The sequence below is a fragment of the Megascapheus bottae genome, chromosome 3, assembly GCF_031878675.1.
Source record: "Megascapheus bottae isolate mThoBot1 chromosome 3, mThoBot2.hap1, whole genome shotgun sequence".
Taxonomy (NCBI): Eukaryota; Metazoa; Chordata; class Mammalia; order Rodentia; family Geomyidae; genus Megascapheus; species Megascapheus bottae.
In genome coordinates, this window is record NC_143511.1 from 82,469,942 (window position 1) to 82,719,417 (window position 249,476).

General features: G+C 45.2%; 3 protein-coding genes across 5 annotated transcripts in view; 1 reads left to right on the forward strand and 2 right to left on the reverse strand.

The window, feature by feature from the left end:
• Positions 1–27,015: 27,015 nt before the first annotated feature.
• Positions 27,016–48,715, reverse strand: Nr5a1 (nuclear receptor subfamily 5 group A member 1). 2 transcript variants are annotated; one of them, XM_090329212.1, is made up of 7 exons: positions 48,604–48,715; positions 44,910–45,026; positions 44,669–44,810; positions 42,132–42,760; positions 35,412–35,531; positions 33,625–33,772; positions 27,016–28,581 (listed from the first exon to the last, which is right to left on the reverse strand). In XM_090329212.1, exons 2-7 carry the CDS (start codon positions 45,009–45,011, stop codon positions 28,334–28,336), a joined length of 1,389 nt encoding a protein of 462 aa, XP_090185338.1. In that variant the 5' UTR covers positions 45,012–45,026; positions 48,604–48,715; the 3' UTR covers positions 27,016–28,333. The 2 variants fall into 2 exon arrangements, with proteins under 2 accessions (XP_090185338.1, XP_090185339.1); XM_090329213.1 differs by lacking the exon at positions 48,604–48,715 and adding an exon at positions 46,746–46,813.
• An 11,518-nt stretch (positions 48,716–60,233) lies between these two features.
• On the reverse strand, positions 60,234–222,915 carry Nr6a1 (nuclear receptor subfamily 6 group A member 1). Of its 2 annotated transcripts, none has more exons than XM_090330616.1 (11): positions 222,651–222,915; positions 193,887–193,928; positions 180,448–180,492; positions 95,030–95,272; positions 86,432–86,487; positions 83,388–83,542; positions 81,001–81,228; positions 79,412–79,666; positions 68,640–68,761; positions 66,864–67,016; positions 60,234–65,047 (listed from the first exon to the last, which is right to left on the reverse strand). In XM_090330616.1, the coding sequence occupies exons 1-11, from the start codon at positions 222,748–222,750 to the stop codon at positions 64,959–64,961; spliced, it is 1,488 nt and encodes a 495-aa protein (XP_090186742.1). In that variant the 5' UTR covers positions 222,751–222,915; the 3' UTR covers positions 60,234–64,958. The 2 variants fall into 2 exon arrangements, with proteins under 2 accessions (XP_090186742.1, XP_090186741.1); XM_090330615.1 differs by having other exon boundaries at positions 81,001–81,225; positions 222,651–222,836.
• Positions 222,916–234,542: 11,627 nt separating this feature from the next.
• Olfml2a (olfactomedin like 2A) overlaps positions 234,543–249,476 on the forward strand; it is a 19,769-nt gene continuing 4,835 nt past the window's right edge. Inside the window, exons 1-5 of the mRNA XM_090330617.1 lie at positions 234,543–234,803; positions 238,324–238,431; positions 243,071–243,280; positions 245,156–245,405; positions 247,654–247,902. Of these exons, the coding sequence (XP_090186743.1) occupies positions 234,567–234,803; positions 238,324–238,431; positions 243,071–243,280; positions 245,156–245,405; positions 247,654–247,902 (1,054 nt within the window). The 5' untranslated portion in view covers positions 234,543–234,566. The remainder of the gene's footprint in view (positions 234,804–238,323; positions 238,432–243,070; positions 243,281–245,155; positions 245,406–247,653; positions 247,903–249,476) is intronic.

Consider the following 249,476-nt stretch of genomic DNA (forward strand, 5'->3'; position numbering starts at 1 on the left):
TTACAAATATTTATTGAATACCCACTGTGTGTCAGACATGGCATCAGGGGCAGATGAATGGATGGATGATGGCATTCAATTGATGTCGGTGGCAACTACATATCCCAGAAACATTTGCTAATGGCTGGATTTCCTTTCACTATAACCCCAGTCTGTTGTGAAAATAGGAAGTGTATATTTGTATTTTGAGGTCATAGTCCCCAGAATGTAACTTTATTTGGAAATAGAATTGCTGTACACGCAATCAGGTTAAAATAAGATAACTTGAATGCTCTCTAAGCCAGCATGACTTGGGCTCTGCCTGATTTGTTTTTTAAGGAGGGGGTCCTTCACACAGTGAAGGACTCACTTCTCCCCTCTTGGCCCAGTCTTCTTCTGTCTCTAAAGATGGAATATGAAGAACTGACCCCTACCCTATCATCCCAGATGTCAGGCAAAACCTCAAGTATGTATAGACATGATTGACATCTGAGCCTGGCTGTCAACATTCCATTGTGGGCCTAACTGAAAGTCCCCACCTCCCCCAGCCCTAAAAGCCTTCTAGACAACCTCCGTCTCCTTGCTCACACCCCATAAAAGCCCAACTCCAACCACACCTCCTTGCTCAACCCCTCATCCCACAGGAAGCTTCATTGTTCCTCGCTAGGCCTCAATAAACAGTCCTGTTGAGATAGTTGGCCTGTTCCCTTTCCTTTCTCCTCCATTTTCCTAGCACATAGAAAAACTACATGTGTAGATAAGGACAGGTGGTATTTCCATAAGCCAAGAAACACCAAAAGTTACCATCAACTCCCATCAAAGTCACTGATAACTCCCAGCATCCTATATTTCTGTATGAAAGTCACCTAGTCCGGGGTCCTTTGTTACATAGCTGTAGCACATTGATTCACCTTCTGAAATCACAGCCCTTCTAGAAGAGGAAAGAAAGTCCCCAGAAAAAGGCCCATGGCCTGGAATCCTGACAGAAGATAGGCATAAGGATGTACATGGTTGGAAATGGGTAACTGTGGAAGCCTGAGTGTTGGGGGCCAGAGTGGAATCAAACTGTACCTTGATTTGCATCAGACAATGGCTTTATTGTCTTATTGTTTTCTGGCCTTATTCTGTTTAAATGACCTGAGATTTACCATATGAATGTAACACCTGGAAGTTCCCTGGGGCTCAAGAAGGGAAGAAGCTGGAGTGGAAAATAAACGCAGCAGTCTTTACCTGGACTGCGGACATCCCGGACCCAGTGTGTCTGTCTCTCTTCTATTTTTTCCTAGTCCTTGCCCCCTATTTCAGGAACCCCAATCTGCGAACCCTGGTTTGCTGCCGGCTGGCCCCGGCACCTGAGGAAGCCAGAAAAACAGAAAAACAAACCCAAAGACCCTGGAAGTGATGAGATGTCTTCAGGCTACTGCAAGGGGAGCAGATGTGGCGACGGCCAAAGATGATGGAAGGACAGGATGAGTGACTGCTAAAGGGCCAGTGGCAGCTCAAAGAAGGGATAGGAGGAGAAATAATTGTGGCCCCAATCTATGTCCCATTTCTCTTCTTACTTATATATTTTTGCTTTCTTGTTCATGTTCAAGCAGTGCTAAGAGGAGGAGGAGGGGGCACTGCCTCCTCTTCTGGCCTCTGGAGGTGACCCAGCAGAGGCAGGCAGGGTCCAGCATGAGCCCAGCAGAGGGCACCCAAGAGCTCCAAGCAGCCTGAACCTAGAAGGTTGCCTCTCGTCAGGGGCATCTAGCAACCTCTAACCCAGGTAGCGTTGAGACCAGCCCTCAGACCTCAGCTTAGCCTCCTAATCCCAGGCTGCCCCCTGCATGGAAGCCTAGCTCAGAATGCTCCCGGCTGGCCTGGACACAGGACCATTGATTTCCTGGTTGTGCCATCAAGCCTGATGGACCAGCAAGGCCACCACATCCAGTCTGGATGTGGCTGTGAGGCCATCAGGCTCTGAGTCTCAATGTCTAAGGGCTGTGTTACCAAGACAGTCTCTGAAAATGGGCTTAATGCCCTGGCTCCTGGCCCAGAAAATCCAGGACCCCAAGTTAGCCAAGAGACCTAGAGTGTGCCAGACACTTCAGGGGCAGATCCAACAATCCCTAAGGCTCCAGCATCTCTGTCCCACTTTGTTAATGAGGGAACTTCAGTCAGTGGCCCAAGGCTGATAAACAACAGAGTTAAGGTTCAAACCACACTCCTCTCAGCCCCAAACCAGTCACGGCCTCCCCATCCTTACCTCTAACAAGTTTGGACAATGAGGAATCCCAGCTCGCAAGTTCTCTTTGCTATGCCAAAGCAACAGCAAGCTTTCTTCCTCCAGAGCCCTCACCCTGCCTCAATTGGGTATGAGCTGTGTGACCTCCAGCTGGTGGCTACATCTCTCTGAATTTGTTTTCTCATTTGTGAAACAAGAGAACATGATGGTGGGGCCAGGAGTTTGGACTGGTGGTAGAGTGCTTGTCTAGCATGCTTGAAGACCTGGGTTTGATTCCTCAGTATCACATACATAGAAAAGCCAGACGTGGAGCTGTGGCTCATGTGGTAGAGTGTTAGCCTTGAGGAAAGCCCAAAGACAATGCTCAGGCCCTGAGAACAAGCCCTAGTACTGGAGAAAGAGGGGGGGGCATAGGGGAGGGAGGGAGGGAGAGAGAACATGATGGAACCATTCCCTGCACATGCCTCCAACAAAAGCATGCATTGTACATTCTAAAATCTCCTTGCTCAGTCACTCAACTCAGCATTTACTAAACCCTTCCTCAGTGCCAGGCTTTGGGCCAGCTCCATGCTAGATCACAGCCATGAGAGGCCACTGGGCTGGGAACCAAACCTCCAATTCACTGTGCTAAATAATCTGAGACACAAGCCAAGAAAGGGCTGCCAGGTCTGCCCAGCAAAGCAGGTGGGCCATCTCAGGATGGCAGTCAACATCACGGACAGGAGAGCAGAAGGCATATCCCAGGCCAAGAAGGCAGCGCTGCCATGGATTTTTCTAAAAAGTCCCCACCCAGTCTCTAAGCCGCAGGAAAGCCAGCGTGGACCAGGCCTGGGGGAAACGCACCCTGCCTCTGTCAGCACACACACCTCAGAGAGGTCCCACACCAGTAAACTTGGCCATCTTCCCACTGCGGGAAAAGCAGCCCAGGATGCTCCTGGTTGCTATGGCAACTGACTCCTTCGTTTTCCTTCTTCATAAATAAGCTATAAATAGTCAGAACAAACTCGTGATCCTTCCTTTGCATGCATTAGTGCAACTGCCCCAGACTCTAGGGCCCAAGCCCCAACATCCAGATGCCAAGATGCCCTGCCCAGTACTCAGAAAACCCAGCTCCAAGAGAGAGGCCCATGAAAGTACATCCAAGTGGGCATCCCCTCCCACTGCTCCAGAATGTCCTGGAGAGCTTATCAGACTTTGTGGTCTCCCTGAGGCCCCCAGAATGCCAGTCACTGTGAGCAGAGCTCCCTTCCCCGCTCCTACCCTGCCAGTGTTAGGAAGTCATGGAAACCTTTCTATGTGCCCAGTGCTAGGCTAAGTGCCTCCCAGGCTGCACCCTCATTCAGCCTTATACCCCAAGGAGGTTTCTGGCCCCAGGCAAAACTCTTACTTAAACAGAGGAACTGCCTGGCTCAAGCCATGCAGCTGGTCATACAAGGAAGCAAGAATGCGAACCCAGGCCCATCTTTGCCCCTGCATCTTCTTTAGGTGTAGTTGATTCTCCCACTCACACAGGATGAAGAGCTTGGCAATGCACAGATGAGAAAGGAGCCAGAGAATAAACTGTGCCCAGGAGGTGGGGACTGGTGCATGGCCATGGGATGAGGGAGTCTTGAAGCTGAGCCTTGGGTGATGGAGGGCCAGCTACACCAGCCCAGTTCTCCCCATGAGGGGAAACTATGGGGAGATAGAATCACCTGACAGGACAGGAAGGCTTCCTGGAGGTGGTGAGGCTGAGGCAGACCTTGAAGGTGATGAGCAGGTGAGCGGGGAACCGCTTTCTCAACAGAAGAACCAACACATGAAGGGTCCAGAGATAGACATGTCTGGTCTCAAGGGGGTGGGGGTGATGAGAGAGAGAGTGATCTGTGTGGGGCTGCTGGGACAGGAAGGTGAAGTAGGCAGGACCTAATTCTGGAGGACTCAGGCTGGCTTCCAAGCCTGATTCTGTCCCCAAGGCTCTGGGAGCAACGGAAATGCTTAAGCAATATAACCTCTACTGGTGGAAGGAGCTGGCCCCTTGGCACAGAGAATTTAACTGGTGTCACCCAGGGACAAGGCACCCTCAAGGCCGCTAAGCACCCATGACTCATGGGTACTTTCTTCCTCAGCCTTCCAGCATTGGCCTTGACCACGTCCAACTTGTAAGCATTCCCAGATGCCATTATTCCCCAGGGCTCAGATCTGCCTGGTCTCCACAACCAGGCAAGCATTGCCTCATTCGTTATCCACTTATTCATTCATCCCTTCACCTGATGAGCTGGTCCTCTGTCTGGCTCTGTGCTAGGCACAGGAAAAACGATGCTGCCCTCCAGGGAAATGGATGCATCAAGAAACATCAAGGATCTGCAGGTTCTCATAGGGATTGCATGGGACAGCATGGGGCGGGGGAACTGAGGGCCCTTCAAGAGATAAATGGATTGCACAGAAAGGTAGAGCAGACTAACAGGGAGAGATGGAGGAGTTGGTGATGTGGCTCAGGTGGTAGCTCGCCAGCAAAATCATCAGATACTGTCTCAGACAAGAGAAAGACGGTGGTAGGAGGAGAGGGTGGAGAGCCAGCAGGGAAGGGACAAAGAGCTAGGGGAGAATGGCAGCCCTGTCACCAAGGTCACGGTTCTGGAGGTGCTGGGGGTCAGGGGGTGGGGTATGGCGCAGCAATGTAGAAGGGCAATGGATCAAGCTGTCTTGAGTGGTGATTGAGCCCTTGCTGGCCTCTTCCAGCCACATAGACTGAAGACGGGGTCCCAAGGGGGCGGCTCTCGTCACACAGCTGTAGTAACTGCCACACAAGGAACAGGACCAGTCTGAGCTGCTGCTTTTCCCATCGCCCCTACATCTTGCACACAGGGGAAAATGGATTACAGTGCAAAGACAGAGAAACCATGTGCGGGGTTTTGTTTTTGTTTCTGTCAGTGGTAGGGCTTGAACTCAGCGCCTGACTGCTGTCTTCTAGTTTTTCCCCTCAAGCTTAGAGCCACTCGAGCCTCAGCTTCTTGCTGATTAATAGGAGATAAGAGTCTCACAGACCTTCCTGCCCAGGCTGGCTTTGAACCGTGATCCTCAGAGCCCAGCTCCCAGAGTAGCTAAGATGATAGGTGTGAGCCACTGACACCAGGCTAGAAAGCATATTCACCCCAAAAGTTAGAGCTGAAACTGAGCTCAGCTCTCTCTTCTTCCTAGGAAGGAAAAACTGCAGAGCGAGCCCTGATTTTAGAAGAGGAGAGTAAAGGTTTGCTTGTGTGTGTTAGAGTGTGCTGTGTGTTAGAGTGTGCAGGTTTGAGAGCATGTGGGAATTTAGATACGGGGTGTGTGTGTGTGTGTGTGTGTGTGTGTGCACATTTCCAGCATGAGTGTGAACATGAGTATAATAACTGCCTGTGTCCCCAATCCCCAGACTTCTGTATTCCTCTCCTCTTCCCTCTCTGACTTGGAATTGCAGGATGTGCTGTTTGTAAATCCACCACCCCAGTGGAGATCCAGAATCTTCCCCAGAAAGCAGCTTGGTGATTCTGTTTCCAAGCCCTTGTTCTTCTTGGGGCAGGGGACTCACTGGACATGACACAAGCTGTCTGCCCAGAAGTGGGGCGCAGACTGAGCCCAGGGGACAACTGGAGTGTCTGGCTGCCAGCAAGAGCAGCTGCTGCCCGAATGCTGGCCTTGCTGTCAATCTGTGGGCTGCCCTGGGTTGTTTACTGGAAGCCAGCCTCCCTGCAAGGGTTCAAAGCCCTGCCCTGGGCACGTCTGCGGCAGGAAGCAGGCCAGGCAGTAATTGGCGGCGCAGCCGTGCTAAGTGGCCAGCGCTGACCCGCCATCCTCCTGCAGCCGTCGCCTTTGACTGGCTCCACGCTGACCTTCCAGGCCTGCGGGGACTTCCTGCCCAGCGCCAAGCCCGCACCAGGAACAAATTACTCGTTCCCTGAGAAATCTATTAAGAGGTGACAGCAGATCTGGGGACAGGTGGCCAAGGGGAGCCCAGCACAGAAAGCCTAATGTCTCCTGTCCCTAAGGACAACAAGCTGACTCTCCTGGAACTCACCAGCTCAGAGAGTGCTGAGCTCCATCCAGCTCTAACTGTTAGGGCTCAGAATAACGGACTTGGAAGAGCCTACAGTACCATGTGTGCACCCCTCTGTGGCTTCATGAAATAAAGGAAGTTGCACCTAAGAGGCCCCTAGACCTGACTTCCATCAGCCACTGAGCAGAGCAACCGTAGGTAAGAGTCACTTGGCCTCCTTATACTCATGACCGAGGCATAAGAAGCCTCAGTCTCAGGTTGGCATAAAGCAAATGAATGGGATATGCCCGGCGCAGTGGCAGGCAGATGGATTTATTTCCAGTCTTTCCTGGCTGGGAGAAGATGGGGTAGGCCACAGCAGCTTCTGGACTCCCCTGCAGGGAGGAGCTTTAGCTGAGCCCTGAACCACTGGGTAAATGAATGAGCAAATGAATGAACAAATGGCTGGCCACCGTGGGCTCACGCCTGTCATCCTAGCTACTCAGAGGCTGAGATCTGAGGAGCACGGTTCAGTGTCAGCCTGGGCAGGCATTCCATGACATTCTTACCTCCAATTAACCACCAGAAAACGGGAAGTGGCGCTGTGGCTCAAAGGGTAGAGTGCTAGCCTTGAGGGAAAAGAGCTCAGAGACAGAGCTCAGGCTCTGAGTTCAAGCCCTACCACCACCACCACCACCCCCCCCCCGGAAAAAAAAAAAAACAGAATGCATGTACATGACCGCATTGTCACTTGAGAAGCAGTCATCTGAACGATGGCTTCTGAGGTGTTGACACCCTATTCCCCAAAATCTATGACCATACTGCCTCCTGATAAAAGGGATGTGGTGGGTGTGATTAAGGATCTTGATCAAAGTATGATTAGGGATTCGCTTAGGGAATCCCTGAATGCCATCAGAGGCATCCTTACAGGGGGTAATAATTCTTGTGTTTCTCTTCACTCCAGATTGTCCAAGGGCAGAAGCTGCTGCCCAGCTCCACAGCTCCCTTCCAGCCTGACTCCATCCCGGTCTGCCAACATTGAGAGTCTAGCTGAGACCACCACAGCATGCCACCAATGACCTCCACCACCCCACACACACACTCCTGCCAAGGGGGCTTCATAGCCATCTGATGCCACTTCTGAAATGGGAAATTCATCACATAGATCAAATGTATCTCTGGAATAAATGTATCTCTGGGATCCCAAGACATTTGTGTTGGTGGATGGTCCCTGGTGATTTCAGAAAATGTTCTGTTGATGGATATTTTTACTTCATAGCAATATCTTAAGGAATGTTGAATTTATTATAAGGTAAGGAGCTACAATGAGTTGGCATTCTTATTCAAAAAAGAGTATTATATCCAAGCCTGGCATGGTGGCTCATGCTTGTATCCTGAGATCATAGCCTGAGGCCAGCTTGGGCAAAAAAAAAAATTCAAGAGATCTTATCTCAAACCATAAATTGGTGTGCATCTGGTGTCCCGGCTACACAAGAAGTGTAGATAAGAGGATTGTGGTCCAGGCTAGTTAGTGAAAAAGCAAGACCCTATTGAAAAAGATAATGAAAGCAAAAGATTGGAGATATAACTTAGGAAGTTATATCTCAAGCGCTTACCAAGTGCAAGACCCTGGATTCAAACTCCATTATTGTCATTATTGTTACAAAAACACTATATATACACACATATATGTATACACACATATGCAACTTAGCTTGGCACTTTTTTAGAGTTTTTCTGTGGATTTTGTGGCGTTTTCTTGGTGGTACTGGAGTTTGAACTCAGGGTCATATGCTTGTTAGGAAGGTACTCCACCACTTACACCAGGAGGTGCCTGATCCCTTTGGGTTTTTGTGATTTTTCAGATAAGGTCTCATGCTTTTGACTGGACAACCTCAGATCTGGATCCTCCTACTTCCACCTCCCAAGTAAGTGGGATTACAGGCGCGAGGCACTGCACTTACCCTCCATTATACTGATGTTGCCTGTATGGTCCCAGGGTTGATCCAAATGTGAATGATAATGGAGGACTGCAGTGTTTACTCAGAAAATTCAAACACCACCAAAAAAAGAGAGAATAGGGCCGGGAGTTTGGCCTAGTGGTAGAGTGCTTGCCTAGCATGCAGGAGGACCCAGGTTCAATTCCTTGGTACCACATACTTAGAAAAAGCCAGAAGTGGTGCTAAGGCTCAAGTGGTAGAGCTCTAGCCTTGAGAAAGTCCAAGGACAGTGCTCAGGCCCTGAGTCAAGCACAGGACTGGCAAAAAAAAAAAAAAGAGAGAGAGAGAATAAACTGAATATGGGACTCATCCATTCACAACAGGTCTAAAAATGTCTGTACATATCTGATTAAAGGACACCCACGCGCACACACACACACACACACCCCAAAACCTACTTGCTACCCTTTGAATCACCCGGTTCCTAGGCTCCTCAGTCACTGCCTGCTCCGTGGTGGGACGTGAATCTACCCTGGACAGCAGCGAGGGGCAGTGGGGAGCAGGGAAGGGGCAGAAAGAGCCTAAGGACGCAAGGGAGGCCTGCAGGCCCTTGCTTCTCGGGGAACACAGGACTACGAATCCCTGCAGTCCTCAAAGGCAGTGGCGTCTTCCTGGCAGGCCTGGGACCTGGCTGACCTTGCAGACTGTCTGGAATCTTCTGGAATGTCCAAGCTTCACCTAGAGGACCAGGAGGAGGACTTGGTCATCCTGACAACAGAGCGGGGACCCGAGGAGCACGGGGACAGGCAGGGGGCCTTGGGGACACTGTGAGAAGGACTTCTTGAAGCCGCTGAGGCTGGAGGGAGCCAGATAGTCCCCCCCCCCGGCACCCCCTGCACCCCCTTGCACGGGGACGGCCTGGGCCAGCCGGTCCGGGCTTGGAACGAGGCCTCTGGGGCGCGGCGAGGCGCGGCGCAGGCGTCGGGATGCGATTGGCATGCGGGCGGCGAGCAGTTGGTGGCAGGAGCCAGGGGACCCGGGGCGCAGCTTTTCGCTGCAGGGGACGAGTGCTTTATTTCCCTCTTGGACGCCGCCGAGGAGGCAGCTGTCCTGTCCTGATTATTTTTACCTCCAGCCACAGCGGCGCCGCCCCCCCCCCGCCCCCCTCCGCGCCCGGGTTTCCCGGGCCCAGGTGAGGCGCAGCCCCAGCTCTGCAGGCCGCCAGCGCCACCTGCTGCCTGCGCGGCCCGGACCAGGGACCAGGCGGAGAAGGTGGCCCGGAGTGGAGAAGTTTTCCTTTCCTTTAGTGTGTAAAGCAGTTTTCCTTTCCTTCCTCACTAATGGGGGCCAAGCTGGCCTCGAACTCGCCTCCTGCCTCAGGGTTCCACCTGCTGGGATGAGGCCCGGACACCAACAGCTAATTTCTTAGTCTGTTTTCAGACTCTTCATAAAATAAGGCCGAGCCTTTATTGGTTTGTTTATTTTGTGAGTCCTGGGGCTTGAATTCAGGGCCTGGGCGCTGAGCTGTTTTGCACAAGGCTAGGCTTTGGACTGCAACAATCCTCAGATCTCAGCCTCCTGAGTAGCTAGGATTACAGGTGGGAGCCACCAGTGACTGCTCTGAATGGCACTTTGTAGTTACAGTGTTTCCATCACTTTTCACCTCAGAAAAGCCCCAGAGCCTGGCACTACATACTGCTTTCACAGTCAGCTGTGCAACTTTGGGAGATTCTTAGTTCTCACCCCCCTGCCTCCCTCCCGGAACACAAGGGTCTGTTTCATTCCCCCTTCACTCTGTCAAGCCAGGCCCATGGGCCAGGTGGTGGGTTTTTTTTTGGGGGGGGGTGAAGCAATCAAACATTCCATGACATTTGTAGGGCTGGGGGTTCTGCTGAGGAGTCTGAGCTCTGCAAGCAATGCAGCATTCTGGCAATGTGGATGGAAAGTTCGCATCCTTGAAAGTTAGCCAATGACATACTATGTAAACACATACTCAACAAGGGTTAAAGGGCACCCAGCTTTTGGGGGACAAGCATCTGTCCCATGACTCTGTGCTAGCATAATTAACCTGCTTCCTGTAACCAGTGGTTGGTGTTGTATCTCCCTGCTTGAGAGCCTACTTGGAATGAGGCCTCTGAAGCAGTTTCAGCTCCGTGGAGGGCAGCGCAGTAAGTATCTTGAAAAGGCTAAGCTGAGACCACAGAAACCATGTGGAGGCTTCTGCCTTTGGAGGAGGGTAGCATGTGCAAAGGCCCACTGGTGAGGATGGAGAGTTAGTAAGGACCTAGAAAGTGAAGAAAAAGGAGGAGAGTATACAGGAGTGGATGCTTAACCAGGACGGGGGTTCAAAGCCAGGTTCTGTCAATAGCCAGTTGTGTAAGGCCAGGGGAGCAAGAGCCTTTGAGAATCTTTCTTCTTATATTTTTTTAATTTTTTCTTTTTTGTCTGTCATGGCACTTGAACTCAGGACCTGAGTACTGTCCCTGAGCTTTTTCCACTCAAGGCTAATGCTCTGCCATTTGAGTCATTCACTACTTCCAGTTTTTTCAGTGTAGTTTACAGGAGATGAAAGTCTCACACCTTTCTAGTGGACTGGCTTCAAACCACGATCCTCGGATCTCAGCCCCCCCAGTACTAGGATTACAGGCCTGAGCCAGCCCTTCCCCCCTCTTTGGGAATTCTTATTGTGGCCAGTGAGGTAGTGACAATGGGGGATGGCCATCCGGGCCCAGAGTCCCCTCCCAGCCCATTAAGGGTGGGGCCAATGCTAGAGACAGACCTTGAAGCCCTGCCCCATGCCAGACAGGCTGGACAGTCAGGCTTTGAAGCCCAGAGCCCCACCAGATACCAGGCTCCAGACAAAGCAGGTGAGGACCTGCTTTGGGGGGTTGGAACTGGGGAGAACCAACAGGGAGGGCACCTAGACCTAGACCAGATTCCCTATTGGGCCCTTGAAAAGGGGCGCCCAGTGGCAGTCAAACTTGGCACTTCTCTTGAGTGTGTTAGTGTTTGGGTAAACAAAGATGGTGGGTGTCTAGGGATTGAATGGGGTAAATGCCAGCCAATCTAGGAAAAAATCAGTACCTACCATGCCCCTACTACATGCCTAGTCCGTGGTAGGCAACCAGCCCCTGCCCATCCCATACCTACCTGGACCTGGGTGGAGGCAGGTCGGTGGAGATGCTGTTTAATTGGTGCTTTTCAGAGTAAAAAGACTGTGGACCTCAGAGCCCTTCTGTGCTGGGCCTGTTGGATTTTCATGTTCACAGACTCTCTGGAAGAGAAGAAAGGCCATAAATTATCACTGGTGATGGCTCCATCTCCCAGGTGGCATATGCCTGCTGGCATGAAAGTGTGTTTCCGATACCCATTTGTGCATGCCTAGCGCGGGGGCAGAGAGATCTATAAGACCCTTCCTCACCTGCAGAGCCCCCTGCCCCGAGCTTGCCAGGATGGAGAGAAGGAGCAGAAAGGAGGTGGGAAGATTGGGAAAGAAGGAAGAAAGGGAGAGAGGGAGGGAAAAATGAAGGGGGGAGGGAGGGAAAAAGGGAGGAGGGAGGGAGGAAGGAAATAGGAAGGGAGAAAGGGAAAAGTGAGGACAAATGCCCAGATCATCTATGATCATCTCTGATTAGTTATTACAGCACCTGGATGTATCAGACTTCCCATCACTGTTGGGTGGATGGAGGCTGAGGCCACCTTGAAGGAGGGGCTGCTGAGGGAGACAGGAGCCAGTGCAAACCAGGGGCACAACAGGGCCAAAAGTCAAGAAAAGGGGCTCCTGGAGATCATCATTTTGTGTTAGTAAATGTCATCCCTACAGCTAGGCCCCCCCTTCCTGGGCTCAAAGCCCACTGGCTGACTCCCAGTCCAGTGAAGTCTGGGAAAGCAAACAAAGGGTGTGGCACCCCTTCAGACAGGACAGAGCTGTGAGCCTTTTTTTTTTTTTTTCCAGCCCTGGGGCTTGAACTTAGGGCCTAAGCACTGTCCTTGGACACATTTTGCTTAAGGCTAGTGCTCTGCCACTTGAACCACAGCACCACTTCTGCCTTTTTCTATGTGTGTGGTATCAATGAATCAGACCTGGGTCTTTGTGCGTGCTAGACAAGCACTCTACCACTAGGCCAAATTCCCGCTCACTTTGCTTTTTTTTCTTTTTCCATCCACCCTGACTTGTCTGTGACTCCCGCTGTCTTCACTTGTCTCTGCTGGATTCAGAATGATCCCCTGCTATTACTGCCTCTTCTCCCTCCTGGTATGCGACTTTCTGGAGTGGGATCCCAGGAGGAGATCAAGGTGACCCAAAGCCTCTGGGATGGGTCCAAATGGGCTACCCTTAATCATGAGATCCCTGCAAAGGTTAGGAAAGATGGATCCATGGCATGGAAATGGGATAAGGGCAGAGAGAAGTGCCCCATCTCCCACATTCACTCATCAGCTGGCTTGTGCCTCACAAGGGGACCCTCCCCAAAGTCACACCTAAGGCCGCCTGCAGCTTCCCCTGCAAACACCACCAGAACATAGCAAGCATTAATTGCACATCTGGGGGAACACCTATCCCAGCCCCCACCCATCTCTCTCATATCTGGAATCTCTCTAATTCCCCGAGTGAATCAAGGACCCCTTGGGCCACAGGTTGGTATGAGAGGACGCCCCCAGTGGCCTGTGGTCTGGGTGGTGCACTGGTCTGGAATCCACCAGACTGGAAGGAAGTAACTGAGTTAATATCTCAGCATGCAAGGCTCAGGCTGAAACCATGCCAGCAGAGCCATCTCATTCCAGGCCTATGGATCTAGATAGGTTCTAGAAGGAACAGGGTCGCTGGAACATAGAACATGGCCAACCCCAAAGACCCTAACCCCTATGTCCTTGGCTGTGCCTACAGCCAAAGGATGAGGCACTCGCCAAACGTTCCCTCACAGCCTCTCCTATGGCCCTCCAGTCCCACTGGTCCCAGAGCACTGGCTCTGTCCCACAGGTGGTGGAGACTGCCCAGGATGTGTGCAAGTTCCCAGGAGAAAGGCTGAGTTGGTGGCAAGCTAAGAGTCCTGCGAACTACGATTTGGCTCCCTGACACTGGCATCTCCAAATCAGCTTCTCTCCACGGCTTCAAGATCCCAACTGGGTGGGCCAAAAACTGGCCTCACGAAGGAGACCCCCGCTGAGGCATGAGTGCAGGGCTCGGGGCCTGGGGGGGGAGTGGTGGAGGCTCTGGTGACTGACAGTGACAATTCCTGCACAATAAGGAGTTACACTCCATTGCATCTCCGCGTTCCCCCCTCGCAGGCTGGAAGTAGGGGTTGATCTCGAGGTGGGGAGGGGAGTCGGATCGCCTTCATTTCTTACTTCCCCAGACCGGAAAGTACCCTCAATCCTATGAAAAAGCTCCAGAGGCGTGTAAACGGTAGCTAGAGGCAGGATCGGGAGCACGTCTGGGGAAACTGAGGTCCTGGCCCGCGCGTCTCCGCAGGCGCGCGCCCTGGTGCAGTGGGACACCGCCACGTCCGAAGTGGCCGCGCTCTTCCTCGCGGCGCCCGCCCTGCCCAATGCGCTGCAGCTGCTCGCCTGCGCCGAGTCGGGGGGCGCCACGCGCCCTTCCGCGCCGGCTGGCACCTTGTGTGCGCCATGTGGGATCAGCGCGGCGGGAGCTGGGCCTGGGCGCAGGCCAGCCGGTGCCGCTGGGTGGCATCGTGGTGCTGGGCCAGGATCAGGATTTTCCCGGCGGCGGATTCTCGGAGCGAGACGCCTTCAGCGGCAACCTCACCGACTTCCACCTGTGGGACCGGGTCCTGAGCTCCGCACAGCTACGCGGGGCTCGGGCCTGTGTGCAGCCCCGCCCCGCTCTAGGCCTGCTCTGCCCCTGGGACCCAGGGGCCCTGAAGGTCACGCCCTCGCTTCTGCCTGCGGTGCAAGTGCATCTTCTCTGTCCGGGTATGGAAGGCTGGGACCCAGGCTGTCAGCCTGCCCAGTCGCTGGCCCTAACCCCCACCCCCGCCCCTAGCTGACAGACCCCGCCCTCCTGGCTGCTCGACGCCCCGCCCCCAGTGAACAGGCAACCCCCTCTGCTTGGCTGCCCAACGCCACGCCCCCAGCTCACCAGCCACACCCCTGGCTGCCCGACGCCACGCCCCCAGCTAACAAGCCACACCCCTGGCTGCCCGACGCCACGCCCCCAGCTGACAAGCCACACCCCTGGCTGCCCGACGTCACGCCCCCAACTAACCAGCCACACCCCTGGCTGCCCAACGCCACGCCCCCAGCTGACCAGCCACACCCCTGGCTGCCCAACGCCACGCCCCAGGCTGGCTGGCTTTGGCCCCGCCCTCTGTCTCTAGACCCTATCCCTACTGCTAACCCTTGGCCAGCCTAGCTCCACCGGACCACAGTGCCAGTGCTGTCTCTTAGGCTTCCAATTCTGGTAGACTTGGGGGTGGGGCTCTCCAGGTGCCTCTCCCACATCTCCCAGGGCCGAATAACCCCCGAGGCAGTGCAAGTATGCAGGTGATGCAGGTGATGCAGGTGTGCAGGTGCCTCCACAGCCTGCAAGGGTGCCTGGGTTAAGGAGACAGATGTGACCTTGTTGCCACTGACTCTGGCCAGTGCTTGCAGTCCAGGCCGTTCCTCTGCTCGAGGACAGGTACACCCTTGTGGTGCCCCTGGGCTCTGCAGAAGGGGAGGGAGATGGAGACAAAACCAGTGGTATAACCTGGGAAGTAAGAGTCTTTTATCTTCTGGGCTCTAGACCACGAACCCAGTGGAACTAGACAATCCAGGAGGGTGAATCCCAGGTATGTCTTTGGGTAGGTGATTTTGCCTTTTGGTGTCTCGGGTTCCCAGCTAGCACGCTGTGTAAGGCTCCAGCTGTTCTGCCCTTGGGCCTCACCTGGTGGGTGGAGGTCATTGAGCAGACTGGCACCCCTAGGCCAGATGTTGCACAGAGTCCCAGCTTGGCATCTACTTTTGCAGAGACCAATACGCAGCTGCAAGACTTCCAGTCAGGGCCAGGCCAGGATGTCATCAGCCACATCAACACCTTGGCCAATGCCACTGTGGTGAGCCTGCTCCCAGGGCTGGAGGCAGGAGGGTCTGGGGTACTCTGGGGCCTCTTGTGTCATTTGCTCACCTGTTAGGGGGCTCTCACCTGATAGTCTTCAGTAATTAATGCAGTTCTTCATAGTCCCTATTTCAACATCTCCAACCCCCAGACTCCCTATTTCAGAGCTTCTCAAAACAGAGCTTATAAGATTGACTAGAACCCTCAAGAAGACCCTGGCAGGGCCCAAGTGAGGCCCCCTGGCAAATAACCTCATGACAGGCAGACAGGAATTGACGGGCTACTTTCCACAGCTCCTCCAAGACCTTCTCTCTGAAGCTCCCAACACCCTGTCCATGGATGGGGCTGGCAGCTTCCTGGGCATCCTGGAAAAAGTCCTAGAAGAGGAGACAGCTCTGCTGGGGCCAGCTGCACTGCTGGCTGTCCTGCACTTCCTAAAGAGAGTGACAGCTCTTGGTGCTGAGGGGCCAGGGCCCTTACTAGGGCCCTGGGAGTGGCTGGGCCAGGGTGTCCTGTCCAAGGCCCGCCTGGTTCTGGAGGAGGAGTTAGTTGACACATGGCTTCCATCCGCAAGGTGAGACTGCAGTACTGGCCAGGAGCCTGAACTGTTCTGACCTTGTTACCAGCTTGTGTAATTATGGGCAAGTGAGGGCTCTTTTTTGCTTTGGGGCCAGGCTCCCTCCATCCCTTGAGAGAAGTTTCTGTCTTGTTCCTTTTATAAGCTGAACTTTCTCTTGAACAACTTAGCAACATTGCCAGTTGCAAGAGTGATTCAGAGCCACTAGTCAATAAGGGCTTTCCCCAGATCAAAAAATCAACAACAAAAACCTGCCAGAGACCACAAGTGGAGAGGCTGATGGACGCTTTATCTTGGCGAGAGTGGCCACAGGTCTGAGAGTGATCAGCCCAGAGAAGGGAGGGAACAAGAGGTCACAGACATTGTCTGCAAATCTGCAGGGCGGAAGGAGCAGACAGTTCTCATCTGGCCTTAAAAGACAATTAGGAGCAGGATGTGGGGTGGGGAAAAGGGTAGAGAATGGCACAACACAGGATGCTGCTTCCTCCAAGGGGCTCACCTGGACAGGCAGTGACATCCCTGTGCTGGGAAGTATGCAAAGGCCAATTATTTTTTATTGTTCCAAGAATTTTGCCAAGTTCTTTACATTCATTATCTTTTTAATTAATTTATTTATTTTGGCCAATCCGAGGGTGTAGACTCAGGGTCTGACCACTGCCTTGGGCATTCCTCAAGTCTATTGCTCTACCACTTGAGCCACAGCACCACTTCTGGCTTTTTCTGTGTATGTGGTACTGAGGAATGGAACCCGGGTCTTCATGCATGCTAGGCAGGCACTCTACCACTAGGCCAAACTTCCAGCCCTACATTCATTATCTTATTAAAGGCCCAGAGCAAGAGTCCCTCTCTCTATTTTGAGTTGAGAAAATTAAGTCATAGAAAGGTTGAAAACGTTCCAGAGGAGATCTAAGCTTTGGTAGAGTCAGAATCAAACTTGGTCTAGTTCTAGAGCTTGTATTCACTATACTAGATTTCACAAACCTGAAAATTGGTCCAAGGCTGCAGTTGACGAGGGGACAGAGGCATTGTAGTACGTGAGACAGATGGAATATGCACGGATCTTCTTCCCCGGAGAACAGGGGTTTGCACACTCACTGAGCTTTAGGCAATGGAGAGGTGTTGAAGGCCCAGCACAGCACAGGGGTTCTTCAGTGCCTGTCCCCCCTCTCCTGCTCTCACGTCCACATAGCCTTTTTTGTTGTTGTTGTTGTTGTTGTTTTTCAAATCAGATATGAGCACCAATTACAGGTTTAGCACTGGGTCCAGAGTCAAGGGCGGGGGACAGGGCTCTGCTGCAGGGCCTGCTCTGGGGGGCGAATGATGACCAGAGGCACAGAGACTTCTGTGACTGAAGGGTGAGCAGGTAGGGAGGCAGGCAGGGCTTGATCCCCAGGTCGCAAGGAGCCCCTGAGGATTCGAGGCCAGGACAACCTCTCAGATCACTGAGCCCCTCATCTCAGGTCTGCACGGAAGCAGAGGGGTGCCGGCAGGGAAAGGGAGCTGAAACGCCACTTCCCCCCAGATGGCTGGTGGACCTATGGCCCCAGGTGCCAGTGTGCAGCGTAGGGCACCCCTGCTGAGCTCTTTGCTGACTTCTGAGAGGCCCTGGTGCACATCCAAAGCCACCACGTGCGTGAGTCCCCACCCAGCCCAGCTGCGGGAGCTTTCTACACTGCCACAGACCCTCCATGCTCGTTCCTGCTTTGCCCATGCTGTACCCTCCACCAGGATGTGCTTTCAAACTTCTATACATCCTTCAGAGCCCTGTTTAAGTGCCACCTCCTCTAGGAAGCCTTCCTATTTATCCCCTAATAGTTCTTTCCCCTTCACTTAACCCAAGAACTTAAATGTGTCCTTCATTAGACTCGGGGTACTTAACTTCCCCACCTCGCTGTCACCATCCCAATTTGGAAAAGCCCGATCTGCATTGGACTGGTGACTGAGCTTCTCTGAGCAGGAATGGTGACCTTCCAGACTTGGGGCAGGGAGGGGTAAGCAGACCCCAGAGGCAGGCAACCCAGCAGAGAGCCCCCTACCCCCGCCCCAGGCCATCTTCCAGCCCAGGTCTGGAGGTGCAGAGTGTGCACCTGCCAGAGGCCAGCACGGGGGTCCACACATCCACAATGCCCAGTGGACACCCAGAGGGCCCTGCCACCTCCATATCCCTGCTCCAGAAAGGTGGGTGAAGATGGGGAGGCGGGAAGGAGTCCGAACCCCAGCCCTGCCACGGCAGCTGTGATGCGTTGGATGGTTTCCTTAGGCTTTCCCCATCTTGGTCCTTGCCCCTTGGGTGGATGTGAGGACAGACGTGCCCGCACACACTGGTGTTTGCTTAGTCTCCCCCACTAGACCCCACGAGGAATTCCTCAGAAGTGGATGGTAGAGGCTGCCCTGCCCTTAAGCCCACCAGGGTGGGCGGCTTAGGGTGAGGAGGTGAACAGATGGGAGCTGATTAGCTGTGTGATCTTGGGGACATTGTTGGCATCTCTGAGCCTGTTTCCCTCGCAGAGTGGGTTTCCCTCGGGGTGGGGTCTCGGGTCACCCCTGTACTCAGCCAGGCCTCTCTCGAGTCACTGTGATCCACAGCTGATTCACCTCAACTGTTTTTCAGCGTACCCTGGGGTAGTGGTGCACTCCTGTTAACTCCACCGTTCCACATACTGGGGCCATCCTAGGCTACATAGTAAGAGCCCCCCTCAATCTCACAAAACAACAGCAGAGAAAGCCCTCCACATCCCTGTCCCGCATCATCCTTTTGTCTTCTTTACACACACACACACACACACACACACACACACACACACACACACACACACCCCTATCTGTCTTTGCTTCATAACTCTAGGCCTTCTCCCAGATGCTGCTGGAGCCTATCTGTGCTTTCTGGAAGTTCACTATCACGTACATTTCCATATCTATATTCTGTAAAGCCTTTTTTGAATGCTTGAAAGTGAGGCAGAATTCAGGCATGCCTGGGGCCTCCACACCTGCCTGGCAGGGGCAGTTTCAGGCTCTTCCAGCTCCAGGACAAGTAAGGTAGAATATGTCACGCCATGGAAATGAGCTCCCTGTCCTAGGAGGTATGTAAGGGAGGCGGGCATGGCTTGGAGGAGGCTTGTCTGTCAAATGGCTGTTCCCTGGGATACTGTCTGCTGTCATCACTCATTGGCCAGGCCTCCAGCCCTGTTCCCCTCTCCCCTAGATTGTGCAATTCTAGCAACAAGTTGTTCATAATATGTCCCGTTATCATCCTGCAGCATCAATAGTGATGTTTTTCCATTCCTAATCAGTCCAGCCAGAAGTTTCACCAATTTTGTTTGTTTCCTGATGACTTGGAATGAATTTTATATTTTAATGGATGCATAATTGTGCATACTTAGAGGGTTCAATGTGGTGTTTCACCTCAGCTTCAATTTATAAAGACATGACAGTCAGAAACACCAAATGCCAGGACACTGCTGCCTCTGTCAGGATATAAAATCCAAGTCCTAAACTCAGGCTGCCTTTGCTGCCTACCACTGATGCCATCTCAGAAAACCTACGTTGTTGTTTTTATGTAATTACTTAGAACTAATCTATTCATCATATACATTTAAGACCTATTGCTTGTTAGTTGTGTCTTTGCCCCCCAGACCTTGTGTTTGCAATATCACTACTATGTGGAACTTTACATAGATTGGGGCCTCTACCACAAAAAATGCTCAGTAGCTCTTCCCTCACTGAAGAAGGAATCACAGAGATCTTTCTGTGCCAGTAGAGAGAAACCCAATTGTTGTTGGCCTTTTCAGATTCCAATTATCCCTTGAAAAGTAGTCATGGTTGTGATGGTTGGTCATAGTTTTCACCCAGGATTTTTTTGGTGTATCTTAGTCCCCACCTTTCCTTCCCTCCTTCCCTTTTGCCTTTTGTGTTACATTTCTCCATTCTCTTCTCCCATGATCCACAATAGGCAATCCCTGGTCCCTAAACTACAGTCACCAGTGGTAGTTTAGCCTCCCCTGCCTACCCACAGCGCCCAGTACCCCTGCTCCCAGGGGATAGCCTGGGGCCTGGGGGGGGGTGTCCTGGAGAGAAAGGAGTGGTGGCTTGGCTAGAGCCCCCTCTGCTTTCTCTAGGTGTGCCTGTGGTCACCCTGGCCTTGCACTGCTGGGCACTGCTGGCTGAACGTGCACACAGACACGATCTGGGCCTTCGTGATGCTCGTGGTGAGCGGGAGGTGTGAGGCCCTAGGGAAGGGAGGGCCTGAGGATGGGCCTCCTCCATCCTGCTGACGCCAAGTCCACAGGCAGCCCCTGCAGATTGGGGCCAGATGTGGTGGCCCAGTGTGGGGCAGGAGGAGGTGGGGGTGCAGGGCCAGCCAGCGCCCCTGTGCATTAGCACAAGGCTATGGCCGTGTGGCCTCGTGTATGTGTGGATATGCTCATGTATGGCTTGAGTCAGTGTGGACCCCAGGCACTGTCCTGGAGGCTCGCCCTCTGTACATGCTCACACAGCCTGCTAGGGACCAAGGATGCCAGGCAGTCCCCAGAAGTTCAAGTGGAGGGTGAGGATGCAAATTTCCACCCCTGCCAGGAGCCTGCATGGTGCTGCAGCATCATGTGTGTGGGGAGGGCTGCTCTCCACTTCCGCCCCCTCCTCCCTCCCTGGCCGACACCATGGTGGGCCACACGTCAGGGTGTCCCAAAGAACATAAAACTTGGGGTTTCTTCAGAGGGGAAGGGTCTGGCTCCATGCCCCCTGCTTCCCAGCCCGGGCCCTTCACAGTCCTTCTGGAAAGTTACCCCCACTTCCATACTGGCCCCCAACGTCCCCAGGCTGCCCCCCACTACTGCATGCCTGTTCTGTGATCAGAGAAGGCAGTGAGTCCTGGAGAGCTATCTGACACCTAGTCTGCAGTTCGAGTCCCTTTCTGGCCACTGTCTTCTCCAGTTACCCTCAAGAACCCCAGGATAGCACCATGACCCCCTCAGCCACACCCACCCTCCCACAGGCCCACAGTGAAGCCGGCGCTTGGCCTGTTGCCCATCCTGGGCCTGGTGGGTGGTGGGCCTCCTGGTCCACCTGAGCCCTGCCTGGACCTATGCCGCGTGGGCCTCAATTCCTTCCAGGAACCTTCTGAGCCTGACATCTGAGCTGGAGTGTCATGTACACAGGAACTCCTCCCGGAGGAGGGGGTGAGCATCCCATCACCAGAGCCATTCACCACTGCTAAGATGAGGGGCTGGGGACACTTGGGGTTGAGTAATCACCAATCAAGGAGCAGAATGTGAAGGGCCGCAAAGGGGATGGTGAAGGGCCAGGCTGTCCTGTGCTCCAACCTCTGAGCAGACACCAGAGCAGCTTCCAACCCCACCGGGAGGCCAGGGAGGAAAAGCAGGGCCTGTGCCCCACCCCCTCACGTCTGTGGCACACTGTAGGGCAGGCTCCATGAAGACAGCAGGTTAGACAAAGGTGAGGTAAATCCAGCCTGAGTCCCACAGGAAGTCCCACAGGAAGGAAAGTTCCTAAGGGAATAGACATGGACAGACAGGGGCTGAGTGCCAGGAGAGGGGAGGGGATCCCTGCTCCCCTGCCCCTTGGCCCTTTGCTTTTTGGCCTCCTGCCGCCCTGCAGACCCATCTGCCATGTCCGCACTGCCACTCGCTACTTTTCCAAGTCTGAAAAATGGATCCAGCCAGATATCTGCCTGGGCACGGGTGAGCTCCAAAATCAGGTGTAACTTCCACCCAGGGTGTCTTGGCCTCTGAGTTTCCCTGGGAAGTGGGCCCGAGGTGTTCAGCTGCCTACAGTACCCGGTGCTTCTCCAAACCCCAAGCCAGGCCCACACTTCCATCTCTCCACAACTCATCAGTGCAGAAGCCAAGAAGCAGAAGGAGAGGTGCCAGTCTCAAATCCAGACTCGGATTCTCCACCCCTGTAGATTGCTGCAGCCCCAGGCAGGGTACCTGGCTCACATTCTTGGGATAGTCACTGACAGCCCCCACCCCATGAGCCAGGTACTGTGGGAGGCACAGAGGTTCAGCAGCAAATGCAGCAGCAAGCAGGGAGTTCTGAGGGTGTTGGTGGCTGGGGTCATGGCCTGCCTTGTGCCAGAAAAGCCAGAGAAGGAAGGACATTCTCCTGGAAGAGGGGGAGGTTCTATCTAGCTATGCCTTGAAAATAAAAATAAGAAGGCAACATGGCTCTCAGAAGCTCTTCTGGGCCTGAACAGTAGGGCATGGGGATGAGGTTGCTGCATTCCCACCCCTGGCAGCCAAGACTTCTAAGTCCCCAGCACTTCTTGAGTTCCATTAGAGATTTGCCCTTGTGGTCTAGTGCTTCACCCATCACAAGGCACTGAGGGTGGCAGCAACTTATTGTCATGGCAACCATTCCAGTTGCTTGCCCGGTACCCCCATCTCAGCCTGTGCCCCTTAGGTGGGCAGAGACACTGCCATGCTCACTGTCATCACTGCTCTTTTCTCCTGTACATTTCTTTGTCTCTCTTAACTTTATCTGAGTCTCTGTGGATGTGGCAATGTCAGGCCCGCCCCTGGCTCTAGCTCTCCGCTGTGTCCTCCAGGCCCTCAGCGGTGCTGCTCTCCCCTGTTGCCTCTCCCTCCTCTCTTTTCCATCTACCTTTGTGTCTTTCCCCTTTACTGCCTCTTCAAGCCTCAGGACAGCAATGAGGTGACCAGATCTGAAGGGTCTAGAATGGGCTCAGTCTCCTTCAGAAGTGATTCTCTTATATTCTGCCAGGTTCTAAGGGACCACAAGCCCTCACCTCCCTAACCAGCTGTATACAGCTCACAACTTCCTTGGGGCAAAGTCTTGTGAGGCTAGACAGGTAGGTTGAGTCAGGGGTTGAGTTTCTACCCCTATAAGGGGGCTGGAGGAATCATTGGAGGGTTCCATGGAGACAAAAAGCTAAAGCAGCCATGGCTTACACCTGTAATCCTAGCTAGTCAGGAGACTGAGACATGAAGATCATGGTTCAGAGCCAGCCAGGGTGTGTACATGCGCACACACGTGTGTACACACACACACACACACACACACACACACACACACACACAGAGCTAAAGCATAGAATGGAAGCTCATTTGTCTCATGTGGTGATTCAGTATGAGCTTCCCAGATCCCTCTTAAAACACTGGAAAGCACGTGAGCCACAGCACAAAAGAAGCTACCTGTGTAGGGATCTCCTGAGGGAGACACCCAAATCACCCACCCCAGGTCACACCAATGAGGACTGCTGCAGACAGAGCAGCCGCTCGGGGAGGAGCAGGAGGGAGTGTGGAAGCCAGACCATACAGGACCCCCAGAACTTGTGGTCCGATGGCTCCCCACCTCACTAAGCCCTCACATCCAGCACCTGTATCCTGAGATGCATGGGACACAGAGGGACAGAGGTCAGAGAGGCTTTGGTCCCTTGGCAGCCTCTGCCAAGACAGGACAGGTAGGGTCTCATTTGCCTAAGTGTGCTTAGGGTGGGCTACCCTTGCCAGGGCCAGGTGACTCTGGGGCTTTGCCCCTAGGATGTGAGAGGCCAGGCTGTGGGAGGACAGAGTGGGGTCAGGTGAAGACCCACGGCAGTGACAGGAGTTCTCAATGCCCCTACATGGTCCTGGTCTACGCGGCCTTCAGTGAGGAGGTGAGTGAGATTCCTGGGGCTGCAGGGAACACAGCGGCGTGGGGAGGGTGAGACTGTCCCAGGCCCCTTTCAATCCTGCGGGCTTGAGGCCTGGAGCACCGAGGATCCCAGTGGTATCTTGCTGTCCTGTAGGTATGGAGCGCCCTGCAGAGGATGATGGAGAAGAAGGTGGCCGAGGAGTCTCCAGTGAGACAGGATGGGGCCTGGACATGGCAGGAGGTCCCAGCTCTGACGTCCAAGCTGAAGTCCTCTCCTTTCAGACCCGCTCAGGACAGGCCAGCCTGCGGCCTCCAGGTCCCTGAGTAGTAGCCCAGGACAGTACTGCAGCCTCGGCTCTATCATAAAGACATGTAGCTTTCAGAGGTCTGGCCTCACCATCTGTCCCGGCCCCACGATTGCGCAGTGCCTCTGTTTCCCCAAAACTTACCAACTCATGTTTTCCCCTACATGGGCCCAGTATCCCCACAGCCTTCTCTCCTATTGCAGAATCCGAAAGACAGGTGAGGCTGGGCCAGGCCAGATCCCCACAGAGCACTTCCAATGGTGTGGGGTGTGTGTGAGTGTGTGTGTGTGTGTGTGTGTGTCAGTGAGTGTGTAGGCAAGGCTGGGGTGGCAGCAGGGACTAGAGTTAGGTGGCTGCTTCTGCTTGAGTCTGGTCAACAGGTGCTGCAGGGCTGAGGGTGGAGGAGCAGCTGGGAGCTGCCGCCTGAATGCATGCCAACCCCAAAGCTGGAGGGTGGTAGAGAGAGTTCTCACCAAGATAGCCAAGGATCTGAGGGAGAAAGGCTCAACCCTTCCCCCTCTTCCTCACGCTGTGGAGCTAACGGCATTCAAGGCTTCAGGTATTTGGCTCCTCAGGGGGTCCCCCTTCACCTTGGGCCTGGATGCCGCCATACCATCCCACTGCGGGTGCCTAGAAGGTCCATTAGGAAATGGGCTGCTGCCTCTTGGAGGGGCAGTGACTAAAACTGCCTTCTCTGTCCACCCTTCTCCTTGGCCCCTAACTAGTGCCCAGCTCCCCACCCCACGCCTGGCACCTGATTTCCTCCAGCTGGATGGCAGATGGGACACTGGAAGGGGCCTGTGTGCAGCTGAGCACGGCTAGGGACACACCAGGCCCCGCTCAAGAGGCGGAGGACTGAGATATGACCACTCAGGAGAATGTGAGTCACCTCGATGCCTCTATGCCTCAGTTTCCACAATATGAGAGCAACACCTTCTGGCCTCCAATACTATTTCCAGCAAGCAGTGAGAGGCCTGTCTATGGCCTTCCTACCAGGGCCAGGCCTTACCCTCCCCCCTCCCCCTCTACCCCCCTCTCCCCCCACCCCAAGCATGGGCTATTTCTAGTTCAGGCTGAGGAGCTTTCTCCCACTGAGGGCTGCAGATGAGGGAAAAAACGAGACACGAGGCCAGCCACGTGGGTGTAAGTGCAGACACAGCACCCCTCGCCCCCAGGGCCTTTGCCCCAGCCGGCGCTCGGCCCCTAGGAGCCCAGCTTCCCTTCCGCAAACTGAGCCGGCGGCGCCCCCTGCAGGCCGGCTGGAAGGGTGCAGGGCCCGGCTCGGGCAGATCCAGGGCCCAGCGCCCCACACCCCGCACCCCGAGGCGCAGCCCCCCCACCCCGCTCCAGCCCCCACCCGCGGGCGCAGCCGTCTGCGAGAACAACAGCCTCAGCGGCGCCTCTGCGCTCGAGTGACAGCGCCTTTGTCTCTGCTGAATGAGTGCGTTGCTAGGGCCCCGCGTAGCAACGGAGCCGCTTCCACCTGGGCCCCACCCTCCAGACCCCCAGCCCCCGCCCCTTCCCCGGGCCGAGTGAGAAGGTGTGCCCAGGGACCCCTGCAGGCATTCTGAGGATGGTATCTCGGGTGCCTCCAGCCTGTTCTCAGACTCTTCCCCATGATGGCTGTCTTGGCCAGCCACCTTCTCTCCCAGGGGTTTCGACAGTGCCTGAGGGGTGGCCTGGGGCCTCATTCCCAGAACCCCAGCCGGGATGAACCAGGCAGCCAGCAGCCAAGTGAGAGGAGCAGCCAGGGCCAGCCTGTCCACCACCTCACTCCAGAGGGGACCTGCCCTGGACCCACTGTCCCCTCTCTGTCTGTTCCTGCTCCTCCTGCCCAGTGTTGATGTGCCCAGCTGTGTGGGTAATCAATATCCCGCCCCTTGCCGTCTGGGGTTCCCCCTGGCTTGAGGACAGGAAAGAGGCGCCAGGGTGTCTGGGGAGAGGGTGGGGGTACAAGTCCTCTTCTTCAAACTCAGGCCCTGGCACATGGCATCAAGGGCAGGGGTGGAACTGGAGAGCAACAGAAGCCCTCCCTGGGCTGCAGAGCTGAAATGGAAGTGGGGGTGGGACAGGGGAGGCAAAGGTGGGGTAGGTGAATGAGAAGCGTGGAGACCCTGCCAGGCACAGTGGCCTTGGTGGCTCCCTGGCCCTCCTATGTTCTGGGACAAGGTAAGCTCCCGAGGTTCAGGCATTTTCAGGAGATGGGGGTGTTTAAGCAGAACAAGCAGCACCAGGCTATGTGACACAGAGCTGTGAGTTCTAAGCACACAGTGGATACCTGTGAATTGTCAGCTGTTGCCAGAGACATGAGGCTAGGGGGGTCCACAGGAGGCCATGTCTGAGGTCTTGAAGGTATCAGGCCAGGTTGGCCAGAAGCCATGAGAGGAGCTGGTGTGCCCATAGGAGAGCAGGGCCCCTACCCTGTGCTGAGAAGTCTAGCTAAAGGGCTGCTGGGTGAGTCAGATCCTGCTGAGTGCCAGCTTGGCCCCAGCAAAATATCTGCCTGCTGCTGGCAGGAGGCTGGAGGGGCTACAGGGAGGGAGAACTGAACAGGGCAGTTGGTGACCTGTGAAACCCTGTATCCCCAGGGTCTTCTAACTTCTCTGTCCTCTTTTTCAGAAGGCTTCTACAAGCATTATAAGGATAATGATTTGAGATTCATTGAGTTGGACATGATAGATCAGGACAAGGGAGGGGTGAGGCTGGCTGTGTTCATTCTCAGCTGTGTAAACTCGGACAAGCCACCCTCTCCCCCTGTGCCTCAGTTTCCTCTCAGTAGTCTGGGGCTGCCACCTATGGACAAGGCTTGGAACAGATATGAAAGCCAAGTCAGTGATGTCTGAAGCAGAGCAAGCATCCCCATGGTGGCCATGCTCGCTGCTGCCACCAAGCGGGAGTGGGTGGAAGTAAAGGTTCAGCCAGGTGGTGAATAGGCAGAGAAGGAGTTGATGCAGAATTGGGATCCTGTCCCCTGATTCGGTAGCAAGGGGGCCTTTGGCCAGAGCCTTTCCCACGCGCCTCCCCCCGCACCTGTAGAACAGGAAGGTGAAGGAGGGCACACAGTAGGGTGCTCATTCAATGGATGTTCCTTTCAGCCAAGATGGCAAAGCTGGCATGGCCAGGGTGGAGTTGAGCATCCACAGCATCCACAGATGAAGTGCCTGCAGCCCACTGCCATGCCTGATGTCCCCTCACCCCTGTTCTCTAGCCCTCCTACCACCCCAGAGTTCTGAGCCCGGGGCACGGCCCACGCCCACCCTTTCCCCCCACAACCCATCCCAGAGTTCCTGCTCAGGCCCCAGAAGGCAAATCAGCCAATTATCTGTAAACTAATTGCAAAATTTATTCCAGGGATGCATGGGGGGCTGGGAGATCCATAAGGGCACTTCATGTTTCGGGGCTGTGGGTCCCTGGCCTTGGCAAGGGCGTGAGTTTCAGGAGCAGGGGACTGAGTCAGGGCAGCAAAAAATTAAAAAAAATTAAAATTAAAAGAGCAGGGAGCAGGGACGCCCAGTCCATCTAACTGGGCCGGCCTAGCACAAGTTGCAATGGTGACAGGAAAGCGACAGTGGGTGTCCAGCAGGGCAGAGAACAGCCAAAGCTTTTCCCCAGAGAGTGACTTTCAAGACACAGGACAGCAGCCAGGGAGCTGAGGCCAGCTTTTAGGGCGGCAGCAAGAAGCCCAATGGGTTTGGGCCAGGAGAGGGAGGGTCAGCACTACCCCATATCCCACCCATGAGGACTCGGAGCTCCCCCTGCAGGTCACCTGGGGAGTGGGCAGAGTCAAGCAATAGCTTCTTTCTGGAGCAGGACAGGGCTCAGAAGAAATGACCTGGCACCAAGGGAGTACTTGGAATGGGAGATGGGAGGAAGGAAGCCTGGGCCTGTATTTGGTGCAGTGGTTGAACTCCACCTCAGTTCTCCATCAACCCCCTGCTCTCCTCCTGGACATATGCCTTTCTGGAAGTGTTTAGGAAATGTAGAAAACACACCTATAGCCTTGCTGCTTTGTACCAGCCCAGCTGACCAAGAGTGAGTAGGGCTGGAATGTTGACTGTACCAGACTTTTCCTCCCTATGGGGTGTGGGGAGAGTGGGGGGGTGGTAGCAATGTCCTTTCCTAGAAATAGAGCAGAGGTCTCCATGCAGAGGACAGATGGTGGAGGGTTGGGGAGTGGTCTTTCTAACTGGTCTCCCAGTTTCCTCTAGGGCCAACAACCTCTACCAAATTTAGCAAACTCAGTCACCCTTCATTTACTCAACAGAAAACTTCCCTCTTCTCTGTGGCAGAACCCCTGACCGCGATGCCCACTCACCTTCCTCCCGCTTCTGACCCCAGGAGAGGGATGACCTCTGCCCCAAGGGACATCCAAGGCCCACCAAGGAATCCAGAAATCTCCTCCCAGATTGGAGAAGATACTGGGAGAACAGGAAGTGGGGTAGTTTACCCACCACCTCCTTGGGGGGTGCTGTGAGTGGTAGGCAAGTGCCAGGGGCTAGAGAGTACTGCCTTGCCCATCCTCACCACCACCCAAACATAGCTCCAGAGCGCAGGGGCAGGGACCTAGGGACAGGGCTCTGGGGTCACCTACTGAAATGAGTCTGCACGGCATGCTGGCAGTGCCCTGTCCACTGCCCAGGCCGCGTTCAAGTCTGCCTGGCCTGTAGCATCTCGATGAGCAGGTTGTTGCGGGGCATCTCGTTGCCCAGGTGCTTGTGGTACAGATACTCCTTGGCTTGCACGCTCAGAGCCCGCACCTCCACCAGGCACAGCAGCAGCTGCTGGAATTTGTCCGCGCAGTGCGGGTAGTGGCACAAGGTATAATCAAGCAGGGCGGCGTTGGCCTTCTCCTGAGCATCCTTCACCAGGCTGTGGTTGCTTAGGAACTTCACATCTGCAACAGGAGAGGGTGGTCACCCGCCGGCCACGATAGGCACCTAGAGCCTGCACTCCCTTCCCAGTGATCACCCCAAACTGCGAGGTCGCTGCCAGGTCAGAAGGACTCAGGAGAGCACACCTGGCTTGGGAGGACCCGCTGGGGCGTGGCCAGGCCCAACACCGGCCCCATCCTGGTTATCACAGTCAAAGCTATTCTGCCACCATTGCCAACCTAAGACCAGGAGCTGCACTAAGTGTGAGGACCCCATCTCACTGCAGGTGACCTTCCACCAAGACAAGCCAAATACCCTAAGCGCGCTCTGCCTCTGTCTCTCTTTCTGGCTGGGCTCACACGGCACAGCAATCAATGCAATGATGACATAACAGAGTACATGGACTTAAGTTTAAAACCAGGCTTGGTGGGAGGCAAAACAAAAAAATGGGAGGGAAACTCAGGGAGGTAATAGGGGATGAATCCATTTATAGAAATTAAAAATGGGGCTGGGTGTGACTCCATTATCGACGCCTAGCCTAGCAGCAGCTAGGTCCATGCCAGGTGCTGCAAAATGTCAGAAAGCAAAAGCAGCAGAAAGCTGTCCAAGAGGCAGCCCCGCTATGCAGGAGTGACAGCAAGAAACCTCCCACGGGGCAGGAGGAAGGGATCTCTGTGCGAGGAAGAGGAGGGTGGCTCTGCGAGGACCAGAGCTCGTGAGGGCACGGGGTGAAGGGGCAGCTCCTCCCTCCGCTGTGAAGGAAAGTGGCAGCCCCCCCCCACCCTGCCTTGGCATCATCGCCTCACAGCGCCCTGCCCCTGACTCAGGGTGAGCAGCGGGAATCTTAGAATCAGCTCTTAGAATCAGCCCAAAGCCTATCCCGGTGTTCCCCAGGCTGCAGTTTCCAGCGGCTCAGAAGATGGTCACCTTGTGGGAGCCCTTCCCTGCCTGCTCCACCGCCCTGCCCTGTGGCTGTGGACACAAGCCCTTGCCCGGTAATCCCTCTAACACGCCCCGCGCCAGGAAGCTTGGCTCTCCTGGCAACCCTGATCCCTGGCCGCCCTCAGTGCGCCTGCTGAGCTGTGTGTTGTCTATAGCTGGATTTAGAGAAACCCGAGCCTGGCCTCGAGCGTATGGCAGGCTCTGCTGGTGGCCTGGCCATCCTCCACCCCTGGCCCTCTCAAATTCCAAGTACGTGAGCCAGGGTCATTTTCTTCTGCGTCTTCCTGGGGTCGCCAGCGGCTCCTCAGGTACCTTTGTGCCCATTCGAAAGTTCCTCTGGTCTAGAGATGCAGTTAGATTCCAGGCCCTACTTTTTTTTTCCTGCCTTGGAGCCTTTGTGCAGTGCAGTGCAGTGACAATCTTCCCCACAGCTCAGGGCAGCCTTGCTCTCAGCCTCGCCCCGTCCACATCCATTCAAAGGCCATGGGAAGTCACCCACATATACACAAGCTGCCTTCCCGGAAGCGATCCACATCTACCGGCTTCATACATCTCCATCCCAACCTGTCCCCATATCCCAATCCAGTGCCACAGGCTTCACTCGGCTACCATTCCCAGGGCTAAGGAAGTGTGACAATTCACCATAGGAGGCTGTGAGTCCAGAGAAGGAGCGAGACCAGCTCAAGGCCACCCACCAGTAAAGAGGAAAGAGTGGGTGGCTCCGAGGCAGCAGAGAGGGGCAGGGTGGGGAGGGCTAGGAACATCTGGGTGTCAGCTTTACCAGGATTTACTGTTCTCCTGTCCACAGCCATAGCCCAGGGGGCAGGGGCAGAGGCAGCGCTGAGGGACAGCTCCTCTCCCAGAAGTCCTCCGCTCCCAGCTCAAGGTTGACACTCCAGGCTCAGAGCCAAAGACACCAAAGCCTGGGTTCAAACCCAGGTGTGTGGCCTTCCATGGTGGGAGAGCAGACTAAGGAACCAGGCTGGGTCCCATTTCCAATGGGATCCGAGAGACAGGCATTGTTCTGATTCTCTTCAACCTAAAATGACAGCCAAAAGCCCCACTGGATCCTCAGTTTCCCCTAGAGAGGCCACACTGAATGTCAGAGCTGACACCCTGAAATCTCACTGGGGTACCGCTCCTTGTGTCTTCTAGTCTCTAAAGAGCTTGTAAAGATTTGAAGGGGAAATGGGTACCAAGACATGTGAAAGGGTATCAATGTATGTGAATTAATGCACCTTCTATCTGGCAAATATCATGTAACCCTTTTACTAATTACAATAAAAAAAAAAAAAAGATTTGAAGGGAGGTGACAGAGCCCCAGCTCACAGACATAAAAGCATGGGCCAAGCGAACCTTTCATGTCCAGGGCTCCCCATCCAGCTGGCCGAGCCTGGGCAAGTCGCTTCCCTCTCTGAGCCTCAGTTTGCTATCATCTGCAAAATGGGGGCAAAAGGGTGTGTGCCACCAGGACTGGGGCCTGAGCCATGCCCTGGGCACGGCACAGTGGAGGGGACGCTTCGCTCTGCGCCTGCCGGGCTCCCCCAGCTCTGGAAGTGGGAAGGGCGGGAGATGGCGCCCCACCTGGGGAGCAGCCGCTAGCTCTGTGAGTCTGGGGCCCCCAGGATCTCAGAAAAGCCCCCTTTTCACGGTTTAATTGAATATTTGAATAATCCTTTCATTCCAGCGAGGCATAAAGAATGTTGTCCCAATAGCGGTGACTCAGGCAGGCGCCCCCGTGCACAATGGCCCCTCGAGTGGCGCTGCTATTCAGGCCGCCTTTTGTTGCTGCAGAGCACTGGGTAAATTGCAAACGCTTAAGGGAATGCTGCTGCCGCGCCTCAATGCGAATCAGGAAATCGAATGTTAGGTCAATCCATTAAGCTTCGATTAAGTCCTCGGTGGAACAATGCTGCCGGGCCCATCTTCATAAACACCGCGATTGCCAGGAGAGAGGCACTAATTTTAATTAAACCTCCTTACCTGCCTCCAGCAGCCTGAGACGCTATTTAGACGCCAAATGGCACCCTTCTGTAGAGGCAGGCAAGAGGAGGCATGGAGAGGGGTGGGTGGGGTGGGTGAGGGGACTGGTCACTGCCCAAGTTCAGGCTGTCCAACTTGGGGGGGGGGTGCTGCCAGGATGGATCCCCCAGTGTGTGGCCTGAAAGTCTACAGGCAAGTGGCCACCCCTCCCCTGGTTTCTCATGAGTTGGGGGTGGGGAGGACCATAGAAGGCATCCTTTATCCAGCACTCAGGTGGCTCCAGTCACCCCAGCCCCAGCTCTCACCTTGAAGGGACCTGGGCATAGTAAAATGCAAATAGAGTCATGTTACTTGCAGCACCAAATCCTTCCCAAGGGAAGGTCGAGGTGTGCTCTGCCTGGTTTCACAGCTCAGCCTCTCTGCTCCCCTTCTCTGCACCCCCTTCCCTGTCCCCTATAGCGACCTGGAATTTCAGGATTCCTGGTTCTCTCCCTCTAACTTTCCTCAGTCTGGGATGCTTTTTCACACTGCTTCCATTTTTTTTTTCCTGCTTCCCAGAATACTGATGGGACTGCAAGCCTCAGCTGGGGCGCAGCATGTCAGAGATATCCCTAGGGCGGCTGCACTGGACTGCTCAGGACCCTTTCCCATCTGAAAGCACCCGAACCCTTAGTGGAAGGAAGCCTTGCACTGCTCTCTTCCTCTTCCTCCTTCCCTGACAGCCCCAACCGCACTAGATGACTGGCCTGCTAGGCTGGGGCTCCCTAACGTACCCACACACAATCCGTGTTCCTGATGGCACACAGTTCATTCATTCATTCGCTTGTTCATGAGGCTAAGGATGATGGCGGCACGAGTCAGAGGTCAGGCAATATGAAGTCTCTCACGACATTATTACAACAAGATAAGCTGGTCATTTTACACTTGGGGAAATAGAGGCTCAGAGAGGGAAGTGACTGGCTCGAGCACACAAAGCTGGAGACTAGAGCTGTAATTCTGATGGTCCTTCCTTTGGAGGGTCTACTCTGACTTACATACTCAACATGTGTGCATGTGCACTCATTCGTGCATGCACATGTATTTGAATGCATAGCCTCCCTCTGCCAAGCCCTGGTGTCCTATCTCTCTGCCAAGCTGTCTGGAGAGTGGGATGAAAGTTTGCAGGGGAAAGCACAGCCTGGCCCAAAGAAGAGAGCTGGGCTCATATGGATGACTTCCTATGCCCCAGAAAAAGAAGAACCCTTCAGGGGGTACCCAAGCACAGGGAGGGCTGGAGGGCCCTCCCTTTCCAGGACCCTCCCCTAAGCTCCATGGCACTTCCTAAATGGCTACCCAAGACCCTCCCCTCCACCACCCATGCAGAGACCCAGTCCACAGTCCCGGCACTATCAGCTCCCTCCTCCCCTCGGCTCCCCAACCCCCCCCCCACACACACCCCACTCTCTTAGAGGCATGTTGCCACACTGTGGTTATAGTGCCAACTGCCACAAACACAGCATTTCCATCCTGATCATCTGGGTTCCAATTTTCCGTCCCATAGCTACCCTCTGCTACAAGATTCACCCACCAGGAGAGCTCCTGCCCAACCTCTAAGATCGCGTTCACAATCCCTCCTCCAGGAAGCCTTTTTGCTTGCTTGTTTCCCTCCCAGATTTCCTGATCCATCTCCAACTCTGTCTCTCCACCCAGACCAGGAGCTCCAGGAGGCCGGAGCCGATGTGAGGACTCCAGACCCTAGAGGGAGGAGAGCTAGTGGACTGCTTCCCTGCCTTCTCGTCCTTCTTCACACCTGGCACATCTACCTGTCTCACCAACCCCATGGCACTCTCCCCTGGGGGTGGGGAACCCCTTGTGCCAGGCAGATGCACACTGATCCTTTCAAGAAGTGAGTGGACAAAGGAGTCTACGCTCACGCTGTGCTTTGGACCGCTGGGTGAGTAGGGACGCATATCTAGAATGATCACCCGGGAGCTCTCTCGGTTCTCTGTGGGGTCCGTGTCCACGCAGGTCAGGTCTAGGACATCACAGGCCTGCTAAGGGCTGTGGCCCTATTTTCAAAGTCAGTTCCTCCATCTACAGACCCCACTTTAGCCACAGCAAGACTCTCCACGCACCCCTGCCCAGCCCCTGTGCTGGCTCACCAAGGCTGAAGAGGATGAGGAACTTGAGGCAGACAAACTCCTGGCGGTCCAGCTGCAGTGCATGCAGCTGCAGTACCAGCTCCTGTGCCCGCAGGACCAGGTTGTGCAGCAGAGAGCCAGCCTGGGCAGCCACTGTGCTCAGCTCCACCTGCATGGCAGGGCAGGGCGGGCAGGGAGACCAGTGAGAGGAAGGCTCAAGTGCCCTGGGCAGAAGGCTCTGATCAGGACTTGGAGGTCAAATGAGCCCAGCTTTGCCCCTAAGCCAGGCACAGGCAGCCTCGGCTCAGAACCCCAGAGTCTCCCAGGCACCTGTATCAGCTAGAGCTGGCCACTCCAGCTCTCCTGGGTAGTCGTGGGACGCTACCAGGCGGGGGCTGCAGTGGGGGATTGAAGGGCCCTTCACACACAAAGAGCCTCCGCCAGGCCTGGCAGTATGAATGAATGAATGAATGAATGGCTCTTGTGCAGCCACAGTAGTAAGTGCCCATTGGGGGACAGTGAGGGGGGAGTCCCCTGTGCATGCGCCATGTGGCCACATGCCCACCCCCATGTCCACACAGACACCTGCCAGGGGATGTGAAGGCACATGATGCATACAACCACACACACCCCTCCATGGTCATTCACAGCACACCTACACATGTGCCCATGGTGACAGGCAGGTGCAGACACCTACACACCCCGACGTGCATGGAGAGCTGCACAGTGAGGTGTCACAGGCCCTTGTGTGCACACTGGACACTCCCAGAGCCACAGAGACTTGGTCCCACAGGACAGTCAGGTCACAAACTTCCTGCATTTGCATGTACCTGGGTCCCAAAGTCCCTCCTTAGGGACCTACATCCCTATTCCCAGCCCCCAGAGACCCAAGACCCCAGGGTAAGAGCCAGGCTTGAGGAGCCTCAGTCTCTGCGCCAACCAAGACCACACTCGTGCCAGCAGGCAGCAGAGACCTCAATCCTCTACCTGCAACTGTGCCTCCTCCTCTCACCAGATAGCTGCTTCCCCCACCCTGCTTCTTCCAGGCCCACCATCCTGCCCCTCTGCCTGCTTCCTCAAAGATTCTGCCTATTCCTCCTCCAACAGCTCCCACTCCATTTCCCAGAATTCCTACTTTCTCCCCGTCCCCATGGCATATTACTCAATGCGCTCTGTTCTACGTGGGTCCACATTTTGGCTCTAAGACCCTTCATTCATCTGTTCTTTCTTTCATTCAGGATTTACAGCCTACAAGGCCTGGCTTACTCACCAGTTCCTAGCACCCTTCCTCCCACTACCTCCCCCCCCACCCCACCCCAGGCTCCATCAGAGCACCGGCTCCTGCCATGCCCACCTGTGTCCCTCACGTGTTACTAACTAACCAACTCTGACTTCTTTTTATTTTATTTTATTTTTTTTATTTTTTTTATTTTTTTGCCAGTCCTGGGCTTGAGCTCAGGGCCTGAGCACTGTCCTTGGACTTTCTCAAGGCTAGAGCTCTACCACTTGAGCCTCAGCACCACTTCTGGCTTTTTGCTATGTATGTGGTACCGAGGAATCGAACCCGGTTCTTCGTGCATGCTAGGCAAGCACTTTAACCACTAGGCCAAACTCCTGGCCTCTGACTTCTTTTTAAAGACAGACCAGTATCTTTGCCATCTCCTGCGAGATCTGCCCTGCCCTCCCCACCCCACTTTGTTGTCTGTCCCCCCCAGACCTGGCTCCCCATCTCCACCCTGCAGGGGCCAATGGATGTCCCTAAGCTGAGGGAAGGGTTGGGAGCCAGGGTGAGGAGAGGGGGCGATTACCTCCTGCCCAGTGACCAGCAGGATGCTGCCCTCCTTGCCATACTGGATCTGACGGTAGATGTGGTCAAACACCAGCAGCTCACTCCAACAGTTCTGGAGCAGAGACATCTGGTCAGCCACCTGCAGGAAAGAGCCATGTGAGGGTGCAGTTGGGGACCCCTCAGCCTGCAGTTCCCAGACTCATCAACACATGAGACCTGGGCAAGGGTCCCTTTCTCATGAGCGATCCAACAGAGCCTTAGCCCTGTGTCTTGTAGCTATGTGACCTGCTGCAATTCTAGAGCCATCCTGTGCACCTGCTGGTTCTCTGAGGAAGGACAGGAAGTGGCGCTTGGGAGCAAGTCTGGTATATGTTAAACCCAGAAAATATATACTCAAAGAACTAAATGAAAGCCAGGCAATCAAGGCTCACACGCGTAATCCTAGCAACTCAGGAAGCTGAGATCTGAGGATCACAATTTGAAGCCAGGCTGGGCAGGAAAGCCCACTGGGCCTTCTGCAGAACTTTGGAACCCATGAGAAGGAAGAGGGGGATACATGGCCTGAAGACACAAAAGGAGGTGCACAGAACAGCAGGGGTCTCATGCCTGAAGCAGAACAGAACAGTAACACCGCCACATTCTGATCCTCAGGCTGCTGTTATGTATGTGTGGTGTCCAGACCAAATGTGCCTGCTTGTTGAAGAGGACGTCATTGTGGGTTTTGTTGTTGTTTGGTCATGGGGCTTGAACTCAGGACCTAAGCACTGTCCCTGAGCTCTTTTGCTCAAGGCTAGCACTCTACCTCTTTGAGCCACAGTTCCACCCCCTGTTTGCTGGTGGTTAGTTAGAGATAAGGTCTCAAGCACTTTTCTGCCCCAGCTGTTTTGAACTGTAATTCTCAGATCTCAGCTTCCTGAGTAGCTAGGATTAGACAGGAGCCACCCATGCCCATACTGTCCTCAAATCTGTAACCCTTCTCATTCTGTTTTCTTAAGGCAAGGATGACACATTTTTGTCATCCAAGCTATGGAAAGCTAAAGTCAGGGAACCACTGACCCAAAGCCATCTTCAGGTGAAGAATCTATCACCCTCACAGGACAGAGACTCTTCGGGGGTCACCCAGAGGTAGACCAAGCCAGGGTCATGGTGGGCATTGTTGGTTCATGGTCCCTCCGGGGACAAACAGCCTTGCTGTGCATTTAGAACAAGCCCGATCCCACTCTGAGTCCTAGGATTCCACAGTGCAGAAAGAATCCAGCCCCATCCCATGATGAACAGGAACCATGAAGAACGCCAAGGTGCTCTGAGAGGCTGGGGCGGCTGGACCCCTTTATGGAGAAGAGAAACCTATCCAGGGTCCCGCTGCTCTGTCTGGGTCCGGATGTGTGCTCTTCACCACTAGATACAAAAACTGCTTGTCCCCTGCCCCTAGCCATCCCACTCCCCCTCAGAGCGCTTAACCTTCTCCAGAGTCCCTCTAACCATGGGTGCCCCCATCCCCCTCTAGGTGCCTTTCCTCCCCGATACCAGGGGGATTAGCAAGCAGGCCTGGTGTCTGGGTATCTTTGCCTGTCTTCTCCAGCAGACCTCTGCCCCCTGCCCAGACTCCGTGGCAGTCAAAGGGTACTGTCTTGGGTCTAGGAAATAGCAAACTCTTCTAGGGCTGCAAGCCCCCTCCCTCCTCTCCAGGGCCATCTCAGGAAGAAGAGGGAAGGAAGACCAAGAAGAAAACCAGCACCTCATCTCTGTCTAGCTCCCCCGGAGCCGCCATGATCACCCTGCCCAGCCCAAACGGCAGGTGAGCAGGACAGAAGGTCTGCACCCACTCTGCCCTGGACCACTGCCCCTGTCCTCTTCCATTCTCCCTCACCTCATCTCTGGGTTAAGAACTCTCACCCTGGCCCTGGAGCCCCCCACTGTCAGAACAAATACCCAGCCTCAGACCTCACCAAGCCTCAACCTCAGCCTGGGGTAGGGGCCACCTTTCCCATCATGCTTTTCAAGGAACCAGAACATCCTGCCCTGCCCAAGTGACACGTGCCTGCAGTACAGACCAGCACTCGGCCTTACCTAGAGGACACCGGGCAGGGAACTGTGCCCAGATGCCCTCACTGAGGGGTTATTCTAGGGATTCCTGGGTGGGAGGCATCCACACAGGTCCCAGTAAAGGCAAGGGAAAGTCAGACCCACTGTGGCCTCCTACCCCCTGCAGGAGGAGCAGATATCCTTGTGCCCAGATTGAAAGGCCTGGGTGGGGGTGGTGGGAAAAGTGATAAGAAGCCAGTGAGGAGATAAGCAGGCTGAGCCTGGGACAGCTGGCAGAGAGGGTCAGAGTGACCCTGCCTGGCCCAGCCCTGGAGCCGACTGTACCCGGACCACAGCCCTGGGGCAGGGTAGCTCTGCTGAGGGGTGGCAAAAGAAGCCACTTGGCGCATGTGCCTTGGTATCCAGGCCCAAGTTCAAGTGCCCACCCAGCCATAAGCACCTCTCCGTCTTGACTTGCTGTTCGGTGCAATAAGAGAAGACCAGAGCACAGCTCATCAGGGGCCACAGGCTCTGTGGAACTAACCACTTACACCCCCATACACACTCTACACAAGCTGTCCTGCCAGACCCTCACTTCTTCCTGGGAACAGACAGACATATTGACTCTCCACATCCTCCACCCCCTGTATTTAAAAAAAAAAAGAAAAGAAAAGGGTACTCTTAGGAGAACACAAAGGCATAATACCTATCTGATCATACAAAATAATATTTATCAAAATGAACTCCAGGAAACAGAAACAAGAGGGTTTTTTTTCCTTTGCCATTGCTTTTCTTTTTGTTTTGTTTGTTCATTCCTATATCTTTGGAAGGCTAAGGGTGGCACAGAAAGGGAGGACAAAGGGTGAACAAATGCAGCAGTGGTACTCACTAGACACTAAGTTGAAAATGAACTCTACAACTTGTGGGTGGAGACAGGAGGGAAAAACTAAGAGTGAGGGAAGGGGTGACACCATTCAAAAGAAATGCACTCTGCCTGACTTATAGAACTGTAACCCCTCTGTACATCTCCTTTATAATAGCAATGTTTCTTTTTTTAAAAAACCTTGGAGGGCAATGGCTTCCAGCTCTATCAGAAAGGAGGTGAGTAGGAGCCTCTTTTAATCCAAACTACAACTTCCTCCCCCTGTTGCCCTCAGGCCTCCCTACTGCCCTGGGAACAAGGACATTTACAGTCCTGGCCCCAGGGACCCTCACCAGCCTGGCCTGTCTGCTAAGCCTGCCACAAACCTTCCCAGAGCCTTGACACTGCACAGCCTGCCTTGGAGAAGGGGTATTTATGGATGCCATGCTGACCTCTCCCCCAGCAAGCTCCTCTGGAGCCCCTGGGGTCTGAGGGCCTGGCAGCTGAAGGCCAGTGGCTCAGTAACTCTGGCGGCTGACGTGTCTTGGACCGGCCATGGCCCTTACCGGCCTGAGCAGAGCAAAGAGGGGGCCATCATTTGTTAGCTTAGGGCTGACAGGGTTCCTGCAGCCTCAACAAAATCTTCTATCTGCGCAATTCGATCTGAAGTCAGTGGGGCCTTGGAGCGGATGTCCAGGGTGAACGGATGTGAGACCGATATTTAGGGGGCCCTGACTGGCCCTCCCTGCCAAGGGCTGAGCTCCTGGGAAGGACACTGCCCCCACTGAGCAGTGAAGAAAGATAAGCCTCTGCCACCCTGAAGGTAACAAGTTGTTTCACAAGTCCAAGACAAAGTAGGGCATCTTTCTGGTAGCAGAGACGCACAGACACAATGTATCTTCCTCTGTTCTCTTCCTGCCAGACCTCAGCTGCCCACCAGTGTAGAAGCAGTGTTACAGGGCAGCCAGGAGCCCGCAGGAAGGGAGGGGCTGACCCCACTGATGGAACTTCCTATGTGCCAGGCCCTGCCAGGAATTCTTTCCCATCCCCACTCACCAAACCCTCAAATTCCTCCCACTTTCCAGGTGAGGAAACTTGGCCCAGAGGAGCCAAGTCACTTGACCAAGGTGGCTGAGCCAGTAAGGGGCAGAGGTGGAACTTGGTCACAGGACTCTCATTCTGGTGTTTACTTCTGCGGTACTGCTGGGTCTAACTCTCTCTGATGGTGTGAAGTAGGAAAATGGAGGCTGATAAATACCCAAGCTGGGACAGAGGAAGAGGAGAGCCCACTGAGGACTGCTGGCAGGCACATGCAGACCCCCGTGCTCCTGACAGCTCCGTTGAGGCCACCCCACACACTTTCCTTCCCCTGGAGGACAAGAAGCCAGGGCTCAGATCCTGGGCTCAGATCCTTTCTTGGCCTGAATGATGGGCCGAGGCCACTCTTCACGGTGTCTGCCACCCACTGCCAGAGCACCCCCACTTCTGGTTCACGCTCTGCTGCACCAACCTTTCTAGCCCTGCTTCATAGAACCCCCCTGGAATTCCCAGAGGCCTTTGCACGTTTCTGAGCCTTTGCCTATGCTGTCCCTACTGCTTGCATGCTGTGATTTGCCTCTGATTTCTTCTGGAAACCCTTCTCTGACTTCCTTAGCTTTGTGCTCTCCTATTGGGCGCCCACTGGCCCGAACCATTGCTCACACAGCCCTGAGCATGGTCTAAGTGTGTCTACCTTCTCAAGACTGGCAGCTTCCTGGATCCACTTCATGTTAATGCACTGGGGACATTGCTATCCTCTCAGGGCTGCCATTCTAGTCTCTCCTCTATCTGCTCGGGAACAGGTCACTTGGCATCTCTCACTTTTCTGGCCCTTCACACTGGTGAGGGCCAACAGCATCCCAGGGCCCATTGGGCCAGTGGAAAGAACTTCCCATTCAGGAGACCCTGTGAGGCCTGGGCTAGTGCTTATCTGCAAGGGTCCCTTATGGGGCAGTAACTGTGGCCATATTCCCGGGCTACACGGAGGACTTCTGGGAAAGGGAAGCAGGAAGGTATGGACCACAGAGAAGCCAGAAGCAGGAAAAAACACTCAGAATACTGGACAAAAGCCCTTCCCATCCTGCGTGAAACCCCGGGAGACTAGGAAGGCAGCCAGAGGAAGTGCCCTGCCCTTGGACCCAGGGTTCAGAGAGGCTGGGAATGCTCAGCCCCGCCCTCTGCGCAGGGGCTTCATGGGAAGAGTCCAAGGAAGCTGGAAACCCACCCCAAAGTCTTGGGATCCTCATTTCCCCAACCATAAATGCGGGACTAGGGTAAGACACCTCCCTGGCCCCCTGGTGTGAGAGACATGGCATGTCCCCAGTCCTCAGCCATGGCAGAAGCTCTAGAGCCACCACCAGTGTTGACTCTCCAGTTTTCCAGGCCTGACCCCAGGGGTCAGGCCTCAGTGTTCCTAAGCCAGGCATCTGTCTATGCTAGCTGGAGACGGTGCCCCCAGCCCATCTGGCCACAGGCCCAAAGGAAGCCCAGGTCTGAGTGGCATCAGCAGACAATGTTGCTCAAGGCTACAGCCAGCGCCGAGAGCCAGGGGACTGCACTGGGGAACAGAGAAACCAGTAGACTTGACTGAACACGGGCCAGACAGTGATGGCCTTGGCCAGGTTTAGGGTCTCGAGAGTGGCTTCTAGCTAACCAGAGCACTTCAGGGGCAGCCCCCAGGCCTCAGGCACCTCACATTGCTAGATGAGATGACTAGGAATTATTTATTTATTTATTTTTGTTAGTCCTGACGCTTGAACTCAGGGCCTGGGCACCATCCCTCAGCTTTGTCTTTTTTGTCAGTCCTGGGCCTTGAACTCAGGGCCTAAGCTCTGTCCTTGGACTTTCTCAAGGCGAGAGTTCTACCACTTGAGCCACAACACCACTTCCAGCTTTCTTTTTTCTATGTATGTGGTACCAAAGAATCGAACCCAGGTCTTTGTGCATGCTAGGCAAGCACTCTACCCCCAGGCCAAACTCCTGGCTCACCCTTTAGCTTTTTCTACTCAAAGCTAGCACTCTACCACTTTTTGAGCCACCTTGCCACTTCCAGTTTTCTGGTGGTTAATGAGAGACAGGAGTCTCACAGACATTCCTGCCCTGGCTAGCTTTGAACTGTGAGCCTTAGATCTCAGCCTCCTGAATAGCTAGAATTATGGGCATAAGTCATATGCATCCAGTAACTGGAAAGTTCTTTCCCACATCTGGCCTCCATTTCTCCTGCTGCTTTCCTTCCTCGGGTATCATAACTTTGGGCCTGGAGATAGAGGAAGGTCACCTCATCTGACTAGATGGGTAACAGGCCTGAGAATCTCCAGCCCTGCTCCTACTCTAGCACATGTACAAGCCCACACAGACACCTACCAAGGGCTGGCATCATATAAATGACAGGCCAAACTCAGCTAGCTATACAGGGCTCCCTGGGCAATATCCTAGATTGGTAGGGTAGGATGAGCTGAACTCCTCCCCACATGGGCTGGGGCCTTGGGGATAAGACACATCATCCTTTGAGGGCACCCACGGTCTTGGGGCGGGAGAGGAGGATACCTACAAGAACCCTGACCAAGAGCAAACCAGAGACAGGTGGAGCCGTAGAGACAGGCAGGCATGGAGACAGTGGCTGAAGACAGCCCAAAGAGACAGAGGCAGAGATCAAAGAAGCAGTGGTTGTAGGAGCCAGAGCAAAGGAACAGGGGTGAGCAAGGGTCACAGTACCAGGACAGTCCATCCGTGAGACAACAGAAGTCAAGCCCTGGGTAGCTGAGAGAGAGGACAGACACGGCAGAGGCTGGTGGGCTGCGAGGAGGGACTCACCTCCAGCTCCTTGAACACCATGCACCTGCGAGCCCAGTCCACGATGGAGATGAAGGTCTGGTCTGCCATCCTACATAGGAGGCCAAAGGCTGCAGGCTGATCTGAACGGCTTTTGGCAGGCTCCTGCAGGCAGCCCAGGATGCGTGCTCGCACCTGGTCCTCCTCAGGCTCCAGCTGCAGCAGCTGCAGGATGAGCTCGGGCACACTGGGCCCTCCGGAGAAGGACTCTGAGTAGCCGTAGGGTGGCCCAGGCTGCTGCTGGGGGCTGGCGTAGGGCTCTGGGTACTCAGACTTGATAGTGCGGCCAGAGAAGTTAGGGTAGAGGTAGCCTGCCAAGGACCCATGGCTGCTTGGCACTGCCATGGGCAGCGCCTGAGCTCCAAAATCACCAAGTGGCCCAGTGGCTGGACCAGAGGCCAGGCCCTTAGGCTCAGGTGCATGCAAGTTGGGAGTCAGCATGTAGTCCGGAGGGGGCGGAGGGGGGGGCGGCACCCCCATGGGCGGGCTTGTCTCCAGCTTGAAGCCATTGGCCCGAATCTGTGCCTTCTTCTGCTGCTTCAGAGCCCGATCTCGTTTGTACATGGGTCCAAACTTGTTCCGGCCACCACGCATGCGGTCAGCACGCACAGCTGTGGGGAAGGGGACAGGAGGTCAGGCTTCACGTCCCCAAAAGCTACGGCACCACCACCTCTCCCACTTGCTTAGTTCCCTCTCCTAGTTCCTACTGCCCTAGCCCAGCTGCTAAAGATCCTGTTCAAACTTCCAAATACCTGGGATCCCTTCCACCCTACTTTTTCTCTGCTTGACACCTCTCATCTACTCTGCCTTTGATATCCCCTCTTCCTCAACCCCTTTTCTTTCTCTGAGCTTGCTGAACACACAGACTCAATGTCATCCCCTCCAGGATGGAGAGAATGATTCCTGGATCTACCCAGCAGACTGTCCTCAATATCCTGTCTGTTCTCTGCCCACTCTTACCATGCTAAGTATACTGTGCATATGCCCCAGGCTGAGAGCTCTTTGGAGCTCAGCCCTGGGTTCAGAGCTTGACAGGGAGATGGTGACATTCAAGAGAACTTGTTCAGCCTTGCTCAGGGCTGGATACCCAGTGTCCACTGTTGGACTGACTCCCTGACTTTACTGAACCTCCATTGCAAGATAATTTGGGATCCCTCCCACCGGCTTCCAGTGTGGAACTGAGTTAGGGGCTGGCTGAGACTCTGGCTGCGGGAGGGGGCCTCTCTTGCTGACCGGATGTTTCTCTGCCCGCCAAGAATGTGTCACCAGCCAGACCCAGCAGGTACTTCTCTGCAGTTTGAGTGTGGCCCCAATGCCTGCTCAGACAGGACTTGATCCAGGGCTTCGGGAGAAGGTGGAGACTGGAGAGAGTGGGAGTGGTGGGCAGAGCTCAGTGAGATGAGGGCCTGGGAGCCTCACACAGACCCTTCTTTCCCAATTCCTCTTGCCTACACCAGCTTCTGCTGCCCCCACTCCAAGCTTCTCTGGTCCCCCCAGGACTGGCACTAAGGATGCAGGCACTCGGGACAGTACAGCATCTCCTTCCCACTAGCCAGTTGCCGCTCTAGGTGTCAGGACGCTTGGTCTGCAGCTCTCAGAGCCTCTGGGGGCCTCTAGGTTGTTCAGAAACTTCACAAACAGCTGCCTGCTGGGCGCACAGCCCGGCAGGGGCCAGAGGGTGGAGGCAACGCCTGTCTCCTCAAATCCTCTAGCTGAGGTCTCTCTGGCTGATCTATCTCCCTTCTTCTGGATGAAATGGCAGGTCAGAGATGGGCTTGGGTCCTCTGGGGTAATTGCTCCTCCCTCCTCTGCTCTCTGAGCCAAGCTATGAACTGGACTGGAGGTCTGGGAGCCCCACAAATGGTAAAGCACAAACCCCAGCCCTGAGTTTAGGCCTCAGCGGCTGAGGCTAGGGAGAGAATCTCACTGGCTGAGTAACCCTAAAGATGGAGGACCAACAGACAGATGGTGACTGCACAACGATAATGCACAAAAGCAGAACACATGGAACTAATCACAGCGACTCTACTGAGTATCTGGGAAATACCAGGCACCTCAGGCTGTCCCTTCGTTCTCCTCCTAGCTCTCCAGGAACAGGGGAAGAAAGAAATACTCATTACTAGCTCATTTGGTTTTCAGCTGGGTATCAGTGGCACAGAGAAGTTAATAACTTGCCCAAGGTCCCCCAGCCGGCAAGAAGGGGCACCTGAAGAGACTTGAAGTAAAGCCGTTGGAGGCCTTGGCTGTGGTTACTGTGGGATATCTGTGGGGGGCAGGAGGGGTTCCTCAGGGGCGGGCTAAGGGCCATCTCCCCGTAGCTCACTTTCAGATGCTTCTCAATGCAACCTCAGCTGGCCTTGGCAGGCATCCCCTCCCCCAGGCCCCAGTGAATGCCAGGGGCCGAAACTTCCAGAAGGTCAGTGTTGTTTTCCTCGCAGCTCCTCTCCCGGTGCCACCGAGGCTTCCCAGGCCGTGGGAAGCTGCGGGGAGCCGGGGTGGAAGCCCGCGGGCCCGCGCACCTTCCAGGCGCATCCCCACCGTCAGGCACTTCTGGAAGCGGCAGAAGGGACAGCGCTTGCGCTGCGTCTTGTCGATCTTGCAGCTCTGGCTCTCCGTGCACGTGTAGTGCTTGTTGTTCTGCACCGTGCGCTTGAAGAAGCCCTGCGGGGACAGAGGCCAGTCAGCGCGGGGTCGCGCCCCGCGGCCGGTCCCCGCAGCCCGGCCGGCCCCGCGCCCCAGCCCCGGCCTGCACCCGCTCACCTTGCAGCTCTCGCACGTGAGCAGCCCGTAGTGGTAGCCCGACACCTTGTCCCCACACACCGGGCACAGCTCGTCCAGGTCCTCGTCGTACGAATAGTCCATGCCCGCGGCGTCCGCCTGCGGAGGAGGAGGAGCGGGCGGGTCAGCGCGGGCCGACGGCGATCCGATCCGCCGCGGACCCCGGCTCCGGGGGCCCCCGAACTTGGCGGCCGACGCCCAAACGAGCCTGGCCCTTTCCGGGTCCCGGCCGGCCCCCTCCCCCGCCACGGGCGCCCTGGGCGCACCCCCGGCCCCAGCCCGCCGCCCGCCGCTCTCCCGGGGGCCTTCCGCGCCGCGCCCGCCGCGCCCGATCCGGGACCCTGGGATTCGATGCGCTTCGATCCGGATTCGTTTGTCTGAGAACAAAAAGAAAAAAAAAAAAAACACCCCGGTTCTGAGAAAACGGGATGGGCTTGGGCGCGGGGGATCCAGGCACCCGCGAATCCCGGGCGGAGTGGAACGCGGACCCCGCGTGCTGGGCGCCCACAGGGACGAGGGAGGCAGCCGGAGACCCCGACGGACGCCGCGCAACGGAGAAAAATCCCGGGGCGACAGGGACACACAGATGCAGAGGCAGCGAAACCTGGGGAGACGAGATCCACAGATGATGGCTGGATGGTCAGATGAAAAGAAAGATGGATGGATAGATGGATGGACACACTGATAGATGGGTATATGTGGATAGATGGTAGATGGACAGGTAAATAAATGGGTGATGGGTGGAAAGATGATGAATGGAGAAAGAGATGATATAAATGATGTTTGATAGATGGGTAGAAAATGGATCCATAGACAGATGGACGCCCGGATAGACAGGAGAATGATAGGTAACGAAAGAGACGGAATCCGAGCTCGGAGAGATGGAGGCCCTAAGAGAAGACCCAGGAGAGGCGGATGAGGAGTCAGAGTAACAGGCAAGAGACACCCAGGGAGACCGAGGCAGAGAGCGCGACAGAGACACGGGGAGAAAACCTGGGGGGACGGAGGTGCCCAGCCCGAGGGACGGGGAGGCGCGGGCGGCGGCCGGGCTCCGAGGCGGGGGCCCCGCAGAGTCGGTGCGGAGCGGCCCCGGGCCCCGAGCCGCGGGCGGCAGAAAACGACGGCGCGGGGACGCGGAGCCCGAGAACTCGGGGAGACAAAGCCCGCGCAGCGACGGCCCCGGGGGGGCGCGGCCGGGCCCGAGTCGTCGGGCGGAGAGCGGTGTGGTGGGCGCCGCGGGGACGGCGGGCGCAGGCCGGGCGTGAAACGCGGCGACCTCGGGCGGGCGGCGAGCGCGCGGCTCCTGGAGGCTAGACCCCAGGCGGGGGCGACCTCGGGCGGAGAGCCCCGAATCTGGAGGCGCGCGGCCCGTCCAGCGTCGATCCTGCGAACAGAACCCCACGTTCCGCCAGCCCGCGCGGAGTCCCGCACCTCCCGGCCGCGCCGCCTCCGGCGAGGAGCCGCACCCGGGCGCAGCGCCGCCCGCCCGCCCGCGATGACGGCCGCTGGGGCCGGGGGCGGGGAGGCGGGGGCGCGGGGCTGGCGGCGGGGGTCTCGGCGCCCCCCGCACCCGGTCCCCGCCCCCGCCGCCTCCGCCCCGCCTCGAGGCGCACCTGGGACCCGGGCCCCTCCGCAGCCCTGCGCGCCGCGCCGACCCGCGGGGCCCGGTCGAGCCGCGCTATAACCGCGCTTGCGGCGTCCGGGGGCGGAGGCGCGGCCCGCGCCCCCCAGCCCGCGCCCCCCTGCGCTTGCCCTCCCCACCGCCCGCGTCCTCCCCGCCGGCCTGGCCTGCGCCCCCCAGCCCGCTTCCGTCTTCACCCCCAACTCTCTCCTTCCCTTCCAGGCCCGGACCGAAGCCCGCGAGTGTGGAGAGAATGGACACGGGGGACCCGAACGCCCCGAATGCAGGCAGGTGCGGGGGGGGGGCCCTCGGGGCCGCGCGCCCGCGGAGGGGGAGGCGAGCTCCCGTCCGCAAGCCCGGTCTAGGGCCGGCCAGGGCCGCCGGGGGGCCGCGGGTCGTTTTGTGGCGTGGAAGCGGGGCTGCTGCGTTGACCCTGCCGCATTTCCTCCCCCGGGTCCCCCCTCCAGCCCTCAGTTTCCCCGTCTGCGAAGTGGGCCGGTGCCCGGCGCTCCCGAGGGTCCCGCACACCCTGGCGGGGCAAAGCCCCTCTCCGCTCCGGGGGTCCTCGGCGCTCGCCTGGAAAGGGGGATCGCGGCCGGCCCGCCTCGCCATATCCCAAAGGGTGGTGAGCACCAAATCGCTGCCGGGAGAATGGGAGCTGGGCGGGTGGCGCGGGGAGCGGAGCAGCACCCCTGCACCCCACGGAGCTCTCGCTGGGCGGAGGGCGGAGTCAGGGAGCCTCGAGGACAACTTGGTCCAGGGGCCGCCATGGGCAGAGCCAGTGCGGGCTGAGGACGTCCAACGGGGCCACTCCCGTTTTCCAGATGAAGCAACTGAGGCAGTGGGGGGGGCGGCCTGCGGGTCCCGCCCGTCCCCGGGGGGAACCCCAGCCCGGAACACCCACAGGAACAAGCCTCTCTCAGCCCCTGCCCCGAGGCCTCCGGTCCCTGGAGTGCTGACGCCCCCTGACCTGCCACCCCAGGCCCAAAAATCCCGCGCAAAACACCCCTTATCCAAGAATCTGCGGCCTGAGATGCCAGCCAAGACGCCCTTCCGAGCCTCAGTTTCTCCACATGGAAAATGGAAACGACAAGAACCCCAAAGATGGGGTTCATGCGGTGCTGGGAGCCTCCTGGGGTGACCCTCGGTGGGGCGGGTGGAGAGAGCCAGGCGGGAGCGGGTGGGAAGCCCCCTTACCCAAGCCCCCAGATCCGCGCATGTGCGGGAGCCAGAGGCGGGGCTACTCCTGCTTCGCCCACAGCTCCCTGCTCCTCGCCCCGTGGGCCTGGGATGGGGGCGTGGCGGGCAGAGGCTTCCCGCGTGGGCTCGGGGTTCCACCCCGAAGAAAGAAGTCGACCAGTCCCCGGGCTGCGGGGGGAGAGGAGGAGGCTGGGCTCCCAGGGGGCACCCCCGGGGCAGTGCCCACCTGCCGGAGCTCCTGGTCAGTGCCCGGAGGCCGCAGCATGTGGCAGAGGTCCGGGCCAGGGCCTAGGGGGTGGGGGCTGGGCTCCCACACTGCAGTTCCGCCCTCCTCCATCTTAGCCCCCTCCTCCCGACTCCTCTAGCTCAGGCCCAGAGTTCAGGGCCTCAGTGCGCCAGGCCCCCGGCCCGCACCTCGATTCGGCCCTTTCTTCTTTCCCTCAGGATACCCTGGCCCAGCCTCAGAAGGCAGACACACACACACACACACACACAGAGACACCCCCCCCAAAGAAAACCACCCCAGACACCCCACAGGGAGACCCTCAAAACAGGCCCAGAGACCCACCAGACAAAACGCCCTGGAGGAACAGCCCACCACCGCAAGGACACAAGGACAAGGGACCCCATAGAAGTCTGTCGCCATAGGGCCTGGCTCCTCCCATCCCCGTCCGAGGGAAGAGGAGGGCTTATGATGATAGGAAAGGGGGTCTGGGGAGACTTAGACCCTTTCTCTGGCCAGAGCAGCGGGCACTGACCACTTGGCAAGGCAAGCAATGGCCGACCGAGGCTGCAAGGAGGCACTGGGGAGGGAGGTTGGCCCTTCGAGGCCTGGGGCCCGGGCCCCTCACTTACAGAGCGGAAGGAGAGCTCTCGCGCTGGGTGTGGGTGGACACTGGGCACCGGGTTCAGGGCGGGCAGGCTCCGGCAGCCCAGGTGGGGCAGTGGGGATGGTGGGTGCCCAAGAACTCCTTCACACAGCAGCGGGGCGGCGGACAGACAGCAGGCTGGCCCTGTCTGTGTCCGCCCTGCTCCTCCTCCCCGCCTTGGGGGGGGCATCGGAGGCCCAATTGGTCTCTGCCCCCACGTGACTCCACAGGCCTCTCTCCTCCTTTGTTGGTGTTTCTCTTCATTTAGGTCTATTTTTTTTTTTTAAAAAGAGAAAAAAAAATCTGCCCCTATCTATGTGGGGGCTGCGGGTGGGGGCGGAGGCCAAGGCACCGTGTAGGCCTTGGACAGCTGGCTGTCCAGCCCTCCAAGCGAGCCCAAGTCAGGGACCCCACGTAGGCGGGTAGGCAGCCGGCTTGTTAGCGGCTGGGTGGGAGTGGGACCTGATTTATGGTCTGCTCCCCCACCAGACCTGAGGCCGGGCACCTCTCCCTTTGCATAGCTTCCTTCCTGGGTCCTGGCTGGGCATGGCCCCGGCCTGGCCTAAACCTGTGAGCCGAGTTAAGACGGCCAGTATGGAGGAAGGGACACGGACAGAAGGACCAGGACACAGGCTTCTTCGGCCTGGTCTTCCACTCATCCAGAAGGTGGAGAAAGAAGATAGGGCAGAAAGCAAGCAGGTGAGCTGACCGAACACCTCAAGTGGGTTTTCAACATTGGCATTGGATGCCAACATCTATGGCAGACCATACATCACTCAGATCAACTCCAGGGGAAACTCTTCAGAGTAAGGCAGCCTCTGGCCCAGGTTGCTTGGCTGCCATGATAGGGCAGGGAATCTCACCCAGAAGGCCAGAGCTGTGCACACAGCCTGGGACAACCCTGTGCTGTCTCCAGGTCTGGTCCTGCAAAGCCCATCTGCTGAGCCCTGCACCCAACCAGAGCAAAACGCCTGCTTCTTTGTTCATCTGTTGACTGCAGGCCCTCAAGCCAGGCCCCACTACAGGGACGGGGAGAAACAGGGAGGTCTCCGGCCCCAGAGGAGTCACCTCTCCAACCTAGGAATGTGGGGTGCAGAAGCCCCACTGTGAGTAACTAGTCTCTATACACACCCCTTCATTTGAAGGAAAGGCAAGTCACACTCACAAAGTACCTCATTTTGGATAGAGGGACTTTTCGAGATAAGCAAGTCAATTATATAGTTATCTAGTGTCTGCCTCGTTAGGTGGATTTGTTGTTTGGCTTTGTTTTGGTTTTGAGATTTTTTTTTTTAAATTGGGTAATTCAAGGATATATTGTTATTTCACTAATTAAATAACTAAAAGTTAAGATGCATAGTGCTTATTAAGTTTCTGTAACATTAATAAGAATCCCATTAAGAAAAGAAAAAAACATGAAGCATTTAAAGTAACCAGAAATAAGGGATTGACCATTTCACGATCAACACGATCCATGAAGTAATCGTATTTTGCAGAAAGGGGAGGAACCACCTCCCTACCACACCTGTCGTATCCACTCAATCCATCATTGTTGGGTATTTTATTTTATGCTTAATAGATTTAGTCAATTGTAGAGAAAGTAGAGGCAAGAGACATAGTAACACTGGCCTTTCTCTGAGGACGTTTGCCAGAACATATATCACCAAATCCATTTTGGTAGATCTTTTAAAATGTTGTGTAAGTAGACAGTTCCCAAAACACATCATAAAAATTCATACTGCAAGACAAAAATAACTGAATTTGTTTTCCATAAAGGTTTTGAGATCGTTTTAAATTGAACTCCAAGAGTTCAATTGAGTTTTGTTAGGCAGGGGGCTCTACCACACATCTCCAACTCCTCATGTTTTGTTTGTTGTTAAGTAGGGTCTCACTTTATTCCCATGCTGGCCCGCAATGTGATCCCCTACTTATGTCTCTGGGGGTGACAGGTGTGTGTTGCTGCACTCAGTCATTGAGATGGCCTCTCATGAATTTTTGTACTCAGTCTGGCCTCAAACCATGATCCTCCAATCTCTGCCTCGCAAGTCCTGGCTGGCTTCACACTCTGAATCCTTCCATTTTGCTGACAGTCATAACTTACTTTGACCAAGTATATTCAAATTCTACCCACAATGTTGTTCTCACTTGGCTTTTTTGCTCAAGGCTGACACCCTACCGCTTAAGCCACTCTTCTACTTCTGGTCTTTTGCTGGTTAATTAGACAAAACAGTCTCATGGATTTATCTGCTTGGGCCAGTTTTGAACCAAGATTTTCAGATCTCAGCTTTTTTTTTCCATCTTGCTTTCTTGCATATTCTCCCCCTCTGTCTGTCTGTCTGTCTGTCTCTGTCTGTCTGTCTGTCTCTCTCTCTTTTCTGTCTCAGAGCATGAACTCCTTTTCTGGGCACTGTCCTAAGGCTAGCACTCTACCACTCTGATCCTCCATCCCACTTCTGGTTTTCTGGTGGTTAATAAGAGTCTCACGGACTTTCTTGACTAGGCTGGCTTCAAACCTTGATCTTCAGATCTGAGTCTTCTGAGGGGCTAGGATTGCAGATGTGAGCCCCAGTGCCCAGCTTGTCCTCAAATTTGTAATCCTGCCTCAGCTTCCTGAGTGCTGAGATTACAGGCAATCACTGGCTCACTTGGCTGTTACATATACTTTATTCCCCAACATGCATGACCTTGGCACCTATTGAGATTCTTATGGTATCTACTGCTCCTGCACATAGCTAGAAGCCAGAATACGACTAGACTTCCCATTTGATTTTATTTCGTTCTTTCAGTGTTCCATTTTATTTTATTTCTCATTGTTAGTCTCAGTTTTTATTTTTTAATTTTTTAGTTATTCCCATTTGAATGCAGCGATTCAAGACAAAATTTAGTACTGGGCTTTGTTCAGCTTGCTCACAGTTGGTGCTGTAGCACTTGAATCATGCCTCTAATCTGGCATTGTGTTGGTTAATTGAAGAAGCAGTCTTACATACTTTTTTATTTTATTTTATTTATTTATTTTTTTGCCAGTCCTGGGCTTGAGCTCAGGGCCTGAGCACTGTCCTTGAACTTTCTCAAGGCTAGAGCTCTAGCTCTTGAACCTCAGCACCACTTCTGGCTTTTTTTTTCTATGTATGTGGTACCGAGGAATCGAACCCGGGTCTTTGTGTGTGCTAGGCAAGCACTCTACCACTAGATCAAACTCGCAGCCCCTTACAGACTTTTTAGCCTCCTGAGTAGCTAGGATTGCAGGCGTGAGCTACTGGCACCTGGCTTTATTTTCTGACTTAAGTAAAGGAATATACCAACAAATACTCTTTATCACCAACATGTCACATGCATGTAACAACGAAATCATGCTATATTTGTTCACTTATTTTGTTGGTTGTGGGGCTTGAATTCTGGGCCTAGACACTGTTTCTGAGTTCTTCAGCTCAAGGCTATCACCCTACCCCTTGAGCCACAGTGCCAGTTCCAGTTTTCTGGTGGTTAAGTGGAGATAAGAATCTCATAGACTTTAGTGCCCTGGCTGACTTTGAACCATGATCCTCAGAGCTCAGCCTTCTGAGTAGCTAGGATTACAGGCATGAGCCACCACATTCAGCTTTTTTTTTTTTTTTATTGTATTTATTGTCGGGGTAACGTATAGAGGGGCTATAGTTACATTCGTCAGGTAGTGGGTGTATTACTTCTCGAACATTGATATCCCTTCTCATGTTTTTGTCGCCCATGCTGTTTTTGATGAGAGACTTTGTTTCCTGCTTTGTGTGTGTGTATTACTGGAATCACACCCAGGGTGTCAAGAGTGCTAGGCAAGAAACTTTACCACCGAGCTACACTCTCTTCCTCCCCATTTTTGGGTCCTGGGGCTTGAACTTTGGGCCTGGGCACTGTCCCTGAGCTTCTTTTGCTCAATGATAGCACTGTACCTCATGAGTCACAGCGCCACTGATGGCTTTTTCTGAGTAGTTTGTTGGAGATGAGTCCCCTGGACTTTCTTGCCCAGGCTGGCTTCAAACCACAATTCCACAGGTTTCAGATCTCAGCCTCCTGAATAGTTAGGATTACAGACATAAGTCACTGGCACTCAGCTCCTTCCTTCCTTCTTAAACACGACAAATGTGCACACACACACACACACACACACACACACAGATCCCAGAATGCTTGCCTTTCCCATGGTCTCTTGATGAGAGACTTTGGTCTCTGAGGAGAGACCAGCTTCTTGCTGGCTGTGTGACATGGGACCACTATCTTGCTTTCTCTTCCCTTTACAGTGAACATGAAATGACCCAGTGCATGTAACATCCTCAGTGGCCGCCTGGCATGTTGCACATCAGCTGAAGGCCTGGCTGCCTGTCCTCTCTGGTTGGGTCTGACATTGCGACATCAGTACAAGCACTGCTTGCCCTTCTGTGACGGAGTGACTCATCTGAGTTAGGGAACCCTCAAGGAAAGACCGGACTTATCTCTGGTTCAGCAGCAGCCCGTACAGGGCAAGCACGGACAGGGCAAGCACAGACAGTGTTTATTGAATGACTACTCAGCTCTGTTCTGAAGGCATCCATGTTATGGCTGCAGCCTACTCCCCTCCCCCCCCTTCTGCCACCCCTGAGGCTGCCGCTCCTCACCTGCAAATCCATGACACCCTATCCCTCTAGGCTGCTCCTCCTCTGGCCACGCTGATCCCTAAGCTTGGGGGGGGGGGCAGCACAGCACAGGGATGGTACTGCACAGCACCCCAAGACAGGGAGGAAATGGTGTATGGTGAGCATGGGACTAGCCAAACCAAACTCGAACAGCTCTATGCTTTGTGGGGTAGCCTCAGACCCTCTCTATTGACTTTATGAGGAACACCTGAGAGATGGGGGCTCAGGTCCAGAGAAAGACATGAAGCAGTGGAGCCCAGGCAGCAGCGCCTTCTCCTCCTCCTCCTCTCCCACCCCTCCTCCTCCCCCTCCTCCTCTCCTTCTCCTGCTCCTCCTCCCCCTCTTCCTTCTCCCCCTTCTGCTCCTCCTCCTCCTCCTCCTCCTCCTCCTCCTCCTCCCCCCTCCTCCTCCTCTGTGCTCACACTGCACTGTGGGGTGGTGGGGGCTGTTTTCCTTTCCAGGTGGTCCAGGCCATGAGCCCTACCGGGAGGGAAAGACTCACTGTTGTTCTGGCCCTGGCTCCCCCACCTCTGTCCCCAGGCAAACAAAGCCCAGGGTCTCTCTCCTGAGTGGGGGCTTTCCCAAAGGGCCAAGCTTATTTCCTGGAGATGTAAGAAAGAATAGAGAATCCATAAGCTGAGCCACAGGGGAGAGGGACAGTGGAGAAAGAGCTGGAAAAGTGAAGCTGGAGGGAAACTGAGGCAAAAAAGAGGAGCGACAAGATGGGAGCTCTATTGATAGGGAAATAGTATGGGATGTAGGGAGAGGATGAGCAGAGCATGCATGGTTTTCATTTCTTAGAAAGAGCAGAAAAGTAAGAGAAAAGGGAGAGAAGGGAGAGAACGAGACAGACAGACTCTCTGAGGCAGAGAACAGAGGGTGGGGGGCCCAGGATATTGGAGGCAGAGGGAGGTGGTGGTGGTGGAGACCCCGTTCTGGGCAGTGGAGGGGGTAGGCCTGCTGGCAGCGGCAGAGGCTGTTTCCGCTGCACCCCTTATCAGCCTGCTGCCAGATGTTCAGATCCGATGCCAATGTCAGAGAAGCCCATAGTGCCGGGTCAAGGCCGAGGCCTGCAGGAGCCTCAGCTGCAGTGGGGAGGGGGGCTGGGGGCAGGGCTAGACCTGCTGGCTCTCCCCCTCCCCCTTGTGGCTCCCTGGACTGGGCCACCTGGTGGGGGGTGGAGACAGACAAGGTGCTTTTGGGGGGGCGTCACTTCTTTAGATTGAGAATGGGGACTTGTGAAGGCAAAGTGGGGCTCCTGGCAACCCCCACAGTGGAGGAAGCAAGTGGCGTGTGCATGTATGTGTGCCCACGAGCGCACACTTGCACAGCAGTGTGCACAGTGCCACAGGGAGACAGCACACACAGAGCTCGGGGAAGCTGCCCCCTCTTTCCTCTGCACCCTAGCCGAGGGATCCCCAATAGACCATCACCAGAGTCAAGATGGCTGGCAGAAGAGAGGGAGCCAGGAAAGAAGCTGGTGCTGTTCTTCTATGAACAGACCTGTGCAGAACCTGCCTGCCTTCTGAGGCAGGGCTGGGGGCATCTGGGCCCTTCTAGAACAAGGCCTGGTGGGAGGCCTCAGGGCAGACACAGGTGCTGGGTGTCCAGCAAGCCTGGGACTCCAGCCTTGGGCCTGGCCCTCTCCGCCATGCTCCTGGAGCGTGCGGTGCAGCTGGGGCCCCCTTCCCGGGGCAGCTTATCTCTGGGTGCACACGCTTGGCCCTCAAGGGGTGACCCAGCCTTGCTCTTCACATTCTTCTTCAGCCATGCAGCCGGTGGGCCCCCCACAGCCCTGAGTTGGGCCTGTGCTTTCGGGGTGGTCAGGAGCCTTCACCGGGTCGCCCAGCCCCCTGCAGCCATCTCTGATGTCTCTTTGCTATCTGCCTTTGTCTCCGTCACCATCTAGTCCTGAGATCATATTTCTCTCCGCTACTTTCAGTCTTCCTCTGCTTCTCTTTGCTTTCTTTAGGGGCTCTTGAATGGGGCAGAATCTGAGGACACTTCTGCCTCAACAGAGGTGGCGGGGGTGGGGGGGCAGGGGGAGAAGGGATGTGAGAACTCAGGCTGTGGTGAGGGCCTAGGAAAGTGAGGTCCTGTCATGGGAAAATGAGAATTGGGGTAGCTGCAAGCACAGATTCAGTCTCTTCCCTCTCCACCTTCTGGGACTGAGTTCAGGTAGGGACCTGGGTTTGAGAGAGTCTTGAGCTGGTGGGTTCCCCATGTAGAGAAGTCTGGGGAGAGGGGAAGGGTGAGGAAGCTGGGGCTCAAGATTCTGGCCTGAGGGCCTCCTTCCTGTTTGGAGGGAAGTGACTGCCTCCAAAAGCTGCTGGGAGGAGGGGAGAGGAGGGAGGCCAGGGCCACTTCCGGGAAGCTGGCCAAGGGCCGAGGCCACTCTCCCTGTGCCCGTTATGGGGGCCCCCAGGGCCTGGCTTAAAATAGTGCAGTTCCTTCACTGGTGCTGGGTCCAGGCCAGACCTCAAAGGACGGCTGGCCGCTCACGCCGCCAGGGCAGATGGGGCTACACAGGTATGCAAGCCTCCAGCCACATGCAGAGAAAACCAGGGCTCAGCTGCCACACTGACCAACTTACAAGACTAGTTTTTGTTGCCTCCTTAAGACTTAATGTCCACCCATTTAAGAACAGGGCAGGTGCCTGGATTTCAGTCAGAATGAGACCACAGAAACTCTGAACCTGCCAGGCATAAAGTGATCACCCAGAATCCAGAAATTCCCTTTGCTGTTCATGTTGGTGGTGCCTGGAGCTCCCCACCCTGTGGGAGGTGCTTCCTGCAAGGGTTTCAGATACCCACAGTGCAGGGTGTTAGGCAGGGAAGGTTTCTGGAGAGGGAGCTTGCAAGGAGGGCAAGGATGGGGCTGTGGTCTCCATGGTGAGACTTGTTGCCAAGGGAACAAGACTCCAAGAGCACTGGGTCTGGCAGTTGGGCACTTTTGCCACAGAATCTGACAGACAGATTGACGCTGTGGACCTAAAACTTAGATGGGCCATCAGGCCAAGGCCAGGTGGAGCCAGCGGTGACTCCTGGCTCTGCTGGGCCCCTATTGATGAAGCTCCCAGAACCCAGTTTCTACGTCAACTCACTGGGCTTCAACTTGGAACGAGCTACAGTCTGCCCTAAAACCCTGAGCCCTGAGCAACTATTTAGGACAGAGAAAGTGACAACGAGAGCTATCTAATCTGGGTCACGGTCACATATTACCAGGAAAGGCTGGACTTAGAACTCTTGAGACCCCTCGTTGACACATTACTGTCTCAGGCTGCCTGTGCGAAATGGTCCCTGGGAAGGAAGGCTCCATGTTACTACCCTCTCTGTTCATCATTTCTGTATTACAGACCTGACTTTGCAGAGGAACCCAGATCCTCTAATCATAGGCTCCATGCCAGTTTATCTACAGTCCTAAGGCCTTTCTTGTTCGATAACCGTAGACAAGTTATATACTCTTTTGCCTGTGTGTGTGTGTGTTGGTCCTGAGGCTTGAACTAGGCTTGAACTAGGCTCTACCATGTAAGCCAAAGCTCCACTTCTGGCCTTTTCTGAGTCTCATGAATTTTTCCTTTCCTGGGCTGGTTTGAACTTTGATCGTCAGATCCCAGCATCCTAAGTAGTTAGGTTGGCAGGCATGTGCCACCAGTGCTCCGCCTATTTAGTGTTATTACAAAGGTAATGTACCGAGGCTGTGGGTTTTCTTATCGGCAGAATGGGACCATTACAGGACCAGCCCTTTTGGTTGGCTCTGGTGAATTAGTAATCTAATCCATAGGTTTTCATAGGGCTTAATTACTTATCTTGCTATTAGGGACTGAATCCAGATCCTTACCTATGTCTCACTGAGACACAGCCTCCAGCATTCCTTTATTCTTTCACTTCAGATTATTGCCCGGAACTCCAGGAAACCAAAAGCACACCAGTTATAAAGTAACACTTTATAAACTTGGAGGAATGTCCTAATTTTTGTGCCATGGAATAATGTCCCAGCAGAATCTGAACAGGGGATGCATCCAGTGTTCCACTGCTACTTCAGTAAAACCCAATCAGGCTGAACAAAATGAATTTTCAGATAAAGGCTTCTCAAGAGTAGTAGATATGCTTAAGAAGGCTGAGAGGAAAACTGCAGTGGCCCACTCCTGTAATCCTAGCTACTCACCAGGCTGAGATCTGAGGATCACAGTTCAAAGCCAGCCCAGGCACTAAAGACTGTAAGACTCTTATCTCCAATTAGACAACAGAAAACTGTAAGTGCTGCTGTGGGTCAAGGGGTAGGGCCATAGCCTTGAGCTGAAGAGCTCAAGGATAGTGTCCAGGCCCAGAATTCAAGCCCCACAACAAACAACAACAACAACAAAAAAGATTTTGACAACTGCTTTTCTCATGGCTTTTTCAATGCCATCCACTACTTGAATGTTCATGTTCTAGGAAACCATATAGACTTGTGTCTATGTGATATATTTGGGTCTATGTTTGGGATGATAATGCTTTAAAAAATTTTTTTTCCAGTCCTGGGGCTTGAACTTAGGGCCTAAGCCCTGTCCTTGGGCTTTCCTCAAGATTAGCCCTCTAGTCACGGTGGCTCATGCCTGTAATCCTTCTCAGGAGGCTGAGATCTGAGGATCAAGGTTCAAAGCCAGCCTGGGCACAAAAGGACCTGAGACTCTTTATCTCCAACTAACCCCTAGAAAATGGGAAGTGGGGTTAGGGTGATAGCCTTGAGCTGAAGAGCTCAGGGACAACACCCAGGCCCAGGGGTAGGGTGGTAGCCTTGAGCTGAAGAGCTCAAGGACAGCACCCAGGCCAAGTTCAAGACCCATGACCCACCCCCCCCCCAAAAAAAAATAGCGTTCTACCACTTGAGCCACTGAGGAACTGAACCTGGGTCTTCCTATATGCTAGACAAGCACTTTTTCACTAAGCCAAACTCCTGGCCTGATGATACTGCTTCTTAGTCCAACTTAGATGGGTCTATTCATACATGGTTTGTGTAATTTTTTGTTACATGGCTGTGTTTCTGTGTTTATGCCAGTCCTGGGACTTGTACTCATGATCTATGTTCTGTCCCTGAGTTCTTCTGCTCAGGTTAGAGGTTCTACTGTTTGAGCCACAGCTCCACTACTGGCATTTTGGTGGTTCATTGGAGATAGTCTCACAGAGGAAGTGGTACTATGGCTCAAAGTGGTAGAGTGCTAGCCTTGAGCAAGAGTTCAGTGATAGCACCCAAGTTCTCCACTCTACTCCCCACCCCACCCCACACATTCACAGTCTCAAGGACTTCCTGCTGGGGCTGGCTTTGAACTGCGAACCTCACCCACCACCAATCTCAGCTTTTTGAGTAGCTGGGATTACAGGCATGGGCCATTATTGCTGGGCAAGGGCTGTTTTATTTTATTGCCGAGGTAATGTTACATTCGTCAGGTAGCGGGTGTATTAATTCTCAAAGAGTGAACCCCCTTCTTGTGTTTTTGTTCTCCTTTCCCTCCCCCCACAGGGTTGTTTTGTAAAAAAAGAAAAAACAAAAAAGTTCAACCAAAGGCCATTGCTTAGGCTTTGTTACAAACTTCAAATATTCACATTCAGCAGGATTGAACAGCTAAGGTCAGGCAGAGAGGAAGCTGTTGTAACTTTGGTATCAAACAGGCCATTTGCCTGTGTCGTCTTAGGCAAATGGCCTGACTTCCCCAGAGCCTGTTTGCTCTCACCATGGCCCACACCATGTGAGACTGTGTGGAGGATGCCAGCCTTGGTGCCCCTCACACCTCTGTATAGCTGATCCCTCTGGGGGCTGTGAAGACAAGTCTATTACCTCCTTCTGTCACTGTGCCTTTGTTTCCATCCACCTCTTTCAAGCCTCAAGGGCTCTCTGGTCCCTTGTGCGGGAGGCCGTGTCATGGGAAGGCAGCTGGGTGCTCCTCATTTCATGCAAGAGGATTTAATAGGCAAAAGAGACTCCTGGTTTTTGTCTTCTGGGACTGAAGCCTCCTACTCTCCCACACTGCCTCCATACACAGCCCTTAAGCCAAACTGCCATGCCTCTGAGCATGTAGGCAGGGTTACAGGGCCTACCAAACTTGTGCACCAAGCAGATCTGAGTTCAAGCCCCAACTCTTGTCATTTCTTGCATCAATTTGGCTATGTATTTTGACTTCTCAAGAGCCACTGTTAGGTTAGCTCTAGAAAAGCTATTATGAGCTAGGTGCTGGTGGCTGGCTCACGCCTATAATCTTAGTTACTCAGGAGGCTGAGATCAGAGGATCATGGTTTGAAGCCAGCCCATGAAGGAAAGCCTATGAGACTTATCACTTAATTAACAACCAGAACACCAAAAGTGGTGCTGTGGCTCAAAGCAGTAGAGTGCTCGCTTTGAGCAAAAGAGCTTAGGGACGGTATCCAGGCCCTGAGTTCAAACCCCACAACTGAAGGGGGAGGGGAGTATGGGGAAGCTATTATGAGACCTCATGTGTTTTCTGGAGAGGCAGCTGTTAATCTAGACCAGAGCTTGTAAGGCAGGTCAGCCATCAGTGCACTATGCCACGGATGCAGCTGAGATCCAGGCAGATGGCTTTCTCTCTGTATTCCTTCGTGTGGCACTCAAGGACCCCAACTGCTTTCTCAGCCTTAACTCTTGCTAATGCATCTTGTTCTCCACCATTCCTGCATGGCAGTCCTTTGTTATACGGGGAAAGCTGGCTCTCCCTGACCTGCACCCTGAATCACAACCTACTCACTGCACTGCACAGGCTTCTACAATTCACTCTAGTGGTGTCACTTTCTGGCTGGCATGCTAGCCAGGTTTGTGAAAAGTGTCTGAGTAGGTGCTTCAATCAGTGCTGGTCCACTGGTTCCAGCAGTACCCAGACCACCCTCTGCCAGGCCCTCAGCAACAGGGACACCCTGTCAACCCCACTTCATGGGCCCCAGGTGTGTGGCAAACACAGATCAGACACATGCTATGTGCAGAAGGATTCACATTTATTGGTTCAAATACAGTACCTAATACTTGCTAAACATGCATTTCACACTAATTGGTCACATTTCCACAGGTAGTCAGTTCACAAGACGGGGTCCACTCCTTGCCATCAGGCAGGTGTGGGAGGTAGCAGAGGGCCTGAGCAGCCTGCAGAGACTGCCAACTGTCATTCAGTTAGGCAGGGCTGGTGGCCGCTGGCCCTTTGGGAACAAGGGCTCAGAGACATCCTGCTTGCTCGATTCCTAGGAAGGACTGTGGTTGGAGGTAGCAGACTTAGGCTGTAGGTACTGCCAGAGCCCAAGGGTGGGAAATGGCACTTGCTCTGCCCAGAGCACAGGAAGGGGTTGGAGGCCCCTCGGAGGTGGTGGCTCCCTGGCAGGGCAGGTGGGAAGGGCTTCCCAGATGGCCCAGACATTACAATGTGGCCATGAGCCCCTACAGCAGGCCTGGGACAGCAACACAGACAAAAACACCAATAGCCCAGGGCAGGCGGGGCTTCTTTCCCGACAGAAACATGTAAACAGCTCGGGAGCTACACAATTCTTTTCCCACAGGATTCCTCAAAGAGAAATCGACCAGGATGTCACTCAAGAGGTAGTTTTTTTCCCCCCCATGGAAATTTGAGTCAACAACATTATCACCTATTACAAGACATTTCAGCAAAGAAAGCAATGGTCTCCACAGGGCAGAGCAGCCCCTGTGGCTGCAGGGCTGGCTCCACCAGCAGCACAACGTTTTTCCTGGACTTGGAGCAGGCTCTGGCTGTCCTAGGCTTTGTCTTGAGCCTACAGTTGGTCCCTGAGCAAGCTCTGGCCTGTTTAGGGATGGGACATCCCAGAAGTAGACAGGCAGGGCCATCATGGCTCAGAGCCCTGGCCTGCCCAGGGAGGCAACTTGCCCCCAAACTCAGCAACTCCAGGCTCCAGCCTCTGAGAAAGCAGTCCAGGTCTGCTCCTGAGCCCAGAAAAGATGTTGCTTGTGACAGCCAAGAGGTGGGTTTCTGGGGACCCTGTAATTAAATACACATCCCTGAGCTGTGGCCCCAGGAAACACTGGCCTCCAGGCTGACCAGTTTGTATCCAGCCCCTGGTAAGACGATTGCCGCTTCTCATCCTGAGACACAGAGAAAACATCATTTCACAGACATGAGGTGTGGATGTTTCCAGCTGAGGAAAGAGGGAGGATGGTCACTGGCAGAGGGGGACGCTTGTGGATCGAGGCGGGGGAGTAGAGTCATGGTTCTTTTTGTTCAGTTTTTCTTTTCTTTTCTTTTTTTTTTTGTGTTTTTTTTTTTTTAGTCTTTTTTTTTTAAGTTTTAAAAAAATCAGTAAGAAAAACAAATCCAAGGTTTAGCAGGATTGGTTTGAAAGACTGCATTTCTTAAAAGAGTTGTAAAAATTTAAGAAGTTAAAAAAAAAAAGAAAATAACAAAACACAGAATTAGACCAACAGCCCAATGCTAAAGACTCAGAACCACTGCTTAACTGCCTGCCCTGCAGGGAGACCGGCTTCCTCTCCTCTCACTGACACTGGTCCTAATGCAGATGTTGCCTAGCTCCATCATCCCACCTGCTAGAAAAATCAAGAACCAATGGAGTACCGAGAAGGCACCAGCTCCGAGAGGCCAGGAATCCATGGACTGGCTATGCTACCCACTACAGGTGCTCTCCTCCCTGAGAAGCGGGGCAAGTGAGAGGTGGGTGGCTGCAGAGTGACACCATGGAAACCTCTGCCTCCCTGCACCCCTAGCTGTAGTTCTACCCCTAGAGGCCTCCCACCTCATTTACAGGTTGGGCCTGGTGACTGCCCATCCTCTGAGCCAAATGGAGTGCTTTGAGATAGCTCTAGGGAACTGCTCTGGATTAAGGGCAAGACCACCATGCCTTGCAAAGGGCTCTGAAAGTCTACAAATGGAGCCTGAATTACAGATGAAGTTCAGAGACTACAGTAAAGTTTTATCTCTGGTCAAGAAAATGTTCAGAAGGAAGGGGAAAGCGTGCATGCTTTGAGGCATGCCCAGGGGTGAGACTCCCTTTCCATACGGCTTTCAGAGCTGTATTTTTTTCTGGTGGAAAATTCGCCCAGTGAGTGTTAGGATCAGAAGGAAGACAGAAGAGAGAAGAATTAAAGACAATATGCACAACTTTTTTCTTCTTCCACTAGCAAAAAGACTGCTTGTTAACCAAACATTATGGGAAGAAAGGCAAAAAATAAACATACCAAGCCTCCCCCTCCAACCTTCCTCTGTGTCCTTCAAACCAAATTCACAAATACATCTAGTGGCTGACCTAATGTCTCCACACTGCTAGCTACACACCTACCTCCTCAGCATAATACCTGAGCTTGCAATGCAACACATTCACTTTACCCTGTTTAAAAGAAGCCCACGTCATGAGAGGACTGGGTGCAGAAGACATTAAAGACGGTCCACAGGTCAGGCTCTGGCTTGGAACACATAGCCACTTGGCTCAGAGATTCTGCAGGGCTCTTGGCAATGAATGGGCTCTTTGTTCTGTGGAATCTGCTGCAAACATTTGTAAAAAATGGATTCGTACAATGGCAACTTGCAGAACCTTTCCCCCACTCTACAAATTAACAACTTGCTCTGTTTAATACAACATTATCAGAGAGACATGTTCCTGCCTCATCAGAAAGCAATTCCTTTGACATCAAAACACAACGGGTAAAATGCTAATGTGAAAAGCAATTTCAAAAAAACAATAATTTGACAGATGGAAGTCTAAGCAAAGAAAGAGGCTGTACACGGGAGAAGGGTCTCTGATACGTGTCACCTCCCGTATCTGGAGGAAAGCAGCTCAGAATCTGACCTGTAGCCAAAGAATGTGATCTAGTTGGTTAAATAAAAAATTCAAGGAAACAAGAAAAATGTGAACTTAAAAGATACAGACACACACATGCACACACACACACCCTTACACTGACAAGAAAAACATGCTATTACCTGAGGAACAGGTCTTTCTTTCTCAGAGCAGTTAGGGAAATGACATAGAGAAGTAATGCTCTGAGTTTTACTTCCATCAAGGGACAAAATCATCACTTTGCTGGTACCCGTAACATTTTATCAAAAAGAAAAAAATTACACAACAGATTTCCCAGTCTCCACAAAGATGTGGCAGCCCTGGGCAGGCTTACTATGTTGAGTTGGGGGATGGCAAAAGTCTTTGTCCAAACAGACTGAAGGTAGCACTGAGGACCCCTTTGGCCCAACCAGGGCCACCCCCACCTTAAGAGTGTCTGGGGCACTGGCTCCATGCAGGAGGGTGTGGACAGGGCAACTGCTATCTTAAGGCAGAGTAGGGAAAAGCACACAAATTAGCTCCAAGACAAATGTGAAACAGTCCTGGCAAAGCCAAGAGGAGCAGAAACACTTCTGGAATTAGGTGGAGCAGGTAGTGACAGAACAAGGGGTCCAGGCCATATCTAGAGTGGAGGCAGCCAGGCCTTTAGCAACATGAGGTAGTTTAGAGCTCCCCTTCCCTTCCAGGTGCTTCTGGCTTCAGCCCTGCAGATCTAGGAGGGCCAGGCCACTGAAGGTACTCCAAGGGGGTAGCTGGGCTACTCTGAGACTTAGGCTTTCTCTCCTGGGGCCTTGGAAAACTGGATCTTACTTTGGAAAGATGAAGATTTGGAAGAGAATCGAGGAACAAAAACTCTGGTCAGCAGATGGGCCCTTTCTACCTAAAAAAAAAAAAAGAAAAAAAGAAAAAGAAAGAGGGGCGGGGGGAGGGGCGGACTATAGTTTCAGTACGGCTCTAGGAGAGAAACAAGAATTCCAAAGGGCATTTATTAAATACTCCTGACCTTTGTCCCTCTACCAAGTGAGAGGAGAAGAGATCAGTAGCGGGTATCAAGACTTGGAATATGGCATTCTGCTTAGTTTTTCTAAGAGCTGAGAGGAAGGCAAATTTATGAGAGAGAGGGAAGGGGGTCTGTGGAAGGTAGGCCTTAGTAAATTCATGTAAAGAAATTAGGTAGGTGTGAGTCCTAAGGGAGCTGTGGGCAAGACCTACAGACTGACTGCTACTGGCAATGGTGTGAGAACAGAGAGCCTCTGCCCTTAAGACTCCCGAGTGCAATTCTATCTGCCTGAGATCTGGCCACTGAGTCCTTCTCTCAACCTCCAAGCTTTCCAAAGAGGCCCTATCTCGGGCCTGTTCCAAATGCCTTGCCCACCTCTGACCACTTCGCCCCTTTGGCGTACGTACTTTCACCTGACAAGTCTAGAAAAAGGCAGTTGCTCTCTGACAGACAAGTGTATGTCTGCTGAGAAAATGTGGAAGAAATAGGGATAGTAATACCCCTGCTTCCATTGAGGTAGTTGTCTTTGTCAACATCATGGAAATAGTCATCTCAGCTCATCCCACACTCTCCCTCAAAATACAAAAGAACTATCTCTAAACAATGACAACACTGTAACATTAAACATCTTCACATTCTGTAAACTGTAAGGAAATGCATCTGCTGCATTCACACAAAAGCATGTGCATCATGTTGAAGGCCATACATTCAACTCTGTCGTGAAATAAATATATAGAAAAATGAGGTTAAAAACAAACAAACAAACAAACAAACAAAAACTCTTCTGGCTATGGAGGTAGGACTCCACGGCATCCATCTTGGTCTCTCTGGCTCTCTTCCGTTGAGCCTGTCCTGCTTACCCAAGCCCCTGTGGGCGGCCTGAGGAGGGTGCAGGGACAGGTCATTCTTTGACCACATTGGTCTTGCAGGAGTGCAGCACCACCTTAAAGAGGAGAGGCAGCTGCTCCAAGGGCACATTCACCATCTTTCCTGGAAAACAGGGAGGAGGAGAGTCAGCAAGGGCCACACACGGAGGGTGAGCCTACTTCTACTTGGGCCTGAGAAAGGGGAACATCTTGAGTGACTGGGGGCCAGGGACATGCCAGGAGTAGGGCCAAGATCAGATGATCTGATGATCTGATGTTCTTGTGCTCAGGAGACTAGTAATGGAGCTACATACTACATCTTCAACTCTTACTCTATGCTGAGAGTTATTTAATTTCTCCTTGATATTGCTTTTTGCTCCCATTTTATAGACAGGGAATATGAGTGGTCATCTAACAAGCTGTCTTAGAGCTAAGCTATGCTATATAACTAGCATTCTCTAAAGCACTGCTTTCCAAACATACTAAAGAAGGGGCAAATAAATCTGAGATACTTGGGGATGAAGGAGTTTTACAAGCTGTTTCCCTGTCAGTTCCTGAGCACCAAAAGAACAATTAGAAAAGACTGATTCCAGGTCCAGGAGTGTGGTCCAGTGGTAGAGTGCCTACCTAGCATGCACAAAACCCTGGGTTTGATTCCTCAGTACCACATACACAGAAAAAGCCAAAAGAGGTGCTGTGGCTCAAGTGGTACAGCGCTAGCCTTGAGAAAGCTCAAGGACAGTGCCCAGGCTGAGTTCAAGCCCCAGGATTGGGGGGGGGGAGGCAGGGAAGGGGGCCATTAGATTGGGCCCTACATATGTAATATTTGTCTGTGGCCCAAAAAAGAGAGAAAACACATTCCCTCATCAGAATGACAATTTTCCTATAAGTCTATATTGGTGAATTTTGCAGAACATGGAACTACAAATAGGATTCTTGATGAAATGAAGCAAAATGACAGCAAGTAAAAGCCAAGCTTCTTCATGGAAACGGACCTACTAAATGTCAGCACCTCTAAAGTAGCACAGGATTTCATACAACACAGGGCTTTAAAGATACCAGATCCGGAAAGCCCATGAGCAACCCTATGAAATGAATTTCTCTCTTGAATTGAAATGCAATTCATATATCGTGTACTTCAGAAAATGAAATTAATTTCAAATGCTCTGAGCCTGTTTTTCTATCCACAGAATGGCCATAATACTACCAGCCACTAGCCTTACAGAGATGGCTTTGAGATTGAATGATAATAAAGGGCCTGCACATACTAGGAGCTTAAAGCCAAGTACAGTGGCGCATTCCTGTAACTTTAGCTACTTGGGAGACTCAGATATGAGGCTAGCCTGGGCAAAAAAGTAACCTAGACCCTATTTAAAAAAAAATAAAAACAAAAACAAGTTAATGGGCTGGATATCATAGCTCATGCCTTTAATCCTAGCTAAGTGGGAGCAGTTTGAGGTTAGCCAGGGTAAAAGCTCAAGATCTTATCACAAAATTTATGACAGCAGCCAGGCACCTATGACTCACACCTGTAATCCTGCCTATTCAGGAGGCTGAGATCTGAGGATCTTGGTTCAAAGTCAGCCTGGACAGGAAAGTCTGTGAGGGCTGTGGTTCTTCAAATGGCAGAATGCTAGCCTTGAGCCTAATAGCTCAGGGACAGCAGCTAATCCCAGGAATGGCACCAAAATAAAACCAAACCAAAATGACACAATAGCAAAAAAAGAAAAAAAGTGGGGGGGGGCACCTGGGAGTGTGGCTTAAGTGACAGAGGGTAGAGTGGTTGTCTAGGTCAAATCTTGGTATAATAAAATACAACCCCCCACTCCTGTTAGAAATTTTCTGAGTGTTTCATGCAGTTGACAATCAGCCTGCAATGACTAGGAGTCCTGCAAACACTGCCTCATGCCCTCCACCATGTAAGAGACCCAGAATGTTACCTGCAATATAGCGAATCTCAGGCAAGCACATCATGAGATCAGGAAAGCGGTTTGGCTGATGTGTATATTTATATTCAGTGAAATCCTGGCAAATGTACCAATAGCGCTTGTTCAACTGCTCTAGCTGTGAAGCACTGGTCAGACCCCTGATATCTGTAAAAACAACAACAGGGAAGGGGAGGGGCTTTTTGGTATGGAAAAACACCAGCTTCTCAAATATGTCCATCTTTCAATGAAGTGTTACTAAACACAGAGGCTCTTTTGTTTTCCTGATATGGAGAAACTAAGCTCTGAATATAGAAGAGAAATAACACAGAAGAAAATATAAGTTTTTCTCTAGACTGAGCCCTTTAAGAACTAGGCTTTCTCAACTTCATACCCAATTTACAAGTCCAGGACGTGGCACAAAAGGCACCAGTAATGTAGAACAAATCTTTTGAAATTTATCCTTTACAAACATTTTCAATTTCCCCATTATAGCCAATATCACTACACATTCATATCACACACACATGCACGTGCGCATACACACTCATATGTGACATTCCATGTTCTTGGTGCCTCTGGTTTTCCACTAAGATATCTTTGTACCACCCTCTATCTACCTACTTTTAACCTCTAGGACCTGAGTGAAAATATTCTTAAATAAATCATACCCAAGGCCCAGCTCAAAATTTTCTTCTTCCCAGAGGCTGCTCCATGATGCTCCCCTCCCCAGTCTGAAGCCCAGTTAATGTGCCAAGTACTGTCAGTGTGTACCTCTAGACAAACTTGGACTCTTCATTTTTTTCCCCAACACGTATGTTTAATGCCTACTGTAGGGCTCAGCTAAGGGAGCTAAATGAATGAGTGGTGAAGAGGCAGAATGAGGAAGGGTCTGGCCAGGGGAGAATGGCGGGGAAGAGTGGCACAGAGGCGGGGATCAAGAGTCTCTGAACTGTAAATAAGCACATGAACAGAGCACTTTTTTTTTTTTTTTTTTTTTTTTTTGCCAGTCCTGGGACTTTCTCAAGGTTAGAGCTCTACCACTTGAGCCTCAGCACCATTTCTGGCTTTCTTCTATGTATGTGATACCGAGGAATCAAACCTTGGTCTTCGTGCATGCTAGGCAAGCACTCTACCACTAGGCCAAATTCCTGGCCCCGGAAGAGAGCACTTTTAATGGGATACAGAATTGCCCAGTTCCACTCTGAATGTAGGGCACTCACATGCTACTCTGGAAGGAAGAATACTAATCCTCCATCCTGTGCTGGTAACCAACAGCACCTACATGCCACTTGGTTGGTAATGTGCCCCATAAACCACATCCAGCACTCTTCTAGGCTTGATATGTACGTATGAGTTTATGTGCATCCCCACTCTTTCCTGTGGGGCGTCAGTCGCTGCTGGCCTGTCACAGAACCTTATCTCCAACAGTTTCATCAGTCACTCTGCTCTTCTTCAGCCGCTGGTAAACTTGGTACATATTTTAAATGACGCATGTACTGTCCTTGGTGTCTGGGTTTAAATGCATTAAAACTGACTAAACAAAGTGAATTGTCTTCCTTCCTCATGAGTTATCGAGATTGTGGCATTTGGGTTTCAAGAAAAAAAAAATTCCAAAGTATTCCCTGCATTCTAAAGGGGACAGTGTTGACAGGGGGAAACTGTAGCTGTGTGGTGTGACAGATTCTGTGACAGGCCTGCTGGGACGGGGAGAGTGAAACAGGAGGGTGAATGCTCACTGCCAAAAAATAAAAAGCAAGAATCCCTGTCCTCTGTCCTGCAACCACTTACCTTGATTTAGGAAGTTAATTGCTTTCATGCATGCGTACTCTTCATTGCTGACCTTGAGCTGATGGAACTTGTGGTAGAGGTAGATGAGCCGCTCAATCACTTCTACTCCTTCATCACTAAATCTGGAGAACAGACACAGGATTTACCAGAAGTTGTGATAGGAGCAGAGACCAAGAAGGGATAGATAGCTCCTGCAGCTCACTCCTGAGGGGCACAGTGGCTCATGCCTATAATCCTAGCTACTCAGGAGGCTAGAGAATCGTGGTTCAAAGCCAGCTTGCGCAGGAGACTCCTCACCACCACCCCTGTGGGATTTGAATTCTGGGCCTGGGCGTTGGTCCTGAGCTCCTCAGCTCAAGGCTACCGCCCTACCCCTGGAGCCACAGCGCCACTTCCAATTGGAGATGGACTTTAGTGCTCAGGCTGGCTTTGAACCACGATCCTCAGATCTCAGTCTCCTGAGTAGGCTAGGAAGACAAGCATGACTCACTGCACTTGGTATAGGAGACTCTTATCTTCAATTAAACAACAGAAAACCAGAAGTGGAGCTAAGGCTCAAAGTGGTACAGTGCAAACCTTGAGCAAAAGAGCTCAGGTACAGCACCCAGGCCTCAAGTTCAAGCCCCAGAATCTCCCCCCACCACACACATACACACTAAGTTCATGTAAGCTGCTATTTCCCAAGGTCAGGTAAACTCAAACAAATACAGGTTTGGACCTAGCTCTACACACCATTGCTGTGAGACTCTGGGACACCCTAAGCTTTGAGGGTCTTGTCTGCAAAATAATCATGTTTGTTTGCTTTGTCTAACAAGGGCCAAAGAGGATTTAGAATGTAAAGGAGAACTAGGGCAATCTTGAGATACTACTTTGCTGAGATGCAACCTCCTGTACCAATGGTAGGTTCCATGGTGACGATATGGGAGCCTCTGCCACAATGCTGAAAGGGCTGCCAATTGGATTTGATTAGGTTCACTGTTTCCAGCAGGATGGAGGTGATATACAATGAAAAATTGCTGAATCACCACACCATGCTAGTTTTAGTGCTGGGCACTTTTTGTGCATTATCCAGTGCTCTCAACTTCATGAGCCACGTGAGGTAGAGGTGTGAAACTGAAGTTCAAAGAGAGGGGTCTGTTCCACCAGCACACAGCTAGATGATGGGAGGATTAGAACCTGGAACCTTGCAGACTCCCTGAAGCCTTGGTATTTTCAGTGTCTAAGGGGATCTTCCCTAAAGGGGGATATGTTCCCATTTCTAAACATTTGGTTTAAGACCAAATGTGAGGCAAAGGAATCCCAAGGTAGTGCACCCCAAGGATTAATGACACTGAGTATGCTTCGTACCAGAAGTGGAAATACATGGATGTTTGCTGATTTGAGCTATGACAGCTGCCTCAAGCTCTTGCTGTGCCTGGCCCATTAGTGTTTACAAATAGTTTCCAAGACCAACTGACAGACAAATTCATATTGAATAACCACTGTAAAAACCTTATTTACCACTCTATCAAGTGTTTCCCACAAACATTGTCTATTGGCCACTCCCAATAAATCCAAAACTGTATACAAATCATAACCTCGTTTGTTTCTCATTAAGTCCTTTCACATGCTTTCTTGTAACTAATCTCCCTATCACCCAGCAGAAAAAGAGGTGGTGTTATCTCAAAGTTACATAGTAAGTGCTGGGGGAAGCTTTCTAATTTTGAGCCTAGTGGCCTTTCCAAGCACTACGCTGCCCATGTCTGGTTCTGTATATTCCTCAGTGCCAATCAAGAAAGGCTGCCTTCCACATGCTGCCATGGAGAACCTTAGAAGCTCTGTATTTCTGCAGCAAACAGCCCAGGGCCCAGGCCTGATGGGATGCTGGGTGCTTCTGTGATGCTGGAAGTGAAGACCACTCCACATTTAGCACCTACTGGCTACAGGAGAAAGGGCTTTCTTATCTTGGAAGGGTGGGGATGAGACAAGGAGGATGTGAGAGGAGAGCAGTACTGACATTCATCTGGTGGCCGAGCTTTGTAACAGGTAATGATAATGTTTTGTCCCTTAATCAGCAGCTCCTTGCTCTAAGTACTCCCTCTGGCACTGCAAAATCTGCAGGTGTGTGGCCATCAGCCAGACCCCTAGCCAGCACTGCCAAACTTGTTCTTGGCCAAGTCTTGACCTGGGAACACAAAGGAGTTCTCAAGTACTCGGCTGTGCATAAGCCCCATATCTGCTTTCTTGGGGCAGTACATCACACTTTTCCAAAGTCCCTCAAACAGGCAGTCATCATTTCGGACCCTTGATACTGTTGGGGGTAGAGGGGGGAGGGCCTGGCAGAAGCCTAGAAGCCCCCACTCAGTCTCCACAACTTGGCTACAAAACTTCCCTCCACACCCACATCCCACCCCTTGATAAACAAAGTTGTTCTCTGTTCCATGGGCCTGCTTTCTCCCTGCAGCCGTTCCTCCTCCACATCTGCCCACTCCACTGTTCTGACGCCCCTGTATTCTGTCTACAGATTATCAGCATTCAAAGCTATAAAGTTGGACAAACACACCCATTCTTCTTCTAGGTTCCTATCACACAAGCATGCTAGGACAAGGAAAACATTCCTGCCAGGATCCCCCAAACCACTGGACCATTCAGTCAGCAATTGAAGCTGACATTGTGTAAGTTATATCCCATTAAGGGGCCAGAGAGGCCCAGTTGTCCCTTTCCCATTCATCTAAGTGTAGTCATCAGCTACAAGCTTCAAGGAAATTCTATCTTAGCATACACATACAGGCAAGTCAGAATGTGGCTCCAGGATAAATTCTAGAAAGTCAACCCTTTTTTTTGTTGTTGTTGGTCATGGGACTTGAACTCTGGGTCTGGGCACAGTCCCTGAGCTCTTCTGCTCAAGGCTACCACCCTACCCCTTGAGCCACAGCACCACTTCCAGTTTTCTGGTGGTTAATTGAAGATAAAGAGTCTCACGGACTTTAGTGCCTGGGGTGGCTTTGAACTGTGATCTTAGATCTCAGCCTCCTGAGTAGCTAGGATTACAGGCATGAGCCACCACACCCCACTGAAAGTCAACACTTTTTGAGAAGTCTCTGGGAGAGTAAGAATTTAGAATAGGCTGGGTGCTGGTGGCTCATGCCTGTATTCCTAGCTACTCAGGAGGCTAAGGATCATGGGTTGAAGCAGGAAAGTCTGTGAGACTTGTATTTCCACAACTAACCATCTACAATCAGAAGTGGCAGAGTGACTCAAAGTGGGAGAGTGTGAGCTCTGAGCAAAACAAAAACAAAAACAAAACTCAGGGACACTGCTTAGTGCAAGTCTCATGACTTGACGGAAGAAAGGAAGGAAGGAAGGAAGGAAGGAAGAAAGGAAGGAAAGGAGGGAGGGAGGGAGAGAGGAGGGAGGGAGGGAGGGAGGGAGGGACTAGTATAGGATCAACAGTGAAGAGTTCAGGCTTTGGAACAGTAACTCCATCTCTTTCTAGCTTTGTGGCTCTTGAGTTTTCATCTCTCTGACCTTAAGTTCTCCATCTTTAGAACAGGGCTCATATTAGCACTAGTATCATATAATGGCAGTGAGGACGAAAGAAGTAATATGTGAGGAGCCAGGTCTGGTGGCTCAGGCCTGCAATCCTAGCTATCTGAGATCTGAGGACTGTAGTTTGAAGCCAGCCTGGGAAGAAAAGTCTTATGGGATTCTAATCTCCAATTAATCACTCAAAAACTAGAAGTGGGAGCTGGAGGTGTGGCCTAGGGGTGCTTGTCTAGCATGCATGAAGACCTAGGTGAGGATCTCAGTCAAAACCCTGGTACCACACATACAGAAAAAGCCTGAAGTGGTGCTGTGGCTACAGTGCTAGCATTAAGAAAGCTCAAGCAGGCTGGGAGTTTGGCCTAGTGGTAGAGTGCTTGCCTAGCATGCGTGAAGACCTGGGTCTGATTCCTCAGTGCCATACACATAGAAAAACCCAGGATTGGTGGTATGACTCAAGTCTCAAGTGGTAGAGCATTAGCCTTGAGAAAGCCCAAGGACAGTGCTCAGACCCTGAGTTCAAGCCCCAGGACTGAAAAAAAAAAAAAAAGTCAAGGAGCTGGGTACAGTGGCTCATGCTACTCAGGAGGCTGAGATCTTGAGGATTACCATTCAAAGTCAGTCCAGACAGGGCCGGGAGTTTGGCCTAGTGGTTAAAGTACTTGCCTAGCACGCATGAAGACCCGGGTTCGATTCCTCAGCACCACATACGTACAAAAAAGCCGGAAGTGGTGCTGAGGCTCAAGTGGTAGAGCTCTAGCCTTGAGAAAGTCCAAGGACAGTGCTCAGGCCCTAAGCTCAAGCCCAGGACTGGTAAAAAAAAAAAAAATAAATAAAAAAAACAAAGTCAGTCCAGACACTAAAGACTGTGAGACTCTTATCTCCAATTAACCACTAGAAAACCGGAAGTGGCAGAAGTAGTGCTATCTGTTGCTCAAGGGGTAGGGTGGTAGCCTTGAACTGAAGAGCTCAGGTACAGTACCCAGGCCCTGATTTCAAGCCACAGGACCGACAAAAACCAAAAAACAGATCCCTAGCCTTGGGCACATTGACTGAGAAAAGCCTGGATTAAGAATGTCTGCTGATTAATAGTTCCACTTTTACCCCATCTAGAAAAGCCCTGCTGCAATGAGACCTGGGTGCAACCTCTCTGGGTTTGCCCAGGGGTTCACCCAGGAGCGTACCCCAATAAACATTCCTCGACTTGTGGGGAAAAAAAAAGTGGTGCTGTGGCTTAAGTGGTAGAAAGTTAGTCTTGAGTACAAAGAGGTTCAGAAACAGTGCCCAGGACCTGAGTTCAAGCCCCACAACTGGCCAAAAAAAAAAAAAAGTAACATATGTAAGCTGGGTTGGTATGGGGGTACATGGCTGTTACCTCTGAGCTTGGGAGGCCAAAGCAAATTTGACTGCAAATTTGAAGGTGGCCTGAGCTACACTGAGGGATCCTGTCTCAATATAAAACAAAACAAAGTCATATATTTTAAAAAACTGAAGATAAAATTTGGTGCAGTAAATCCTCTATAATTGGTGGCCGTTACATATTAACTTCTGATTTGAGACAAAAAAGAAAAAAGGAAAGAGAGAGAGAGAGGAGAGAAAGGGAGGGAGGGGAGGAGGAAAGAGGGAAGGAGGGAAGGAGGGAGAGAGGGAGGGAGGGAGGGAAGGAAGGAAGGAAGGAAGGAAGGAAGGAAGGAAGGAAGGAAGGAAGGAAGGAAGGAAGGAAGGCAGGCAGGCAGGCAGGCAGGCAGGCAGGCAGGCAGGCAGGCAGGCAGGCAGGCAGGCAAGAAGACTACTTCCTGAGCCTTTCAGGGGCAAGCTGGAAGCTGGAGACAACTTTCAAAAGCTTTGGTCAAAATGAAACCAGTGCTCCTAAGACAGAAATGCCCATTAAAGTCCATCTGGCTAAAGGTATCTTCTCTAGGGAGTGAAGGAGTGTTCATTAGGGCAGGAGCAGTCACTGGCTGGTGCTACAATCTGCTTTAAATCAAATTCGTCCAGCTCACTGTCTGATAATAGTCTGATTAAGGAATATGGGCCCCATAAATTTGACCCACTATTTGAGAAAAGAAAAGGAAATGGCCATGCATCATCTGGGAAAAGCCTTTTCCCGACAGCAGGCACTCACACTCAAGAGTTGTAAAGAAGTAAAGGCTGCGTGGAGGAGTGGGAGGAGCGCAGGCACAGGGAAGGGAGGAAAGAGCTATGGCCAATTAGACTCCCACCCGGGCTTCAGCAAAGAGGGATGCTTGACAGTGATTAGCCTGACTACATAGCCGATGCCTTCCAGGTTGCATGTGCACCTCAGATTCACTGATACTCAAATTCTGCTCTTCCCAGTGAGTTTACTTTGGCCAAGATAATTGGTACCCACCTAGCCCCCTAACCCAGCAGCCAACCCCAGCTTTTCCCATTCACAGAAGTCCTACTGACTATATCTCTCCAGCTTAATGCCCTATCTCCTCTACTACTGCTACCAGGCCAAGGCCTTTTTTTTTTGACAACTACAGAATAGCCTCCAACTTTGATTTGGGTATTTTAGTCTTGCCCATAACAGACTATTCTTTATAGCCACAGAAATCTTCTTCCTCAAATGCAACCCAACTACAGGATTCCTTATACACATGTTTGTAGATCATACTGTAATCCTAGCTACCTAGGAGGCTGAGATATTAAGGTTCTTAGTTTGAAAGCAGAACAGCCCCTGAGAGTCCATCTCCCCAAATAACAAGCAAAATGCTGGGCTGGAGGCATAGCTCAAGTGGTAGAGAGCAAGCCAAGCAAATATGAAAATCTCAGTACAAACCCTGGTAACAGCAATAAAACAACAGTAACAACAAAACAACGTCCCATGACATGAACATTTGCAAAATCAAATGCAAATTTGGTCTCCTCTGTACTTTCATTTCTAATCATTCATTTTCTTATCATTTTTCTGCCTTTATCATATACTTCCTCTTCTCTCTTTTTAGTTCACAGGACCCCTCCTCTGTAAATAGATAGACACGGGTGCACACGAATCATTGTAGATAGTGAAAGTCTAACTACTCCCAGTCCGGGCAGAAAAGTTCACGAGCCTATCTCAACAGAGGAAGCAGAGTGTAGTGGCATTTACTCTCATCCTTGCTATGGTTAAAGTATAACATAAGAAGACTAGGGTCTGGAAAGGAAAATACTTTATCTCAAAAATCACAATTATGGGCCAGGAGTTTGGCCTAGTGGTAGAGTGCTTGCCTAGCACGCACAAAGACCTAGGTTCGATTCTTCAGTATCACATACATAGAAAAAGCCAGAAGTGGTGCTGTGGCTTAAGTGGTAGACCTCTAGTCTTGAGAAAGTCCGAGGACAGTGCTCAGGCCCTGAGCCCAAGGCCAGGACTGGCAAAAAAGAACAAAATAAAAACAAAAACAAAAACAAAACAAAACAAACCCCCAAATGCACAAGTATATCAGACACCAGTGGCCCACACCTGTAATCCCAACTACTTAGGAGGCTGAGATCTGAGGATGGAGTTTAAAGCACTAGCCTTGAATAAAACTCGACCAGGAGTTTGGCCTAGTGGTAGAGTGCTTGCCTAGCATGCACAAAGACCCAGGTTCAATTCCTTAGTACCACATACATAGAAAAAAGCTGGAAGAGGTGCTGAGGCTCAAGTGGTAGAGCTCTAATCTTGAAAAAGTCCAAGGACAGTTCTCAGGCCTTGGGCTCAAGCCCAGGACGGGCAAAAAAAAAAAACAACCTAACTCAGAGACAGTGCTCAGGCCCTGAGTGCCCCAGGACATGAGAGGGGAGAGAGAGAGGACAGAGAGGAGAGAGGAGAGAGGAGAGAGAGAGGAGAAAGAAGGGAGAGAGTAAGGAGAGAGAGGGGAAAGAGAAGGGAAAGAGAAAGGAGCGAGAGGGGAGAGAGGGAGAGAGAGTGTACAAGCGCATAAGGCACTGAATTCAAACCTCAGTACTATCAAAACCAAACAAAAACAAAAAGGAAAAAGAGAAAATTTCGAGGTGCAGTTCAAATACCAGCGCCTGTAAAAGTGTAAAGGCTTCCACAGATTCTCTGGGGAGAGACCCTGCTGTGCTGTGCTGTGCTGTCCAGTTCTTCACACAACTTCTACCAATAGGACCTTGGGCTGCATATGAGGGCATTAGAAGGCTTCTATTTGCCTATTCTTTCTAAACTAAACAAGAGAACTCTGAAAGTCAGAAACTGTATTTTCTGGGCATGGTAGTACATGTCTATAATAGCAGCTACTTGGGAACCTGAGACAGGAAGATTTCAAGCTAGAGGTTAAGCTGGGCAATTTGGTAGGACACTGTCTCAAAATGGAAAAGGACTGAAGATGTTAGCTCAATGGCAGTGCAATCGCCTAGTTTGGACCTGCGTTTAATCTCTAGTACTGCAAACAAACAAGCAAGCAAAGCAAGCAATGATGTTTGCATCACCTGCAATTCCAACAACCCTTGCTTTGCCACCCACCCCCAAACACACACAAGCTTATGCTCAATACATGGCCATGGCAAGTCTAACATATTAAAGTTTAATTCTTCTTTTTCCACTGATGGACTCCATAGAAGAATGAGAATCTAAACAACAAACCCATTTCTTTTTTGCCAGTCCCGAGGTTTGAACTCAGGGCCTGAGCACTATCTTTGGGCTTTCTCAAGGCTAGCGCTCTATCTTTTGAGCCACAGCACCATTTCCAGCTTTTTCTATCTATGTGGTACCAAGGAATTGAACCAGGGTCTTTATGCATGCTAGGCAAGCACTCTTCCACTAGGCCAAACTCCCAGCTCCCCCATTTCTTATTCTCAAAAACTGTTTCTCAAATCTGGGTGTGGTGGTTCATACCTGTAATCCTAGCTACTCAGGAGGCTGAGATCTGATGATTATGATTCAAAGCCAGCCTAGGCACTCGAAAAGGAGAAGTGGGGCTGTGGCTCCAGGGGTAGGGCAGTGGACTTGAGTTGAAGAGCTCAGGGACAGCACCCAGGCTCAGAGTTCAAGCCCCATGACCCACACACAAAAAAAGTGTTCCTCAAAAGCCATATGTAGGGCCAGGAGTTTGTCCTAGTAGTAGAGTGCTTGCCGCCCAGCGAGCATGAAGACCTGGGTTTGACTCCTTGGTACCACATACATAGGAGAAGCCAGAATGGTAGAGCTTTAACCTTGAGAAAGCCCAAGGACAATACCCAGGCCCTGAGCCTGAGGCCAGGACTGGCAAGATTAAAAAAAAAAAAAAGAAGCAACATGTATTCTAGTCAGCCCTGAGCCTGGTATTCACACTGTCCAATGTAGTAGTCACTAGCCACCTATGGCTACTGAACACTTGAAATGTGGCTAGTGCAAATGAACTGGATTTTAATTTTGTAATTATTATTGCCAGTCCGGGGGCTTAAATTCAGGACCTGGGCACTGGCTTTGGGCTTTTTCAGGGCTAGCACTCTACCATGTGAGCCACAACACCATCACTTCCCACTTTTTTTACATAGGTGGTACTGAGAAATCTAACCCAAGGCTTTGTGCATGCTAGGCAAGCACAAAGTGTACCACTAGGCTACACTCCTGGCCCTAGTTTTTAATTTTAATGTACAAAGCCACATGAGAGTAGTGGCTATTACTATATTAGCAGGCTTAAATCCTTAATGCCACGACTGGGTGGAGGGAAGAGATGCACTCTAGTATAGTTTTGTGAAGGAATATGGGGCATTCTACCCTCTCCAGCACTTCTTTTCTCCTATGGGCCCTAAAATCTTGGAGCTGGGGTATGGCCTAGTGGCAGAGTGCTTGCCTAGTATGCATGAAGCCCTGGGTTCCATTTCTTAGTACCACATACACAGAAGAAGCTGGAAGTGATGCTATGGCTCAAGTGGTAGAGCCCTGAGAAAGCCCAAGGACAGTGAGTGCCTAGGCCCTGAGTTCCAGGACTGGCACTTAAAAAAAAAAAAAAAAATCTTGTGACTTTTGTTATTTTAGGCTTGTGAATTCACATATAAAGATATTACATGTGACTAAATTAATAAACCAGAAAAGCAGAAAGTAGTTAGCTCATTTATCATGATTTTTTTTTTTTTTTTTTGGCCAGTCCTGGGCGTGAGCTCAGAGCCTGAGCACTGTCCTTGGACTTTCTCAAGGCTAGAGCTCTACCACTTGAGCCTCAGCACTACTTCTGGCTTTTTTCTATGTATGTGATACTGAAGAATTGAACCTAGTTCTTCGTGCATGCTAGGCAAGCACTCTACCACTAGGCCAAACTCCCGGCATCTCATTTATTATGATTTAAGGATCAGAAAAATACAGTCCCTATGTGCCCCAGATCTCCAAACACAGTGCTTGGACAGGTCATGGAAGCAGCAGAGGAAGAGAGCCCATTCAAGAGTAGGAGGTTAAGAAAGGATGCTAGTCAGCCAGGCTCTGGAAGAAAATATCCAGAACACCTGTTCAGGCTTAGTCTCACTACACTATGTTGTGAAAGAGTTGAAGCATAGAAATCAGACAGGCATAAACTCAAATTCTAGGCTCTGGATCCAAATTTAAAAACCCTTAAGGGATAAGGCTCTCTGAATTTTTTTTTTCTCTTTCATGAAATAGGCACAATCACACATATCACACTGAAAGCTGTGAGAAAGAAATAGTACTACAGGGGCTGGGAGTTTGGCCCAGTGGTAGAGTGCTTGCCTAGCAAGCACGAAGACCCGGGTTCGATTCCTTGGTACCCCACATACATAGCAAAAAGCCAGACATGGTGCTGAGGCTCAAGTGGTAGAGTGCTAGCCTTGAGAAAGTCTAAGGACAGTGCTCCCGCCCTGAGCTCAAGTCCAGGACTGGCCAAAGAAAAAAGAAAAAAAGAAATAGTACAACGAAATATCAAGCCTAATAGCTGACATATAATAGGTAACAGAATGATTTCTAGGCTTTTTGGGCTGTAAACTACAATTTAGACCCTCTTACCTTGTAGGCAGTTTAAATACATTATCTAGTAGATGGCACTAATTCAGACAGCTTAGTACTCTGCTAAGTTGGACATTTATTCTTCTATTTTTTGTTAGGGAGGTATTGTTATCACCTTATTTTATAGATTCAGAACCTGAAAATCAGAGACTTGGCCAATGCACAAAGTTAATTAGTGGAAGACTAAGGCTTAATATCTAGGCCTGTACAGTTTAACGCCCATTGATTGAAGGCTCAGGCAAACCACCTTCAAGGGAAGACAGTGGTTTGGCTGTTTGTGATTTCCTCCCCAGCGAGAAGCTCTCACCTGTGTAGTTCTTCATCAGAGGGTGAGTACTTGGCAGTGACATCAGCTAGCTCCCCAAAGATCTGTTTGCTGTAAACTGTGAGGGACGATAGAAGGATTAACTCCTGCCATGTAGAGCTCAAGAGGCACGTGTAATCCTTGATTGAGAGCTCGCAGAAGAAAGGCAGCTTCTTGATCCAGGCAATCTGCCTAAAAAGCAGCTCATCAGCCAGGCGGCAAAGCAGGGCAAACAGCTCAGCCTGTGTCACAGCATATCTAGGGGTATGGCAGGAGAAAGTCACTTTCATTAGTTGAGGATATAAGAACAAAGTGAGGGTATTCTTGAGGGCACAATGTCCCTGGCAATGGGCCCTTTGCCCTTGACCCAAGATTTTCAGGTTCATTAAACTTAGTTTCCTTATAAAAGGGTCGAACTAAGGTCAGCAGCAAAAGCTCGGGGCCAGATCTGGTGATAAAAGACTGCTGATGGAAAAAGAGGCTCCGAAATTATTAAGGAGTATGACTCTTAAGACATTGCATGTCTCAAAAGAAATCCCAAGTCACATCTGTCCTACTTTTCACAATAAAACTTCCTATGGGGTACAGATGTTTCCTGCTCAATACTGGGATCAGTTGGTGGGGTGGCTCAGGTGGTAGAGCACTTGCCTGAAAGCATTAGACTCAAAGTTCAATTCCCCACATGCCCTGCCTCCCCATTCCCAATGTGAGGGCCAATGCACTGAATAGTCAGTCTCAACAGACAAAGTTTTCCTGTTCTCACTCCACCCCCTGGTGGCAAATTCAGAAAAGAGTTGCTCAGCTCTTCCTTTAAGCTATAGCTGGATGGAAAAAAAAAGCAGAACTTTCTCAGCTCCTGCCTAAAGTAACTCAAGTAACTCAAGGCAGAGGAGTAAAGTTTTCTTCTCAAGGTCCCTTTGACAACTTCTTACTCAGACCTCCATATGTAGATATATAAAGGCTTTGTATGATCATCTGAATAGCTATGAGTCTCCTATTCTGAAACCGGAGTCTAGCTTATGAATTTCTGGATACCTTCAAGGAGGTCTAATCACGGTAATATTCCAAGAAGGAAGGTGTAGCAATAGGTGTACTTGAGGCTGAACTATAATCTACTCAGGGAGAGTTTAGTGCAGACTAAGAATGTCTTCTACCCACTCAGCCCTGAACCTAAGGTGCTCACATGTCACCAGGCTACTCATGGGTATGTTGGCTATAGATGTCAACAGGCCACAGCAGGTAGGGCTATGAATGCTTTGTTAAGACCTCTAGACTGGATGTAGGATTATTCCCAGAACTAAATCTCATCTCTCACACAGAAGTACTCAGACCCATCCCAGATACTGGTTTACCTAGACCCACACAAAAACATAGGCCCTTAAATCCCAATTCCATAGGCACCAACTCCAGGAGAAAAGATGCTTAAGGAAATAATGAGACTACCACTTTTCACAAAGATGAGCACAGATTTGTTCTCTGATGCTGAAGTAATCACATCCCCTCTACTCATTCCAAAGTCTGAGCTATGAAAGGGGGGCAGGATAGGCACATTTTGAGACTGTACAGAGTCAAGCAAGGCAGAGCTCACTCACCCATCTTCAATCAACATGGGCGTGCCCAGTGGCTCCAGGTCCTCTGCTGACATCAGCTGGTGAATCAGACTGTACGATTGGGGGTCCAAGCTGCGAGCTTGTTGGGGCAGAAGTGGTGAGTGGCCAGAATAGCTAAAAAGGTGTGGTATATATTGATAATGGGGAGGCACAGACATCCCCATATACTGATCCCTGAATGTCATGAATCCATTTAGTTCCACAGACCTACTGGAGAGAAAAATCTCATATTACTCAAAGCCATGTCAGGTCCTGTGTATACTCAAAGGAAAAATGCTAGAAGGTAGCTTAAGCATTGTTTGGCCATGAGGTTTGTGTCTCACTAAGCCATTGGACATACTCGATTCTCACCTATGACAAAATCATGACTGGCTAACTCAGGGTTGCCACAACAAATATCGACTAAGTATTGGATGAATTTTTTTTTTTTTGGCCAGTTGTGGGGCTTGAACTCAGGGCCTGAGCACTGTCCTTGGACTTTTTTTCTCAAGGCTAAAGCTCTACCCTTGAGCCACAGCACCACTTCCAACTTTTTTCTATATATGTGGTGCCAAGGAATCGAACCCGGGTCTTTGTTTATGCTAAGCAAGCACTTTACCATTAGGCCAAATTCCTGGCCCGGTTGGATGAATTTTTATAAGTGCTGATCCAAAGAGACTGCAGTGGTATCTTTTGTTATCAATAATGATGACAAAAGTGGCTTTTTATATTATTTTTCTGCATGTGAACCTAAGTCTTCAGCTCTTCAAAGGAAGGAACCAACTAGGGAACAGCTGAATAAAATGAAAACCTAAAGTGGAAGGGTGTGTGTGTGTGCATGCAGGTGTGTGTGAATGTTGAAGGGGTGACACTGATAGATACAATGTACTCATAAACTGCTTTGTACAACTGTTTAAAGATAAACCTAAGGGCCAGGAGTTTAGCCTAGTGATAGAGTGCTCATCTAGCACGGACGAATCCCTGGGCCTGACTCCTTGGTACCACATACATAGAAAATTCGGGAAGTGATGCTGTAGCTCTAGTGGCAGAGTGCTAGCTTTGACAAAAGGTGTCCAAGAATAGCACCTCAGGCCCTGAGTTCAAGGGAAAAACCAACCAAACAAAACCCTAAAATTGCATATGAAGAAAGCAGATTTTTCTCTGCTTCTCCTCTCTTGAAGAAATCTAACCACACTGTCCACTGATTAAATAAATTCTCTAGGCCAGGAGCTGGCAGCCTATGCCTATACCACTCAGGAGGCTGAGATCTGGGGATTGTAGTGGGAGACCAACCTGGCAGAAACATCCATGAGATGTTTATCTCAAATTAACCATCAAAAAAACTGCAAGTGGAGCTGTGGCTCAACATGGTAAACCACTAGCCTTGAGCAGAAAAGGTCCAGGCCTTGAGTTCAAGTCCCAGGACCAGCACCAAAAACAAAAAACACTCTAGCTTTTAGCTAGCTTATCTCCTAGAGCTGAGTTAGGAGTTAGGCAAATGATGCCTGTAGGTCAAATTTAACCCACAATCTGATTTGATAATGTTCTTTTTTTTTTTTTTTGGCCAGTCCTGGGCTTAAGCTCAGGGCCTGAGCACTGTCCTTGGACTTTCTCAAGGCTAGAGCTTTACCACTTGAGCCTCAGCACCATTCTCGGCTTTTTTCCCCCCTATGTGTGTGGTACCGAGGAATCGAACCTGGGTCTTCATGCATGCTAGGCAAGCACGCTACCACTAGGCCAAACTCCCGGCCCCTGATTTGATAATGTTCTACAGGAACATTGTTTGCAAACAGCTGAAACACCACTGAAATGGCAAACAACAAAATATTTAATATATGGACCTTACAAAGAAAAAAATTGTAAGAAAGGTTTCTGGGGGAAAGAAGGCCTTCTTTGATAGCTGAAGGCATTATCTATTTCACATCTGACAACTAACTGAAAATAACATGGTTGGACTAAGAGTCTCTACATTTGTATTTCCTGATAGCAGACTTGGCTGGCTTAAGATAAAACAAAACAAAAACTTCATTGTCCATTGAAATTTGTAAAGACACTGATTCTTTTGAGTCAGAAAAAAAAAAGTAACTTAATTCAGTACTGTCAATGTGATTTGCTTTATTTCAGTGATAAAATGAGGGACCTGATGCTCAACATTGTGAATAAAGGAAAAATGCTACATTAAATGCCTGCATAGATGCTGTTTATTGGTTTATGGAAGAGACCAGTGCCATTTTTATGATGGCAGACCTTGGCTTTACACTTCCCTGGTCCCTGTTACAGACAAGGGCATGGTGGCTGAGAAAGCCTGGCCACATTTCTCCATCAGAGGTGGAGAGCACTACTCTTTGGACGGTCCCTAGAAGACCATCGTGGGTTTCCTAAAAGCTCACCTGGAGGACAGTGTGGAACCAGGTGAGGGCTGGTTGCTCTCTGAAGCCCTATTCCCAGGGGAACTGTGGTCGCTGTCACCATGGTTGCTCCAGTGATTGGCTTCTTCCTCAAACTCCTGTCCAGACATGATCCTTTCAATCTCCTCTTCAGATATCTTTGGTAAGGAATAGATGTATGTTAAACTGGATGCTCAAAGCACCTTCTGTTCCTTCTTTAGGACTGACAACTAACTTAAATCTTGTGTGATTCCAGGACTCTTTAGGGAGAAACCCAGGTTTCTTCTCTACCCAACCCCAGGTCTCTCGCTACTCTTACAGCTTGGCTTCTTGCCTTCTTCCCATGGTTCACCATGGCCTTCCTCTTGCCCACTCACCCTATTTTCCTGCCATAAAGACTATATATTCCTCACACTCCTCTTCATCCTCAGGTTTTTGCATCGCTAACCCTGAAGAACCATCCCTCAGTGACAATCTCCTTTGTGTTTAAGACTTAATGACTCCTTTGTAAAGATTCGATTCCTCGGTACCACATACATAGAAAAAAGCCAGAAGTGGTGCTGAGGCTCAAATGGACGAGCTCTAATCTTGAGAAAGTCCAAAGACAGTGCTCAGGCCCTGAGCTCAGGAGGCTGAGATCAGAGGATCAAGGTTCAAAGCCAGCCCAGGCATAAAAGGACCTGAGACTCTTATCTCCAATTAACCTCCAGAAAAATGGAAGTAGGGCTTGGCTCAAGGGTAGGGTGGTAGCCTTGAGCTGAAGAACTCAGGGACAGTACCCAGGCCAAGTTCAAGCCCCATGACCCACCAAAAAAAAAAAGGCAAGCAAGTAAGAAAGATAGATAGATCAGGGGCGATGTCCAGGCTCTGAGTTCAAGCCCCACAACTGACTAAAAAAAAGGCCAAGGTGGGCGATGGGTGGGGTGGGGTAAGATGTCATTAGGATTTTGATAGGAATTGCACTTTCATTTGTACGTTGCTTAGGATATGAACATTTTAACAATATTAGTTCTTCCAGTCTATAAACATGTTTATGACTTATTTCTTCCAGTAATACTTCAGTGCAGTTCTCTCATACTCTCAATTATGGTCATCACTACATATTCCTGCTCTCTTTGATGCTATGCTAAATGGAAATACTTTTTTTTAAATTCCCTTTTTTGGTTGTTTATTGGTAATGTATAAAGATACATTTTTTTCTTTGTTGAATTTGTTTTTATGTGCAGTGGAATGTTACCTATTGGGAAGAATCTTTAAATATTTACCCGGGGAAAAAACTCTTGTTTTTTTCTAGTGGCTCACACCTGTAATCCTGGGTACTCAGGAGGCTGAGATCTGAGGATCACTATTCAAAAAGCCAGCCCAAGCAGGGAAGTCCATGATACTGTTTTTTTTTGCTGTTGTTGTTTGTTTCTTGTTGGTCAGTCATGGGGTTTGAACTCTGGACTGGGCACTGTACCTGAGCTCTCCAGCTCAAGGCTAGCACTATATTACTTGAGCCACAACATGCTACTTTCCATTTTCTGGTGGTTAACTGGAGATAAGAGTCCCACAGACTTTAGATCCCAGGGACCCGGCTTCCCTGATCTCTTTTGTTCAAGGACAGTATTCCACCACTTTGAGCTACAGTTCCACACGTTTTCCCCGTTTTTAGTGGTTAATTGGAGGTAAGACTCTCATGGGTTACCTGACTTAAGTAACTATAGCCCCTCTGTACATCCTTACAGTAACAATTGGGGGGAGGGGGAGTCTTACAGGGACTTTTCTTTTCCAGAGTGGCTTTGAACCATGATCCTTACATCTTAGCATCCTGAGTAGCCCAGCATTTCTTGCTTTTTTTTTTTTTTTTTTTTTTTTTGGTATGCTTTTTAAAACGAGCTTCCATTAGTTATACAGGGAGGGCAGGGAGGGGAGTTTCACGTTACCTGTCTTTACATGTTTATAAGGAATTTAATCAAACTCCCTATATCACTTTTTTTTTTGCCAGTCCCGGGGCTTGAGCTCAGGGCCTGAGCACTGTTCTTGGACTTTCTCAAGGCTAGAGCTCTACCACTTGAGCCTCAGCACCACTTAAGGCTTTTTCTATGTATGTGGTACTGAAGAATCAAACCCAAGTCTTTGTGCATGCTAGGCAAGCACTCTACCACTAGGCTAAACTCCCGGCCTTCCCTCTATCACTTTCTCTTGCTCCTTTCCCCTTCCCAAAACAATTTCAACAGGTTACAATGCTTTATTCTCATAGTTGCAAATAGTCTATTTCCATAGTATTCAACCTCCATCACCCTTTTTTAGCCCAATTCCCTCCTACTCTTACCTACCCCCCAAATAAGTCTATTTCTCTTTCTTACAACTCACATCCCCCCTTTGATCAATAGCTTTCATTGAGATTCTTTATTCTACTTCGTATATACTTGCAATGTATCATAAAATGGAACAAAAAAGCCCAGAAACACACACACACACACCCCAAAAAAATACACACACACACACACACACACACACACACACACACACACACACACACACACACACACACACTGATTTTCAACAATGGGAAAACAGTCCCTCTAAACAAATAGTGATGGAGAAATTATACTCAACACACTAAACACTTGTGGCATTGAGTGATGTTTTACTATTTCTGCTCTACAAATAAAGTAATGAAATGAACATGCTGGATGAAATGAACATCTTTGGATGAAATGGGCAGCAAAGTAATTTTTTTAATTAACCAGGTCAAGTTATTTTCAATCTTTAATGATTAAAAAAAAATCCTCTGGATGGGTCAGAATCGTGATTGAGTTCACTGTGAAATCTTTGGGTTCAGGATTACAAGAAGTGTTTTCATCATTAATTTACACATTTAATTTTAAGGAATTTTCACATCTAAGCTCTAAGCTCTAAAAGTAGTTTTCCAGGAATGGAAGCAAAGCTACTGTCCTCCATATAGCAGCAGAACAAAGGATAAATGAATACTAGCTATTATTGGAGCATCTGAAGCCCTTAGTATTCAGGATGGACCAAGGGAGTTGGGACACAGAACTAACCTGGACTGGCCCAATGCTCTTATTCCGGCCTCCAGGCATGCCATCTTCTCTGATAGCTGGAAAGAAAGTAAGACAGTCAAAACAAACTTCCAGACCTTCCAGACATTTATGCCAAAGAGGAGAGAGAGAGAGAGAGAGAGAGAGAGAGAGAGAGAGAGAGAGAGAGAGAGAGAGAGAGAGAGAGAGAGAGAGAAAGAAACGAACTTAGTATAAGACAGTAAATGGTAAAGCCATGATTAACACAGTTTTATTTATTTATTTTGCCAGTCCTTGGACTTTCTCAAGTCTAGAGCTCTACCACTTGAACCTCAGCACCATTCTGGCTTTTTTGTAGGTATGTGGTACTGAGGAATCGAACCCAGGCCTTTGTGCATGCTAGGCAAGCACTCTACCACTAGGCCAAACTCCAGGCCCTTCTCTTTCTATTATTACAAGCTACTTCATAGACAAAAGATACCTTCTGATCTCCAAAACACTGAGTATATAATATATACTATATATATATATATACACATTATCATTTTATACACACACATACTTATATACATTAACAATATGCTAAAAAAAAACAAAAAAAGATGACACATTGACAACAAATACCCCACCAAGATGATATGTCTGAAGGATTTGGTAAATTCCAGGGAAGGAATAGAAAATAGTTTCATTTTTATTATTATTTATTTTTATTTTGCCTGTCCTGGGCTTGAATGCAGGGCCTGGGCACTGGCACCGAGTCTCTTTATGCTCAGGTTGGCAGGCATTCTACTACTTGAGCCATAGTGCCATTTTCCTCCCTTTTTTCCTCCTTCCCTCTCTATCCCTCTACCCCCTCTCTCCCCCCACCTCTCTTCCCCTCCCCCTCTTTCTTTTTGTGCCAGTCCTGGGGCTTGAACTCAGGGCTTGGGCATTGTCACTGAGATTTCTTAAGGCAAGCATTCTATCCCTTGAACCACAGCACCACTTTTGATGTTTTCTGTGTATGTGGTACAGGGGAATCAAACCCAGGGCTTTATGCATGCTAGGGAAGCACTCTACCACCAAGCCACTAAGCCATTCTCTGGGCCTCACTTCCAGCCTTTTATTGGAGATAAGAGTCTCGTGGACTTTTCTGCTCAGGCTGGCTTCGAACCACAATCCTTGGATCTCAGTCTCCTGATGATCTAGGACTACAGGTGTGAGCCATTGGCAATGGACTAATATTTTCATTTTTAGACAAATACTCTTTTACTTCAGGTCTATGTTTAAATCTAATTTTTATGAGTAGATTTTTTTTTTTTTGCCAGCTCTGGGACTAGAACTCAGGGCCTGAGCACTATTCTTGGGCTTTTTTCAAGGTTACTGCTCTACCACTTGAGCCACAGCACCACTTCTGGCCTTTTCTGCGTATGTGGTACCCAAGAATCGAATCCAGGACTTCATGCATGTCAGGCAAGCACTCTACCACTAGGCCACACTCCCAGCCAGTTGTTTTGTTTTGGGGATACTAGAAACTGAACAGAGACCTTTGCACCTAGCTAGGTCAGTGCTCTATCAATGAGCTACTTCGTCAGTAAATTCCTCTCACGTTGAAGGTATTTACTTAGCATCCCTAAAAAGAGGCAGCCTCGGCAAGAACTACAAGCAATACTATCTCAGCGTTAATAGAGCACTTAGAAGAGAAGCAAGAACTGATCTGCACTTAAAGTAGGACCCTGGAGCCAGGCAGTGGCCTCTAAAAAAGAGCCTTAAAAAATAAGTAGGATTCAGGAAGGCAGGAGAGGTATACTCCAGGCTGAGTCAACAGTGTACAGAAAACCTTCAAGTGGCAGGAAGAATGGACTGTTCTTGTCGGGAACTTCCAAGTGCCTGAATACAGAGAGAAAGTACCAGGGCAGGGTGAGTTACGTGGGGAAAGAACAGCAAGCAATGAGGCTGAAGAGGCAAAATAGAGCCAGATCCTAAAGAGCCTAAATGCCAGGCTAAGGATGTGAACCTTAGCTCATGAGACTGGAGGTAAGTGAAGTTACAATGGCATTTTTGAAAAATCTTTGTGATGGCAATGCTAACAATGGACTGAGGAAAATGCCATATGTGAGAGCAAGCATGGTTATAATATATCTACTACTAAATAACAGAACAAATATAGGTAACCTACATAGTCCTTGGTTGTATCAGATAGATGGGGCTCTAAGCATGACTCTTAGTTTAAACAGTAGCCAAAAGGTTGACAATAAGTTCATTTTCTTTCAAACAGACATCATTCTTGGTGTCCTCAGGAGATTATACATTTCAGAATCAGACAAATCAACTTAAATCTTGCCTACTTTATTTAAAGACACATTTCTTCATCCTCTGAACCCTTTATAATTACTATGTATTTTCTGAGTATGCAAACACTTACATTGAGTGGTTGGTATTTGCGGGGTTCTAGAAGTGGTTTTCTTTTTTTTTTTTTGGGCCAGTTATGGGGCTTGAACTCTGGGTCTGGCACTATTCCTGAGCTCTTTTTGCTCAAGGCTAACACTCTACAACTTCCATCCACAGCATGGAAACTTCCAGTTTTCTGGTGGCTAACTGAAGATAAGAGTCTCACAGACTTTCCTGCCTGAGCTGAAATAGTTAGGTATGAGCTACCAGGGCCTGGTAGGAGTGATTTTTCTGTCCCCTCAAGTCTTCTACATTGTCACTGAAATTATTTTAGATAGAGATTTTTTTCTTTTCCCTGCTACCTGCTATTTTTTTTTTTTCAGCATGAGCACATGGGTCTTTGTTTTGTTTCTTGGGTAAAAACTGATGCTAATGTTATTTTGTTGCCCAAGTTATTTGAACTTTGGTCATTGGAAACTTTGCTCTCCTGCTGTCCCCAGGCCCTGTTAGAAGTATGTTTTACCAAAATATGAGAAGGGGTATCAGTGTGTGAGAAGTAATGCACCTACTATTTGGCGAATATAACTGTAACCCTTCTATATATTACAATAAAATTTTTCTTTTGCTTAAAAAAAAAAAAGGTATGCTTTACAAGGAGAAGCCCAGGTCCCAACAGATTCACAGCTAAATTCTATAAGACTTTTGCCAACAGATATCAGCAACTAGTTAATAAAATCACACCTTATGGGCCGAGAGATTGTCCTCATGGTAAAGTGCTTGCCTAGCATGCACAACACTCTGAGTTCAATTTCTCAGTACCATATACACGAAAAAAAACCAGAAGTAGTGCTGTGGCTCAAGTGGTAGTGCGCTGGCCTTGAGGAAAGACCAAGGACAGTGCTCAGGCCCTGAGTTCAAGCCCCAGGACTGGCAAAACAAAAACAATTCACACATTATGATCAAGTGGGTTTTATTCCAGAAATGCAAGGCAGGTTTAACCTACATAAATTGATAAATATAACACATCACTTTAACAGAACCAAAGACACAATCATCTCATGCGAAAAAAATCCTTTGACAAAATTTAACATCCATTCGTGTTAAAAGCTCTATAGAAGTTAGTAACAAAGGGCCGGGAGTTTGGCCTAGTGGTTAAAGTGCTTGCCTAGCATGCATGAAGACCCGGGTTCGATTCCTCGGTACCACATACATAGAAAAAAGTCGGAAGTGGTGCTGAGGCTCAAGTGGTAGAGTTCTATCCTTGAGAAAGTCCAAGGACAGTGCTCAGGCCCTGAGCTCAAGCCCAGGACTGGCAAAAAAAAAAAAAAAAAAAGAAGTTAGTAACAAAAGGAATATACCTCAAAACAATACAGGCTGTATATTACAGAATAGCCAACATCAAACTAAATGGTGAAAAACTAATTCTATAAAATCAGGAACAAGGCAAATATGTCTACTCTCTCCATTCAGTATAGTTCTAGAAGTCTTAGCTAGAGCAATAAGGCAAGAAGAAGATATAAAAGGGATTCACACAGGAAAAGAAGAAGTCAAGCTATCCCTAGTTTCAGATTACATGATCTTATATTTGAAGGACCCAAGACTCAATTCTGATTCCATGCTAATCTACATCTGGCAAAGTAGCAGAATACAAAATTAACCAATAAAAATCATTAGCCTTGCTGGATGCCAGTGGTTCATGCCTGTAATCCTAGCTATTTAGGAGGCTGAGATCTAAGGATTGTGGTCCAAAGCCATCCCAGTCATTTAAGTTTGTGAGACATTTATCTCCAATTAAGCATCAGAAGGCTGGTAGTGGGGCTGTAGCTCAAGTAGTAGAAGGCTAGCCTTGAGGTAAAGAGCTCCGGGATAGAGCCCAGGTCCAAAGGTTAAGCCCCACAACTGACAAAAAACACAAAACCATCGGCCTTTCTGTATACCAACAATACACCAGCAGAGAGGGAAATAAGGAAAATTCCACTTGCAACAGCCTCAAAAAATGTTAACTATTTGGGAATAAACTCAACTAAGGAAGCAAAAGACCTTTATATAACTAAAACTATAAAAATTTGGAGAAAGAAATCAAAGATGGCATAAAGAAATAGAACAATCATGTTCATGGACAGGTAGAATTAATATTGTAAAAACAGCCATACTATTCAAGGTCATCTACAAATTTTATGAAATCCCCTTCAAAAATTCCAACATAGCCAAGCGTAGTAAGCGTAGTGGCTTACACCTGTACTCCTAGCTACTCAGGAGGCTGAGATCTGAGGATCATAGTTCAAAGCCAGCAGGGGCACTAAAGTCTGTGAGACTCCTATTTCCACTAGAAAACTGGAAGTGACGCTGTGGCAAGGGTAGGCTGGTAGCTTTGAGCTGAAAAGCTCAGGGACAGTGCCCAGCCCAGAGTTCAAGCTCCACAAGAGAAGGGAAGGGGCGTGAAGGAGAGAGGATCCCAATATAGTTCAAACCAAGATAGAGAAAACCTAAAAATTTATAGAGAATGACAAAAGACCTAGAATAGCCAAAGGGAAAAAAAAGTAATGCTGATAGTACCACAATCCTAGACCTCACTACAAAGCAGTAATGCTGATAGTACCACAATCTTAGACCTCATTACAGAGCAGTAATAACGAAAAGTTTGGTATTGGTACAAAAATAGACCTGAAGCTGGGTGTGGTGGCTAACATCTGAAATCCTAGCTACTCAGGAGGCTGAGATCTGAGGACCAAGGTTCAAAGCCAGCCTAGACACAAAAGGACCTAAGACTTGTATCTCCAATTAACTTCTAGAAAACCTAGAAAACAGGAAGTGGGGCTTGGCTCAAGGGGTAGGGTGGTAGACCTGAGCTGAAGAGCTCAGGGACAACACCCAGGCTCAGAGTTCAAGCCCCATGACACACACACACACACACCCCCAAAAAAGAACTGAAGGTCAATGGAATAATCTAGAAGACCCAGAAATAAACTTACAGTTATCTGATATTTGATAACTAACTATGATGGGGAAAAAAGTCTCTTCAATAATTGGTGTGGAAAAACTGGATATCCATATGCAGAAAACTAAAAGTGGACCTGTTTGTCATCGTGGACTAATATAAACTCAAAGTGGATCAAAATAGTCACTATGTTGAAAAAGAACTCTACAACTTGTTGGGTGGGGACAGGAGGAAAAAACTGTGAGAGCGCAAAGGAAGGAGTGCCACTGTACAAAAGGAAATATACTCATTACCTGACATTATAAAATGGTAAATCCTCTGTACATCATATTTATAATTTTTTTAAAGCACTGAAAAAAATCAAACAGTTAAAAAAGCCAAAAAAACAAGTTTCTATTGCTGCAATATTCTGTCTCATGTCAGGCCCAAAAGAACATACCCAGCTGACCTTGACTGAAACTTCTGAAACTGTGAGCCAAAATAAATCTTTTCTCCTTAAAAAAAAAAAAGTTGTAATTTTTTGGCATAAAATGCCAAAATGCATTTGGGGGGGGGTTGTGCAGCCAGTACTAGGGCTTGAACTTAAGAGCCTGGGCACTGTCCTTCAGCCCTTCCTTTCAAGGCTAGTGCTCTAACATGAGCCATAGTTCTAGTTCCAGCTTTTGGTGGTTAATTGGAGATGTGAGTCTCACAGACTTCTTGCCCAAGTTGGCTTTGAACTGTGATTCTCAGATTTCAGCCTTTTGAGAAGCTATAGGCATGAGCCAGGTCTACTGCACGCATTTTATATTTTTCCTGTGTTAGCCTTGGAATCAGTCAGTTCTCCTTAGAGTCATCACTCCTTTTATTGACATTGAGAAGACAGAATGTGGGTGCCGTGCTTATTACTATTGTGGTAATACCATGTTCAGTCTCTTACATGGTTTACTGCTTAGAAATACATACATATATGGTAGCACCTAGCTCCCTCCCTCACTCTTACCTAAACACACCTGTCTTCCTAGGTCTGGGAGCTGTCCCTTAGCTTTTTCACTCAAAGGCTGAAGTTCTATCCTTGAGCCATACTGCCACTTTGGCTTTGAATCTCAAATTTTCCTGGCCTTGAATTGCAATGCACATACTTAAGCCTCTCAAGGAGGTAAAATTACAGGACAATGGGCACCAAGCCTCAATACTGATTCCAATCTACTAAGGCTCTATTCTAGCTTTCTCCCATCTTGATTTATACTTCTTCCTCTGATATGTGAAACCTGCTCATCATTTTCTACAATAAATTTACTTGCCAGTTCAATAACAGCATGCAATTAAAGTAGGTACAGAATTCCTAATATGTAGCCTTGACAGAAACAAATTTTACAAATTGGACTTTATATACAATCCTCCCCCACCTTTTTTTGACAGTACTGCAGCTTGAACTTGGGGCCTGAGCACTGTACCTGAGCTTCTTTTGCTTAAGGCTAGCACTCTATCACTTCAGCCACAACACCACTTTTGGCTTTTTCTATGTATGTGGTACCCAAGAATTGAACCCAGGGCTTCATGAATGCTAGGCAAGCACTCTACCACTAAGCCACATTCCCAGCCCATACAATTCTTTTTGTGCTTAGCTTTAGTACTGTTTTCCACGGTGAGCTCAATTCCTCTTTCCCTCAGTTGTAGTTCCTTTTCTCATCAGTTAGATCAATTCACTGTCATAAAGTACACTCTATCCTTCTATCCCCTTACCTCTATCCCACCACTCCTTAGTTGACTACAAAAATAAAGTAAAAAAAAATTATATCCAGTAAAATTTTGTAGTATGTAGTTCTAGAAATTTTGATGAATGCATATAACCATGTGAAAAATTACGTATCAGCCACTAAAGTTGCAGACAAAATGTTTCTTACCATACAAGTATTACCTTGGCAATTCGAATTTTGGTCTGGCTTTCTCAGCAGCCACCAGAAGGTGGCAGGGTTTCTCTATAAGAGGCTGCCTTCACAATTCAACTAAGTCTACCTGTTCCTCATGCAGAAGATCAACATTCCACACATTTCATGGGTCATTTTCTCCAGGCAATGGCTAAAGAAGTTATAGGTTAAAGTTCTTCTTCCCTAAACAGCTGAGTGTCTGCTGCAAGCCTCAGACTCTCAGGCCCCAAATGAATAAGCAGGATGATTGATTCATCAGAGTGAGCAGTCAAGAAAGCATCTCACAACTATGCTTTGGTAAAATGCTGACAGTGAGGGCAAGAAAGAAGGATGACAAAATTAAGTCAGGGTGAGATGAGAAAGATCACTACTGACTCTTTTTTCAATATAGTACCAGTTAGTATTGGTGGCTGGGAAAAGGTTTTGTAAAAGGAAAGAGATAATGAGGAAGAAAACAGATTTTCAGGTAGAACGTGAGTACATAAAGTATGGTATAAGGCATCCTTGAGACTGTTCAATTAAAAAGGATGTTAGAAAGATGAGCAAGCTTGCAGGGCACGGTGGCTCACGCCTGTAATCCTAGCTACTCAGGAGGCTGAGATGTGAGGATCAAGGTTCAAAGCCAGCCCTCTAATTAACCTCTAGACAATGGGAAGTAAGGCTTGGCTCGAGGGTAGTGCGGTAGACTTGAGCCGAAGAGCTCAGGGACAGCGCCCAGGCCAAGTTCAAGCCCCATGACTCACCAAAAAAAAAAAAAAAAAAAAAAAGAGAGAGAGAGAGAGAGAGAGAGAGAAAGAAAAAAGAAAGATGAGCAGGCAACACTTTAAATGTGCCAATGTTTAGCACACGGTAAAATACAGGGAATTTCAATAAATGCTAGTTTGTCCATATAAAAACAGAATAATGAAACGTATTGAAATTGTTTTAAATAGGGCTGGGAGTTTGGCCTAGTGGTAGAGTGCTTGGCTAACACTTGGGTTCGATTCCTCAGTACCACCTACATAGAAAAACGCCAGAAGTGGTGCTGAGGTTCAAGTGGTAGAGCTCTAGCCTTGAGAAAATCCAAGCACAGTGCTCAGAACTCATGCCCAGGACTGACCAAAAAAAAAAAAAAATGTCTTAAGACATTCTTATCTCCCATGTACCACAAAAAAGCCGGAAGTGGAGCCACAGTAGAGCAATAGCCTTGAGCACAAAAGCTCAAGGACAATGCCCAGGTCTTGAGTTCAACCCCCATGATTAACCAAAAAATAAAAATAAATAAATGAAATGAACATCTATATTTATCTGGATGTCCTTCCACATGTCTCTTGTCTGTCTTTATTATGGGTACGTTTTTAAAAATTCTTTCTTAGCCAGGCAGGCACCAGTGGTTCACACCTGAGATCTTGGAGCACTACTCACCTTTCCGGTTCATCCCCATCTGGAGGCATTTAAGTAGACGACAGTACTGGCATCTGTTCCTCTGCTTCCGAGACATGACACAGTTTTTGTCACGACTGCACCGGTATACCCGTTTGTTGCAAATGCTCCTCTTGAAAAACCCTTTGCAGCCCTCACAGGAGATGATCCCATAGTGCAAGCCCGTAGCACGGTCCCCACAAATAAGACAGGTTCGTTGTTCAGCCCGATCATCTGGAACCGAAACTAAATAAATTCAAGTTAGAAAACAGTGGAAATAATGATTTTAAGTCTACAAGGCCTAAAACAGGAAACTCTACTGGGGAAGGGAACACCACCAACTTTAGGCTAATCCAGGGGACACCTTTGGAACCTCTATCCCAGGACTGGAGTACCTATAGATATTACAAACACAGAGGAGAGAAGAGAGCAGAGGAAGAGGAGGAAGAAGACCACTGCCACCATCACCACCTCCACAGCCACCATACCATACCCTGGGGCTGAATCCTGGTAGCACATATGCCTATAATCCTACCTAATCAAAGAGCTGTGATTTGAGGGTTACAGTTCAGAGCCAATAGAGAAGATAATCTATGAAAAAAAAATTTTTTTGCCAGTCCTGGGGCTTGAACTTAGGGCCTGAGCACTGTCCTTGGGCTTTCTCAAGGCTAGAGCTCTACCACTTGAGCTGTAGCACCATTTCCAGCACTAACCCAGGTCTTCGTGCATGCTAGGCAAGCACTCTACCACTAGACCAAACAAACTCCTGGCCCTAAATCTATGAGATTCTTATCTACAATTAGCCAGCAAAAATCCAGAAGTGAAAATGTGACTCAAGTGGGGTATAGCACAGCATCATTCTTGAGGGAGAAAAAAAAAAGAAGTGCAAAAGTGCAAGGTCCTAAACTTAAGCCCCAGGAATGGTAAGGTCCCCCCCAACTCTCCTCCCCCCCCCCCGGGGGAGAGGGAGAGGGCATGAGAGAGGGAAAGAAAAAGGGAGAAGAAAGGAAGGGAGGGGGCCTGGAGTATGGCCTAGTGGTTAAAGTGCTTGCCTAGCATGCATGAAGAGCCGGGTTCGATTCCTTGGTACCACATACATAGAAAAAAGCCAGAAGTGGTGCTGAGGCTCAAGTGGTAGAGCTCTAGCCTTGAGAAAGTCCAAGGACAATGCTCAGGCCCTGAGCTCAAGCCCAGGACTGGCAAAAAAAAAAAAAAAAAAGGAAGGGAGGAAGAAAGGGAGGGAAGACTTTTTCCCTCGGTTTCATCATCACTTGGACTACAAGGATCCAAGCTAGAAACTAAGGAATAATTTTGACTCCTCCTTCTCCCTTCTGTCCTTCATCCAATTGCCTTCAATGCTACCTCATAAAAAGGTGGTAAGGGTTACTATTTTTATGTAAGTGCCTAACAGGCAGTATAAATAAATGATAGCTGCAACTGATAAGTTTAAACCATCCCAATTAAGACAGGGATAGATAGTAACTTGTATGTGTAAACCTACTAACTTGAGAGACTGAGATAAGGCTTCAGGTTTGAGGCCAGCCTGGGCAAATAGTTCATGAAAAGTCATCTTAACAAATAAAAAGATAAGTGTGATAGTAGAATGCCTGTAAGCCCTGAGTTCAAAACCAGTATTGTCAAAATACAAACAAAATTAAAAAACATGTTTAATTAAACTAACTGCTAGCCAAACAAGACATATTTATTTAAAAACTGTGAATAAAGTCTCTTGTAGGCCTAAGTATGTAGCACAGTGGTAAAGCTTCAGCAAGTGTGAGGCACTAAGTCAGAGATTACCAGCGTTCCTCCCTGCCCAAACAAAACAAAACAGAAAAAAAAAGCCTTCAGTTAAAATTTACATTCTGGGCTGGGAGTGTAGTCTAGTAGTAGAGTGTTTGTCAGGCATGCATGAAGCCCTGGGTTAAATTTCTTCATACCACATATACAGAAAAGCCGGAAGTGGTGCTGTGGCTCAAATGGCAGAGCACTAGCCTTGAACAAAAAGTGTCCACAAACAGTGCCAAGGCTCTGAGTTCAAGCCCAAGGGCTGGCAAAAAAAAAAATGTCTGTATATGTATATGTACATACACACACACACACACACACACACACACACACACACACACACACACACACAATCTAAGCTAGGTGTTGGAGGCTGAAATCTGAGGATCATGGTTTGATGGCAGCCCAGATAGGAAAGACCATGAGACTCTTATCTACAATGAATTATCAGAAGTGAAGCTGTGGCTCAAAGTGGTAGAGTGTTAGCCTTGAGCAAAAAACCTCAGCGCCCGGGGCCATGACAGGCACAAGACCCATAACTGACCAAACAAATCCATATTCTAGCAGAACAATTTATACTTCACTCAGGATTAGTGCTAGGATATAAATTAGTCATCATGAACCCCAGAGTTAAGAAACTCATTGACTATTAACACAAGTTATAAAGGAGAGGAGAAATTTAGGCTACAATATAGCTTTTTCCTTGCTTCAAATTGTCCTAAGTATCAAGAAATTACCAAAAAAGAATTACATCACTAAGAGACACCCAGGTGTGCTGGGTGAGGCCTTTCCCAAGAGGTGCGAGAAACCTCCAGGGAAGCTTTTGATCCCAGTCCAAGGCAGGAAACCAGAGAATCTCCTGAAACAGATGCAAGGTTCAATAGTGGTCTTAATCATTAGGCCTTGAAGAAAGTCCTAATATTGAAAGAAACTGCAAAAGTCCCAACAAAATCTGTAGAAAAAAGAAGCAACTACAAATGTTCTTATGTATACCACCTCATATTAACAACCAGTTCTACTTTAAGTTGATTGAATATAGGTTAAAACCTACTGTTGCTAAAGGCCTCTTCTCTCACTCCTCCACTTGGCCTAGCTGTTACAAGATACCACCCCCATCCCAAAAAGGGCATTTGACCCATTCCAAGGACTCAGGTTACAAGAATTACATTTTGGAAACTGATTTTTATCAAAACCTGCTATTCAGACTGTGATGAAGGCCAGATCTAGGAAGTGGAGAGTAATGCTGCTGCTCACTTAACCAAAATTACACCAACAACTAAGTCAGTCTGGAATTTGCCTGGCTAAAGGCAATCTGTTTCACAGATTTCTGGTTCCAATTCCCTAAACAGTTGTACAATGTCCTAAATCCTGATTCTATTGCCTCACAATTTGTGACTTAAGTGATGAATGCTAGTAGACTCTAGGCCTTAATTCTAAACATAGTTATACACATGGAAAGTTACCAAGACAGTTTTACCAAACAGAATGAGAATAGGTCCAATAAAGCATGTCTCTTTCTCAGGGCTTATTATACTAAATCTGGTCAGAATCCTGGAGAAAGTGGTTTTAATGGTTAAATTTAATTGCCAACTTGATTGGCTTGATTGGGTATAGGTAGTATCACCCCACAGGCTAAGATCCTAGTTCAGGCATTTTCTGTTTTTTTGGCTGCCATGACAAAAACTCTGAAGCTCTGGGATGTCCTCCTGTCCACTATGTGTGAAACCTCTGAAACCACAAGCTAAAATAAATCTTTCCTCCTCTAGAGTTACTTCTCTCAGGCACTCACAGTGAAAACATATGACTAACACAGTGGCCTATTTAGCAACTGTATTTTTACCCTCATGGTATTCCTTAAAATATGCTAACTGGTCTTTCACCAGAACCTCAGAACTGAGCAGGAACTTTGGGGGCTGATAACTGAACCTTTGCCATTGGTATCCCTGAGGATATCTCTCAGGGCATCTTTGAGCTGGTCTACCAGTTTATCATCTGAAAACTCTTGTAACTGTGTACTTTTATTTGAAGGTAGAGCAAGTATACATATGACTATACAGTCATTCAACTGGTATTCACTTGTGATTGCATTGTGCTTGGTACTAGGATATGAAGAGGGAGAAATATTTGTCCTATGAAGCGGTTTAATAGCTCTACACATAATTTAATAAAACTACATCTTAGAGGCACCAATGATAGCAATACTATACCTATTAGATTATGTCTCAAATAGTAGTACATTATAAGAGAGGGACAGCATGAGCAAAGGCATGACAATGTAATACCACTGACAGAATGCAGATGAGTTATATGGCCCATAAGGCTAGAAAGATTGGTTTTAGACCTAAGGGAAACCCTAAAGGAGAACTCTGGCCTGAGTGGATGCCCTTATACCCTAAGTAAATACAAGTCCTTTTCACTTTCCTGTCAATACATTGCTAGACGGGAATGCAGCTCTGCCCCATAACAGGTTTAACACTTCAAGAAGCTACTGCTGGGATTTAGGAAGGGAATACCAAGCATAGGCACAAAATGGCAGGTACTAGAGGGAAAGAACCTCCATTAAGTGGTTCTTGCTAGTTAATCTCCCTGTCAAGGTGCCATCTGTCCTCCAGGGGAATACTCTAGACAGAAATGAAGTTGTATTTTGTGAAAGGGAAAAGATAATCTTACCAACAATATCTTATTTTTTTTTCCCGTAGGTCGTGGGACTTGAACTCTGGCCCTAGGTGTTGCCCCTGAACTCTTCAGCTCTACTGCCCTACCCCTTGAGCCAGAATGCCAATTTTAATTTTCTGGTGGTTAATTGGAGATAGAGTCTCATGAACTTCTTAATGCCCAGGCTGGCTCTGAACTGCGATCCTCAGATCTCAGCCTCCTGAGTAGCTAAGATTACAGGCGTAAACCAACACACACGGCATCTTATTTAGTCCCCCCTCCCTCCCCACACCCAGTTCTAAGGTGTTTAAATTTCATTTTATAATTAGCATACAATAAAAACTGTCCTAAGATGGCAGGTTTGTATAATCACTACTGTAGTCAAGACACAGAATAGTTTCTTGGTGATTCTACCATCATTTTATTCCCAATCCTTACCATCCACGGATATGATTTCCTTACCAGGATTTTATCTTCTGGATGGGAAAGAAGACATGTAAACTCTTGAAACTAGCCTCTTTTTCTCAATACAGAGCTTGCCTTTGAGACCCAACCAACTTGTTACACGAATCAGTAAGTTTATTCTTCCCTGACTTCCTCAAGGTGCTGGGTGTCAAACAGAAGGACTCATGCTTGTTAGACAAGTGTCTGTCACTAGGTTCAAGCACTAGCCCATTTTTTTCTTTTCGTTGCATTATATGTTTGTTGATCTATTGTTTCACCTCTTGGAGGTGTTATTTCCAATTTGAGATGATTATGAATAAAGCTGCAATTAGCATTCATACACAGTCTGTATATGAACCTATATTTTAAATTTTCCATGACAAATTCCTAGGAGTAGAATTGCTGGTCATGGTAATAAGAACTGTTTTCTGTAGCAATTTTATCATTAGTATTCTGTATACATTTGTTATCTAGTCATACATGAGAATTCTAGCTGTTTGATATTTCCACAATTACTTGACAATGTCATTTTTCTTTTTATTAATTGTTATTATTATTTTTTTGCCAGTCCTGAGGCTCAAGGCTCAAACTCAGGGCCTGTGAACTGTTCTTAAGGCACCTTTACTCATGGCTAGTGCTCTGCTACTTGTGCTACAGTGCCATTTCTGGCTTTTTTTGTGTATGTGGTACCGAGGCCTTAGTGCATGCTAGGCAAGCACTCTACCACTAGGCTATACTTCCTGCCCCTTGATACTGTAATTTCTCAATCATTCAAATGTATACTTTCTTTTTTTTTTTGCCAGTTATGGGTCTTGAACTCAGGGCCTAACCGCTGTCCTTGGACTTTTTCTCAAGGCTAGGGCTCTACCACTTGAGCCACAACACCACTTCCAGCTTTTTCCTATGTATATGGTACTAGGAATCAAACCTGGGTCTTTGTGCATGCTAGGCAAGCACTCTACCACTAGGCCAAACTCCTGGCCTAATGTATACTTTTAATATGTATTTCTCTAATTGAATATCTTTTTATGGGTTCAGATATATCAATGTTGGAAAAGTGCTTTTTCTTTTTTGGTCAGTGGTGGGACTTGAACTCTGGGTATTGGGTACTGCCTCTGAGCTCTTCAGCTCAAGGCTAATGCTCTACCACTTTGAGCCACAGCACCACTTCCGGTTTTCTGGTGGTTAATTGTAGACAAGTCTCTAGGACTTTCATGCGTAGGCTGGTTTTGAACTGCAATCCTCAATCTCCTGAGTAGTTAGTATTGCAAATGCCTGGCTACTTAGTTTTTTTTTTTTTTTTAATCACTATATTCTTTTTACTTTATTTACAGTATTGGGGTCTGAACTTAGGGTTTTGTGCTTGCTAGGTAAGTACTCTACTATTTGGCCCATGTCCTCAGCATTCTTTTTGAAGACTCAAGATGACCTCAAACTCATAACCCTCATACTTCAGCCCCTATCTCTGTCTCTTTTTCTTCTTTTTCCTTCTCTTCCCCTTGTGTGTATGTACGTGCATGGTGTGCGCATGCAAGTCAATGTGGGGTCTGGCACTAAATATCTTAGCTCTCACTCAGCTTTCGTGCTCTTGGCAAGAACTCAATCCACTTGAGTTAAATGACTATAAGGTAGAAAGGGATGCAACTTCTAGTTACTAAAGTGTCTTGCTTATAGTTCCAGGTAATTATAGTGTCTTATTCCTTTTACCACTCTCAGCCTCTTTTTTTTTTTTTTTAAATAGTCTACCCTACATTTTAAGACACAATTACTTTAGGCGCACAATTCTGGAGGGATTTACAGGATTTAGCAATATTAAGCAAATGAGTTGATGGATTATGATACGGTCCTCTCTAATCTTCTCCCTCTAAATATAAATTGCTATTTGTTGTGTGGGGTTGTGTGTAATGAGAAAAGATTATTTTCAGTGTGTGGCACAGTGAGTGGGGGAAGGGTAGAATTAAATGAGGCCAAAGTATTAGGCTGGAGCCTGTTCAAATAAGGCTCAACATGGGGACATACTTCATTTCATGCATAAGAGGTAGTATTTAGAATGTTTTGAGTGGAAGAATTAAAAAAAAAAAATCCTGACTACACTAAAGAGTAGATTAGAAAACAGATATACAGAAAACTCAAGAGAAGTAATAGATGAAATGATCACCCACATAAGAAACTATACTTCAGCTAGACTGATAAAAGGGAGCAGAGTAAGCCACATCTATTTTAGTGAGAGCCTTGATAAGAGTTTAATGATGATTCAGATGATGCAATACAAAAGAAAGGAATTAAGGAATGATTCCTAGATTTTAGTCCTGAACAAGTAAAGGATTTGGTTTTGTTTACTAAGATGGGCAAGATTACCAAGAAACATGTTGATGTGAGAGGTGAGGGTAGAGTCTAGAGTTCTGTTTGATAAGTGTGAAATGCCTGTTAGTAAGTCAAATGAAAATGTTCAACAGACAGTTTACCTATGAAAGTCCAAGGGAGGTTTTTGAGCCAAGAGCCAGTGGTTCACATCTGAAATCCTAGATTGTCAGGACACTGAGATCCCAAAGGATCAAGGTTCAAAGCTGGCCCAGGCTGGATATCCCATCTTCAAAATAACTAATGAAACACAGGGTTGGAGAATTGGATCAAGTAGTAGAGTATTACCCGAGCAAAAGCAAGGTCCTGAGTTTAAGCTCAAGGAACAACAAAACAAAAAAAACATAGGCAAGGCACTAGTGGCTCAATTTAGAATCCTAGCTACTCAGAAAGCAGAGACCTAGGGATTGTGGTTCAAAACCAGCCCAGGGAAGGAAAGTCCATGAGATTCTTATCTCCAATTAACCACAAGGAAACTGGATGTGGCACTGTGGCTCAAAGTGGTAGTGCTAGCCTTGAGCAAAAGGGCTCAGTGACAGCGTCCAGGCCCTGAGTTAAAGCCCCAAAAGCAAACAAACCAAAAAACTCAGAAAGACTTTTGGGAATTATCTCTATGTAGACATGGGAGGCCAAAGTCAACAAAATAGAGAATATTGGTAGAAACAGGAACTAACTGCTGGGGATAAAGCAGTATCTCTAAGTCCAAAAGAGTTTCCAATGAAAGAAACTGAGAAAGGGAAGGAAAAACAAGACATAGATACCCTGGGGCAGGCAAAAGAGAAACATGCTTCAAAAAGAGACTTCAGATGTTGGCCACTTTCTTTTATCCACTAGAAAATATTCCTGAGAATAGATTCAATGGTGACGTCAGGACACTTGGTGTTCATCCTACCTAAGGTTTATATCTCTTTCAAGGATTTCAGTGAGAAGCTATAAGAGATTCTGAGGGCCCATTTATATTCAGTTCTAATCCTTATATTTCAGGAACCTGCTATAATACACACAATGATTTTACATAGTTTTCCCAATTTCTCTTAAGTTATTTATTATTATGGAGCCTGGTATACTAATTCATGTGGTTAAAATAGTGAGCATTCAAAGTCATAGATATATAGGATCATCTAAAGACCACATGAAATGTGGATGCAACATAGCTTAGAGGTTACTCATACTAAGGTGTACAAATTACTTTGCTTCTTTTTTCAGAATTAGTTTCTGATATTTAGTGACTATAATCCAGAATACCAAGTATTTAGAGAAGGCACATATGACTAATTTCTGACAGTTCATTTCTCAAAATTCAGCAATACTAGTCTCAATGAGAAACCTCAGTAGCCAAATGAACCTGTAACTCAATGTCTGATGAGAGGAGCACTGGATTTGGACTGTTGGAAGCCAAACCAATGAACATTCTTGGGAATCTTATCTCCCTGAAAAAAAATTAAAACAACAACAAAAAAACCAAAAACGAATGTAATTTTTATTTTTTGGTCAGTCATGGATGGCTTGAACTCGGGGCCTAGGCACTGTCCCTGAGCTCAATGCTAGCACTCTACCATTTTGACCTACAATGCCACTTCCAAATTGTTTGGCAGTTAGATGGAGATAAGAGTCTCAAGGGGGAAGTGGCTCAAGAGGAAGGGAAGTAGTCTTGAGCTGAAGAACTCAGAAACAACACCCAGGCCCAGAGTTCAAGTCCCACAACCGACAAAAAAAAGAAGAGTCTCAAGGGAGGCCAGGAGTGTGACCTATTGGTAGAGTGGCTAACATGCACAAAGCCCTGGGTTCAATTTCTTAGTACCATGTACAAAGAAAAAGCCAGAAGTGGCACTGTGGCTCAAGTGGCAGAGGGCTATCCTTGAGCAAAATGTGTCCAAGGATAGTGTCCAGGCTCTGAGTTCAAGCCCCAGGACTAGAGGGGGTTGGAGGGGAGGGAAGAAGAGTCTTGCTGGCTTCTAACTGCAATCCTCAGATCTCAGCTAGGATGCAGGTGAGAACCGCCAGTGCTGGGCTCTAAAGGTAATTTTTGGTACACATATTTTCCTAAAAAATATTGTGTCATGGTATAAAAGGATCCTGTATCATTACACCTCTAGAATAAATGCCTCTAAATTATCTTCAAATTTATGGGAAATGTTTCTAAAAAAGAACTACAGCTCTGATTGGAGAAACCCTAAAAATAAATAATAATCCAGCAAAATAAAAGTAGGGAAGGAACACTGGCTCATATCTGTAATGCTTGCTCCTAGGCAAGCAGCAATCAGGAAGATAAGCTTGAATACAGACAAGGCAAAGTTAATGTGACTTCATCTCAACAAACAAGCCAGGTGTGGTGGTTCATCATGCCTGTGGCCCTCGCTATTCACAAGGTCTTGGGTGAACAAAAGCTCAAGTCACTATCTGAAAAACTAAAAGCAAAAGAGCTGGGGGAGGGCAAATGGTGGAGCAGTTGCCTAGCAAGTGCAAGGTCCCAAGTTGAATTCCCAGTACCACCAAACTTAATTTAAAAAAAACAAAAACAAAAACTGAGCCAAGTACCCATGATGGTTCAAATCCTGTAAGCCTCACTACTCACTGGGGACCTGAGCAAGAGAGTGCACAAAAGAAGTCAAAAGTAGAGATGTGGCTCAAGTGGTGCTAGCCTAGAGCAAAAAAGATATGGGACAGCACCCAGGCTGGGAGTTCAAGCCCCAGCACTGGTACAAAACAACAGAAAAATAAAAAAGTGAACTGCTGTTAGTAAGGTACCAGTGGCTCATAGCTGTAATTGTAGGTACTCAGAAGGGTGAGACCTGGAGGATCATAGTTTAAAACCAGATTGGACAGAAAAATATGAGAGACTCTATCTCTAACTAGTAAAATGTCAGACTGGAAGTGTGGCTTAAATGGTAGAAGCACCAGCTATGAACAAGAAAGCCAACTGAGAGCATGCAACTATTAGTTCAAGTCCCAGTGCTGGTACAACTACTAGTACTACTACTACTAAGAAAGAGGATGCTCTTTTTCATTGAATGACCTTAAATATTGAGGGAAATAATGTAATTTTACCATTAGCTTTCCTTAATTATTACTGTAAGCCTAGGACAGAAAACATATGTGACATATATATATATATATATATTTTTTTTTTTTTTTGGGGGGGGGACCAGTTCTGGGGCTTGAACTCAGGGCCTGGGCACATTCTGCTCAAGGCTAGCACTCTACCACTTGAGCCACAGAGCCACTACTGGTTATTTCTTTTTCAAGTGGTACTGAGGAATTGAACCCAGGGCTTCAAGCATGCTAGGCAATTACTCAACCACTAAGCCACATTCCCAGCCCCATATGTTTTATATTCATTTTTCTTAATAAAAAAAAAAAAGTTGGATGCCAGTGGCTCAAGCCTGTAATCCGAGCTACATAGGAGGCTGAGATCTGAGGATTGAAGTTCAAAGGCAGCCCAGGCAACAAAGTCTGTGAGAAAACCAGAAGTGGGGCTGTGGCTCAAAGTGGTAGAGTGCTACCACTCAGGAACAACACCCAGGCATTAAGTTCATGCCATGGGACTCACAAATAATTAGTAGTAGTAGTAGTAGTAGTAGTAGTAGTAATAATAATAATAATAAATTAGTGTTAAAAATAAATGTGTGGGCTAGGAATGTGGCTTAATGGGTAGATGCTTGCCTAGCATGCATGAAGTCTTTTGGCTTCAATTCCAGATGATCAGAAAAGGCCTGAAGTGGAACTGTGGCTCAAGTGGTAGAGTACTATTGGGGAAAGTGACCAGGCCCTGAGTTTAAGCCCCAGGACTGGCAAAATAAAATGAAATAAAATAAAAATGAAGGTTGGCTAGACACTGGTGAAAGACACCTATAAATCCTAGCTAAGGATTGAAGTTAAAGTCTGTAACCACCAAAAAGCTAAAAATGGAGCTGTGGCTCAAGTGAGCAAGAAAACTCAAGAAGCCTAGAGCAAAAAAGAGGGCACCCAGGCACTGGGTTCAAATCCCAATTAAACCATCCCCTACCCCCACCACTACACACACATACACACCAAAAAAATGCCTGACATGTGGGAAGTAGCCTGAGGCACTGAAAACATAATTCATATTATGATAGATATGTGTGCCACCTGCCCATTCATATATCTATATACTAAACTGTATTTTTAAGTTTTACTGAATCTTAGAACACCAGAGTATCTAAAATAAAATCCCTAACTTTGGGAAACTTATATTCCTGGTAGAAGTAAGAGATTAATATGTGTTTTGATCACTTAAACACAAAGGACTATTCCAGTGTCAATACTTACTTATATACTGCTATAGAAAGCATAGGTTCTTTAGCCTATAATCCTAACAACTCAGGTAGTCCATACCTATATTAGTTACCTCCTTCTCTTTTCTGTATTAGTTTACTTAACCAGGCTCTTACAGATCAATACTAGTCTACCTAACTTCTCACTAACTTTACGATCATTCCTTTCTGATTATGTAACTTCTCTTATCTTAGAACTCATCCCTCCTTCCTCTTTTTGCTTCCTATCAGCTCTGCTACTAGACTCTCTGTAGGGAAAAGGCTACCAATTTTGCAGGAATGCACTAGTGTATCAACACAGACATGGTTCTGGGCAAAAATCTGAGCAGAATGCCTCACTGATTATGTAGCATTTTCACAACTAAATTTCCAAAGGGTCCTTCCCTGACTGTTGCCAACTGAACGGAGGTATTACCCCAGGATCTTTCTACTTGGAGTGTAAACAGCATCATCCACAGATGTACTCTTAATAATTCTTTCTCCTAACCTTCCTAAATTTTCCATTCTTTAAAATTCATTTCCTTTTCATGCATGTCCTGAGCATCCTCCTAGAGGCTTTCTTATTTATCACAGAGAACTCCTATCACAGTTTTGATAGGTGTTACTGTTCCTCACTGCATCTACAAGGGCATTGTGGCTCATCTATGTCAAGTGACAACCAGGAGAGATGTTCATTCCCCAACACCAGAAAGTCTGTAGCAAGGGCAATACATGTAGTCAAGTTTTTATTAGCAGAATGAACAGCAGGAGATTGGTCTTTACCAGAGGCAACAGAAGCAGAAGCCATTTTTGGGTTTAGTGGTTTAAAAATCCTACACAGGTGATTGGTGACACTCCATGCTTCTTTCCCCAATTGCTGCCTAGTCCTAGGTGTGAGCATTAAGACCCTGTGAGGAGTTAGCAATGACCTTTTATTTCTCAAGCTTTTCAACATATGTAAAATAGTTTTGGGGAACATCCTACTCCACTCAACCTTAAAACATAGATAGGTGCTTTTTCCTAATTATCGTGTTTTCATCAAGTTTTTGGTAAATAACTTTTTATACGACTAAAAGATTTTTGAGTTGTGGATAGTTTTCAACTGCTTAAACTACGGAGGCATGTAAAATAGAAAATTCTTGCAAAAGGGTTCCATTCTCTGACTTAAAACCTCAAAAGCAAGGAACAGAGAAAAACAAAATTTGGGGGTTGGATGAAGACTGTGGCTTCTACACCAGTGCCTCTGATATCCTTTTGTTCTCTGACCTCATTGTATTACTGATGCTAAATCAAACATGATTGCAGTGATGTTTGTGTGTGAAAATGACAAAAGCAATGGCCGAAAATCCCAACCTCATCTTGAACCCTGAAGACTTTATGGCTTTTCCTTCACTAGGCCCTCCCCCTAATACACATTAAAGACCACATTGTTCAAAAGGGTCATGGTAGGTTTCATACCCCATTTTAATACAATATAAATGGTAACTAAACTTCCAAGATGTAATATTTGTATGCTTCTAGAAAATGTCCACTAAAAGAACTGACCCTTCAGTTTAAGTATCAATACAGAATTATAATGCATTAGAGGCAGAAACAATTAGCGATGATTCAATCAAGACATTTTTTTTAAACAACACTTCTCCAGAAAAGGATTATGAGATAGACATGGGCTTAAAATATTCAATGATCTGTGAAGTACCTAGGAATTTGCTAAGTCCAAAATGGTCCAGAATATTTCAGGTGTGAACTTAAGAAGCCTGAATTAAAACAACTGCTAATTTTAAATATTGGTCTTACTCATCCCTACTTCTTATTCTGTTTGTATGTCCACAAGTCTCATTATGGAGCTTCAGTTATCATATATATATTCATTCTTAGAAGGTATAAAACTGGGGAAAGAATTAGAGGCTGTTATATAGTATGGCGCTAAATGAAAGGACCTCCAGGATATAGAAACAAAAGCCATATAAAGAGTGACTGTTGTCCTTAATGTACTGTGATATCTCTCATCTCTTCTGCTGTACCTTGTTTATTTCATATTGTTGCAGTATTTCACCTTGTTATCTGATATATTGTATATATGTGTATTTGGTTATTTGAAATCGGATAGGGAAGGGGGGAAAACAAGATGGGGGGGGGGGTTGGGAGGGAGGGAAATGGGGACCAAGACATGAGAAAGGGTATCAATGTATGTGAAGTAATGTACCTTCTATCTGGTGAATATAATGCAACCCTTCTATTAATTACAATAAAAATATATGTAAAAAAAGAATTAGAGGCTGTTTATGATCCCATTTTCTCAGCTCTTATCACCAGTTGTCAGCAATACTTCACAGGTTTAGTGGAAGAGGTGGCAATGACTATTATTCTTTCTAACTGCCATAATTTACATCATAAAAGCACCTATTGAATTATTGCCTTGGCTCTCTGGAAAGTGATACAGTAAAACAGGCGTGTTACAGTTGAGCCTGGGAAAGGGGAATTTAAACAACAAAAATTTGGACTGGAAGCAAAAGAACAGCAAATTTAATAGTACTTATAAAACCACAATTTCATGGACAGATTTGTTCATTTTCCCTAACACTCTGCCATATGTATGCTCTCACAGCTTCAGAGCACTTAAACTGAGACCTATGATTTTTGTAGATTTCCTGGACTACATGCCTGGTTTAAATGATCCCAAAATAACCTACTGAAAGCATCTGTTTAGCTCAGCTGAAGTTTCAAAAGCCAATACCAGCTGTTGGGGGAGGGATCTCACACATGTTACTCAAATCCTAACTAAATCTCCGGGCCTTTTTATTCCTTTAAAAGGATGCCAAGAGGGCAAACCAATGTTAGAATATAAAACAGAGAGAGAGAGAGAGAGAGAGAGAGAGAGAGAGAGAGAGAGAGAGAGAGAGAGAGAGAGAGAGAGGGAGGGAGGGAGAGAGGGAGAGATATTATTCAAAGCTTTGACGCATGTGATCAAGGTGGAGATAATCAACTCCCTCCAATTCAATACAGCATTACCAGGAAGACAAAAGACACTTAAAAATCAATGTGGAGTTATTTCTAGTAGAGATTGACCAATCTTGGTAAACTGAAGAATGAGAATATTTCCAAACGCTAAAAAGGCACCCAAATTATGCTTTGTCCTTTAAGGAGCAACTTAATTTTCACAGGGAATTCATTTGTTGGCATTGTTTTGGTTTTAGGTGTCTGTCTTGCAGGGCAGGGGCCTTGCACAAGGGCTGCATCTATCTTGAAGTGTGCACAATGGCCTCTCCTGCGGCTCTCACTCTCTGTTATTGATCCTTACAGATGCTCCAAGGCCCTTCCCCCACCTTTCTCCAAATCCCAACCCCCCATTCTGAAAGATAGCTTAAGAAATAAGACTTCCTGCCTAGCGACTGGCAGGGCTGAAAGACCAGATTGTATGACTCCACAGATCAGGCCTGCCACGGTGAAAGCTTGAATAGAGTTAACCCTCTGTGAACTAAAACAAAACATTTGTATGCCCAGCTGTGACAAAGGTTAATTTAAATGGACAAGGGCCCAATATCTAAAACCAGGCAGTACTTTTTTTTTTTTTACAGTAACATTTCCACTGGCCTCTTTTGTAAGCAGATGATTTTTATTTTAAGCTTTCAAAAACCTCAGCTGGGACAATTCATTTGTTGTCTAAATTTTGATATGCAAGATTCACTTCCATTCTCAAACTTAACTTCCTTTTTCATGAAAATTCTTGTTTTACTACTATAAGATGTTTTCTGTTACTGAACAGAGTTTTAACATGGTGAAATATGCATTATGAGAGAATCTTCTGTGCAAATCTTTTCTTTCTTTCAGAGCTGGTAGACCACATATTCCAAAAATCCCAATTGGTTTGAAGCAAAAAAAAAGTCCAAGTCCTTCAGAGCTGCCCATTTTAAACATACGTAAACCACTGTTCTGGTATCCTTGTTCATCTCTAAACCACACAAAGATTGGAAGAAAATCTTACAACTATGCCTTTATGGAAAAGCTAGTATATCTAAGTAGTTTAATAATAATAATCTGTGTGTATTGAGGGAAGGAGAAGCTATTCAAGATAAAAACAACAGGTTCTTTGATGTAACTGACAATTTCTATTTTGTTTTCAACATGGTAATGCTGGCATACAAGGGAAACTCTAGTTTCCCAGAGTAAGAATACAACTGCAAAACTGCCAATGGCAGATGTTAAAGCATGCTACAAGGAGCTGGGAAGCTTTCCCAGTATAATTTCATAGGGTTAACACATGCCTAAAAATTTATTGCTTGAAGAGTCAGAACACCATGGCTCTAAGGAATTAAACTGCAAACTCCTAAATTTTGTAATTCAGAAACACAGCAAACCTTTAACAGTAAGGCTTATCTTTAAGCTGTATGCTTTTTCCTTGGCAAATAAATTATGGAGTTCCTCACATAAGCAGAAGTCTATTTCAAATAAACAAGTTTTCATAGTAAGTAGTCACTTAATTACATATACACATAGAGAAAATTTACCCATCTTAAAATATCTCACTTTAAAAGAAATTAGTAATGGCTTAGTTTTACACTCCAAGCAAAAAGGCATCTAAGTTCCCCCCAAAAAGATGAGACTGCCTTATCAATGGCCTCATGACCCCAATTCTATCTGTAATTAACAGTACTATAAATTAGGCTTTAGCAGATGGTGAGCTGGGTTGAAGAATTTAAAATAAACACATCTGTCAAGAGGCAAACAGCAATTTTTTAAAGTAATTTTACAGCAGTAATACTGGAATGTGAAGTTTAATTTTCTTTTCTTCCAAAGCACTGTAAAATTTAAAACCATCCCCCTCTTCTTGCTCTTTCTTTCGAACACATCAACTAAAAGCCAATTCACAAAATTCTGTTCCAAAACATTTACAACCAGTTACTATGCACACAAAACACTGGTAGCTGAATCCTGCCCAAAATACAACAGTTTGTCGACCCGCCTTCCTTCTCTCTCAAGGCTACTATTTGATTCTAACCTTCAAAGAAAAATTCTTAACTGTAGATTTGGGCCCTGGGCTTTAATCAAGTCCCTTACCTTCCCATGTCTCCATTTCATGCTGCTTGGAGTCTGCTGAGAAGTTCTATTGCAGCCATGAAGAAATTGAGATTGCAGGACAAGTCCAGCTTGATGACCACCCTCCGACACTTGGTCAATTTCTTTCTCTAAGCCACTACCGACAGTCATCCTCACAGGTCAGTTTACAAGCTGGTCATGTGATTGCAAAGTTCAGGCTCTAAGGTCACAGTGTGCATGGAGTTTGTTTATTACCAAAGGTTATCTAAGTGGAACTGATAGACTTATTTTCTTTAGTTAACAATACTGCCTAGCATGCTTCTCTGAAAATGAATATGGGAACACTGAAGGGAAAATGCTCTTCAATCTTAAAAATTAAAGGATAACACATTGGAATTAAGTTTAAAAGGATTCCAGTACAAAGGGCTTTTTTTTTTTCCTTTTTTTCTTGCTGGAGTTACTCTGTACTATACTACTTCTATACTATTCTCCACATTCTGGATTAGAAAATTTGAGCTAAAACTTTTGACTCCGAAGAAATACAAAACAAAAAAGGATGTATGTATTTTTCTTTTGAAGGGAGGGGTGAGATTCCCTGCTTCTTGTCATTTTAATAAACAATGACATGGTAAATTCTTCTGAGAAAATTAAAATGGGGGGATGAATTGTTTGCAGGGATCCCTTTAACTTTAGTCCTTTATTCCCAGGCTCTGGTTCTCCACACTTGTTTGAAAGAATGTGAAGAAAGACAACTAAATCTGCAAAATCCTTTCAGATATTAAAGGTTATAATTTTCATCTTTTGCTTCTCCCTACCCCCAGTCAAAGGTCACAATCTTTAAAGTAAGCTTCTTGCCATATTCTTCTAAAATGTCTAAGCAATCATCCTGCTATAGCTTCTGTGATCATGAATGCTATACCAGCAGCACACAACTGAAAGCACAAAACAGGGTGTGCAGCCACAGAACTGCAAAGGCAGGCAAATCCAAGCTCTATGCAAATGATTCATGAAATCAGGCACACGGCTATTCATTCAGACATCAGAATAAACACAAGAAGGGCAGTAACTATGTATTTGGCCCAGGCTTTGGGTTCAATGAGAAAGGAAAGAAAGAGAAAAAAAAAAAAAATATATATATATATATATGAGGTGTAGGGGTGGGTTGGAAATAAAGTTAGAATGAATCTGTATTCCTAAGGATAATTTTTTTAATTTAAATTCTATTGTAAAGTTGATGTACAGAGGAATTAGTTACATAAGTAAGGTAATGAATAAATTTCTTTTTTTTTTTTTTTTGGCCATTCCTGGGCTTGAGCTCAGGGCCTGAGCATTATCCTTGGACTTTCTCAAGGCTAGTGCTCTACCACTTGGGCCTCAGCACCACTTCTGGCTTTTTTCTATGTATGTGGTACTGAGGAATTGAACCCAGGTCTTTGTGCATGCTAGGCTCTACCACCAGACCAAACTCCCAGCCCCAAATACATTTCTTTTTGAACAATATTACTCCCTCCTTCATTTTCTCCTCCAATCCACCCCCAAGTTGTAAAGTTCATTTCCAACATAGTATCTAGTATCATTGCTGACAACCTCTTGCTTCCACACATAAACATATGAGGAAATGTTTAATATCTTTGGCCATAAAAGAAATGCAAATCAGGTCTGGGAGTTTGGCCTAGTGGTAGAATGCTTGCCTAGCATGTACGAAGACCCGGGTTCGATTCCTCGGTACCACATGCATAGAAAAAAGCCAGAAGTGGTGCTGAGGCTCAAGTGGTAGAGCTCTAGCCTTGAGAAAGTCCAAGGACAAGGCTCAGGCCCTGAGTTCAAGCCCAGGACTGGCAAAATAAAAAAACAAAATAAATAAATAAATAAATAAATGCAAATCAAAACAGAGATTCCACCTCATCTCAGTTAAAATGGCTATTCTCAAGAAAATTAATAATAACAAATGCTGGTGGAGATATAGCCAAAAGGCAATGCTGCTACACTGATGATGGGAATATAAACTTGTTCAGCCATTCTGGAAAGCAGTACAAAGGTTCCTCAAAAGACTAAACATACAGCTCTCCTATAACTCATCAATCCCACTCCTGGGTATTTTCCCAAATGACCACAAACCATCCTGCACTAAACCATCCAGCACAACCATGTTCACTGCAGCATTATCCATAGCTAAGTTATAGAATCAACTCAGATGCACCTCCATGGATGAATAGATCAAGAAACTATGGTATGGGCCGGGAGTTTGGCCTAGTGGTTAAAGTGCTTGCCTAGCATGCATGAAGACCCGGGTTCGATTCCTCGATACCACATACATAGAAAAAAGCTGGAAGTGGTGCTGAGGCCCAAGTGGTAGAGCTCTAGCCTTGAGAAAGTCCAAGGACAGTGCTCAGGCCCTGAGCTCAAGCCCAGGACTGGCAAAAAAAAAAAATAAATAAATAAACTATGGTATATATAAGCAAAGGAATTCTATATTTGCATTAGAAATAATGACATCGCCCCATTTGTAAGAAAATGGAAGACCTGGAAAAGATTATACTAAGCAAACTAAGCCAGACCCAAAGAAATACAGGCTTCTTGGTTTCCCTCATTTGTAATAATTAGAATATGTCTATACATCTACAAGTTAATCCAAAGGAAAGTAAAAGACAAATAAATATGCTTGGATATAATTAATTAAATACCACTGTAAACATTCACACAGTGAGAACAAAGGAGGATATTATTAGAGGATCACAATAGATCAATAGCTATGTGCATATGATCATGTAGAATGATGCTTAAAAAACAACAAAAAACAAAACAAAACTAGCCAGGCAAGGTGGCTCACGCCTGTAATTCTAGCTACTCAGGAGGCTAAGATCTGAGGATCAAGGTTCACAGCCAGCCTGGGCACAAAAGGACCTGAGACTCTTATCTCCAATTAATAGCTAGAAAATGGAAGTGGCGCTGTGGCTCCAGGGGTAGGGAAGTAGCCTTGAGCTGAAGAGCTCAGGGACAATGTCCAGCCCCTAAGTTCAAGCCTCATGACCCACAAAAAAAAAAAAAAAAAAAAAAAAAAAATCTCTCCTCTCAAGCCAGGAGTTTGGCCTAGTGGTAGAGTGCTTGCCTAGCATGCACGAAGACCGGGGTTTGATTCCTGGGTACCACATACATAGGAAAAAAAAAAGGATGGAAGTGATGTTCTGGCTCAAGTGGTAGAGCTCTGGGTTTGAGAAAAGACCAAGGACAGTGCTCAGGCCCTGAGTTCAAGCTCCAGGGCTAGCAAAAAAAAAAAAAAAGAAAGAAAGAAAGAAAAAGAAAAGAAATCTCTCCTCTCTAGCTCAGCTTTGGGAGTAGCTTAATCACTAGATATAATGAATAGTAGTGTTCCAGAAAAAAAGGAGACCCTTCTTGCTACAGTAGTGGAATTTGTCACTTAGCTATATGTAAAGGGCAAATAATGCTACCATTGTTACTAGAATGTTTATCTAACCAAGATCAATCATTATGATCACCTCAGTAGTACATACAAAGAAAATGAACAACTTTAAAAAGGTGATAATGGACCATGGGTTGTGGCCTACTGGCAGAGGGCTCACCTAGGATGCACGAAGCCCTGGGTTCGATTTCTCAGTACCACATACATAGAAAAAGCTGGAAGTGATGCTGTGGCTCAGGGTAGAGCACTAACCTTGAGGAAGCCCAAGGACAGCCCTGAGTTCAAGCCCTAGGACTGGCCAAAAAAAAAGAAAGAAGCCAGGCGAGGTGGCTCACGCCTGTATTCCTAACTACTCAGGAGGCTGAGATCTGAGGATGGAGGTTCAAAGCCAGCCCCAGCACTAAAGACTGTGAGAGTCTTCAATTAATCACTAGAAAACAGGAAGTGGGGGAGGGATGTGTCTCAAAAGGGAGGGTGATAGCCTTGAGCTGAAGAGCTCAGGGACAGTGCCAGGCTTGAGATCAAGCCTTATGACTGACCAAAATAAAAAGGACAAAATAAGATATATAGAAAACGTTTTAAGTTGCTTCTTAACCTTGCAAATACTGAAACAAAAGCAAAACATAAAGGTATGAGATCTCTGGTTTTCAGCTGTCAGGTACTATGGCAAAGAATGAGTTTACCTCAACTAAATAGCAAAAATGAAATCAGTCAAATGAAGCCTTTACAACCTGAAAACTACAAAGAAAATCTTCAAAGTCCAAGACACAAACAGCAGCAACAAAGCATATGATTTCCACAATTATGGTTTCTACTCCGAGTTAGAAAGAACTCATAGCGCAGGGGGAAAAAAAAAACCCACAACAAAAACAAAGAAAACAAAACCCTCAGGAATTAGTATTCTAAAAACTGTGTTTTTAAATTTTAGTTCAGTTCTACAAACACTCTTTGAGTACCTCCTATGAGGTAGACACTATGCTGGTTATGGTACCATAACTGAATGTTCTGCTTTGTTCTCAAGATGCTCATCATTTGTTGACCTCTCCAGCCTTATTTCCATAAGTCCAAAGTGCAATACTCTAAACACATGGAATAATATGATGTGACCAGTGCTATGAACGAAATGAGTAGGAAAAGTATTTAGGAAAGATGATGAAGACATAATTCATTAGATTGGAATGTGGTGCAATTACAAGAGAGCTGAAACTTAGAATTACACATAGAAGAACAGTATTTCAAGACTGAGGAATAGATAAGAAAGTTTGCATTAACAATGCTATAAAGTCTGCATATATAATTCTACATGTAGAAGAGTAGATTATAGGCTGTAGGAGAAGACTATAAGGTTTACTTTAAGAATGGCCTTGGAAGTGGCAGGCTCAAGGGTAGGGTGTAGCCTTGAGTTAAAGATCTCAGGGACATTGCCCAGGCCCAGAGTTCAAGCCCCACTACTGATCCCCTCCCCCCAAAAAAGCCAGGTCTAGTGGTAGAGTGCTTTCCTAGCATGTACAAAGCCCTGGATTGGATTCCTCAGTACCACATACACAGAAAAGGCTAGAAGTGGTTCTGGGGCTCAAGCAGTAGAGCACTAGCCTTGAGAAAGCTCAAGGGCAGTGCCCAGGCCCTGAGTTCAAGCTCCAAGACTAGTACACAACAACAACAAAAAAATAGCCTTAAGAACAGTTCAGATTTACATAAATATGCCATTAAAGATATTTTGGAGGCAATCAAGGAAATTTAATTATAAGTAAAGTAATCAGATAACCCTTTCTTCTATTTTTTTTTTTTGCCAGTCCTCTACCACTTGAGCCTCAGCACCACTTCTGGCTTTTTTCTATGTATGTGGTGTTGAGGAATTGAACCCAGGTCTTCGAGCATGCTAGGCAAGCACTCTACCACTAGGCCAAACTCCCGGCCCCCTCTTCTATTTTTAAAAGCTTCATGAAGTCAGGATTTTGTGCATGGAAGTTTGAAATAAAACATATCAAGAGCAGTATGTTCTGAAGCAGGATGTCAGTACCCAGAGTTTTAGTTCAGAGCTTGCTCAGTTCGTGTGCTAACATTTGAGTTAAACCTCCGGTGCTGATTTATGCTTTTTGGAGATAGGAACAATGAACTTTTATGTCCCAGCTAGCCTCCATCCTCAACTCATCAGATCTCAGCCTCCAGAGTATTTTGGAGTACAAGTGTGAGCCATTACAGTCCAGCTGAATTAGTCCCTTTTGAATGAAAAAGGAAACATGCCTTATCATACTACTATGTCTTCTAAGATATGTAAACAAGCTGAGACTCATTCCTTCCATGTACTCTGTTTGATTACTTTCTTCAAAATTAGGATCCATATCTACCCAGAGATTAATGCAAAGAAATATGACACCTCTGACTATAGCTCAAGCTGTTGCTAAAAGCAAAAGTGCAGGTGAAGGAAAAAGTCTCACATTTGAAGTCAGGGAAAATGGACAGTTTTTCTTTGTTGTGGCTCCTAAAAGAGACTATTTAAAGACTGGTAGTTTCTTGGCAGACTCTATTCAGCCTTGCTTCTCAGGTTGTTTCATTTGTCCATCTCTCTGACCTAGAAACAGAGACAAACGATACAGGCATAGGAACACAGCTCTGTGTAAGGACTTAGGGAAAAGGCCTCTAAAATACCTCCAACCCCAACCCAAATGATTGTAGCATAATCTTACTCAGTGCAATCCATGCATTTAAGCGCTTGTAGCAAATTCAGCCTAGCTCCTGTTGCCATCTTCAGCTTTAGTTTTTCCAGTAATATAGACCTACTAGTAGCACAAAATGCTACACTGTTCCATCTGCCTAATGTAACCTCTTTTTTTTGCCAGTCCTGGGCTTGGCCTCAGGGCCTGGCACACTGTCCTTGAGTTTTCTCAGGCTAGAGCTCTACCACTTGAACTGCACCACTTCTGGCTTTTTTCTATGTATGTGGTACCAAGAAATCGAACCTGGGTTCTCATGCATGCTAGGCAAGCACTCTACCACTAGGTCAAACTCCCAGCCCCTCTATTCATCCTTCTAAACTCAATTTAAATGTCACCTCCTCTGTAAAATATTCTAATACACACCACTATTTCAGGTGACAAACTGGAGTCAAATTATAGCCTCTTCCTTCCATGCTGCCTGAATCTCTAAAATATAGCATAATACTTTTGCTGTTGTTTGCCAGTAGGGGGCATTGAATTCAAAGCCTCACCTCTTGCTTACCTGAGCTATACCTCTAGCTCAATAATATAAATTAAATATAGTCAGGCTTATACCTGTAATTGTAAGTACTCAGAAGGCTGAGATCTAGAAGGTTGTCATTTGAGTCCAGCCAAGTAGAAGTTAAGGAGACTCCATCTCCAATTACTCAACAAATTATTGGAGTGGTAGCATTGCTCAAGTGGTAGTATGCCATCTGAGCAAGTATGAAAGCTTTGAATTCAAGCTCTGATACTTGTCTTCCATACAAACCTCACTACATCCTAGCAGCAAGCCTGTAGTAACCCCAGAGTCCTTTGGGTTTAGCATTTAATAGGCATTTATTGTATGTTAAAGCAACCAGGGCTCTTAGTATTTGTGTTGTTGTATTGGTGGGCAAAGATAAATAAAGACAGAAAAAGGGAAGGGGAAGAAGAGGAAGAAAAGGAAGGAGGAGGAGAAGGAAGAAGAAGAAAAAAAAGGAAAAAGGAAAGAAGCAAGCAGTAAGCAAGCAGCAGCTAGGTGAAGTGCATCTCATCCACTGGGCTGTTTCTCAGTAACTTTTCCTGTGGAGGACTTGAGGTGGGCCCTAAGCACATGATTTGTCTTATGTACAGTAGTCAGGGACCCAGGACATTATTCTATGGGAGAGTGGAGGGTAAGAAATTCACAAGAGGAGCTGGGAGTTTGGCGTAGTGGTATAGTGCTTGCCTAGCATGCACAAAGACCTGGGTTCAATTCCTCAGTACAAATATATAGGAAAGACAGAAATGGTGCTATGTCTCAAGTGGTAGAGCTCTAAGCCTTAAGAAAGCCCAAGGACAGTGCTCAGGCCCTGATTTTGGCAAGAGGAGAAAAAGGAGGAGGAGGAGGAGGAGGAGGAAGAGGAGGAGGAGGAGGAGGAGGAGGAGGAGGAGGAGGAGGAGGAGGAGGTGGGGGGGGAGGAGGAGGGGAAAGAAGAAAGAAGAAGAAAGAAATTCACAAGAAAGCTAGATAGAAGCCAAACAATATTGCTAGTTTGGAGATAGCTGTAAGAAACATTTCAAAGAGGCTGTAAGAAGAGAGGTGCTGCCGATCTCAAAGAACTTTCCTCTCTCAGTCTCAGGTTGGATTTTGAATATTTTCTTCCATTAAATACCTATTGTGGCAAAAGAAGAGTCAGGTATAGTTGGGTTTTAAACATGCCTTAGGCCCCACACTAAGAAATAGTAAATTCTTCATCTCTCCAAGTCTCATTTCCCATCAAGATGAACCATTTTGGTTGAAGATAGCTAAAATACTTATCTCCTTACTAAGAACCTATGGGAAAAATCTAGATATAATTACTATTTTCTTTACTCCTAGGCACAATTAGTCAGATTCTCCACAGCTATCTCTGTCCTGGAGCCATTGATGAGACAAAATTGCTGGTTCAGGTATGGGGGCGGGAGCTGGTAATCACCACTCTCCTTTCTTTGCTCCAGAGTTAGACAACAGAAGTGGACATTCAGGTCAATTGAGCAATCCCTATTCTGCGCTAATGAGGGTGAAAGGTGGGACAAGATGACTAAGATCCTGTCCTTGAGGAGCTCAATCCAGTGGGAGAGAAATATGTCTTAGAAGAAGAGCAACTCTGAGGAGAGGTGCTTGTCTTAACTAGGGCGAGGCAGACCAGCAGTGTTTGCATTGTCTACAATTTATGTGGTTATTTGGTGGATTAAGCACAAAGTCTAGGGGCATTTTTGCTGAGTTGTGATTCTATACTATTCAGCTCATTGAATTCCAGAGCTCTTAGCTTCCTGATAAAGTTTTCAAATAAACCTAAACAAGGATTTAAAACCAGTAGTAAGGTAGGAACAATTGTGACTGAAGTACTCCTCATCTCTGCCCCCCCCAGGGAGGGGCAGAGAGTCTTCCAGATTTCTGGGAGCAGATCTTAACTTGGAACAAAAGGCAGAACTTATGCAGACTCTCACAAGTGTCTGAGACCATACTCTCAGCTGCATGAGGCGAAACCATTGTGACAAGCAGTAAAAGAACCTGGTTCTGTAAGAAACATTACTTGAGGGCTGAGAGTTTGGCCTAGTGGTAGAATGCTTGCCTAGCAAGCATGAAGACCCAGGTTTAATTCCTTGGTACCATATACATAGAAAAATGCCTGAAGTGGTGCTGGGGCTCAAGTGGTAGAGCTCCAGCCTTGAGAAATCCCAAGGACAATGCTCAGACCCATGACAGGCAAACAAACAAACAAACATTACTTGAAATGAAATTGCTGGGGTAAAAGGTATGAGCATTTTAATGATGGGGTTTGCTTTTAATAATAATAATGTCACAAATAATCACTTAAAATGTTGTACCAGTTTACAGAATAAGCATATGGTAGAAGATGCTATAAATAATCCTACAAATTGCTGTCTTTATGAAGTTACTCTGCATAGTATACATATGTGAGCTCATTCTACCAGTCTTTCTGCCAGTCTCCTTGGCTGCAGTGCCATTTAAGCTCTGTAGAGGTCCTAGGTTTCTGTGTAAGCAGCACTGATAAGAACTGCTTGGACAAGTTCAAGGAAAGTATTTCTTGGATGTGGGGTAAGTGAGGTTTGGAGCACAGAAAAACTAGCGCAGAAGTGAAGGATCAGAGGCTAAGGGATACAGAACATGACCAACATCTGCATTATGTTTGCAAGTCCTAAACTGTCGACTAGTCAGTGAATGGATAAAGAGAAAACCACACATCTATGGAAAGAATCACCCTAAAAAGTTAACGATGCCAGGTACTAGTGGCCTGTAATTCTAGCTACCCTGGAAGCTGAGATCTAAGGATCGAGATGTGAAGCCAATCCAGGCAGAAAAGCCCATGAGATTCTTACCTCCAATTAACCACTCTAAAAGGGTAGAAATGGCAGAGTACTAGCCATAAGCAAAAAAAAGTTCAAGGATAGCATGCAGGCCCTGAGTTCAAGCCCCAGGACTGGAACAGGGAGGAAAAAAAAAAGTCTGTGGGCTCACTTGAGGCCAAGAATAAGAATCAATTTCTCTCACTCTTTGTCACTGTGTGTGTGTGTGTGTGTGTGTGTGTGTGTGTGTGTGTGTGTGTGTGTGTGTGTGTGTGTGTGTGGTGGTAGTAAAGATTTAATCCAGGGCCGAAGTTATGCAAAGCAAATGCTCTACTGCAAAGTTATACTCACAGCTCAGAAAATCTGTTTTCATTCCCACCAGCCTGAATGGAAAACTTTTTTGTTAGACACTTCATTTCCTGAAAACCTTTATCCAGCTTACTTCCTGAAAATCTTGATTAGCAATCATATATTTCCCAACATCTGTCCAACAGGTATTCTCCAGAGAGCACAGATGGGTTTATCAGATTAGCTACTTGACAAAGTCAATCCAAATGATAAAATCTTCTAAGACAGGTAGTAATGGTTGGTTGTGGATGAAAGATGGACAGACAAGCAGGAGCCAGATGAAGCAAGACTAACAGGCAGGGAGAGCAGGTTCTAGAAAGAAACTCTGCCTTAGACTCATCATGACAGACAAAACCCAACACAAAAACCCAACATCTATGCAAAAATCCCCTTGAAAATGAGCTTAGCACAAAGTACCATAACAACTGGCTGACACTCTGAAAACTTTCCTTTCTCTTGGATGTTTTAGGGCGTCTACAAGTCTGTCAGAGCTGACCTTCCCAATCACTATGTGTTCTTCACAAGAGCCAGTCAAGTGCATTAAGAAAAAAATGTTGAGGCTATTCTGCAAGTAGATTTGTAGATCCAAAATTTGGCATTGTGGGGTTTTTTTTGGTGTGTGTGCCAGATCTGGGGCTTTCAGGGCCTGAGCATTGTCCTTGAGCTTTCTCAATGCTAGCACTCTATCACTTGAACCACAGTACCACTGATGGTTTTTTTCTGTGTATGTGGTCCTGAAGAACCAAACACAGGGCTTCATGCATGCTAGGCAAGTACTCTATCAGTAGGCCACACTCTCAGGACCCTGACATTGCTTTTTTTTTTTTTTCCTTCCATTCCCGGGGACTGAACTCAGGGCCTGAGTTCCTTGTGGCAAGGACCTGAGTTCAGTCCTCAGTTCTGTAAAGATAAATAATAATAATTGCTGATAATACAGATAATTTAGAAAAGGTGTTAAGAAAAAAAAGGGGGGGGAACCCAAGTGAGAATAAAGGGGAGAAGAATAAGTCTAGAAATGTAATCATAACCAAATGGCCATACTGCTTTTATTTTTAGTATCATTCTGAACTAAATGTTTATTCTTTCTTTGGCAATGAAAAATTTTTGTTATTGTTTTGTGGGTCATGGGGCTTGAACTCCCCCTGGCCTGAGCACTGTCCCTGGGCTCTTTTTTCTTTTGGTGGGTCATGGGGCTTGAACTAGGCCTGGGTGCTATCCCCGAACTCTTCAGCTCAAGGCTACTGCCCTACCCCCTAGGCCTGGGTGTTGTCCCTGAGCTCTACAGCTCAAGGCTACCACACTACCCTTGAGCCAAGCCCCACTTCCTGTTTTCTAGAGGTTAAGTGAAGATAAGAGCCTCAGGTCCTCTTGTGCCCAGGGTGACTATGAACCTTGATCCTCAGATCTCAGCCTTCTGAGTAGCTAGGATTACATGCATGAGTCACCCCAGGCTCTGTCTCTAAGCTGAGCCACTGCAGGCGCTATCCCTGAGCTACATGGCTACAGCCCTACTCCAGAGCCATAGCCCCACTTCCCTTTTTCTAGTGATTAATTGGAGATAAGAGTCTGTGGACTTAGTGCCTAGGGCTGGCTTTAATAGGCGATCCTCAGATCTCAGCCTCTCCAGAAGCTTGGATTACAGGTGTGAGCCGCCACACCCTGCTGGCAATGAAAATTTTTTAGCAACTCAGGAAACATCAAACGATCTCTTCAAATGAAACAACTGCTTCTATACACGCACATAAAATAAAATTAAGCTGGGCGCAAGCAGCTCATGCCTAGATACTCAGGAGGTTGAGATCTGAGGATCACAGTTCAAAGCCTGCCAAGGTTCAAAAAAAAAGTCCATGAGACCCTTAACTCCAACTAACCACGGGAAGTGACGCTGTGACTCAAAGTGGAAGAGTGATACCATTGTGCTGAAGAGCCCAGGCCCTGAGTTCAAGTCCCACAACTGATAAAAATAAATATAAAATTGAACTAGAAAAGAATTATTTTACTACAAAAGTAGTAAAAGTAAAAGTCTTTTGAAGCGTAAGATAAATTCCATACATAAAGGGATGATGATCAGATCTGTGTTTAAGCAATATAAATGTCTAACCTTGAACCACAAATAGGCTCAAACATATGTGTGTGTGCTTATAAACACATATATTAATATTTATTGCCAAACATTGGTGGCTCACATCTATAATTCTAGCTACTCAAGAGACTGGGATTTCAGATTCAGTGATCAAAGCCAGCTTGGATAAGAATGTCTTTAAGACTCTTAATTCCAATGAACTACCAGAATTCTAGAAGTGGAGCTATAGCTCAAAGTGGTAGAATGCTAGCCTTGAACACAAGAGCTCAGGGACAGTACCTAGGCCCTAATTTCAAGCCCCAAGCGAGACAAAATAAATAATAAAACAGATTTCCTACAAATCAGTATTAAAAAGATAAGCAAAACTACCAACCTTCTTATATGAACACTATGGATATAACAGATAAGGTCACTAATAAAAACTCAAAATGAGCTGGGCGCTGGTGGCTCATGCCTGTAATCCTAAACTACTCAGGAGGCTGATATCTAAGGCCCACAGTTCAAAGTCAGCCTTGGGAACAAAAAGTCTATGAGTTATCTCCACCTAACCCCCAGAAAACTCAAGCTGTAGCTCAAGGGGTAGGGCAGTAGCCTTGAGCTGAAGAGCTCAGGGACAACGCGCCCAGGCCCATAGTTCAAGTGCACCACCTACCAAAAAAACAAAAAAAACGAACAACCCCCCCCCCCCCCGCCACAAAACCCTCAAAATAACATTCATCAGCTGAGGATGTAGCTCTATGGTAGAAAATGTGGTTATTTCCCTATGTGAGGCTTTGAGTTTATTCTCCAGCACTGAAGAAACAAACAAAAAAAGTTTAAAGACCTATGAGAGCAAGGAGTTGGCCTAGAGTGCTTGCTTAGTATACATGATGCCCTGGGTTCAATTCCTCGGTAGCACATACAGAGAAAAAGTTGGAAGTGATGCTGTGGCTCAAGTAGGAGAGTGCTAGCCTTGAGAAAGTCCAAGAACCTGTGTTCAAGCCTCAGAAATAAAAATAAATAATAAATAAATATAAATAAAGTCTATGATTATCCACTGTTAAAGAAAATCTGAGGGAATTAGTATAGGCATATGACACTACTGATGGATGCACTGTATATGTCCTTTTACTTTTCTACAAAATACTCATGTTTGTTCACAAATGCCATGGGGACAATCACTGGAATACCTGTCACATTTTACAAAGTCAGAAAAACCTTAAATTTCTACCAGCAGAGGAAGGGCCAAGGGAGGGAGGTGACAGAGGAAGTAAGGATGCTGACTATTACACCCTACAGCACTCATTCTGGCTTTGTTAGGTCCTCAGCCAGTGGGCCATCCTTCTCTCACCACTGTTCACTCAGAATAGCAGTATCAAAGGGCTCTCAACTTTGACAATTCATCATGTCATTTTACATAAGATGTATCTTTCACAATTGCAAATGGTACATTCTGCAGATGTTACTTTGTGATCATTATTTTCATTCTTCAATTTCAGCAGCTGTAAGCCATTCCCCTGAGTGGAAATGCAATTAGCTAGTGCTGGACACCAAAGTATCATTCTTTTGTCATTATAGATAATGCTACAGTGCCAGTCTTTGCACATGTACCTTTTCTAGGATCTGTTATTATTAACATAGGAAAAAGCCTTAGGACTGGATCATGGAGTTTGATATTAAGTGTTTTATTACTTGGCTCTATATATCTTTGCCAGTTCTAATAGTGACAGGATCCATCCAAACTGCTATAGATGTCCTTCAGCCTGCCAGCAGAGGGCAGCACTCCCCCACACTAATTGGCCTTAGGAATGATCAGCAGAAAAAGATGAAATCCACAAGGAGTACTAAAGCTGGCCATCAAGATTTGTGAGACAGAGCAGATCCTAGCTCCTGTGAGGCAACAAAGCTTTATCTTGATACCTTTACCACAATGGAAAATATACCTATCCTTAAACAGGCATGAAATATATAGATACTGGCATAGAGAGCTGTGAGCATGCCATATCTTTATTAACTTGAATTTTCTTTTCTTTTTGCCAGTCCTGGAGCTTGAATTCAGAGCCTGGACACTGACTCTGAACCTTTTTGCTCAAGGCTAACACTCTGCCACTTGAACCAGAGTGCCACTTCTAGCTTTTTCTGTGTATGTGGTACCAAGAAATCGAACCCAGGGCTTTGTACAAGCTAGGTGAGCACTCTACCACTAAGCTATGATCCCAGCAAGTTTTTTTTGTTTTGTTTTGTTTTTATCAGCAACAAAATTATTAGAGCCCTACTCCTAGGAAGATTAGCAAAGGACACATTCAGCAGCTGGCCTCACTTTCACAGTGGGGAAGGGGTGAGGGGAAAGAGGGAGGGAAATTTCAGTGTACTAAATCATCACCAAGTGAGTCATCCTAAACTAATTTCATCTTAAATTTGGGCTAGTCTCTTTTCTTCTTCCTCCTTCCCCTCTGTCTCTGCATGCCTCTATCTTGTGCAGGCCCAGTAAACTCTGTTCTGCCTGAAAATAAATGAATAAATAAATACATAAATAAAGTTTGAGCTACTATACAGTCAGCACTTGAGAGCTTTAGAGACATACTACTTACCTGACCACCCCCCTCCTTTTTTGTTTAGTCGGTCGTGGGGCTTGGGCACTGTCCCTGAGCTGTTCAGCTGAAGGCTAGCACTCTACCACTTGAACCACAGCACCACTTCCCAGGCTGACTTTGAACTGTGATCCTCAGATCTAAGAAAATCAATTATAAATTAATTTTAAAAGCTTAAGTTTAATGTATTCTGCCTCTTTTTTGGGGGGTGGGGTCTGTCATGGGGTTTGAACTAGATCCTGCGCACTGTCATTGATCCTCTGTGCTCAGGGCTAGTGTGCTACCACTTTGAGCCACAGAACCGCTTCTGGGTGTTCTGGTGGTGAAGAATCTAATCTGGAGATAAGAGTCTTACACACTTTTCTTCCTGGCCTAGCTTCAAACCGTGATCCTCAGATTTTAGCCACCTGAGTAGCTAGGGTTACAGGCGTGAGCCACTAGTGTCCAGCTCCTTTTTTCTGAGCAAAATTTTCTTTTGTGGGTGTAAATATTAGAAAATTCAAACCATAGGCCACATATAAATTTTATGGGTGGAGATGGAAAGCCACCAGTTTGCTGAAAAAGTATAAAAATGTACCTATACAAGCTGTCTCTGCATTCTAAGTACTGCACATTGTAGTTCAGGCATAGGCCTGGGCAGGAAGTAAGACTTTCTCAAAAATAACCAGTGCAGGGCTGGGAGTTTGGCCTAGTGGTAGAGTACTTGCCTAGCATGCACGAAGACCCGGGTTCAATTCCTTGGTACCACATACATAGAAAAAAGCCAGAAATGGTGCTGAGGCTCCAGTGGTAGAGCTCTAACCTTGAGAAAATCCAAAGACAGTGCTCAGGCCCTGAGCTCAAGCCCACGACTGGCAAAAATAAAAATAACCAGTGCAAAAAGGCCAACAGGAAAGGAGAGCTGGAGGCATACCTAAAGGGTATAATCATAATATTCTGCCTTAATGATCTTCTGATAATTTGTGAATAAGAGGAATTACCAAAAAGTGGTCACACTACAGCTCTATACTGATGGATGGGGGTTTTTCCCTTAAATAAGTAAAGCTTGTTTTAACCATTCAAGCTGCATTGTAGCTGTTCTGCAATGAATATCTTGAAAGGGGAAAAAAATCCATTTATCTCTGCTTAGGTAGAAAAGTTAAAAAAAGATGGAGTTCTACTCCATCTATATGTCTGGGAGACAACACAAGCCTCCCTTCTCTCCCCTACACTTTTATTTTCATTGGGCACTTGCCTTATGCCTGAAATCAGCATTCTTGTAAGAAGTCTGGAATTCATTATCCTATTGTAGATATAAACTAAGGCACTGAAGAGTTTAGGTAAGTTATCCAAGGTCAAATAGCTAATAAAAGACCAAGTAAGAACATGAATCCACTAACATGCATGAGGCCCTGGGTTCAATACCTTGGTACCACATATACAGAAAGTCAGAAGTGGTGCTGTGGTTCAAGTGGTAGAGCACTAGCCCTGAGAGAAAGCCCAAGGACAGTGCTCCCCTCCCCCCAAAAAAGAACATGAACCCATAGACATGAACCCATAGGACATGAATGCCTTGAGATTAAGGCACAAACTCTTTTTTTTTTTTTGCCAGTCCTGGGATTGAGCTCAGGGCCTGAGCACTGTCCTTGGACTTTCTCAAGGCTAGAGCTCTACCACTTGAGTCTCAGCACCAGTTTCGGCTTTTTTGTATGTATGTGGTACCAAGGAATCGAACCCGGGTCTTCATGCATGCATGCTAGGCAAACACTTTAACCACTAGGCCAAACTCCAGGCCCAAGGCACAAACTCTTAATTACCACACAATATTAATGAGAGCAGTTAGTAAGAGACTTCAAGGTTCTGGTGACTCAGGTAGAGTCAATCTACTAATTTTGGGTGAAGATTTCCTTCCAGGTAAATGACAAGAGTGTTGTTTTCATTGGTAGCAGTGTCAATTCCCTTGTACTTGGTGGTAGCAGTGGAATCATTGTCAAGGGCCAGCTAAACTAGCAAATAAATACATCCTGTTCTCAGAGATAGGATTGTTCCCATTGTCTAATCTTTATAACAATTCTCTAAGATGAATACTGATAAAGATTCCTTCACTGTTTTATTCTCTCTCTGACTAGGTAATGTATAGCTACAATTAATTTTATGCTAACTAACTTCTCTTTTCCCAAAATCTTTACTGGCATCTTAACTCTGTCCAGCCTGGAGATACATAGGGCCAGAATTCTAGGATGGGAGGCATCCTAGGACTAGTTACCCTTCACAGGATCATAGGGTTGTTTTCTACAGGAAATAGTCTTTTGAAACAATTAGTGCCTACAAAAAAACATACAACTCTTCAACTTATCAAATATTATTCCATCAAACCTTGTGATTTGAGTCTCACTACCGAGTCTCTGCATTCTGCTAAGAGCCTTGAGTTTTGCTCCAGATCTGTCACATTGCATTAGTGCCCTTCCTCCTCACTGCCTACAGAAATAACAGCCTTGTACACAGTAGCACAATCCATTTGTCCTGCTCTAATTACTTTTTGACATTACTTTCAGTCGCTAACTTCACTACCTCACGCTCAGTACTATCCTCTCTCTTCCTTCTTTCCTTCCTTTCTGCCTACTTTCAGGGTATCATGAAAGATTCCTGTAAACAAAAATCTTAAATTCTGTCAATATACATCTAGTTAATTTTATATCACAAAATGGTTCCAAGGAAGAATATTAGTTACAAGAAGTAAGACCACCGGCATCCAACCTATCTCTAAAATCCTCAAGATGCCACAGAGAACATAACTAGAGGAAAAATTCTGGGACTGAAGTTCTAAGATCTGGGCAAGTTGTGATTCTGCTAGTCACTACCTATGGGAACTGGAACAAGTCTCTTAATCTGTCTGGGCATTAATATATTCTTTGGACAAACGGGTTATGACTGCATTGTTACCCTCATATAAGACCTCCTGGGAAGATCAGTTCAGATAATTAATATAAAAATGCAGCAGAAAGAACTGCCATATGATGATAAAGGACTAGGGGTATAGTTAAGTGGTAAAGCACTTGCCTAGCATGAGTAGGACCCTGGGTTCAATCCTCAATATCTCTCTTTTTTTTTTGTGGGTGGGTCATGGGGCTTGAACTCTGGGCCTGGATGTTGTCTCTGAGCTCTCCAGTTCAAGGCTACCACTCTATTGAAGATAAGAGTCTCATGGCTTTGTAGTGCCGTGCTGGCTTTGAATCTCAATCCTCAGATGTTAGCATCCTGAGTAGCTAGGATTACAGGAGTGAGCCACCAAGCCCAGCTTTTTTTTCTTTTTTAAAGGCAATAATGGAAGAATCTAGTATTTCATTCAATACATACTTACCGACTGTGTCAACCAGGCTGGGTCAACAGGTTCCTAGATATTGGTCAGATACTATTCTGAATTTGTCTTACCATGTGTTTGGGATAAGACTAATATTTTAATCAGTGGGCTTTAAGTAAAGAAGTTTGCCCTAATGTGGCTAGATCTCATCAAATCATTACAAGGTCTGAATACAACAAATATGAAAAGAGAAACACAGGAATGCGTCTTCTTCATTCAATAGAAAATTCTCTAGTACAATGCAATTGCAATTACCATCTAAAGGCTCCCAACCTGCTAATATTCCCTGAAGACCTGGGATTTGTCGGTTTCTCTAACCATGCAAACCAACTCTTTATACTAAGTCATCCATCCATTCATCCATCCACCCATCATCCATCTATCACATTGGTTCTACTTCCCTTGAAACTGCTAATACATCTAGAATCTAGTTTTGTTTAGAATTTACAATGATCACCCTATGTTCTAATAAGAAGGGGCAGTGGTCCCAATAAAATAACTGGGATACAGTTTGGCCATTCTTTTTTTTTTTTTTTGCCAGTCCTGGGCTTGAGCTCAGGGCCTGAGCACTGTCCTTGGACTTTCTCAAGGCTAGAGCTCTACCTCTTGAGCCTCAGCACCACTTCCAGCTTTTTTGTATGTATGTGGTACCAAGGAATCGAACCTGGGTCTTCGCGCATGCTAGGCAAGCACTTTAACCACTAGGCCAAACTCCCAGCCCCTTGGCCATTCTTTTTACAGTAAACAAGCCAGCAAACACAACCTCTTTGTGTTGCAAGTGACAATTGAAGTCAAAGCCAAGCCAAAGAGACCTCTATCTCCTGAGTGATTCCCTTTTCCTATCTCATTTACTCTATCAGAATTCATCCTTAATGATCATTGTTCCTGCCCCAATGAAACAGATTTACTGCTGTACACAGCAATGGAGGGAAGTGTTAAATTAAAACAGGTCCAATAGAAGCTGAACTGTAATCCTAACTACCTAAGAGGCTGAGATCCAAGGATCATGGTTCAAAGCTAGCCAATTATCCCAAGCAGCAAGTCTTGAGACTCTTAATATCCAATTAAGCACCAAAAAGCAGCAAATAAATTGTGGCTCAAGTGGTAGAATACTAGCCCTGACCAAATTAGCTCAGGAACAACATCCAGGTCCTGAATGCAAGCCCTAGGACTGCCAAAAACAACAACAGCAACAACAACAAAAAAGTCAAATAGAAACCAACTATAAAATGAGATAAAATATGTGTAACTAATAGGAAGAACTAAACATTACAGAGTGGGCCAGTTCTCCTAATGACAGGAAGCCTAAAAGAGGAGAGTTGTACTCAGGGGGATAAGGGGTAGCAAGTAAGACCTTATCTCAAAATTAAGCTAAAATCAGGGCTGGAGGTATGGTTGGTTCAGCAGTGTTTACTTAGCAAGTATGAAGTCCTGAGTTCAACTCCAGTGCTACCTACATGTAGGACCTCAGTGAAAGGTACCATTAACCCCATTTTACCCATGAAGAAATTGAGGCTCAAATTAATGTAAGTCAAGAGGCTGGGAGTGTGGCCTAATGAGAGTGCTCACCTAGCATGCATGAAGCCCTGAGTTCAATTTCTTGGTACCATCTACACAGAAAAAGCTAGAAGTGGTGTTGTGGCTACAGGATAGAATGCTAGCCTTGGGAAAGCCCAAGAACATTGCCCAGGTCCTGAGTTCAAGCCCCAGGACTGGCCAAAAAAAAAAAAAAAAAGGAATTCAAATGTTGAAAATGAACTATACAACTTGTTGTAAGGAAAGGAGGGAAAACCTGGGAAAGAAATAGAGGAAAGGGATAATATTATCCAAAAAGAAATGTACTCTTAAAAGTCCAACGACAGTGCTCAGGCCCTGAGCTCAAGCCCAGGACTGGCAAAAAAAAAAAAAAAAAAAAAACAAAAGAAATGTACTCTTTACCTGATTTATATAACTGTAAGCCCTCTGTACATTACCTTTATAACAACAATAAGAAATGTAAATTTAAAAAATGGATGTCACGCTGGGTGCCAGTGGCTTGCTCCTGTAATTCTAGCTATTCTAGAGGTCCCAGGACTGGAGCAGCAAAATAAATGTCTACATAGTTATACATAATTTCTATTTAATGGTGTAATATTGAACTAAATTCCTCAAATAATTACTTAGAATTTTCCTTAACTTATCCATTCCAATTCTTCCAATAACCTTCGTTTTAAAACCAAAGGAGGTTGTCTTTTGTAGAGAAAAGAACATGGATTTTGAGATTTAGTTGGACATCTACAAGCTCCAATACTTAGCAACAGGCACTCACTGGATATTATTAATCAGTTTTAAAGCCTTACAAAAAGTATACTTCCTATGACCCAGAGAGGAAATAAAGATTGACATGATATAAGTTGACAAAATAATAATTTATACGGTATTTCTTTATTTTAGTATTTACTTCTTCTAAATTAAAGTTCCTGTTTATTTATTTGGACAGAAGGATTTACATTAGTGATTAAATTAAAAATTTTAATCTACATATTAGTCTGCAAACTGCTACAAAGCAAAATCATTTTCAATGCAGCTTACATTTCTGTAGTATAGCTTTAAAAGAAATGAAACCACTCTGTAATCCCATAGATTATGTTCAAAAATAGAAGGATGAGCCAGCTGTCAGACATATACTATAGGGAGAATGGGGCCAAGAGTCCTCCACACACCACTGTAACTCTTTTGACATCTGTTCCCATAAAGATTAAAAAAAAAAAAATCCAATCTATTCAATTCCTGTACCTACTGATTGATTACTCTTTTGAGTTCAGACCAGAATTTGGAAATGTGAAGATTGAGATTTCACAAAACTTCCCTAATCTTTGCTTTTTGTTCTGTTTTGTTTTTGCCAGTCCTGGGTCTTGAACTCAGGACCTGGCACTATCACTGTCCCTGAGCTTTTATGGCTGGAGGCTAGTATTCTATCACTTGAGCCACATTACCACAGTACCAGTCTTTTCTGTTTATGTGGTACTAAAGAATGGAACCCAGGGCTTCATATATGCTAGGCAAGCACTCTACCACTAAGCCACATTCCCAGCCCCAAGTCTTTGCTTTTTGTTGTGATGGCATCTTCCAATTATTTCATAAGCAATCTTTCCATTTAACCAAGGACACATCATCTGTAAAAATGAGTAAATGAAGTTGAGTGTCAGTGATTCACATCTAGAATCCTATAGGCTGAGATCTGAGGATCACAGTTTGAAGCCAACCTGGGCAGGAAAGTCTATGAGACTCTTACATCCAATGAACCACCAAAAACCAAGAAGCACAAGTGTGGCTCAAGTGGCATAGTGTTAGCCTTAAGCAAAAAAAGCTCAGAGACAGCACTCAAGCCCCGAGGAGTTCAAGTCCCAGGACCAGCACCAAGGAAAAAAAAGAAGTACAAGATATTCAATCCCGGGGCCGGGAGTTTGGCCTAGTGGTTAAAGTGCTTGCCTAGCGTGCATGAAGACCCGGGTTCAATTCCTCGGTACCACATACATAGAAAAAAGCCGGAAGTGGTGCTGAGGCTCAAATGGTAGAGCTCTAGCCTTGAGAAAGTCCAAGGACAGTGCTCAGGCCCTGAGCTCAAGCCCAGGACTGGCAAAAAAAAAAAAAAAAAGATATTCAATCCCATTTCTGATTTACATAAATAAAAACAGTTATTGTGGGTGAGGAAGTGTTCTGTTCAGAAGAAAGTGCAAGGTAGTTTCCTGTCTTTAAAAAAAAAAAGTGTATAAAAGCCAAGCTCATGCTTGTAATCTTAGCTATGCAGGAAGCTGAGATCAGAGGATTGCAGTTCAAAGCCAACCTAGGCAAGAAAGTCCATAAGACTCTACCAAAAAAGAAGTGCAGCTTTGGCTCAAGTAGTAGCATGCTAGCTTTGAGCACAAAACCTCCCTGGCCCTGAGTTCAAGCCTTCAGATAAGCATAAAAATAAATAACTAAATTAAAATTTTAAAAAAGAAAAACTGAAAAATAAACATGAACACAGGTCGAGTAAATATAACCTATGTTGTACATAGACTATCAGATATATTCACTCAAATACTGAGTACATAGTATTATGCCACTGATACTTCTCTAGATTATAGGTCAAACATCCATACACAAAAAAGTATGATTTTTTTCTCCAGTCCTGACTTGAACTCAAGGCCTGAGCACTGTCCCTCAAAGTTAGAGCTCTACCACTTGAGCCACAGCACCACTCCTGGTTTTTTCTATGTATGTGATACCGTGGACTTGAACCTGGATCTTTGTGCATGCTGGGCAAGCACTCAGGTCAAATTCCTGGCAAGTATGATTTCTTTACAAAACATATACAGCCTAGTCATTTTTCTTCCCTGCATTCCAGACATATCTGTCATTGGTACTTATAGTACCTTCAATGTTGCAGCATCACTGAGTTGGTTCACTGCTAAGTGACACCAGTTTATGATCCTATATCTTCTGCTACACTGCACAGAGACCTTAACTAACCTATATCTATGCTTTTGGTACCTAGCATTGAATTAGATATTGATTAGGCCTCACAGAATAGTGGCTCTGATCATTATGATTACTATTCTTTAGACTTGTTAGGTAAGTTAGGTGTCTATTCTTGTTTACTAAGCTCTTACTTGGTAGAATAAGATCATAAGAGTCTCAGAAACACCCTACCATCAATCCCACACATGTTATTGATCCCGATTTCCTTTACTATGATGAATTTTGCTTGTTTACATGGCTGATAGAGCTTTCTTTTCCACTGTACTGTAACTTCCATTACAAGACAGTCAGTCAAGAACAGCAAAACCTTGCGGGGTGCTATGGCTCATGCCTATAATCCTACCTAATCAGGAGGCTGAGATCTGAGGATGAGTTTCAGAGCCAGCCAGGGCCTTAAAGACATTGATACTCTTATCTCCAATTAATCACTAGAAAAGGGGAAATGGGGATATGGCTCCAGGGGTAGGATGGTAGCCTTGAGCTGAAAAGCACAGGGACAACGCCCAGGCCCAGAATTCAAGCTCCATGCTCTCCCCCATCCCTCCCAAAAAATGAATAGCAAGGCCTTAAAAGACAGTGATGTAAAGATCACAAGGTAAGGAAGGGGGAGGGTGAAGAGAATTAGAACACAGCTGTAGTGTTCAGTAAGTTAGAACATAGACTCAATATGTCACAGAAAATTAAATCAGAGGTTGAGTGTATTTCCTACTCTCAAACATTAGAAGGGCCTCTGGTACTGTTGCTGGCCACACTGGAGCCATACTAGATCCTCAATGACATCAGCCCCAGGATCATCCTAAAATGGAAAGGCAAGGTCATTGCTCCAGCAGGCCAAATTCTATAAAGCTTCAATTACCCCAGACCCGGGGGGGGGGGGGGGGGGGCTTAAAAAAAAAGAGGATGTCAACTGCTAAATCCACTTGGAAGGCTAGAGAAGGATTAAAGAAACTGCATACAGGAATATAGCCAAATCTGAGCAATGAGATTCATTTCCACGTGAACTGCATATACCTGAGAGGGTTGGGGTTTATTATCATTAAAGACTTTGGGCATTTATTTTCATGATAACTAAATATTGAATTAATTTACTTTTAGGATGAACTATTAAAGGAACAGACATTATCAATTTGAACTGTGATCCTCAGATCTCAACCTCTTGCGTATTCTCTCAGTCCTGGGGCTTGAACTCAGGGCCTGAGCATTGTCCCTGATCCTCTCTGTACTCAAGGCTAGATTTACCACTTAAGCCACAGCACCACTTCCAGCATTTTCTATTTATGTGGTATTGCTAGATCTACTGTTTCACATATGAATATCAGGTTGTTCCAACAGTACCTATTGGAAAGACTATCTTTTCTCCATTTTATTATATTGGCTCCTCTGTCAAAATCAATTATATTTATGAAAATCTATTTCTGAGTACTATATTCTATACCACGAATCTATTTGTCTTTTAGCCACAGCATTGTCTTAATTACTGTACTGCAGAGATATATTTTTAAAAAGGAGGGGGGGGATCTGAGCTGGGTGGTGGCTCAGGCCTATAATTTTAACTACTCAGGAAGCTGTGATCTGAGGATCAAGGTTCAAAGCCAGCCTGGGCACAAAAGGACCTGAGACTCTTATTTCCAATTAACCTCTAGAAAAGGGAAGCGAGGCTTGGCTCAAGGGTAGAGTGGTAGCCTTGAGCTGAAGAGTTCAGGGATAGCGCTCAGACCAGAGTACAAGCCCCATGACCCACCAAAAACAAAAGGGGGTAGGGGGGATTTGGTACACTTTCTACATCTAAACACAAACTGAAAAGGCATGCTCTGAGATATTAGCAATGTATGCTATGAAACATAAAGAAACACAGAGACAGGGACATTGTCCTCTAGAACTTCTGGGGAAACAGAGAAAGCATGGTGTAGTACACCAGAGAAACTAATGAACACGGAACTAACAGGATCCCATAGGCAAAATCGATAAATGGATCTGGATGAAATTCACAATCAAAAGTGACATTTGAATTCAGTTTTGAAAGAGTAGAATCTTGAGGGACAGAGAAACAGAAGGGGTAGAAAGTGCCAGTCAAGTAAAGAAGAACAGGACACACAAAGATGCATTAGTAGAAAAGCATGGCTTGTTCTAAAACAAAACAAAAAACCCAAAAAACAGTTACATCATGCAGCCAGAGTTGAAGTATATGAGTGAGGAGTAAGCAAAGAAAGGATGTTGGTGAAGTTCAGATTGGGAAATGGGGCTAGGAGTGTGGCTTATTGGTAGAGTGCTTACTTAGCATGCACCAAACCCTGGGCTGGATTCCTTGGTACCACATACACAGAAAAAGTGGCTTGAGTGGTAGAGTGCTAACTTCAAGCAAAAGTGCTCAAAGACAGTGCCCAGGCCCTGAGTTCAAGCCCTAGGACTGACCAAAAAACAAACAAACAACAACAACAACAAAAAAAAACAGATTGGGAAAGGGGAAAGGTTTTACATACTAGAAAAAGAGCTAGAATTCTCCCAATAGGTGGAACAACATACATACATATATTTTTTTGGGGGTAGGGGAGTGCTGGGGTTGAGCTCAGGGCCTAAGTGCTGTCCTTGGGCTTTCTCAAGGCTAGAGCTCTACCACTTGAGCCTCAGCACCACTTCCGGCTTTTTTCTATGTATGTGGTACTGAGGAATCGAACCTGGATCTTTGTGCATGCTAGCAAGCACTCTTACCACTAGGCCAAACTCCCAGGGAACAACATATATCCAAATTTATTTATTATAACATTTGTTAAATGTTATAATGTAATGTATAAGGCAAAGTGTTTTTACAAACTTTTAAAAATTAGCTTGCATGTGGCTCAAGCGGTAGAGCAAAATCTACATATACTGTTTTCAAGCTGGGTGTCAATGGCTCATGCCTGTAATCCTAGCTAGTCAGTAGGCTGAAATTCAAAGCTAGCCAGGGCAGGAAAATCGATGAAACTCTTATCTCTTGTTAAAGAAAACTGGAAATAAGGGAAAGGTGTGGCTCAAAATGGCAGAGCACTAATCTAAAGCAAAAGAGATGGGGGAGAGAAACCAGGTCCATGACAGACACAAATGAATCAATGAATCAACAAACAAATGAATGTGAGAAAGAAGGGAGGGACGGAGGGAAGAGAGGGAAGGAACAATGCAAAAATACAAAAATAAGTGGACACCAGGGGCTTATACTTGTAATCCTAGCTATTAAGGAAGATGAAATCTAAGGATTGGGATTTGAAGTCAGCCCAAGCAGTAAAGTACCTGAGACTGTTAGCTCCAACGAATCATCTAACAGCTAGAAGTGGAGCTGTGCCTCAAGTAGCAGAGTGCTAGCCTTAGCTTAGTTTAGGGAAAGCTGGGTGTCAGTGGCTCGTGCCTGTAATCCTATCTACTGAGAAGGCTGAGATGTGAGGATCATGGTTCAAACAGCCCAGGCAGTAAAGGCCAAAGACTCTAATTTCTAATTAACCACTAAAAATGTCACAAGTGTAGCTGTGGTTCAAGTGGTACAGCCCTACCCTGAGCACAAAAGCTCAGGGACAAGTGCCCAGACCCTGCATTCAAGTCCCAGGACCAGAGTATTTAAAAAAAAAAAAAAAAAAAAAAAAAAAAGGGCTCAGAGACAGTGTTCAGACTGGCATGTGCACACGCGAAAACCAAAAGGAAATCAACAGAAAAAATAAAATGGAAAAATCAACAAAAGCTATTCTTTGAAGAGCTTAATAAAATCAGCGGGAAAAAGGATTTGCCCTTTCTCCTTATTTTCACAAGTATTTCCTCCTTTTTGTCTGTTTGATAAATGCATTCTAAGTAGGTGAGACAATTCATTGTGGTTTTGATCTGCATTTCCCTGATAATCAATAAGATCCAGTTTTTCATAAACTTACAGCCTGTTTGTATATCTTATTTTGAGAAATGTCTATCAGATGACATGCATTTCTAAATTAGATTTTTCTAAGATTCAAGCATGTCTTAATTAAGGTCAGGTTTTGTTTTTTGTTTTTTTGCCATTCATCTGATGCAATGTAAATCAAGATAAAATATATCCTTACTCATTTACACTCATTCATTACAGCACTATTCACCATAGCCAACTATGGAAGCAGCTCAGATGTCTTATAACTGATGAAAATATATATATTGATCTCATACATATGTATACACATACACACACACACACACACACACAATGGGGTATTATTAGTCATGAAGAATGAAATTATGTTATTTGCAGGGAAATGGATAGATCTTAAATATATATTAAGTAAGCAACCCAGGGTAGGACAAAGGTCACAACATATGTAACACCTATGTAAGTACATATAGGATTATATGAATGCATATGTGATCATTTGGCAAAAGCATGATTTATGCTGAGATACCATGGTGACACATCTGTAAACAGTTAACATGCAAATTAACAAAAACATGTCTTAACTTAGGTATGGATACTAGTGGGTATCTACTAGTGGGAGGGTAATGGAAAAATGGAGAGGGGAAGGAGGGTAAAAATAGTCATAAAAAATTTAGAAGCAAGTGTGAAAATGGAACAAGGAAACTCGATGAGACTAGTTTGGAAAGGGGAGGAAGAAGAAAGGAAAATGTTAAGAGGGAGTGACTATGATCAGGATTCACTAAATACAGAAATGGGGGTCTTAAAATGAAATCTTCCTGTGCAACTAGTTGATGCTATAAAAAATCATGTAAATAAAGTAAAAAGAAGTAGGTGGGGCAGGCTGCATGAGGTTACTGGCTCTGTTTCAGCTCAAGGCTACCACCCTACTCCTTGAGCCTCAGCACCACTTCCCATTTTCAAGTGGTTAACTGGAGATAAAAGTCACAAGGGCTTTTTAGTGTCCAGGCTGACTTTGAACTGAGATCCTCAGATCTCAGCCTCCTGAGCAGCTAGGCTTACAGGCCAGAGTCACAGTGCCCAGCTGTTTTAAGAATGTTAAAGAGGTTAGTTACTTAACCTCTTCATTTCTATTTTTATGTATAAAGAAGATATGACAATATTGGTGTAATAACACCATTGTAAGAATTCAAAGTAATCTCAAACGGTCAAGTACTTGTTAAGCTAATATGAGGTACTTAAATCCCAGTACTGGCCATTTTCCCAAACTCTCCTCCCTGCCTCGCTCACCTCACCTCTCCCCCTTCCCACCCCTCACCCCAAAAGCAAAAGAACTCAAAGCAACAATTTTACCAAGCAGCTACCATATAGACTGCCCTATATTGATTTACTCCCCATTATTATTCATGGAATAACAGAACTATTCATTTCTTCCATGCACCCAGATTAGCACGGTAATAGGATTCATCATTTATCCTAATAATTTGTCCAAAATTGACTTTACTTCTATAATCAAATGATTACCATTTCTTCTTTGGAAAGACATGTATATAGAAGATGAAAGCTAGGCCCAAATAATGGGAGAAGAAAAGAAAAATAAAAAACTGATTAACATGGTAATCTAGAGCAAGGCTAAAAAGTCTTGCTTTTCATTCAAAAGTTACAGCGTAAGGACTAAAAACTAGCCTCAAATCTGCAATCTAGATTAATTAAAAGTTGTGACGGTATACCACTTAAACCTCACACTGCACAGGAATAAGCAAGCCTACCATCAGGGCTGGGAGATTGGCCTAGTGGTAGAGTGTTTGCCTAGCATGCACGAAGACTGGGGTTCAGTTCCTTGGGACCACATATATAGAAAAAGCCGGAAGTGGTACTGTGGCTCAAGTGATAGAGCTCTAGCCTTGAGAAGGCCCAAGGACAATGTTCATGCCCTGAGTTCAAGCCCCAGCACTAGCAAAAAAGCAAAAACAAAAAAAGCACACCATTTCCATCTACACTTTCGTTTTTCAGGTTTTAATGACATAACCTTTTATTCCCAAGACCTAGGAAAATATTCTCTTACATTGTCTCATCAAGTTAGTACTCCAGTCCAACACCAAGGAGAGAAATGATTTCCTTAAATTAAGATGTAACAGAGTTTCAGTCCCAACCTCAGTACTACCTGGCTTAGTGACTGACTCATTCCTTCTCTCTGAGCCTCAACTTCTCCTGTAAGACCTTACTGTCCACAAAATGGCTATGAAAATTATGTCAAATGTACCTAGTAGGCAGAGGATATATATCTCAATTTCAGAGTACTTACCTGACATATAAAGAAGTCTCAGGTTAAATTGCCAGAAACACACACACACACACACACACACACACACACACACACACACACACACACACACACACACACACACACACACACACACACACACACACACACACACACACACACACACACACACACACACACAGCCTATCAGAGCCAGGTGCTGGTGGTGCATACCTGTAATTCTTGCTACTGAAGAGGCTGAGATCTGAGAATTCCAGTTTAAAGTCAGCCCCTACGGGAAAGTATGTGAGACTCTTATCTCCAATTAAATATCAGAAACCCGGGGCTGGGAGTTTGGCCTAGCGGTAGAGTGCTTGCCTAGCATGCACGAAGACCCAGGTTCGATTCCTCAGTCCCACATACATAGAAAAAAGCCAGAAGTGGTGCTGAGGCTCAAGTGGTAGAGCTCTAACTTTGAGAAAGTCCAAGGACAGTGCTTAGGCCTTGAGCTGAAGCCCAGGACTGGTTAAAAAAAAAAAATCAAAAACCCGAAAATGGACTGTAGCTTGAGAGTTAAAGCTCCCAGGCCCAGAATTCAAGTCCCATGACCAACAACAACAAAGCCTAAAAGAATTCACAACTTACAGTGGATAGTGTTTGGCATAAACTCCCTTTCCTTTTCCCTTTGATATAGCCTTTTGCTCTAGAAAAGGGGTCCTTTCTCCCTTCCATAAAACTAGTACAATCAATAACAGAACTAGTTAGGAAATGCCAGGTCTGGACACATCCTTTCCCATATCTCAGCACTGATTCCAAGTCATATTTCAATAGTTTGCTTTTGAGAGGCCATGATGTCGCTCTGAATCGAGGTCCTACACTGAGCTCTTTTAAGTGAGCAAGACTAACTCAGGGCTAGGTTGAGTAATGACATATGTAAAAGCTCTGGGAATCTGTGGGTCACCAGCATAACTAATGAGTGCTGTCAATTGTTCTCTGCCCACAATATGGACAGATAATTCCAGGTGACCAACAGTATTTTGAAAAGTGCTGAGGCAAAGGAGGAAGATTATTTCTGCCCCTTCTTGCAGACTCTGCTTTGGGAAATGTTTATTTTATGTAATCATTATTAAAGGTCATTCCAGCTTTCTTCCCTTTGGTACCATTATAGATTAGCAGCTATTTAATGTAGTAGAATAAATAAAGGCTCTAGAATCAAGTCCCAGCTTTGCTATTTGTAATAGCACTAGACAAGACACTGCCCAGTGAACTTGTCAGTCTCAGTTTACTCACCTATAGTGTTTTTCAAAATTCAGGCTATTCCTTCAGAAGACTCTATAGTCAATGTATTGACCAAAAACAACGAATTTTTAATTAAAAAGAAAAAAAATCAGGTAATATTACATGATGTTTCACCATATGGAAATACTAGATTTCACTAAAATATAAAACATATATGGTATATGTTATTTTCTACATTTTTCTGTTTTCAAAAAATATTTTAAAAATAATGGTGGGCACCCATTAGCTAATAACCAGACTCAGTATAGCTGAGTACAACTTTTTTTTTGGGGGGGAGGGGTTTGGTGGGTCACAAGGCTTGAACTCTGGGCCTGGGGGCCATCCTTGAGCTCTTTAGCCCAAAGCTACCGCCCTACCCCTGGACTGGGTGTTGTCTCCAAGCTCTTCAGCTGCAGGATACCATCCTAGCCCAAAGCAACAGCCCGCTATCCAGTTTTCTGGTGATTAATTGGAGATGAGTCTCTCGGCCTCCTTGGAATAGCTAGGGTTACAGGCATGAGCCACAGCACCCCACTAAATACAACTTTATTAATAAACGATGGAAAAGTTTCTCTGTCAATTTCAGCTTAACAGTACTTAACAGTATGTCTACATCATATAAATGGAAGTCATTTCTATTGTCAGGATGTCTGCAAGGAACAAATATAGATAGGTAAGAACTTTTGTTTGGGGGCTGGGAGTTTGGCCTAGTGGTTAAAGTGCTTGCCTAGCACGCATGAAGACCCGGGTTCGATTCCTCGGTACCACATACATAGAAAAAAGCCAGAAGTGGTGCTGAGGCTCAAGTGGTAGAGCTCTAGCCTTGAGAAAATCCAAGGACAGTGCTCAGGCCCTGAGCTCAAGCCCAGGACTGGCAAAAAAAAAAAAAAAAAAGAACTTTTGTTTGCAGAACAAGTTTCCCTCTTACTTAAAACCTTACAATGAGATTCTTATTTTGCCTGTGAGGCCCTTTCCAATAGTACCTTCTACCTGCATTCATTCACTTAGGCATTCTTTTCTTTCTCTTTTTCAGACACAAGTTCTGTCCTACCTTACAGTTTTTGCCCTTCTTATTCCTATGCCCAGATCATAGTTGTACTAGCTCTAACAATGCTGGAATTCTTGTCATCATTTGGCTATTACTGCTTATGTGAGGTCCCTGCAAAGGCATCCCCTGATATCTGCTCATTAAAAACTCTCCCATCCGCTCTTCTACACTGTTCCATCAGTATGTTAGTTTACTTTTACTTTCTTCACAGCACTGCTTCTTGTTTAACATAGTACTTTGTCATTTTTCTTCAATATCCCCACTGAAAGAAGGTACACATATCCTAACACACAATGAAGTATTGAGAGTGTTTACCTAACATGTACCAGGCCCCTAGGTTTGATTGGGGGGAGAGGGAGGAAAAAGAGGGAGGAGAAACAAAATTTGGTTTGGAACCAGTGATTTAGTTAAATCTCTTTCTTTCAGACCCACTTATCCATTACCCTCATTATGAAGTAAGGTTTCCTCTAGCATAATGGCTTTGGAGGCCAAGAGAAACAAGGTCTTGGGTCCCCATCATATGTCATACTTGAAGTGAGGACTTTGGCAAATTCCCTCACTTATTTTGTTTTATTCTCTCTCCCTCTCTCCCTCTCTCTCTCTTTTGGCAGTGGTGGGGACCAAATCCTGGTTCTTGCATATACTAGACAAGTATTCAACCACTGAGCACCATTTCCAGCCCTTTGGGCATTTTTGCAATTTAAAGAAGCTAAAGGTGTATAAAATATAGATGACAAATAAGAAATACTGTAGCTGGGCAGGTGGCTCATGCCTATAATCCTACCTACTCAGAAGGCTGAGATGCCTATAATCCTACTCCTACTCAGGAGGTTGAGACCTGAAGATCTCTTCAAAGCCAGCCCAGACACTAAAGTTCATGAGACTCTTTTTTTTTTTTTTGCCAGTCCTGGGCTTGAGCTCAGGGCCTGAGCACTGTCCTTGGACTTTTCAAGGTTAGAGCTCTACCACTTGAGCCTCAGTACCATTTCCGGCTTTTTCTATGTATGTGGTACTGAGGAATCAAACCCAGGCCTTCATGCATGCTAGGCAAGCAGTCTACCACTAGGCCAAACTCCCAGTCCTCATGAGACTCTTATCTCCAACTAACTACTAGAAATGGGGAACTGGAGCTATGCTCCAGGGATAAGGTGGTATCCTTGAGCTGAAGATCTTAGGGACAATGCCCAGGTCCAGAGTTCAAGCCCCATGACAAGAAAGGGAGGGAGGGAGGAAGGGAGGGAGGGAGGGAGGGATTGTTACTCATTCTTTTTCCCCAACTAATATTTATTGATATATACTCTGTAAACAGCCCTATGCCTATGTAAAAGGCATAACTTTTTTAAGAACTGGCCAGGGCTGGGAGCATAGCCTAGTGGTAGAGCACTTGCCTAGCATGCACAAAACCCTGGGTTCACTTTTTCTGTGCCACACACTTAGAAAAAGCTGGAAGTGACGCTGTGGCTCAAGTGGCAGAGCACTAGCCTTGAGGAAAATGTATCCAAGGTTAGTGTCCAGGCCCTGAGTTCAAGCCCCAAGACTGGAGGGGAAAGAAAAAAAAAGAACTGGCCATGGTCCCTGATCTGGTACACCATTCCTATTAAAAGAGAGATTAAGCCACAAAGATAGTGGAATTGTCTACAACATGCATGAACCTTGAAGATACTAAACTAAGGAAATAAGCCAATCACAGAAGCAAATAGTGTATGATTCCATTATGTAAACTATGTAGTCAAATTCAGGGATAAAGTAGGAGGAAATTTTCAGATCTTCAAGATAAGAATTCAATGGATGGACAGTGGAGTTGAGTGCACAAAAATATGAATGTATTTAATTTCACAGAACTACATACCATTATATGCTTAAATGATAGCTGTTTTATATACCACAACTTTAAAAAAAAAAAAAAAAGATCAGAGCATACAGGCTCACAGAACTCTCTCTTCACTGGCTTTGAATGTCTTGACAGATCAACTCAGGGCAAGAGAAAAAAGTCTGAAGCAAACCTCATACAAAAGATGTTATATAATGTAGTAAACATGTAAGGAATTACATGAATCCAGAAATTTACAGTAAAATTTTGGCTAGATTATACATTAATCAAAGAAACAGTTCAACATTTAAAAGGCAGAAAGTAAACCAAAGTATTTGTATGGCTAAATACTGACTTAGTCCCATATAAACTCCGAAATAGATTTCATGTATCTGAGCCAAGGTCTCATAATGCAACTTGATGATTTCAGTTTTTTCAAAGTGTCAACTTGCATTAAACAAAGTACACTGCTATGTACTGAACAAAAATGTCACAACTGACAGTCATATATAATGACTTGGTTTTCTAGTGCCCCCAGAAAAAAACAGGAAATAAATCCCAAGGACAGACAGAAAAGACAAGACTGTGGCTGTCTTACATGACTAAAGGTTATGTCGAAGCTCAGTGAGGTCTACACTTTCATAGCCACTCAGCCCTCCATCATCTCCTGCCCTAGAAATCCCTTCTATGACTAAAGACTAGAATAAAAATGACAATCTCAACCTCACAAAGCCTCCTTCCTAGTATGCTCAATTAAAGCAGAATCTAAAACTTACCTTCTCTCCTGCCTACTCACCCAGCCAATCATCATTACATGCAACTGACATCATCAAAAACAAAAACAACATCCATATACAACTTAAAACCAGACACCACTATTATTTACTGTTAGTGGCAAAAATCAAGACCAAGGGGTGGTCTAGATATGAAGCCTGGTTAAGGGCACAATAAATTCTTAAAAATCAAGTAACTATTAGAGATCAATTCATCAACAATAGGATAATCTATGATTCTGGCAGTGGTCTGCATTTTACAAAGACTCCAGTTTCACTTGACACAAGTATATAGGTATAAGTAACCTCTGGGTAGGTAATACCACCAAACAAAAGCAACACCTTCAAAGTCTCGGTGACTAGAAGCAGCTAGACACTCAAACTGCCAGTTCTGAATTACAGCCTCTGAATAGTGAGGGCTTCACATTTCACCGATCAGGGCACAGCCCAATCAGAAGACAAGCCCCTGCATTGCCAGGGACCAGCAAATCCGCTTTCTTCCAGTGTGCACATGACTAAATGTGCTTCTGTCCATCATCTGGGTCATATATAGTTCAATGCGAGCTGAGCAGACAGGGCTGCAAGGAAATCTGGCGCGGTTCAATACCTTGTCTAGCCTAGGTTCCAGAATCTGATTTTTTTTTTTTTTTAACTGACAAACTCATTTCTCTACTGGGACAGGATGCTGTGCTCACTGGAATTTCCATTTCTACAGCAAGAATCCTATCTGGAAGCACAGAAGTTGTCCTCTAGCCACAACAACTGGAACTTTTTTTGATTGTTGTTGCTGCTTTCTCCAATCACCCCCATCCCCTTTTGACAAAGATCCAACTGTAAAAAGTCTTACGTAACAGTTCAAGACTACTTCGGTTCTTTTACTGGGTAAGCACTTTCAATTTTTTTTAAACTAAAAACCATTTTAAAATTGCATCTGTTGAGAAGCTTGACTAAAATCTTTTAAGTAATTTGTATAGTGAAATACTGTCACTGGATTTTTTTTTAGTCTCATTTCTGCACGTGCTCCTTTGTTCTCAGAACAGAAGCTTTTATACACTCCCCATAACGCAGCTGGAGAGTTATGAAGTCAGTTATTATAAGGAACACAAAGGTTGCTTTGCATTCCTTGCCTTTAGATAATTAATTTTGAATTTGTTTTCTTAAAATGGAGTATTTTTCAAAGGAAGAAATTCACAAAAGAATAAACTGTCGGAGAATCTAGCAAAGTTTGAAGTTTTTTTTGTTTTGTTTTATTTTAACCACCTTTTCTATGTGTAGTTTTGTGTGGCCAAATACTTGTGCCGCCTGGGGCGGTGGGGGTAGAGGCAAGCATAGACAGAGGAACTAAGCCAGACATGGACAAAGGCATGAGCCAAAACCAGACAGTCCTGGCCGTTCGATAGGCCAGCAGTGGGTGAGACAGGTCAGCCAGCTGCAAGGACAGGAGGGGGGAAAGGGGCATGGATGTGTGAGGTGCTCATGCGTGCAATCGTGACTAGATTCTGGAGCTGCCAGCCATTTTCCCAGCTATGCTTTGTACAATCTAAAGGAATGTATCTTCTCTGAAGCAGTCTTGCCAGAGTCCACTGAAAGAAAGAGTGTGATAAATACAACATAAGGAATCAGAAAATACTGAGAACTGGGGTGGGCAAGAGGGAATGCAGGGGTGTAGAAATTTTTTAGTGATCTGGAATGTGTTGAGTGACAGGAAGTGCCCCAAGGCCCCCCCCCCCAACTCTTCTCAGTCTCGCCTGCTTTTGTCTAACTCTTGTAATCTACACAGTACTGCTTACAAAGCTGTCTGAGTTTAAGACAAAAAGAAACATAAAAGGCTCTGCGTTTCACAGTACCTGTGATGGAAGGAATGTAAAAGCAAGGGCCTTCAAAACTGTGGAGAATTTTTCAGGTACACAGAAGGCAATTTTCCATGGACAAATGAAAATTACGAATTACAATCCAGTTTCAAATCTGTTTTATTTTTTACAAACCGGTTCTGCTACACTTATTAATATCTAGGTTGGGTACTAATTTTAGGCAAACTTTTTTCTTTACTTAATATACTGCATTTGATGTTGTTTCTATTTTCTTTGTATACTGTTGGACTTTAGGGAAAACTGCAAAGTAGTAAGTAGAGTGCACTTTTACAAAAAACAACACTAGGATTTTCCCCTTTATTAACTGGAAAGTATTTTGTAAGATTTATTTCTTGGAAAAAGCAGTTCTCTTATTTTGCTTTTATGCTATTAAAAGTAACTATATACTATTATAATTGTAAGGTTAAAAACTTTGAAGAAAAAATAAGTCTTTTAAGTAAAAAAACAACAAAGCATTTCCCCAAACTTCCAACAGAAGCACAGAAAAGTATCCAAATAAATTAAATAGCCAACCTTAGTTTTGGAAATAGAAGATGGAAAATTAAGTGTGAACAAAATTGTACTTTGGAATGTTTCTAACCTCTACCACAAAAGATGTTAGTGGTCAGCCTAGGAGTTAATCTTTCCTAGCGTGGCTCTGAGCAGTCATGCCGAGCAGACGTTATTCACATGACGATTCGAAAAGTCCATTCATATATCTCACTACCTGGATTTGAATAGAAACCAGACAGCAATTCTTTAGTTCCAGCCACCATTCGCCCCACTGGACAATAGCGATTTGTTAGCACAGAGTCACAGGCTGTGGGACACAAAGCTTGAAGCTGCAGAAAGATGGGGGATTCTGAGAACAGGAAATTACAGGCTTGATGCACTACTGGCAGCTCTGAGAATACAAAAAAAAAAGGCAACACAGAGATGCCATGTTTAAGGGCTACTTCTAGCTTTTTTAACCACCTTCAATGTCATAAAAGCTCTATTGTTGGAGTACATAAAGTCATGAGTCCTGTGTGCTCTCTTCTCGCTACAGGGAACTTCATTCAATGCTTGGCACTGATTGTTGATTAGTTGTAGAGAATTTTATAAATAAAGTATCAGGGAAAAATACACTTCTTAACACAATGACATTTAATACAATCAACAGCTTAAAAAAATTATTTTGTAAGACCAATCAAATAAAATCAAATATACTGAAACTCTACAGACATTAATTTTCCTCAATAAGACATCACACAAGATGTCTTATTTCCATCGAAGTTTCTTTAGAAGATGTAAGCTAGTTTAAAAAGTCGCCTTGTGGGGTGCAGGTGGCTCATACCTGTAATCCTATCTTCTCAGGAGGCTGAGGGGATCATGGTTCAAAGGCAGCCCAAGCAGTAAAGTCTGTGAGATTCATCTCCAATTAACCACCAAAAAGCTAGAAGTGGAGAGCAGTAGCCTTGAGTAAGTAAGCTCAGGGACAGAGCCCAGACACTGAGTTCAACACCAGGACTAGCTCACACACATCCTTACATCAAAAACAACAACAAAAATAAATAAAATAGGGCTGGGAGTTTGGCCTAGTAGAGTGTTTTTGCCTAACGTGCATGAAGACCTGGGTATGATTCCTCAGTACCACATACATAGAAAAAAGCCAGAAGTGATGCTGAGGCTCAAGTGGTAGAGCTCTAGGGCTCTAGCCTTGAGGAAGTCCAATGATACTTCTCAGGCCCTGAACTCAAGCCCAGTACTGGCAAAAAAAACAAAACCAAAAATAAATAAAACAACAAAACAACAACAATAAACTAGTCTTATATAGCAAATTTTCAAGGTCTTTGTTTTGTGCATCATGGGGCTTGAACTGGCCTGGGTGGTGTCCCTAAACTCTTCAGCTCAAGGTTACCATCCTACCCTTGAGCCAAGCCCCACTTACGTTTTCTAGAGGTTAATTAGAGATAAGGGTCCCAGGTCCTTTTGTGCCTGGGCTGGCTTTGAACCTTGATCCTCAGATTTCATTCTCCTGAGTAGCTGGGATTATAAGCATGAGCTACCACACCCAGCTCAAACCTTCAAGTTTTAACAAGACAAAAAAAAAAAGTACACCAAAGCCTCAAACACTTATTTTGGAATTTCAAGAAAAAATACTAAGCTTTCTTTTACTAATTATCAAATTATTGTAACATGCTGTCTAAATTGAGAAATTATTTTACTCTCTTCAGACTTGAAAAATAAAATTAATAGATATTCAAAGTGAGAGCCAAGAGTAATTCGCCAATCTCAATCAAATAGCACAGGAAAGAGGTACATGAGTTCCTGCCCAGGTCCTTATGTTGCAGGCTGGTGGTGTCCATTCCCAAAGGAGGAGACCCACCACAAGGAAACTGACTTGATTTTTCTTCTGCCTTTCTATGATCTACAAGCAAAAGCAAGTCAAAGTATAATCATATCTGAAATGTTCCACTGTATTTTGACTCATGAAAATATGATTTTAAACTGAGCACATGTCAGGCTTAATGTTGCTACCAGTGACTGAGCTTCCCCACCTTGCTACCATTACTAATTAAATGCGTTACTTCCTCAAACTGTGCTATCCAATACAGCAACCATTAGCCACATGTGGTTCTCTTCATTTAAAACATCAAAATTAAATAAAATAGAAACTAGTTTGTAGTCCCACCACCCTCAGCTATCTATTATCATATTGGAAAACCCAGATCTAAGATTTCCCACCATTTCAGAAAGTCCTACTAGACAGCGCTGATCTAAACCATGTTTACATCCAGCAAATATTTCTCCAAATGAACAAGAAAAAAGCTGTCTAAGTAAAAAATACAATGACAGGCATGACAAAAATATCTAGTAATGTGATGGTCTATGCCTAAAAAAGCATTTGAAACCAACTATGAGAAACTAAGTCCATTTTCCTTTCTTTCTTTTTTTCATTCTTTTCTTGTTCTTTTTCCTGCAATGAAGAATAGTACTATAAAAAAACACTAAGATAATAGTGGCAGACAGGTATCTGTGGTCAGAGTAAATTAAATACGACAAAGGGTATTAATTTAGTATCCAAAATTCTTGTAAACATATGAAGGAACTAATTCCATAGTCTCTCAGTTTGTGTAGACAACATTAAGTCAAAAAAGAGCATGAGGTTTCAAGTCACTCAGATCTGGGTAAATTTACTTTTAGTAGCTGGGTTGTTATAAGGCAAATTAATTTACCTGTCTGAAACTTACCTGCAAAATAGGGAAATACCCATGCTGCAATATGTATGAAATGATCCACAACAAAGCATGTAAAGCATCAAGTAAGACATCAGGCACATAGTATACTGAAATTTTTTTTTTTTAAATAGCTATGATGGGGGCCGGAAGTTTGGCCTAGTGGTAGAGTGCTTACCTAACATGCACAATTCCAGGTTCAATTCCTCAGTATCACATGTATAGAAAATATCCGGAAGTGGTGCTGAGGCTCAAGTGGTAGAGTTCTAGCCTTGTGAATGTTCAAGGACCGTGCTCAAGCCCTGAGCTCAAGACCAGAATTTGCAAAAAAAATAAAATAAAATAAAAAATAGCTATTATGTATCATCACATTTTCCTCTTTACACTGGAACTCCTTGTAAACAGATTGCTACTATTCAAAACACATGGCAAGCTTTCATAGTTTATCCTAAAACATAAATTCTGGCCATGTCAGATGTTCAACTAAATAAAACAAAAATTATAATTTAGACCCTGCATATCTTTTCATAGCCATTGTATTTCCATGCTGATCTATGAACCCTGACCCACAGAAAATTCTCATGTCATATTTTGCTCAGAAGAACAGAAAGGTCCCTATAAACTACAGCCTTAAATTTAAGGATCTGGGTGAAGGTGTATACAGCCAAAAAGTAAACTTTACTTGCTAAGAGATATATGCGTATTGCTAGGTAAATAGAAAAGAATGAGATCCAAATACTTGGAACACAGTATCTGTTTAAGAAAAATGGAAAAGGCTACTTTAAGAATTTTAACTGTTGTGGCTAGAAGCATAGCCTTGTGGTAGACTGCTTGCCTAGCATGTACAAAGCCCTGGGTTCAATTCCCCGGTATCACATACACAGGAAAAGCTGGAAGTGATGCTGTAACTCAGTGGTAGAATAGTAGCCTGGAGAAAGCCCGAGGACAATGCTCAGGCCCTGAGTTCAAGCCCTAGGACTGGCAAAAAAAAAAAAAAAAGTGTAACCATTATTGGTATGACTGAAGCACACAGGATAATATTAAATAGAAATTCTGAAATACTGAATTGGAGTATTTTAAAAAAAATCAAAGTCTAGATTAATAGTAGCACTGAAGCAGCAAATACCCAATGTCTTATGGTCCTCAATTTCTGTAAATCAGTTAATAGTAAAGGCTACATACAAGAAGTGGTAGCTACTATCAAGGCGTTAGTGGTTTAAGAAAAATAGCCAAGCACTTTTTTTTATGGTAGGTCGTGGAACTTGAACTGTGGGCCTGGGCGCTGTCCCTGATTCCTTCAGCTCAAGGCTACCACCCTACCCTTTGAGCACACTTCTGATTTTCTGGAGGTTAATTGGAGATAAAGTCTCACAGACTTTTGTGCCAGGCTGACACTAAAAAACAAAGAGATAAGCAAAGTAAGAGCCCTTCATAGTTGAAAAGTTACTTCTGGCTATTAGACAGATTTTGTCTGTATATGTCAAACCCTATATGTAAGAAAATTACCGTAAAGTTACAGAATAGTTCATGAAACCCATCACTGCACCTACACAGATTTAAAAGGGTATGGCCCATTACTCTCTAACACTATCACTATTTCAGGCAATATAACTTAAAAATATATAGAAAAAACACACTTTAAAGATGTGGAATTTAGGCTGAGAATGTGGCTTAGTGATAAGAGTGCTTGCCTAGTATGCACCTGGATTTGATTCCTTACTACCACAAAAACAGAAAAAGCCAAAAGTAGAGCTGTGGCTCAAGTGGTAGAGTGCTAGCCTTGAGCAAAAGAAACTCAAGGACAGTGCTCAAGCCCTGAGTTCAAGCCCCAGGACTGGTAAAAAAAAAAAAAAAGCTCAGGGACAGCACTCAGGCCTTTAGTTTAAGCCCAGTACCAATAAATGGGAGACAGAGAGACATAGAGAGATAGAGATAGAGAATAAGAAACATGAACATTACTTAAAAAAAAACTATGTTCATAATTATTTTTTGGTGCAACAAAAAAAGGCATGAGCCATTGGTGTCTGGTAGTAGTCACCATTTAAAGAAGTTATGCATAGTCCTATTACCTAAAGGAAAACAAGTCTTCATATATAATTATTTCACTTTTTCTGGGTTATGGGCTTGAACTCTGGGCCTGGGCGCTGTCCCTCAGCTCTTCAGCTCAAGCTACCCCTGGAGCCATAGCCCCTCTTCCCATTTTCTAGTGGTTAACTGGAGACAAGAGCCTCACATTCTTTAGTGTTCCAGCTGGCTTTGAACTTCAATTCTAGCTTTCAGCCTCCTGAATAGCTAGGATTATAGGTATGAGCCACCACACCCGGCTTTAATACTAAATGTTTACATTCTAACATTAATTCCATGCATAGGCAATTGTCTGGGAACATGAAACAAGGGAATAAATTAAGAATGAAGAAAGCAAAGAGAAAAGGGTATGTCTAGTTTAAAGGAAATATTGTAAAGGATACTAGTGCTCATTATTTAAGAAGTTGAGGGGCCGGGAGTTTGGCCTAGTGGTTAAAGTGCTTGCCTAGCATGCATGAAGACCCGGGTTCGATTCCTCGGTACCACATATAGAAAAAAAGCCAGAAGTGGTGCTGAGGCTCAAGTGGTAGAGCTCTAGCCTTGAGAAAGTCCAAGGACAGTGCTCAGGCCCTGAGCTCAAGCCCAGGACTGGCAAAAAAAAAAAAAGAAGTTGAAGCACTTAAGATTCTATACAAAGATGACAAGCTACTGAGGCTGTCAAGCAAAGTAACATCTGTATTTAGCCATTGGGTAGAAGATGAGTTAGAAGAGGGGCCGGGAGTTTGGCCTAGTGGTTAAAGTGCTTGCCTAGCATGCACGAAGGCCCGGGTTCGATTCCTTGGTACCACATACATAGAAAAAAGCCGGAAGTGGTGCTGAGGCTCAAGTGGTAGAGCTCTAACCTTGAGAAAGTCCAAGGACAGTGCTCAGGCCCTGTCCTTTGCCCAGATTGGCAAAAAAAAAAAAAAAAGATGAATTGGAAGAGAATGAGACTAGAGGTAAGAAGATCACTTGGGATATTACAGTCATTATGATGAAATGACACCTTAACCAAAGTGGTAACAATAAAGACGCAAAGGTCTGTTATATGCAACAACATGGATGAACTTTTGAGGACACTGCATTAAGTTAAAAAAAAAAATCACAAAAATGCTGCATAATTCACTCCACTCAAAACACAAAGTATAATGAGTATAAAATAATTACCAGGTGATAACAAGAGGGAGAAATTAGAAATGTAATGGCTGCAGAATTGCAGGTTTGTTTGTTTATTATTTATTTATTTTCTGGTCCTGGGCTTGTGCTCAGGGTCTGAGCACTGTCTTTGAGCATTTTCAAGGCTAGCACTCTACCACTTGAGCCTCGGCACCACTTCCAGCTTTTTTTTTCTATGTATGTGGTATTGAGGAATCGAACCCAGGTCTTTGTGCAGGCTAAGCAAGCACTCTACCAGTAGGCCAAATTCCCAGCCCTCCTTGGGCTTTCTTGAGGCTAGATCTCCACCACTTGAGCCACAGCAACATTTCTAGCTTTTTCTATGCATATGATACTGAGGAATCGAACCCAGGTCTTCAAGCCTACTAGGCAAGCACTATACCATTAGGTCAAACTCCCAGCCCCAGAATGCCAATTTTGTAAGATGAAAAGGTTCTGTTTAGCTGGATGCAGTGGCTCAAGCCTTAATCCTTAGGAGGCTGAGATCTGAGGATCGCAATTCAGGATCACAGTTGAAAGCCAGCCTGGGCACTGAAGAACCTGAGACTCTTATCTCCAATTAACCACTAGAAAACCAGAAGTGGCATTGTGGCTCAAGGGGTAGAGTGGTAGCCTTGAGTTGAAGAGCTCCAGGGACAGGGCACAGACCCAGAGTTCAAGCCCCATGAATGACAAAAAAGGAGGGGAAGGAGAGAGAGGAGAAAGAGGAGGGGGAGAGGCTCTGTAGCTCTACTTTACAACAGTGTGAATATACTTGAAGAGGAGGGTGTTGTTTTGTTTTTGAGACAGGCTCTTACTGTGCTGCCTAGGATTGTAGGACTCAAGGGACACCCCCACTTCAGCCTCCTGAGCAGGTACAGGTGTGCGATTACAGGTGTGTTCCATTTTGGTTGATTATGCATCATTTAAAAAAAAAGTCAAAAACACAAATCAGATATGTTGATACATGCCTATAGTCCCAGCATTTGGGAGGCTAAGATAGGATTGCAAGTGTCAGGACAGCCAGGTAACCCAGTGAGTTAAAGTCCACTTTGGATTGCACAGCAAGACACTACCTCAAAAGAAGAACAAAAAAGATTGCAAAGGGGGGCTGGGAGTTTGGCCTAGTGGTAGAGTGCTTGCCTAGCATGCATGAAGACCCAGGTTCGATTCCTCAGTACCATATACATAGAAAAAAAAAGCCAGAAATGGTGCTGAGGCTCAAGTGGTAGACCTCTAGCCTTGAGAAAAGTCCAAGGACAGTGCTCAGGCCCTGAGCTCAAGCCCAGGACTGGCCAAAAAAAAAAAAAAAAAGATGCAAAGGGAAGTGTGAGTATGTATACAAGCCCATTGTAAAGCAATATTCCCTTGAATGAGAATTTCAAGTGCTAGCTCCAACTACTGACACACATGTAGTCTCTCACTCTAAATCAAGCAAACAAAGCCTTCAACACCAACCATGTATTAGTAAAGAAAACAGATTTGTAATACAAGCGAAGACAAATTAAATTATATTACTTCAAAAAGGCCAAGAACAGTGTTCAGGCCCTGAGTTCAAGCACCAGGATGGGCAAAAAAGAAAAGTAAATAAAGTTAAGTCTTAACTTGAGGGCCTTTCACTTGGCAAGGCAACTTAACATTCCCTTTAAGAAGGGCCCAATGGAAATACTTACAGGCCCATTCCTGGAGATGAGGAAGGGTGTTAAAGCAGTAAGTATAACACAGGAACAATATTATTATTAAGTAAATGTGATCTCATCCATCCAGAAACAGTTATGAAGAAAATGTGCTTTCTCGTTCTGCTCAAGTGTGTAACAACTCAGATAAAGGAAGCCAACCTACATTCCATAGAGAGAAGGAAATAATTTCTCCTAGTCTCTCTTTACAAGAGTCTGATAACCAACACAGCTAAAGGAACTTGTACATTCTTGCATCTCTTTTAGATAAAGGAAATATCAATGTCTTCTTTGAAATAAATGTCTTTCTGGTTGGATACCAGTTGCTACTGAGGAGAGCTGAGATGTTTAGGATCAAAGTTGCCATTCAATTGTGATTCTAAAACTAATTTTTTAAGGGTTTTGTTTTGCCAGTTTTGGGCTTGGACTCAGGGCCTGAGCACTGTCCTTAGGCTTTCTCAAGACTAGCACTCTACCAATTGAACCATAGCACCACTTCTAGTTTCTTTTCTATGTATGTGGTACCAAGGAATTGAACTCGGGTCTTCGTGCATGCTAGCCAAACACTCTACCACTAGGCCAAACTCTCAGCCCTGTTGTTATTATTAATTTTTTTTGAAGAGAGAAATCCTATTCATGTTGATAGAAGATTAGAGAATTAGCCCTGTGGACAGGCTACTGCATCTGACCTCAAAGCCAGCTACTAGGGCAGGAAAGTCCTTTTCAGTACTCGTTTCCAATTAACCATCAAAAAAAGCTGGAAATAAGCCAGGCATGAAGCCTCACATCTGTAATCCTAGCTACTCAGGAGGATGAGATCTGAGGATCACGATTCAAAGCCAGCCTGGGCACTAAAAGTCCAGAGATTCTTATCTCCAATTAACTATCAGAAAACCGGAAGTGGTGCTGTGGTTCAAGGGGTAGGGCAGTAGCCTTAAGCTGAAGAGCTCAGGGACAGTGTCCAGGCCCTGAGTTCAAGTCCCATGATGGGAGAAAAAAAAAAAGCTATAAATAGAGGTATAGTTCAAGTGGTAAAACATCAGCCTTGAATGAAAAAGCTAAGGGACAATGCCGTAAGTTTAAGCCCCAGCACTAAACTGTATCAGCAACAAATAAATCAGTGATGTGCTTCCCATTAGTTATGGCTTATGGGAAAAATACCTTATTCATCAGCAACAGCTTCTACCATATTATCTCCTATACACAGCAGGTGTACAGTAAGTGTTAAGTACAGTCAGGTAACACTCTTCCTGAGGTTCTGTTAGGTGCCACAAGCTCCATAAGAATTCACTTTCATTTTTGCCAAACAGTACTATTTGAAAATAAAAACTGAAGTATGGCTAAGGGGCTGGAATGCAGCAGTGCCTGCTCTCATCCCAGACTCATTCCCAGGAGCAAGGCTACCCTCTTTGACATACCTACTATTAAACATCTCCTGTATTAAATAAGAGGGAGCTACTCTCATTGAGTATGTCGTTCTTATTGCTCAGCAAGGGAAGCTAGCTTTGTAATCTTTGGCAGTAAAGTGTGTTGGTTAGCAAAAGCAGGTGCCAAGTCTGTCATACTTAATCCAGAGGATCTGGATTTACTTCTCCAGCTTTGAAAGTATGTTCTTGCCAGAAGGTGTATGTCCAATTCCATACTCAAATATTGTATTCTGGCTAAGAGTCTGACTCTTGCGTATGAATGCCATACTCCCTTGCAAAATACAATTTAGCAAGGTGTGACCTGCCACTGCTGGTCAAAGTCTCAAGAATTTGTCCAGAAAAATGTGACCCCTTTCCCACAAAATCTCACATAATCAAACATATGGCAAGTATTTAGGAAAAATAACCCTCTTAAAGTGGTATTTAACTAGAGGTCCCATATGCTTAATAGACCTAAGTGATCTGACTTCCCTCAGATTCCAGATTGAAAGAATTTACATAAAAGTGTTTCAAAATCTATCCACTTTCAACAACTACTATTACAAAACAAAACTTCATTCTCTATTTCCCTTGATAATACCTTAAAAAAAAAAAAACAAACACAAAATCATGAATCTGGTACAAAGTACGTAAAACAAGGAAGAAAAAGTCTTTAGCTCTCATTAGGTGTACCGTTTAAAGTAAAAGTCTCAGGTCCTTTTGTGCCTAGATTGGCTTTGAACCTTGATCCTTAAATCTCAGCCTCCAGAGTAGCTAGGATTACAGGCGTGAGCCACCACACGCCTTATGAAAAGAACATTTTTTATGTTAATGGGTTTGAACTCATGAGCCTAGGCATTATTCTTGAGCTTCTTTTGCTCAAGGACAGTTCTACAAGTTGAGCCACAGAGCTACTTCTGGCTTTTTTTTGGTACTACACTGGAGATAAGAGCCTCACAAACTTTCCTGCCCAGGCTGGCTTCAACCATGACTCTCAGATCTCAGCCTCTTAAATAGCAAAGATTATGTGAGCCACTGGTACCCATAGGAAAATTATAAAATTATAAAACTCTGTACTGTAACTTAATTTTATATTCTTTCCATCCAGAACATTTCTCCTCTATGATTAACATTTCTACTCAAAATGACTATTAACCAATACATCTATAATTCTAAGTAGTATGAACAATATTAATAAGCTTATACTACTTTTCATTTACAATAATCTGAGGCAAATTTCAGAACGGCTTTCCTAGAGAATACATGTTTAAAAAAATAAAGACATAGCTGGGTGTGGTGGCTCACGCCTGTAATCCTAGCTACTCAGTAGGCTGAGGTCTGAGGATCAAGGTTCAAAGCCAGCCCTGGCACAAAAGGACCAAATAAGAAACTCTTATCTCCATCTAATCTCTAGAAACCAGGAAGTAGGGCTTTGCTCAAGGGTAGGGTGGTAGCCTTGAGCTGAAGAGCCCAGGGACAATGCCCAGGCCCAGGGTAGGGCGGTAGCCTTGAACTGAAGAGCTCAGGGACAGCACCTAGGCTGCGTTCAAGCCCAATAACCCACAAAAAGAAAAAAAAAAAAAATTAAGACATGCTGGGCGCAGTGGCTGATGCCTGTAAACCTAGCTACTCAGGAGGCTGAGATTGGGAATTGAGGTTCAAAGCCAGCTGGGCACTAAAAAGTCTGTGAAACTCATCTCCAATTAATCCCCTGAAAACGGGAAGTGGCATTGTGGCTCAAGTGGAAGGGAGGTAAGCCTTGAGCTGAAGAGCTAAAGGACAATGTCCAGGCCCAGAGTCAAGTCCCACAACTGACCACCCAGGCCAAAGAAAAGGAAAGGGAAAAAAAAAAAAAAAAAAAAAAAGACCAATAAATAAATAAATAAATAGACTTTATATGCTGCAAAGAATCAATCATTTGTCATGACTAGTCAGGAAAATCAAGCTAAATTTTTTTTCTCTAAGTATTATGAATAATTAAAATTAATTGGGCTGGGCACCAATGACTCACATCTGTAATCCTACCTACTTGGGAAGCTGAGATCTGAGGATCATGGTTAAAAGGAAGCCCAGACAGTAAAGTTTGGGAGACTCTTAGATCTCTAGCCACTAAAAAGAGAAGTGGAGTTGTCGCTCAAGTGGTAGAGCATCTCTAGCCTTGAGCACAGAAGCTCAGGGACAGAAGCACAGACACGGAGTTGAAGCCCAGGACTGGCAATAATAATAAGTTATTATTAGATGATTATTAAATAGTATTTTGTTGAAATGTTTATATAAATAAAAATAATTTTTAAGTTATATATTTAAAATGGTAATAATTATGCATAACTTTCAATGCCTTAAAACAAAGTTATACACTAAGGTAATGAAAAAAGTTTGTAAAAGTTTTAAGAGCATAAAAGTATCAAATGATTAAATTTAACCTAATAACAAAAAGATACCAGAGTGGGGGGAAAAAAAACATAGTTTTATATCACTGATACTTCATCTAGGTTTTGTTATTGTAAAAAGGCACAGACTGACTCTTGTTTACTGGACTTGCTTGTTTCATTAACTAGCTGTTGCAACACAACCCTATTGGCTTTGATGGACTTTTTTTAATCTCTGCCAATACTTCACATTGCAATAAAACCCAAAATTTTCTCCAGTTTCCTCCTTAATTCCTATGAATTACAGCTACAGAGGACCTGGAGTTCTGTTCCTTTTATGGCTTTCCATTCCAAACTTACTTCTATACTTGGCTCAGCTGAACATTATTTGATAGTTACTTAGCACAGTTCTTCAATGACTGCAGTATTTATGAATTATATTACAATGCAAGAAATGAAGTTCTGCTTCCTGTGGAATTGTATAAGATCCATATATAATCACAAATTTTGAGGCACTCGTTTTTTTCTGCTTGTTAGTATTCAAGTATACACTCTGGATTCATGGGCTCCTTTATGACCACTGTCCTGAAAGGACACGTTGTTTCACCTAACCTCCAACCAGAATGTGTAGTGAACAGTGCTCAATAGGTCCAAGCCAGATGGCTACTGAAAAAGTAGAGAGTAGTGAGAAACATACAAAGTAAGATAGTTATTCATTCAAATATTTGCTTAACTTCTCACCTGGTATATTTTTTTAAGATTTGTAATTATGTAAATAGACTTGTCAGTTAATGACTAGTATCTGTAATTACTACATAACTGGGTGAAATCTAAATAACTACTTTTCCATCTCCACAGTGCAGGTTATACTCTAGAGAAGGGAGTACATGGGTGACAGTACCAAAAGCACCATTACTGTAGGCAACCATTCCTAACAAAACGGAGATCACAGTAGTAGCAAGATGGTTGAGTTTTTAAATTCTATAAATGAATTTCCTGGGGCCAGGAGTTTGGCCTAGTGGTAGAGTACTGGCATGCACGAAGACCAGGGTTTGATTCCCTGGTACCACATACATAGAAAAAAGCCGGAAATGGTGCTGAGGCTCAAGTGGTAGAGCTCTAGCCTTGAGAAAGTCCAAGGACAGTGCTCAGGCCCTGAGCTCAAGCCAAGGACTGGCAAAAAAAAAAAAAAAAGAATTTCCTTTGAAAGTCTAAGTTTATATGTTTAGGGAAAGGATGGATCTTTTCAAAGTATTCAATTACATTATTTAAATTCTAACTATCAGTGAGGTGGGTATTAATATTTTCATTGTGAAATGAAAAGGGAAGTGATAAAGTATTATTTTTTAAATATCCTTATTCATAATTTTAAAATTCTAAAAACAAAAATATATTACACACACATATAAACAAGCTCAGGGGAGGCTCAAGGAGAAGAGTGCCTATCTAGCAAATATAAGACCCTGAGTTCAAACAAAGGGATGGGGTGGGGGGTGGGGGGAAAAGTATGCATATTATACATATACATATATATACATATACACACACACACACTCTCTATGCATTAGCTAGACAGGTGCTATTTCAACTATGAAGGAACAAGTTTCTATGCTATAGACTAAAAGTCAAAATCTGAGCAAAATCTGCAATTTTAATAAAAAGTAAATGATAAACATAAATGATGTTAATACTTTGCCTAATCATGAAAAAACACATGAAGATGTATACATACAACTCTTATTATAAGTTATATGCTATTTTAATCATTTGTCATTTTAGTTCTCAAGACCATCCTACTAAGAACATACCACCATCACCTCTATGTTATAGATATGGAAACTGAGAGGTTAAGTAATTTGCCTCAGACTGAAATATGGCACGATTCTGGCTTCAAAGCCTGCACTCCTTACTATGCTATAAGACTGCTTCTGAAAACATTTAATATGGGCCAGGAGTTTGCCTAGTGGTAGAATGCTTGCCTAGTATGCACAAAGACCAGGGTTTGATTCCTTAGTTCCACAAACACAGAAAAAGCCAAAAGTAGTGCTGTGGCTCCAGTGGTAGAGCTCTAGCCTTGAGAAAGCCCAAGGATAGTGCTCAGGCCCTGAGGTCAAGTCCCAGGACTGGCAAAAATAAAATAATAATTATTTATCTGTAAAATATAAACTATGATCATTTTAAAGAAAAATAAAGCCAAATAATCATTCAGATTTGAAAAGTGTATTTTGATAAAGTACTTCACTTGAACATAAAGCAAAGGCAATAGAAGAAAAATCTAGCAATTACATTTGTACACATTTTCATGTACATAATCTCATCTACTTTTCACAGCTATATATTTATAAAGAACAAGTGTTATTTGTCCCACATTTTCTTTTCTTTTCTTCTTTGCCAGTCACTGTTGAGTTCTATGCTTGTTGTTTCTTCAAAATGTCATGAGAGCCAGAAAGGCTATGAAAACAGCCAGGCACCAGGGTATCACGCCTATAATCTTAGCTAGTTAGGGCTAACATCTGAAGATCATGGTTCAAAGCCTGTGTGTTTACGTGCATGCATGCGTGTGTGTGTGTGTGCGCGCGCGCCTACAAAGGTCCAGGGGCTTGAACTCAGAGCCTGGGCACTGTCTCTGAACTTCTTTTGCTCAAGGCTAGGGCTCTACCACTTAAACTACATCTCCACTTCTAGCTTTTCCTGTGATTAATTGGAGGCTAAAAGTACTATCCAGGCAAGGTGGCTCAGGCCTGTAATCCTAACTACTCAGGAGGCTGAGATCTGAGGATCAAGGTTCAAAGCCAGCCCAGGCACAAAAGGACCTGAGACTCTTATCTCCAATTAGTCTTCAGAAAATGGGAAATGGGGCTTGGCTCAAGGGTAGGGCAGTAGCATTGGGCTAAAGAGCTCAGGGATAATGCCCAGGCCCAGGGTTAGGGCGGTAGCTGTGAGCTGAAGCACTCAGGGACACACCCAGGCCAAGTTCAAGCCTCATGACCCACTACTGGAAAAAAAAAGCTGGATTTGAACCTCAGAGTTTAGCTTCCTGAGCAGCTAGGATTGCATGTGTGAACCACCAGCATCCAACCAGTAACAAATGCTTGGTTTACTGTCATACATTGAAAACTCAACACAGCTAGTTAAACAGAGTTTGGATAGAGGGTAAATTGATGCACAATGTGAACTGTTTACATATAAACCAAATTCTTATTTATCTTTAAGGAGTTGTACAAAGTAGTTGTCATTTAACACAGCAGTTTATAAATAGAAATATATATATATATATATATATATATATATATACGTATCTTGATCAATGTTGTCCCTCTCAATATTCTCATGAACCAAATCCTTAGTTGATTTTTTTCTAGACTTTACTGCATATTATCTGGCTGCTTTACAAAAGTAATTGAGAACAGTAAGCTTTTTAACATTTAAACCTAGAGTAAATGGGTAAGAACTACTAAGAGATGGCCTTAATTCAATCAGCCATTCTGTAAGCTCTTTTCCAATTCATCACTCCTGGATCCCTCCCATTATAAACCCCATATTCTGAAAAGATCTATATTATTAATTGATTTTCCAGGTTTTTCATTAAAGAAGTAACAAATAATCAAAACTAGCCATTATCTCATAGGATGCTGATAACTTTCAGCCATAACAAAGATATTTCACATTTTAATCCATTTTGTGGGGTTTGTTTTGTTTTTGTTGGTTGTGGGTTTGAACTCAGCACCTGGTGCTGTCCCTGAGCTCTTTTTCTGCACTATATCAGTTGAGCGACAGCACCCCTTCCAGTTTTCTGGTGGTTAATTAGAGTCTCATTGATTTTCTTGCCTGGTATTTTCAGACCTCAGCCTCCAGAGTAGCTAGGATTACAGGCATGAGCTAATTCTGTGTCCTTACTATGAAAAAAAAAAAAAAAAAGGCTAGTCTTTCATTAAATGGTGAGGTTTTCTTTTTCAGTATAGAAAACAACTTGTAGATTATCACTTAACACCTGTGCTAACTTAGTGATCCAGGATTCTATCATCAGCTATGGAGGTCAGTTTTGTTTTGTTTTTTATCACCTATGAAATATTTAGCCTATTATCACAGGCAAAGAGAAAGAACTTCACATGTTACACTTCGTAGTGAAGGTGCTAGCTGCATATATCAACAGTATGTTTTGTGGTAGGAACAAGGAAGGAAGCAGTATAATTAGTGAATACAGTAACCATAAAGTCTACTATTCAAATTCGGACACACACTGGCTTCCTGTCTACATCATCTTTTAGTTTGATTATCAGGAAAATGTGCTGCGTTAAAATATGTAAATCCTAACACATGTGTTCATGTCTTTCTTACCCCTGCTCTTTAATATTAAAAATACTGTTAATCAGTTATTTCATAACTACAAAATACTATCATTCAAAGCCATTTTCCCAAATATCTGAGTCAGCATGTATAAATTACTTCAACTCTATGGTCCCGCAGTTCAGTTGCCTCTATTGTATATAGAGTGATTTCACAGTTTAAGTACTCTCAACTTGAAGCCTGGAAGAGAACATGAAAGCCACTATCAACAGTGGTCTCACTGCTCTTGGAACATGGGATCAGGCTGAAGAAGAGCCACCAGACCAGATCTAAGAGGACTCCATGGAACATTCAACGCTGTCGGTGAGTTTGGGATTAAAAAAAAACAAAAACCACCGACCGTTGACTGTACCTTGGTATCCTTACAGACAACACAACATTTTCTGAAGCAAAGGTCTAAGCTGTACTTCATGTCACATGACATCACCTAAACTACTCCTGGGCCCTTGCTCTCCAAAGGTGGTCCAGTGAAATTTATTAAAGTTCCCCATCATATATTTGTATTGTCTGTTATTTGTTTTATATCTTTATTTTTATACTGTAATGTACAGAGGTGGTTATAGTTACATAGGTCAGGCAAAGTACTTCTATTTGGACAAGATCATCTCCCTTGCAATCTTTATTATTTTTTAACCAAAAAAAAAAAAAAGGTATTTTTAATGACGTAGAGAAAGCTCCATGTTAAGAACTAACATACGCCAGATGCCAGTGGTGCATGCCTGTGATTCTAGCTACTCAGAGACTGAGATGTGAGGATCATAGTTCAAAGCCAGTCCAGTCCAGGCAGGAAAGTCCATGAAATTCTTATCTCTAATTAATCACCAGAAAAATCAGAAGTGGTGCTGTGGCTCAAGAAGAATACTAGCCTTGAGCACAAAGAGGCTTAAGAATAGTGCCCAGGCTCAGAGGCCTACAAAAATAAATAATTTTAAAAGATTGCTGAAAGTATTATCTGGAGAAACGGCACAGCCACGCTTATAAACCTAGCTACACAGAAGACTGAGGTAGGAGTATCATGGCCAGAAGTCAGCCCTGGGCAAAAGCAAAACCCTAGATGCCTAACTAAAGTAAAAAGGGCTAGAGTATGGTTCAAGTAATCAAATCTCAGTACTAGCAAAATAAAGTCATTGGTTTGGGGATAAAACCTAGCCAAATATTTTATTTCCATTTCTTTCCATCCCTTCAAAACTTTGTTTTAGGGGGCCGGGAGTTTGGCCTAATGGTTGAGTACTTGCCTAGCATGCACGAAGACCCAGGTTCAATTCCTCAGTACCACATACATAGAAAAAACCCCAGAAGTGGTGCTGAGGCTCAAGTGGTAGAGCTCCAGCCTTGAGAAAGTCCAAGGACAGTGCTCAGGCCCTGAGCTCAAGCCCAGGACTGGCAAAAAAAAAAACAAAAAACTTTGTTTTATGATTTAGGGGAAGATTTATCAGCCAAAGTTGTCCGATGTGTACAAAACTGTTATTGCATTCCCAATCCAATTACGGTTATGTGACAAAGTTTAAGTATTAAGCTGCTCTCTTACTATGTCCATCTCTACATATGTTTATTAAACACTAAATTCAAGGAAAAAGTTAACTCAGGAGTCAAAAAGATCCGAGGAATCTTGGCTTACCCTTCTAGTAGTCTGCCTCTAAACACTATCTCACACATAAACTGGAGGGCAAGAAAACCTATGAGTTTTGAGATTCAGTGACTTAATAAACAGAAAATGCTCACTATATGTAGCTATTGTTTAACTGCAAATATAATCTGTGATAGTCTGCCTTGAAAAACTACCTATACTTCTGGGTTCCAAACAGGAATAAAAATGGTCCCTAGGCTCTGGTTTATGGACATTAACACTACTACTCTATCACTGCATGTTTCAAACTGCCTATAAGGTTCTCCAGAACTGCTTTCCTTCTCAGTGTTTCCATCTTTAAGAACTACTCAGAGCCAGACATTGGTGGCTGGCGCCTACAAGCCCAGCTATTCAGGAAGCCAAAATCTGAAGATGGTGGTTCAAAGCCAGTTCAGGCAGTAAAGTCCATGAGACTCATCTCCAATTGACCACAAGAGCAGAAGTGGTGCTGTAAGCTCAAAGTGTAGAGGGTTAGCCTTGAGTGAAAGGGCTCAGGGACAGCATCCAGGCTGAGTTCAAGCCCCATGACAGACCAGAAGAAAAAGAAAAAAAGAACTCCTCAGCTCTAGTGTCAAAGTTTCCTACAATTAACCATATAGACAACTGGTTACTATGACATATGTAGAAAAAGAGAAGGCAAGAATTGAGAAGGACCAAAGCAACTTCACCAACTGGAAATACTGATGGCTGCACTCAACATTCATTGCTGTCGGTGGGTTTGAATCTAAACTGACTCACTGATCAATGAATGCAAACTGCGGACCAAACAACCCAAGAAAGCAAGAGGATACCCAAGATACAGACCAGAGTACATCAGCTACTACTCTGAGTGGTACTAAAGTGGGACTATTTATTTGGATCTAATATGGAAAAACTCTAAATTCCTAGTTTTCTATTTTCTTTATAATGTTCTAGATTTAATGAAACTATACTCTACAGCTAGAATATTTAAATGATATACCTTGGCATCATATTTAAAAGCCAATACTTTCATAATTTCTAAATTAAAGAGAATCATTAAAGAGAATTTGACTTAGTGGTAGCATGCTGGCCTAGCATGCAAAGACCTGGGTTTGATTCCTCAGTACCATATACATAGAAAAGCTGAAAGTGGTGCTATGGCTCAAGTGGTAGAGTGCTAGCTTTGAGGAAAGGCTAAGGAGAGTGCGTACGCCCTGAGTTCAAGCCCTAGGATAGCAAAAAACAAAACAAAACATGCATTTATTACAAATTCAAATATGTGTGTGTATGCGTGTGTGTGTGTGTGCATAGAAAAATCACTGTCCAAATCAATTCATTCCTTCAGTGAAAAAAAATCACAGAAACTTTGTATTTTATATTATTTTTACTAAAACAGTATCATAAACTAAGCACATTCTTGAAGCCTTGTCTATCTAAACAAAAATAATTACATATGTACATTAGAGAGTATATGTATGATAGCTTAAACAATTATGAGCTCTTCTTCTTTTCTAGCTTTGTTTTGTTTTGGGTGCTCTTGGGGCTTTGAACACAGGGCCTGGGTGCTGTCCCTGAGTTTTTGTGCTCATGGTTAGTATTCTGCCATTTAAGACACAGTGCCACTTCTGGCTTTTTTGGTAGTTCACTGAAGATAAGAATCTCACAAACTTCCTGACGACGCTACCTTCAAACCACAATACTCAGAATCTCAGCCTCCAGAGTAGCTAGGATTACAGGTGTCAGCCACTAGCACCTGGCTTGAGCTTTTTTATTATTATTATTTTTTCCGTAGTGGGACTTTAACACTGGCCCTGAGCGCTGTCCCTGAGCTCTTCGGGTCAAAGGAACTGCCCTACCCGCTGAGCCACAGTGTCATTTTTGGTTTTCTAGTAGAGAATTGAAGCTAAGGGTCTCATGGACTTTAGTGCCCCAGCTGGCTTTGAACCAAGATCCTCAGATCTCAGCCTCCTGAGTAGGTAGGATTACAGGCATGAGCCACCGTGCCTGGCTTTGAGCTCATTTTTTAAGACTATATACTGCTCTACAATCTTCTTTTTCATTTAGCTAATATTTAATAAGGAACATTCACATCTCTCACACCCTCCTCATTCTTTTGAAGATACATAACTTAGTATGAATGCCTGATTATTACCATTAAAATGTTCTCTAAAACTCTCTTTTGACCAAACCTGATAGTCTCATTCATTCTCATCTTGGAATATCCAATGTTTCTTGAAATAGCTATGCTGCTGTTGCTTTTTTTTTTTTTGGTGGGTCATGGGGCTTGAACTTGGCCTGGGCATTGTCCCAGAGCTCTTTGGCTCAAGGGTATAGCCCTACCCCTGGGCCTGGGAGTTGTTCCTGAGCTCTTCAGCTCAACGCTACCACCTTACCCTTATGGCCTATGCTTCTAACTGTAGCTAACTGAGAGGCTAACTTTGGGAGAGTAACTTAAAGGCCAAAAGTTCAGCAGATCCCATCTCAAACAAGTTGGGGGGAATTTTTTCTTTTTAAGTTGAGTTCATTCCAGCTACACAGAAAGCATAAATATGCAAACCAGGAGTTAGACCTAGTGGTAGAATGCATGCCTAGCCTGCACCAAGACCAGGGTTCAATTCCTTGGTACCACATACATAGAAAAAGCCAGAAGTGGTGCTGTGGCTCAAGTGGTAGAGTTGTAGCCTTGAGAATGCCCAAGGATAGTGCTCAGGCCCTGAGTTCAAGCTCTAGGACTGGCCAAAAAAAAAAAAGGAAAAGAAAAGAAAAGAAAAAAACTTTTGGTTTCACTGAGGTTTTTTACTGTTTTCCTGTTTATTTCACTAATTTCCATTATTTAAAAAAATGCAAGCATTACAAAAAATAAAATTGTTCCTATAAGCATAGTTTTACCTGCATCCCCAAAATTTTCACTTGCTGTATTTTCTCTCTTTTTTTTAAATTTAACTTAGAAATACTTTCAGATATAACCATAATCCCAACTACTTGGGAGGCAGAGGGAAGAGGAGACTGAGAGGATCACAGTTCAAAGAAACCCCAACCCAAAAATTTATAAAACCACACCTCTACCATTAAAAGGTGGGTATAATGTGAATAGGAAGATCAAGCGTAGAACAGCTGGGACTAAATATCTAAAAAAAAAAAAAAAAATTTACAGTGATTGTATATAGAGATTCCCTTCTTTTTTCACATATTTATTGTAATTAATAGAAGGGTTACATTATATTCACCAGACAGAAGGTACATTACTTCACATACATTGTTACCCTTTCAAGATTCCCTTCTTGAACACTTGTTTAATATGTCACTTAAAATATGATGTAAGCACTCAGGGGGCTAAGACAGAAGGATGGGTAGTCTGAACTACTTAGGAAGACTAACTTAAAAACTGGTATCAGTGATTGCTTTAGAAAAGGGAAATGAGGATCTGGAGAAAGAGACAGAAAGGAAACTTTTTTTGTATATCTTTAAATGTCTTCTGAAATGTTTGCCCTTGGTGTGAATTACCCATTGAAAATAAAAAGTAAATGAAAACTAAAAAAAAAAAAAAAAAATCAATGTTAATAAATTATTTAATAAAAAAGGCAAAAAAATTAAAATAACTAAATCAAAAAAGGGCTGGAGCTAAATGATTTTTTTTAATTGTAAATATCTGAGGAAATACAACCTCACCTTCTTCTGTTGGATTAATCAAGTGTGTCAGCATCATTTAGTAAATATTCAAGCTTTACTACCCGTTCTTTAATACCTACTTGTCCATAAAGCAAGACTCCATATACACACAGACATTGTGCCATGGTCTCTATTTGATCACATCATCCCATTTATCATTGCTCTTTATGTGATCCCCTGCACTACAAAAATAAATGAATAAATAATAAAATCAATCTCCCAAAAAAGGGCTAGAGATATGGTTCAAGTGTAAAATCACCAGCCTAGTGACTATGAGACCCTAGCCCAAACCCCAGTACCACACACACACACACACACACACACACACACACACACACAATTATCTTATACTTTCTTGTTTGATTTGTAAGTGTGTAAGATACATATCTCTTTGTACAGATTTTTTAAATATGACATATTTCTTTCTGCTATAGAGCTATAAATTAGTTTCATTATAGTCACAATATTGTTTGATATGAGCTTAAATGTTATTTTCTGGAAAACTGTCAAAAAATGTTATGTTAAACTTATAATGATGATGAATGTATTTTATAACCCTCTAATTTTGCCTAATTAGTGATTGCTGAGAATGGGGTACTAAAATCTACAACTATTATTAAACAGTATATTTCTCATTTGTCAGGTTTTATTTTATACTTTTGTTAATTTAATTTTTTTTTTTTTTGCCAGTCCTGGGCTTGAGCTCAGGGCCTGAACCCTGTCCTTGGACTTTCTCAAGGCTAGAGCTCTACCACTTGAGCCTCAGCACCACTTCTGGTTTTTTTCTATATATGTGGTACAAACCCGGGTCTTCGTGCATGCTAGGTAAGCTCTCTACCACTTCGTCAAACTCCCAGCCCCTACATCATATTTCTGGTAATCTTTTGTTAGATATATTTTCATATGTTTTCCTCAGCTATTTTTCTTTTTGTCATTATGAAATGTTTCTTTGTCTAATTATATTTCTTGTCTAAACTGATTAATATAGTCACTATAGTTTTTAATAGCAAAAATACTCCAATAAACATTATAGATCCTGTTTGCATGTTCTTGTATAATCCTTTTACTTTCAAACTATTTATGTGTTTCTTTTTTATTTATTGGATCATAGGCTTGAATTTGGACTGGGCGCTGTTCTGAGTTCTTCAGGTTAAGGCTACCACCCTACCTCCGGGCCTGGATGTTGGCCTAGAGCTCTACAGCTCAAGGTTACCACCTCCAAGCCCCACGTCCCATTTTCTAGAGGTTAGATGGAGATAAGAGTCTCAAGTCCTTTTGTGCCTGGGGTGGCTTTAAACTTTGATCCTCAAATCTCAGCCTCCTGAGTAGTTAAGATTACAGGCATGAGCCACTGTGCCCAACTTTGTTTTGGTCCTTTCTTTAAAACTGTTTCTCTGAAATATTTTTAGTGTATCATTTTAATCCCGGTTTAATTTTTTTGCTATATAATTCTGGTTTTCTTGGGCTCACAATCCTGCCTCAGCCTCCCAGGAGTAGATTACAAGTCTACACCACCACACCAAGCTTGATTTTTTTTGTACCAGTCCCAAGCTTGAACTCAGGGCTTGTCCTTGAGTTTTTCGCAAGGCTAGTGCTCTACCACTTGAGCCACAGTACCACTTCCAGCTTTTTTCTGTGTATGTGGTACTGAGGAATCAAACTCGGGACTTCATGCATGCGGGCAAGCACTCTACCACTAACTGGACCAAGCCCTTGGCCTGCCCAGCTTGATTTTATTTCTTAAAAATTAAGAGAGTAGCCAGGAACCATGGGCTTATACCTGTAATCATAGCTACTCAAGAGGATGAGATCTGAGGGCACAAAAGTCCTGAAACTCCTGTCTCCAATTAACCACCACAAAACTGGAAATGGAGCTGTGGCTCAAAGTGCTAGCCTTGTGCTGAAGAGCTCAGGGACAGCGCCCAGGCCCAGAGTTCAAGCTGACAGAGAAAAAAGGGGGGTAGGGGGGAAAGGGAGAGAGAGAGAGAGAGAGGGAGGGGGGAGGGAGGGAGGGAGGGAGGGAGGGAGGGAGGGAGAGAGAGAGAGGGAGGGGGGGAGGGAGGGAGGGAGAGAGAGAGAGGGAGGGGGGGAGGGAGGGAGGGAGAGAGAGAGAGGGAGGGAGAGAGAGAGAGAACGAACAGACAAGAGAGGAGAGAGGGGACAGCCAAGAGAAGAGAGGAGAGAGACAGAGACAGAGGGGGGGGAGAGGGAGAGAGAGGACAGACAAGAGAGGAGAGAGAATGGAGGGGGGGAGGGAGGGAGAAAGAGAGGACAGACAAGGGACAAGACAGACAAGAGAGGAGAGGGAGGGACAGGCAAGATGGGGGGGGGAGAAGGGAGGGAGAGAGGAAAAGAGAGGGAGAGGAAAAGAAAGGGAGAGGAAAAGAGGGAGAGGGAGAGAGAGGACAGACAAGAGAGGAGAGATTAGAGGAGGGGGGGAGAGGAAGGGAAAGGGGGGCAGGGGAGGAAGGAAGAGGGAGATGGGGGAGAGGGAGAGAGGGAGAGAGGGAGGGAGGGAGGGAGGGAGGGAGGGAGGGAGGGAGGGAGAGAATAAAGCCAGATTGAAGTGCCTCACCCCTGTAATCCTTGCTACTCAGGAAGATGAGATCTAAGGAGGTTCATAGCCAGCCCAGGGAGCAAAGTCCATGAGATTTTTATCTCCAGTTAACAACCAGAAAACCAGAAGTGGTGCTAATGGCTCAAAGAGGTAGTGTTAGCCTTGAGAGCACAAAAGAATTCAATGACAGCGCCCAAACTCTGAGTTCAAGGCCTAGAACCATCAATAAATAAATAAAAATTAAAAGAAAAAAATATAGAATTTCTTATGGATTTGTGTTTCCACCTGGTGTCATTTTCAGCCTGCAGAACTTCCTTTAGTAGGTCTACCAGCTAGAAATTCCTGTGTGTGTGTGCTTTGTTTTGTTTTGTTTTAACCAGTCCTGGTGACTGAACACAGGGCCTGAGCACTGCCCTTAGGCTTTCCTCCAGGCTAACGCTCTACCACATGAGCCACAGCACCACTTCCGGCCTTTCTATGTATGTAGTATGGAGGAATCAAACCCGGGTCTTTGTACATGATAGGCAAGCACTCTACCACTAGTCCAAACTCCCACCCCCTCCCTTATATTTTTAATGTGGGAATGTCTTCATTGTGCTGTCATTTTGAAATAATTTTGCTGGATACAGAACTTTTAGGAAAGTATTTTTTTCTTTTTGCACACTGAATGTGTTATCCCACTGCCTTCAGGCACCTATTATTTTAGATGAGAAGTTAGCCATACATCTGATTATTAGTAGTACATACTGAGTCCTTTTCTTAGTACTTTGAAGACATTTTCTTCATTCTTGTCTTCCAACATTTAGCCTCAAATTAATGTATACTTTACTACACTTGGATGAACTAGGTTACATTATTTCCTCAAATATTTTCACTCCTCTGATTCTAATTGTAGACACAGTACTATCCCTCATTCCACAGATTCTGTTCATTTTTCTCCTTCACTTCTTCCTATGAGTTCACCCATTCTTCTACTACCTCAAATAGGTTACTGGATTCCTACTTAATTTTTCACTTCAGCTAAAGAAAAAAAAAAGGAAGAGGAGAGGGAGGATTCAACATTGAAACAACTCAGAGATAGTTGCTATTAAATGGTTTTCCACCCACCTCCTTTGCACAGATGGGAGAAGGAGGGAAGGTCTGTGAATATTTTGAAAACTGAACGTTTAAAATAATGTGATTCATAAGGCTGAGGGAGATTATTAGTTCAACCAGTATGAAAAACACAAAGGTATCTGCTAACACCTGTCCTCGCAAAAATGTAAAAATAAGTCAGCCACCCAGTGGCTCATGCCTGTAATCCCAGCTATTCAGAAGGCTGAGATATGGGGATCATGATTCAAAGCCCTGGCAGAAAAGTCCCCATGAGACTCTTATCTTCAATTAACTACTCAAAAACCAGAAGTGGTACTATGGTTCAAAGCACTAGCCTTGAGTAAAGGAGTTCAGGGACAGTGCCAGGCCCTGAGCTCAAGCCCCATGACTGACAGGAAAACAAAACAAAACAACAACAGAAAAGTAAAAATAATGTGCTATGGTGATTAAGATAAATTTGTCTTCGTTTAACTATCTTTTTAGGAATAAATGTGTTAAGTCTGTCTCTTCAGCACTAAGCACTTGATAGTGCCAGGTTTTATTAGTCCTCTTTTTTTCTTATTTTGAAGACTATAGAAATAATCTGCATAGTTTACTATTCAAAAACTACTTAGCTGTGGAGTTCATCATCTTGAACCCTTTCACTCTTGGCTGTTGGATATATAGGAAAACTTAGGTTCACACAACTTTCTGATGCTCATAAAAACACAAGTCAAAGCCAGATGCTGTGGCTCACACCTGTAATCCTAATTACTCGGGAGGCTAAGATCTGATGATCAAGGTTCAAAGCCAGCCCAGGCACAATTAATCACTAGAAAACAGAAAGTTGGGCTGTGGTTTAAGGGTAGGGAGGTAGTGTTGATCTTAAGATCTCAGGGAAAACACCCAGGCCTAGGGGTAGGGCAGTATCCTTGAGCTGAAGAGCTCAGGGATAGCACCTAGGCCCAGAGTTCAAGCATGCATACACACACACACACACACACACACACACACACACACACACACACACACAGGCAATTCCAAATATCTGGATACTTTATGAAACCTGTGGCTGCCTAGCTTCCCAGACCTCCCTTAAAAAGTCCTAGCTAGTCTGTTTGTTCTCTGTCTCAAATAGAACTATAACCTTAGGCTGGCAGACTTAAATGTCCACCATTTCATCACTTGCCACCAAGAACATCATTTTTCTGAGGTGTGGGGGGTGGAGGCTTGAACTCTGGGCCTGGGCACTCTCTCTGAGCTCTTCAGCTCAAGGGTAGCACTTTACCACTAAGCTATAGCACCACTTCCAGCTTTCTGGTAGTTAATTGGAAATAAAAACACCTCACAGATTTTTGTGCCTGAGCTGGCTTTGAACCCCGATCCTTAGATCTCAGCCTCCTGAGTTGCTAAGATTACAGGTATAAGCCACCAGCGCCCAGCAAGAACACCATTCTTTAAAATAAATTCATATTTCTTTTGGTTGCTAGGGACCTGGGGCTTACAAATGCTAAGTACAAACCACCATTGAGCTATACCCTTAGTTCTCAAGGCAAACACTTTTAAATGGTACTCACTAACCACTTTTTTTTTTTTTTTTTTTTTTGCCAGTCCTGGGCTTGAGCTCAGGGCCTGAGCACTGTCCTTGGACTTTTTCAAGGCTAGAGCTCTACCACTTGAGCCTCAGCACCACTTCCGGCTTTTTTCTATGTATGTGGTACCGAGGAATCAAACCTGGGTCTTCATGCATGCTAGGCAAACACTTTAACCACTAGGCCAAACTCCCGGCCCCTAGCCACTTATGTTTGAAAATGAACTACACAATTTGTGGGTGAGGACGGGAGAAAAAACTGGGAGACAGTGATTGAAAGGATGACAATGTAACTATAACACTTCCATCTTATCACCTTCGTAATAATAATTTAAAACCCTGATCATTAGGAGCTGGGAGTATAGCTTATAAAGCCTTAGACTTAATTGCCAACAATGCAAAATAAATAAAACAGGTAACAGTTACTAAATGTACTGATAAGGAAATGTGCCAGATACCCAATAAATTCTTGTTTGATTAAAACTTATTCACATTTTTATTATCATTATTTTGTCGGTAGTGGCACTTGAACTCTGCCTGGGCACTGTCCCTGAGTTCTTCAGCTAAAGGCTACTGTCCTACCCCTTGAGCCACAGCACCACTTCCAGTTTTCTAGTGGCTAAATAGACTTTAGTGCCTGGACTGGCTCTGAACCCCCATCCTCAGATCTCAGGGTCCTGAGGAGCTAGGATTACAGGCGTGACTTCCCACGCCCAGCTAATACCCCTGAAATTCTGAAGGTTTGTTGTACTATTTTGCAAAAAAAAAAATGTATTTTTCTGCTTTGTGTAATTGTGCATTTTTACAAGTAATGTTGATTATTTCCCAAACTGAAGCCAACCTAACCTTTCCAGATTTCAGTTGGGAAATACTGCCACCTAGTGGACTAAGTGGGAATACATCCCAGTGGATTACCACAAATAATTATCTGGTCAAGAAGAAACCTACAGGAGCCGGACATGGTGGCTCATAAGTGTAATCCTAGCTACTCAGGAGGCTGAGATCTCAGGATCAAGGTTCAAAGCCAGCCCAGGCACAAAAGGACTTGAGACTCTTATCTCCAAATAACCACTAGAAAACGAAAGTGGGGTTTAGCTCAAGGGTAGCCTTGAGCTGAAGAGCTCAAGGACAGCACCCAGGCCCAGAGGTAGGGCGGTAGGTAGCCTTGAGATGAAGAGCTCAGGGACAGCACTCACGCCAAGCTCAAGCCCCATGACCCACCAAGAACAAGAAGAAAGAAGAAACAAAAACCAAGAAACAGGACGTTTAAGATTGAAGTGCTCCTACTTCAGCTAGAAAACTAGCTGAGTGGTTCATGACTACACAAAAAAATATACAAATCTACACAAAATGAATCCTCTGGCAGTAGTATGGCAAAGACATAGGCTTTGGCCCTTATGAATATAACCACACAAAAGAACATTGACAGGCTGAATTTCGCATGATATGAAAATTATATCCACATGAAATTTAACCCAGAGGCTAGTTCAGGATTCAAAAGCAGCCTATGTAATTTAATTCATTAGCAACAGGAGAACTAGGCACAGTGGCTCACACCTGTAATCCTAGCTCTGAGGGGCTAAGAGCTCAGCACAATGCCCAGGCCTAGAGTTCAAGCCCCATCACACACACACACACACACACACACACACACACACACACACACACAGAGTCAAGATACAGAAATAGTATTTGAGGAGTTTGATACCAGTCATGACCCTCCCAGAAAAAGATGACAGCAAACTACAAATAGAACGAAACCAACTCAAAGCTGATAAAGAGTACCCACAAAAAATCTAGTTTGCCTATGTCAAAATTGACAAAACTTGTATAGTGGCTATAATCCCAGCCTGGAAGACTGAAACAGAAGAACTATGTACTAGAAGCCAGACTAGAGTTTGCCTCAAAAAATACACGCAGGGGCTAGGAGTTTGGCCTAGTGATAGAGTGCTTGCCTAGCATACACGAAGACCCAGGTTCAATTCTTCAGTACCAGATACATAGGAAAAAGCCAGAAGTGGTGCTGTGGCTAAGTGGTAGAGCTCTAGCTTTAAGAAAACCCAAGGACAGTGTTCAGCCCTCAGCCCAAGCCCAGAACTGGCAAAAAAAAAAAAAAAAAAGGGGGCCGGGAGTTTGGCCTAGTGGTTCAAGTGCTTGCCTAGCATGCACGAAGACCCGGGTTCGATTCCTTGGTACCACATACATAGACAAAAGCTGGAAATGGTGCTGAGGCTCAAGTGGTAGAGTGCTAGCCTTGAGAAAGTCCAAGGACAGTGCTCAGGCCCTAAGCTCAAGCCCAGGACTGGCAAAAAAAAAAAAGCACACAGGCATGCAAATCAATTCCTAGTAAATTCCTAGTAAAACAGACCAATAAGCCAGTCGCAGTGGCTCATACCTGCAAACCTATCTACTCAGGAGGCTGAGATCTGAGAATCACGGTGCAAGCCAGCCCAGGCATGAAAAAGTCTGTGAGACTCTTATCTCCAATTAACCACCAGAAAACTGGAAGTGGCACTGTTGCTCAAAGGATAGGGCGGTAGCCTTGAGCTGAAGAGCTCAGGGACAGCGCCCAGACCCAGAGTTCAAGCCCCATACACACACAAAAAAAATAGACCAATAAAATTAAGACCACTGGGCCAGGAGTTTGCCCTAGTGGTAGACTGCTTGCCTAGCATGCACCAAGACCAGGGTTCAATTTCTCAGTACCACAGACATAGAAAAAGCCAGAAGTGGTGCTATGGCTCTGGTGGCTAGCCTTAAGGAAAGCCCAAGGACAGTACTCAGGCCCTGAGTTCAAATCCCAAAACTGGCATAAAAAGAAAAAGAAAAAAGTAAGAGCCAAAAAGCCTTTTATTTTCCAATGCAACCTATGTCCTTATGAATGCTGGGAAAAGAACAGTCTTTCAGAGCCGGGAGTTTGGCCTAGTGGTAGAGTGCTTGCCTAGCATGCATGAAGACCCGGGTTCGATTCCTCTGTACCACATACATAGCAATAAGTCGGAGGTGGTGCTAAGGCTCAAGTGGTAGAGCTCTAGCCTTGAGAAAGTCCAAGGACAGTGCTCAAGCCCTGAGCTGAAGCCCAGGACTGGCCAAAAAAAAAAAAAAAAAAAAAAGAACAGTCTTTCAGCATATATAAATGAAAAAGAAGGGGGGGGGGTAGAAGTTTGGCCTAGTGGTAGAGGGCTTGCCTAGCATGCAAAAAGACCTAAGTTTGATTCCTTGGCACTACATACATAGAAAAGCCAGAAATGGTTTTCTGGCTCAAGTGGTAGAGCGCTATAGCCTTGAGAAAAGCCCAAGGACAGTGCCCAGGCTCTGAGTTCAGTTCCAAGACTGCCCCCAGGAAAAAAAATAAATAAATAAAATAAATGAAAAAAAAAAAGTCTACATGCAAACGAATAAAGCTCAAACTTAGCTTGTACCAAAAACCCAAAAACTTAATTCAGTATTAAAAACAAATGTAAAAGCTAAAACTATAAAACTCTCAGAAAACATGGGAGAAAGGCTTCATGAAAGTGGACTCAGCAGTGGTTTCTTTGCAAAAAACATAGGCGACAGGCGGGGTTGTAGAGAAAAAGGAACCCTACTACACTGCTGGTGGGATTGTAAGCTAGTTCAGCCACTCTGGAAAGCAGTGTGAAGGTTTCTTAAAGAACTGAAAATTGACCTTCCCTACAATCCCGCCATACTACTTCTGGGCATCTATCCTGAACATCATAATCCAAGGTATGATAAAGACACCTGCTCAGCTATGCTTATCTCTGCACTATTCACAATAGCCAGGCAATGGAAACAATCCAAATGCCCTACTGCAGAGGAATGGATACAGAAAATGTGTGTGTGTGTGTGTGTGTGTGTGTGTGTGTACACAATGGAATTCTACATAGCCAACATTCAAGATAAAATAATGACACTCGCAGGGAAGTGGATGAATCTACAGCGAATCATGTTGAGTGAGACAAGTCAAGACCAAAGGAACAAAAGGCGCATGGTATCCTTAATATGTGGCTATTAGATCCAAACAGTATAACAGCAATGACTCAATATTTCCTTGAGAAAGTCCAAGGACAGTGCTCAGGCCCCAAGCTCAAGCCCAGGATTGGTTAAAAAAGAAAGAAAGAAAAGAAAAGAAAGAAAAATTCTGGTCAGAGATCAAAGCTTTGTGAGACCCCTCTTAAAGAAATAAAAATATGAGCAGGCATGGTGGCTCCCACCTGTAATCCTGAAATCCTAGAATGGCAGTTCAAAGCCAGCCTGGGTACTAAAGTTGGATAAGCTCTTATCTCCAATTAACTACCAGATGCTGTGACTCAAGGGATAGGGCAGTAGCCTTGAGCTGAGGAGCTCACGGACAGTGCCCAGGCCCAGAATTCAAGTCCCCACCCCCTAAAAAATTAAAGTAAAAAGTGGGTTGTAAGCTGCAGACAGTGACTCATGCCTGTATTCCCAGCTAGAGAGAAGGCTGAGTAGCTTTGAGGATCGTGGTTCAAAGCTCGGGTACTACAGACTATGAGACTCTTATCTCCAATTAACCACTAGAAAACCAGAAGTGGTGATGCTGTGTATGGTGGTAGCCTTGAGCTGAAGAGCTCAGGGACAGTGCCCAGGCCCCAAGATCAAGCTTTAAGACCGACAAATTTAAAAAGTGTGTTGCAGAGGTACATGCCTGTCATACTCGCTGAACAGGAGGATCAAGGTCCAGGCCATCCTAGACATGAGACCTTATTTTAAAAATAAAGCAGAAAAGGCTAGGAGCATGGCTTAAGTGGTAGAGCACCTGCTTTTTGCAAGCAGGAGGCCTGAGTTTATACCCTATTACTGCCAGAGAGGGAGAGAGAGGATTTGGGGGGTGGGGGAGGAATAGAGAAAGGGGAAGAAAGGGAGGAGGGGGAAGAAACCCTACCTATAGAATTAACATCAAATCTGAACCCCTCCCCTCCCTAAAATTTAAGAAACAATAATATTCTTATCACTTCTTACCATACCAAAATATTAACCAGTGCAGAAAGAAAAATAAATAGGTCATAAATATCAAAAATTGTAACTGTCTTTATTTGCAAATATGAACATAAAAATTCCCAAGGATTTATTTTTAGAAGTTACTAGAACTAGTAAACTAATTTAACAATATCATAAAACATAAACAATATACAAAAATCAATTGCATTTCTATGTGCTAGCAACAATTAGCAAATAATGTTTTAAAACAATTTATAATCACATTAAAAAGCAAAATACTAAGTCTAAAATAAGATGTGTAAGAACTCAATATTGAAGTTGTTTTAAACATTCATGAGGAAAAAAAATGAAGGCAATAAATAAGTAAAAAGGTACACTGAGTACATGGCTTAGGACATTCTCCACTAACATAAAGATGACAAATTCTTGTGTTGAAGAAACTCAGAGGTAGAGTGCTTTTCTACCAGGCATAAGAGCCTGTGTTTGATACTCAGAATAGGTAGACAGACAGACCGACAGACATTTTGGGGGCAGACTGGTGTTCTTGCTAGGTAAATGCTCTACGACTTGAGCCGCCCCTCCAAGTCAAAAAACACCAACTCTCAAAAATGATAAGTTATCAAGGGGCTGAGATCTGAGGATCAAGGTTCAAAGCCAGCCCAGGCACAAAAGGACCTGAGACAATTATCTCCAACTAACCTCCAGAAAACAGAAGTGGGAATTAGCTCTAAGGTAGGGCGGTAGCCTTGAGCTGAAGAGCTCAGGGAAAGCACCCAGGCCAAGTTCAAGCCCTACGAGAGACTCACAAAAAAAGATAAGTTTGTGCAAGTAAAAATAATAAATGTCAGGAAGCTTTGTGACTGAAAAGAAGATGAAGTAGCCAGGTACAGATAGCTCATTCCTGCAATCACAGATAATCAGAAGGCTAAAATCAGAGTATCAGAAAAGTTCAAAAGAACCAGCAAGCCAGGCATGGTAGCTCACGCCTGTAATCCTAGGTACTCAGGAGGCTGAGATCTGAGGATTGCAGTTCAAAGCCAGCCCAGGCACTAAAAAAATTCCAGGAGACTCTTATCTCCAATTAATCAATAGAAAATGGGAAGTGGGACTGTGGCTCAAGGGCAGAGAGGTAGCCTTGAACTAAAGAGCTAGAGCTCAGGGACAACACCCAGGCCCAGTGGTAGGAGGGTGAACCTGAGACAATTATCTCCAACTAACCCCTAGAAAACAGGAAGTGGGAATTGGCTCAAAGGTAGGGCAGTAGCCTTGAGCTGAAGAGCTCAGGGACAGCACCCAGGCCCCATGACCCACCAAAAAAAAAAAAAGAACCAGCAAAATGCCAGATAGGAAGTATGTTCAAGTAGTAGCACAATAGCCAAGATCAAGAAAGTAACACAAAGAGGAACTGAATTGAAGCCCCAGAACTGAAAAAAAAAGGGGGGGTGGGTATTTGGGGGATTTAGGCTGGGACCAGAGCGTGGCCTAATGGCAGAGCACCTGCCAAGCATTCATGAAGCCCTGGGTTGATTCCTTGGTACCACATATGCAGAAAAAGCTGGAAGTGGTGCGGTAGCTCAAGTGGTAGAGTGCTAGCCTTGAGAAAGCCCAGGCCCTGAGTTCAAGCTCCAGGACTGGCAAGCAAAAAAAAAAAAAGGAAAAAAAGAAAAAAAAAGAATTAAATTTTAGCTGGGTGCTGGTGGCTCACACCTGTAATCCTAACTACTCAGGAGCCTCAGATTTGAAGCTCACGGTACCAGCCCAGGCACTGAAAGTGGCAGAACATTAGCCTTGAGCTGAAGAGCTCAGGAATAGTACCTAGGCCCAAAGTTCAAGCCCCACATCTGACCACAAAACAAACCAAAAAAAAAAAAAAAAGAATCAGGGAATTTTATGAAGGGATAGGGTTTCATCTTAGTAGAATATGCATTACACAGGTCAGTGCATTTGTAAAACTGCTTTAGTTTTACACCACTTTATATTTTATGTTTCATTTTATATGAATTCCTACATCTTTAAGACAAAGACATCTGCCACTTACCAGCTGTGTTACCTTGTCCAAGTGTTAAACTATCAGTTTCCCCATCTGTAAAATGGAAAGAACAAGAGATGAGAACCTCATAGAACTGCCAGAAAGAAGAAATAGCATTTTAATGGAATCAGCAAACAGTAAATGTTCACTGAATATTAACCCAAAAAGAAGTTAAAATTTTTCTGAAAGAAGGCTGGGAGTTTGGCCTACTGGTAGAGTGCTTGACTAGCATGCATGAAGGCCCGGGTTTGATTCCTTGGTACCACTTACATAGAAAAAAGCCAATAGTGGTGCTGAGGCTCTAGTGGTAGAGCTCTAGCCTTAAGAAAGTCCAGGGGGAAAAAAAAAATTCTGAAAGAAGACACAGAGTAATAATAACAGCTAAGGGCTAATGATTTACACGTTATCTCTTTTTATTATTAGTTTCATGGATTTTTCACGACTTGTCTGTGGTTACTCAGAAAGGCCATAAAGTGGAACTGTGAAGACACAAACTTCTACTTATGTGTTCTCCACTGCACCATGCATTCCACGTCATTTTCTGCTGTTAACACTGCAACTGCCAGAACAGTCAAGGTCACATGAGAAGTTACTGAAGGCTACCTTTATTCTTTATATTCTAACTCTTAATAGACTCTGCAAAGGTCTGATGGCTTGATTATTGAATAGAAATACAGAGTAAGGAAAAAGCTTAAAATGCTATTGTCTAGGGTCTTTCTCTGTTATTGAATTTCAACATAGTTGCTAAATACTTGAGAACATTCATTCCATTTATACAGAACAATTTCAATCTACAAGAAATTTTAATATAAAACCTCAGGCTAAAGCCTGAGTGGATACATTTAACAAAATAGCCTTGGAATCTTGGCAGCTGAAATTAGAACCAGAAATTTATCTTACATTATGTGTCTTTAAGTTGGATACCAGTGACTCATGCCTAGCTACTAAGGAAGCTGAAATCTGAGGATCAAATTAGAAACTAGCCTGTCTAGGAAAATCCATGAGATTCTCTTCTCCTATTAAGTCCCAAACGGCCAGAAGTAGAACTGTGGCTCAAAGTGACACAGCAGCAGGACATAGTTACTAACCTAGGAAGAAAGCCAACAAACTGGGAGATCTTTACCAGCAAAATCAGACAAAGGGCTAATATCCAACACATACAAAGAGCTCAAGAAACTCACCCCTCACAAACCTAATAGACTAGTCACTAAGTGGGCAAGAGAGCTAAGGAGAGACTTCTCAAAATAAGAGGTAAGAATAGCAAAGAAACTTCATCACCCCTAGCCATAAAGGAAATGCAAACCAAAACAACTCAATTCCATCTCTCCACAGTTAGATTGGCCAACATGGAGAATTCAAACAGTAAATGTTGGTGGGAAAAAGGAACTCTACTGAACCATTGGTGGGAATGCAAACTAGTACAACCACTCTAGACAGCAGTCTGGGGGTTCCTCAAAAAACTAAATGTAGCTGGACACCAGTGGCTCATGCCTATAATCCTAGCTACTAAGGAAGCTGAGATCTGACAGATCTGAGGATTACAGTTCAAAGCCAGTCCCGGTATGAAAGTCTGTGTGATTCTTATCTCCAATTAACCATCAGAAGTGGCACTGTAGCTCAAGTGGTAGGGCACTACCCTTGAGCTGGAGAGTTCAGAGACAGCACCAAAGCCCAGAATTCAAGCCCCATGACCAACAAAAAAACTAAATGTTGATCTTCCCTAAGACCATGCCTCTCCTGCACATCTACCCTGAATATAGTGAGCCAGGATATGATAGTGACAACTGCACATCCATGTTCATTACTATACTATTCACATATAATCAAAAAATGGAAAAAGCCCAGATGCCCCACAATAAAATAGTGGATCCAAAAAAATGTGATACCTACACACTGCCTATAGATAGATAGAGATTTATGGTACCTATACACATACCCATACCAATAGAAAGAATAAAACAATGTCATTCAACAGGAACTGGAACTAGAACAACTCATGCTAAGTGAGGTAAGCCAAGCTCAGAGAGACAAATGGCCCATGTTCTCTCTGCCATGCGGAAATTAGATCTGAAATATACTGGGATATAAATTACACAGGATTCTAGATATTCACAGAGAATAAGACCAAAAAGACCAAAAGAGGATTTTTTTTTTTTGCCAGTCCTGGGCCTGAACTAAGAGCCTGAGCACTGTCCTTGGGCTTTCTAAAGGTTAGAGCTCTACCACTTGAGCCACAGAACCACTTCTGGCTTCTTTTTCTTCTATGTATGTGGTACCAAGGAATCAAACCCAAGTCTTCGTACATGCTAGACAAGCACTCTACACACTAGGCCAAACTTCTGACAGCAAAAGAGGATTCTTTTAGGAGAGACACACAAAGGCTCAATGCCCAAGTGCTATATTTATATAAAATAATACATATTTATTGAAGTGAATTTCAAGATATGGAAACAAGAGATCCCTCTTTTTATTTTATTTTTTTTTGTCGGTCATGGGACATGAACTCTGAGCCTGGGCATTGTCCCTGAACTCTTCCAGTTTTCTGGTGATTTAATTGGAGATAAAGAGTCTCAGGAACTTTTTTAGTGCCTGGGCTGGCTTTGAACTGTAATTCTCAGATCTCAGCCTCCTGAGTAGCTGGGATTATAGGTGTGAGCCACCCCACCTGTGAGCTACCCCACCCAGCAGGAGGTAGCTTTAATCTACACGTCCCTCCACTCCTGATGTGTTTGCCTAGCAGAGAGAAACACTTTGGTATCATACATTGAATTCAAGTACTTTTAAAAATTTTTAAATGAAATAAAAATGTAAAAATCTCTCTTGATCAATATTTACTATATGGTATTCCCACGGGGAGGGGAGGGGGACAAGCACTACACCCTTGCCAGCCTTTGGAGTTTCTCTTCATTCCTTCTTATTCATCCATTACAAATCTCCAGACTTAGATGTTCAAGCATTCCCTGCACCCACTAAAGATAGTTACAGATGTCCAGGACGATTCAAGAACCCAACAACTCCCTTTGAATGCAACTATCTTTTCAATTGTAAACAAGGGCTGAATCCCACCAAATCAGTATAAACTCTGCAACAGGGGCAAAGGTCAAGGAGATGAGAGTTTAGCCTAAGCTCCCACCACCCCCACTAGGTTCAAAAGAATCCTTATCAGAAGGAACTAGCAGGCAAAAGGCCACATTTAAGAGACTTGATTCACCAGTGATGTGACAGATTTGATTAAAGCTTTGGAAGCAGCTCTTGGAATTGTCATGAACACAAAATAACTAAATCACTAAGAGAATGTTGAATCACTAAGAGAATGTCCTGCAGAAACAAAGAGGGGGATGGGTCATAGGGATTCAAGGAGAGAAATCAAGGGAGATTTGTGTCCTTATCTTATTTTGCGTTAGGAACAAACTTGCCTGAGAAGTGAAGTAAACCTAGATAAACCTTAGCTACAGAAGCTATCTTTGGGAACCTTGTCCACAATGAATTATTCATTTTGTATCCAAAATCATTCTAATATATGTAGACCATGCTCATAACACTTCAAAAAGTCTTTATTCATTCTTTAGCACATAAATGACTATATATGTTACAATTTATCATATGTTCCTCTATCCCTTTTTCATTTATTTATTTATTTATTTTTGCCAGTCCTGGGCTTGAGCTCAGGGCCTGAGCACTGTCCTTGGACTTTCTCAAAGCTGCAGCCCTACTACCACTTGAGCAACAGCACCACTTTCAGCCTTTTCTATGTATGTTGTACTGAAGAATGGAACCTGGGTCTTTGTGCATGCTAGGCAAGCACTTTACCATGAGGCCAAACTCATAACCCTGGAGACTGATTCTTTATAGATGCTAGGCAAGTGTTCTATCACTGAACTACACTATTAACATGAGACTTGTTAAAATCAAAAGAGTTACAACCAGGATAAATTAGTTAAAATAGGGGCTCTGATAATGTAGTTCACTATGTCCCTTAGGGTAAACGATTTAACCTCTTCAATTTTCATCTACAAAAATAGGGACTTTTTTCCCAACAATTTTTGTGTTTAATTTTTTAAAACACATGTGGCCAGATGCTCTAATTCTAGCGACTCAGGAAGCTGAGATCTAAGGATCACAGTTCAAAGCCAGCCCAGGCAGAAAAGTCTCCAATTAACCACTCAAAACCCAGAAGTGGAGCTGTGGCTCCAAGTGGTAGAGCAATATAGCCCTGAGCAAAGAGCTCAGGGACTGTGCCGAGGCCCTGAGTTGAAGCTCCACAACAACAACAACAACAAAAAAAAAAAAAAAAAAAAAAAGCACATGAAGGAGCCAGGAGTTTGGCCTAGTGGTTAAAGTGCTTGCCTAGCATGCACGAAGACCCGGGTTCGATTCCTTGGTACCACATACATAGAAAAAAGCCGGAAGTGGTGCTGAGGCTCAAGTGGTAGAGTTCTAGCCTTGAGAAAGTCCAAGGACAGTGCTCAGGCCCTGAGCTCAAGCCCAGGACTGGCAAAAAAAAAAAAAAAAAAAAAAAAAAAAAAAAGCCAAACAAAAAAGCACATGAAGTACTTCGTGTATAGTAAATATTAGCTACTATTATATGATAAAAAACACCTTGAAGTTTATAGTTTATATCTGCTTTTCTGACTAAACCAGAGTCTTTAAGACAGAAACTATATTCTTAGCATGGCAGTCAATGTAGTAAGGAAGAAAAGTTTAATAGTACTAACTGGCCAGGTCCTACAAAAGCAAAACTTGAAACTAGGTAAGGTTATATGACATATCCTTCTGACAACTACCGAATAGAAGCAAAGTGGCTGGTACATAAGGAATACCAAATAAATGTTATTTTCCTTTTTTTTAATTTTTGTCGGTTTGAACTCTGGGTGTTGTCCTTGAGCTTTTCAGCTCAAGACTACCACCCTATCCCTTGAGCCACAGCACCACTTTCCATTTTCCAGTGGTTAACTGGAGATAACAGTCTCATGGACTGGACTTTAGTGCCCAAGCTGGCTTTGGAACTGTGATCCTCAGATCTCAGCCTCCTCAGTAGCTAGGATTACAGGCATGAGCTACCATGCCTGGCCTTTCATTTTATTTATTTATTTATTTATTTATTTATTTATTTATTTATTTATTTATTTATTTATTTTGCCAGTCCTGGGCTTGAGCTCAGGGCCTGAGCACTGTCCTTGGACTTTCTCAAGGCTAGAGCTCTACCACTTGAGCCTCAGCACCACTTCCGGCTTTTTTCTATGTATGTGGTACCAAGGAATCGAACCCGGGTCTTCATGCATGCTAGGCAAGCACTTTAACCACTAGGCCAAACTCCCGGCCCCTCATTTTATTTTTTATTTATTTACTTATTTATTTGCCAGTCCTGGGCTTGGGCTCAGGGCCTGAGCACTGTCCTTGGACTTTCTCAAGGCTTAGCACTCTACCACTTGAGCCTCAGCACCATTTCCAGCTTTTTTTCTATGTATGTGGTACCGAGGACTCAAACCCGGGTCTTCGTGCATGCTAGGCAAGCACTTTACCACTAGGCCAAACTCCCAGCCAATCATGGGGCTTGAACTCAAGGCCTAAGCACTGTCCCTTAGCTTTTTTACTTAAATCAGCACTCTACTTTGAGCCACAGTGCCACTTCTAGTTTTCTGGTGGTTAAATGGTGATATACATCTCATAAACTTTCCTACCAGTGCTGGCTTTAAACTATAACCCTCAGATCTCAGCCTCCTGAGTAGCTGGGATTACAGGAGTGCGCCACTGGTGCCTCACTAGTTATTTCCTTTTCTTTACTTGATTTTGATTGTTAACCTTTAGTTTACATCTAGTATTTAAATGAATATAAACTTCTAAAATAAAAAAATTATGATAGTTTTTACAACTATGAATAAACTCAGTAGGACATGGGACATAATGCTGCATAGAATAATGGCTACTCTAGGTGCCGGTAGAATGCTTGCCTAGCGTGCACAAAGACCAGGGTTTGATTCCTCCGTACCACATACATAGAAAAAAAGCCGAAGTGGTGCTGAGGCTCAAGTGGTAGAGCCTTGAGAAAGTCCAAGGACAGTGCTCAGACCCTGAGCTCAAGCCCAGGACTGACCAAAAAAAAAAAAAAAAAAAAAAAAGAACTTATGGCTACTCCATACATCAGTGTATGACTACAAAATGTACAAAAGGTAGAGCACTTGCCTAGCAAGCCCAAGAATATGACGTTCAAACTTCCATGTCATTAAGTTTAAAAAGTCACCAGGCGCTGGTGACTCATGCCTGTAATCCTAACTACTCAGGAGGCTGAGATCTGAGGATCACGGTTCAAAGCCAGCCCATGCATGAAAGTCCATGAGATTCTTATTTCCAGTTAGAGATAAGACCAGAAGTGGTTCTGTAGCTCAAAGTGGTAGAGCAACACCCTTGAGCTGAAGAGCTCAGAGACATCACTCAGGCCCAGAGTTCAAGCCCCATGACAACAACAACAACAACAAGTCTCCTTGAGATCCCAAAATACCTGAAAGTGAAATAAAAGCCAGAGCAAGATAGTGTTAGCAAGCTGATAAGCTGTCTTCATATAAACTCCTCTTAATCTTGTGTGTTTATCCCGCATTATACACAAATCCCCCTTTTTGGTGGATGTATTCCATGGATGATATGAGAGACCAAAGATTAAATTTTCAAAGCTCTATCTCCCCTTCTGCCCCCAAAAGCTCTATTGTTTGTTTTTTGAAAGACAAAAGCAGCTTTAATTATATTTACATCCAACAAATCTTTTTAGGAACAATCTCCCTACTGAACAGTTTAGGAGCAAGATGGTAAGGCATTCCCCAAGTTAGAGTGGACAAAAAGGATTAGAACCAAAAGAAATGCTAGTTCTTCTTTTAAAACCAAATGAACAAGCCCAGTGAGTGTGGTGGCTCACTCCTCTAATCCTAGCTACTCAAGAGGCTGAGATCTGAGAATTGAGGTTCAAAGCCAGCTCCGGCAACACAAAGCCTTGGGACTCTTATGTCCAATTAATCATTAGAAAACAGAAAGTGGGACTGGAAGTGGGTCTGTGGCTCCAGGAGTAGGGTGGCAGCCTTCAGCTGGAGAACTCACGGACAGAGCCCAGGGCCAGAGGTTCAAGCCCCATGACCCATAAAAGAAAACAAAACAAAAAAAACAACCTCATATCTCTTTCTAAGGTGCTAGGCAAGCACTTTACCACTAGGCCCCCTATGCCATTGTTTTTTTTTTTTTTTTGCCAGTCCTGGGCTTGAGCTCAGAGCCTGAGCACTGTCCTTGGATTTTCTCAAGGCTAGAGCTCTACCACTTGAGCCTCAGCACCACTTCCGGCTTTTTTTCTATGTATGTGGTACCGAGGAATCGAACCTGGGTCTTCATTCATGCTAGGCAAGCACTTTAACCACTAGGCCAAACTCCCAACCCGCCATTGTTTTTTTATGTGTTTTTTTTTTTTTCATTGCTAGTCCTGGGGCTTGAACTCAGGGTCTAGTAACTGTCCTTGGGTTTTTTTCAAAGCTAGCACTCTACTACTTGAGCACCAGCACCACTTCTGGCTTTTTCTATGTGTGTGGTTCAAAGGAATCAAATCTAGGACAACTTCATACATGCCAGGCAAGCACTCTACCATTAGGCTATGCTCCCAGCCCTACAAGTGTTTTTAAAGTGGAAATGACTCATTTTTCCTCTATGTTTTTTACTGTATCTTACTTTGTGCATTAAGCTCAGGGTCTTGTACTTTCGAAGGAGCTCTGACACTAAGGCATACCTCTACTCTCTTTTTGTACTGATTTTTTCTGAGACAGGTTCTCAATTTTCCTAGGGTAAAGAACCTGGACAGTTACTCTGCCACCTATTCTTCAATTCCCACTGTAGCTAAGATGACAGGCATGTGAAACTTGGAGTTCTAACCCCACCCAGTACAATCAATCAATCAATCAATCAACCAACCAACCACAGCTAAAAAGCTTCTAATTATCCTGTTTAATATTCAAATACTTGCTTTCTTTTGGACAGTATAAGCTGAACATCAGACAAGAACCAATATATAAGGGCTGGGAGTTTGGCCTAGTGGTAGAGAACTTGTCTAGCATGCACAAAGACAGGGGTTCAATTCCGCAGTACCACATACACAGAAAAAGCCAGAAATGGTGTGGTGGCTCAGGGTAGAACACTAGCCTTGAGGAAAGCCCAAGGACAGTGCTCAGGCCCTGAGTTCAAGCCCTAGGACTGGCAAAAAAAAAAATCATCATAAACCAAAAAGAACATTCATCTTCAACTCTGTAAGCTCAATTAAAACAAATATTTTCAAATTTACTCAATGTTTACTCTAGATATAATTATTTTAGGATATTAGCAAATAAAAAATGAAATTCATGTATATACATCAAAAATTGATGAATATATTTGCTGAAATAGATGGTGAGAGACAAAATTGTACTAAGGAGGGAGAACAGCTGTTGCTAATCCAGCTATTTCCCCTTTGACCCTCAATGTGCCCAATAAGTGAACAGTATCAATTGTTTCCCTACATTATGTGCTGTTAACAATCCCTGAGAGGCATGAAAGGAATTAATAATTTAGCCTAGAAAGCTGACAGCCTTTATTGGGGAACCCCCTGTCTATGGGACAGAAATCAGAGCAAGAGCTATCCTAAAGTCACAGGTCCCTTTACTGTTCCTATTTTATAGCCTAATTGGCCCCCAAACATAAATCAATTATTTCTCCTGTTTTAAGCAACAATGAGTTCTATTCTCAAACTTCCCTTGTATCAAGTTGGTCCTTGTTCTCTTTTGAGTTTTATAGCTACATGGTAAACATGATGGCTAATGAAAAAAACTTGGGGAGCAGGGCAAAGTAGGGTTATTTGGAAACAGAAGCACAGAAAGGTTATGCTGCTGTGAACTTCTCTTGACCTTTGACTGCCCTTGTTCCAAGCTTATGCTAATGGGCATGGTATAAGGACACTTCTTGTAGAAATGAACTTAGCCTGAACCTGTGCCATAACATTGGACTCCAGGAAGTCCAGGAATCATAGGAAGCAGTGTGAGCAACAGCTTATATTCTAAACACAGCTGCCAATCTGCTCCAACAGAAAAGTTTAAGTGAAAGGATATTGAATGGGATAAAGTATAATCTTAACTAGTTCTAACACATCTTATCTGCTGACCTAAATTTGCTGTCTACAACAACTGCTAGGAATTAATGGAAATTAGTTGCAAATATATTTCCTGTTACAAAATTAGCAAGTATAAACAGACCTTCTCCACGAGGAATTCTGAGGTGAGAGACCTTAGGCTTCTTAATTCCTAAGTTACAACAAAGAGAAATCCCTATTCTTCTCCATCTAATGTGCACAACTCAGAAGGGTTGACATAGGAATATTCATTCCTGCTTTAGAACAGACAAAATTTTCAGTATCAGAAAACAATTTAACACATATGCACAGCTAATCTGAGTGTAGAGGTTTACAATAACTTAGTAGAGCTTAGGGTGTGTATTTGGATCCCAAGACTGCTATCAACTGAAGTGATAAATTTTTACTTTTATCTTTTTTTTTTAGGTACTAAAGATTGAACTCAGGGCCTTGGGCTTACACTCTTATACATATCATTTGTGATATGCTTCCAGGCCCTTTTTGCATTATTTAAAGTATGGTCTCCCTTTATGCCTGGACTCATGGACTATATATAATCCTCCTACTTGTACTTTCCCATGTTACTGGGGATGACAGGCATATGCTACTGCACTCAATCATTGTGCTTGCTCTGGGACTGGGATAACAGGTATATGCCAACAAGCCTAGACATTGGCTGAGGTGGGAGTTTCAAGAATTTCTGTTTCCTGGTGGGGGAGGAACCCCTCCCCCACAATCCACTACTCTCCACCTCCCAAGCAGCTAGGATTACAGGCCTGAAACACCATGTCCCAAGTTTATTTATCATTATAATTGAATTAGTTATTTCAAGAAGAATGAAAGTACTATCAACTTTCTTTTTTCTTTTTTTTGCCAGTCCTGGGCTTGGGCTCAGGGCCTGAGCACTGTCCTTGGACTTTTTTCTCAAGGCTAGAGCTCTACCACTTGAGCCTCAGCACCACTTCTGACTTTTTTCTATGTATGTGGTACCAAGGAATTGAACTCGGGTCTTCGTGCTTGCTAGGCAAGCACTCTACCACTAGGCCAAACTCCCGGCCCCGTACTATCAACTTTCTAAAGATAATAGTTATTACTTAGAATACTACTTTCATATGCAAGTAAAATTTTAAAAAGAAAAGACTATCTTACACTATATATGTATATTTTAATTAATTTATTTTTTTTTTTGCCAATCCTGGGGCTTGAACTCAAGGCCTGGGCACTGTGTCCTTGGGCATTCCTCAAGACCAGGACTCTACCACTTGAGCCACAGCACAACTTCCAGCTTTTCTATGTATGTGGTACCAAGGAATCAAACCCAAGGTCTTCATGCATGCTAGACAAGCACTCTACCACTAGGCCAAACTCCCAGCCCCACATTGTAATTTTTAAAGACAAGTAAATTTTTGGTGACTCCCATTCTATACATATAGGTAAAAATTATGGTTATTCTCATAGGCTAGAAAAATATGTAAATCTTATCTGGTGAGATATCTAATGTAGAAATGTTAAAAGACCTAAAATGACTTTACTCCAAAAAAGAATAGAGCAAGAACTACACAATCATTTGAACAACTCTGGAGTCTAGGACTGGGCAAAAGAAACACATAGGTAGTGTCTTACAAACTCAGTTTTCAATTGTTTGCTAAATAGCAAATTATCCTTCTTAAAGTTTAACATGCTTCTAAACCAGATGCTGATGGCTCATGTCTGTTATCCCAGCTATTCAAGAAGCTGAGATTTGAGGATTGCAGTTTGAAGCCAGTCCAGACAGGAAAGGCCAATTTGACTCCAATCTCCAAGTAACCACCAAAAACCCAAAAGTAGACCAAGTGGTAGAACACTTGCCTTGAGCAAAAAAATGCTAAGAGACAGTGGCCAAGCCCTGAGTTCAAATTCCTGGACTGGCACACACACACACAAAAAAGTTTCTAAGGAATGAATCAAGAAACTAATTAGGGTCAGGAATTTGGCCCAGTGGTAGAGTGCTTGCCTAGCATACACAAAGCCCTGGGTTAGATTCCTCACTACCAAACACATAGAAAAAGCCAGAAGTAGTGCTATGGCTCAAGTGGTAGAGTTGTAGCCTTGAGCAAGACCAAGGCCCCAGGACTGGCAAAAAGAAAAAGAAAAAAGAAATGAAACAAATGAAACAAATTGACTTTACCTTTTCTCCTCCTGCCTAAGAGAATGGAAAATAGTGTATTTATCCAAAACTATTGACATTCTAGAGTTATAGATGTAAAACAGATTCTGAACTTTGTGTTTATGTTCCAGTACTGAGGCTTAAGCTGAGGGCCTTTCACTTGGCTTTTTTGCTCAAGACTGGCACTCTGACACTTGAGACACAAACAGCTCCATTTCAGACTTTTGCTGGTTAAGTGGAGATAAGAGTCACGTGGGCCTTTCCTACCAGGGCTCGCTTCAATCCACAATTCTGAGATTTTAGCCTCCTGAATAACTGGGATTACAGACCTGAACCATCAATGCCTGGTGAAATTTTAAAATTTATAACTTCCAAAAAAGACAAATCTAGCTGGGTGCAGTGGCTCAGGTCTGTAATCCTAGCTACTCGGGAGGCTGAGATCTAAGGATCTCGGTTTAAAGCCAGCCCGACTAAAAAGTCCGAGAGGCTTATCTCCAATTAATCACCAGAAAACTGAATGGTGCTGTGGCTCCAGGGGTAGGGCAGAAGAGCTGAAGAGCTCAGGGGTAGCGCCTAGGCCCAGAGCTCAAGTCCTACAAGGGGGGGGGGGGAAAAAAAAAGACAACTCTGGTTGAAGTCATAAAGAAGCTGCCTAGCAGACAATAAATTCAAAATCCAGTACCATAAATAAAAGACAATTATCATTTGACCTTTTTTTTTATTGTTGTTGGCTGTAGGGCTTGAACTCTGGGCCTGAGCTTTGTCCGTGAGCTCTTCAGCTCAAGGCTACTCCCCTACCCCTTGAGCTACAGTGCCACTTCCAGTTTCTGGTAATTAATTGGAGGTAAGAGTGTCATGGACTTTTTTTTTATTGCCCGTGCTGGCTTTGAACCATGATCCTCAGATCTCAACCTCTTGAATAGCTAGGATTACGGGTGTGAGCCACTACACCCGGCTCATTTGACCTTTTATTATTAAAAAATTAAGGTCTGTTCACAGAGAAAACTCAAATATCTTATTTCTCACAATTATAACCATGTCCTCAAACACTGCACAATACAGTGGGAACACAGGAAATTCAAATGACTATGAACAAGACTTACATGATCCTGAAAAATATCATTGAACTGAACTAAACTTTTTTTTTTTTTTTTTTTTTTTTTTGCCAGTCATGGGCTTGAGCTCAGGGCTTGAGCACTGTCCTTGGACTTTCTCAAGGTTAGAGCTCTACCACTTGAGCCTCAGCACCATTTCTGGCTTTTTTCTATGTATGTGGTACCGAGGAATTGAACCCGGGTCTTCGTGCATGCTAGGCAAGCACTCTACCACTAGGCCAAACTCCCGGCCCTGAACTAAACTTTTGAAACAGTCATTCGCATATCTTAACCTTACTGACTTTCAAGGACAGGAGCTTGTGATAGACAGAGTGCTTATTTAATGAGGCCCAGAGTTCAAATTCTATGTGGCCAAAAAAGAAAACTATAGATGAAAATGTCTTACAAATTAAACTGATAAAGGTTATTCATTATAAATTTCTAAACAAAATTTAATCCTTCTTTGAACTAAACTGTCAAAACTAGACAATATTTTTAAAAAGTGGTTATGAGCATGCAATTATACATGTGTATCAATGTGGTTTCATTGGAGGATAGAGAATACAGCAAGGAATTGATATTAATATGAACTTTCACAAAATCAACAACCTATTAAATGTATACATATTGGCCCTTGAAAAATATTTGGAAAAGAGCAGGGCATAGTGGCTCACTCCTGTAATCCTAGCTACTCAGGAGGTTGAGATCTGAGGATCACAGTTCAAAGTCATCCCTGGCACTAAACACAGTGAGAATTTTTTTTTTTTTTTTTTTGCCAGTCCTGAGCTTGAGCTCAGGGCCTGAACACTTGGACTTTCCCAAGGCTAGAGCTCTACCACCTGAGCCACAGCACCACTTCTGGCTTTTTTCTATATATGTGGTACTGAGGAATTGAACCGGGCCTTCATGCATACTAGGCAAACACTCTATCACTAGTCCAAACTCCCCATCCTAAACACCCTAAAAAGACAGCATGCCACTTCTGAGCCAACTAAATAAAGCTTATTAATGACACCTTTAGTAATACATTTATAAATATATATTTACACTATTTTCTTACCAACAAAAATTCAGAACTTACTAGTGCCTGGATCCAGCTCTGTCAATTCATCCTGACAGAAACCTAAAGAAAAAAAACAGTAGGATGGAAAATATTATGATTTGTAAGATACTCCGAGCTAAATAAAAAGACTGAAAAAACAAGAGCTATGACTCAATATTTGTGTACCCAATGCTATGGACATAGTATTGGAAATGGAAACACAACTACACAGACATAAAAATTTATGACTGAACAGAGATAATGTTTAATTACATAGATTAATACGTATCTATGACATACAAACCCTCAGCCTAATTTTAATTATGTTCTAAAATCTAAGTGCCTGTGATTGTATATATAGATTCCTTTCCTTAATACTTGTTTGTTAAACATGCCATTTGAAATAAGATGAAAAATCAATGTTAATAAATTCTTTAATAAAAAAATATTGAAAAAAAAAAGTATCAGATGGTGTTACAAACTTCAGACTCAGAAGTCAGATTGATTTGTGATTCAATTTGAATCCTCAACATAACCTTTAACTACTATTTCTGTCTGAGTTTCCACGTAGCCAACTTAAAACATAAAGGGAGATAATAGTACTTACCACAGATGCAAGAGTACAAACTGAAAATCTTTTTTTTTTTGGTCGGTCTTGGGGCTTGAACTCAGGGCTTGAACAGTGTTACTGGGCTTTCCTCAAGGCTAGCTCTCTACCACTTGAGCCACAGCACTACTTCCAACTTTTTCTATATGTGTGATACCGATGAATCAAACCCGGGTCTTCATGCATACTGGGTAAGCACTCTACCACTAGGACAAACTCCGGCCCTAAAAATCTTTTTTTTTTTTTTTTTTTATAGTATTTTATTGTTGAGGTGATGTGTAGAGGGGTTTACACTTGCATTCGTCCAATTTAAAATCTTAAGCAGGAGCTAGTGGCTCATGCTAGGATTACAATCCTAAGAGATCTGAAAATCAACAAAGAGTAGAAAAGTCCAGAGGCTCTCATCTGTAACCAGCAAAAAGCTAGATGTGTGGTTCAAGCACCAAGCTTGAGTTGAAAAAACCAAGGGAGAAGGTAAAAGTCCTCAATTCAAGCCCTAGTTCTAACACACCCAAATAAACAACAACACAATAATCACAAGGATGCCCAAGTCAACTGGAATAAAAATTCATAAGTAAATTACAATTTACTTAATACCTGTCATGTTCTACAATGTTATGAATTATTTCCAAAAAGAAAATAAAACTAAGCTGGGAACCAGTGGTTCACACCTGATATCCTTGCTGAAATCTAATGATCATAGTTCAAAGCAACACCAGGCAGAAAAGACCACGAGACCACTACCAAAAACCAGAAGCAGAGCTGTAGCTCAAGTGACAGAGTGCCAGCCTTGAGCCGATTTCTGAACAGTTTTGGTCACATCACTCAAACTTGCTATATCGTTTCTTGTCTTTCTGTGTTCTCATTATCAACCTCCTCTTCTTCTTCCTGATTAAAAAATTATTTACCCTTCAAGACCCAGATGAAATATCAGCCACCACCAGGTGCTGGTAGCTCATGCCTGTAATCCTACACAGGAGGCTGAAATCTGAGGATCTCCATTCAAAGCTGACTCTTATCTCCAATTAATCAACAGAAAGAGTAGCACTGTGGTTCAAGTGGTACTAGCTTTAAGCTGAAGAGCTCAGGGAGAGCAACCGGGCCCAGAGTTCAAGCCCTACAACTGACACAAAAAAATAAAAAATAAATAGAAAGAGCGCCAGGAGTGTGGTCTAGCAATAGAGTGCTTGCCTAGCATGCACAAAGACCAGGGTTCAATTCCTCAGTACCATATACACAGAAAAAAGCCAGAAGTGTTGCTGTGGCTCAAATGGTAGAGTATTAATCTTGAGGGATGCCCAAGGGCAGTGCTCAGGCCCTGAATCCAAGCCCCAGGACTTGCAAAAATAAAAATAAAAATAAAAATAAGGAAGCAAATAAATAAATCAATGGGGAAAAAAAAGCTCTAAAAGTGTAGGGACCATGTCATATCCATATACAGAACTAGTTGTATGCTAAAAATATTATAGAAGGTCTCCAAATGTTAAGATGAACTACATAGAAGAGACAATTCTTCCTTTAGTCTAGTAAATGAAAGTCATAGAATCAGAAGATCTAAATTTAGACTGGTCAATGTATGGAAAATCTGAACAAGGAGACTGAGTCTAAAATATTAGGGTTCTGTTAAGCTGCTAAAAACAGCTGAGGTGTCTCATCTCAGAATACCTTTTTTTTTTTTTTTTTTTTGCCAGTCCTGGGCTTGAGCTCAGGGCCTGAGCACTGTCCTTGGATTTTCTCAAGGCTAGAGCTCTACCACTTGAGCCACAGCACCACTTCCGGCTTTTTTCTATGTATATGGTACCGAGGAATCGAACCCGGGTCTCCATGCATGCTAGGCAAGCACTTCAACCACTAGGCCAAACTCCCGGCCCCTCAGAATACCTTTAAAGACTACACACAGGCAACAAAAATTATAACTGCTAGCCAGTGAGATGGCTCACACCTGTAATCCTAGCTACTCAGAAGGCTGAGAATTGAAGATCAAGGTTCAAAGCCAACCAGGGCACAAAAGGACCTGAGACTCTGATCTCCAATTAACCTCTAGAAAATGGGAAGTGGGGCTTGGCTCCAAGGTAGTTGGTAGCCTTGAGCTGAAGAGCTCAGGGACAATGGGCAGGCCCAGAGTTCAAGCCCCATGACTCACAAAAAAAAAAAAAAAAAAAAAAAAAATCCATGGAAAAATGCCAGGTTATCTAGTACATTCAGCTACTACAGCAATCAGCAGCAATTTTTCACAATTCTGGAGGGTAGAAGTCCAAGATAAAGACATTGTCAGATTCAGTGTCCAGTGAAAATTGGCCTTCCCAATGAGGATCTGCCTTCTTATTCACACAACACTTTGCTATCTGTTATCTGTCCTCATACTGTTGGCAAAAGAGCTTTTCTCAAAAAAACAAAAAAGGTGGGAGGATTAACTAGAGGCGCAGTGATAGAATACTTGCCCCAAACTCAATTTCCAAAACCACAAAAGGAAAAAAAAAAATAAAGGAATAAAGGAAAAGCAACATTCTTAGTGTCAGGGTATAGGAGGAATAGGAGTATTTGAGAAACATACTCAGGAGAAGCACACGAAAAGAACAAGAACAGAAGCAGAATATTTGTCTGGCAAATGTGATCTGACTAGAGTAACAACAGGACTTTACAGACTTTTTAAAGACCTTTAACTACCACAAGGGAGAAGTTTTGGGCTACTAGTAACTTTGTCAATACTAGCTCAACTCTACTTCCAATGGGGAAACAAAAGGCATATGCAATTTCAAAATATAATAAAAAAGAATTTTGTTGAGAAAACCAAAATACACATGGCAAACCACCCCACAGCCATTTAAATTCTAGGAACTTTAGAATTTAATTTAAAGTCTTTATTTCAGGGTTTTTCCCTACCTTTATCTGACTACTGGGTTCCTTGTAGTACAATGAATGGCTTAGGTAGAGGCTGAGAAGAAATGGGGATTTTTTTGTTTTTTTCTGTAATCAACATTAATTACCCAACTAGACTACAGCGAATATAAGGTGCCTCTGGGCCGTTAGCTTTTATTTATTTTTTTTTTTGGTCCGTCCTGGGCCTGAGCACTGTTCTTGGACTTTCTCAAGGCTAGAGCTCTACCACTTGAGTCTCAGCACCACTTCTGACTTTTTTTTTTCCTATGTATGTGGTACGGAGGAATCAAACCTGGGTCTTAGTGCATGCTAAGCACTCTACCACCAGGCCAAACTCTTGGCCCAGCTTTTATTTGTAAAGGCAACCTGACAAATCATATTTTCATTTAAACAGAAAATGCTTTTGAATACAGGGACAGAGCACTGTCTCTATAGCAAATGCTGGCAGGCAGAGTTTCAAGTAGTAATTCCCCTCCTGCTCCTTTACAAATATCAAGGTCATATTTTTTAAACTGCAACAAAAACAACTCTCCCTTCCTAATGTCATTTCTTCTTAATATGAAATCTATGAAGAAGAAAAAATGCACATGGAGGGACACAAAGGATTCTTAATTATATAATTTATTATGTTCACATAATTGTTCAATGTAAATATATCTTAAAAGAAGTGTCCACATTTCTATGAAACATTAATAACTTCCACCTGGATCAACCTGTATCACCTTTCATATCATTTTTTCAGCCTTCTAGCTTTGTAATTATAGCCTTGAAAACAGACTGGAGGTAGAAAAGCCAGTCTAAGATCGTGACATTTCAGTTTAAAAGCATTTAAAACACACACATACATAAAAACGATACACTGCTTCAAGGCTGTAATGTTTATAGATTCTAAAGGTGAAAACAGTTTAGAAAGGCAATTCAGTCTAATGAGTAAGAGGTCACTAGTGTTTCTATGGAAAATAACACGTGCTTATGCTTTTATTTTTTTTTTTTCAAATAAAAGCCTGCAAATTCTGATGAGCTTCTGACTTTTTTTATTTACAATTTCTGGTTTTCTGGAGGAACAAAGGGGATTAATAATAATTCTTCACTCAGTTTGGAGGTTAAAGAGACTCAAAATGCATACACAAGAAAATGTATAATTGAGCTGGGAATTTAGCCTAATGGTAGAATGTTTACCTAGCACAATTCCGTGGTACCACATATACAGAAGTGGCACTGTGGCTTAAATGTCAAAATGATAGCCTTGAGCAAAACGTGTCCAAGGACAGTGCCCAGGCCCCGAGTTTAAAACCCAGGACTGGTTAAAAAAAAAAGTCAGGCACGGTGACATGACTAATCTGCCAGCTTCACAGGAGGCATACAAAGAGGGTCATACAAGCTAGCCAAGACAAAAAAAAGAAAAAAATGAAGATATACTGTAATAATTTTTTTAAAGAAAAAAAATCCATTAGTAAAGAACAGATACAAGTGAGGAGGAGATGACCCACATATGACAGAATTACCATTTTGATAATTCCCATTTTATAAAAACAGAACATGGAAGCATGAAGGGCCTTACAAATGTCCCTTGGATCAATCCTAAAAAGCCATCATGTGGGAGAAGAAAAGGCAATAAATAAAATAGTACAAAACTGGAAGCTACATCCATCCCAATATAGCCACATACACAAAAAAGCACTTTTCATTTATTGGTCTATTTCTCTCCTGTGATTATTTCTCATGTGAGTAAAGTAACTTTTTTTAACTTTTCTGATATAAAATATTGTTTTTATAAACAAAAGTATATACATTTAAATTTTTCTCAAAATAGGGAATCACAGTCCAAAACTTGCCTGAGAGGGAAAAAAGTCCTTAACACTCCTATCTGCAAATAACCTGCAAAAATCAGAAAGGGGAGATAGTTCAAATGACAAGAGTATATACATGAGTGAAAAAGCCAAAGGAGAGCTTGAGTTCCAGAGCTTAAGTTTTAGTACCAGCACTCGTGTGCACACACATGCATGTGCACACACAAAGATTATGGAAGGAAAACATTTTCCTTGGATGCTAAAGCTTCCTATATCCAAAAATTTAACGAATACTTACCTAATACTTTCAATGGATATACACAGTGCTAAAGGAAACAAAGATAGAGCTGACTGACTGTCCTCGGGTTTTTACAATAAAAAAAGAGAAAAACAACGTAGTAGGTTCAAGGAATTATGCAACAAATGTCCTAATGGGACACAAACAGCAGTGAACAAATAGCACTATCTTTTTTTTCTAAAGAGAAACTAGAAACAACTTGATGGTTAACGTGACAAGTGAGTAATAGTGGTAAAGAAGCATAGGCAGTCAAATATATTTAATACAGACAGGTTTGATAGTGTACATCTGAAATCCCAGCACTTGGTAAACTAACACAGAAAATTCAAGGGCAACCTGAGCTCTATGTACATGAGATATTGTAACAAAAACAAAGCTGGGTGAGGTGGTTTATATCTGTAATCCTAGCTACTCAGGAGGCTGAGATCTGAGGATCATGGTTCAAAGCCAGCCTGGGCACTGAAGACCTGAGACTCTCATCTCCAATTAACCACTAGAAAAACCCAAACTGAAAGTGATGCCGTGGCTCAAGGGATAGCCTTGAGCTAATGAGCTCAGGGACAATGCCCAGGCCCAAAGGTAGGGCAGAAGGCTTGAGCTGAAGAGCTCATGGACAGCACCCAGGCCCAGAGTCCAAGCACCAACACGAACAAAAAATAAATAAATACATACATACATACCTCAGTAAACCACTCATATCTTACTTACTGTGGCAAAATTTCTGAAAAGGTGGCCATAAAACAGATAAAAATTATATAAATGCTATCTAGCAAGCTTTCGTAAATGAAGTCAAGGGTAAGAAAGGCCTACTCACCATGTGCCAGTGGGTCATGCCTGTAAACCTAGCTAATCAAAAGGCTGAGATCTGAAGATCATAATTCAAAGCCAGCCCAGATAAGTCTGTGAGACTCTTATCTCCAGTAAACTACTCAGAAAAAGTTAGAAGTGGTGCTATGGCTCAAGTGGTAGAGCTTTAGCCTTAAATACAAAGAGTCTCATAGAACTTAGATCCTGAGTTCAATCCCCAAGAGGGAGTGGGGGGAAAGGCCCATCTGAATATACATACTAGCATTTCATGGGTTGATTTCACCTTCACTTCCTAATGTTTCCACACATACCACAAAGTCTAAATGAGACTAATCTCCTGAATGCCAGACCCCCTATCCACATGCCTACAGTCAACATCCACCAGAATACCTTCATATAGCTCCATCAAATTCAAGAGGTCAAATCTGTTTTATTTTGAAACCTGCTTCTCCTGTATTTCCTACCAAACCAGGGATGACTCCTAGGCCCCTACCTTACCACTCTACCCCCAAAGTCTCACCACAGACAATGTAATCAGTCAGCTGCAATTTTGTGGGGTTTTTTTTTTTTCAAATCTCCACAGCATTCTTTAAGCCTTTTATTTATTTTGCCAGTCCTAGGGTTTGAACTCAGGGACTGGGCACTGTTGCGAAGCTTCTTTTGCTCAAGACTAGCACTCTACCACCTGAGCCACAGCATGACCTCTGGCTTGTTTATATGGTACCGAGGGATTTGAACCCAGGGCTTCAGGCATGCTAGGAAAGCAATCTATCCTTTTTTTTTTGGTGGGTCATGGGGCTTAAACTAGATCTGGGAATTGTCCCTGAGCTCTTCAGCTACCACCCACCCTACCCTTGAGCCGAGCCCCACTGTCCATTTTTTAGAAGTTAATTGAAGATAAGAGTCTCAGGTCCTTTTGTGCCTGGGTTGGCTTTGAACCTTGATCCTCAGATCTCAGCCTCCTGAGTAGCTAGGATTACAGGAGTGAGCCACCGTGCCCACAGATGTTTGCTTCTTTTTGCCAGTCCTGGACTTGAGCTCAGGGCCTGCGCACTGTTCTTGGACTTTCAAGGCTAGAGTTCTACCACTTGAGCCTCAGCACCACTTCCAGCTTTTTTCTATGTATATGGTACTGAGGAATCGAACCTGGGTCTTCGTGCATGCTATGCAAGCACTCTACCAGTAGGTCAAACTCTCAATTGCTTCTTAATGAGGCCATAGCACTCATAGAAAAATTGAGTCAACCAGGCCACAGACATAGAAAAAAGGCCAGAAATGGTGTGGCCAAAAAAAAAAACAAAAAACTAGTAGGACAGGGCAGGGAGTTTGGCCTAGTGGCAGAGTGCTTGCCTAGTATGCAAAAACTGGGTTTGATTCCTCAGTACCACATACACAGAAAAAGTTGGACATGGTGCTATGGCTCAAGTGGTAGAGCACTAGCCTTGAGAATGCCCAAGGACAGTGCTAAAGCCCTGAGTTCAAGCTCCAGGATTGGCAAAAAAAAAAAAAAGTAGGACTAGTCTTCCAGAATAAGGAATTACACAGCTATTCTAATCTGACTTTAGCAGTCTCTCACTAAATATGCCTCCCAGTTCTAAGTCAAAGAGACCATAATTTTTCAAAAACCAACACAGTGTTAAATGACAAGGGCATGCTTGTAAGGTTAACAAACAAATACAAGCTGACCTAAAAATTAAAAATTAAATAGACACTCTGGTTACTTAGAAACCCTAGCATGTTGTGTCTCCCATGTTTTTAGTTTATATTATTCACACCTCATCTTTTCTAATTGTATCTAAGTAGCCTAATCCTATTTTCTGAACATGGTTAAGGACTAGAAGACCTTCCCATTCCACACACACAGATCTGCTTTTTTGTCAAAGTCCTGAGATCAACTTATAAAGGGTTTTTGTTTTGTTTTGCTTTGTTTTACTTCTTTGCCTCTCTAAGAATCTGTCCTAAACTGAGCACAACTGGCTCTTCAAGTAATCCTAGCTACTCAGGAGGCTAAAATATAAGATTGTGGTTAGTCAGCCCAGACAGAAGAATTTATGAGCCTTTTTTTTTCCCCCCTTGGGGGGTGGGTGGGTCCTGGGGCTTGAACTCTGGGCCTGGGTACTGTCCCTAAGCTTTTCAGCTCAAGGCTCCCGCTCTACCACTTTGAGCCACATCGCCACTTCCAGTTTTCTGGTGGTTAATTGGAGATAAAAATTACAGGTTTAAGCCACCAGTGCCTATCCTAAAATGAAGATTTTTTTAATTTAATTTTATTGTCAGGGTGATGTAAAATCAAGATTTTTAAACAAGGAATTTTCAAAAAACACAACTGTTACCATGTCAGCTTCATTGGATTAAAAAAAATGCCTAGGTTTACCTAGTGGTAGAGTGCTTGCCTAGCATGCACAAAACCAGGGTTCGATTCCTCAGTACCCCACACATAGATAAAGCCAGAAATGGTGTTGTGGTTCAAGTGGCAGAGTGCTAGCTTTGAGGAAAAAGCCCAAAGACAGTGCTCACGCCCTGAGCTCAAGCCTGAGCCTGAGGGGGAAAAAAAAGAGCCTAGGCTTTACATCACTAATCTATAATCTCAACTATTCAGGTAGAAATGCAACTGAAGACTAAGGCCAGCCCAGACAAAAGCACAGACAACCTGAAAAACAATCTAAAGCAAACAGACTTTAGGCAGGGCTCAAATCAGAGTGTGTACCTAGCAAATGTGAGGTCCTGAGTTCAATTCCTTGTACTAGAAAAGGAGAGAGGGAAAAAAAAAAGCCTTGAAGCCTGGCTCTGTCTGCCTGAGGTAATTTCCAGAAACAAACTGCAGTAAGCTATGCTAATTCACAGATTTAATACACAAGAATTCTGACCAAAAGCAATTAAAAAAAACAAAAATTAGAAACTCGTAGGCATACATTATACAACTCATCAGATACTGAAAAGCTCTTTCTCTGATTTATCAGCTGTGTTTAAATTGTTTCTGTGTGGGGCCACAAGTGTGGCCTTGAGCTAGAATACTTGCCTAGCATGCATGAAGTCCTGGGTTGATTCCTTAATACCACATCCACCAAAAAAGCCAAAATTGGTCCTGTGGCTCAAGTGGTAGAGCCTGAGCCTTGAGAAAGCTTAAGGACATTGCCCAGGCCCTGAGTTCAAGGCCTAGGACTGGCATAGAGATGGTAGATAGATAGGTAGGTGGGTGGGTAGGTAGAGAGACTGATAGTTTCTGTGATCTCTTGAGTGTTTCCTTGTCCTTAATTCTGTGAAATAGATCCCAAAAAGCAAATGTTACCCAAATCCCAGGTCAAACTTATAGGAATCCTTCCAAGCCAAAAAAGGCATGCATATGATCAGTGCTTAATTTTAGTGTGAAAAAATAAAATATTACAATCTGCAAAATCTACAGAAGACATTAAACATTTCCTTAAACCATTTGCTTTATTGCTGGATTCTTCATGATGTTACAATAAAAATGTCTTATTTTATATAGTGATAAATAAAACATGAGTTTGTTTTTTCTTCTTCTCCCTCTTCCCCCCCCTGGCGGGGGTGGGCGTTTGGTACTAGTCCTGGACGCTTGAACTCAGGGCCTGGGTGCTGTTCCTTAGCTGTTTCACTCAAGGATGACACTTTTTTTTAAACCAGGAATGAGTTCCAGCTTCTGGGAGTTAAATGGAGATAACAGTATCATTAATCTTCCTGCCTAGACTGGCTTTGAAACGCAATAATCAGATTTTAGTATCATGATGAGCCACTGGTGCCTGGAGTGAGTGACCTTTCCTCTCCCAACAAATTCAGTGTTCCTTCTACCAACAGGATAGTAAGTAGTTCAAGGCTCTCTAAACAACTGAGAATATGTTTGCCCACATTTGGTACACATATCAAATCTCTTAAGACTTTATCATACAGTCACATATAAAGCATCTTGCGTGTGTGAAATGCTGGTGATGGATACAGGAACTTGTGCATGCTAAGCACATGTTCTACCACTGAGTTACAACCCCAAGCCCTAAAACATTTATAAAATAGTAACTTTTTTCTTTGCTACTGCCTAAGTATAATCAGAAATTTTACCAAATTTCCTGTTCCTATAACATATTTTAAGAACCAATTTAACCGAAATTTTAATAAGTATTAAACAGCTAGGTGCAGTGGCTCATACCTGTAATCCTAGCTATTCAGGAGGCTGAGATCTAAGGATCAAGGTTCAAAGAAAATGGGAAGTGGGGCTTGGCTCAAGGGTAGGGCAGTAGCCTTGAGTTGAAGAGCTCAGGGACAGCGCCCCGGCCCAAGTTCCAGCCCAATGACCCACAAAAAAAAAAAAAAAAAAGTATTGAATGTTTGTTTGGATTTCCTACTAGGTTCAAAAACCTCTTTGATGGTAAGAAACAGATCTTTTCAGTAACTCTAAATAGCATAAAGTGACACTGTGAAAAAACGCCACCCTATGGGGCCGGGAGTTTGGCCTAGTGGTAGAGTGCTTGCCTAGCATGCACGAAGACCCCGGTTCAATTCCTGGGTACCATATACATAGAAAAAAGCCAGAAATGGTGCTGAGGCTCAAGTGGTAGAGCTCTAGCTTTGAGAAAGTCCAAGGACAGTGCTCAGGCCCTGAGCTCAAGCCCAGGACTGGCAAAAAAAAAAAAACGCCACCCTACATTAAACATTTTCAAGTATACATATTTCAAATGTCCAACAAATAAGTGGCAAACTTATTTGTGTTATAGTCTCTTTTGAACTTATTTTCTGTAACAGTGTCTATTATTATTTCTGATCTTTATTCAAGGCATACCCAAGGCTATGCCTTAATGCTTTGGCAAAGAGTTGATTCTATCTCTTTTGAAATAAACAAAAGCTGTAATATAACTCAAAAAAGCCTTTGTAGTTCAATTCAACTCAAGGCTTTTAATTACTAGGCAGGATTTAAGGAAATAACAGTATAGCTGAGGAAAACAGGAGTTGGCTTATTCACTTTCTCATTAAAGAGAATTATAAACTGTGTTAGTGGGGAGAGGTTAAAAAAAAACTGTATTGGCAAATTTCAACATCACTGACCCACCACTGAAGGAGCACAAAGCAAAACAAGGAACTTCAAATAGTTGTTTATTATCAATCAACATAAAAACTCACAAATCCAAATAATTAGAAGATTCCTTTTAGTTGTACAACTATAACTTACCTCCCTAAAATTTATAAATACCAAGCTTCCAAAATCTTTCTGCTTCCATTCTGTAACCATCCATCCTTGCTAAAAATGTTAAGTATAGCTGGGCACAGTGGCTCACACCTATAATCCTAGCTACTCAGAGTTCTGAGGGTCACAGTTCAAAGCCAGTGAGGTCACTAAAGACCATGAGACTTTTTGGGGGGGGGGGGTCATGGGGCGTGAACTCAGCCCCAGCACTGTTCCAGAGCTCTTCAGCTCAAAGCTACCAGTACCCCAGGGCCTGGGTGTTGTCTATGAGCTCTTCAGCTCAAGGCTACCACCCTACCCTTGAGCCAAGCCCCACTTCCCATTTTCTAGAGGTTAATTGGAGATAAAAGTCTCAGGTCCTTTTGTACCAGGCAGGCTTTGAACCTTGATTCTCAGATCTCAGCCTCCTGAGTAGCTAGGATTACAGGGTGAAACCACTGCTTGGCTAAGACCATGAGCTGAAGAGCTCAGGGACAGTGCCCAAACCCAGAGTCCAAACTCCACCCCCTCCCCACCAAAAAAAAGTTAAATATAAGGCCAGGGGCCAGCAGCTCATGTCTGCTAAGCTACTCAAGAGGCTGAGATCTGAGGACTGTGGTTCCAAACCAGCCTGAGCAAACTAACCAGCAAAAAGCTAGAAAAAGAGTTGTGACTCAACTTGTATATCACCAGTCTCGAGCATAAAATAGCCAAGCAAGAGTGCTAGTCCCTGAACTCCAGCCCTCAGGACCAGCACATCATTTTTATTTATTTTAGTGTAGCCAGGCACAATGGTTCACATCTGTAATCCTGGCTACTCAGAAGACTAAGATCTGGAGGATCTGAGGCCAGCCTGAGCAGAAAAGTTCCTAAAATTCCATCTCCAAACAGCCAGCATGTCAAGGCTGGAGGTGTGGCTTAAGTGGTATTAGGGCCAACTAGGTAATAAGCAAGCCAAGATACTCGGAGCACTAAGTTTGAGCCCCAGTACTAACCTACCCTACCACCTACCAAAACAAAATGTGTCTTTTAAATTATCATGAGATTCATTCAGTATGATATTTCACCATGGAACACAGGGCAAGGATAGCAGGTAGAAGTGAGACACTAAGGAATCATGCAAGTTATACAATTTCTAAAGAAACAAATTTATTCCTCATGTGCCTAATTTCTTAAATCCACTCAGTTGTAGGTCTCAAGACAGTGAGTTAGAGGACATAAATATATCAGGGGCACACATACATCAATCCATCCTCAGCTCTGGAGAGAAAATCAACCTTAGAAAGGCTCAAGAATACCTCTGCCATCCATTTACCTCCAACCTACGGAAAGAAGACAATAACTGAAAGGTTCCAATGCATTACTGACTAGAGTGGATGTGAGACACAAGTAATTCCAGCATCCAGAAGATTCCAAAACAAAACGTAGAAGAGCCAGAAGTGAAGCTGTGGCTCAAGTGGTAAAGAACACTAGCTTTGAGCAAAAATGCTCAGGGACAGCACCCCAGACTTTAGAGTCAATCCCAGGATCAGCACAAGCACACACAATAAGATAGATCAGAGGGGAAAGATAAGGCTGATAAAATCAGAGATAACAACTTGATCCAAAACGGGCCATTGGATCTAGTTTCTTCTCTCTCCTGTGGCTAAGCAGTACTTCTTTTATTCCTTTTAAGATTTTATTAACTTTGATTTTTACATCATATTTCAAATGTCATGATTAACAAACAAGTATTCAAGAAGGGAATCTCTATACAATTACTGGCACATAGATTTTAGAATATAATTAAAATTAAGCTGAGGGTTTGTATGTCATAGATACATATTAATATGCTTCCTTTTTAAAAAATGTTATACACACATCCATTTATGTGTACAGTGAATACTGATCATAGTCATCCTTTCCATCATTCTCGCTCACTCTCCTAAGCTGTATTTCTTTTTTTGGCAGTAATCGGGCTTGAACGGAGGGCCCAGGTGCTGTCCCCAAGCTTCTTTGCTCAAAGCTAATGCACTACCACTTTAAGCCACAGCTTCACTTCTGAATTTTTGGTGTTTAAATGAAGGTAAGAGCCTCACAGACTTTCCTGCCCAAGCTGGCTTTGAACTCTGATCCTCAGATCTCATGTCAAGAGGAGCTAGGATCACAGGTGTGAACTACCATTGTCAGCTTCTGCATTTCCTTTTTTTTTTTTTTTTTTTTTTTGCAAGCTCTAGGGCTTGAACTCAGGGCCTGAGCACTGTCCTCCGTCTTCTCAAGGTTAGAGCTCTACCACTTGAGCCACAGCACTTCCAGCTTTTTTTTCTATGTATGTGGTAGTGAGGAATGGAACCTGGGTCTTCGTGCATGCTAGGCAAGCACTCTACCACTAGGCCAAACTCCCGGCCCCTAGACTGCATTTCTTGCTCTTGCATTCTGCAGACCATACCTAGTACCTACATAAGAAAAATCAATCAATATATCTGTATTTCCCTCCCTCTTTTTTTTTTGTTGTTGTTTTTGGTTGTTTTATTTTTGCTGGTTCAAGTATGTCTGTTACATATACATAACTGATCCTTGAAAAGGAGTTCATAGAATAACACCTATCATATAAATTACATTAAGTAGTAAACCATTAACATAGCCCTTTCACAGACATTTCCCTGTTAGCTTATTGCAACTGCCCAGGGAAGCAAGTAAACATCTCTACATGTCCTTAGGACCCAGATGGTTTAGCCAGAGTCACAAAACTAGGTGCCGGTGGACCAACAATCCTATCTCCACAGGAGGCTGAGATCTGAGAATAAGGTTTCAAACCAGCAGGCAGCAAAGTTTAGGAATCTAATCTCCAATTAACCACCCTAATGCTGGAACTAGAGCTGCAGCTTCTCAAGTGATAGTGCACAGACCTAGAGCACAAAAGCTTAGGCCTGAAGACAGGAATGTTGCACATGCATGAATGTGCATACATTCATTCATATTCATGCACATACACACACACACACACATGCACACATAATTGGTATAAAGTGAATTGCTTGCTAGTGAAGGTAAAATAAGATTCATACACTTCTAAAAATCTTCCATTTCCCCTCACCAAAATCCCAATTAAAGAAAACAAAAACAATATAAGCAGCACTGCTTTCACAAGTAAACTATAAAAATGTCTAGCAGCAAGAAACTTAGGCTATTGTACTACCAATTTTTTTATTTAAAGAATTTATTAACATTGATCTTTACATCATATTTCAAATGACGCATTTAACAAACAAGAAGCTACCAAAATTAAGTCACATTCACAAACTTTATGAAAAAATAATGTAAAATTAAAGGTTAAAAAAGTATATAAAGTATATACTATAAAATGACCAAAAAAATAAAATTTAAAGAAAACATAGAAGAAAATGTTAATAAAAGTTTCTTGTAAATAGACTTACAGGCATTTTTTCATTTTCTATTTTCCTACAAAAGCATTACATTTCCAAATCTAAAGACAATAGAGTCTTAAGAATCTCATACCTAAGGGCCCTGGGCAATTCAAGCAAAGAAGTTCAGAAAACAGAACCATTTAAAAGCTTAATACAAGATAGGACTAATTCTTCTAAGCTCTTATTGATATGCAAGTACTTCCAACTGTGGTCCCCAGGACAGGTCCCTTAGACAATGCTTTAACACTGCTTTCCAAACAGGGCATTTGACACTAGCTATTCCCCAAGAGAAACTAACTTAGAAGAATAAGTTACAGTACTTCACACACTGCTGATTACCAATGTTTTCAGTTAAAGGATAAACTATATGAAAAGCAAATTCACCATGAAATATTTTATAAAGGCTCAGCACAACAGAAAATCTTTACCTCCAAATATTAAATGTCCTCATCACACAGTAGTACTAGCCATTACAGCTAGTTAAATTCTAAATTCCAACCAGCTCAACGCAGATCTGCTCTGTCAGCAAGAAAGGGAATATTTGGGATGGGGAAAGCAATTATATTTTCCCACATTAAGTGATTGATTAAGCTCTCCCTTTTAAAAGGCTGATTGGGTTTCCCAGTGCCAGTAAAATGATTGATGAATATTTCAACGGCAGCTCCCCATTCTGCCCCCTCCCCCAATGCACTGCCACCCCTTTCTTGCTGGGTTCCCCTTTCACAGGCTAGCAGCATTTAAGCAAGTTTCTGTTGTGCTAGTTTCTTCAATGAATGTTTTCAAATGCAGGGCATTTGATCTTAAGAAGATAGGAATCTTCAAAATGCTAAATGAGTTTTGAAGATTTAAAAAAATCTCTTTATAAGAAATGAAGGAAAACCTCTGAAACTAACGGGGTGTTTGACTCAGTGAATGAAGCAGTATTCACTAAAGAGAAAGTGTAGCAGGAAGGGATTATAAATGTAAAGAAATCATGTTTAAAGAATAAAAACTATTACTTCATTAAACTACAAATTATAACATTAGGAACTTTAATTGTAAATATAAAATGGGTTCAAAAACAATGAAATTTGCATGTAAATTATCTGAACCTAAAGATCTAAAGCAGACAGGTGCTGTAAAAATTAAAACAGGGAGACAAAGCATAAAAAAATAAGGGTGAAGTCAAGTCACCCCCAGAAAATCTAGGCTTTGAGCAGCTACTATTCTGTTTAGGCTGGACTTTCCTAAATTGCAAGTTGTGGCTTTACCAAATACATTCTATCAAAAGCTTGAAAATTGTTTCAGAGATTATCTAATCCCTTCACATTTTATACATGGGCCCACAGACATACACATTTGAGACAGAGCTAGGATCAAAGCCTACACATAAACTACTTCTGGGCCTCTAAAACCAATTCCTATAGTGCATGATATCTTCTCTAAAGTCTTTTCCTACTCAAATTACATTGGTACCACAATCTTTCTGCCCATAATTTTTTACATTTCCTTACTCACAATTTCTCTTTGCTAGGAAATCATCTTCTATTATGTTATAAAATTGGACAATTAGCTCTAATATTTCAAAGGGCCACATCACATCTCCTCAAATTAGTTCTCTCCTTTTATATAACTAGCTATATGTGCAAAAACAAAAAAGGTACAAGGGATAAAGGCTACCTTTTCCTAAACTTCATTCTCAAAATGTAACCAAGGAGAGAGTTTATTGACCACCTAAGCTTAATGTGACGTATCTACTCTCTTTCAAGTTGCAAGAAGTATTGCATTTCAGGGGGGGTGGGGGAAAGGGTATTGGGTACCAAGACATGTGAAAGGGTATCAATGTATGTGAATTAATGCACCTTCTATCTGGCAAATATCATGTAACCCTCTTATTAATTACAATAAAAAATAATAATAAAAAATAAATATAAAAAAAAGAAGTACTGTATTTCAGTAACAGAAATGACATTCTTATTCCAGGAGAGCCCATCAAACCTTACACTAAGTTTCCAGGTAATACTTTATTTTAACACATTGCTGGCCCTAATTTTCTCATGTAATTGAAAATATTCACTTATAGATACATACATACATACACATATGCATATATATATATGTATGAACATATACAGATACAGGTTTATGAATAGTCTATACCACTGAGTCACCTCCAGCAGCCTTTCTCCCTTATTTATATTTGTATACTTTCTTGACTATCAGGACAAAGGACTGATGATACAAGCAAGACTTCCAAATCCTGACCTAAGTCCACTCTCACTCATTCAAATTCATGAGACACCAATCCCCTTGCTTAGGTATCCCTATTTCCCCACCACCACACACCTCCCCCCCCCCCCAGTTAACTTTTAGAATGACCAAGACTCAGCTGACATGTCAAAATTACGTTTTAGTCCCTTATTAAAAGAGTTTCATCTGTAGGAACTGAATTCTGAGACTTCAACTTTTACTTGCTTATTTACTTTTGCAGATCCTGGGGCTTGAACTTTGGGTTTGAGCTCTATCCCTAAGCTTCTTTTGCTTAAGGATAGCAGTCTCCCAGACTTTCCTGCCCTGGTTGGCTTCAAACCATGATCCTCAGATCTTAGCATCCTGAGTAGCTAGGATTACAGGGAAGAACCACTGGCATCCAGCTGACTTAATTTTAAATGGCCTAAATTCTCAGATGTAGACATCTTTGGGGGTAAACACTATGACCTTTTACAGATCTTTTACCTCATTCTACTAACTTAGCTTCACCAGTGTTAAAATATAGACAGAAAAGGATATTAAATCCAGGAAACAAATTATTAATGCTGTTACTGTGAAATTGGACGATTGGCTGAACTTCTATGAGACTGTTTTCACCTCTGCAAATAAGGATAACAGACTTCTTACCTCAGGGTTACAAATAAGGATAACAGACTTCTTACCTCAGGGTTACAAAGTGAATTAATATATGTAAGCTGTTTAACCATGTATGGTAACACTTGTAAATACCCGCTTCTTATAAGGCTGAGTCCAGAAAGATAGTTGCTCAACGACCAGCCTAGAAATAAGCTAACAAGACCCCATTCAACAATAGATTCATCTCCAATTAACCACCACCAAAAACAAAACAACAACAACAAAAAACAAAAACACAGAATTGGTGTTATAGCTCAAAGTAGTAATGTACTAGCTTCAAGCAAAAACTGACTGAAAAACAGTGCTCAGGCCCAGAGCCCAGAGCCCAGAGTTCAAGATCCAAGATGCAAGATGGGAGGTTGTGGGGGGAGAGTGTAGTGATGCTCTCCAAGGATTGATTCAAATGGTAGACTCTGCTTAGTAAATGCATCACCCTGTACATACACACATGTAGGCAGCTTAGAATATCAGTGCTAAATATTAGCTGCTATTATTAAGAACACTGAAGTTCTGAGAACAAATAAGTTATAGGTTTGTGATCTTTGTTCAGCCACACTCTAAGCCCCTAACCCTCTCACACCACTGAACCAAAATCCTTCCCCCCAGGATGCAACTACTACTAACACTAAAAAAAAAAAAAAAAAAAAAAACCCTGTAAGTGGATGTCAGAGGGGGGTATCCCCCAGGTGGTTTATTATCCTGCTTTAAAAAAAAAAAAAGAAAGGACTGACAAGCCTTGGAAGATTCATGACAAAAGTACAGTATACATACATCAGCCTCAGTTATCTCTGTATCAGGCTTAATTATGTGACTTAATTCAATATTAAAGAATGCATTTAACATTTTCACCTGAAACATAAAATAAAATCCAAACATTAAAATGAAAAAGGAAAGGCTTTTGTCTTTTCATAACTAAGTTCCTTCAGTCCCTCCAGAACATTAAAAACATGTAAAAGGTACATTACAAAATCTCAAGAACATCAAGGTAATTTCAGAGCTGTTAGGAAGGAACCCCAAATATCCCACCTATCTTTCATCATCCACTGAAGCTTTCCCGGATCCCTTACTGTTATTCACATGGTTATGTGACATTTCTTCAGCCATCAAGTCACCCCCCTAGAAACACACAGAATGAGTGTCCTGAGGAGTAAATCCCTAACTCTTTAACAACACAGTAATTGACTTACACTAAAATGTTACTCACACTAGGAAAGGGTAGAGATTCTTGTATACAGACTTTATTACCACATCATTGAAAACCAGGTTGAAAGCAAACCAATCTACACTCCCAAATCACAACTTTAAAAAGAACTAGCACAAGCCTGAAATGCCTAACCAAAGCAAACAAGCAAGCTAATGGTGATGAAGGGTCTTTTTTTAACCTCAAATATTTCACCATTTCTATAGCAATGAATCTTAATAAATTATTTCTATGTGATTAGATCTAGTCCTACCAATTTAGTGTCAGTCTTCCTTGGTGAGGAAAATGGTCCTACTGGAAAACTGCTGCTACAAGATAATTACAATCAAGAACAGGCTTCATTTAGCAGGTAAAACGTTTATGAGAGATCACTGAGGCTGAACGACACCACATTTCATCCAGTCAAAATAAAAAGAAAAAAAAACACCCATTCATTTCTGGGAAAGGGAACGTCATTATGGAGGGGAGAAAAGGAAAGAAAAATAAAATCCAAACTGGCTGTAGTGCCACACAACGGTAAAACCAGTATTCCAACAGCTGAGAAAGGAGCAGCCAAACTTTGAGGCCAACCTGAGCCACATATAGGTAGGCTGTTTCAAATTAAGAGAAAAAGAGAAACTTAAATAACCAAATACTAATATAAAAGCATCTGATGAAGTCACTATTTCCTTAGTTGTTAAACTGGTTCACTGAGATCACGGTATCTATTTTGATTGAAGTGCTATCAGAATTCCCCTACTGCGAAGAAGTGTAGACTCCTACGAGCTAGTATTTATGTAAATTTATCAGTATTTACTACCATATTGGAAAATAAAACAGACAACGTTAAGGACTTACTATTAACTTAAAGGCAGTAATAATCCAGTATATGCTATATAATGGATTAACTACATTTTCCAATAGAAAATAAATTAGAAGCATTTTAAATTTTTTTATCTCTTCAATGTTCCAATTAATTTAACAACTACATTCTCCTGTTTCTCCAATCAGTATATTATGATGCATAACCATATATGCTTTGGGGTTTTTGTTCCCTTACACTAGTGTTTGCTTGGGTGGCTTGCTCAGATGGTACTCTACTCCTGAATCACACCTCCAGCCCTGCTTTTGTCCAGATTAACTCGCTGCTTTTTGCTGGACTATCTTTTAGATAAAAACACATCAACAGGCATTTGGAGGAAATAATACAGTCTGATAGGTGTATGTTCAAAAATGATGCAATACCAAACACCACATTTGTTTAATATTACCAACTATCCAGAAAAGCTTTATTTAGCTGGGCATTGATGAAAAGTCTGTGTGACTCATATCTTTAACCAACAAAAAGCTGGCAGTGGAGGTGTAGCTCAAGTGGTACGAGTCCCAGCCTTGAGCGAAGAAAGGTTTAAGCACTGGGAAGCCGTCACTTCACAGAAGCATGTATAAGATTTCAAAAATTATGTCATGTGAAAGTTCAAATTTAAACACTGGGAACAAATATTTGTTAGTTTTCTTTAACAGGCTTACTATTTTTTTGTTGTTGTTGGGTCATGGGATTTGGACTCTGGGCCTGGGCTCTGTACTTGAGCTCTTCAGCTCAAGGCTACCTACTACCCTATCCCTGAGCCACAGTGCCATTTCCAGTTTTCTAGTGGTTAATTGGAGATTTGAACCATGATCCTCAGATCTCAGCCTCCTGAGTAGCTGAGATTACAGGCTTGAGCCACCGCACCCAGCTCTATTCATTTTTTAAAGGAGAAAAAAAAAATATGGTCTACCCAATAGCTAGGACTGAATGTCAGTCCTGGGACAGTATGTCAACTGCTCTTTCAAGTATGGTCATGAACTAGCTAGTTCAGCTAACAACATAATCACATAAGCAAATGTTTATGTTCGTATCTATTACATATGCTTTATGTTTTCCTGTTTCATCACACAGAAAATGAACAGCATTTATGCTCAATGGCTGGGATTTTATAAAACTACTCATTTTTTTCACAGCTTCTTCAAGGGATCCTTTTCTTCTTGAGCCATGTGTCCAACATATTTTACTCTGTATGTGTGTATGAGGGGGGGGGGAACAAGCGAGAGAAAACGTACCAGCCCAGCCCTTCATGGCCTTTATTAGTTTTTTCTCTCAAGGGTAGCACTCTACCACTTAACCTACACCTCCACTTCTAGTTACTTGATGACTAATTGGAGATAAGAGTCTCTGCCATTTCAGGCTAGGAGTTTGGCCTAGTGGTAGAGTGCTTGCCTAGCATACACAAAAACCAGGGTTCAATTCCTTGGTACTACATACATAGAAAAAGTTAGACATGGGAAGTGGGGCCTGTGGCTCAAGAGGTAGGGTGGTAGCCTTGACCTGAAGAGCTCAGGGATAACGCCCAGTCCCAGAGTTCAAGCCACTTGACCCAGAAACAGAGGGGGGGAGGGAGGGAGGGAAGGGGGGAGGGAGAGAGAGGAGGAGGAAGAGAAGGAGAGGGGGGGAGAGGTGGGGGAAGCAAGAGGAAGAGGGAGCAAGCAAGCTGGAAATGGTGCTGTGGCTCAAGTGGCAGAGCTCTAGCCGTGAGAAAACCCAAGGGCAGTGTTCAGTTCCTGAGTGCAGGCCCCAGGACCGGCAAAAAAAAAAAGGTCTCTAGTATTTGTCTACCTGGGCAGGCTTCAAAATGAGATCCTGAGTAGATTGTAATTAGCACCTAGACCCTCAGTTATTTCTTTCAATAAGCTCTCCATTTTTGCCAGGACCAAGCTGAACCTCTATCTTTCTATTTACATTTGCCTCATTGCTAAGATGATAGATATGGCTAACAAGACCAGCTTTAGTTGTTGTTGAGACTGGATCTTTTATAACTTTTTCCAAAATCAACATGTAGAGGTCAAGAACACAATGCCTGGCCTAGTGATAGAGTGCTTGCCTAGCATACACAAAACCCTGGTTCAATTACTCTGTACCACATACACAGAAAAAGCCAAAAGTAGTGCTGTGGCTCCAGTGGTAGAGCACGAGCCTTGAGAAAGCCCAATGACAATGCCTAGGCCCTGAGTTCAAGCCCCAGGACTAGCACGGAAAGAAAGAAAGAAAAAAAGAAAGAGAGAGATAAGAAAACACAATGCCTATTATTGCCAAATATTACTGATGGATGACTTGATTTACACAAAGGTTTCAAAAGTTTTTACCTACTCTAACTTTTGTGAATGTCAGTATAAATATCAACAGGGTAAAAAAGACTAATAACATCTTAATACTGTAATGAAAAATTTGACCTAAGGAACACAGTTACCAAGTGGTCTCAGAATCACCTAGAAGTTCATAGGCTACATTGTAAAAAACACTGGCGTAGATAAAATACTAAATAAACCTAAGAACTAAATGAGAAAAGATTAAGTCTGAAACCATTCAGCAATGAATAATCAAGAAATGGTAAATGAAAACCAGATGCTCGTAGCTCACACTTGTAATCCTACTCAGAAGGCTAAGATCTGGAGAGTCAAGATTCAAAACCAGCCAGGGCAGAAAACTCTGTGTGATTATATATCAAAAATAACCAACAGAGGGCCGGGAGTTTGGCCGAATGGTAAAGTGCTTGCCTATCATGCATGAAGACCTAGGTTCAATTCCTTGGTACCATATACATAGAAAAAAGCTGGAAGTGGTGCTGTGGCTCAAGTGGTAGAGCACTGGCCTTCAGAAAGCACAAGCATAGTGCTCAGGTCCTGAATTCAAGGCCCAGGGCTAGACAAAAAGAAAAAGAAAAAAAAAGCCGGAAGTGGTGCTGTGGCTCAAGTGGTAGAGTGCTATCCTTGAGCAAAAAATGTCCAAAGACAGTGCTCAAGCCCTGAGTTCAAGCCCTAGGACTGGCCAAAAAAAAAAAAAAAACAGAAATTTTGTCACTTGGAAGAGGCAGAACCCACTCAAGACTTCTGAAATGCTTTACCAACATCTAAAACTCTATGATTCTATTAAATAAAAGGCAAAAATAAGCTGAGAAGCTATCTACCTGTTCCACAAGAGGAATTCTGTTGTACATTTCTTGCTCTTCAAAATATTCTCTTGAAGTTATTATTCTCCAATATACTTAAGATGCTTTCAACACAAATGATTGCTCAAGTATGTATGTTACAGTTCCACAAGTACAGTTCCAACGTTTCATAGCTTGTTATTCTAACAGCTCCTTCTATTACTATAATCAAATTTTTTTAAAATAACACCTTGCTGATTTATCAATAGTGCCCAAAGAAATGATACTAACTTAAAAGCAACAATCAGTTGAGAAAATAGGAAAACATACTATACTTTGAGCTGCAATTGATGCTTGAATAGCTTTTCTAGTGTAAACAAATAGAATGATGAAAGTTTGCAATTTGGACTAAAATGAGTTCTTCATTTGAAGATATTTTGCAAAGTCAATCCTTAAAACACAAGAAATATAAGAATTTGTAATTCTCAATTTGAGGTTATATAAAACTAAACTTCCTTGAATACAGAGATTTTCTGGTGCAGAAAGGCTCTTTTTGAAAATACTAAAAACCAAAGAAGTGTCTTTTTAAGTCTTTCTTTTACTTAGATATAACTTTACCAGCTGGCTTCCATCAAGATAAACATTTGAGGGTTCAATTACGCCTGTAAATGCAAAAAAACTGGAAAATGCAAAAATTCCAAGATGGTCAAAGTAAGCTACTTTAGCAAAACCACTATAGCTTCAAGATCAAAAGATTCACACAGCACACAGCTAGGGGTGGGAGAAAATGCAATTCAGTTCCCCAGCAGCCAGCTGAGAAAATCCTGGCCCTCTCTTAGACTAAATCACTGTTAATTAGAATTACTGGGTACACTAGTAAAGTTTTATTTAAATAACTTTATCAAGCCACATTAAAAATATATCTGTTTCTTGGGACAGTACTCTAGAAATGCTGCTATTTAGCAGTATGCCATCAAAATATAAAGAATGAGGGAATACTTTTTTTTTTTTTGCCAGTCCTGGGGACTGAACTCTGGGCTTAAGCACAGTCCTTCGGCTTTCCTCAAGGCTAGTGCTCTCCCATTTGAGCTACAGCACCACTTCCGGCTTTTTTTATATATGTGGTACCAAAGAATCAAACCGGGTCTTCGTGCAAGCTAGGCAAGCACTCTACCACTAGGCCATGAGGAAATACTTTTATTCTTTCAAGTAGAGTTCTCTTACAGGGTAGTTCCTAAAACAATGGAAAAAAATAGGCTAGGCATCTCACATCAAATTATTCTTCTAATTTTCCATTACATACAATCTAAACAACCTGGTATTTTTCATAAAGTCAGATTATATTGGAAAACAGCAATAAACAGAGATTTTTGTGGGTTTTTTTGAGCATTAAGTTCAGATGAATCTGACACTGATGCTCTAAAAATCTCAATAAACACCCAGAACAGAGCAGGAAGCCTGCCTACCAATTTTTACCTATTTAGTAGTTCTGAACTTTAATAATCAATCAAAGGCATTCATAAATCTTTAAGAAACTGCCTTAACAAGGATTTTTTTTCTTTTTGCCAATCCTGGGGCTTGAATTTAGGGCCTGAGCACTGTCCTTGGGCTTTCTCAAGGATAAGAGCTCTACCACCTGAGCCACAGCACCACTTCCAGCTTTTTTTGTGTATGTGGTACCGAGGAATCGAACCTGGGTCATGCAGGCTAAGTTCGCACTTTACCACTAGGCTAAAAATTCATACCCCAGAATTTTTTCAACTTACTCTTAAATTCAAAAGTTGAATGACTGGGAGTGAGGGAACAGAAGACACTGAAAAGAAATGTACTCATTATCTGATTTACGTACTTGTAATCTATCTGTATATCACCTCTATAATACAGTAAATTATATTAAAAAATACAAAAGTTTGATGAAAGTAGAGGTGTAGCTCAAGTGGTAAAGAGTGAGCCTTGAGTGAAAAAAATTTCAGTTTGGGAAACACTTTCAAAGTATTACAAAGAATTGGTTATAGATCACTGTCTATGAGGACATATAAGATAGCTATTTCCTGTTTAAAGTTGTTTCAAAGACAATTATTCTTCGTTGAAATTGATATCTGTTGATCTGTTGATTCAGAACTTTTTTCCTCTGACAGATAACCTGAATCTGGCTTATACACAAATTAAGACATTTTCATTATCACATTTAATAAAAAATAGATGCCTACCAACGTCCCTAAAATCAGATATTCTCATCTAGAGTCTGTTTTCTACTTGCACCCCACAAGCTCAGAGGGGAAAAGTGGGAAATGATAGCAATAATGGCTTATATACTTCTTTTGCTTTGTATATTATAAACAGGACAGTTTGGGAAATTTGCCAGCAGTTAAACTTTTTTTTTAACTTTTTTACCTTCTAATTCCTTTTCATGTATTAACACAACACAGGCATATACCTTCATGGCACAGAATTCAGAATTCAAGTGATCATATTCTAGTAATATGAACTAGAAATGCTCAGCACTGGCAAACTAAACATCACATATTGGAAATGTAGCTATCTCCCGCCTCAGCTGTTCAAAATTGCCAGTGAATGGATCTGTTCATTTTGGTCTTTCAATGAGCTCTGGAGATTACAGAAACTTCCAAAGAAAACCCTTCTGTTATACTTAAGTACTGGAATATTAAAACATGAAAACGAACAGGAAATTCTAGGTTAATGCAGAAGTAATTTCTAAAGTCAAAGAAATGAGAAGGTAAACTGTCATGAGAAATTATCTGCTTATTTTCAGAAACATTTTTGCATTAAGAGTCTAGCAGGAAAATGACATTATTTGATGGACTCATTTTCACTAACGTGTAATTACATGAAAGAAATACGCTTCAAGGTACTTATAATGGCTTATAATTGTCTTTTGCTTTAAATATTTAAAAGTCTACTCCTTTACGCCCTTAAAATACAAAGAACACACACAATTCTCAGCATATGCTTCCTCAAATCATCCATCTTCCTTTTGAACTCCCCAAAGGGAGTAATCCTCTATCAGGGCTAAATGAGTTCATGTTTGTTATGAAATCCTACAAGCAACAACTGAAAAGAGCACTGTCAGCACAGGGAATTCCTGGAAGGGTGATACTGCATCAAAAGGCTAACAACTCTGTTCTGATGGAATCATAAAAAACATTTAAAGGACTGTAAATTCAGCATCAATGGCGTTTCCGGCAGGAAACATTTCTAAAATTCCACCCCCAGTTTCTTTCCTCATGACACAGACCAAAGAACCTTCTACTTAGATAACATCTCTTGTAAGTACATCATGCAAAATGGAAATTTCTGGCTGAAAAGTGTTATTTTTTTTATTTGCTTGCTTTCCTGGTCAGAAATTAAGCAGTTTCCTTTAGCTCTGGGAAAATATATTAGGAAGCAAAAGAAAAAAGTTCATTATTCAAAAAGCAATTTTTATTTTGGTAATTCTGAGAGCATATGACATTCATAAGTACTTAAAACTGTAAAACACTACACAATGCTATTTACACTAAAAAATAAAATATCCCACAACAATGATTATTAAACTGTCAAAAGTTCCCATGTGTTTTCAACAGAAAAAACATTCTTACTGCTAACTCAGAGTGATGTAAAATACTAAAGATGTTAGCCTAAATGGATTCTTTTAAGTGACTCAGATCATCAGTTGAGATGAGACTATGAAGGAGAAATCTAGTTATGAGTTAAAGTTGCCATTGAATTCTTGAAAATGTACTAATGAATAATTAATAAAATGTATTTTTCTTTGGCTTTCTTTACACCAATATTCTCAAGAATGTTCAGTAAAATCTGTCTACAATATATGCATAGGTAAGTACAGGAAGTTATCACACAGAAGACATTATGGAAATATACAACCTAGTAAATGTGTTGTAAAATAGGTCTGCAGCTTATGTTAAAAAAGAATCAACAAGACAAATTTTAGATTTCGATCTACCACCTACACAAAACCAAATCACACTACGTACCTTTAAAAGTTAAAAGCATTAGAGAAAACCTTTGTTCCAGTGATACTATCTCCTTCTATCCTAACTGAATTCCTGCTTTCTCCTTTGTGACAGGGAATGTTATTGATTTCAAACATGCTCACATTCGGAAATTCTCAGAAGGCACCTCAACGGTCGGGTAGCCACCTAACCACCCAACATCAGACACATCCTAAAAAACAAGAGTTCTAAACCCCTCACTACTTAATAAACATCAAACTAAATTTAACCAGGCTCTCTTCTAGAAACATTTCCCCCAGAACTGGTTTAAAACAAAACGATTTACTGAATTAACAATAAAACATAATAAACTTATGAAGGCACAGATTCGACCTGGATTTCTTTCCTCTCCTAGTTTCTCATTCATTCAAAACTGAGCATCTAAGTGACCCGTTTCCAGGTCACTTTCCTCACACCTGCCAGGTTACTGTCCTGATTGAGAAACTTCTCGCCAAAGCAATTAATTTTTAGTGCCTCCTAACTGTCCCGGGTGTTTGCATTCAATCTGAAATCTGTTACTTGTTAGTCACTATTCGGTCCTAGATCTTTCTGAGAATTGCGAGTTTATGGCGCCGAGAGGAGGAGGCGCGGATCGCCAAGAGCCTGCCCTTTATTCGGAAATGAGACGTGAAAGGTGGAAGGCAAGGCAAATAAATAAATAAATCGGGTTTGCCGCGGGAGCGTTTGCCGGCCGGTCCGAACACCCTTTGTAAAGCAGGCCTCCCGGGGCTATCGCCTGCGCTAATTGCTCCGGGGCGCTTTCCAAGTTCAAAAGTTCACCTTTTACGACCTCGCAAAAGCTCCGTACGCTTTACCAATAAAAACATTCCGCGGCAAACACCGAGAGGGAAAATATCAAACAGATACAAATAAAACACCCCGCGAGGAAGGGGGGAAGCTAGGAGGGCGAGCCAGCCCGAAGGGACCTGAGGACCTGGCCGGGTCGGGGAGGGGAGGGGAGGGGGTGGAGGGAAACAGGAAGGGCTCGGCCAGGTGAGGAATTCCCAGTGCCCGGCGGGGTCCTCGATTGGGACGAGCGAGGGAAGAGGACCAGGCTGGACAAGTGCGGACGGGGACGGTCCGGCAGAAGCCGGGAAGAGAGGCAGGTGTCCCCTGCCCGGGTCAGACGGCTTGGGAGACCTGAGCCAGCAGGACTGAGCAGGGCGGAGGCAGGCAGCTGGGCGCGGGGGTCGCGGAGGGGAGGAGGGACAGTGGGGCAGCAGCAGGGCCAGAGAAGTCCGAACAGGGAAAGCACGGGGGGGGGGGTTGGGGGGAGGCAGGTCGCCGAACGAGGAAATGCGGGGGTAGGGAAGGAAAACGACCCAAAAGGTGAGGGGTACCGGGGTGTGGCACCGGGTCCGCGGGGCCAAGGGGGACTCGCGCGGGGGACCCCGGGCTGCAGGGAGCCGGGCAGGCGCTAGGCACCCCTACTCTGCCCCACCGCGTGGGTGGGGGTGGGAGTGCTCCGAGGGGTAAAGCGGGGAGAGAGGGGTCCACGGGGGGGGGGAGTTACGGGGGTCGCGGGACGGACGGGGAAGGCCTACGCCGAGAGGACCGGTGGGAGGGGGAGGTGAAGCGGAGGGAACCGGGCGGAGGGAGGGTCCGCACCGGGGGGGGGCGGGGGAGGGGGAGCCCGCCTCGAGAGCGCCCCGCGAGGAGAGGGGGTGTCCGCGGGACCTGGGCGAAGTCCGCGCTGCGGCTTCCCCGGGCGGGCCTGAGGCTGAGGAGATGGGGGGCGGCCGGGGGGAGGGGGGCAGAAGGCCGGTCCTCGCCAGGCCCTGGCTCCTCAGGCCCCTCACCCACCGTTGCGTGGCGGCGGAGGGAGCGCGGCGGGCGGCTCCAGGAACCCCGTCGAGCCCCCGCCGCCTCCCCCTCCGCTAGGCGGCCGTTCGTCCCGCTCCATGCGCCGGTTCTCAAGGCCCACACCGAGTTCGCTGCTCCGCCATGACCGGCGCCCTCGTCGTCCTCTACCGGGGGGAGGGGGCTGTCAGGGGCCGGCGGGCTCCCGGCCACGGCGCGCTCTGGGGCCCCGAGCCGCCGGGCTCCGCGCCCCTCCGCGCCGCGCCCCCTCAGCACTGGCCAGCTCCCTCCCCTGACGTCACACGCCGCGGCCGCGCGAAGAGCCCGCAAGGCACTCTGGGATGTGGAGTCCTCCGGACGAGGCCGGCCACGTCGGACTCTACCAACTGAAGAGGGAAACGGGAAGGGTGGAGAAACGCTGAGCCGAAGAAAACGGAGGCCTGTCGATACCAGCAGCCGCAGATAAGACATTGGGTAACTTCACCACATGGGATACTTCAGATTCTTGAATCTATTGTGACCTAGCGAAGTCAGAGTGTCCCACTGCCTCTTTCTCTCCCCCAGGCCACCTATGAGACAGTCCTAGGAGGCGGGCCGGGAGAAGCAGGGCGAGCACGTGCAGGGAGGCCCGGCCCTGTGGGCGGGCCGCAGGAGGCGGGGTTTCTAGGTATTCACTGGGGGCCAGCTCCCAGGCCGCGGGACAAATTGGACCGGAGATTAAAGGAACGGAGTTTAACTAGAGGTGACTGCGTTCGTATGCAAATGGATCTATACAACTCTGCTTTCCGGGGAAGAGTTTAAAGCCTTTTACCTCCGGGTGGGCGGGAAAGACTTTCTCTTCCTCTTTCATTTTCTCCCTGCCCATAGAACAGATGGGCAAACTAAGATCCGGGCCATTGGTGCCATCAAAGAAAGCGTCAGTCTTTTAACTCCAGGTGTCCTGAAGCCCTCTGTTTAAAAAGTAGTCCCTTATTCTGCCTGCCCCTCCACACACACACACACACACACACACACACACACCTCTGCACGCTTTCCCAGTCTGTGAAATGGGATTAGACTAGCCCAGAGACTAGGTGAGAGATCCCCAACCCTCCAGTAACCTTCCCTACCCCGCCTCAGTTTCCCAGGCTTTGGGGCGGGGGAGGGGAAGGGAAATCCAAAGATTTTTCTCCACTGCCCCCAGCGGAGTCCACCACCCGTGGCCACCAGGTGGCGCGCGGCCTCCAGACCTAGGGGTGTGGGTCCTGCCGTCACCCCCACCACGACCACCTCAGGAAAGGAATCCTCAAAGCTGAGCCCTACCTGGCCTGCTGAAGACAAAGAACAGGAGCGCTGGTGCTTTACCCACCTCTCCTCTGCCTGGATTTGTTGAAGCTTCCTCACGGGCCCTCTTTCTCCCCCCACCCCACCCCAAATGCCAATTCTTTTGCTTTCCCGTGAGATTCCTTGCCAAACTTTAGATATTTATTCGGACATGGTCACTCATTCCTGCCCATACTGCTTGCCACATCCCTTCCCTCACCTGCCGTGTTCATCCTGACTCTGTGTCAGTGGCGCTTCTGAGAGATTTTAATCTTCTGTTGTTTAAGCTTCACACCGGCTCAAAGAGGTAACCCCAATATTGTCCTTACCACACACGGATGAAATCACCCAGGAGTGGTGGTGATGTCATCCCTTCAGTCAGAAAGGCTGTCCATTTTATCCCTCCTAGGTCCTGTACAATGCCACCTTCAGTTAATATCACCCACTAAGGGACAGCTGGGTCCCCGCCGTTCCCAAGCAGCTGTATTGAACTGGACGTTAAAAACAATGATCTCTCTCAGTGATTGCTTCTTCCTCACTAAAGGTGGGATCTAGATGAGAGGTCCCAACCCTCCCCCCATTTCTGAGCTCCCCTAGGGCAGGTTGCTGCTTAGGGGTGGGTCTTTGTAAGAACAGAAGGGGAGCCCTTAACATGAGGAGTGGGAGATGGATCCTCTGAGCCATTTCCTCCTGGCCTGGGTTCTACAATGTCAGGCGCATGTGACCTTTGTAGGGTGGGCATTTTTCTCATTGCAGGCCTCCGAAGGTAGCATGCTGCTAGAGACCCAGTAATCCTGCAGACCCCCCGTGTTCCTGGGATTTGCATGATGAATGAGGATTGTAAATCAAACCAGAGATGACAGAGGAATCCAGCTAAACACTCAGCCTCTGCAAATAACTCCTTAGATTTCACTTCTTGTGCCTTTTCCCCAAAGCCTTCCTTGACTAGTCAAATTCCTATATCCTCGCTGACCTGTGATTTGCAGTATTTACTTCTGAGCCTCAGGGTCCTGATTCCTAAGGGGGCAGGGATATAAATGGTAGTTACTACGTTTTAGAAATATTAGATGATGCATGCCAAGCAGTTAGTATAATGTCTGACTTAACAAATTAAGCCTGTAACTGACATCATTCTTAGTCCCACATCCCACTACCTTCTGAAACTGTTTTTGGAGAGAGTCAAGTACCACAGCACTGAAAGACAGAATGAGTGTGTCCTCACACTCCACACACTGTTCTCAGAGTGTGGGGCCCTTTGAAAGGCCAACTTTGAATCTAGCACCTACTAGGGCCATTTCCTCTCATGTCTCCACATTTCTCTTACAATACTTCCCCAGTTTACAAATGAAGACACAGGCTCAGAAAGACAGAGAAAAGAAGGGGTGTGGTGGCTTGTAATCCCAGCACTCAGAAGCAGGGGAAGAGGATCTTGAATTCAAGACCAACTCTGTCTATATATAAATAAATAAAGCTAAAATAAGATTTAAAAAAGAAAAACTCTTAAGTTCCTGCAGTATTCAAGACACAAGAACTGGAAGGGAAAATAATAAAGTCAGGCACTGATGGATCATGCCTATAATCCTAGCTACTCAGGAGGCTGAGATCTAAAAATCATAGTTCAAAGCCCAGCCAGGGCAGTAAAGACCATGAGACACTTATCTCCAATTAACCAGAAAAAACAACAACAAACAAGTGGAGTTGTGGCTTAAGTGATAGAGCACTAGCCTTGAGCACAAAAGCTCAGGGACAGATCCCAGACCCTGAGTTCAAGCCCCAGTGCCAGCACACACACACACACACACACACACACACACACACACACACAAAGGGGTATAGTTTTGAGACCCTGAGTTCAAGCCCTAGTGCCAGCACACACACACACACAAAGGGGTATAGTTTTGAGGCCAGAGGCAGATAAATAAGACAGAGCTAGAACTAAGAACAGGGTAGGTATGAGTCTCGTCATGGATGCCTTGCCCTATCATGGAGGAATATTTATCTAATAATCACAAAAATCCACCATTGCACAGAAACCCACTACAGCTGACCATTCTGCTAGACATTCAAGATACTGTGGGACTATGGGACCACTGGTCTATGGGTGACAGAGAAAAAAAAAACACAAAAAAACTCCCCTTGGTGTGGGAGAACAACCAGCAGGGGGCAGAGTTACCTCGGTGACTGCAGCCTTACCCTTCCTGGGTGCTCCCACAGTCCAGTTCCCAGCAGGCTGCCAAGCAGAACAGGCTGAAGAAGGGAATCTGCCTGGTTTCATTTAAAAGTACACTTGGTCTATAATTGGACAGAAGAGATATTGCAGACCCACGGGTGCAAGGCAGGTATTCAATGGAGACTCTCCTAACTACCATTCTCGCTGCTGGAGCCCCTCCTTGAAGGCACCAGGCCTGGTGTATTTATTGTGTCCTTTCAGAGGCAGTCTATGCAGACTTTGCACACACACACACACACACACACCACAGTTCGATTTTACACTACGCCTGGTCGTCACCCTATCCCTGGGGATCTCCAAGTCACCTATGGTTAATTTGTCCTACACACACTCCTTCCACACATGATGTTGTCAACCAGCACAAGGTCATCTCAAACTCTGAGTCTTCTTGCCAGGCTTGTGACAAAAATCCCCAGACCCCCAAACCTCGATGAGTTTGGGGTGGGGTAGGGCTTGGAAATCTGCATTTCTAACAAGTTCTCCAGCCAAGCAGTCTGGGGACCCGGCTTTGAGAACCTCAGGAGGCTGCAGCGCAGGGATGGGGGTGGTGCGCTTGGTGGCCTCTTTGTCCCCACACCAACCCAGAAAGATGGTTCACAGTGATCAATCCTATGAGAAAACAAAGTAAGACAGCTCCTGGGAGACACAAATAAGTGACCCTCACCCTCTTTTTTTGAGACTCTACCAAGGAATCTCCAGGGGGCAGTGACAGAGAAGACCCCTGCCGAGATGGGATGGCTTGGGAGCGGATAGTGGGGTGAGGGTGTGTGTGAGGGGGTGGCGTTCAAAGGTAGCTGCTCCCAGAGTTTGGAAGCGGGGGAGGAGGAGAGAAATGGCCGAAGCGAGAGGAAAGAGACCGAGTGCCCTGGAGAAACTGAAGAGCCTGCAGGGTCCCGGGGAGGACCTGGTGGCGGAGCTCATTTTGTACAACCGCTCCAATGGGGAAACTGAGGCGGTGCCCAAGGGCGGTGCGCTGGGGCTCGGATCGCCCGCGCCGCCCCGCCCTCCCGGAGTCCGGCCGGGGATGCCGGGCGGCGGCGAGGAGGCGGGGCGGCGGCGGCGGGCGACACCCCTCCGTCCCGGCTCCGCCCCCGGCCCCGCGGCGGCGGGGGGCGCGCGGGGCGGCAGAGCGGGCTGCGGCGAGCTCGCGGTGCCGTCCGCGCTTCTCCAGCGTCCGCCGCCCGCCCGCCGGCCGTGCCCTCCGTGCTCCTCGCGCCATGGCAGCGCCCGGCTTCGCACCCCGATCCGTGCCACTGTCTGGGTGGCTGCTGCCGCCGCTGCTGCTGCTGCTGCCGCTGCTGCGCGCGGGACCCGCAGGCGCCGACACTAAGGTGAGGCTCGCGCGCCTCGGACCTGCGCGGCGCGGCGGAGCCCGGCGCCAGGGGGCGCTGAGCCGGGGTGGTGGGGGGGTGGAGCAGGCCCTCGGGGGTGCACCCGGAGGGAAACTGAGGACCTGGAGGGGGGGAAGTCCCACCTAGGACACAAAGCGGGGACGCCAAGGGCTCAGGACATTGGCGGAGGAGGGTGTGCGGGAGTGGTGGGGGGAGCACTGGAGATGACTGTTGAAGGGGCCCTGGAGCAGATCGGTACTAAAACCCGGGGCCCAGGAGGGAATTCACGGGAGGGGGGGGGTGGTTCTGACCATCATGAAACTGGCTCAAGAGTTTCCATGGGCCCTGACCACGTGGGGGTCATCCGTGGGCAGCGGCTACCCAGCGACTCCCTTATTTGCAGTAAACTTTGGGGTGAAGCTTTCAGGCGGGCTGGGGACAGGACCTCAATGACCCTCCCCCCCCCCCCCGTGCCGGCCCCTCGCCTGGCCTGTGATGTCCTGGAGGAGCAGATGTCCCCCCTCCTCCCCCGGGAGTGACCTGTGCTGGCACCTGCTGTGGCTAAGAGGAGCTCCCTTGTCACACAGACCTGAGTTCAAAGTGCACATCCACCTCCGCAGCCGGTACCTGTACCACTGCGCGCCTCCCATTCCCTTTGCTCGCAAAAAAAAAAAAGTGGTTTCCCAACCCCTCTCCAAAATCGGTGGGAATGTGCCCGCGAGAAACGTTGAGCATCAAACCCTGACATCCGGCAGGTGCCCAATAAATGATACAGTGTTTCTGAAATCGCATCACTGGGGGCCAGAAGTGGGTGTGCGATACAGAATGGAAATGGAGCTGGCACCGTGGGGTCAAGTCAGAGTAGGGACCCCTTAAAGGTGTCTACCAGGAAAGGCCTGGTAAACGTGGAGTCTGGAGGAGAATGAAGAGCTGGAGCACCTCGGGCCTGCTCACAGAGGGTAAGGCATCCTTCATCTCTTGAGGTTACATCTCCTACTGCTGTTACGCCTCTTTCTTTCCTGGTGGAAGATGAGTCTGCCCTGCCTATAGGCAGGTAAAGGGCAAACGCTGTCCTTGTGCTGTGTGCTCCGGGCAAATCACTGCCCCTCTCTGAAAGAACTATGACCCCTGACTTCCCTGCCATATGGAGCCCTTGAGGATTCTGTCTGATTTAGCCTAGGTAGGAACTCCAGTCAGCAGAAAATCCCAGCTGGCCTAATCAGTCACCTCTTGCCTTTCCATTGTGGCTGGTGGAGGGGGTTGGGGGGGGGGTGGATATTGGTCTCAGGCATCCCCTGAGTTGTGCAAAGGGCTCACATCCAAAACAAAGCAAAGACAAAGAAAACTCAACCCCTTGTTTATATAGCAAGTCAGCCAAACACTTGCTAGGTGGGGGGTGTGTATATTTAGTTGGTTCCAGGGCAAGCTGGGGCTGGTGGGGTAGGGTGGATGCGGGAGCCTGAGGGACTCAACAACACACACACACACACACACACACACACACACACAACACACACACACACACACACACACACACACACACACACACACACCCTCTCCTGTGCTCCTTCAGCCAGCTGGGAAAAATAAAAATCAAATATGGGTGCATTTACTCTGCATTCCTTAGCCGAGCCAGACTCCTGCTGGCTCTGCAAGGGAACTGTTTTCATTATCACTTAGTCTCTCCCAGTACCCGCCCCCTGTTTCCCTCCCAGCCCACACTGTTCTCCCTTGGGTGGGCAAAGCCTCTGCTTGGAGCTTGACATGGATCTAGGGCTCTGAGGGGTTAAGTTGTCCCCTCCCCTTGGGCTTCCTAATCTCTCCTGTCCTATACCTCAGTGACACATGGCCAGCTCACCCCAGGACTCCTCTCAGCCCTCTGAGGGTCTCCCCACAGCTAGTTCCTTGCTCATGGTATCTAAAGTTGGTGTTTATGCCCAGCATGCTCCAAAACAGGATTTGAAGTTTCCTTCTTAGGAAGTGATTTTTCTAGCTTGGGGGGAGGGGACGGGGAGGGGCTGGGCAGGGGGAGCTCCCATCTGCCCTGATGATTTCTGAAGGGCTGCACAACTGGAGGTTGGAGGTGTAGATGGACAAACATCCAGGTATGGCACCAACACCCCTTCCCCCCATCCCACGGCTATCTCAGTTTCTCCATCTGTAAAAGCATTGGTGGTACATCACATCTTGCATGCCTCTGAGCCTTTGGGAGGACAGAAGAGAGAAGGTGGAGGCCTGGGGTAGCCAAGGCAAGGGACTGGAGGGGGTGGAGCCCCACAGGCACTCTTGTGTCCAGAGCCAGTCAGATGTTCCAGGCCTGCCTGTCCCAGGGGCTTAGGTGTTGCTTTGCCTGCTCCCGCAGTTTCCGCCTGTGGGTGTAATTGAAAGCAGGCTTCTAAACTGGAGATCTGGGCATAGGTCTTCCTCTGACCCACAGAGCACAAGGCCCCACCAGATCATGCCAGGCCCCACCGGCTCTCTGCAGAAGCAGCCTGTGTGCCACACCCTGCACCCAGCACTTACATTCAGAATCTTACACAACCCTCCTGCCAATGCCGGGAGGCCGCCCCACCCGATCAGATAGAACTGAACACTCAGCAGTCACCCTGAGCTGCTCCTGAGGGAGCCGAGAGCCAGAAGACTCCCAGTGTGCCAGGGTTTTCTGGCTTTGATTTATTTATCTGGTGCCGATACTGGGGTTTTGATGATTAATTGGAGATGGGCTCACAGACTTTTCCTGTTGAGCTGGCTTTGAACGGTAAGCCTCACATCTCAGCCTCCTGAGTAGCAAAGATTACAGGCATGAGCCACCGGCACCCAGCCAGAGAGGAAGCCATTCAGTTGGTTGTCCAGGCAGTAATTACTCTAATTTAACATACAGCTGCGCTGTGGAGAGGCCAGCGGGGGACAGGGGGAAGAGATACTTAGAATGAGGAATCAGAACCAGACGCAGGTTTATTCCGAGTATGCAGGAAGGTAAGATAGCAGCTCCCCTTATCCCCGACCCACCTTACCCAGCTTAATTGTTAAGGAAGCAGCCCTTAGCTGGTGACAGCGGGCACTCATGAGAGGGATACCATGTAAGCCAAACTTTGGAGAATCAGGTGGTGCCGTGTGACTCTGTGCAAAATTCTAGTCTTCTCTGCTCAAAGAAAGCTAAGATCCAAGACAGAAAAACATGATTATGTGTGAAGGTGGGCTTTCACAGCACGCACTGCTGAGGGAGCAGTTACTGTAATGGACCCATGTCCAGTGCTGTGCATGCATTGAGTATTTTCAGAGTCTGCACCCGCTCAGGCAGAAGATATTGTTACACTCTCGCACACTACAGAAGAGTCAGCTGGAGTCAGCTGAGGCTCAGTGGGATTATGGCCACACAGGGAGGGGTGTGGGGCTGAGATTAGAGCTGGGCCTGGCTGTTCTCCACTGGGACACCGCCGTGTCCAGGCCAGCTCCCTAGGATACAGAGACACATGAGGCTGGATGCTGCCCTGCTCCTGGCAGCTGGGGCAGCTGCCTTCCCCAGATGCCTGGCCTGTGTCAGGGCTTGGGCCGTCCCCCATCAGAACACAGCACCTCATCGGAGGAGGGAAGGAATGTAGAGGTCTGATGTGGAGGCCACTGCTGGTGGGGGTGGGGGTAGAATCCCGGTAGGTCCTCAAGAGAGGGCTCACAATGGGTACCAGCACAGAATCTTCTTGGCTCTTGACCCCATGGGGGTGAGGGTGGGGGTGGGGAATAGTCCCAGCAAAGTAGAGTGAGAAGGAGGCCCATCAGTCCTCAGGTGTGGCTGGCAGGGGAGAATTGGCCCATAGTTCTCAGAGAACATTCCACCTGTAAACCACCAGGACAGAGGACTAGGACCCAGGAACGCTGCCCCTCCTGCCTCCACTGTCCCCTGCCCCACATGGCTGTGAAAAGGCAGGAAGGCTCTGGGCAACTGCTCTCCAGCCACTCATTTGCTGGATCCAAGGCTGTTTCCTCATCTGTAGGATACTGCTAAAAATAGAAGAGGAAAAAAAACGCAAACATCTAATACTGTAATCCACATGGAAAAAACAACTCATCACCCTTTCAGGATTACAAATCATGATACCAGCCACAGGATAGATAGATAGATAGATAGATAGATAGACAGATAGATATTGATATCTATCTCTCCCTCCCCCAACCAGCTTCCAGGGCTAACTATGATCCATCTCTACTCAAAACCCTTCTGGGTTAGTCAGCTTTTCACCTCTGCTATGACAAATCCCTAAGCAAATCAGCTTAGGCTTCTGAAGGTCCATGGTCCCCTGGCTCCATTGCTTCTGGCCCTTGTGAAGCAGAGCATCAGAGCAGAAGGGCCCGGCCCAGGGAAGCTGTTCCCTTCACTGTGGACAGGAGGCAGAGAGAAGGGAAGAGGAAAGGACCAGGGATAACATATACTCTGGGACACATCCTCAGTGGCCTCCTTCCTCCAACCAGGCCCTGGCTCCCAGTTTCTACCACCTCCCAGTAATGCCATCACATCATGAGTGCATCAGTGGGTTAATCCACTGGGCAGGGCAGACTCACCCAAAGCCCATCAGCTGGCACATGAGCCCTTGGGAAACATTTCAGATCCAAACTGTTAACAGCTTATGCCCAGCCAAGCATCTTCCTTTCTCCCTTCCTTCCTTCTTTCCTTCCTTCCTTCCTTCCTTCCTTCCTTCCTTCCTTCCTTCCTTCCTTCCTTCCTTCCTTTCCTTTTTATGCAAGTACTAGGGCTTGAACTCAGGGCCTGGGCACTGCCTCTTGAGTACGTTACCATTTGAGCCATGGTGCTACTTCCCACTTTTTTGGTAATTATTTGTAGGTAAGAGTCTCATGGACTTTTCCTGCCAGCCCAAGTTGGCTTCAAACCTGGATCCTCCGATCTTAGCCTCCTGAGTAGCTAGGATTGCAGGATGAGCCACCAGCATTCTGCTTCCATTTTTTTCCTGATACTATGGGAATATATTTGAAAACTGCCATTGTTTTGTGGATTTTGCTTTATCCCTTTTCTTTTCTTCTTCATTTTTTTTTTTTGCCAGTCCTGGGGCTTGAACTCAGGGCCTGGGCACTGTCCTTGGACTTTTATTGTTCAAGGCTAGTGCTCTGTCACTTGAGCCACAGCCCCTCTTCCAGCTTTTTCTGAGTATGTGGTACCCAGGAATTGAACCCAGGGATTCATGTATGCTAGGCAAGCACTCTACCACTAGACCCAGCTCCTGGCTTCTTCTCTTTTTTTGAGGTGGGGTCTTACTCTACTGCCCAGGCTGGCCACTGAGCTCAAGCATTCAGCCTGCTTCTTGTCACAGGGATTATAAACATACTTCTGCACCCACTCTAATTTTTTAATTGTTATATTTTTTTGCAGTACTGAGATTTGAACTCAGGGCTTACATTTGCCTAATAAATATTGTACATTTGTTGTACAAACTTTGGAGCTATACCTCCAGGCCTTTTGTGTTCATTTATTTTTCAGATCGGCACTAACTCTCCCAGGCCCATCTCAGAATCACAATCCTCTTACCTCTGCCTCTGGAATCACAGGAGTATGCCACCATGCCTAGCTCCACTCTACCATTTATTTTATTTATTTATTTTGTCTGTCCTGGGGATTGAACTCAAAGCCTGGACACTGTCCCTGAGCTTCTCTTGCTCAAGGCTAGTGCTTTACAATGTGAGCCACAAGTTCTGGCTTTTTCTGGCTGGTTTATTGAAAATAAGAGTCTCACAGACTTACCTACCTCGTCTGGCTTCAAATCTCGATCCTTATATTTCAGCCTCCTGAGTAATTAGGATTATAGGCGTGAGCCTTGGGCATCTGGTTCCCACTCTACCATTTTATTTATTTATTTTTAAGTTGTTTTTTTTTTTTTTTTTTTTTGCCAATCCTAGGCTTGAGCCCAGGGCCTGAGCACTGTCCTTGGACTTTCTCAAGGCTAGCACTCTACCACTTGAGCCTCAGCACCACTTCGGCTTTTTTTCTATGTATGTGGTACCAAGGAATCGAACCCAGGTCTTGGTGCATGCTAGGCAAGCATTTTACCACTAGGCCAAACTCCCGATCCAGCCACTCTCCATTCTAAAGTGACATTTGTTACATCCACAATGTTGCACTATCTAGAGCATTTGTATTACTCCCAAAGATACAGCTATTAAACAATTACTCTTCATTTCCCAGTCCTTTTATTCTGTCTTTGTGGATTTGTCCCTTCTGAATATTTCATGTAAATGAATACAATATAAAACCTCTTGGGGCTGGCTTTTTTCACTGTGTATGATGCTTTAAAGATGTAGCTGGCGTATAGCTCAGTGACAAAGCACTTGCCTAGCAAGTGCAACATCCTGGGTTTGAGCCCCAGTACCAATAAATAAATAAATAGATAAGAAGGAAGAAAAAAGATCCATCCATGTTGCAGCATGAATCATTACTCTACTCCTTGTCTTTTTTTTTTTTTTTTAATTTTATTTTAGTGCTGGTCCTACGGCTTGAACTCAGGGCCTAGGCAGGCACTGTCCCTGAGCTATTTTGTGCAAGGGGATTGCTCAGCCACTGAAGCCACAGCTTTTTGGTGGTTAATTGGAGGTAAGAGTCTTAAGGACTTTTCTACCTGGGTTGGCTTCGAACAGGAGTGAGCCATTGGTGCCCTGGCTACTCTGCTCCTTTTGATGGCATAGTAATATTTCATTGTATCTGCATGCCACCACTGTTTGGCTTTTTTATGGGTTGTTTCACCTTGTGAATATACAATAACACTGCTGTGAACCTTCCTTTGCTCATCTGGGTTTGGATACAGAATTGCTGGATCACATGGTAATTCTGTTTTACCCTTCAAGGATACAGCAGGCTGTCCCACAGCAGCCATTCACATTTAAAGCAGTATAAGAAGTCTACTGTTTTCTAAGAGCTTCTCCAGTCTGCCACCAATACCTGCCACCCTCTCCACGCACACCGCCCAGGCGGAATTCTGCCTGGCCCACATCTCACTCCCCGCTCACCCCCACCCCCACCCCCTGCAGGTGTTTGGAGACCTGGACCAGGTGCGGATGACATCAGAGGGCTCGGACTGCCGCTGCAAGTGCATCATGCGGCCTCTGAGCAAGGACGCGTGCAGCCGGGTACGCAGCGGGCGTGCACGCGTGGAGGACTTCTACACCGTGGAGACGGTGAGCTCGGGAGCCGACTGCCGCTGCTCCTGCACTGCGCCACCCTCCTCGCTCAACCCCTGCGAGAACGAGTGGAAGATGGAGAAACTCAAAAAGCAGGCACCCGAGCTCCTCAAGGTAAGCTGGGGCCAGGAAGGGGTGGGGGAGGGCTTAATCCTGGTTGGATTTGCTGTCAGCCCCTCCTGCCAGCCCATTCCGCAGATCTGAAGACTGAGGCTCCTCACTCACTGGGCAAATTAAACCGCTGGTTTAACCGGGTTCACTGGCAGCCTTTGGTGTTAGCAGCTATCCTGGATCAAACTTACCCCCTCTTCCACCCCCCCCAAAAAAAACATTTCACCTGCATGCAGCCATGGTACTTGATTAATTAATTAATTTTGTTGGTCATGGGGCCTGAACTTAAGTCCTGGGCACTGCCCCTGAGATTTTTCTCTCCAAGTTAGCACTCTACCACTTTGAGCCTCAGGGCCACTTCTGGTTTTCTAGTGGTTAACTGGAGATAAGAGTCTTTTGAACTTTCCTGCAAGGTCTGTCCTCAAAAGTCAATCCTCAGATCTCAGGCTCCAGAGTATCTAGGATTGATTACCTGGTGTGGGCCACTGCCACCCGGCTCCATGTGTCCTTTAAATTGTGTGGCATTTCATTATTTTAAATATAGTTAGAGCACTTCTCATGTTCCAATACTCCCTACAGGCCAGATTTTGTGTGTGTGTGTGTGTGTGTGTGTGTGTGTGTGTGTGTGTGTGTGTGTGTGTGCGTGTGTGTGTGTGTGTGCATGTGACATGCATGTGCTGTGCTGGAGCTTGAATTCAGGGTCTCCAGCTCCCCTCTGCCATCTTGCTATCACAAACTTTAGTGCTTATTCCAGAAGAAACATCTGCTGGGCCCATAGAGGATGGCAGCGCTATACCAGGGAGGGCCCAAGCTCACGCATGGGCAGTGGCAGCCACCGGAGAAACCATTGTCAAGCCTCAGAGGGGATCAGTAACCATCACCATGACTCTGTGGTTCTGTGCTGAGCTCTGCCTATATGTCACCACTTCCTACCACACCTCCACTTCACAAAGAAGAAAACAGAGACGTGGATCTCAAACTACACTGCACAGAGCTCCAGGGCTACCACTGGAACCCCTCAGGGCTAGGGCAAGGTTGTAGAGAGCAAGGAAGACTGAGTTCTTCCTCTACCTCTGATCCAGTAGCGTGTTCCACCTCTTTGTTTTGTAGGTCGGCTTCTGCTCAGAGAAAAATTTCCTGGCTTAAACAGTTTGAATACTCCTGGGAAACTGGAGTAAACCTGAGAAACAGCTGGCTAGATAGAGCCAGAGCATAGCACTGGCTTCCTGAAGGCCCTGGGAAAGGCTGTAGGCCAATGAGGCCATTAGAGAGGCTATATGTCAGAGAATGGCCCTTCCCTGTGCCTAGTTGGTATTCTTCTGGCATTTTGATCATCTGGAGAGAATGTCATCTTAGGAGGTGACAGAGGAGAGAAGAAGAGAGACAGCTACGGGACAGAGCCCTGGGCTGATCATGGGGCCAGCACCTGCGCCAGGCTCTGCCACTGTCCTGGTTTGCCAGCCCCTTCCCATCTCTTGGCCTCTGTTTTCCCCTTAGTACCCAAGACAGGAGTGGTAAAGTGTGATAGGAAAGAAATAAAAGCCAAATAAGTTGCCAGGTATTGGTGTATCACAGCACGAATCTTAGCTACTCAGGAGGCTGAGATCTGAGGATCAAGATTCAAAGCCAGCCCAGGAAGGAATGTATGTGAGACTCCTGTCTGCAATTAACCGCCAAAAAGCTGTAACTTGAGCTATAGTTAAAGTGATAAAGAGGCTGAGATCTGAGGATCATGGTTCAAAGCCAGCCTGAAAACCTGGAGTGAAGCTGTAGGCCAAAGTGGTAGAGTGCTAGCCTTGAGCAGAAAAGCTCAAGGGCAGTGTCCAGGCCTTGAATTCAAGCCCCAAGACCAACCAGGAAAAAAAAAGTCTTTTAAGAAAGCCTAGTACACAAACAAACAATTGAAGGGGGGGGTGTGCTAGGAAAAGTTTCCATTTATACTGATCTGGTCTCTGCTCTAGGCTCCACCATTGAATGCTGAAGGCTTTCAATAAGCAGGTTCCTATAAGCAGGTCTGGAAGGCAGTAATTTATTTTGAGAGAGCTCCAGAGAAACTGTAAGGAAAAGAGAGCTGAAAGGCTGAGAGACGAGTCCCAGTTAGAAGGTGGCCCCAGGCCAAGGGCCAGCATCTGCCAGATCCTGGGGGAGCTTTAGAGAGGGTATGGCAGCTCACCTCCCCTGGGACCAGGCAGCTAGGCTAATAGATGCCAAAGCCACTCTGTCATGCCTCAAGGCTATTCCCAGTTTACATTCCCAAAGCTCTGTGGAGTCACTTAACAGGAAAGCACCTGTAGAAGGAGAGAGGCCAGTTAGCAGGTACAGAGGACAGTCAGGGAGGAGGTGCAACTTTTTTATGTGTGTCCATCCTGGTGCTTGAACTCTGGGCCTAGCACTGTCCCCAAGCTTTTGTGCTCAAAGCCAGCACTTTACTTCTAGCTTTTTGGTTATTAATTGGAGATAAGAGTCTTATAGACTTTTTTACTCAAGCTGGCTTGGTAGTGTAATCCTCACACCTCAGCCTCCTGAATAGACAGGGTAACAGGTATGAGCCACTGGACCTGGTGGAAAGTGTAACTTTTAACATCTGTAACACTGTAGGGTGGCTGTGGCTGGCAGCGATTAATTGTATATTTCTAAGTCTAGTAGAGAGGATGTTGTGTGTTAACAGTACAAAGAAATTGGCAAATGTAGTGATGACTGTTCCAGTTTCCCTGGCAGCTTTACTGCACAACACACCCACACTCTAGATTGTCACATTGTCATGTAAGCATGTACGATGATCCTGTTGATAAAAAAATTAATTGAATTTTTTTGTGTGCTGGTACTGGGGCTTGAAACTAGGGACCTAGGACTTGCTTAGTAGCTTTTTCCACTTAAGGATGTTGCTCTACCACTTGAGCCACACCTCTACTTGTGTTTTGTTATTGTTGGTGGTGGTTGTGGTGGTCATGGTGGTCGTGGTAGTAGTGGTTAATTGGATATAAGAGGCTCATGGATTTTCATGCACAGACTGATATTGGAACATGATCCTCAGACATTAGAATTACTGGTTTGAGTCTCCGGTGCCTCGCCTCAATAGAAATATATTTAAAGGGAAGTACAGAGAAGCCAAGAATGGGCACAGGAGCAGAGCCTAGGGACCTGGACCAGCCCTCAGTGTCCCCTATACAATTCATGGGCTTGTCACAAGAACTAAGTGGGATAATTTAAAAAGCCCCTATCACCCATATGCCTTGCACACAACCAGTGACCAAAATCTAAAATCTCTGCAGGATATGTGGCTCAGAGCACTTGCCTAGCATATATGAGACCCTGGATTCCATCTCCAGTACTGCACATAAATGGATGGATGGATGGATGGATGGATGGATGGATGGATGGATGCTTTACCCATGAGTAGGGACTAGTGAGCACTGAGGCCCAAGCAGGCCATTCTGAGGCTGTGGGGATCAGGGGTTCATCCCTGCAGTGGGGCTCCTTTCATACCTTCCTATCCCAGTCTAACTGCCTTCAACCCTCCCAGCTGCAGTCCATGGTGGATCTCCTGGAGGGCGCCCTGTACAGCATGGATCTGATGAAGGTCCACGCCTATGTCCACAAGGTGGCCTCCCAGATGAACACGCTGGAGGAGGTAAGGCTGACCCCTCACCCCCAGGTTGGTGCTCTGCTGGCTGCTCCTGCAGGGGCTTGGGCTACTCCGGTTGACCCTGGGGCTACTGGAAGCAAGACTGGGAGAGGTGGGGGGAGCTGTGGAAGGGACATGCAGGCCAGCCTTTGGAAAAGGGGTCTGACTGGAGTTTAAAAGCATGAGGAAACTGGGAAGGCTGAGTGGAGAAACTGAGGCACCGCTGGTTGTATGGAAGGGTGCAGAAATGGACTGGAACTATGGCCTAGTAGTAGAGTATTTGCCTGACATGCATGAAGCCCTGGGTTGGATTCCTTGGTATCACACACACAGAAAATGCCAGAAATGGTGCTGTGGCTCAAGTGGTAGAGCTCTAGCCTTGAGAAAACCCAAGGACAATGCTCATGCCCCGAGTTCAAGCCCAGGACTGGCACAAAAAAAAAAAAAAATCACTGAATTCTAGCTCTTTTTTTTTTTTTTTTTTTTTTGTGCCAGTCCTGGGCTTGAGCTCAGGGCCTGAGCACTGTCCTTGGACTTTCTCAAGGCTAGAGCTCTACCACATGAGTCTCAGCACCACTTCTGGCTTTTTTCTATGTATGTGGTACTGAGGAATTGAACCCAGGTCTTTGTGCATGCTAGGCAAGCACTTTAATCACTAGGCCAAACTCCTGGCCCCTGAATTCTAGCTCTTTCTGCACTCTCTTCCTTGCCTGCTTACCTGCCTGGCCTGCCTCTCTCTCTCTTTCTCTTTCTCTCTCTCTCTCTCTCTCTCCCGCCCCCCTCTCTTTCTTTCTTTCTTTCCTGCTCCCCCTCTTTCTTTCTTTCCTGCTCCCCCTCTTTCTTTCTTTCTTTCCTTCTTTCTTTCTTTCTTTCTTTCTTTCTTTCTTTCTTTCTTTCTTTCTTTCTTTCTTTCTTTTTTCCAGTCCTGGGGCTTGAACTCAGGGTCTGGACACTGTCTCTGAGCTTCTTTTGCTCAGGCTAGCAATCTACCACCTGAGCCACAGCACTACTTCCTGCCTTTTCTATGCATGTGGTACCAAGGAATCAGACCAGGGTCTTCATGCATGCTAGGCAAGCACTCTACTACGAGGCCCAACTCCCAGCCCTCATAGTGGTTCTTGATGCACGAGGGCCAAGGTTCATGCTTGTGGAGGTTACCATGCCAAGAAAATACCATGACTCTTAGTAGGTGCTGCATGACAGGGCTGCTCGGAGCCTTGGAAAAGACCAGAAAAACTTAATAGTCCTGGTACCACCTGTGAGAAGATGAGGGGCAGACAGACACGCTGCTGGCTTAGTACAGGGACAGTTGGGGAATGCTGCAGGTTCAAGGCTTTCCAGTACTGGCACTGCCTGGCCCTCCACCCATTTCCTGCATCCGGCCCCTGCTGAGCCACTAGAGGTCTGCAGATCTACAGCTGCCAGGAGCAGGCGTGGGGACTTCCTTTCCCAGCTTCCTTTGCAGAGGGAGGGGGCACCTGGGCATCCTGTGCCCCAGAGTGGGAGATAAAGTCCTGTTGGAGCCCAAAGCTGGAGTTGCAGTGGCTTTGACAATCAGTGAGTCCCTCCTGTTGGGTGAGCTCGTGCCAGCTGGGAAAGCTGCTTACCAGGGTTTCCTGTGTCTGCTAAGCGCTCCCCAGTGCGGCCCCTAAAGCCATCGCTTTGACCTCTCCTCCTGTAATCTCAGGAAATACTAACTCATTGCACGAAATGCGGAGCCTGAGACAAATCAAAAATGATTTCCGAAACCACAGAAAAATGATTGTTTAATTATCATGGGCTTCACATTCTCTGTGCTTTGTTTTTGTTAAGCATGGTTTATTTCCCAAAGGATAACCCTGTGGAGGGGAAAAGAAAGAGAAAGAAAGCTCTTGCGAAGGAACCCTGGAAGTGGGAGGGGAGGCAGTCTAACTCAGGAGGAACTGGCTCCCCAGCCAAAGGAAAAATCCTCCCAGAAGATCAAACAGCAATCTGCAAGTCCCAGCCTTCCTCAGATCTTTTCCCTTCTGTCATTTGTACCTCCTTCCAGCTGAAAATACCTAGAAATGCTTTGAGTTGTCCTAACTTGAGCTAGGGCTCAAGGCTAGGACTCAACCACGTGATGCACACACAGCTCCACTTCTGACTTGTTGTTATGTAATTGAAGATAATAAGTCTCACCAACTTTCTTGCCTAGGTTGACTTTGAATTATAATCCTTAGATCTCAGCCTTCTGAGTAGCTGGGATTACAGTCTAAGCCACTAAACTGGTACCCAGTTCAATGTGCACTTTCATACTGGTCAGCTTTTCTGGGTCTCACAGTACCCCTACAAGAAAGTTGTCATTGCCATTAGAATCCCTATTTTATAGGCAAGGAGAAGTAATCACTAATTCAAGATTATTCAACCATGAAATGAAGAACAGGAATTCCAACCTAGCTATATCATCAGATTCCTTCTCACTGCCTCTTGACCCGTATATCAAGTCATAGGTCTGACTAGATGTAAATCACTTTTAGGTTATCTTCTCTGAAGTAAAGTCTGAACTCATGATGTGGATGTCTCTTTGGCTTCTCAGCAAAGAGATATTTCCTGGGGCTGACTAGTCCTTCCCATTTCAACAGAGTAGTAGGTTTACTCAAAGAAATCCCACCCAGCCACGCAATGGCTACTCAGGAGGCTGCAATCTAAAGGATTATAATTCAAAGCCAGTCCGGCCATGAGACTCCACATCTCCAAAATAAACTTCAAATAAGCTAGGCTAGAGGTGTGGCTCAAGTGGTAGAGGGCAAGCTAAGCATGCATATGGCTTGCTTATACATAATTCTGGCCTGCTACTGCAACTGGAGAATCTAAACATACCTGCTAGGCTGTCCTGGTTTCCTACACAAGGAAAAGGGGTTCTCAGGGTAATGGGGGAGTCATAGAGGGAGGAAGATGAGCATGTCTCTTCTCACCAAGATTTCAAAATAGAAATAGATCCAGGGGTTAGAGTGGGAGCCACTAAAGGTAAGCAGAAATGCTCCATAGCACCAAGTATGAAGAGGCGGAGACAGAGCACCATTAAAGACAGGAAGCTTCAGGCCCAGAAGAGGAGTCCAGGACTAGAGACTCACTCAGAAAATCCTCCAACAACTTCCTCTGCATTTACATTGAGTATTTTACAAAAAAGCTGTTTATGGGCTGGACAATGGTGGCTCACACCCATAATCCTAGCTTCTCAAGAGGCTGAAATTGAGACGCAAGGTTCAAAGTCAGCAGGAAAGTCTGGGTTTGTTTTGTTTTGTTTTGTTTTTGTCAGTCATATGTTTTAAACTAGGACCTGGACACTGTCCTTGAGTTTCTTTTGCTAACAACTGGTTCTCTTTGAACCACAGCTGCACTTCTGGGTTTCTGGTAGTTAATTGGAAATAAGAGTCTCACTGGCTTTCCTGCCTGGGCTAGATTTGAACCACAATCCTCAGATGATAAGCTCTTGAGTAGCTAGGATTAAAGGCATGAGCTACCTACACCGAGCTCCATGAGTCTCTTATCTCCAGTTAAATACAAAAAAGCTGGAAGTGGAACTATGGCTCAAGTGGTAGAGCACTAGTCTTGAGCCAAAAAAAAAACCCACAACAATTCATTGAAAGCACCCAGACTCTTGAGTTCAAGCCCCAGAACCAGCAAACAAATACCCACTTGAACATGTGCATGTATGCACACACACACACACACACACACACACACGCACGTGTTTATAGAATCTAAAAGTAATTTAGGACTAGAGATGTGGCTCAGCTATAGAAGATTTCCTTATTAAGCAGGAGGCCATATGTTCAAACTACAGTACCACAAAGATAAAGTAATTTTTAAATAGCAAAGTATGGAAAATATATATGCGTAGATACATTTGTCCCTATAAAAGTACAGAGTGGGGCAGGAAGTTTGGCCTAGTGGTAGAATGCTTGCCTAGCATGCACGAAGACCTGGATTCAATTCTTGGGTACCACATACATAGAAAAAGCCAGAAGTGGTGCTGTGGCTCAAGTGGTAGAGCCCTAGCCTTGAGAAAGCCCAAAGACAATGCTCAAGCCCTGAGTTCAAGCCAGGACTGGAAAAAAAATATAGAGTGTCTTTAGAGGATACACAAAAAATTCACATTTATCAGCACTGAGAAATAAACAGAAGTAAAAGGGACATAATTTTAGATCATATTTTATATCTTTTCATTTTAGTGCTGTAAAATCTAGGTATGGTAGTGCATGCTTGTAATCCCAGAACTTGCAGGAGAATCAAAAGAAGAAATGGAGCTATGGCTCAAGTGGCAGAATGCTAGCCTTGAGCAAAAAAAGCTCAGGGACAGCACCCAGGACCTGAGTTCAAGTCCCAAAACTGGCACCAAAAGAGAAAAAATAAGGCAGAATTCAAGACCAGCCTAGGTTACATAGGGAGACTCTGTCTCAACAACAATAAACACACCATATGACGTATTTTTCATTCCTTGGCTTGTTAAATGGGAAAAGGAAATGGAAAACTTCAGAGCCATACAGAACATGCTTCTTTCTCCCTACTCTTGCCCATCCCTGCTCAGGAAACTGGGCATCAAGGCTGATGGTCAAATTTCAGGGACTGTCAGGGGTAGAGATTCAGAAGTAGCAGACTGACCTTGAATCTTGACCCACAGAGCATCAAGGCCAACCTGAGCCGGGAGAACGAGGTGGTGAAGGACAGCATGCGTCACCTCAGCGAGCAGATGAAGAGTTATGAGAACCACTCAGCCATCATGCTAAGCATCAAGAAGGAGCTGGCCAACCTGGGCCTGCAGCTGCTGCAGAGGGATGCAGCGGCCACCCCTGTGGCTGCCCCTGCCTCGGGCCCTGGTAGCAAGGCTCAGGTGAGGCCTGTTATGATCAGAGGGCAGAAGGTACTGGGGAGCACAGCATAGGTTAGGCTGGAGAGGTGGGAGAGAAACACAAAGGCAACTCCATTGCAGGTGACACCTGCTGTGTAGCTAGCGTGAGAAGCCAAGAGAGATGCACAGATTTGGCCAGGAGAGCTAGATGCTAAGCAAGATGGTTGACAATTTTCTTATTCCCGAATTCTCAAACTTGGAAATAAGGTTGTGGAGATGAACCACCCTACCTGGCCTTTTTTTAAAACCTTCCTTGTGTGTCTGAGCCCTGGCTGGTGCCTGCCAAGCAGTAGACAGGGTACAGGTGATGATGGCTCATGTCTAATAATCCTAGCTATTCATGAGGCTGAGTTCTGAGGATCATGATTGAAAGCTAGCCCAGGCAGGAAAGTCTATGAGACTCTTTTGGGGGATGGGGATCATGGGACTTGAATTCAGGGCCTGGTCACTGTCCCTGAGCTCTTTTGCTCAAGGCTAGCACTCTATCACTTTGAGTCAAAGCTCCACTTCCAGTTTTTCTGGTGATTAATTGGAAAATGTCATGGACCCAGGCTGGCTTTGAACTGTGATCCTCAGATCTCAGCCTCCTGAGTAGCTAGAATTATAGGCATAAGCCACAGTACCCAGCTGCCTTTTGGGACCTTTAGAAATGAATACCAACTTCTCCAGGCCACCTGGGTGGAGAACTCAGGCAGCAAATGCCCAGATGTTCCGTCTTCAAGCTCTGAGCACAAAGTGGACAGAGCTGCCCATGACAAATGACCTACCTTTGTGAGACTTGACAAAGATTCCCCCTGGAGACCAGACACATTGCAAAAATGGCCCTGATACTGGGCAGCTAGGTTATCGAAGCCACCTCCAAGTGGACAAATGGCTTAAAGGCTCCTTCCTCAGGTGGACACATGCCAGAGATTGTGACTTGGCAAAAAGAATAGGCCCAAGTTCCAAACTCCCATTACTGCCCCTCTGACCAGTCACCTGAAGGGCAGAATACAGCCCAGTGGCCTGGCTTTTCCTTGAGTGGCAGAAAAAGAGAGCTAACAATATGGGTTACTCCCCTAAACTTGACGTTTCATCAGTGAATCCTGTGACCCCCCCTAGGAGGGAGGTGTGTGACCCCTGCACAGAGTGTGGCTGAGTTGGGCTGGAAGCCACACTAAATGGCGGTGGAACCCAGCCCTCTGCCTGTTGTGACAACACTGTGAGAGTTGTTGGTAATTACAAGTGGGACGCCCTAGCCCAGGGATGGCAGCCAGCTCATTCTCCTGCCAGTTATGCTGGTGTTTGTAAATCTTGCTTTGACAGTGGACTAGAGGACCATCAGATAATTATGAGCCCTATCTGCCACAGCTACTGCCTAGCAGTGACAGGCCAGACCTTGTGTCATTGTTCCAAGCCAGCATCAAAAGCATTTGCATCGGAAATGAAATACATATGGTGTGCCCGAGGGGTGGATGGTCATCCCTGGGACTGAGGGCCCTCCAGAAGACTAAGCTCGCAATGCTAAAACAGAGACATTTCTGGGGCGCCCTGGAATGCAGAGAGACCCCAGAAGATCTTTCTTTCCTTCCCTGGGAACCACCTGGTCTTGTCTGCCCCCAGGGGAAGAATGGACAGGAATTGGAAAATGGGATAGGACTCTAACCTACCAGGTTGAGTTTCAGACCTGCAAGGGAAACTGAGGCAAAGCAGTTATGGATGTAGCCATCTGGAGAAGGTATAGAAGGTTGGCACTTTTTGGGCATCTGCAAGGTAGGGCTTAGAGCAGCAAACCCAGCCCCTACATCATGAGCTTTCATGACCATTCACAAAATCCTCTCTGCTGCTCTTCAAGTCTGTGATTTTCTTCTCTCGTAGGACACAGTCGGAGGGAAAGGCAAGGATACCAACAAATACGGCAGTATGCCAAAGAGCTTTGCAGACAAGGTCCTCACAAAGGCTCCAAAGGAGAAGCTGCTGAAGGTGGAGAGATTGAAAAAGGAGAGTACCAAGGGTCGATTCCCACAGCCCACAGCCAAGCCTCGGGCCCTGGCCCAACAGCAGGCAGTGATCCGGGGTTTTACCTACTACAAGGCTGGCAGGCAAGAGTCATCGGAGGGCATGGCTGGTGAGTTGGAGGGGAGTGGGAACAGACTTTTTGGATGCTTCATTTGAGGAGTCTTACAGACTTTCCTGCCTGGGCTGGCTTTGGATATTTATCGTCCCATCTCAACTTTCTGAATAGCTAGGATTACAGACCTGAGCCACTGAGCATCTGGCTTCCAGCACTTACATTTCTTTCTCTCTTTCTCCTTTTTTTTGGTTGTTGTTGGTGGTGGTCATAAGGCTTTAACTCTGGGCCTGGGCACTATCCCTAAGCTCTTTTTGCTCAAGGCTAGTGCTCTACCACTTAAAGTAACAGCATCACTTCTGATTTTCTGGTGGCTAATTGGAGACAAGAGTCTCATGGATTTTTCTTGCCCAGGCTGGCTTTGAACCATGATCCTCAGATCTCAGCCCCCCTTGAGTAGCTGGGATTATAGGTGTGAGTCACCGGCACCTGGCAACTTTCATTTCTGATCTCCCCAAAGAGCCTAGGCTCTTCTACTTTTTTCAAAGCTCCCTGCTAGGTCAGAATGAAATTAACTGAGAAACGAGAGAACAAAATTCCCAAAGTCCCCCAAATGTTGAGTTGATTCCCTACTGTTCTCTCATGTCCAAGAGCGATAGCCCAAACCTTTTCCATTCCCTGGGCCTTGTTGCACCGCTTGTCCAGTGAAGCCTTCTGTGGGGCAGTGTCCAGGGGACAGCAAGGCACAACAGTTTGAGTTCAGCCTTCAAGTGTTATTACATACCCGGATGGTGGCACATACCAATAATCTCAGCACTCAGGAGGCAGAGACAGGAGGATCTCAAGTTCAAGGCCAGCCTAGATTGCATAGTAAGACCTCCTATCTCACAAAACCAAGAGCTAAGGCAAGGTATACTGGCTACTTAGGAAGTAGAGATCAGGAGGATTCATTTTGAGGCAAGCTCAGGCAAAAAGTTAGCAAGACCCCATCTCAACCAGTAGTTTGGTTGGTTATGCTGCCTGTCATCCCAGCTGCACAGGAAGCATAAAGAGGAGGATCAAGGTCCATGCTAGTATAGACAAAACCCTATCTGAAAAATCAAGCAAAAAGGGCTGCTGTGTCTCCAGTAGTAAAACATTTGCCAAGAAAGTGCAAGCCTTGGATTCAAACCCTAAAACTGTAAAACAAACCATAAAAATGAAAATAAATAAATAAACCCAAGGGCAGAAGGTGCAGCTCAGTGGAAGGGCATTTGCTTAGCACATTCCAGGCTCTGAATTTGATCCCCAACACACACACACACACACACACACACACACACACACACACACACACACACACACACACACCAGCACCCTTGTTTCTTGGCTCTTCTTCTAGCCTCCATTGCCAGCTGTTTTCCCTGCCAGCTTAGCCTGGCCACAGCATAAGACCTCTGACCCCTGTCTGGGGCACTGCCCAGCACAGCTGTGGGCATCTGCATCTGCCAGCAAGGTCCGTGGGAACCACCTTCCTCCCTTGTCAGGCTGATGCCAGGCCCCCATGGTGTCCCCCCTGACTAAAAAGGACTGACTTGTTCCCACAGGACCCCTGGAACTGGAGAGGCAGGAGACAGGAAGTCTTTCCCAGAACACAACAAAGAAAGGAGAGCCTAGCCAGGAGAGGAAAAGATGTCAGGTCATTTTCCTCTGGCCCAGGGGTCCCTGTGGTCCTGCCTTGACAGACTGCCTTGGCAGTCCCTGGGGGCCGTCATGGAAAGCAGCACCTTTGTCACTGATGTCACAGTGTTCTGAGTGCTTTCTGCTCACAGTTGCTGTGGATCTTAATGATCTAATGACCTCTGTGGACCCAGGCCCATGGAGGTAGAACACCTGGCTTCAAATCAGTGGGCTACAGAGCCTGCTTCCTTCCCTGGAGACCAGGAGCCTTTGTCCCCTGGTCATGTGACATTGAGTCTCCCTGTTGACCCTACCCTTCCCAGCTAGGGAAGTGGGAGGTTAGATATGACCCATAGATGATCCAAAAACTAGTAGAAAAAAGCCCTTGTCAGTCAGCAGAGGTGGAGATGGGGAGATGCCACTGGCACTCAGAATGCCAGTTTCACAGAAGTGGAAACCGAGGCCTATCAAGTCAGGAAGATATATCCCGAAAGTTCACCCAGGGATGGGAGTGGGAAGAGGGATTGGAACTGGGCCTGGAGCTCATCTTTACCTGGGGAGGACCTACATGGCCTGGAAAGGATAACAGCCTGCCTGTGACATGGTAACAGGAAGACAAGGTGAATACAAGGTCATCTCTCTGTAGATAATGTCCTCAAGGGTGCATCCTGGCTGGAACAGCCACCACCCAAGGCTGAAGGCAAGCCTCCTGAGCCCAACTCTGCGGAGCAAGATGAGACCGAGCCCAAGGCGTCAGAGGGAGCAGACTTCACCACTGCCATCCCCACCACAGACCCTGCCACCACCACCACTGCAGTGCCTTCCACCACCCTGGCTCCTACCACTAGTCCCTGGCCCACTGAACCATCTTCACACCCAGAAGACACCAGCCAAGGTAAGGTAGCCTCCCAGGGGTTGACAAACAACAACCCATGACTAAATCTAGCCCATGGACTGCTTGTTTGGTCCTCAAGCTAAGGATGCCTCTGTGTGTGTGTGCGTGTGTGTGATATGTGTGGTGTGTACTGAGGTTTGTAAAACAGGTGTAATTTTCAAAATGTAATTTTCTTGAAATGTGGCCACAAATGCCATTATTAGATCCAACAGCGCTTTTCTTTTTAAAACATTGAGTCATGGGCCAGGAGTTTGGCCTAGTGGTAGAGTGCTTGCTTAGCATGTACAAAGACCCAGGTTTGATTCCTTGGTACCACCTACATAGAAAAACCTAGAAATGGTGCTGTGGTTCAGTGGTAGAGCTCTAGCCTTGACAAAGCCCAAGGACAGTGCTCAGGCCCTGAGGTCAAGCCCAGTACTGGCAAAAAAAAAAAAAAAAAAAAAAATCCAGTTGTCGGACTTGAACTCAGGATCTAGGTACTAGCCCCAAATTTCAGTGTTCGAGTGCTCTACCACTTTGAGTCACAGCACCACTTCCGGTTTTTTGGTGGCTTAATTGGAGATGAGTCACTGTGCCTGGCTAAGCAGCTAGCATTCCAGGCATGAGCCACCAATGCCAGGCTTTTGTTGGAGTTTTTGTTTTATGATGATGAGAATCAAACCCAGGGTATAGAGCATGCCAAAGCAAATACTCCTCTACCACTGCACTATACTTCCAACCTCTCCAGCTCTTTTTATATCCACATTTGTGGTTTCCACTTGTGTGACATGTCAGAACTTTTACTCAGATCCTGGATCTGTCTTTCTGGGGGGGGTTCTTGGTGATGTAGTCCCAAGCCTTCAGACCATCTGTGACTATGGACCAAGTGCATTCCACTTGCACACCACTCTCCAGAAGGACCTGCCCACCACAAGGGCACAGGTGTAGCTGGAGTAGCTTCCTCTCCACTCTATTTCTAGTGTCAGAAAACTGGAAATAACTTGAAGAGCTGACACTGGGGGGGGGGGCGGCTGGGGGCATGTTTAATCAATGAAAGAGCACAGCTGTCTGCTGGCCTGGCAGGACCCAGCAGTTACATCATTAAAAGGGTTATTTAATGATGTGAGAAATTGCTCAGAGGAAGAAGACAAACAGGATACATGAAAATAGATTTAGAAAAATCACAGTTTAACCAGGCACGGTGGCTCACGCCTGTAATCCTAACTACTCGGGAGGCTGAGATCTGAGGATCGCAGTTCAAAGCCAGCCAGAGCACTAAAGAACATGAGACTCTTATCTCCAATTAACCACTAGAAAACAGGAAGTGAGTCTGTGATTCAAGGGGTAGGGTGGTAGTCTTGAGCTGAAGAGCTCAGGGACAACACCCAGGCCAAGGGGTAGGGGGGTAGCTACCCTGAGCTAAAGAGCTCAGGGTTAGTGCCCAAGCCCAGAGTTCAAGCCCCATCACTACAAAAAGAAAAAAAAAAAAATCACAGTTCTGCAAAGTATATCCGCATGAAGAAAAAAGATAAGAAAACACAAACATACTTTCAGCATTTTCTGTGGATAATAGAATTATTTAAAGGGTGTGTGTG

Coding starts and splice junctions, on each gene's coding strand:
- Nr5a1 (XM_090329212.1), bottom strand. CDS start 45,011: ATGGACTATTCGTACGACGAGGACCTGGACGAGCTGTGCCCGGTGTGT. Junction 44,811..44,909: donor TCACGTGCGAGAGCTGCAAG/GTGAGCGGGTGC, acceptor CTGTCCCCGCAG/GGCTTCTTCAAGCGCACGGT. Junction 35,532..42,131: donor TGGTGTTCAAGGAGCTGGAG/GTGAGTCCCTCC, acceptor TCTTTCCTGCAG/GTGGCTGACCAGATGTCTCT.
- Nr6a1 (XM_090330616.1), bottom strand. CDS start 222,750: ATGGAGCGGGACGAACGGCCGCCTAGCGGAGGGGGAGGCGGCGGGGGC. Junction 79,667..81,000: donor CCCATGTTGATTGAAGATGG/GTGAGTGAGCTC, acceptor CCATACCCCTAG/ATATGCTGTGACACAGGCTG. Junction 68,762..79,411: donor TCTGATGAAGAACTACACAG/GTGAGAGCTTCT, acceptor TCTGTTCTCCAG/ATTTAGTGATGAAGGAGTAG.